The sequence below is a fragment of the Hyperoodon ampullatus genome (genome assembly GCF_949752795.1).
Source record: "Hyperoodon ampullatus genome assembly, chromosome: 19".
Classification (NCBI taxonomy): domain Eukaryota; kingdom Metazoa; phylum Chordata; class Mammalia; order Artiodactyla; family Ziphiidae; genus Hyperoodon; species Hyperoodon ampullatus.
The window spans coordinates 35,375,853-35,664,210 of record NC_136932.1 but is presented as its reverse complement, the minus strand read 5'-3'; the positions used below and the strand labels follow the sequence as shown (position 1 = coordinate 35,664,210).

The 288,358-nt window shown below is 43.3% G+C and overlaps 3 protein-coding genes and 1 long non-coding RNA gene across 7 annotated transcripts in view; 3 read left to right on the top strand and 1 right to left on the bottom strand.

The window, feature by feature from the left end:
- DNAH9 (dynein axonemal heavy chain 9) overlaps nt 1-33,560 on the top strand; it is a gene marked incomplete at both ends in the record, with an annotated part of 297,919 nt that extends 264,359 nt beyond the window's left edge. The window contains 8 exon segments of the mRNA XM_079725653.1: nt 6,029-6,156; nt 8,683-8,910; nt 13,272-13,463; nt 14,618-14,809; nt 16,640-16,810; nt 21,225-21,407; nt 28,572-28,961; nt 33,333-33,560. Of these exon segments, the coding sequence (XP_079581779.1) occupies nt 6,029-6,156; nt 8,683-8,910; nt 13,272-13,463; nt 14,618-14,809; nt 16,640-16,810; nt 21,225-21,407; nt 28,572-28,961; nt 33,333-33,560 (1,712 nt within the window).
- Nucleotides 33,561-35,655: 2,095 nt separating this feature from the next.
- ZNF18 (zinc finger protein 18) lies at nt 35,656-50,641 on the bottom strand (the record flags this gene model as incomplete). The annotated part of the gene is made up of 6 exons (XM_079725157.1): nt 35,656-37,271; nt 41,793-41,900; nt 42,566-42,650; nt 48,322-48,413; nt 48,836-49,022; nt 50,255-50,641. 6 exons carry the CDS (start codon nt 50,639-50,641, stop codon nt 36,505-36,507), a joined length of 1,626 nt encoding a protein of 541 aa, XP_079581283.1. The 3' UTR covers nt 35,656-36,504.
- Nucleotides 50,642-74,832: 24,191 nt separating this feature from the next.
- MAP2K4 (mitogen-activated protein kinase kinase 4) lies at nt 74,833-177,480 on the top strand (the record flags this gene model as incomplete). 4 transcript variants are annotated; one of them, XM_079724665.1, is made up of 13 exons in its annotated part: nt 74,833-74,950; nt 85,206-85,238; nt 103,619-103,654; nt 106,076-106,178; nt 133,535-133,709; nt 148,263-148,382; nt 155,513-155,632; nt 158,039-158,090; nt 160,988-161,115; nt 169,139-169,216; nt 171,613-171,761; nt 175,907-175,952; nt 177,367-177,480. In XM_079724665.1, 13 exons carry the CDS (start codon nt 74,833-74,835, stop codon nt 177,478-177,480), a joined length of 1,272 nt encoding a protein of 423 aa, XP_079580791.1. The 4 variants fall into 4 exon arrangements, with proteins under 4 accessions (XP_079580791.1, XP_079580792.1, XP_079580790.1 ...); XM_079724666.1 differs by lacking the exon at nt 103,619-103,654; XM_079724664.1 differs by lacking the exon at nt 103,619-103,654 and having other exon boundaries at nt 85,173-85,238.
- A 17,136-nt stretch (nt 177,481-194,616) lies between these two features.
- Nucleotides 194,617-213,712, top strand: LOC307068159. The gene is made up of 3 exons (XR_013811433.1): nt 194,617-194,793; nt 196,117-196,185; nt 213,469-213,712. It is a non-coding gene; the product is annotated as an uncharacterized lncRNA (long non-coding RNA).
- The last annotated feature ends 74,646 nt before the right edge of the window (nt 213,713-288,358 follow it).

Sequence of the window (288,358 nt, the reverse complement as noted above, 5' to 3'; positions counted from 1 at the left end):
AGGCAATATTGCTGTTCATCAGCTAGAGATTACCTGGGCACCTGTGCCTCTTTCTCTCTCTCTTCCTCCCCCTCTGCGTTCTGGATGGTTTGATTCATTTTCTCAGGCACCCATTTAGAACATATACTCTGGTGACATCGTGTGCTCCACATCTTGGATCTAATCATTCTGCCTGATGGACTCATTCTCAGGTTTGGAATCCACATAACTGACTCACTTTCCCCTATGTCCCCTAGGCCCCCGCTTATTCAGGAAGCTTACTGTCTCTGTGCTTGGGCAGAGTCTGTGCATCAGACTCCATCAGACACTGTTTTACCCCATGTAGACACAGACAAAGCTTGGCAGATGAAAGATTTTGTTCCCCCATCCTCACTCCAGCCCTCCTCCTGAAATGCATGAACCCACAGACAGACAAAATTCTGTATATGACTTTGGGAGTTCTCTAAGCTTCTGAAGCTCATCCATTGACACTTGGTTAAGAATCTGTGCTTTTCTAAGAATCTGAAAAAGAATAGGTATATGTATATGTATAACTGAATCACTTTGCTGTACACCTGAAACTAACACAACATTGTAAATCAACTAAACTCCAATATAAAATAAACATTTTTTAATTAAAAAAATTTTTTTAAAGAATCTAAGCTTTTCTGGCAGTTTTGTGCCTCTTAGTCTCCTCCAAGATTTTCCTTCCTCACAGTTTTGAAGGAGGAGGAGGACAGAATTCCATCCACTTTCCTTGGCCTATGTTTTAACATGAACCCACTTCCACCCACCCGCACAGCATTCCTTCTTGCCTTCGCAGATTAATCCTTTACCTTCTCTCTCTTCTCATCACCTTCTTCCTCAATGAGCCACACTTCCTTATTTGCACGATTATTTTTGCTTTTCCTTCATCTAAAAGCAATCACCCATCGTTTCCAATCACCCCCTAATACCTTCCTCCCAGGGTTCCTGTGAAGATAAGAATGAAATCTCAGATGTGAAAAGGCTTTGAAACATTAAAAGTACAGGAGCATTGCACGGCATTAAAATGACGATGATGATGCGTCTATTCTTTGAGGCAGCTCGGTTTGCTCCTTCCTTTACATCCTTTTGTCACATCCTTTCAAAGCACAGTATCGTCCTCGGCCCTCCCAACAGAGGACCTCCCCTTTCCACCCTTACAAGGCACCTTCTCTGGTCCTTCTTTGACTTGACTCTTGCATGATCTTGCTTGGTCTCCATCCTCCTTTGTCCAATTACCTGGCATTGACAAAATGTTTCCGTTTATCTACCACTTTGGCCTTCCACTCCCTCCTCTTCCTCTTTCCAATGTGCTGGTCAGAGGAGGAGTTCCTTTAGATTTTTGTCAACCTGCTACCAGGTGTGTTCAAAGAAACAGTTTTCAATTCGGTGTCTTTGCAGCTAGATTATCAACACTTTGCTTAGAGCCTCTTTTTCATTGTTCCTGACTCCATTCTCTTTTTCTTAAGCGTCAGTTGAAGTTGGCTAGGATGGAGCAAGTACAGTCTTTACAGAGCAGCTTCCAGACTGGCAGAGTGTAGTTTCTGTGTGGAGGGACACTCATCCATCTGTTCATGTGCTGGGGATGGGGGACACCTCTTCCACTGAGAAGGGGCTGTGCAGGGATGGGGATGGAACAGGGATGTGCGCAGAGGCAGATACAATGGCAGTAAATGGAAGGTGTTCTACCAGATGGCAGATGTTTTGTCAGGCAGAGGGAGCAGTAGAGAGTGAAGCAAAGTGCTGAGCATAAGAAGCGGGGCAGCCATTAGGAAGTTTAAAGGAAGAGGGGAATGGACAACATAGCCAACTTCTGGACATGAAACATTACCAGACAGTCTCACAAGACTGAGAATCATCAGCTTGTGGTGGCACCAATTCACACAGTGTGTTATTTTTTCTCTTGTATTAACGCATAGACTTGTCCAGGGTTGTGGTTTTACAAAAGTTGGGGGATGCAGACGTAGAATGGGCAATGGAGTGAAGAATTTTATAAGATCATGGCTCAAATGAAGGATTATTGGGTCCATCTTAAAATAAGAGGGAGGTAAAGATGAAGGTTAGAAAAAACAGAGGAGCCAATGGACTCGTTTTGCTGACATAGAATAATATGCGAGGAGGAGTAAGAGAGTGAGCAGTCTGGACAGTAGGAAGTTAGAGTTGTGATTATATATGAAAGAATTATGTGTCAGATGTGGGAGAGTTTGCAGGGATAATCAAGGCCTCGGTACAGCCACTGGGAATGGGAAACAGAAATGGAAAGAAATTCTTTGAAGATGAGGAAGCATGAGGCTGGGTGTTGGCTGAGTCATCCATAGTGGCATTAAAGCTCACCAAGATAATGATGAGACAGAAAATATGGAATATTTTAAACCAAGTTCCAAAACCCCTAATGAAAGTGACTGTCTCTGGGAAGTTGATAGAAGGCGGAAAACATAAAAGTTAGTAGGCAATGTAGCCAGTAGCATGTGCTTTAGAAGAGAGCACATGTGTTAGCATACGGTATTTGTTTTTCTCTTTCTGACTTACTTCACTCCGTATGACAGACTCTGGCTCCATCCACCTCACTACAAATAACTCAATTTCGTTTCTTTATATGGCTGAGTAATATTCCATTGTATATATGTGCCACATCTTCTTTATCCATTCATCTGTTGATGGACACTTAGGTTGCTTCCATGTCCTGACTATTGTAAATAGAGCTGCAATGAACATTGTGGTACATGACTCTTTTTGAATTTTGGTTTTGTCGGGGTATATGCCCAGTAGTGGGATTGCTGGGTCGTATGGTAGTTCTATTTTTAGTTTTTTAAGGACCCTCCATACTGTTCTCCATAGTGGCCAACAGTACAAGAGGGTTCCATTTTCTCCACACCCTCGCCAGCATTTATTGTTTGTAGATTTTTTGATGATGGCCATTCTGACCGGTGTGAGATGATATCTCACCATATGCTAACACATATATATGGAATCTAAGAAAAAAAAAAGGTTATGAAGAACCTAGGGGCAAGATGGGAATAAAGACACAGACCTACCAGAGAATGGACTTGAGGATATGGGGAGGGGGAAGGGTAAGCTGTGACAAAGTGAGAGAGTGGCATGGACATATATACACTACCAGATGTAAAACAGATAGCTAGGGCTTCCCTGGTGGCGCAGTGGTTGAGAGTCCGCCTGCCGATGCAGGGGACACGGGTTTGTGCCCCGGTCCGGGAAGATCCCACATGCTGCGGAGCGGCTGGGCCTGTGAGCCATGGCCGCTGAGCCTGCGCGTCCGGAGCCTGTGCTCCACAACAGGAGAGGCCACAACAGTGAGAGGCCTGTGTACTGCAAAAAAAAAAAACAAAAAACAGATAGCTAGTGGGAAGTAGCCGCATAGCACAGGGAGATCAGCTCCGTGCTTTGTGACCACCTAGAGGGGTGGGATAGGGAGGGTGGGAGGGAGGGGGATGCAAGAGGGAAGGGATGTGGGAACAGATGTGTATGTATAGCTGATTCACTTTGTTACAAAGCAGAAACTAACACACCATTGTAAAGCAATTATACTCCAATAAAGATGTTAAAATAAATAAATAAATATTAAATTAAATTTAAAAAACAAAAGAAGAGAGCACATGAAAGGTTTCTCATACAAGAGTGGAGAAGAAATAGCCTGCAAGTAATAAGACAAGGCTAGAAGGATGTTCCCCTTCCTCCCACCCGCAGGGGCATGTGGAGCTAGGCGGAGGGCCACGGACGCTGTAATGTCCTCAGACTGGAGCTCGTGGAGGGACGGCCACCAAGATGCTCAGGGAGGTTCACAGTGTGGCCTGGCTCCTGGTGACACCACCATACGGGGCGCTGGAAGGAAGATCCGAAAGGGAAAGAGGAGCTGAAGGCAGGGGGCTGGGGGCCTGGAAGCCATAGCACATGGAATTCGAACTAATCTTTAGCTAAGCCCTCTTTTCCTGTACCCTTTGTCTGTGAACAAAGAAAAGAAGTAGGGTCTTTGTGAGCAGAAATGTCACCGAGGCTATCTAATAATCCCAGCATCTTTATCCTGTTCTTTTTCTCTGGAATAAGTTGTTCATATTCTTGGCTCTAAAGCTGACATCAAATCTATTGCCAGCTAGGATTTATAGAGTTTAATAAGGGTATTTCTTGGGTTCATCTCAGTTGAATCTGTAATAACTATTCCTCACTACAAAAAGTCATCATCTTGTTTGGTCTTGTACAGTTAAAGAACACACTATAGTTTTGTTTTAGTGCTTTAAAGACACATCCAATATTGACAATGTTCTTTAAATTTTCTTGCACAAGTATCAAACTGCAACTTTAATTTTAGTTCCCCTGAAACTAAATTTGTTAAGTACAGACTTTTATTCTTTTTCTCTTTTAAATTTCTCCTCTTTTCTCTTGTGCACCTCACCTTCTTAGAAAAATTGCTCGACAATTCCTTCATGGTATTACACATTTTTTGATCCTTTTGTCTAAAGAATATTATGTAATTTCTCTAAATTTTTTATTATTTTTTAAAATTTTATTTATTTATTTATTTTTGGCTGTGTTGGGTCTTCGTTTCTGTGCGAGGGCTTCCTCTAGTTGTGGCAAGCAGGGGCCACTCTTCACCGCGGTGCGCGGGCCTCTCACTGTCGCGGCCTCTCTCGTTGCGGAGCACAGGCTCCAGACGCTCAGGCTCAGTAGTCGTGGCTCACGGGCCTAGTTGCTCCACGGCATGTGGGATCTTCCCAGACCGGGGCTCGAACCTGTGTCCCCTTCATCGGCAGGCAGATTCTCAACCACTGCGCCACCAGGGAAGCCCTCCAAACTTTATTGGGTTGGGTGAATAGCTGGTGTCCAAGCAGAACTGGCTGCCTATATTAAGCTTATTTCTTTGTGTGAAGTCTTTCTTGGGCTTGCAGAGCAACTCTTGAGCATCCGCCTTGCTCCAGTGACCCAGCTGTGACACGTGCATTTGCATGGCCGTTCCCTTACTCCATTCCTGACAGTGAGATACAAGCATTCACACCTACGCAGCCAAGCCCCTTCTTGGCTGGCCTCTTGCCTCTCTTCACTCTCATTCATGCAAAAGGACAGGGTTCTTTGTGGTGTGAATAACAGGGAGGAGTTTCATATGGCGTAAAGTCCAGGAAGCCCAACTACCTGAGTCCTGGTCCTCTTGGCCTCGCCTCGCAGTAAGCTTCCAGGGAAAATATATATTATTATTAATATATTCCGGGGACAAAGCACGTTAGACCTGGCCACGCCCACACGCTTGCTACTCTTCGAGCCTTTCACTCTCTAGGATGGCGGCCCAATGCCTGCTCTTCAAGTGGAGGCTGCACAGAAGGGCAGCGGCACGTGTGCCCACTCTTGGGGATGTCAACTGAAAAAAAAGCACGACATGAGAGTCGTGAGTTAAGTTTTCTCGGGGGCAAAATGAGGACTGTAGCCCGGGAGACAGCAACTCGGAGGTCAGTGTGCGTGTGGTTTTGGTGAGGAGGGCATGCAGTCAGGCACACGTGTTTGCAGAAGAGCAGACGTCACCGTGAAGGACTGGAGTGCTTTTCTAGATGTGAGGACACGTAAGAACTGGACTCATAAAATCTTCTCCTGAGAATTCCTAACTATCTGAAGACCTGTTCTGCCAGTTCTTCCCAGAGCACAGAGGGCCTCATTCCTGGTCTCCACCGTGAGCTCCTTTCATAGGGTGTTGAAGGTCATCGGCTACAGTAGCTAGTGACTTAATCCTTGTACAGGCAGATGGCAAGCGCCAGTTTTTAGTTGGCAGGGATTAAGTGAGGAGGGAGGGGTGAAGCATTTTGCCGAGACAAGTGCTTCCTTCTCTTTGGGAACAAAAAGCTGGAAGATGCAGCAACCACCGCCCCCCCCACCCCCCACGCCGTGAAGGAAGAGGGTCCGTGTGTGAGGTCGGGCTGCACGGCTTCTCGCAGCCTGCGATGGGGGAGCCGCATGGAGGTGTGCGTTTCCTCGTGAACACTCAATGGCATTAGAGGCAATAATGACCACTCCTTGCCCCTTTTAGGTAAAAAACTCGGATACACCTTCAACAACCGGAACTTTCACAACGTGTCTTTGGGCCAAGGACAGGAGGTAGTGGCTGAGGCTGTGCTGGACCTGGCTGCCAAGAAAGGCCACTGGGTTCTTTTGCAGGTACGCCCCCTCTGCCCTGCTGGGGTCACTCTTGACCCCGTCCCTGGGTCGACGCCCGCAGCCCCTGGGCTGCCTTTCCTTCCATGCCCTCGTCCCTGACTTCCCAGTCTTCTCCCTGCAGTCCTGCCCCGTGTGTTCTTCTCCTCAGCGCCCCCCTCAGTACTCTCGCTCCCCCCCAACTCTCTCTGGTTTCAATGGCGCCCCCGTCCAGAAGCAGGCCTGTTCTCGCGGCGCTGCGTGCTCAGGAGGCCGCCGTTCACCTGGAGGCTGCTGACCTCTTCCCAGGCGTTCCATGGAGCACTCCTCTGCTCTGCCTTTCCACGTGTCACGTGTTACAGGCTCTTCATTACATGCGTGACTAGAGCATCACACGTGTAACCAGGGCTGAGCCTCTTCACTGAGAGTTCATGCTGGGGTCAGGAATCTGGAACACCTACCATTGTAGGAATACCTACAGCACTTCTTGTACATGTTTCACTAAACATGTACAAGAAGTAAAGGCTGCCCCTCCCGAATCACGGCCTGTCCTCTTGTTCCCGTTTCCGCAGCTTGCATGGATCCTGGGGCTGCGGGGCGTGGAGCGAGTGGCTGACTCCTCTCTTCTCCCGCAGCCACCTCTGTGAGGGCACCCATGGCTACGTGGAAACCACTTACGCTGTGGCTGTGTCCTTCACTGCATTTTCTTGGGGAAAGAGACATTCCTTATTTACCTTTGGCACCCAGCACACCACCGTGAACACAGTAGACACTCAACCAAAGCCCATGGGGTAAAAGAATCAATGAAGAAATCAGTGAAGGAAGGACACATGGAAAAGCCAGTCCCTCCCCTCCCATCTGGCTTTGATTACCGAGAACTTCCTCTGTCTCCTGATGACTCACTGTACACTTCTTGCTGTTGGGTTTTCATCCTTAATTATCCCATTATTTATTTGGAGCCTAGCAGCAGAGGGATCTGCTATTCCCTGGGACGCTTTTCCAGAAACAGTGGGAATCTAAGGAGAAAAGAGAATGACAGTGGGGTTCCTGCTTCTTCCCACTAGATCAGCTCGGTGCTGGGAGGGTGTGACCTCCCCAACTATCTCAGGCTCATTTGCCAAAGAGACCCCCTTCTGGGCACTAGCACCTTCAGGAACCCAGCCCCCCAGACGGTGAGCAGAGAGCGTTTCCTCCCCCTGCTACCTACCGGCTGCCCTGATGTGGTTTCTGAGAGACCTCCAGGGTGAAACTCAGACGCTGGGATTCCTGAAGCAGTGGCAGAGTTTCTCACTGCCCGCCAGTGGTGCTGCCTGGCTCATGGAGCCCTGGCTCTCCAGGCAGCCAGCAAACTCTCCGCTCCCACAGAGTGATGACAACTGAATGCTTTCATTTAACAGAGTTTCATTTCAGCAATCGCTACGAACTCCTGCATAGCATTTCACAGTATACAAAGCCCTTTCAAATCCATTACCTTTGGTTTTTTGCAGCAACCCTGGGAAGTAAGTATGGAAAATATTATTGTTATTTCTCTTTTCATGGAAGAGAAAGTAGCACTCAGAGACCAGATTGCTGTGGCCCAAGCACTGTGCTCTGTGCCAATCTGTGTATTTAAGGCTCTCTGCAAGCAGGCTTCCTCAAATATGTATCAAGGAGCTTTTATCTATCCATCATAATGAAACTGATTGCAATGAAGCAAAGTGACTATCCTTGCTAGAGTGAAAAGTGCATGCTGCAAGGTAGTGCTAAGAAATAAATGTCGTTTTACACAGACAGACAGAAAGGGATTTTGTTGGGGGAGGAGAAGGGCTCAAAGACCAGACAGAGGAGCTTGGGCTTGTAGTAGGGGCTTTCTCTGTCTGGGAGCAGCAGTGTCTCAGTGTGTTTTAGGAAGATAAGTTTGGCAACAATTAGCAGAATGGTTTCGAGAGGGGCAGGGGAGGAAGGAAAGCTAGCTAGAAGTTTAAATCAGTGCTTTTCAGGTCTTAACATGCCTACAAATCACTGGAGGATCTTATTAAAATCCACTAATTCAGTAAGTCTGAGTCTGCATTTCTAACTGGCTTCCAGGTAAGGCCAACATTGCTGATCCATGGGCCCCACTTTTGATCAAAGGCTCAAAAAAATCCAGGTGTCAGATATGGGGATCTGGATTTGGAATGTAACCACACATTAGACCCTTGAAGTGTGGCCCCCAGACCAGCAGCAGCTGCAGCATCACCCAAGAACTTGTTAGAAATGCGAGCCTTCAGGCCCTACCCTGGACCACCTGCATCAACCACTCTGGGATGAGGCCCGAGAATCTTTGTTTCAGCAAGCCCTCCAGGGGATCCCGATGCCTGGTCAAGTTTGAGATCCTTGTGCTAGAGAGACTTAGGACACCAAGGGAAAGGATTGAATTGCAGGATACAAGGGGTCCCCATTACTGGGAACCCCAAGACTCATGCTGGGATGTGATTTGTTTGAAAGTAAGGCCAGGTCCCTCCTCAAGCCGCCTTCCTGATAATTGTTTAAGCAGATGCCTGTAATCAAGGGGTCCTTCCTTCCCACCAGAACATCCACCTGGTGGCCAAGTGGCTCAGTACCCTGGAGAAGAAGCTGGAGGAGCACAGTGAGAACAGCCACCCAGAGTTCAGGGTCTTCATCAGTGCGGAGCCCGCGCCCTCCACTGAGGGCCACATCATCCCCCAGGGCATCCTGGAGAACTCCGTTAAGATCACCAACGAGCCTCCCACGGGCATGCACGCCAACCTGCACAAGGCCCTGGACAACTTCACTCAGGTAGGGGGCCCTGGGAGGGAGGGGAGAAGAGTGCCCCGCCTCACAAAGAGCAGATTCCCCGAGTGGGAGAGTGGCACACAGCTGGGATGGGGTGGGGGACCGACTGGAGCAGTGCCCGGCATGGGCGAAATGTGTCCCCTCTGCAAGTGACCTCCAGCCAGTGCCCGCCGAGTGCAGCTCTCAATTCCCAGATATACCTTGGGGGAGCCAAGCTTAGGGTGTTTCTTTGGCAAGAGGTGTAGGGGAGCTTTCTGCACATCTACAGGCTAACTGAGTACTCCAAGATGGAGAAGGACAGAGTGCTGTAAATCTAATTGATATGGTGCACTGGTCACACACTTATTAGCTAAACACACCGTCTTCAGGCAGGGGGCTGACGCTCTTGTTCAGATGACGTCTGCATGCATCTTGAGTATCAAGGGTTCAGATAATCCAGGCAGCAGATGGTGGGGATCTGGACTAGAATGTAACCACGTGTTAGACTCATAAAGCATGGCCTCCAGACCAGCAACATCAGCATCACCTGGGCACTTGATAGGAATGCAAATTCTCAGGCTCCACCCTAGACCAAGTGAATCAGACACTTTGGGGTGGGGCCCAGGCCTCTGGGCACTAACTACCCCTCCAGGGGATTCTATCCAACAGTCGACTTGGAGAACACTGTGCTAGTGAGACTTGGACTATCCAGGCATAGGGTTCAAACGCGGGCTACTACATGACTGGAATCTCTGTTACTGGGAACTCCAAGACTCATGTAATGGAGTATTTATTTAAAGCCAAGGCCAGGCCCATGGGTATATAAAGTACCGCTTTATATACCCGTATATAAAGTAGCACTTGCCAAGTCTGCAGCTCAGGCCTCTTGCATCTTCTCAGGAAGGCATCCTTTCTGGTCGCTTCTTCTTTGGGGAGTCCCACCCTTCTGGGAGAGGGAGTATGCAAAGGTGTGAACACCAGGAGGATGGGGGTCACAGAGCCCACCTAACGTCGATCTCCCACTCTGGCCTTGGTGGAGTCCAAGGGCAGGGTTCTAGGATGGGTCCGGGTTCTAGGATGGGTCCTCCCCGACATCATCCTGTCGTAACACCAGCGGGTCTCTAGCTTCACGGAACCCATGCTCAAGCTCACCGCAAGCCCCAGATAGGTCATCTAGGTCGGCTGAAACAGGCCATCCAGCAGGACAGCCATTCTGGTGAGCCCAGTGTAAAGCAGCAGGAGCAGCAGCCCTTTGGGATTGACATTAACATGAGATGAAGACCACGTGTCAGCCGAGTCTCGGGAGATTTCACTGACTGTCTGATACCCTCGTAGCAGCAGCCCAAAGGCCAACTTGCAGGGAAGCTTCCCCGGGATCTGAGAAGCGAAACTTATCCAGCCCCCTCCTCTTGCACTCACCTTTCCAACCCAGCTCCAAAACTCCCACATAACCTGGAGTAGAGAGCAGGGGAACATTATCAGGAGATCTCAGATGTTTTAGCTTGCCATTTTTCCTACAAAATACCTTCCCATTGCAACATGGTACAGAAGGCAAGGTGCTTTTCTGTCCGGGGCATTTTCTTTTCTCCTTTTTTATTTTTTCCTAAATAGGTCTTGACTTCTCGGTGCTCTGTACCAGAGGTCAAAGCTTCTCAGTTTTCTAGACTTTATATTCCATGTAGGGGAACTAGACATTCTTAACTTTGAAATCTACAGACTTCTTTAGAGGAGGTTGTAGTTGGTTCCAAGCAAAGACATTTTTGCCCTGAAAAGGCATTGGGACTATAGCTCAACTGATGGGTGGATAAACAAAAGATGGTGAATCCATACACTGGAACGGTACCTGGCAATAAAAACAAGGCACTGGTACATGCTATAACATGGGTAAACCTTGAAAACATTATGCTAAATAAATGAAAGCAGCCAGACACAAAAGTTCTCATATTGTATGACCCTATTTATCTGGAATGTCCAGAATAGGCAGATCTGTAGAGACAGAAAGCAGATTAGGGATGGCCCGGGGCTGGGAAAGTGGGGGAGTGGAGAGTGACAATGAATGTGTATGTGGTTTCTTCTCAGGGTGATTAACTAGTCTAAAACTAGACTGTGGTGATGATCACACAGCCCTGTGAATATGCTAAAACCATGGAAGTGTATACCTTAACTAGATGAAACGTGTGGTATGTGAATCATGTCTCAATACAATTCAGTGGAAGAATCTTTTCAGCTGCTACTCACCAGAGAAAAGGAAAAAAAAAAAAGGCATTGAGTAGCACAGCAACGTGAATGCATGTAATGCCACTGCATTGCAGGCTTAAGAAAGGTTAAGATGGTAACTTTTATGATATGTATATTTTACCATAATTTTTTTTTAAGTTGGGGAGGGAGGAAGACATTAGGGTGCAGTTAGCCTGCTCTGGTGAAGGGTACAGTGGTAGGGAACCCCCAGCTCTCCTGCCTTGAGGGTCTTGGACAGAGCCAGGGAAGGGAGCGGCAGCTGCTTCACATGGAATAGCTTCTAATAATTAATATTATAAAACTCTGCCTTGGGGTGGGGTATCATCATCTACAGCTATACCCGGCTTCATCTGCTCAGCCTCCCCATGGGCCCTCGTCCTTGGGCTAGACCCCCTGCAAGCCTAGTCTAGTCTGACAGTCTTGGTCATCAAGCAACTGGGAAATACATCCCAAGAGAGGCTGGCTTTTCCTGGAACGTCCCTTCCACGACAGTTGGTGTTTGGGCCACTTAGAGCCCTCTTCAGTAACTCATTCTGAGGAAGAGGGATAGATTTATGAGTGGATTCATTGTTCACAAGAGTTTTAATTGTTTCCTTCTGCATTTACAAGTGCCCTGGAACAGTGGCCTGGTTTACACGCCTTATGATTCACTCTGTGCCTTCAGAGCCCTAGTTCAACCATTTATGGGACAAATTGCAGAACTGAGCTCTTTTTATCACTGCTTCCCTGACCCCTGTGCCATTCGGGGGTGATTATTTCTCTCTGACCTTCATGTGAGTATACACTGTCAACCAGCTTCAGCAAGTGTGGCTTCTTGTCTGTCTGCTTAAAGGCGTTTTTCAGCAGGACTCGATTTTCCACATGTCAGAGGTAACACAGGAAACACCCTACATGTCTGCAGAGAGCAGCGCTGCCCAAAAAGCAGCTATTACGTTCTTGCTTGCTCGAGGCAGCGCCTTTGCCCTCTGTCCCACCTCTGACCTTTCACACCCGTACCTTCAAGGCAAGTATGGTACCCAACCAAGGCACCAGAGTGACCCCCACATATCCAGAAAGACAGGGAGACTGCGTCACGGGTTCTCCATGGAAAAAATCAGACCTACCAGAAGCTTAACTTCTCCCGCCTCCTCCGCTCCTCCTCCCCCAGGTAAGCGACGTCTAAGGGCCACTTCTTAGAAGAAACGCCAAGGCTGAACTCAGTCCAGTTCGTGTGAGCTTTCAAAGTGCCTCTCGTGGGCTCTACCTGCCACATCTTGCTCCTTCCTGAACAGAGAGGAGCTCACTCAGAGGACGTGCTTAATTCCAAAGAATCCAGGGCTCTTGTCCTAACGGCCCTTCAAAATGCAGGTTTTTCCCCTCCCCACCATCATCACCATCCCCCTTAAAATCTAAGCGCAATTCCACTGACTCCCTCTGGACTCTCTCTTGCTCCTCTTTTCTTCCATCTGTCCCGTCTTTCATCCTCTCTTCATGAGCCACGCCGTCTCTCCCGCCTCATGCTTTGCAGTCGGTACCCCTAGGAGGTCTTGCTTCTGCAGCCACATGTCCGATCGCCCCTGCTCTGCTTCAGAGGAGACATTAGCATGGGAAGGGCAGGGCACGGCACCCCTCAGCGTCTTGTGGCTCCGACTCCCACCCCCGCCCCACTACCCGCAGCTCCCCCAGCAGATGAGCCGTGGATTCTTCAGTCACACAGGCAGTAATTACACCTACTAAGATTCCATGATGGGTGAGAAAAACATGGCAGGAAGGAGGGAAGTCAGAGGTGATGCTATGGGAGTCCCCTCCCACCTCCCAGCGCAAAGTGCCATCAACAGGACAAACACGATGCTCCCCTGGCCGCTACCCCTTTTTCTGTTAGCTGTGCTTGGGAACCTCATTAGCACATCCATGTGTGTGAAACTGAACTGTAAACCAAACCCTGTTATAAGCTGAATCTAAACCTTATCTCTGACTCTAGACTAAAACCCAGCCCCTCTGCAAGGTCCCCTCAAACGCGATTCCATGCCTGTCCACAGAGCAACCCACCGTCCTGCTGGAGCTCAGACCCTCAAGGGAACACAGCAGCCCTGCCATCCTAACCCACACCATGGCCTGCCCTGCCTCGCGGCAGCTCTGTGCTAACGCCGAGCAACATTTCCTTTCAGGACACCCTGGAGTTGTGTTCCCGGGAGACAGAGTTTAAGAGCATCCTCTTTGCCCTTTGTTACTTTCACGCCGTGGTGGCAGAAAGAAGAAAGTTTGGGCCCCAGGGGTGGAATCGCTCCTACCCCTTCAACACTGGGGACCTCACCATCTCTGTGAACGTGCTCTACAACTTCCTGGAGGCCAACGTGAAGGTAAAGTTTCCGGCGGCGCGGAGTGGCTCGGGAGGGCACCTCTGAGAAGGATGATGTGGCATCAGCACGGCCAGAAAGGGGTGTGCTCACCGGGGCAGGTCTACACCCTCCCCAAGGGGAGTGAGCAGGTGCAAGTTTACCACAGGGGCAACCCCAGGGCCAGTGTGAGGCTGAGGAGTGAGTACCACGGTTGGGGGGTGGCAAGAAAGCTCAGGAAGCCCCGTTAGTGCCTCACGCCTGGTGTGAGCCACCCACTGGTGTCAGTCTCAGGGCCCCCCAGACCACCCTGTGCGCTCCCAGCATTGCCGGGGGCGGTGATCAGCAGGGAGAGACCCCACACTCACCTGATACAAACTCCCAATTTAGCTCGCCAAGGCAGACCTTCTCGTGGTGCACGCAGCTCCTTGCATAAGCACGGTCTTGCGGAAGTTAAAGAAGCTAAACTCTGGCTACACCTCGCCTCCTTCCTCCTCCGTCTGATGTCTCCATCCTACAAAACACACTAACAATCCACGCTCTTCCTGTTAAGGGGATGTGTACGCCATAAGGCTCTTCTGGTTCATGGACCAAACACAGCATCCTTTGGGGGACAATGAAGCCAGCCCAGAAGCAGTGCCTCTGCCTCCGGTTCTAGGGTCCTGGGAAGCCCACCACACAGCACACCAACCCTTCACCTGCCGCGGCTACGCGGCTTTCTCCAGGTGGCTTCCACCCCTGTCTCTAACACCCATGAACTTGTGTGCTGTATTTCATTCACTTTGAACTTTCCAAGGAGATGATTAATTAATATGCTAATTAATGGCAGGAAATGGGAAAAGTACCCATGCCCTCGCTTTCCTCCGTTCGACACTGGCGTGATTAAAGGACCCATAGGTAGAGACTGACTTCACTGCCACAGTTAATGACTGTGAAAGAGGGAAGGCATGTGTGCAAGAGTGCCGGTGTCTTACCTCCTCTCACTCTTTGATGTAATTCCTCCAGCGTTTAATGAGCTCCCACGTGTGCCCAACCCCACTGGGCACCAGGGGAGCTTGGATGAATAAGACGCTGTTCCTAATCTCAAGAACCACCCTATCTTGTGGCTCACCCTCTGTCCACACACTGGGCCATCCCAGGGCCTGCGTGGAGATCTTCCTTTCCTTCCCGTCTCTCAGGTCCCCTATGATGACTTGCGCTACCTCTTTGGTGAGATCATGTACGGAGGCCATATCACTGATGAGTGGGACAGGAGACTCTGCAGGACCTACCTGGAGGAATTAATCAAACCAGAAATGCTGGAAGGAGAGCTGTCCCTGGCCCCAGGGTTCCCCCTCCCAGGCAACATGGACTACAATGCTTACCACCAGGTAGGGACCTGGGTCTCTCCCCGAAGGACTGGAGATGCGCATGCAGGGCCGGGGAAGCCCAGCTTAAAGAGCCGAGGTCATATCAGCGTGGCGCTCCTCTGCCTGTTCAATGTAAGAGCTACTATAGGATTTCTAGCCTCAAATTAGTGATAAAGTTGAACTTTTAGAGATCTTTTTATTCTTGATGTTTAGCTCGATAATTCTATTTGGTGCTCTTTTCTACAAACAACATCTCGGGCATTTATCTGATTGTCTTCATTCAGGATATTGACACAACCATTAGGAGCAAAAATTCAGGTAAGAACTTAGCCAGCTTTTGGTAAAGATTATATTAGTGGTTCTCAATATCTTCAGAGGGACATGGTCTTGTGGGCAGATCACTCACCCCTCCCATTCTCTGTTGGTTGCTGTGAACACAGACACACATACACATACCAAGAAAACATCCTCATGGAGTTTTTTCATACTCTCACTTTGGGTTTTCATTTTACTATTACTTCAGCTATTTTTAAGGTGTGCATCTTTGCCTATTTACCCTACCATGAAAATGTATTAAAAAGGAATTCAAACAAAAAACCTTTTTTGTTGCTTGACTTTTGAACATCCCTAAAAGAACTCTTGAATACCAAACTTCAGGGAAATACTGGTCATAGGAACATTAACTACAAGCTTTAAACAAATTTTTAATTCCTAAAATTTAAGAAGGTAAGTCATAAAAGTTATTTGATCCAGAAAAACTAGGCCTATGAGAAGAAATTAAAAACAATAATTCTCTTGAAAGTAAATAAAAGAATTTTTTAAATAAACGCTTTGAAGGCTTTAGCCAAGAAAGTTGTGCAAGAGCGCCCCCTACTGTCTGTGGAACAAATGCAGGTGATGGGCAATGATAACACTTTCCAGATGACTTCGGTAGAGTTCCCCTTTCTCCATACCTCCCTTTAATCTGTCAGTAGACGCTTATAGGGCTTACCGGGAGACCAGGAGTGTGCTGGGTGCTGGAAGAAATGCAAAAATAAACACGCAAATTTGCCTTTAAGGAATGAGCCATCTTTTACTTAGACTAGATGTTACTAACACCAAGAAATCATCAAAGCTAAACTTGAGGGATATTTTTTCACTGTAATGGAGAGAATCGGCACAGAGTGCTCAGAAACATTTGGAGAAGGAAGTGAGCTTTACATGCTGGGGAGGATTTTTTAGGGATGGCAGCCTATGGCCCACCACAACTGACCACAGAGATGTGGTGTTTGGAGACACATTGTTTTAAATGTTTTTAATTCGAATGCTTTCTGCCAGAAGCAAAGCTCACTTCATCCCACACCAGGATTCACACATTTATTTGGCATACATGGTCCCATGTTTGCATTCAGGTTTATCATTCCTGATTTAAATAAACAGAGGGGAGAGAAAAGGAATTTAAGCGGGGAGGGCTGGGTAAAATTCCCAGGCAGGAAAAGTATCTCTGAGGGACTCTGAAAAGTCCTCCTTGTGTGTGGAGGGACAGGTGTAGGTCAGGGTGCCGTGGGAGGGGCTGAGATTGGAGATGGATAGTCAGCCAAGCTTCCCCCAAAAGAATGAGCTCATGAATGTGGAGGTTCTGGAAAACCAGCCGGGCATACACAAACGGACGGTGTAAGGATGTGCCCTAACAGGTGGGCAGCACGCTGAGGTCGGCCAGCATCGGTGAGTGGCGTCCACCTGGAGGGCCAGAGGGGCCCCGGCGTCTGAGGCCTGCCCCGGACCACTGACTGCCCTGCAGAGGACTAGTCAGGTGGGAGATGGGAGACACGTCTCGTTGGTTTTCAAGTGAGCTTGCCCTTGACTTTTTAGTACATCGACGCCGAGCTGCCCCCAGAGTCGCCGCATCTCTACGGCCTCCATCCGAACGCGGAGATCGGCTTCCTGACCCAGACTTCGGAGAAGCTCTTTCGCACGGTGCTGGAGCTGCAGCCCCGGGACAGCCAGGCCAGAGATGGAGCGGGGGCCGCAAGAGAAGAAAAGGTATATGGAGGGGTTGCCCGAGATATTCTGGGGAGCCCAGGACTGCCGAGGTCGCCCTTTCTCCCGACGGCCGCGTTGGGCTCCACAGCGCAGACTGCTCGGCGTGCGTCTTCCCCGCGCATGGCTGGTCCAGCCTCGCCGCGCCAATCCTTCGCTTCCGAGGGACCCGCCGCAGTCACGTGACCAGGCGGGCCGTCGGGGTACGTGGTGGTACGTGGTGGTAGGACGTCCCAGCCGCTGGGTGTGGCAGTGCTTCGCTCGTTCCCTCAGAGGCAGGTTTTATTCCGTTTGTCTGCCAAAGTGAAGAAAGGGCAGAGCTGAACAATCGTGGTTTGGGAACCTCGAAACGGACCTCATGGTTCCTTTCCCAAACTAAGTAGTTATGGGTGGGGAGCTGTCCCTAGACACCCCACCCTCCCTCCGCCAGCTAGAAGCTCGTGTGGACGAACTCGCTCCTCTTTAAGAGGAAAATGTGGTCTCTTTGTGGGAAGGACAGTTAGTCCCCGAGTCTCCTAACGCACAGCTAGTGCTACTAAGCACAGGACTTCCCGAAACTTCAGGAAGGTGCAGGGGAATTGTTGGGTGGAAAGGCAGGGGAGGGTGCCCTGTGGGTGTAGGGTGACCAGAGGCAACCTGGGAGCTCTGTTCCTGGTGAGGGCGCAGCAGAGGGCAGAAAAGGAAGGGGCCCAACGTGAGCCTTCTCTGGGATGCTTTCCTAAGGCAAGGCAGTTCAGTTTCCCACAGATGCGTCTGCTTCACCCCACCTCCCCTCCAGAGCACTACCCGGATTCCTTTAGTTAGAGGTTCCCTTGTTACAAGGAAACATACTTGGAAGATTAAGGATTAAAAAACCTGGAGAGTTTTAGGCTTTTAGGGATTGAACTTGTAGGCTTCAGGGATTGATTTTAGGAAAACAAACTGACTGATAGTAAAGGAGCTGGATGTTTGTTTAAAGGTATGGAGTGATGTCATTAAAATTAGTCTCAGATTTTAATATGCCTCAGAATGAGCTAGGAAGCATACGATTCTGGGGGCTGGGGTTAGGCCCAGGAACTTGCAGCCCAGCGATTGTGATGCAGGTGAGCCTACTTTGAGAAAGCTGCTCTAAACCCCACTACTCAACCTGTTTTACTCTTTGATGCATAGGATATAATTTGAGAACAAAAGGAAGATAAGAAAGTTTATGTTGCCCAGAATCCAAACCACTTCGTATCAAAAATGTTCCTAGCTTAAAAATGAAAAGACTGGGACTATGTGAGTAATAGGCTTAGGATTCTTTGGGCAGCATTAAAGGAAGCTTCTAGTTCTTGTCATTTTCTTATCCCCTTCTTCTAACCACTTCAAGAAATGGTGTGTGTATGTGTGTGTGTGTGTGTGTGTGTGTGTGTGTGTGTCACAGATGAATGAAGTACAATCACTTGCCAAACTAGGAGAACCCAATTGCAACACAGATACCGGGAAGTGGGCAGATTTCACTAATATACAGTTATTACCCATGGAGGAAAAAGAAGGAGAGAGAAGAAGAAGGGAAAAGGACACAAAAGAAATTCACATAATAATACAAATGGCCAAGAAAAATAGTAAAATATTCTCAACATCACTCATAACTAAATGGAGTTAAGTGAAATATTATTTTTCACACAATGGTAAAATTTTTTAAACGTGAGGATATCCAGTGATGAAAACATAAGAAAGATGTACTCCCATCTCTGTTAGTAGAGGCTTAAATTGTAGAGCAATTTGGCAATAGCTACTAAAGTTTAAAATGTTCATATATTTTACTCATAATTCTATTCCTAGGAATTCAACCAGTGGAAACACTCAAAAGGGCACAGATGTTACGATATATTTCTTTATTGCAGGATTGTTTATAGTAGTAGGAATGATAAACAGACCAAATACCATTAATAGGGGGATGACTCAATAAATTATGCTATGCCAAAACAGTGAAATAATATATACTGTTAAAAAAAACAAGGTAAATCCATCAGTACTAACAAGGGAATGTGTTCAAGATATATTATTAGGTGCAAAAAGCAAGCTGAGGGACTTCTCTTGCGGTCCAGTGGTTAAGACTCTGAGCTTCCACTGCTGGGGGCATGGATTCTGTCCCTGATTGGGAAACTAAGATCTTGCAGGCCACGTGGTGTGGCCAAAAGAAAACAAAAACAAAACACAAAAAAAAGCAAACTGAAAAATCTGTGTGTATTATGATTCCATTTGTGATAGATAGAAAGAGAAGGAGGTGGGGAGGGAAGGGAGAGCGATGGAGGGAAGAGAAGGAGCAAGGCAGGAAGGAAGATGTGGCAGACGTGATAAATATGGGGATGGATGGATGGATAGATGGGTGATGGATGGATGATGGATAGATAGAGTCATATGCATTGAAGGACACCTGCAGAAATTATAAACCAATAATTAACAGTGCTTTTTTTCCCCCTTTGAAGGAAGAGGCAAAATTGTGGGAGGATTTTGCTTCTAATATCAGAGGAATCTGTAATATTTAGATTTTTATGATAAGCATTTATTACTTTTCCAAAAGGAAAAAAAAACAGAGGTGTTTGCTTGTGGAAGTAAAGTAGACCACATCCCTTGGCATGCACTGCTCCCGTCTGAAGTGTCCTCTCTATGTCTGTGGATTTTCTCCCTCCTCAGGCAGGGTCTCCAAATCCTCCAAGGCCTGATCAGTGATGGAAGAGAACTCTGTTTCCCCATGTTCAATGTGTTTTTAAACAATAGCTCCAGACTATCTTTTCATTTCTTTGTGAATAATGTCCAAATGGCAGCTTGCTGATACAGGGCTGTTTCTTCAAATTCAGCTCCAGAGACAGAACTATGATGTAGTTTTAGCCATTTGTCTTCTGTCTCAACAGCAGCTTCCAGGTACTGTTAAAATTCCATTCCAGTTTTTGCTATGACAGCACCAGAGACCCATCTGTGACACGGTAATGAGTTTTTACTTTCTTTTCTTCTAACATCAGCTCTTTTCCTAGATAATGTATTGTCTGTTAACACTACAAGGCAAAATTAATATTAATAATCCTGTACATGTATAGGGTCCTTTGTAGCTTTCAGATGCTGCCACATTCCTCACCTCTTTTGGTTTGATCTCTTCACCAGCCCTGGGAGTTGGCGGGGGAGGGGGCAGTGGAGAAAGTTGCTCTTGGAAATTTTTAATAGATGAGAAAATTGAGGTCTAAGTGACTTGCTTAAATTCACACGGGTGATACATAACAACACCATATTAACTCAGTCAGGGTTCTTTGATTGCAAGGAACAGAAGCCAGTTTCGCTGAAATAGGCAAGAAATAGCTCACTGTATCAAAGGAATACACTGAAGAAAGGATAGAAACCACAGTGGCTCTGGGGTCCCAGGGAGAGAGAAGAGTGGACCATCGCACTTCCCTCCACTTTCTGCACCTAAATCCTGGACTTGAGATTCAATTTTCATGCTCCTGGGAAATATCATCAGATTGGCCCACTTGAGTCAGGGGAGGGCTGGGCCCGGTGACTGTGCCCCAAAACAGTGGGAAAGAGGTAATTTCACAAAAGGAGACAGGGACCCGTCATTGGAAGCAGAGGGATGAGATGAACGAACCAAAACAGCATCCACCACACACGTCCACCAGCTCTCCTGACTCCGGAAGGGCTGGAACGGGAGCCCTGGCTCCCTCTCTCCCTCCCTCCAGCCCCTCTGCCAGCCACATGTCCTAGTAAGTCTGCACTTTCTCGTTTTTCCTTCTCTGCTGGCAGAGCTCCTGGGCTTTACTCATTTGCTTCAAAATGGCAGACTCAGCCTCCCAGTGCTTGTCCCCGAGACGGCCCAGAGTCTTGGTGCCTCAGTTCCAATTTTCCAGGAGAGAGGCCCTGATTGTTCTAGCTCCCCTGGTCTGATTAGCTGACGGTCCATGTGACAGAAGGGTCCGTGGGGCGTGGGAGGAGGTTTACATGAGCTGTGGCGATGCCTCTTCCAGGACCCAAGGACAGGAACTGCAGTGGGGCCTCGTGGAAACTCCGGATGGAATGTTTATATGTCTCCGTCACTGCTGCTCATTGCCGCGGCTTCCCGTCATTCCAGACGACCGCCCTAGGCCAAGTCTGTCCTATGCCCTCCTAGCTCTATTCCCACAGCGAACAGGGTCAGCCTCTGGGTTTTTCAACTCCCAATTCTCAGAAAGGCCTCTGTGTTCATCCTTTTAAGCGGGTCCCAGAAGTCACAGAGAGCTGGCCAGCCTATAAGGGAGGCCATGCTGCGGTTGGTCCTCAGCCCCAGACCCAGCTGACCTCAGCAAGCGGGCAAGGGTATGCCCAGGGCACGGATGACTGGCATCTTTAGTGCCACGTGGCAGGGGAATGGAGGCCTTCTGGAGAAGTTGAACCCCGTCTTAACCCTGTGTTTCCTGTTGTGGGGCAGGTCAAGGCCGTCCTGGAAGAAATATTGGAGCGGGTGACAGACGAGTTTAACATCCCAGAGCTGATGGCCAAAGCGGAGGAGCGCACCCCCTACGTGGTCGTGGCACTCCAGGAGTGCGAACGGATGAACATCCTCACCCGAGAGATTCAGCGCTCCCTGCGAGAGCTAGACCTCGGATTAAAGGTGGGCGAGGCTGGTGGTGGGGGAGGGAGGGCACTGCCAGCGGGAACCCCTTGTGGGAGGGGCGCCAGGGGAGCCGGAGAGCAGTGGTCACAGCAGCCTCACTGCCTAAGAAGGCGCCACTCCTAGAAACCAGGGTCTGGCCAGGCTGCAGGGAGGGTAAGACAGGCTCTGAAGCTGGAAGCTGGGAAGGCAGAATGAGCCGTGACTGGCAAGCTGCCCGGGAGCCCATGCTCTGAGCGCCGAGCAGAAGAGAAGTCTCGATGCCCTGTGTCTTCTGCTGACATGGGTGGTGTTGCTTTCATGGGACGTAGAAGTGTGCGCTGCATCAAAGCACAGGTCCTAGACAGCCCTGCACCGCCTCCCAGCTCTGCTGCCTCCTCGCTGTGTGGCCTTAGAGTGACTTAAGTCTCACTGCGTCTCAGTTTCTTCACCTGTAAAACAGGGATAGTGGTCCTACTTCATGGGGCTTTGGGAAGGATTCAATAAATAGGTTTGCATAGAATGTTTAGAGCAATGCCCAGCACATGGCAAGTACCCAGAAGTGTAAGCTGATGGCATTATTATTACCACCCCGTCAGAGGAAAGGAAAGAACCTTAATCTTTTGCAACCTCATGGTTATCTGAAAGGCCCGAGATACTGCACAAGCTCTGACGTTTCTCACGAGCAATGAAAGGGTCTATTATTTATACCAACAATTATGTAAATAGATCTACTTTATTCACCATAAGATAATTCCATCAAGTGCCCAGCACAAAGCCTAACAGAAAAGCGCTATAACTGTTCACCTGGATGATAGGTGAGTGGGAGGTCCTGCTGCCTTTGATGAGCTGAGGAAAGTAACTGTTGTCAGTTTACACTGGCACATTTATGAAAATAATTGTAACCCCAGACAGAGGGAAAGTGAGAACCCAGTTTTGTAGGCAGCGGTGAAAGCTCAGCCCAGCCCTGGACGTCCAGGCCTGTGATGTGCTGCCACCCTTGTGTCTGCCTCTTGGAGTCGTATGACCACTGTCACAGGTGCAGAGGACACACAACCATGAGCGTCTTCACGTGTGCTCACATAGAAACTATGAAGTAGACTGAGAAATCTGGGTGAGTCTTTTTCAGTCTGTTAATTCCCATTCTGCCCCAATATGGATAGAAGGAAATAAGGAGAAAGGAGAGACGGGAAAGGATGTTGAAGGCTGATGCTGTTTGGCAACGTTACCAAATTATGCACTGGCTTGTAATCAAAGGAAATACAGAATTCCATAGAACAATCTCAAGCGTAAATAAGGACCTTGCCGGTCATTTTATGTGGCTCGGTTCCCTAGGTACGCAGGTATGTATTAGTAATTATCTTGAGCTTGTTTGTTGCAGTCTTAGCTTAGTGAATCTGTGCAATTTGGTGCAGTCTATTTACCCATCCGACTTCCAATTCATTCACTCATTTTTCTCTCAAGAGCCTTCGCTGTGGTTTGGTGTCATGGATCCCAGTGCGTGCCTGGGTGAGGATGAAGGGGTGGGGAGGGAGTTACTCTTTTCTTCCAGTCTAGCTCGAGCAGGGCTGGTGGACGGCCAGCCTTGGTGCTCTGCCCTTGGGGAGACAGCGGAGACTGACAGGGGAGCCTTCCTCTCCAGACGGACAGTCTGGCGGGAAAACGAGCATACAAATGGGTTACAGTACCAGGCAGGGTTTATTCAGTGCCACACAGAGAGAGGTGCGAGCAGAAAGGAAGAAATAAGTATGTGGAGTCAGGATGGCCCCAGCGGAAAAGTGGCATGCAGGGGGCTTTGGAGGAAGAGTAGGCAATAAGAAGAATCTTCTAGAAGTCCCAAGGTGAGGAACCCTAAGCCTGTTCTAAGAGTTAACTTGGTTTGGCTGGAGCAGAGGGTCGCCTCAGGTAAGTAAGAGTGATATGGTGAACTTCTAAAGGTGACTGGTGGTGACACCATTGACCCAGAAGCAGTCAGGACAATGGTATGTTGCCTTTTTCTCCTGGTCCCCTGTGAGCCGGGGGGACAGACAGAGCAATCTCCACTTAAAAACGCTGTCATGAAAACCCAGTCTCATTAGGACAGGGCCCCAAACTGGCCTGGTCATCAGACTCCCTGGGGGCTTCATCCCAATATGTGTTCCTATCTCCACCCTCCAGTCCCACCAACCTCTGGAGCTGGGGTCTGGAAAACTATATTTTTAGCCAGCAGCTGGGTAATTCTTGTGGCGAGACAAGTTTGTGAATAGCATTAAGGCAAGTAGGTAGAAGAAAAGATGGACAGATGTCTTCATGGAACAGTGAAGGTGCAAGGGGACAGCGGCAGAGGTCAGAGAAGGAAAAGTTTCCAAGTCTGGGGAAGAGGTTAAGCTGAGCTGCAAGAAATGGGAGAGGAAAGGAGGAAACGGCTGAAGGGAGCAACTGGAACAGGAGGGGTTCACAGGACAGCCTGGCATGTGCGGGAGATGTGAAGGCCCCACTGGACAGCGGCTGGTACATGGAGCACTGAGGAACTCACATCCCAGCTCCCAGCGGAACGTGGAAGGGGAAGCATAATGGGAGGAGAGGAAATTCTGAGCAAGGTTTTCCTTCCGGTCCTTTCTTTCTCTTTAACAGTCACTTTGAAGTTCTAGGACTGTTTTAGGTGAAGCACAGGGAGACATGGGGCAACCCACACTACCCAGCACATCAAACAGGCAAACCCTAATGCCCTGCCCAGACTGGGCACCATATTAGAAGATATCTGACTTTTTAAGTCATTAAGTCAATACCCTTAGCATTTTTTATTACAAAATTTTTATTCATAGTTGGCTGGATGGGAAACCATAATGCTACCCAAAAGTACTGGCTGAACTGAGAGGCACAGCTCTCTAACCCCTGAAGACTGTGGGAGCCCACAGCACACAGCACACAGAAGTGGCCACCTGGGAGAGGTGTACCAGCCACAACCGTGTCCCCACAGAGAAGAATTCAGGAGAGTCAGACATCTGGCTCTCAGCCTTACACAATGAAGAACCAGGTCCTGTGAGCATCCCAGAGCTGATTGGTCAGAGGTACTGACTCCCACTAACCAAATGCACAAAAGCCTGATGTACAGAACTCCCAAATGCCAGTTTATTCCTTTACAATCCTTTACAACTAGGTATAACTTTCAAAGCGCCATTGACTGATGGCAGCCTGCCCAGAAAATTCTCTACCTGTGTAGGAAAACTACAGGCGAAGCTGGATTCTTATGCACTGTCCAGTATGGTAGCCACTAACAACAGGTTAACACTTGAAATGTGGCTAGTCCAAACTGAAATGTGTTGTAAGTTTAAATTAAATGCTGTATTTCAAAGATACAGGACAAAAAGGGGAAAATATCTTATTAATAACTGTTATATTGATTAAATATTGAAACATTTGACATTTTAATCTATTAAGTTAAATAACATATTATGAAAATTAAATTCATCTGTTTCTTTTTATTTTTTTAATGTAGCTACTAGAAAATGTAAAATTACGCACATGTAATTTTGTGAATTTTAAATGTAAAATTACCCATTCACAACTTGCATTGTATTTCATTTGGGCAGTGCTCTCTTAGATGGAGTCATGGCCAGCCCAGAATCTGGGGCTGGGAACTATTTTCTATTATTCAGATATTTAATGGCATCAAACATTTTCCCCCTGTGCTTCAGTGGCTGATTGCCCCTCCTAATTGACAAATCCTGTTTTTCTAAACATGTGAAAGATGTTCAGTCTTAAAGCCCAGCTTGCTGACTTGGGGAACCGCTCTGGCTCTTTACTCTCATCCGTTGTGTGTTGACTTAATAGTTCAGGTTTTGCTTTGGCCCTTTAGTGACTTATGGTCACCACCCCGCAGGCAGCTGCCCTGGCCCACATGCCTGCTAGAGTGCACAGATGGACCAGCTGCTGTCACCCGCAGTCTGGATGCCAGACTGGGAAGGGTGGAACCCGCATAATTCCCACTTCCCTCCCCATCTCTTTACCTCCCGGTGTTTCATTCATATGAAAGCTGGTTGCAAAGACCACCTTCAGAGGGAAGGAAAAGCAGACAGGGGCTGACTCTCAGAACAAGATGCAGCCTGCAGCCCCTGGAGAAGGGCATATGTGGGCGTTGCTGACCCCACGTGACGGACGCTGGCCACGTGCCTGCGAGCCCAGAGCACCAGCTACTTCTGACCCTCCAGAGATGCCCTTTACAGATGGACATTCCTGGCCATCCAGAGGCTGGAGTCCTTAGGTTTGGAATGGAGCCTTTGAATCCGCGCTTTTAACAAGCGCACTGACTTAAAGCAATGAAGGCCTAGAGGGCAAATCAGGTTTTTATCTTCCATTCTACCTAAGAAAGACTCTGAAAGCATTTATTTATAGGGACAAAAAAAGTGGTTAAGGCCACATCCAGGTAGCCCTCATACCCACCATAAAGTGTCCCCCAGTCTTTTTTTTTTGCGGTATGTGGGCCTCTCACTGTTGTGGCCTCTCCCGTTGCGGAGCACAGGCTCCGGACGCGCAGGCCCAACGGCCATGGCTCACGGGCCCAGCCGCTCCGCGGCACGTGGGATCTTCCCAGACCGGGGCACGAACCCGTGTCCCCTGCATCGGCAGGCGGACTCCCAACCACTGCGCCACCAGGGAAGCCCGGTCCCCCAGTCTTTAGTTCTCCCTGCTTTCCCTGCAATGTGGACATGGAACAAGCCAGTCACACAGGACCCTGAACTACATCATCTTCTTAAGGATTTAGTGTTCTCTTTGTGAGTTTTCTTTTTGTCGACTCTTGACCTATGAGCACATAAGTGCAGACATTAATCCATGTTTCACAGGATCCAGGCAGGGGGAGTTTGAGGAGGTCAGGCTTGAGCAGATGGAAGCAGGTTTCTCTCGCAGGGAGCTGGAGTCTTTACAAAAGGCCTGCTTACCCACAGTTTGGCCCAGAAACTTCCCGTCTGCCCACCCTGCCTCCACCAATCTGGCAGCACCTGAGGAAACGAATTTTCTCTGAACACCTTTTAGGAAACGCTGTCCCAGAGTCTATACGTTTATTCCTCTTTTCCTAAGAAAGGGACCCACGTTACACTGAGTGAATTTGGAGTGGGGTTCTCTCTGGTTTCTTCTCAACCCCTCCTCTGAAAGTGAGTCATTTCTATGTCCACTCAAGATCATGGGCAGATCTGAGTTCAGCACCGTAACCACAAGGTGAATGACTTCTTTTCCTAAATCCTTCCTGCTTCACTCTCAAACGGGCAGAACCCAAGAGACAGCACATTCTTTAAGGCTCCATCACTCATACTTTCAATTAGTAAATGCAAAATCATTGTCAGAATAACTTCTAAGCAGATGTGAGAAATTTTTAAGAAAGGCAAGTTACACGTTTTATGCTTCCCTGCTGTCAAAATGATTTTAGATTTCTGAAGAGTGTTAAGTATTGCATATACATTTTTTTATTATCAGATTTTATTTTTAGAGCAGTTGTAGATTCACAGCAAAATTGAGCAGAAGGCAGAGTTCCCATATCCCCCTCCCCCGACCACACCCAGCCTCCCCATCATCAACACCCCCAGCAGAGTGGCCCATCTGTTACAGCTGGTAAGTCTACCCTGACCCCTCGCAATCACCAAAGTCACCTGTAGTTCACATTAGGGTTCACTCTGGATGGTGTACGTTCTGTGGATTCGGACAAATGTGTAATGACATGGATCCGCCATTTTAGTGTCTTACAGGAGAGTTTCACTGCCCTAATATTGCATATATTTTAACTTAAGCACGTGATTTCTTCTTGCAAGGAATTTCAGAGAAATAGATGTTTATAGGACCTCACCGTTTTCAGAAGTGGCACATCTCTGTGTAAGGCATGGTCACACGGAGTAAGTGATTGAATTAGCCAGGGGCAATAACCAGGCAACAAAGGACTTCTCTGTACCAGCAAACAACTGTGGCTGGCAGAGTCCGGGGCTCCATGTGAGTTCATCTCTATTTGTTTCTCTGCCACGGCCCTCAGAGATGTGCCAAAGGACCGGGACATTTTCATCCTACTTTTTCCAGTAGTGCTGACCCAGTCCTGTTAGGTCAGTTGTGGGATGATTCCAGGGTGGGGGACCTTACCTCCCCACCAACTCGCATGGCCAACAACATTCACAGGTGCAAAAAACTTCCACAGACACACCGTGACTCAAAACAACCCAAAACAATTCTGTGGGGAAGCAAATTTATTTGGTGTATTATTTATAAAAGCACTTTATAATTATGTGAGTTAATTGGCCATTGAAAACTTAAAATTTTTATTTTAAAAGGAAAAATAAATACAGCTTCTATCTTTTTCCTTTTAAGTCTATTGGACTTTATTTTTTTGTAATGAGTCTTGATTTGTCTACATATCTTCTTATCTGCAGTTTAGCCAGCGTGTTCTATTGTATGCCCATAAACATGTTTTATTAAAATTGCAACATACAGAATTTTTAACATAACCCTGGCAAAAACACATACACTACAGTTTAATTACCAAACAGAAAACTAGGCCTTTCTGTTTAGAGCAGTGCTGTCCAATAGAACCCTCTGTAATGATGAGAATGTTCCATATCTGTGCTAAGGGCACAGTGCCTGCTGATGACATGAAATGTAGCTTATTTGACTGATAATTTTATAATTTTAACTCACTTGTGCTTAAATAGCTTCATAGGACTGATGGTCATCATATCAGACACGGCAAGTTTTATTGGGTACTCTAACCCCTGTGCAGAAACCACTGCAGTATAGACGACACCTTCAAGAAATTGTAGATACTTGGCATAACTAAGGTTACAAAGTTTAATTTAAAGATGGTTTTTGATGTACATCTTCCTTTACAGATTTCATCTAGCAATTGGAAGAGGATTCCTCCTTCACTGGAGGAGAACGGAGGAGCCCAAGCTTTAGGGTAGTGTGGAATCAACATGGAACCCACAGGTGGCTTGAGGTCTGCAGTGGACCTAAACTACTGTCAATAGATACGTGTAGACTCTGATACACAGGAGTGGGGAGAGGACCAGTCTCTGTGAGACAAACCTTGCAGATCAAGTACTAGACAGGGACTGTCGTTGTGTCACCCACCCCGGCAGTCATCTCCTGTCTTTCCAAAGATCCCCGAGGCCAGCTGTTTCCAGGGACTTGCTGCCCCTCACTCTTTCCCCTCTCACTCTTTGTCTTCAGGGGGAGCTGACCATGACCAGCGACATGGAGAACTTACAGGACGCTCTGTACCTAGACACAGTGCCGGAGCCCTGGGCCAGGCATGCCTACCCTTCCACTGCAGGCCTGGCAGCCTGGTTTTTGGACCTGCTCAACCGAATCAAGGAGTTGGAGGCCTGGACAGGTGACTTTACGATGCCCTCCACTGTGTGGTTGACGGGCTTCTTCAACCCCCAGTCCTTCCTGACCGCCATCATGCAGTCCATGGCCCGCAAGAATGAGTGGCCCCTGGACAAGATGGCCTTGCAATGTGACGTGACAAAGAAGAACAGAGAGGAATTCAGGAGCCCCCCTCGGGAAGGGGCCTACATCCATGGCCTCTTCATGGAAGGCGCTCGCTGGGATGCACAGGTAAATCCTGGGATGAGCCGAAGAGCATCCCCTGTGGACTGATTACATACACACTGCCCCCTGTAAAGTACAATTGCTAAAAGGGATGCCCTTTTTTTAGGGGGGGGTACGCGGGCCTCTCACTGTTGTGGCCTCTCCCGTTGCAGAGCACAGGCTCCGGACACGCAGGCTCAGTGGCCATGGCTCACAGGCCCAGCTGCTCCGCAGCATGTGGGATCTTCCCGGACCGGGGCATGAACCCGTGTCCCCTGCATCAGCAGGCAGACTCTCAACCACTGCGCCACCAGGGAAGCCCAGGGATGCCCTTTTAGCATCCCTTGAGGCTGTCAAATCATTTCTATGTAGCCAAGGATGACATAAAGAGCGCAGAGTGAGTAGAGAGGTTAAAAGCAACAGACTGGCTGGATCTGAATCCCAGCACTACCACTTACTAATTCTGTGAAAAATCTCAGTTTACTCAACTGTTTTTTAAAAAATATTGATTAATTTAATTTATTTATTTGGCTATGTCGGGTCTTAGTTGTGGCACGTGAGATCTTTGTTGCTGCGTGTGGGATCTTTGTTGTGGCATGCAGGATCTTTAGTTGCGGCATGCGAGCTCTTAGTTGCGGCATGTGGGATCGAGTTCCCTGACCAGGGATCGAACCCAGGCCCCTGCATTGGGAGCGAAGAGTCTTAGCCACTGGACCACCAGGGAAGTCCCTACTCAACTGTTAAATGGGAAAACAGAGTTGCTGTGATGATTAAACGAATTAATATGCAAGACACTTAGAACAGTGCCTGGTACATAGGGAGTGCTCAAAACTTGTTGTGTGACCTGGGGGTATCATTTCACCTCCCTGGTCCACTTTCCTCATTCATGAGCTCTCGGAGGGCAGGAAGCCCTCCTACTTTTTACACTGCTACATGTTAGCAAAGGGGTGCCAGTGATATCATTTAAAGTGACACTTTGAATGGATTCTTCACTGCAGGCTAATACAAATTTGAGTCAGCATAAGATCAGAAAAGATGTTTTGTCTCCAATAGGAAACTAGCAAACAAGCACAGGTGGCGGGGATAAGTGACATGAACAAGGATGGATAACTCTAGGACAAGTTTACATTGGTTCTACACGTGATCTGGAAGGACTACTTAGTCAAATATCCCATTTGGCAATATTTGCACTAAAGTATCCTAGCAGTCAATACAAAGGAACACGGGAAAACTATTAGAAAGTCTAGAAGATCCTACAAGTCCACATCAATATGCATAGAGAGCTGTACTAAGTTGAAGAGTGTCCCCACAAAATCCATGTCCACCCAGAACCTCAAAATGTGACCTATTTGGAAAGGGGTCTTTACAAATGTAATTAGTGAAGATGAGGTCACGCTAGAATAGAGTAGGTGCTAAATCCAATGACTGGTGTCTTTATAAGAGGAGAACACTCTGTGAAGACGGAGGCAGAGACTGGAGGGGTGCATCTACAGGCCGAGGGAGGCCAAGGGTTGCAGCAACCACCAGGCACTAGGGGAAAGGCATGGGACAGGTTCTGCCTTAGAGCCTCCAGAAGGAACCAACCCTACCTACACTTTAAGACTTCTGGCCTGCAGGACTGTGAAAGAATACGTTTCTGTTGTTTTGAGCCACTGTCTTTGTGATAATTTTGTTACGGCAGCCCTAGGAAACCAGTCAAGAGCTAACAGAAAGGACGGTAAAGTGGGACGGTATTCAAGCAGCCTGAACGTTGAGAAGGAATCCTACTTCTCTCTCTCCACCTGAACATTTGCACAAGTCTGTCAGTGGAGATCACACGTGGACTGTATTAGGTGTAAGGTAGCCAGAGCTAGGACACTAAAGATGCCAAAATGAGAGAAGTGCAAAAAAGATAAGTAGGGAGGAAGCTCAGAAGGAGGGGCACTGGCACTGGGGGGAAAAAGGATATTGATTCCAAACAACTACCTCCCATTTTTTCATGACCTTGTTTCCAAATAATAAAAACAAACAAAAAAATAACACCCGCCCACCAAGAACTCTTGTTCTCAAAGTCTGTATCCCAGAAAGCATTCAGTAAAAAGGGAAGGGTGGACTTCCCTGGTGGCGCAGTGGTTGAGAATCTGCCTGCTAATGCAGGGGACACGGGTTCGAGTCCTGGTTCGATCCCACATGCTGCGGAGCACCTGGGCCCGTGAGCCACAACTACTGAGCCTGTGCGTCTGGAGCCTGTGCTCCACAACAAGAGAGGCCATGATAGTGAGAGGCCCATGCACCACGATGAAGAGTGGCCCTGCTTGCCGCAACTAGAGAAAGCCCTCTCACAGAAACGAAGACACAACACAGTCAAAAATAAATATATAAATAAACAAATAAATAAAAGATTACTATTAAAAAAAAAAAAGGGAAGGGTAAGGATGTCCAAAATTCCTCTCCTCCATAAAACAAGAACATTGGCCAAAAAAAAAATAATAATATACATATATATACATACACACACATATATAAAGATATATATAATAAGATATAATATATATCATATATATAATATAATAGTATAATAAGGTATATATCAAAATCATATATAGTAATTTTATACATATATATATATATATATATACCAGAATCAAACTTATCAGAACTCCTGAAGTTAACCAAAGGCTTTTGGCAATCCAAGCAGTGTTTGTTGAAGAAAAATGACTGAAAAAAGAGCAAGCATTAAATGCAAATGGATTAAACACTACAATTAAAAGGCAGAGACTGGCAGAATAGATTAAATTTTTAAAAACCTGATCCAACTACATGCTGTGTATAAGAGACACACTTTAGATTTAAAGACACAAATAGGTTGAAAGTAAACAGATGGAAAAGACATGCCATGAAAACAGTAACCAAAGAGATTTGGGGGACTATACTAATAGTAGACAAAATAGACTTAAAAATTGTTATTAGAGAAAAGACAGAAGAGAGAGGAATTGTAGAGACCAAAAAAAGGCATTTTACAATGATAAAAGGTCCATCCATCAAGAAGATATAACGATGACAAATATACGTGCATCTAACAAAAGAGACCCCAAAATAAAGGAGATGAAAACTGTCATAATTGAAGGGAGAAACAGACAACTCAACTATAATAACTGATGACGTTAACACCCCACTACTAATGGTGACAGCTAGTGGTTATAGAGTTTCTTTCTGGGGTGATAAAAATATTCTGGAATTTAGATAGTGGTGATGACTATACACGTTTATAAATATACCAAAAACCAGTGAATTGTACATTTTAAAAGAGCTGGTTTTATGGTATATGGAAAAAGAAAGGTTCTACCCTGCTGCCACTCCCTACCATAAACACTCAGGTGTGGGGGACAAGGGGTCCTCACTGTTTACCTTAGTTCTGTTACTTTCTATGCCTCATGTCAGCCTCTACCAGAACTGAAGAGGCACATCCTTCCCGTTAAATACATTTCATGGGAATTAAAACAAATTCTGTCCACAGTGTAAGGGGCTCAGAATCACCTAGGCACAGGCAAGGAATCCATGAGTCACTCTGGATCATCATTTCCCAAAGTATGTTCAGAAAATCCTAGTGCCACAGGAAATGAATAGGTTGCAAGAAAAGGGTCTTTTGGTCAAATAAGTTTGGGAAAGACTGGGATAAATAAAGTCAAACTGTTTTCTTTACTGCCAGGACTTCTTGTCTTCAATGTGCTAGCATGCACCGTAAAGCTTCAGGCCCAGGGTATGGTAAGCTTATTTCACCAAGGCACCTTTTTGTTCCTCAGAATATTTCTCAGGACTACTAGAAAAAACTTCCCCAGACAGCACTATGGAGACATCTCAGAGAACCAGAGAGAGGCCCCAGCTGGAAAGCTACAGAACGGCCAGGTCCCTGTTACATGAGTGAAGATAGAACACAGCTCCCTCTGCTCAAAAATAGAAAATGCTCTAGAGGGTGGAGGACAGCACATAAGAAGCTGGAACAGGACATAACCAAAGCCTTAACATCTAAAGCGTTTGCCAGCAGGGACTGTTTCTTGTTCAGCTTTAAGTCCCTAGCACCTAGCATGACACCTGGCAAATAGCTGCATTCGGTATGCTTACTAAATGACAAAATAAAACTAAGAGAAATTCAAGCCCCAAAGAGATTAATGTGCATATGATATGCAACAACTTTTGGAACTCTGCTTCAAGAAGATATTCAGGCTGAAAAACAGTGGGAATATGATGTCCACCCCTCCACGGCACCCCATCGTGGGTTGTCGAGAGAATTTAGTAAGGGGGTGGGCCCAGGGCAACCAGGTCTTCCCAGTCTCTCTCTCCCAGACCTTCCGACAGGAGAAAGCCTGGCTGGCTGAGCTTGAGGTCTGACCTGAGATGTTCTCGTGTCCTTGTCCTCAGGCTGGGATCATCACCGAGGGGAAGCTGAAGGAGCTGACATCCCCCATGCCGGTGTTGCTCCTCAAGGCCATCCCCGCAGATAAGCAGGACTGCCGCAGTGTCTATCCCTGTCCTGTGTACAAGACTTGTCAGCGAGGACCCACCTACGTGTGGACTTTACACCTGAAGACGAAGGAGAAGCCTTCCAAGTGGGTTCTGGCCGGAGTAGCCTTGCTTCTCCAGGTGTAGCTTCTTGCAGACCCACTGAGGCGACAGAGCTGGGCTGGAGGCTGCCCAGAGGGACCAGTGGAGAGGGCGGACCACAGCCCTAGAGAAAGATAAGAAACTGAAAGCACTCACAGTTCTGAAGAATTCCTTTGGGGAACTCGGAGAGAAGGACCTAAAGTGAGGCAGAGCTAGGAGTGTGGACCTGGGAACTAGGGGAGAAGAGTCTCGTAACACTGAGACTCGTAACACTATTTTTTTCCTAATAAAGTGATTTGTTCTTCACCTGTGTCTGGTCCAGGCTTTGAGCATTGCAGAGTCATAAGTTATCATGAAGAGCCCAAGAGAAACGAGCCACAGGCACTTGAGCCCTGACGTCGTTACACAGCCCTACACGCAGCGCCCTAGTCCCCAGCTAGTCCGGGGCCCAGCGGCACAGGCATTGCCCATGAATAAGAGTCTGCATTGTAACAAGCTCCCCAGGTGATTTGTATGCACTTTATGGTTTGAGGAACGTTACTCTGGATCAGGGGGCCACCAGACTTTTTCTGCTGGGATCAGACAGTAAATATTTCAGGCTTCGCAGGGCATACTGCTTCTGTTGCAGCTGCTCACCTCTACCACTGTAACCCGGAAGCAGCCACAGATGATACCTAAATGAATGGGTGTGGCCACGTTCTAATCAAACTTTACAAAAACAGGCAGTGGGCTAAATTTTGCTGATCACTGCTCTAGAGGATAAGGGAAGTATATATGCAATATTTATCCCTCATTAATCCACACATCCATTTAACAAGTGTTTAACATCTACTACTTGCTGAGGACAAAACTGCAAACAAGGTGGATTGTTTCCTTGTCTTTCTGTCATCCTTCAGATCATTTAAGAGGGGCCCAAGGAGAAATCTTTCACCTAAAGCTTTTTAACCTAAAAGTTTTCTAGATTTTCCTCTGTGGAACACATTTTCACTGGATGCCCAAAGAGGTCTACAGTTTTAATGAGCTGTAAAGAGCTCTGTGGGGAGGCTTGTTTGTTAAGTCGTCTGGGGGGGGGCGCTCACCACTCCTTCTAGGATCAATTCCCACATATCCTTGGAGAGAGTTATTTTTGGATTAATTACTATTTAGTACAGTGGTTCTTCATCTTGAGCAGGCATCAGAATCCCCTGGAGGACTTGTTAAAACAAAGATTGCTGGCCCCCACCCTTCAGAGTTTGATTCAGTAAGTCTAAGAAATTGCCGATGCTCCAAGTCTGGGGACTGCACTTTGAGAACTCCTGATTCAGAACATAAAAACCCACCCTCCTACAAACCTCTGCTATGAGAACACAGAATCTCATGCCAATTCCACCATGATTTTCCTGCGTTCTGCCTTGTGGTTCCCGCATCCCCAAAAGAAGGGCCTTATTCCTCATCTTCATGCTATAAGGGAGTTGACAAATTCCTCTGGAATCCAGGGATTCCAACTTAAGTGCTGTCTCTTCTCACATCAACCAGCAATGTACTTCCCATTGTTTGCCAACAACTTGCAGTTTCTTGCCTACAGTTCATCTGTTTCCATGGACGTAGCTCTGTCCTCCTCATCAGCATCATGCTTCCTGATCCTCACTGGGAACAGTACAGTGAGGGCAGGCAGAGGAGGACCAAGATGGAAGGAAAGTGGTCTCGCGGTATGAGAGCAGGACACTCTGGGTCACGTCATTTTTGGAGACAAGTGGTCAGGTTAGATATATGAGTTAATAAACCTCTAGATACACTATAAATTGGATCAGTACTATTGATTTCTTCCTAACACGTACAGATAAAATGAGATAAGGAAGATAATTTTAGAGGCCAGGACACTTTGGCAAAAATGATGGATGGCCTAAGGGGGACACCAGGAGAAAGAGGGGCAACTTGAGGCCCCAGAGCAAGTGGGAGGTGGGCATGGAAAGAGGACACCAGAGTGCCCTGCACTGGCCAAGCTCTCACCGGGGCACCAGGCTAGCAAGTTCCCATCACTGCTCTGCTGGCTGGTAAACTTGGTGGGTTTGTACGAACTGATCTAGGAGCTCAACCACCACTTAGGGTCTGTGAGTTCCAGTCAGCACACAGTGGACGCTGCAGACACAGACAAGACAGGGAGTGACCACCAAGTTTATTGAAAACAAGGGACGCTTGGAGTTAGCTTTGCACCTTTATGACAAAGACCACACTGAGCTCACTGGCCTCTACGCTCCCCCCACTGGAGCAGAAGACCTGCTCTAGGGCCACAGTTCTAAAGGGTGGATCTGAGGTTCTTCCCAGCAGCAGCTGCAGCTAATCCAGTTAAACCCTTCCCAGAGACCACTCCTAAAACGGGACCTCCAAGTGACACGTTCTCCCCAAGGGGTCCAAGAGAAGAGATGAGCTGGAACGTGAAGACTTTTCCTTCTCCTGATGCAGAAGCAAGAAGGTCAACCTGCGCGAAATCCGATCCGGAGGCCGAGATATCCTCCGCGTCTAAAACCATGTCCCAGTCTCTCCTCTCCAATCCATGAAAAAATGAGAGAACAGGGATATTTTCTAAGAGATGCAATTTCTCTGGATGGAGCCAAGTTTGTTTGTTTGTTTTTTTAAATAAATGTATTTATTTATTTTTGGTTGCATTGGGTCTTTGTTGCTGCGCGCGTGCTTTCTCTAGTTGCAGTGAGCGGGGGCTACTCTGCGTTGTGGTGCGCAGGCTTCTCATTGCAGTGGTTTCTCTTGTTGCGGAGCACGGGCTCTAGGTGCACGGGCTTCAGTAGTTGTGGCACGCGGGCTCTAGAATGCAGGCTCAGTAGTTGTGGCGCACGGGCTTAGTTGTTCCGCGGCATGTGGAGTCTTCCCGGACCAGGGCTTGAACCCGTGTCCTCTGCATTGGCAGGCGGATTGTTAACCACTGCGCAACCCAGGAAGCCTGCCAAGTATTTTTAAATGGACCGGGAGAGAGACATGGGCTCGGAGAGCTTGGCTATTGAAAGGGCTTCTTTCCCAAATGGGATCTTTGATGTTTGGCAAGGCTTGAGCTCCAGCTGAAACTTTTTCCACAGCGGGAGCACTTATAGGGTTTCTCTCCTGTGTGAACCCTCTGATGCCTATTAAAGTTGGATCTCTGAATAAAACTCTTCTCACAGATGGGGCACTTATAGGGCTTCTCTCCCGTGTGGATTTTCTCGTGGTGGCGCAGCCCCGAGAAGTCGCTAAAGCCCTTCCCACACGTATCACACTTGCAGGGTTTCTCGCCCGTGTGGATTCGCTGATGCTTCACGAAGTTTGAACTCCGCAGAAAGGCTTTTTTGCAGGTGGGGCACTGAAAGTACGTCTCTCCAGTGTGAGTTCTTTGGTGAAAATCCAGCTGGGAATTCCGGTAGAAGGCTTTCCCACACTCCCTGCAGGTAGGGAGTCTCTGGGCCATAGGGGCTCTCGGCTGCCGTCGTGGGGAGGCCTCTCTCTTCCCCTCCAGCCACGGCGTGGACGGCTCTCCGGGAAGAGGTGGCAGATGCTGACCCAGCTGTGTCCCGGAATTCCTCTCTCGGGGAGAGAGCTGCGCCCCTGTCCCCTCACCATGAAGGTTCTCCTGGGCCTCGGGGAGATTCTCTCCTTCTCCAAAGCATCTTGGCTCATCCTTGCTGAAGAGGCCACTTAAGGAAGTCTGAGGAGGCTCTCCTGAGGCTTGAGGGTCCTGGTCCCTGTAGTTCTCCAAGTTTAAGTTCTCTTTGTCATTCTCCTGTCTGTCCCCTGAAAGGAGAAAGAAGGTATGGAACAGCTCAATCAGTGGTCTGCCCTGCTTTGCAACTCATGTGTCAGAGAGAGGGTCATCACAAAACATTAATTCTTTTTACCAAGAGGGCATCGGTGAGTGAAGAAAACCACTGTCCAGCCCGAGCACCTGGCACTCACTTCACGTGTGTCCAGGCTGTGACTCAGCTCTGGAGCCAAGGAGAACAAGTGACAGCAGAGGACGGCTCCCAGAGGCCGCAGTGGCCACCCCCGCAAAGAAGCAGCAAGTTTCTTAAGCCCAGGGAAAACAAGTCTAGTATATGAGAGTACTACTCTAAAAAAGTATTGGTTTTTATCTAATTATATATAAAAGATAAATATGATCACTAAAAACAATTTGAAAAGCATACACAAGAAAACCAAATCAACCTCAATTATACCACCCAGAGGCAACAACTATGAGTATACATTTCCTTCCAGTCTTTATCTGATTTATACATATGTATGTATGTATGTACGTATGTATGTATGTGCTTTTTTCTGACACAACTGATATCATACTGTATAAACAGTTCTATATCTGGCTTTGTAGCCTTTAAATTGTAGATGGTGGTACTTATCAATTCCACATGGATTCTCCCTTTCACAAGTCACCCCAAAATTCATGAAATGCAACCATGTGTCATTTTACTGTGGTTGTGATGCACAGTGAGACTGCTGTGTAAAAGTGAACCCCTCGGTCTGTGCTTGAGTCCAGCGTTCACTTGTGCTTCATTATGTCACATAACAGTTAAAGTTTGTTTTTCTCATCATAACTTGGGTTTTTGCTTATTACTACTTAATGATGCATGTAGTAAAGATTTTTATTTTGGTGGTAGAATTTATCTTCAACTTTTATAAATTACTTTATTCCTGTAGATCTAAAGAAGCTGCTTGCCTTTCTCTTTCCTATATCAGTGTCTTTCAAATTATCAGCTAGAGACCGGAATCTGCTAGAGAACCAGACCTGAACTTGGTAATTCAGAGCCTTATAACATGTTCCTCTCAGGTGGCAAAGGTACTTTCTCTTTTCTTTAAGGAAGCCTTTATAAGTATCATTTTAAAGAGCTGAATAATGGCCCACTGTGGAGATGTCATAATAAACACATAAGAGGAAACATAATTTATTTAAGAGTTCTCCTACTATGGGAATCTAAGTTGTTTGTTATATTTTGCTACTATAAATAATGATGTGATAAGCCTTTTTCTTCATAAATTCTGCCCACATTTCTGATCAGTATCTTAAAGGAGGTTCCTCAAAGTAGAATTACTGTGTCAATGGGCATGAATGGTATTAAGGCTGTTGACACCTACTGGCAAATCGATTTCCGCAACGACTCTGCCATCCTCGGGTCTGAGAGGCTGGGCAGAGAGGAGGTGAGTGTTCAATACCTAAGCACTGACTGTGTCTCAAGTATCTGCCATTAAGGCTGGTGAAAAATGGCTTCTCATTGGTATAAATTTTAATTCTTTAGTTATTAAAGGATCAGTTTTTTCACACTTATGAGTTAGTTTTCATACTCCAAGACTGCTGTCCACTTTTTTTTTTACTGGGAAAGTCACTTTTTTTCTTATCAGCTTGCATTAACTCCTTCTATATTAAGAAAAATAGTCACGTATCTCTCATGTTCGTGAAAGAGTTTTTCAACGTTTAGTTATTACTTTAATTTTGTTTGGGGTTATTTTTATGTATAGGAGTTGTAGTCTTTTTCTTTTTAAATACAGTCAAGTCTATTAATCTTTTAATGATTTTTTTCCGTTGCTTTTATACTAATAAAAATCTTCCCCAGCTTGACGTGAGTCAAACATTTACCCGTTTTCTTCTCTATTATTATTTTATTTTCATATTTTATGTCTTTTTCATCTGTTTCCAACTTATTTTGGTATATGACATACATAAAATTTAAGCTGATTCCTCTTCCCAGAGTCTTTTCTCCTTATTTTGCTCATCCCATGGATTTGTTCTGCTTCTTCCTTCATCACATATCAAAGTCCTTTATAGACCAGCCTCTGTTCCCAGGCTCTGTCTTCTGTTCCATTGGCCTGTGCGTCTATTGTTATATCAGTATCCCACTGTGGTAATGAGTTTACCTTTTTAAAATGATATACTCTTAATATTTACAGACCCAACACTGATGAAACATTCTTCTTTCAAACCTTTTTACTGTTCTTGCAGTATTTTTCCTGATAACTACTTAAGAATCATTTTTCCAAATATAGTTGACCCTTGAACAACGAGGGGTTTGGGGCACCCACCCCAGTGCAGTCAAATTCCGAGTGTAACTTTATAGTCAGCCCTCAGTATCCAGGTTCTGCATCCGTGGATTCAACCAAATGCGGATCGTGTACAAATTTATTGAAAAAAATCTGAGCATAAGTGTTCCTGCACAGTTCAAACCTTTGCTATACAAGGGTCAACTGCATATATATATATATATATATATATATATATATATATATATATATATAATTTTAATCCTTTGGGAATTTGATTAGAGGTATGAGTATAAGGCTTTTTGAGGCTTACTCACCTGCTGACCTTTTTTAACTGTGAGCTGTTCTTCCATATGGTCAAACAAAATAGCATAGCTACCCTCTCCTGGGACATCCGCCCCTTGCTCTGAGTCCAGATTTGCCAGACTGCTCACTCTTGTACCTTTGAGACTGGACTAGTCCTTTCCTGTCTTGGTATCACTGTCTCGTCCCTGCACACCTGGCCTCCTGCGTCGGCTGCCCACAGGGCTCCCCTCCTCCAAGGGGACCTTCCTGGGCTGTCCTGCACGCGGCTGCTTCCTCAGCCTCTCTCCCCACACATCCTCTCTCAAGAACCTACAATGGCATCTCTTTCCCTTATCAAGGCAGGCCGGCTTTTTATTTTTTTATTTTTATTTTTTTTGTGATACGGGGGCCTCTCACTGCTGTGGCCTCTCCCGTTGCGGAGCACAGGCTCTGGACGCGCAGGCTCAGCGGCCATGGCTCATGGGCCCAGCCGCTCTGCGGCATGTGGGATCCTCCCAGACTGGGGCACGAACCCATGTCCCCTGCATCGGCAGGCAGACTCCCAACCACTACGCCACCAGGGAAGCCCAAGGCAGGCTGGCTTTATACACTCTCCACAGTCTGGTTCAAGGTAAGATCTAATGGGACCATGTCAGCAGGTGAGATGACGGGAAAGAAAAAAAATAGAATGTTGCCATATGGAGATAGAGTGAGCTAGGTATCACAAATAAAATCCTACCGCAAGGGAGTACAGGGGCAATCCCTGTACCTTCCTCTCAATTTTGCTGTGACCCTGAAACTGCTCTAAAAAAAGAAGTCTGTTAAAACAAAAATCCTACTGCAACAACCTCTAAAGCAGCATTTTCAAACTTTGTTTTTTGTCTGCTACCCACGATAAGAAATACTTTTATATCGAAATATAGTACAGACGCACATATATAGAATAAAAATATCCTGAAACACTACCTACCCTGACATCTGGTATTTCCTATTTGCATTCTGATATTTTCTATTCGGTATTATCATTTCATTTTTTAAAATGCTGGTTGCAGCCCTATAAAATATTTTCACAACCTGCTAACTGGTCACAAAATGCAGTTTTAAAAATACTGCTCCAAAGGAATCCTTGTGAAGTAGTATTATGATAAATATATTGCTTAAAATTAAAACCGTATGTCTCATGTGATGCTTGCTCTCTCTGTGGTATTGATACATTAGCGAAGGAAACAATTAATCAGACCCTTCTGGGGAGAAAGAATGGCCTGTCATACAGTTCCCATCCTTGGTCCTTTTATTCCTCCATGGTTCTGGGATCTTTTGTAGATTTGAGAGAGAGAGAGAGAGTGTGTGTGTGCAGGAATGTTTGACAGTTGATTTTACATAACTGCAATGTTTTTAAAAGAACGTAGAAGGCAAAGGGTGATTGCTGTTTTATAGCAGAACAAGTTCATATTTCTTCGTACCAGTCTTAAAATAATGTGATTTATATGAAGTATTTGATGTTGCTGCTGTTTAATGAGACTTAGATGCATGGAGATTAGCTAGACCATATTTTTCTGTTTGTTTGTCTTGTTTATTTTGTTGAGGGTGGGTCAGTCACCATTCACCATAACGAGAGTAAGAAAAGTCTAGTTACTTTGAACCTTCTTGTTAGGAAGGATAATAGTGGCCTGTTAGATAATCTTTTTTTAATAATAGAATTCAACCCATATCTGTTTTGGTCTCAACTGTACTAACCCTAATTCTCTCTAAGAAAGAAAACTGTCACAACAGGCAAGAGTGAGGCAACAGATCGGATGCGGGGTCTTTCTTCCATGATTAAATATGTGTCAACAGCCCAATAGTCAGAGACGAGACCCACCTCGGTACTCAAACTGGACTGACCAGATCACAGCCGGTTAGAACCAATGTAATAGAAACCAAGTACTGATATTGACCCGCCACCTCCAATATAATGACTGGAGGTCAGAAATGGCTCTGGACCAGTAGACGATCACTCACCTATGCAGGTGGGTCTTGGGATCTTCTCGCTCATGTGTAGGTGTGGTCCTGTCAGCTCTGCCCCAAACCCAGCTGGATCAGTCAGGTCATGCTTGGGATTGGAAATGCCTGGTACAGAGAGAGATAATCTGTGGGCCTGGATGAATGGGGAACACTGGGGACCAAGCCGTGTTGCTCAAAGGAGGGCCCTGAGTGCAAAGGGAACCAGGGAAGCTCTGGAGACCACTGAGGATGTGCGGAGAGTCTAAGACACCAGTAGTCACGAGAAACCCAGGATATATGGTGAAGGCCACAAAAAGAAGATTCTGGGAGGGAGCAGTCAGACCACCTGGCAGGCTGGTGCGAGGGTCGTGACTGGGACCCCACGCATGGTTGACTGGGACCCCACGCATGGTTGGCTGGGACTGTGGTTAGTAGAAAAGACCATGCATGGTCGGCCACTGCTGAGCCCCGTCGTAACTCAGCACCTACGAGCTATGTAACAGTGAGCAAATGACTTGATCTGATACTCACTTTCATCACCTTAAAATGGGAATTCCATCACCCGTTTCACAGATGAGAGGAGTTACTGTACCTGAGGAGCCACAACAGTGCCAGGCGCACAGAACACGTTCGATACAGGGAGCTGCCACCGTAACCCAGCCACCTCCAGCTCCCCAGTTCCCAGCCGTGTCTCTAAAGAGTTCCTTCACCCGGAGAATGTCAAGCAGTGTAGGCTGTCTCTAAAGCACACGGAAGATGTCTCCTTCCATCAGGCTGACCCATGCCCGTACCTCCTGAGACCATTTTCCCGTAAGTCTCCAGCATGAGATCCCAGTATTGCTCCTTCTGAGTGGAATCCAGGTGCCTCCACTGCTCCTAGAGAAAAACACAATGCCCTGAGCCCAGGGAAGGTTTCTGAACCCTCCTTCCCTGCCTGTGGGAGGCTGAGGAGAAAGGAATGGGCCTTAGGATCCTGGCCATCAGATGGTCTGAGAAAGCATGGGAGGTGCTTCAATGGGAAACCGACAGGCCCTGCCTCAGTGTTTCTTGCCGTGGTTAGAAAACATTTAGGTTTTAAGTTCTGTATTTTCTTTTAAGTTGCCTGTTTTTGTGAGTGGAGAAGAAAGAGAAGGCAGGAGCCCTTTCTCCACTTTCCTTTTGCTTAACTCTCTCAGTGCTTATCAGAGAGGTCTTTGAGCAGCAGGGGGCCGATATTCCCCATATTTCATTAAAGTTTGGAAATTCAAGAGGGAAAGGAAAGAAATTTTAAAATGTATTTGTTGGAAAAGCAAGTGCAAATCAGTGAAGGGGTGGGAAGGGTAAAGAATGGCATCAGGCGAGTTGTGAGTCTCACTGTGAGACAGACTGTGGCCTCGGAGCAGAAATGCTGCAGCCACACACACTTCGAATCTCCCGACGGTTCTGAGTTCAGGTCTAACAGCAGATCAGTTTTCCTTCGGTGAGTGGGAAATGGAGGGGTTCCCTAGAGCAAGCTGTCCCTTGAGTACGCCCCAAACATGCCCTTCTCATCCTATGGAACTGAGCCTGGAGACTCAACGCTGGGAAGGCCATGGAGCTGCGGTCAACTTTTGTGAATCAAATGGCAGTCTCCCCACCAGGAGGCTGACTGTTAGACACTCAGTTTGTACAGCAGAGTGAGGAACAGCACAGTCTCTGGCGTCAGACGCAGTGGGATTCAAGTCCCAGGTCTGCCATTTCCAGCTGCGTGATCTTGAGGAAGTTACTAAACTTTTCTGGGCCTCAGTCCTCACCTAATGATAGTACTAGGCTCAAAAAACTGTCTGGAGGTTTAACAGAAATAACCAAGTGTGATCTATTTTCAAAGCACCCACTACTTTTCATTGATAGTATTCATCACAGTTTATTAAATATTTATATATATGTACACACACACACACACACACACACACACACACACACACACACACACGAACGTATTTAATGAATAGTTGCCTCTGTAGCACATTCGCACCATGAGAAAAGGATCCTCCACTGTTCTTTCTCAGTTTCCAAGACCGTGCCCAGGCTAGAGCAGGCACTCAATATAAGTTGTCTGGGTGAAACAAGCCCTTAGCAAACAAGTGCTTGGTAGGCGGTCTATATTCTCACTATCACTACCACACGCAGCCTACGGGTTATCAGTCTCCCAAGGGTTCACAGGGAGAATTCAGGGATCCTGCACACTCTCGGAAACCCCAAAGTTGATACCCATCTATTACTGTCATGAACGGCCAGCCAGGCCACAGGCGGCAGAAGTGAGGAGAGGAAGAATGAGAAGAGAAGTCACCCTCCATCACATCCAACCCACTACCCAGGGAGGCCATTCCCCATTCTACATTAACTCTGCCCCCAGTACATTAAGGGGACTGGAAATGGCTGAAAGAGAGTGGAGACACCAAAAATTCTTTAACTAGCAGATACTAAGCTTAAAAAAAAGAAAAGGAGGAATTAAATTTCTTAGGGTGAAAAAAGTGAAAAGGTGAAAAGTGGAAAAGTGAACTCTATATGTTTAACTATTAACTATAACCACATTTTAAATACGGATTTTAATTTTAAAAAATTTAAAGTAGGAATTTTTAGCAGCTTACTTTGTTAATCTTCTGTGAAGGAAGCTACCTTAACAGCCTACTGGAAATAACCATCTTGAGCAAACACTGCTAAATACAGGAGTCCTCGGTCTTCCTGGTCAAAACACACAGACCCTCATGTTGGCACTGGCAGAGAAAAGGACGGGCTGCCAAGCACAGTAACATCTGCCTGGACGCCTGGCTCGCTGGAAACAGGCCTCGTCCACGGGCACCAAAAGAGTAGCCACCCAGCACAGTACAAGGCAGAAAAGAATACAGCCACCAAAACCCCCAAGGGCACCATCAGCCCTTTCAAAGCCCAGGAAAGAGGCTTCAGGAGTCTCTGGAAGGCGTGCCTCCAGATTAAAGCCACAAACTTACTCAAGGAACTGCCAGGAGCTAGGGATGCATATGAAGCCCCTTACTTAAGAGGCAAGACACCAACTGCAGCCATCTTCATTTTCTGTCATTTTCATAAGAGTAGAAAAAATCCAAATTCCTATTCTGGAAGGATGGAAGTATGAGATTTGATGGGGAAATAATCTCAATTTCATGTAGAAACAGCACCATCTTGTGGGTTTGTGGGACACTGCCACAACTGACTGGCAGACAGGCATCTGTACTGTGTTCCCTTCCCAAGGTTTGAAGACACAGGAACCGGCGCCAGTGCATCCCTAAGTCTGTGAGACTGTCTCTGACTCAGTCACGGCATCTACCACTGTGGACCTCATACCCTGCCATTGTTCTCAAGGTTCCTAATTTAGGGAACAGATTAGAGGACATGATTCTTTATACTATATTTAAACATTCCCTTCAGTTAGTTACAAAAGACTCCATTAAACATCGAGGTCCTTCTGATGCAAATAGTTGTTAGTTTGGGGGAGGGATATTGGGATCGGGTAGGGATGATTTTTGTTTGTTTGGGGTGAGTGGCTGTTAATCAGTTATCGGCTATATATAGGTAATTTATATATTATATATATTTATATACATACATTTATATTTATATGGTGCTGCTGGTGAGCATTTGGAATACTTTGACTTCCAGCTATCCAGAACAAGTCATGGTTAATGTCCTCATGTAATGTAGAGCTAATGTTTAACTCCGCTAGTTAAAATATGTTAATAAATTGTAGATGCCTTTCATAGGGATACTCTGTATTTACTATAGAAGCAATAATAATCCTCCAAGTCGACCCGAAATATTTGGCAGAATACCCAAATCTTTTTCACCAAGCAGCCTCCTGCCTAACAGTTTGGTTTCTGCGTACTTAAAAGCAGGAAGATGGGCACCCTTGAGTCACTAAAAAGCTGTATCCCTTCCCTGCCCCCTCCCCACCCTCTGCCCAGGGTAAACTGCAAAGCTCGGACTCTGGTTTCTAAATCTTTTGAGCCTGGAAAGCTAAGGCTCAGACACATCTACAGCGGCTTCCCTGTCCTCACCTTCACTCTCAAGTGCCCCACGAGGAAAGTCCCAAGAAGAGTTCCCCAAAGGTTTGAAACAATGCTCTGATTAAGGTCTACAGGTGCCTGAAAAAGTTGATTTTTTTTAACATCTTTATTGGAGTATAATTGCTTTACAATGGTGTGTTAGTTTCTGCTGTATAACAAAGCGAATCAGCTATACATATACATATATCCCCGTATCTCTTCCCTCTTGCGTCTCCCTCCCACCCTCCCTATCCCACCCCTCTAGGTGGTCACAAAGCACTGAGCTGATCTCCCTGTGCTATGCGGCTGCTTCCCACCAGCTATCTATTTTACATTTGGTAGTGTATATATGTCTATGCCACTCTCTCACTTCGTCCCTTCCCCCTTTCCATGTCCTTAAGTCCATTCTCTACGTCTGCATCTTTATTCCTGTCCTGCCCCTAGGTTCTTCAGAAAAAGCTGATTTTTATCAAATGCAACTTTTCAGAGTTGTTCACCACATAATCAAGATAAACCTGTTCTTGAGACTTCTGTTTACAGCCAAGATGGAGTAACAGGGAATGGATTTACCTCCCTGCTGAAACCACCAAAAACAGGGACAAGATATATTAAACAATGATTTGCAGATGATATACTTTAGGAAGAGCAGGACAGAGATCCCTGTGTGCCCTACAGTTGCCCAAACTTGCCACCTGGAGAGGGCATCCAGAGCAGCAGAAGGAGCTCAGGGTCTGGGGAGGCCAAGAGGGTTACAGAGTTATCAGCAGGGCAGAAGACCAGACCAGGGGAGCTGCACACAGAGAGAGCTCCGGAGATCTGCAGAGGGTCCCCCGCAAGTCAAGGAAAGACCCGCCTACCCCAAAGAAGCAGAAGGCACAGTCCCCAGAGCTCACAAAGTGCTGGAAACACTTCATATTTCCAGCAGCTAGAGTGGAAAACGTTGTCCATCAAGAAGCATAAGGTATAGTATCACCTCAGTACAGGGGGAAGATTAGCCCTAGACTAAAGGCTTTACTGGTGCCACGTAACAAACTGTATCCAAGTAACTTAACTGTATCCCAGAGCAGAGCTCAACAACATTTATAGGAATGCAAAAATATGCAGCCCCCAACAATGTAAAATTCACCATGCCTGACATGCAATCAAAGATTACTGGGCATACAAGGAAGTAGGAAAAGACATCTCATAATGAGGAGATCAAACCATCCATCAAAACTGACTCAGAACTGACACAGGTGATAAATTAGCAGACAAGGACATTAATACAGATATTATAAACATATTCCATATGTTCAAGGAGTTGGAGGAAAGATTGAACACATTAAGTACAGACATGAAAGATATGATAAAGCCCAAATTCAAACTTCTAGAGATGAAAAACATCTGAGATGCAAAATACACTGGATGGGATTAAAAGCAGATAAAACACTGCAGAAGAAAAGATTAATGAGCTTGAAGACATAAAACTAGAAACTACACAAAATAAAACACAGAGATTAAAAAGAGAGAGAGAACAGAGCATCAGTCAGCTGTGGGTCAACTTGAAGAGATATAATGTGTATATACACACGTTAAGATTATACATGTCCCACGTGTGTGCTATTCTCACAGTTCCCAAAGAAGCAGAGAAGGCAGGGAGACAGAAAAAGCAGTTGACGTAACAGCCAGAATTTTTCCAAATCTGATGAAAGCTATACTCCAGCAGATCCAAGAACTTCAGTGAACCCCAAGAACAAGGAACATGAAGAAAATGACTCCAAGGCTCATCATGGTCGCAATTTTTAAAATCAGAGAGAAACTATTAAAAGCAAGCAAGAAAAATACATTATATGCAGAAGAACAAAGACACGTGGCATGAAGAACAAAGAAGTACATGTGGCATGGTTCCATTTTGTGTAAAATTACAGAAACTGCAAACTACTGTGTGGTGACAAAGCAGATGAGCAGTTGCCTCAGGACTGGGGGAGAGCAGGAGAGCAGCAGGGAGGGATTTACAAAAGGAAACCTTTGGGGGCGACAGATACGTTTACTATCTTGACTGCAGTCATGGCTTCACATTTGTATATACCATGTCTGAGAACTTATCAAATTGTACACTTTAAATAAGTGCCCTCTATAGTTTGTCAGTCACACCTCCATGAGTGAGTGGGGGGAGAGGATAACCTGTCCCACGTTACATGTAACATTCGAGATCACAAACCGACCCCAACGTGGAGGCCTAGACGAGGAAATGAAGTAAGTCTTTTCTCAGCATAACCCAAAGATAATAAAAAAGGGAGACAAGATTGCTTCATCACAGCAACTTCTTCGAGGTCCCAGATTCTATTATTAAAGATGACAATTAGGAAACATTCTGCCTTCAAAGAAATATTGAGACCCGGGTTTCATTCGACATGTATGGCTGTCATCCTTGCTAGGCCTTCCTCTCTCCTCCGCTTCTGAGAACGCTTCCCTTTTCAATCCATGGACTGTTGACAGACCCTCAGAGTGAGGTTCTGGGGTATGAGAAGCAGGGGAACCCCGCTCACCTGAGGTGCTGTGTGGAGAAGGGAGGCTCCAAAGTCTTGGTCTCTGATGAGCCTTTCCTCGGGTCGGGCAGGAAGTGGGGAGGCAGCCAGGGCTGAAGGTGGAGACAGGAAGATTAAAGAATCCCGATGTCCTGTCACCCACTAGCCAGAGGGTACAGGTGCAAACCTCAGAACCAACAGAACCAACGCCTGTTCCGCCATCTGTGATCTCAGACGTGTGCTTACCTCCCTAACCCACTCCGACTCCCCCTACCTTCCCAGCTGCCTCACCTGTGTCTCCTCCCACCTCCCTCCCCAGAACCCAAATCCAAAAGGCCTGGCCCTGTCATAAGTGGTTTAAATTGCAGACTTTGAATCCCCAAATCAGAGTGATTCCTGTATGTCTACCCTGCTTCCGAACTTCCCAGAGACACCCCAATCTGAGTGGCACATCATTTCAATTCACTCTTAGGCCTACTGACCACAATCCCGCAATTTCTCCAAGACGGCACCACACACACCACCTGCCCCTCACCTAGTCCTTGTTCCGAGTCGGACTCCTCTTTCACGATGTGGCTCAGTGGCTCCCCAGACCGGCAGGCTGAGTTCTGAAGCCCCAGCTCCTGAGGCACTTCAACATGGGCCTCCGCTTCCCCCAGTGGGCAGCTTTCAGGCTCTGCCTTCTGTGATAAGACTTCCTGTCCCAGAACTTGGATGCTGATCTAGAGACCACATGGTACTAATTACTGAAAGATCCAGAGTAAGGATTTCTGCAAGATACAAAGCTAACCTTCTAGAACGCATCATAAGGCAGTCCTTAGGGACATGGGGCAGGGAAAGAAAAAAGCCAGCATTTACTTCTGGTCCAGCGGGAACCAGGGAGGGAAACATCCTGAGAGAGGCCAGAAGCCATAGCCTGGGAGCCCTTCCGACAGGCCACTGATGTTGTGTTTCTACTGGACAGTTTCCACCAATTAAAACGCAGGCATCTTTGGAACAGCTTCTCAAATATTCTAAAGATGGAATGGGATATGGGAGATTTAGCTTCAATCCCTAATGGCTAAAAAGTGTGGAGAATCTCAGGGAGTCTTAGAATCAGGTGAGGTGTGGGGACACGCTGAGATAGTATAACAAGAAATGTGCAACTGGTCTTTGTCCCAGGTTCCTGGCAAGCGCTCCTAAAACCCCTGGAATTTCCTGAAGGACAGGAGTGCCAGGAACAACTCCTCCTATTCAGAAGGAGCCCCTTTCAACCATCCCTGAGTTGATGCTGATGAGGTGACTCTTGGTGGCCCCTAGACGGCTTCAGGATGGAGGCCGGTCCCCAGAGGAACTAATCAGGTGGTCAGAGGGTTGGAACTTCCAGCGCCACCCCTCAACCTCTGGGGAAGGGAGAGGGGCTAGAGATTTTCAATCACCAATGGCCAATGATGAAGCAATCATGCCTAAGTAATGAAACCTCCATAATAACTCCTAACCTGTGGGGTTCAGGGAGCTTCTGAGCTGGTGAATACATACAAGTGCCAGGAGGATGGCGTGCCTAGATGAGGGCGTGGATGCCCTGTGCCACCCCCATCTCCTCCATTTGGCTGTTTCTCAATCATATCCTTTATAACAAACCGGAAAATATGAGTAAAGTGTTTCCTTGAGATCTATGAGTCATTCTAGCAAACGATGAAACCCGAGGAGGGGGTTGTGGGAACCTTCAAATTTGTAGCCAGTGGGTCATAAGTACGGGTGGCCCCTGCAGCTTGTGACGGGGTCTGAAATGGGGTCAGTCTTATGGGACTAGCCCTTATCCTCTGGGGTCAGAGCCAAGCCAGACAGTGTCAGCGAATTGGTTGTTGGTGTGGAAAAGCCTACATATCTGGTGCCAGAAAAACAGACAACACCCCTGCTAAGACCCCAGAGGAGCCCTGTGCTTCAGTCAGAGATCACAAAACTCTCTGCTCACCCACTGCCACAGCTTCTGGGGGTCCCCCCTCAAGCTCTCCACGAGGGTCACTGCTTCCTCCCCGCTGCCTGGACACTGCTTCCGCACCCACATCTGGATCTCCCCGGGCAGGATGGTCAGGAACTGCTCCAACGTCAGGATCTCTAGGATCTGCTCCTTGGTGTGCACCTCTGGCTGCAGCCACTGGGAACAGAGCTTCCGAAGCTGTCTCAGGGTTTCGTGGGGCCCGGACATCACCTGGTAAGGAAACTGCCTGAAAAGCTGGCGTGCAGTCTCAGAGCTGGAGGGCTCCCCTCGAGGGGTGTCATCTGGTCCAGAGAACGCGGACTCCTTGGCCTTGGCCAGTGGCGGCAGCAGGACTGGAGCCTGCCCCAGCTCCACGGGCATCGTCTGGCTTGGCAAGTCCTTTTAGGTGATGTGCTTCTGGGACGGAGTTTTCCCTGGGAGAACCAGGTCTTCACAGAGCCTCTCACAGGGACACTGGAGGGGGAGTGACAGTGATGCTATGCGGATGAGAGGGACGCACTTTCAGAAAGGACAAATTCACAAGCCCTGCCTGAGAAGCCTCGGAGGCAACCGTGCATCTTCTGAAATCAGTGGACACACTAATCTATTTTGAAAGATGGTAAACTTGAAGCCGCAGAGCAAACCACTACTACCATATCTAAACTGTCATCATCACCCTGACCATTTTTACAACGTTCTGTCTTGGTCTTCAAAAGGCCAGACCAAGTAGAAGAATGAACGCACCACATTAAGCGTTTTCACTGTGGGTTTCCAGGTAAACAGCTCTTCTGCAAAACACTCCAATGTCTGCATCCGTGTGTCTGCAGACCAAAAAATAAAGCTGAACAAAGACCTTGATGCCCTAGGAATGAAGGCTAAGGCTGAAATGATCAGATGCTTCCAAAATAAATATGAGGTTGAAGAGAACTCTTCCCCAAAAGGTGCAATGAAATTTCTAAGTGACCTCTTTTGAATGCCATATTGACAACTGGGAATTTATGAAAAACCTGTCACACTGAAATTTTCAACCCTGGACTGAAAGAAGGTTTAGAATAAATACTGACTACCTCAACAACATTCCTACAGACTTGAAGCAAGTAATCACTCTTTTATGGCGAGTGGTATCAAAATTCAGAAGACAGCAACTAAGACAGTGAAAAGAGAACTATTAAATGGCAAAGTTAATATTAAGATATTTTTAAAGGAGCATGCACTATTTCTAGCTAGCTTTCTTGCACGTAATCCTAATATTAGATTATTGGGTCTATCTTTAAATATTATGAAGGAGCTAGAGGTCATCATTTCTCCATAACATGAACCACAACAATCAATCACTTGGGTGTCTGGCTTAATCAGAGATCAGTACAACACTCTAGTTTTGATGGCTGCTTTTTCCTTGAGGTGTAAGAGCAACGTCCTCATCCCCACCACTTCACCCAAACAATCCACCCTATATCACAACATCATTTAAAAATAAAACAAACAAAAAAAGGAAGCAATTTTTTTTCAAGGGTACAAAAAGGGAAGGAGTAAGGTAAAAAGGATCAATTTAATATTATGTTTCTCATGTGGATCTCACTAACTGTACTTTTTGTTTATGCAGAGACCCATATATTTCATTCATATATTCACGCAGCACCCAGAGTGCTACAGCAACATATGTTCTCAATAATTCAGGAATTCTGTTTCTGGTCATGGCAGCCCACCTACTGTAAACAATGACAAAACTGGAGAAAACCTAAGAGGCCACTGTTTTCAAGCACTGGCCCACCAGAAAGGCGAGAATGGAATCCCTGAGAGAAGAAAAGCTTGTGAGGAGGGCCATGATCATCCTGGCTGTCTGCCGGGGGATGATTTCCTAATCCCAGTGCAGGAGGCTGGAGCTCAAGCAGAGACCAGAGGTCTCACTAAACTGAGGAGGCAGAGATCAGCATTTGGAGCTACCGAAGTGGCTGGGATCGGAAGAACAGGGCAGCAGGGAGGAGGGAGCTATGGGATGGAGGTGGAAGTCTGTGCGGGGTCCCCTGTGAGTTCTGGCCAAGGGCTGGGCTGCACTCAGTAGGGTGAAACTATGCAAGGTTCAACAGAGAGCAGTTGCTACCAGGTTAAAGGAGCAAAAGAGGGATACAAAAGGCCAGTCAGTGATGAGAGACATTTGCGTTTCTGACCCTGAGAGGAGAGAGACCTTATTAACACTCAAGGCATCCTGAGATACCAGAAAGGCCACATGTTAGGAGTAAGGACCATGCTCTAGAGAAAGACCTACTCTAAACCTGCCCTAAAAAACTTAAAGCCAAGCTTCAACAAGATCCACAGAGGAGGTCCAGTCTACTGCTCTATTCTGATCCAGTCAGAAGAATTTGGGGGAATTCCCTGGCAGTCCAGTGGTTAGGACTCCATGCTTTCACTGTCAAGGGCCCAGGTTCAACCCCTGATCAGGGAGCTAAGATCCCACAAGCCACACAGCACGGCCAAAAGAAAAAAAAAGGAATTTGGGAAACACCTTGGGCTTTCTAAAGATCTGCCCTAAAACCAAGCCAACATAAGTTGATCAGTCAGTAATTGAACTGCCTGCTAGAACAAAAATCAACACTCTTCAGAGGAAGATAACAGAATCCTTAGTGTCTACAATGTGCCATCCACAATATCCAGGATGCAATCCAAAATTACTACACATGTAAAGAAACAGGAAAATGTGACTCAAAATCAAGGGAAAGCAGTCAAGAGAAACCAACTTCAGATGGCCTGAGGACTTAAAAACAATATAGTCTTTATGACAGAAGAGATAGTGACTTTCTACAGAGAAATAGAAATTATAAAAAGAAACAAATGCAAATTCTAGAAAATGAACCACCAACCCAGAATTCCACATCCAACAAAAACACCTTTCAAAGAAAGAATTAAAGACATTTTTCAGATAAATAAGCTAAGAGAATTTTTCACCAATGACTTGTACTACAAGAAATGCTAAAGGACATTCTTCCAGTTTAAGGAAAACTCATATATACAGAAAGGAATGAAGATCTCCAGAAATGGTATATACATGGTGAATAAGTTTAAGATACTATGCTTTTATTTCTCCTAACTTCCTTAAAAGGCAACTGACTGTTAAGGCAAAGATGACAATAGTATAAGTAGAACATAAGATAAGTAGAAGTAAAAGATATAAAAATAGCACAAAGGAGAGGGTAAATGGAATTAATCTGTTGTTTTTACATTTATGAACTGCTAATTCAGAAATAGAAAGTTGGAAGTAAGAAGTAGTGTCAGGTGAAGTGACAGATGGGAAATGTAAAGGTGTTAAGTGAGGAGCAGGAAATAAGAAATGTGAATTATAAAGTGGTACAATATTAAAGTATATTCTGATAAGTTAAATGTTGATAATTTAAGGATGCATACTGTTAGCTGTAAAAATATTATACAAAGAGGTATAGCTAAAAGCCAATAGACGAACACTAAAAAACAGTCAATAATATACAGGAAAGGATCAAGAGAAGACTAAAAAATCAGAAAGATCAAATGGAAAAAAGACAACATGACAGATTAATACCCAACCATATCAATAATTACATTAAATGTAAATGGACTAAACACTTGAATTATAAGGTCGAGATTGTCAAATTTAAAAAAGCGAGACCCAACAATATGTTGTCTACAAGAGACATTTTATGTATAAAGACACAGATAGTTTGGAAATAAAATGGTGGGAAAAAGACATTCCATGCAAACAGCAAGCACATGAAAGCTGGTATGGCTATATTAGTATCTGACCAAGAGACTTCATGACAAAGAGAAAAAGAGGGACATTTCATTATGATAAATGGGTCAAATCATCTAGAACACAAAGCAACCTAAATGTGTATGCACCTAATATCAGGTCTAAAGGGACAAATCCTCAATCATGGTTGGAGATTTTAACACTGTTCTCTCAGTAATTGATAGAAAAAAATAGACCAAAAAATTGTAAGGATATAGAAAATCTGAACACTATCACCCAAGTTGATGTAATTGACATTTAAACCAACGACTGCAGAATACACATTCATTTCAAGTGCATACGAAGCATTCGTCAAAACAGACCATGTGCATAATTAAGTTTCAAAACACTGGAATCTTAAAGTATAGATTCTCTAACCACAGAGAAATCAATAACTAGAAACCAATAACAGTAAGATACCTAGACTATCCCAATATATGGAAATTGTTAAATAACAATAATAAATAACCTATGACCAAAGAAAACAAACCACACAGGAAATTAAAATATATTTTCATATTGAATGACAATGAAAACACAACATATCAAAATTTGTAGGAAACAGCTAAAGCACTGCTTAGAGAGAAATTAACAGCTTTAAATAAATGTTAAAATTTTTAATAAATATACACGCATCCTTCACTGTCTAGATCTATTTGGATCCTGAGTTTCAAATAACAAGTAGCAAGATTTCAGATAGCAAGAGACTTATCAGTAGAATTATTCACATTTACTTAGTTCCCAAATTAAGACAGCAGTTTAGATAACATGGAAACTGACTTTTAGGGAAAACTATAGATCTTATAAAACATTTAAATCTAACTTCAGCAATTATACTCTCACATAATGGTAGGGGAAATGATTCGCTTATAATTAAATTACTTGATAGATGCTTTATAGATTGATATCCCAATGACTTCTTGAGAATCTGCTCCTGTTAGTTATGAGAAAAAATTTAAAGATATCCCAAATGTATAGTTGCTATACTTATTAAAGCTATAACAAATTAGAATGAATTTTTAAATGAACATCTAGGTAAGGATACTTACTATACATTCATATATAAGTAACCATTTGCAGAGCGCCTACGATTGACAAAGACTGTCTCCTTAATCAAACTTCAGTCAAGCTGAAGTTGCCTGAGTCAATCTCTTTGACTAGGACTGGCCCCTGGACTCTGTCCTTGTCACTTCCAGTCCAGTTTAGCAAGAATCTTGCTGACTCCAGTTTAGGGAGTCAGCAAGACTTGACATTTGATCAAATTCAACATCCCTTGGTATCTGGTCAAATTCCTTATCGCCCTGGCCTGCCTTCAACAAAACCGGTCAAGTTGGCTTAGCTAGAATCCCCCCTTAACCCAGATGTTTCCTCTTAGTAATTTTCCACCCACTGAGCCCTCCCCACCCGTTGGCTATAAATTTCCATTTGTCCTTGTTGTATTCCATCTCTCGCTCCAATACCACAAAGTCCCACGGTAGCCCCCCTGAATAGTCTGCCTTACCGTTTTTAACGAGTCTCTGAGTAACTTTTTCTTTAACACTATGCATCAGCTCCTTATTAGGCCCGGTTCAAGTCGTTTCTAATCCTCACAATTACCCAGCAAGGTGAGTATTACGGTGTACAGATCGGCAACGTCTGAGGCTCACAGCGGCGGCCAAATTCAAACCCAGGAGGCTCTAAGCCTGTGCTCTGGGGAGGAGAGCTGCAAACCTTTGAATCTGGGGGGCGGATTTGGGAGCTGTCACAAAGGGCTGGAGGAGAGGAGAAGCTGCAGGCATTTCGCGCCCCGGAGGCCAGGCGGGATCCAGGCCTGCCAGGCGCCGGGCAGTGCTGCCCACTGCGTTCTCCACCCTCCGCCCACGACGCCGACAGCGCCGGGAAAGAGACTCCGGGCATCAGCCCATCCGGGTTCCCTCTTCCCGAGGCTCACTTCCAGCCTTTGAGGGAAGGCAGGAGGGAGGGGCCCCTTTTCGGTCCCAGTCCAGAGACGTGGCCGGAGAGTCCGGAGGGGCCCAAAGGCTCAGGGACGCAGGGCCCGGTCCGGGGTACCGGGTCTCCACGACCCCAGAGTCCACTCACAGCCCCGCCGCCCCTCCCCCGTACTCGCCGCGTCCCCGCGCGCGCTCCCGGGCACTCGGGCGCGCGTCCGCCGGCCCGACCGCCGCTCCCGGAGTTCCGGCCGAGTCCGGCGCGGACGCGGGCGGCGCCAGGCCAGACCCCGGGCTGCCGCGGCCAGGCCTATCCAGCCCGCGTGCGCTCACCTCAACCCGAGGCGCCGGCTCCGGGCGCACTTCCGGGAGACGGGAGGCTGCGCGCGCCTCTGGAGCTGGCGGGGCGGGGCGGGGGCGGGGCGGAGGTGCGGGCTCCGATTGGCCTTCCGGGTCGCTCCGCCCCGCCCCCGCCTCCGCGGCGCCGAGGCCACTGTGCGTCGTCCGCAGCGGGTGGTTGTGTCATTCATTCGAGCTCCGCGCGGTCACTCAGTCCTCACCTGGATGTGTAGTGAACCCCGGGTCTGGGCCGGGCACTTGGACCAAGCACTGCGAGGGCTGCAGAGGTCGTTTTCGTGACTTTCCCAGACCCCTCTGCCAGTCCCACACCCAGAGCTGAAGCTTTCGGGCCCTATCCCAGGTTCTTACCCGGAGTCTCTCGTCCTTGGGGTTCTCACCTCACTTGGCTTCCCAGGGGCATATGATTTGCCCCAACCTTGCTCTGTCCCGCTTCTCCAGCTCTCACCTACTCTGCATTTCCCGGGCGCTCTCCTTCCACCTTCCCTCTTTCAGTGTTGAAGTTCAGTGGGGTGCCAGCCTCTCTTCCCACCTTGTCTCTTGCCTGCCTGCCCCCCTCACCTCACGCCTTCAACGTGGTGTCTTCCTCGCCTCCTCCCTCCCCTTCTTCCCTTTCCCACGTGCCAACAATGGCCAAGTCCTATGATTTTACCGCCTATCTCTTCGACACCTCCGCTCTGTCCACTCTCTACCCCTACCTCCTTCCCCGTCATTTCTAACCGGGATAACGGGTGAAGCCCTCACCAGTTTCAGAACTTCCGGTCTTGCCCATTTCCAGGCCATCCTGCACTCGACCACACAGTCATCTTGTGGGACAAAGCTGTGTTAGTAGTAAGTATCAGGTCCAAATCTGAGAGACTGGAGTTACGTGTGTATCGTATGAATGTTCAATCACGGGCAATTGGCAAACCGTAGAGCATTTTAAAAAGGAGTTGGGGCTTCCCTGGTGGCGCAGTGGTTGAGAGTCCGCCTGCCGATGCAGGGACACGGGTTCGTGCCCTGGTCCACTGAGCCTGCGTGTCCGGAGCCTGTGCTCCGCAATGGGAGAGGCCACAGCGGTGAGAGGCCCACGTACCGCAAAAAAAAAAAAAAATAAAAGAGTTGTCAGTATAGTGAAGTACCCTGCCCAGGGTTATCAGGAATGGGAGACATCTCCTCTGAAGAAACAAAGCTTTGGGCAAAGGGGGGGATGGGTGGGTCATGATGTCTTCACATATCTGAAAAACTGACCAGTGGGAAACGGATTCAGCATGTTTTTCTAGGTCCCAGGACCTGAGCAAGACCCACTCTGCGGTGAAAATAGTGAAAAATACTATTTCAGCTTAACCCAGGTGGAAGTTTCTGAAGGTGACTTGTGTAACAAAGCTGTTTTTTGAGTTCCTGAGCAGAACATGGGTAACAATTTGTCAGAAACATTTAGAGAGACACTTGCAGAGGGTGTTACTTCCAACACCAAGGTGCTTTGCTTCTAAGAAATTCAAGAGGTGAGCTGGTTTGGAAAGGGAAGATGATGAGTTTTTATCTTCAGCATGTTAAGTTTTTAGCTGATAAACATCCAAGGAAGATAACAGTAATTTGAAAGCTTTAATTGGGCCACGGAGCCCTCTGTGACTCTGATGGAAGGTATAACTCTTTTCACAAGGAAAGTGCGCATACATATCTATATACAAAATTTTGCACGCAAATTCAGGGAGTTCACAGAGCCCTGAAGTGCATCCTTGGAACCCACGAACTTCAGGTTGAAAACTCTAATTCTGATAGATGGTTCTTGATATGGAAGTTACACTTGGCAGTTTAATAATTTCTTTATAAACTGTCACCTTGCTCCTTGTGATATGTGATCATCATTCCTGCCCATAAAAGTTTTGGCCACTAACTAGGTCTGTTAGTCTCTTGAAGTATGAGTTGAGACAATTATTTATTATTAACTGTGCATTGTAGTGCTTCTCCTCAGACCAGTGCCAAAAGCATCATTTTGGAAGTTTGCTTAAAAACTGTATTTCGAGGCTCCACTTCTCAGAGAACCTAATTTGAGGAGAAGGCAAGAAATCTGGGCTTAACATGCCTTTTGTGTGAGTTTGACTTGCGGCCACATTTGAGAAACCCTGATTTAGAGCAGTGGTCGCTACACTTTTTTGGTCAAGCACTCCTTACCAGTAAAACTATTTTGAGGCTAGAGAGCCACTATTTGTATATGTATTTATTAATAAATAATATACATGTGTTATTTTGCCTACATATTCTATATAATAAAACATGTGAATATAAAAGTTAACAAAGACTGAGGTAAGAATGAAAAAATAATTTTTCAAAATATTTATTTTATTTGTTGAATAAAATTCCCACTTAAAATGAGATGGAACAGGCCTCCTTAGTTGAGCAAATCTTGATTTAATACTCTAATTATACAGAGATTTTTCAGGTCTTGTTCTACCTTTACTTTTTTTTTTTTTTCAACACTTAGTTTTAATGGCTGTCATAAATAAAAAAAGAAACTTCACAAACCCTCCAAATGGAAAAAGTACATCATTGGCAAAACATTTTCATTTTTCAATACCATCTGTTAATTAAGCAATTTTTGAAGAAATGTGCCTACTAAGAAATTCCAAAAAGTACCTGGTAGGATATTGTATGACCTTAAGCATCACTGAAAATTATCTTCGTGTTCTGGATAGGGTTTCAACCACAGAGCCTAATGTTTACTAAAAGTTGGGATCTCACCTCGTCAAGACTCTCTGTGTAATTGATCTGTCTCTTGTTCGTGCCAGAAAAAGAGCTCCTGCCTTCAGGTACAGATGTGGAAAACTTCTGAATCCTATAGATGATTCTTTTTTTTTTTATTTTATTTAAGTATAGTTGATTTACAATGTTGTGTTAATTTCTGCTGTACAGCAAAGTGATTCAGTTATAAATATACATACATTCTTTTTCATATTCTTTTCCATTATGGTTTATCACAGGATATTGAATCTAGTTCTCTGTGCTATACAGGACCTTGTTGTTTATCCATCCTACATATAATAGTTTATATCTGCTGATCCCAAACTCCCAATCCGTCCCTCCCCCACCCCCCTTCCCCTTGGCAACCACAAATCTGTTCTCTATGTCTGTGAGTCTGTTTCTGTTTTGTAGATATGTTGATTTGTGTCATATTTTAGATTCCACATACAAGTGATATGTAGTATTTGTTCTCTTTCTGACTTACTTCGCTTAGTGTGATGCACAGATGATTCTTTATCCCATTAACTGATCAGGGGCCCTTTAAAGCTTGGAGAGTTCTATCTGGTTAACAATTTCAGGGAGATTGAGTAAGAGGCCTCAGACTCCCTTAAACATTCTACCGCCCAGAATTCTCCTTCTTTGGTCCCTTAGGTGCCTCATCTTGATGCTTCTTACTGATTTCTGCTTTCAGCACGGTCCCTTGTGGCCTCCATGGGTCTCCTTCCCTTCAAGCTGCTTGATCTCTTGCTGAGCTGATGACCCTCCCGGCTTTGGACAGCCAGCCCCTGCCCTTGCTGAATCTGTGACATTTCCCTCTTTCTGATGGCCAGGGCTCCTGAAAACCCCATCAGCATCGAGCAGTGGGAGGCCCATCTGTCCTTGCTGTCGGATGCAAGGGATGGCTGGACCACTGCCCAAGTTTTTTCAGATTGAACTTTCCTCCCTGTGACAGAAGCTTCCAGGAGCATTTGGTGACTCTTGAAGGGCTTGAGATCAATAGAAGAAGCAAGCTTTTTCTTCCTCTGGGGAGCCAGCAAGATGGGTGAGTCATCTGTCACTGCTAATTAACAAAAAGGGTCTGAACATTGGGAAACACACAGAGAGAAAAGGATTGGGATGAACCAGACACTGGGGTTTAAAAGAAAATACCAAAAAAACACTATTTTCCAGAATATAGTCTATTCATCATGTGGTATTAGGAGAACAGAGAGAAAATTAAGTTAATGGGCAGCAGCAGTGTGTTTTAGGAAGTCTCGGAGGGCCACTGCAGAGAGATTCAGGCTGCCCGTGGAGATGCGCAGAAGAAACGGCATGTGGCCAAAGGCACAGAACATCACCTCATCTTGGAAGAAGCTGGGATACCAAGAATTAGGCATAGAGTGTATTCATTAAAGCTTGCAGAATTTTACCAAAGATTCCTTCTTTCCTCTGATGCTGCTGTGGACCCTCCAAACCAGGCACTGGAAACTGGAAGCATGTATTTCGTTTGGCAAGCACAGTTTTTAAATTCTTATTTTGAATGGGAACACCTTTTATGGTGTATGACATACGCTGACCATCCCTGTAAATCAAGTCTCTTTACATTTTCCAGGACTTTAACCTGGTCTCTAAAGGTGTTTGAACAGAACTGCTCAGTAATATTCTCCAGAACTCAGAGGAGGTGGTAGTTTAATGATGCCCACCTTGGATTCTGGGTTTTAGAGCTCATTGGGGATGCCTGAGGGCTCAGCTGGCCAGTGGGTTGGAGGGCTTTCAGGGGAAGAGGCAAGGCTGACCACTGCAGCCTGGGGAGGGCACTGCCTCACCAGAGCCCTTCTCCCCTAGAGCCCTTCTCCCCCAGAGCCCTTCTCCCCCAGAGCACTGGCCATGTTCTTGTCAGTCTGTTGTCTCCACCAGGCATCAGGCATCTAGGAACGGTCCTTCCCCAGATCCCCGTTATTCAGGGCAGCTCCCAAGAGAGAAATACGAAGGAATCAGTCAAGAGCAACAACAAGAATTTATCCTAGGTGTATGTAACTGTATTTTCAGGACCCAAATTCAGACCTCATGGTCAAAAATTGGGAACATAGTATTTGAATTGTGACTGTCCTGGAAGATTCATGACTTGTGAGCACTAGAGCTCAACCAGAGTCCACTAGGGGGGAAAAAAAGAGAAAGAAGGAGTTAGATCCTCAAGACCTATCTGGGAGAGTTAGACATTTGTCTCATGGATACACTCTCTTATAAACTGGGATCTGGACTTCTTTCTCCATGAAGAATGATCTTGGATTTCCTCCACATACCTGAAAACATATGTAGTCAAGGAGACATGGTCTGGTGTAGACAACCTTGTCTGTGAGCCTGTGTCGCCCTCCAAGGCCACCCCTAGGACCACCCAGACCACGCATGGATGCCGGAGGACAGTTGTGTTCAAGGCAACCACATCCGAGTGGCATTGTTTGGACCTCGTGAAACAGTGATGTGAGTCCTCCTGAGGTCCCTGTGGCGTCCTGTGGTCCTCCAGGACAAATGCTACCCATCTCTGTGTCGTCATACATTCCTGAGCCTTTAAGATCATGTCTCCTTGCTCCAGCCTGGCTGAGAGGGAAAAGAACAAAGAAATCCCTTAACTTGGCTTCCTGAAAACCACTGAACTGCACCAAACTGTCTAAAAATATATTCCCAAATTCTAGCACACAGACTTGTGAGATGGTAGGGGAAAAAAAACCTGCTAAAACATGGCTTATATATGTAACATCAGGAGAGAGTAGTTTAGAAATGACAAAAAGAATATCATTTTTCTTTGACTGCACATGTGGCTTGGATTTAATAAGGCATAATAGACCAAAAATGGCATGAAAGCTCTACAGTAGCACCTGTCAAGAACAGGTTAGAATAGGCAGAGAGAAATGGGGAGGGTAGCTTAACAAAACTTTATTTTCAGGCTTAAAGGGAACCAATAAAGACTTTTAAGTAAAAAAAGTACTATCAAAAATTTTACTCTATTGATCTAGTAATAAATATTCACTGAGTAAATTCTTACACGATCTATCATCTCTGTATCTTGCAATTAATTGCTATTCAAGTAGAACCAGAGCAGAGATTAGAAACTCGGTACATTTATTTTCTGTTCAATAAAGAGAAGAAAAGAAACATTTTGTGTAAGTAAAATGAGGAAAAAAACATATCTTTTTATAAAACAGACTTTTCAAAAATAATTTGTTTCTGATTAATTTTTAAATGAAACTGCTTAAAAGAATATAAATGTATGGTAATAAATACTTTGTAACTCATAAAAGAATGCTTGTTGCAACAACAAAAGGACAGCTATCAATCTCAATTTAGCTACATATTAAATAATTTTCATTAGGTATTACATTTACAATATTCACAATTCATAAGCTACCAAAAGTTTATTATCAAAAGACTTTCTCCAAATCCAGTTGCCCAGTCACTTATATGGAGAAAGGAAAGATGAATAAAACAGATAGGAAGTGGTAAAATTCTAGTTCTTTTTGAAATTTTAGTTCTTTATAACAAATTTTAAATTTTGATGCAGTATTATGTGAAAGTCTTACAACTCTAAATTGGTATTGGAGGGACTTCCCTGGTGGCGCTGTGGTTAAGAATCCGCCTGCCAATGCAGGGGACACAGGTTCAAGCCCTGGTCAGGGAAGATCCCACATGCCACGGAGCAACTAAGCCCGTGCGCCACAACTACTGAGCCTGCGCTATAGAGCCCGTGAGCCACAACTACTGAGTCCACATGCGACAACTACTGAGTCCGTGTGCCACAACTACTGAAGCCCACGCCTAGAGCCCATGCTCTTCAACAAGGGAAGCCACTGCACTGAGAAGCCCGCACACCACAGGAAGACCCAATGCAGCCAAAAATTAATTAATTAATTAATTAATTAAAAAGAATAAATTGGTACTGGAATGTGGCTGTTTTGTGGGCCATCAGAGGCTGTCTTTATCTACGACCTAAGACAAGATCAGGGAGAGAATGACTTTAGATGAATGAACTGAGTTTAAATACGACCTTTCTTCAAACTAATGGGAGCTTGTGTCTGAGGTAGTTCATAAGTTAGAAATGTCAACAGAAAAATATATTTATCAATTTTTAAAGGAAAATATTATATACCATTATTATTTAAATGCATACTACTATAATTATGAACGAGATTTGGAATCATTGGTTTAGAAGCCATTTATATTTATTTATCTTTTACTCATTTTTTTTCTATTGCATTGCTGGTGCTCATTTATTGGTTCATACGTTCTTTAGATATATAAATAAATATATCTTTATATTTATGTATTACAGACAAACATATGAAGTACTTCTGGGGTATAATGAGGTATAGTTTTCAGAGGTGTATTTAGACTTAGAGAAGCTCTTAGCATCTGACTAATATAAGGTAAATTGCATTTTTCCTAAGTGTCCACTTTATCTTTTTATAAAACGCAATTCAGACTTTTTGTTCTTGTGACATCTTCTCTCCTGCTCATTAATATTTTTGTGCTGTGTATAGTGTATAACTTTATTATTAATTCCTATTGTTGAATAATTGAATTTTTTCAATATTCCAAAAATAGAGAATTTCCTATGTGTCCAGCATTAATTTTTTTGTTCATCTATGTCGCTGATAAAATGCTTCATCCACTACTAATAGAATTTAGTTACTGATTTCTGATGGTTAGAGGAAGCCAACAAATTGTTTGTACCTCTCAGAAAAGGGCACAGTTTCCTTGAGCTCTGACTGGTAGATTTGATATGGACCGATGTACCAAAAGTGAGTCATCTGTGGTCACAGGAATTCATGTTGTGGTAGTTCCTCTTGAAATGAACACATTTCACTTTAAGTTTATAAAATATACAATGTCTGCCAATGTCCAATTCAGTGGCTATTATAGATGAAATGCCTCAAAATACACTGTTACCGAAGACGCGGAGATCACCTTCCTCCCCACGGATACACCAGAAATACAGCTACACGTGGAACAACTCCTACAGAACACCTACTGAACGCTGGCAGAAGACCCCAGACCTCCCAAAAGGCTCGCCCCGCACTCCGTGCCCCTCCCTCCCGCCCGGCCTGAGTGAGCCAGAGTCCCGGAAGAGGCTGCTCCTTTAACCCTGTCCTGTCTGAGCGAAGAACAGACGCCCTCCGGCGACCTACACGCAGAGGCGGGGCCAAATCCAAAGCTGAGACCCAGGAGCTGTGGGAACAAAGAAGAGAAAGGGAAACCTCTCCCAGCAGCCTCAGAAGCAGCGGATTAAAGCTCCATAATCAACTTGATGTACCCTGCATCTGTGGAATACATGAATAGACAACAAATCATCCCAAATTGAGGAGCCAGGAGTCAGTGCTGTGCCTCTGAGGTGGGAGAGCCAACCTCAGGACACTGGTCCACAAGAGACCTCCCAGCTCCACATAATATCAAACGGCGAAAATCTTCCAGAGATCTCCATCTCAACACCAGCACCCAGCTTCACTCAACGACCAGCAAGCTACAGTGCTGGACACCCTATGCCAAACAACTAGCAAGACAGGAACACAACGCCACCCATTAGCAGAGAGGTGGCCTAAAATCATAAAAAGTCCGCAGACACCCCAAAACACACCACCAGACGTGGACCTGCCCACCAGAAAGACAAGATCCAGCCTCATCCACCAGAACACAGGCACTAGTACCCTCCACCAGGAAGCCTACACAACCCACTAAACCAACCTTAGCCACTGGGGACAGACACCAAAAACAACGGGAACCACGAACCTGCAGCCTGCAAAAAGGAGACCCCAAACACAGTAACATAAGCAAAATGAGAAGACAGAAAAACACACAGCAGGAGAAGGAGCAAGATAAAAACCCACCAGACCTGTCAAATGAAGAGGTACTAGGCAGTCTACCTGAAAAAGAATTCAGAATAATGATGGTAAAAATGATCCAAGATTCTATTTCCCAGATCCAAAATCTTGGAAATAGAATAGACAAAATGCAAGAAACAGTTAACAAGGACCTAGAAGAACTAAAGATGAACCAAGCATTGATTAAAAACACAATAAATGAAATAAAAAATACTGTAGACGGGATCAATAGCAGAATAACTGAGGCAGAAGAACGGATAAGTGAGGTGGAAGATAAAATAGTGGCAATAACTGCTGCAGAGCAAAATAAAGAAAAAAGAATGAAAAGAACAGAGGACAGTCTCAGAGACCTCTGGGACAACATTAAACGCACCAACATTCGAATTATAGGGGTTCCAGAAGAAGAAGAGAAAAAGAAAGGGACTGAGAAAATATTTGAAGAGATTATAGTTGAAAACTTCCCTAATATGGGAAAGGAAATAGTTAATCAAGTCCAGGAGGCACAGAGAGTCCCATACAGAATAAATCCAAGGAGAAATACACCAAGACACATATTAATCAAACTGTCAAAAATTAAACACAAAGAAATCATATTAAAAGCAGCAAGGGAAAAACAACAAGTAACACACAAGGGAATCCCCATCAGGATAACAGCTGATCTCTCAGCAGAAACTCTACAAGCCAGAAGGGAGTGGCAGGACATAATTAAAGTGATGAAGGAGAAAAACCTGCAACCAAGACTACTCTACCCAGCAAGGATCTCATTCAGATTTGATGGAGAAATTAAAACGTTTACAGACAAGCAAAAGCTGAGAGAGTTCAGCACCACCAAACCAGCTTTACAACAAATGCTAAAGGAACTTTTCTAGGCAAGAAACACAACAGAAGGAAAAGACCTACAATAACGAACCCAAAACAATTAAGAAAATGGGAATAGGAACATACATATCGATAATTACCTTAAATGTAAATGGACTAAATGCTCCCACCAAAAGACACAGATTGGCTGAATGGATACAAAAACAAGACCCATATATATGCTGTCTACAAGAGACCCACTTCAGACCTAGAGACACATACAGACTGAAAGTAAGGGGATGGAAAAAGATATTCCATGCAAATGGAAACCAAAAGAAAGCTGGAGTAGCAATTCTCATATCAGACAAAATAGACTTTAAAATAAAGACTACTAGAAGAGACAAAGAAGGACACTACATAATGATCAAGGGGTCGATCCAAGAAGAAGATATAACAATTGTAAATATTTATGCACCAAACATGGGAGCACCTCAATACATAAGGCAAATACTAACAGCCATAAAAGGGGAAATCGACAGTAACACAATCATAGTAGGGGACTTTAACACCCCACTTTCACCAATGGACAGATCATCCAAAATGAAAATAAATAAGGAAACACAAGCTTTAAATGATACATTAAACAAGATGGACTTAATTGATATTTATAGGACATTCCATCCAAAAACAACAGAATACACATTTTTCTCAAGTGCTCATGGAACATTCTCCAGGATAGATCATATCTTAGGTCACAAATCAAGCCTTGGTAAATTTAAGAAAATTGAAATTGTATCAAGTATCTTTTCCGACCACAATGCTATGAGACTAGATATCAATTACAGGAAAAGAGCTGTAACAAATACAAACACATGGAGGCTAAACAATACACTACTTAATAACACAGTGATCACTGAAGAAATCAAAGAGGAAATTAAAAAATACCTAGAAACAAATGACAATGGAGACACGACGACCCAAAACCTATGGGATGCAGCAAAAGCAGTTCTAAGAGGGAAGTTTATAGCAATACAATCCCACCTTAAGAAACAGGAAACATCTCGAATAAACAACCTAACCTTGCACCTAAAGCAATTAGAGAAAGAAGAACAAAAAAACCCCAAAGTTAGCAGAAGGAAAGAAATCATAAAGATCAGATCAGAAATAAATGAAAAAGAAATGAAGGAAACGATAGCAAAGATCAATAAAACTAAAAGCTGGTTCTTTGAGAAGATAAACAAAATTGATAAACCATTAGCCAGACTCATCAAGAAAAAAAGGGAGAAGACTCAAATCAATAGAATTAGAAATGAAAAAGGAGAAGTAACAACTGACACTGCAGAAATACAAAAGATCATGAGAGATTACTATAAGCAACTCTATGCCAATAAAATGGACAACCTGGAAGAAATGGACAAATTCTTAGAAATGCACAACCTGCCAAGACTGAATCAGGAAGAAATAGAAAATATGAGCAGACCAATCACAAGCACTGAAATTGAAACTGTGATAAAAAATCTTCCAACAAACAAAAGCCCAGGACCAGATGGCTTCACAGGCGAATTCTATCAAGCATTTGGAGAAGAGCTAACACCTATCCTTCTCAAACTCTTCCAAAATATAGCAGAGGGAGGAACACTCCCAAACTCATTCTACGAGGTCACCATCACCTTGATACCAAAACCAGACAAGGATGTCACAAAGAAAGAAAACTACAGGCCAATATCACTGATGAACATAGATGCAAAAATCCTCAACAAAATACTAGCAAACAGAATCCAACAGCACATTAAAAGGATCATACACCATGATCAAGTGGGGTTTATTCCAGGAATGCAAGGATTCTTCAATATACGCAAATCAATCAACGTGATACACCATATTAACAAATTGAAGGAGAAAAACCATATGATCATCTCAATAGATGCAGAGAAAGCTTTCGACAAAATTCAACACCCATTTATGATAAAAACCCTGCAGAAAGTAGGCATAGAGGGAACTTTCCTCAACATAATAAAGGCCATATATGACAAACCCATGGCCAGCATCGTCCTCAATGGTGAAAAACTGAAACCATTTCCACTAAGATCAGGAACAAGACAAGGTTGCCCACTCTCACCACTCTTATTCAACATAGTTTTGGAAGTTTTAGCCGCAGCAATCAGAGAAGAAAAGGAAATAAAAGGAATCCAAATCGGAAAAGAAGAAGTAAAGCTGTCACTGTTTGCAGATGACATGATACTATACATAGAGAATCCTAAAGATGCTACCAGAAAACTACTAGAGCTAATCAATGAATTTGGTAAAGTTGCAGGATACAAAATTAATGCACAGAAATCTCTGGCATTCCTATATACTAATGATGAAAAATCTGAAAGTGAAATCAAGGAAACACTCCCATTTACCATTGCAACAAAAAGAATAAAGTATCTAGGAATAAACCTACCTAAGGAGACAAAAGACCTGTATGCAGAAAATTATAAGACACTGATGAAAGAAATTAAAGATGATACAAATAGATGGAGAGATGTACCATGTTCTTGGATTGGAAGAATCAACATTGTGAAAATGACTCTACTACCCAAAGCAATCTACAGATTCAATGCAATCCCTATCAAACTACCACTGGCATTTTTCACAGAACTAGAGCAAAAAATTTCACAATTTGTATGGAAACACAAAAGACCCCGAATAGCCAAAGCAATCTTGAGAACGAAAAATGGAGCTGGAGGAATCAGGCTCCCTGACTTCAGACTATACTACAAAGCTACAGTAATCAAGACAGTATGGTACTGGCACAAAAACAGAAAGATAGATCAATGGAACAGGATAGAAAGCCCAGAGATAAACCCACGGACATATGGTCACCTTATCTTTGATAAAGGAGGCAGGAATGTACAGTGGAGAAAGGACAGTCTCTTCAATAAGTGGTGCTGGGAAAACTGGACAGGGACATGTAAAAGTATGAGATTAGATCACTCCCTAACACCATACACAAAAATAAGCTCAAAATGGATTAAAGACCTAAATGTAAGGCCAGACACTATCAAACTCTTACAGGAAAACATAGGCAGAACACTCTATGACATAAATCACAGCAAGATCCTTTTGGACCCACCTCCTAGAGAAATGGAAATAAAGACAAAAATAAACACATGGGACCTAATGAAACTTAAAAGCTTTTGCACAGCAAAGGAAACCATAAACAAGACCAAAAGACAACCCTCAGAATGGGAGAAAATATTTGCCAATGAAGCAACTGACAAAGGATTAATCTCCAAAATTTATAAGCAGCTCATGCAGCTCAATAACAAAAAAACAAACAGCCCAATCCAAAAATGGGCAGAAGACCTAAATAGACATTTCTCCACAGAAGATATACAGACTGCCAACAAACACATGAAAGGATGCTCAACATCTTTACTCATTAGAGAAATGCAAATCAAAACTACAATGAGATATCATCTCACACCAGTCAGAATGGCCATCATCAAAAAATCTAGAAACAATAAATGCTGGAGAGGGTGTGGAAAAAAGGGAACACTCTTGCACTGCTGGTGGGAATGTGAATTGGTACAGCCACTATGGAGAACGGTATGGAGGTTCCTTAAAAAACTACAAATAGAACTACCATATGACCCAGCAATCCCACTACTGGGCATATACCCTGAGAAAACCATAATTCAAAAAGAGACATGTACCAAAATGTTCATAGCAGCCCTATTTACAATAGCCCAGAGATGGAAACAACCTAAGTGTCCATCATCGGATGAATGGGTAAAGAAGATGTGGCACATATATACAATGGAATATTACTCAGCCATAAAAAGAAATGAAATTGAGCTATTTGTAATGAGGTGGATGGACCTAGAGTCTGTCATACAGAGTGAAGTAAGTCAGAAAGAGAAAGACAAATACTGTATGCTGACACATATATATGGAATTTAAGAAAAAAAAATGTCATGAAGAACATAGGGGTAAGACAGGAATAAAGACACAGACCTACTAGAGAATGGACTTGAGGATATGGGGAGGGGGAAGGGTAAGCTCTGACAAAGTGAAAGAGCGGCATGGACATATATACACTACCAAACGTAAGGTAGATAGCTAGTGGGAAGCAGCCGCATAGCACAGGGAGATCAGCTCGGTGCTTTGTGACCGCCTGGAGGGGTGGGATAGGGAGGGTGGGAGGGAGACGCAAAAGGGAGGGGATATGGGAACATATGTATATGTATAACTGATTAAATTTGTTATAAAGCAAAATAAAAAAAAAAAAGAATTAAAAAAAAAAAAAAAAAAAAAAAAAAAAAAAAAAACACTGTTACCATAAGGGTGGCTCTAATAAAAAAGACAGATCATAATGTGTTTGCCTAAGATGTGGAGAAGCTGGAACACTCATACACTGCTGGTAGAAATGTAAAATGGTGTAGTTACTTTGGAAGAGAGTCTGGCAGTTCCTCAAATGGTTAAACACAGAGTTACTGTGTGATCCAACAATTCTGCTTTTAGGCATGTACACAAGAAATTTGAAAACCTATGCAAAAACTTGTACACAAGTGTTCACAGCAGCGTCAATCAATTGCAGCTTATTTTTGCCTTATTTGGAATGTGAAGAGAAAACTGTCCTCTTAATGTAACCATTGAGACCTGTATCAAGAAGAACAAGCAAGCTACATTTCTAAGCAAAGGTGCTCTAAGCAGGGGGTATACAGATGTCACTCTGACCTTGTCATACATTGCTCATAGCAATGGCCTTACTCTGTTATTTCCATCCTCTCCAGTGGGAAGGAAAAATCATTACATGACAGAGCCAAGAACTTCAGGCCCCTTTAGGGATTTTTCTCAAGGAGCTCTTATAAACATGAATTTGCTGGTTATTGAAACATATTTTGCCTAATTGCCTTTTCCGCTCCCCAAGGATTATGCCAGCTACTAGTATATTACTAAAAAGGCTGTACTTCTTTTAAGCGATTCATTATTTTGAACCATGTATGGGTTTGTTATGGCTGTCATAACAAAGTACCCCAGACTGGGAGGCTTAACCAAGAGAAATGTATTTTCTCACAATCCTGGAAGCTGGAAGTCCAGACCAATGTGTCAGCAGGGTTGCCTTCTTCTCAGGCCTCTCTCCTCGGCTTGTAGATGGCCGTCTTCTCCCTGTGTCTTCACACAGCCTTCTCTCTGTGTGTCCTGTTCTCCTTAAAAGGACACCAGTCATATTGGATTAGGGCCCAGTGTGACCTCCTTTTACCTTAATTCCCTCTTTAAAGCCTTATCTCCAAATACAGTCACATTCTGAGGTACTGTGGGTTAGGACCTCAACATATGAATTTTTTTTTGCAGGGGAGACACAATTCAGTCTATAAGAAACCATAAAACATAAATATATAAGAAAAATATTAGCATAAGAAAAAGTAAAAAGCTCATAGCTTCATCAATTTGAACAAGCCAAGATCCTTTCTTGTTTTTGCCCAAACTCAGACCTAGTTGATGTTTTTTTTTAAAATTAATTAATTAATTTATTTATTTATTTTTGGCTGTGTTGGGTCTTCGTTGCTGCACGCAGGCTTTCTCTAGTTGTGGCAAGTGGGGGCTACTCTTCATTGTGGTGCGCAGGCTTCTCATTGCAGTGGCTTCTGTTGTTGTGGAGCACGGGCTCTAGGCACGCAGGCTTCAGTAGTTGTGGTATGCGGGCTCAGTAGTTGTGGCTCTTGGGCTTTAGAGCACAGGCTCCGTAGCTGTGGCGCACGGGCTTAGTTGCTCCGCGGCATGTGGGATCTTCCCAGACCAGGGCTCCAACCGGTGTCCCCTGCATTGGCAGGCGGATTCTTAGCCACTGCACCACCAGGGAAGTCCCTGATGGTTCTTATCCCTGGTTCTTATGCACTAGTTAACAATACTAACAGCAATCCAAGTATACTGTCTGTTTTATTATAAGCGCAGCATTAGGCATTATTAAACAAAAAACTAATTAGTTACATATTACTCTTCTCTGAAAGCATCCTTTATTTCTGCTTTCTTTAGACTCTTTTTGTCCCATTTTATCTTAAAGTACTTCTTTAATTAAAAATTTCTTTTTCATTGAAGTATAGTTGATTTACAATGTTGTGTTAGTTTCTGGCGTGCTGCAGCGTGATTCAGATATATATACATATATATATATTCTTTTTCATATTCTTTTCCATTATCATTTATTACAGGATATTGAATACAGTTCCCTGTGCTGTACAGTAGGACCTTGTTGTTTATCTATTTTATATACAGTCATTTGTATCTGCTAATCCCAAACTCCTAATTTATACCTCCCCCATCCCCTTTCCCCTTGGTAACCATAAGTTTCTTTTCTATGTCTGTGAGTCTGTTTCTGTCTTGTAAATAAGTTCATTTGTCTCATATTTTAGATCCCACAATATATTTACTCTTTTAATTCAACTTTCCTGAATGAATTTCCTAGTTGGAATGTTTTCCTTTAGGTTTATTTGTTACACATATTTTCCTCATTCAAGTTCACTTAACTGTATCAGGTCAATGTTTTTCTTACTTGATTAAACTCTTCTTGAACAATCTTAAATGTAACCTATATAATCTAAAATAATATTGGAAAACTTTTTCCTACTAAATAGTTGACTAATCTCTAGTATTGCCTCTAGGATTTCTATTAAATAATAAGTTTCTATTAAAGAAATATGTATAATTGGAAAAAGGGAATAGTAGCACTTTACATAAGACTGTACGTATATCAATCGTCCACATCAAAAAATGGGGGAGGGATACTTATGGTACTAATGCGGGTGGGGAGACTAGAAGTCTTCCAAGTCATTTCTTGGTACCACTCCAAAACCCAAGGAACTGCAGGTGAGAAAGGAGATGGCATACACAACAGTGACATTTAGTCAGCAGGAACTGGTTGTGAAATCTACTGGCAGGTACTGGAATAAAGTGTCAGAAAATTTCTCAGATAGAACTATTTGGTGTCTGGTAATCCTGCATCTGGAGTCTGATGATGACATTTGGTGTGTTTGCCAAAAAACTATGAGGCTGTTGATGCTTTCTCCCAGGATGTTAAAGTGGCCAAGCCAAGGGAAGTGCAAAACTATTGCCTGGGGGTGGTGGTGGTGGGGTCCCTATATTTTTGCATCAATCTTTGTTAATTGTTGGCAAGTTGTGTTGATGTTTTTTTTTTGTTTGTTTGTTTGTTTGTTTGTTTTTGCGGTACATGGGCCTCTCACTGTTCTGGCCTCTCCCATTGCGGAGCACAGGCTCTGGATGCGCAGGCTCAGCGGCCATGGCTCACGGGCCCAGCTGCTCCATGGCATGTGGGATCTTCCTGGACCGGGGCACGAACCCGTGTCCCCTGCATCGGCAGGCTGACTCTCAACCACTGCGCCACCAGGGAAGCCCGTGTTGATGTTTTGAGAGAAGAATTTCATTTGATTTTTGATATTAACCCCTCCGGGCACTAAAACATAAACCTCAAAGCAAAGAAAGCTGTCTTCCAATCTGTACCTCCAAAGAAGAGCATTTAGGGAGCCTCAGCTCCTCCTTTTCTCTGTCATTTGTTGCTATTCTTCCCATCAGCACCATGCCAAAGACGCAGATTGAGTATTTAGCCTGTACTCTGGGCTGAACAGCCTGGATGGGACACTTTCCTTCCAGGTTCTGATTATATTTCCTTTCTGGGGACCCCACTTTTATGGTTCCCCAGGGCCAAGAAGAGCAATCTGGGATACTGATTTCCAGATGGGAATTTGGCAGTGTTTCTAATGACCTGGAAATGGATATGTCGCTCTGCCAGCCAGGCCCTCAGAGGAGAGTTCTGGCAGGCTGGAATGCGAGGCTCTCCACTTTTAAGCACACCTACATGCTCTCACCTTCAGTTTGCCTTCACTGCCTCCCCAGTTTACTTTCCCTAAGCCCTAACTCTAGCCCCTGTGAGCAGTCAAGATGATGGCTGAGGTTGGGTTCGGAGCAAGAAGGCAAGGCTTCTGTTGATGGAGGGGACATTACCAAGATGCCCCGAGGAAGTTCCAGCACAGATAAGGTCTGTGTGGAAGAATGTCCTGGTATAGATTGCTCAGTGCTTCCAAAGGGCAGGAAACATCCAGCTCCATGTTTCAGACTACTTGGCATATTGTATAGTTGGTCATTCTATATATAGACGAGACATACCTCTGCCCAGAGATCCATACCTTACCGTTCCAATTACATTTCTGTTGGTCCACAAACCCCCAGCCTCATAAAGGACCTTTTTTTTTTTTTTCTTTTAGCTGCTGCCTTCCTAAAACCAGTCTCTGTGCCAAGCACTGGAAGAAACTTGATTTTGTTCTGTGAAGTTGCCATCTTATATAATTCATATTTAAATTATATAATTTATATGGCTCGTCTTATAAGGTGTAGAAGAGGTGGGGGAGAGAATCCAGTGTGTATTTAGGGGAAGTCGGTGATATAGATAATATATTTCGGGAGGCCAGGGAGCTTGCGTGCTTAAGATACTGTTTTTCAAATTTAATGTGCATACAAATTACCTGGGGATATTATTAAAATGTAAATTCTGATTCAGTCTTCTTGGGATGGGTCCATTGACGGTACTTTCAGTAGCATTCCTTAGGATCTCCCAGGGCAGTGTAGAGGGTCAGGGTGTTAGGCAAGGCTTAGTGGGAGCTCCAGATGGAACCACAGGTAGAGCCAAGTCCCCTCTGGAAGTGCCGTGTCAGAGACTGGACAAGAAGCACGAGCTCTGCGATCCCTTTCAGTTTTACGATTCTGGTTTTGGGCTCTGAGATTCCAACAGGGGCTTCTTAAACTTTTGGGGTCACACACCTCTGTAGGAATGATAGAAGCTGTGTACCCTTTTATACCCCAAATGCACACACTCCTCACTCCGCAAACCGCTCTAGGCCCCGTGGCGGCCCGCAGCCTCGGTGCAGGACTTCTGCCGGCCTCTGGGGTCCCGCACCGGCGACCTGGTCAGTTCTGCCGCTCAGCCGCTCAGCCGCTTAGCATCTGGTGCGGCTCCGCTTCAGGCGCGGGCGGGGGCGGGCTGGGGGCGTGCCGGGGGCGGGCACAAAGCGCGCTCTGGCCACGCCCCTCGGCCGTGCGAGAGGCCGAGCTTGCTGCATTGCAGCCGCCGCGGCGCCGCTCGGCTCCTCACTCCCAACAATGGCGGCTCCGAGCCCGAGCGGCGGCGGCGGCGGCTCCGGGGGCGGCAGCGGCAGCGGCACCCCGGGCCCCGTGGGGTCCCCAGCGCCCGGCCACCCGGCCGTCAGCAGCATGCAGGGTAAGGAAGGCGGCGGCGCCGAGACCCCGGCCCCCCGGCGCGGCCGTCGGCGGCGTCGCGGCCTGTCCCCGCGGCCGCGGACGCCCCCGGACCCGGCTGAGGAAGCCACCGAGCCGCCCGTGCCGGTCCGCCTCCCTCCTTCCCCTCTTCCCGCCCCGAGCCGGCCGCCCCAGGCTTGGCCTGGCTCCGGGCGGCGGGCCGCGCAGGCCCGGGCCGCGGCCTCCGCCCGCGCTCGGCCCGGCGGGCTCCCGGCCGCCCGCGGGGGCCCACCTGGCCCGGGCCCGCCCCCGCGGCCGCCCCCGCCGCCGCCGCCGCCGCCGCTTACCTGGCGCGCCCCGCCCGCCTTTCCGGGAACGCGCGGCCGGGCTGCGGCGGCGGGAGGCGGCCGGGGCCTGGCCCGCGGGTCCCGGCCGCCCAGGGCGGCGGCGGCGGCGTCCCGGCCCCGCGCCCCTCGGCCCCGCGCCCCTCGGCTCCTCGGCCCCGCGCCCCGGCGCCCCGGCCCGGCTCCCCGCCGCCGCCGCAGTGGGGCCCGCTCAGGGCCATCTTGGTTCCCTGCGGGCGCCGCCGGGCCCGGCCGCCGCCTGACCTCTGGGCTCCGCGGTCCTCCTGGACCCTCGGTTTCCAAACTTCTGCAGGTTTCTGCGCGCTGGGCGGGTGGGGCGGGGGTGTTCAGGCCCGTGCCACCTGTAAGGTGATGAGACAGCCCTTGGCCTGGGAGAGGCCGGGGGTTTCTGTGTTAGCCTGGCATGCAGACCAAATAAATAAATAAATAAATAAATAAAACAGGGAGCTCGGTTGAAATGCAGAGATCCGGGAAATCGAAAGGCAGGGGTCAGAGTGGTTCTCTGCGGGGACTGCACATCTGAAGCAGCCCTCCTAATTAATGACTTTCCCCGGTGGGAATGCTTATTAGCTCTATGTGGCTCTTGACAGGGGCTGTTGTGAAAATACCAGGTCCCAGCCCGTGAGGGACCCTTTCCTTGAGTTTACTGAGGAATTTTGAGTAGTAATGTTACCTTTGAAAACAGGGAATCTCAGAAATCTCTTGACAACTTTTGCAGACTTGCTTGCGTTAAATTATTAGCAGCGTCAGTTGGGGTACCCTTCGTGGTCCGTGTGACCATGGTTACTCTTTGATTAAAATCTCCCTAAGGGGCTCCGAGGTCTATCTTAACCGTCTGTCTGGTTAGGTTTGACGTTTGTTGAGTATTTCGGGTTTATGAGAAGGTGATTCATGAAGCAGAGGCGGGATTTTATTCATTTTTATATCCCTGTCCCGCTCCCCATGGGATATACGTAAGGAACAGTGATAGATATATACAGGATGATGTCAGAGCTCAGAGGACACTTTCTGTGCAGGCCCTCAGATAATTAATTCAAATTAAATTAGTTATTGGATGCCACTGTGTTGTACAATATACAGATGAAGTACAGGATGGGTTTCCTGATCTTCCAGCTCTACAGTCTCGTTGTTGGTGGTGGTGCTGAAATGAAACAGCAAAATGACAATTTAAGATTATATTACATATCCAAAACAGGTGACTTACAAAGCTCATAAAAATGCAAGTTTTTTGGGGGGTGGGGTGGGGGGGAGGGGATGAGTAGGGAGGCTGATAGTTCGAAAAAGCTGTAGAAATTAATTTTTGTTCAAAAATGTTTACTGAGCATCTGCCTAGTGCCAGACATAGTGCTCTAGTGCTGGGTATATAGAAAAGAGTGAGTCAGACGGTCTCATTCCTGATGGAGCTTACCCTCCTGATAGGATTGGGGAGGGAAGACAATATGCAGATAAATTTTAAAAATTGCTAATTGAGAAAAGTGTTATGAAGGTAACAAGCTGGGTTAGAAGTTAATGGGGGAGGGGGCAGTCTGCTTTGGTAAGATGGTCACAGAAGACCTGTCTGGAAAGAGGACTCTGTTACGATAAAGAAGAGGGTTCTAGGCAGAGGGAACAGTGTGTGTGAAGATTCCAAAGTAGGAAAGAGCTTAGAGTGTTCTAGGAACTCAGAGAAAGTCATCGTGTTGAGGAATTATTCTGATGCGCTCCATTCTCCTCTCCCACCCCTGAGTTTTGATACCCAGTAAACTGAACTTTCTAATAAGCAGAACCCAGTTTAAAAGGGAGAGGGAGGACATAAGACTTCTCTTTGAATTTTTGATGAATTTTCTTTTTTCAGTACTGTGTCTGGCCTTGATTGACTCAGGAACCTGTTGTATCTTCTTGAACCTCTCTCAGTTACTCAGAATGAAGAGAAGCACTTACTCTCAGGACGTTTTCTCGCACAATCCAAGTTACAAAGCTTGAGCTTAAGCAGCTGTGTAGGATCTTTTTTGTTTGTCTTGTGATGTTAGAGCCCAGCCTCCCTTACTTCACCTATCAGATCTTTGGCTTTAGATTCAGGTCCTTAGAAGATGTTTGGTAAATGCCACTCCCCCCCACCCCCGCAAGCATGGTCACCTGCCACCCCCAAAGCACTGTCTCTCTGGGAGCTTTTAATGGCCAAGCTCTTTCCAATAGCAGGGTTTAGCTGTGGGATGCATGGAATACATGTCATATTAACAAACATTGGTGGTCGTTCTGTGTGAGAAGCACCGTGCTGGGCACTGGGTCACCCTGCACATTTTTTCTTGGCTTGAGGTTTGTGGCCCAAGAGTGGTCTCAGCTGAGAATTATTGATTTTTTTTGGTTTTTTAATATCATAATGCTTGAGTTAAGCCAGAGCTCTGGTGTCCTGCATTTGAATCCCCTCATCGGAACTTAAGAATTTTGTGACTTTGGGCAAGATACTTAACCTCTCGAAGCCTGAGTTTCTCAGTTGGGAAGCAGGAATAATGCTTACCTTACAGGAACTTTGAGAATGCATATAAAGTGTGGGCCTGACATACAGTAAGGATGTGATTGATACATGTTAGCCATCATCATTGTTAATAGCAACAATACTCTTATTTGTAATGGTCTAATTAATTGTCTCTTTCATTATTAGCAGATGAGTCCCTAACGCCTCATGATCCATCACACAGTTTCTTTAGCTTCATTATTACTGGGTCCTACCCTTTACTCTACCCTGTTTATTTCCATTTTTCATTATTGAGCATTTCTGGTCAGAGTATTCTTGATGAGTCTTTATCCTCCCTGGGTTCACGTAACTGCTCTGCTGTGTACAAGCTCTGTGACCTTGGGGAAATTACCTACATTTTCTGAACTCATCTGGGATTCTTATCTGTTAAAATAGGGATAATACCTTACGGGGCTGTTGTGAGAATCACATTATTAGATTAATGCACATGAAAGCGCTTTGAAAATATCTATACATATAAGGATTGCTATTAGACATGGCTATTTAAATGCTTTAGTTACTAAACCCTTAAAATGTAGCAGATTTTAAAAAATCTCATGAACACAAGAAGTTAAATTTATTATAGAAGACTTAAAGCAGGGAAAAATTAAACTTTTCCTTAAACTTTACTTGGATAGCTGAGAAATGTCAGTTTTAAAAAAATGTGTAGAATAGTTAGAATCTATAATTGAGTCTGAAAAACATGGAGACATTTGTAAAGTACTTGTTACAGGAACTGGTTATAAAGTATATGTTTTAAGTGCCTCTGATTCTCTTAATGTGCTCATGTAGGTAGTTTTTCTTTTTTTCTTTTTGAGTCTCAAATATTGATGTATAACAGAAAAGTTATGGACTAGTCCAGTCCTTACCCATTTACCCTCAGCTGAACATTTTATAAATATCAATTTAAGTAAAAAGATGATAGCTTGATTTTACTTTTAAAAAATGTGCAAAATAATCTACAGCATAGCGACTATAGTTAATAATACTGTATTGCATATTTGAAAGTTGCTAAGAGAGTAGAACTTAAAAGTTCTCATCACAAGAAAAAAATTATTTAACTATGTGCGGTGACAGATGTTAACTAAACTTACTGTGTGGTGATCATTTCACAATATGTACAAATAGCGAATCAAGTTGTACACCTGAAACTAATATAATGTATGTCAATTATACCTCAGTAAAAATATTTACAAAATAAAAGAAAACACACAGAACTTTCAACTGTAATGAAACATACCTGTTAAGAAAAAGTGAAGATTTAAAATCAGTGTACTTTTTTCTCCCAATAATATTTGAATATAAAAAATTAGTATGAAATACCCTATTTGTGATTATATTTGACTGTCTTTCTATTTTTACCATTTAGTTTGTGGTTTTCAAGAACCATAGAAGGTGCCTTTATCCCAGTTTAAAGAACTCAATTGTGCTGACAGTGGATAAGGTACCAAACCCTAGAATTGCTTGCCTTTCCCACTGTGTTGCACACTATTTCTTTCACCATTTATTTGACATAACCTGATAAATAAAGTCCAGGTCAGGAGATTGGTCCTTCCTCAAAGCACATATTGCATTTCTGTATGTTCCTTAAAAAGGAGAGCAACCCTAGTATTAAAATTTAAAAAGTAGAAAAATATAACGCTTTCAGGATACTGATTTTCTCACATTTTCTTCTAATGTCCCTTATTAGAGTGTGAGTTGAAACTTGTTTAAGATGGGATATTAGTGAACCCTGTATTTTGAATCATGTTTCTTTTTTTGCAAATTTCTCTTTTTCCATTCAATTTCTGTTAACTAATTTGAGAAGCTGGGTTGATTTGGGCCCATAGAGTTTTTTCTTATTTTTAGGGGTCTGGAGGTCAAAATCAACTCCATCACACATAATTCAGGTCAGTCTGCATCTCTAGGAGATAGAGACAGCCCACATGGTACAACCTGAGGAAGTTTAATTCACATTTAAAATTAAGAAGGGAAACTAATAGTTAACACAGCTCTTTTTTCGCTGTCTTTACCTAATTTGATGCTCGTAAGTGCTCTTTAAGGGTAGATGGGCATGGTCTCCTTTCATATATTAGGGAACTGACGTTTAAATTAAGGAATTTGCCCTAGTTGAAGTGGGTTTTAATCCACCTGGTGACAGGCAGCCTTTGCTCTTTCTACTCTTCTACCCAGGTTCACATGGTTTCTCCGAGCTCTATTTAAGTCACTTCAGCCATTCAGGTCTGAGAGAAGAATCTTTGCCAGAAGTGATGCAGATTCAGGAATAGAAGGAAGAGATTATTTTAGGTTTCAGTCAGGGGGTGGAAGCTGTATGCATCCAGCCATGTTTGGGTTGATTTTGGAGCCTCAGGGCTTCCTGATGCTTCTTTGTGTTGCAGAGTTCTGAACTTGCTGGGGCGTTTACCCTGGCATTTTGAATTTGGGGGCATTTTGATTGCAAATCTACAGGCAAGTAGAAAACTTTAATTAGATGTTGAAAGGTAATAGAACTCTTTCAACACTATGCATAGTATGGAAAAGGCACCCACTTAGCATAAGAGTTAATAGCATACGTTGCCATCCTGGCTAAATTTATCATCTGGGCAACTTACTGTCCTGCTAATGGGCATGGGTTAGCTTCTGGCCCTTTTCCCCAACTCCAGGAAGTCTCCATGTGTCTCTTCACACTCTTGGCAAGGTTGAGAATTAACATGAACCTGTAGAAAGGATTCAAGGGCAAGGAGAGAGGAGGTTGGCCTGACTTAACAGCCGCGCAATGAGAGGGAGCACTGACCCATAGTTAGCACAGCTCAAGATGGACCTTTACAAAGAAGCTGGCAGTCCCATCGTGCACGGCTTGATTCTTGAAGAACAGCATGGCATTCCCCACCAGGGAGAAGGATGGTGGAAGTGGACACCACAGCAGCTCTTTCAAGCTGTACTATATCTCATCTTACCAACAGTCACCCAAAGTTTTCAAAAGGGGGAAGCTAGAAAAGGGTTGCCAGATAGATCTCTGTTGTATATCTGACATATATTTATATATGTGTCTATCTGTGCCTGACTTTGCTGAAAAATAAGCGACATTAAATGGCTCTCCTGATGTGTTTGCCAGTGTCTCTGAGATCTGGGTTAGGTTCCTGCCAGGAGACAGTACCCACTCCGGAGTTAAGTCCTCAGGACAGCAGGCTGGGTGTAGGAAGGGCTGTAACGGAGAGGCAGAGTGTGGAATCCTTTGCTTTTACCTCTCTTGGTGACACGAAATGAAAGGAGAGGGACTGGTTTTGTGTGGGTTAAGCTGGTCTGATAGGGAAGGTACCATAATCGTTGCTCACCTGAGGGAGAGACCAGGAATAATAATGAGTCTGATAACATTAACCTGTGCTATCCCAGGCTCTGTGTTGCATTTATTACCTTATTTAATCATCACAGAACACTTTCCGGTATTATTATTCTGTTTTACAGATGAGAAAATTGAGGCTCATAGAGGTTAGATGCTTGCCCACAGTCACATGGTTGATGAGTTGCTCTCCCCGGGTGTACTGGGTTTCCTTGAACGGACTCGATGGTAATACAGTGCTTAGTTACAAACCGGAGAGTGAATTAGGTGGTCATCAGCCTCAGGAAGGAATGGAACTGGCATATGAGAGCTGACAAGATGCTGAATTTTTTAAAATGTGGAAAGGATTAGTATTCATAAAATCATGATGACGCAAATGATGACGCATCCAGTATTCTGGATGACGCAAATAACCTGGAATTACTAAATGTAGGTGGGTCCCTTTTAAGTTTGAGAAAGGTGAAGTCAGGAAAGCTCAAGGAAGTAACAGCAGGAAATCTTGTGGAACTCACTCTAAGTACAATGAAAATACAAAGTTTGGATAAGCTTAGATAAATGCTGAGATGTTAGAGTCATAATGGTATACTATGAGTAACTTTACAGTTGAAGGCGCATGCCAAAATTTTGAGGTTGAAGTTGGAAGGCGGCAAGCTGCTGGCCTCTTCATGCTTGTGGCAGAGGAAGGTTTGGGAGCTTGGTCTGTGGGCCTGACCCAGTAAGGCAGGCAGCTGTGGTTTTCTTTGTATCAGTGTGGCTTCGTACTGGAGTTCATTATCCCTTTTCAGCATTACCAGAATCCAGGGTGTCCAGGAAACTATAAGGCGCTACTGAGGAGGTGGAAAGCTGCTTACGCCCCTGTCCCACCCTCCCCCCCGTTATACCCTCAGCCCAGGCGAAGGGCAGTGCGGATGGTTGCTGTGCCCCATGAGGGCCACTAGACAATCAAAATTACACGTGGACACGCTATTTCAAATTCTAAGATTGCTTGATATTATTCTTAATTTTATATATAAATGAGGAAACTGGGGCTCAAGCAAGATGCCTCTTTTGAGTTTCACAGTTGGAACTAGAACCCTGGTCTGACATTCCGCATTTTGTTTTCTACTTTCTCAAATACTCTTTGCCTTTGGTTTTAATATACACTTATATACATCCTAAACAGCCTTTTAAATGGATACAGGCAAGCTCACTTTATTTGGTAAATACAGTAAATTGTAGGTTTCCAGTTATGGCCAGTTAAGGACTCTCAAGATTGAGGTTGGACGGTGAGAATGAGGGGGAAATGTGGTGGGAGAGTCCTGGTGAGAAAAAGGAGGGGAAAAAGTCCCACAGAGCTTTATTTCTTTGGTAGGCCTACTAGCACCTTGCCCTGTACATCTCAATATTTATTCTTGGGGGTCTGAGATTTAATGAAAAGAAACTTGGCTGGGGCCATGTACTTCCCCACATCTATACTGTAAGCACCAACTCTCTGACCTTTACGGGTTCTTTTTTTTTTTTTTTTTTGGCTGCGTTGGGGCTTGGTTGCTGCGCGTGGGCTTCCTCTAGTTGCAGCGAGCGGGGGCTACTCTTCGTTGTGGTGCGCGGGCTTCTCATTGCGGTGGCTTCTCTTGTTGCGGAGCACGGGCTCTACACGCGCGGGCTTCAGTAGTTGGAGCACGTGCACCCAGTAGTTGAGGCTCGCTGGCTCTAGAGCGCAGGCTCAGTAGCTGTAGCACACAGGCTTAGTTGCTCCGCGGCATGTGGGATCTCCCCGGACCTGGGATCGAACCCGTGTCCCCTGCATTGACAGGCAGATTCTTAACCGCTGTGCCACCAGGGAAGTCCCCCTGGTTCTTTTCCATATATATAATCTCTCTCTATAGAGTTTCTCCCCTGCCCCACCCCCATGTGTGTGTTTGTGTGTGTGTGTGTGTGTGTGTGTTTGTATAGTCTTTTAGAGGTCTAGAAAGATTTAGGTAATGGCTTTTAATCTGATTTAATTGATAAGATTACATGGAGTTCCAAGGAAAAGGTGAGCCATCTGTTCCAGTTACTTTAGCCTGTGCTTGTCAGTTAGCAAGTCTTTTCTGAGTGAGAAATAATGCAGAGATAGATGTAGGTATGAGTCCTTAGAATCTGTTCATCTGGTCACTTCATCCATAATTAGGCAAAAAGAGCAAGTCTGTAGTTATGCTTTGAGAATTTCACCCCTTCCCTTTTAGCTACATGTATGGATTCTGTACTGATGACAGAACTTCAAGTTTTGAGAATTTTTTAGCATTTAAAAGTGGGCTTAACTTCTGATGTGTTAGGGGAGTAATTGGTGACGTTCTAACATTCCCAGTTACATATACCTTAAATTTTTTCCTATTCATTATACTTGTATCCTTTAACTTATTTTTATACAACTATACAGATCCAACTCATTCTTTTTCACATACTTCTCAGACTTATTTTTCTTGCTCCTTTCCCCATTCATCTTGCTATTTAGTTCACCTCTTTGCTCACCTTTTATTTTTGCTACGTAGTAGCAACTATTGAGCCTATTTAGAGCTAAAAAGAGAATAGTAACTATCCCTCGAAATTGTTTCAGTGTTTCACCAGCTTCCTCTCTAGTCTCCAGGTGAATTTTCCGTTCTCTCTTCCAGCGGAGGGGGTGGGAGATGGGCTTCTGAGCTGCGGCCAGGCTCCTCCGTGTTTCCTATTCCACTGCTGCTTCCATAGTGCCAGCTGCCAGCTCCCTTTCCTCCTGACTTGTGCCAGCTCATTTTGCCTGGTAGGAGGCTGGCTGGTGTTTAGTTGCTTAGGCTTGTAAGATCCACAGAATCCATTTTTTGTTGTTTGTTTGTGTTTCCTTCTGAAGTCTGTTCCTGCTGCACATCTGGCTGGGGCGGGGTGGGGGGACGAGGAGGCGGGCAGCACGTGTATGGAGCCTAAGCAGTAGAGAGACAAGTGTCAGGGCACTGCCTCAAGTTTGCCCCCAGGACTTCTGTCCCTTGAAGTCTCCACTCCCACTTCCTCCCACTTTGCCATCAGGTAGTAAGTAGGCAGAGGCTTACTTTTGTGTCCCAAAGGTACCTTCATGTCAGAGTAGCTACATTAGCCATTTTTCAGGTTTTGTGCATTATAGGTACTATATCTTAAAATCCTAGGAATTTCAAAGCTGGATGGGAAATACTACTTAAACATATCCTTTTTAGTCCTGGCTTTTTTTTTTCTGCAAGTTTTGATTGAATTTATATAACTACAACTTGAGTGATACTCATTCTAAATTTGCTTTCCCCATTTTGTTCCCCAAAGCAATAATAAACACAAGCATAGGTAGACCACTGAGAAAACCAGAAATTCACCCAATAGACTATGATGGCAAGTGAATATTTTGGAAAGGCTTTTGTTTTGAACAGCTTACTTTACTGGGCGCATTTTACAAAATTACATCTGTATAAATATATGCATAACCAGGCCCAATTGAATTTGGAAAATATGTTTATGTTTCTACGGAGAATTCAGAGGTTTTCTTCCTATAACTGCTACAGTCCTATGTACCGTTTCTAGGGACATGGTCTTTTTTCAGGCCTACTTCACAGGAATTTAAGCACCTCTTTAGTAGTTCACTGTCTTATCATTTGAGGTTAGCTCACTGGCAGAATGTTCCTATGTGTGTTTAGCTTTCACAATTTATCAACTACCAAAGCTTTTGAATCAGGGGTAGTAGTTAATCGAATAATTCCAAGTCAGTAACTTGAGTTAATAAAATAGCTTATGATGTGTTCTGAACTTGTAGATTGAAGAAATTGACAAAACTGTCTTAAAAGTTGTTCTTAACTTCCAAGGGCTAATAGCTATTCTTTTTATTGAATAGATGTGAAAATTAACAGTAGAGACAACATAACTCTTATAATTTAAACTTGATTTCAGTTTCGTATAATAAAGTACAATTAAGTCAGAAAGAGCTGAGTTTTTGAAGAAAGCCCGTATGTTATAGTTCTATCTGTGATGGTGGAGGTTATGTGATTTGAACTGTTCTTAAATGTATTATAAAAATGCTATGTCATGTTCTAATTTTGGTTTGTTTGATTTACAGTAAATGAACTGGAACTTATCTCTTTTACTTTAGGCTTTCAGATAAACTTCTGTGAAAAGGCACAAAGTAAGCTACAAATTTTATGATATTATGCTACTTAATTTTTTTATATCCATCTTGGTATTGGGAATGTGTCCACTATTGTTTCAACTAACCAACCATGGCAATTTTACTTTAAAAGAGCTTCCATTTTTCATTCATTTTCCAAATACAAAAAAAACAAAACAAAACAACTGTGTTATATTCTTGCTTTCACTTGCAATTGAAATAGGAGAAACATATATGTAGGTATTCAAATGTATGTAAGTATAGAAAGATGTATATAGATATAGACAGATGTACTAGATTTAGAAAGATGTATACAGGTATAGAAAGACATCTATTCATATGTATATAGTTATATAGAAAGACGTACATAGATATTTGGACTTAGCCATAATTTAAACCACAGGTTGAGGAAAGTTCACTTTTAAGATTGGAGTGCAGAAAGTATACAGTATAAATGTATTCTGAGACCTCATGCTTTAAAATTGATTTATTTTAAAGGATACATTTAATGAATTTTAATTTTTTTCTTTAAAACAAAGCTTTTTTCTTCCTCCTCCCCACCCCCAACATAGACAGGGTTTTTGTTTGTTTGTTTTTTAATAAATTTATTTATTTATTTTTGGCTGCATTGGGTCTTCGTTGCTGCGTGCGGTCTTTCTCTAGTTGCGGTGAGCAGGGGCTACTCTTCATTGCTGTGCACGGGCTTCTCCTTGCAGTGGCTTTCCTTGTTGCAGAGCACGGGCGCTAGGTGCATGGACTTCAGTAGTTGTGGCTTGCGGGCTTCAGTAGTTGTGGTTCACGGGCTCTAGAGCACAGGCTCAGTAGTTGTGGCCCGTGGGCTTAGTTGCTCCGCGGCATGTGGGATCTTCCCGGACCAGGGCTCAAACCTGTGTCCCCAACATTGGCAGGTGGATTCTTAACCACTGCGCCACCAGGGAAGCCTTAGACTAGGGTTGTATATTAGGGTACCAGTCTTCATATACTACAGAACAGGTTTTCTATAAGAAAGCAAAATTTATAAAGCCAAAACAAATGCATTTTAAACTTAAATGTCATTTGTATAAAATGCAGTTTTAAAAATCCCAACTCAAGAAGGCTATTCTCCAGTTAACATAAATATATCCCAAAATATAATACATTCATCTTCTGCTTGTTGACTCATAGTGTGGGGAAGAATAATGACTGCTTTTTTTTTTTTTTTTTGCTGTGCTGCGAGGCTCGTGGGATCTCAGTTCCCTGACCAGGGATTGAATCTGGGCCACGGTAGTGAGAGCCTGGAATCCTAACCACTAGGCCACCAGGGAACTCCCACGACCGCCTTTTGATGTACATCATTGTCTTTTCCCCCCAGCTTTATGAGATGTAGTTGACATGACATTGTGTAAGTTTAAGGTGTACGCATGATGATCTGATGCCCTTACATATTGTGAAATGATTACCACAGTAGGGTTAGTTAACACCTCCATCACCTCACATAATTAGTATTTCTTTTTTGTAGTAAGAACCTTTAAGATCTACTTTCCTAGCAACTTTCAAGTATATAATGCTGTATTGTTAACTGTAGTCACCATGCTGTTACCTTTTAGATCCTCTGATATGTATCATTCTTAAGTAAATTAATCAAATGAAATAAAGTTTAACCTGGAGAAAACATTTCTGCTGTTTTTAAATTTTCTGATGGAATCAAAATGCTTAATTTCCATTGGTTGAACATTGTGACTTCCTTTGAAAAGTAGTTAACAAAAATTTATTTCTTGATTGGTTTATCCATGATATAAATATATAATGAGCGATAGAGTAAGGCAGCTAGATCCTCGGATAAAAAATTTTAATTGGTCCATCATTGTCATCCTTCTCTATCCTTAAATAAAAATAGTATATGATTTCCTGCTCATAGTGAACCTGCATATATGATATATATCTACATGTAATGTAGTTACAGCTTCTATTTTATGCTATATTTTATTTATTTTTTATTTTATTTTATTTTTATTTTTATTTATTTATTTTTTTTGCGGTACGCGGACCTCTCACTGTTGTGGCCTCTCCCATTGTGGAGCACAGGCTCTGGATGTGCAGGCTTAGTGGCAATGGCTCACGGGCCCAGCCGCTCCGTGGCATGTGGGATCTTCCCGGACCGGGGCACGAACCCGTGTCCCCTGCATCGGCAGGCGGACTCTCAACCACTGCGCCACCAGGGAAGCCCTATGCTATATTTTAATTTTAACACATCTACTATGACAGTTTTTAGCTTTCTGTTTAAATATTTCTGTTAATATTTAATATACTTTTTAATTTTTATTTACATATTGACATAAAATCTAATTTAAGAAAAATGCTGACATTTAAAAAATTTTAAACTGCATTTGCACTGTTGCTTTTTTTCTCTTAGTGGTATTGTGAACATAAAACAAGAGAAACATTGATTTTATTTTCTTTTTTAAATTTTATTTATTTTTATTTATTTATTTTTGGCTGTGTCGGGTCTTCATTTCTGTGCGAGGGCTTTCTCTAGTTGCGGCGAGCGGGGGCCACTCTTCATCGCGGTGCGCGGGCCTCTCACTGTCGCGGCCTCTCTTGTTGCAGAGCACAGGCTCCAGACACGCAGGCTCAGTAGTTGTGGCTCATGGGCCCAGTTGCCCCACGGCATGTGGGATCTTCCCAGACCAGGTCTCGAACCCGTGTCCCCTTCATTGGCAGGCAGATTCTCAACCACTGCGCCACCAGGGAATCCCAACATTGATTTTATTAAATTTAAAATTGTGTATGCAGTGACTATAAATGGCTCTGTAGGTAGATGTAAAAATGCCTTTAGACTTTCTAAATGGTACTGTCCCTCTCCCATTGTTACAGAAATGATAGGTTTGCAGTGCTGCTTGCTTTATTACACGTGGCAGAACCTAACTGTGTATTCCCGCTTGATGTCCACTTTTGGTTGCCTTCACTACCTCTTTACACTGTGACTGCTTTCTCATATCTCCCCTTTTATTTCTGCCTCTGTCTTTGGGAGGTCCTTCTCTTACTTTTCCAGCTTTTGGAATTCATACAGTTTTATACATTCATTCACAGAGCACATGTTGGACACATAGGTACCGTCACATGAGGGAGATTATTGGGGCAGAAGTGAATAGAAGAGGTCTCTGCCCTTAGTGGGCTCTTAGCGCAGTGGACTAGGGCTGTTCCTGCGTTGGTTGCAAGCATACGACTACTGATGCTGCGGATCGATTAGTAGCTGAAACCAGGATGAGGTGGTGCAGGAGCGCATATGCACTGGGCACCTTTGCTTCCCCTGTTCTGTCCTGAGAGAGAACTAACATGAGGGCTGCTGTGGGGTCTCACGATAGCTGCTTTCCTGATTGGAGACCACGGCTCAGAGATCCAACAATGGCCTGTCCTGCTTTGGAGTCAAGCAGAGCTGTCTGTGCTGGCTCGGACCTCAGTGGAAGCCTTGAGGAAGTGGGGGAGGGTTGGAGCTGGAATGATGGTACGGAGGGCCAGCTCTGAGGTCACAGCATTTATTTTTGAACTCTTGGTTCCTATATTTTAGGGTTAGTTTTCAGTTGCTTACATATATTAACACTTTTTCCCAAGCTGGTCCTATGATTTGCATGTCTTAAAAATTATAAGTGCAATTTGGTAATGTTTGCAGAAAATCAGTCTTCCAGTTTGCTCTGGAATATAGCCATTAACTGTATGTTAAAAGTAGCCACTCATTTCTTTAAAAATAAAGGGCTTGAAGTCACCAAAGCAATGTTTTCTTAACTATTAGGGCATACTCTAGTGCCAGAATCTCCAGTTTTATTTTAAGGGTGTTTCAGAATTTTCAGAAAAACTACAGTTTAATTCATTAAAAATAATTACATAGCATACCGTAGTTGTAGGAGGGAATAGAGTACAAAGAACACAAAAGTACATATTGTTAGAAGTCCACTATGTTTGAGTCTGCTTCAGATGCTCAATTCTCCATCATAAACCAAAGAGACTTATTTTAAGATGATTCTGATGACTAATGGAAGCTCTGAAGGATTAATTTTCCCCCATTGTTTGACTTACACATAGTTTTTATTTTTTATATTGTTACATTACTGTTCCAATCAGTTTATTACAATTGCCTGTTACGAGTTAGTGGCGTTTTATTGGTGATGTGTGTGTAGGTTTTTAACACACACACAGACAAATAGTGTGAGTGCATATTTAATTTTGGAACCAGATTTTTATAGAAATTCAATAAAAATCCACTTTGCACCTCATGATCTTTTTTTTTTTTATCAATTATAGTTTCTGCATTTATTTGCTTTTTGGTTTTCTAAGTATATACAAGATAATATATATTTAATATAAAATTGTTATTTGAGCCAACAGTGTTATATTTCTTTAACACTGTTAGATTATTGAATTTTTCTAAGGTCTGTATGTAAGACTGCATCAGGGGAAAATGTTTTTTTCCCATGTAGAGCTCCTACATTTAGAAGGTTGATTAGTTCATCATTTACCATTTGTAGATAATGATTTTGTACTTGTAAATATGTTTATGTGATTTATGACTCAGTTTGAATGATCATATCTCAGTGGCTTTAATGAGCTAACTTGAAAACATAGTTCTTTAGAATATGATTTGCTTTGCTTTATAAAACCAATTTTTTGGGGGGAGGGGGGCAGGAGACTTGCCTAGAAACAGTTTTTGAGATATGGTTTTGTAAATGTCAAATTCACCTTAGTGTATCGGCATTTTGACTTTTTGCTTGTATGAGAATTGTGACCCATTAAAGATCCCAGGGCACGGGGATTTTCCTCAGAAAATGCCTAGTAGAATCCTGTGCCGATTAAAGTGAGAGTACTTAGGAATTTGGCAAATACTCTTAATAATTTAGTTTTCATACAAGGGCACTTTTAGCCTTCTTTTCCCCTCTTACTACAGTGCATTTTCCGCCCATGGCTGTAGAGTTTTTGAGTGCTAAAGACAAGTTTTGGTAGTGTTGAGTTTCCGTAGCTTTGCCTTTTTTACTTTTGATAGCTCTAAAAAGATTTAATGGCTTTTAAAAATTGTTTTACTTGAGAATGTTTACATAGCAACAGGATCTTTATTTAGAAAATTACATGTTGCAGAGCTGACTGTTATCCTTGAAGTCACTAATAGAAATTAGATTACAGGTATTGATCGCTTTTGGTAACCCTGCACACCAAAGTATTTGGGGGGAAAATGGAGGTATCCTAATGACAGATTTTCATTTCATCGTGAAACTATTCTTTTTAAATAAGTACCCCAAATTGTTTTTAAATTGGTAATAATAAAAATGAAACAGTAAAGAGGAGGAAGGATGTTTTGTGAATCTTTCCAGAAGTCTGAGGAAGTCATTAATAAGTTTACTGACCTGATAAGTTCTGTAAAAGATGATGTTTCACTCAAGAGAGTATTTGACTTTACTGGAGGTGGAGTATAGAAAACCACGGAAAGGAAGGAGTGGGGGGAGGGTCAAGCTGTCCCGTGTTGAAAACTAAGAGCTTAGAACATTCAACTAATTAAACTTCTAATTTCCCATTTTATGTAACAAAAATCTATACCCAATGACTAAAATTGTATTGTTTGGAATTTATTAAGCTCACCTAAGTTTTTCAGCAATCCTAAGAAACAGAATGACCGCATTTGCTACTACTGGAGGGTAACATGGTTTATTTAAATCTATATACACGCTGAACTTAGTTACAAAATGAGACTATTGTAGGGTTTGCCGTAAGCTCCTAGGACTGAGCGTCTAGTACATTCATCACTGTCTGTGGACCATGATGAACTGCCAGGGGAAAGCCCAAGCTTTCCAACAGCTTTTATACTAATTGAAGCCCAAGAATCGTTGTATAGGCAGAGTCAAGGTTCATGCATCCCCTTTATACCATATACCATTCCAAGGGGAATGCTACCTAATTATCTTTCATCTTGGAAGTGGTGGGAACATTAATTCTTCCTGAAAATTGGTTTTGTTGCTAAAGGAAGGAAGGTTTCAAGTATCTGTTGCACCTTAAAAATCATTTGGAGAAGCTTACTGTGTGGTGTTTTTGAATGAGAAAAAAATTAGTGATTCTCCCACATTGCAGAAAGTTTCCTTTTATTTGCCAGTTGAACTTTAGTATGAGCAATGAAAGGATATTTGACAAAACTTTTGTGAGAAGTTTCCAGAAATTATTCCCAACTAACTCTCCAGTTAATCAAAGTGGTTTTCAATTTAGCTTATAAATTTAGGGTGATGGTTTTCAAACAAGGTATAGTAAATACTTGAATTCTTACTGCAAGATTTTATGAGTGCTTTCAAAATCCAGACACAAGTGTCCAGATGAAAAGATGTTCTAGAAGAAACTTGGACCTGCCATGTTGGTGTTGATTTTCTCATTAGGTAGAAATCAGTGAACATTAATCAGAAGTGAAAATCAAGTGTATACATATTTACTCCCCTTCAGAGAACCTCTTAAAAGGTTAAATAAACGGAGGCACAAATATAACATTTAACAAACATATCTATACTGCTAATGGTAAGAGGCACTGGGGTCTTTAAAGATGGATTAAATCTAGAGCCTACTCTGAAGAAGTTTATGTTCTTTGAGAAATTGAACATGTAGAGACAGACTATGTGGTTGAAATGATAACAACAGATAACTCTCATTTACCGTGTGCCAAACTCTGTTCTAAGCTTTTTATTTATCTTATCTAATCTATCACTTTATTTAAATTATCTAAGTAAGTTATTAACTCTTTATTTCTTCCAACAATCTTATGAAGTAGGTATAATAGTTATTATAGATGAGGAACGGAAGCACAGAAAGGTTAAGGGAGTTTTCTAAAGTCATACAGCTAAGGAGTAGCAGACTGTGTGACCTTGGTTTGGTCACAGGTTACATGTTATAAACCATAGTGTTTTATTGATTCTTGAAAGAAAGCGGTGAGCACTCATAGGAATGATTTTCTAAACCAAATGGCTTTTGAGGAGTCTCCACTTGAAAATTGTCATGAGATCTGGACATACATTTATATATCATTTTTGATTTTCTGGCCCTGGAGAGTTTCAAAACGTTATCTAACAAGCCTGACTGAACATTAAGTGGAAAGATTCCTTCTTGTGGCTCCAAAGCTAGGGACAGAGGGATCTACCACTAGGGAGAAAGTATTTTCAAAAAATCAGAATGATTCTGGCCTAGACAGACGCAGAGAATGGATTGCTTTGGGATTCTCAAACGACTTGTGTGTCTGGGGAACAGCTGACCAAGGTCAGGAGACTGGGGAGTCAGTGAACAAGGTGGCCATGCGCTGTGTGAGGACAGATTTGTGTACAGGCTCTTAAAGACGAATTGATGTCTTCAGATTTATGTCCCTCCTACTTTGTTATAGTTAGGGGTGGAAGAAAGCACATTATTTAATTTTTAAAAAACGTTTAATGATAGAAGTTTTCAAACTTAGTATAGTGAACCCCATGTACCTATTACATGGCTTCAACAATTGCCAGCATATGGCCAATTTTATTTCATTTGTTCCTCCTCCCTCTACCTATCTCTACTAAAAAATTTTAAAGCTGATTCTGATTATCATGATTTCATCCACAAATGTGTTTGTCACACATCTTTTAAGTGATAAGGACTCTTAAATACATAACTTTAATGCCATTATCACACTGTTAAATAAACAAAACAATATCAGATAGCCACTCAATGTTCAGATTTCCTCAAATGCCCTACAGATGCCTTATTTACAGTTGATTTGTTCCAAGTTGACGTCTCAACAAGGTCTACACACATACTGCATTTGGTTCATATGTCTCAACTTTCTTTACAGTAGTTACCTCTTCTCTCCTTTTTTCTTGCCATTTATTCATTGAAAAAAAAATGGGTCATGTTTTTTGTAGCATTTTGCACATTTTGGATTTGGCTGATTACATCCTTTTAGTAATTAGTGCTTCACATTGCCCTGTATTTCCTGTTAATTTGTAGTTAGAAATAAGGGCTTTGATCACATAGATATTCAAATTTTTGGCAAGAACATTTGGTAGGTGGTGCTGTGTATTTTTTATTTTTATTTTTTTTGCGGTACGCAGGCCTCTCACTGCTGTAGCCTCTCCCACTGCGGAGCACAGGCTCGGGACGCACAGGCTCAGCGACCATGGCTCACGGGCCCAGCTGCTCCGCGGCATGTGGGATCCTCCCGGACCGGGGCACGAACCCGCGTCCCCTGCATCGGCAGGCGGACTCTCAACCACCACTGCGCCACCAGGGAAGCCCCTGTGCTGTGTATTTTTTGTTGCGTCACATCAGGAGGCATATGATTTCTGGTTGCAGCTCTTGTTAAGATTGATCCGTGGGCTTTGGTGCCGTCAGTGTGTTTCATATGGAATAAAGTTCCCCATCAGCCTTTCACCTGATGGTTCTGGCTACCATCAGTAATTTTTGTCTACATTAATTCTTTCATTCGGGACTGGTTAACTTGTGTTTCTAAACGTTTGTGGGCTCTGCAAATAGTTGCTGTTGTCAACCAAGAAACAAAGTTTCTGTTTGGGGCATACTATCAAATGCAAATTATTGCATTGATTATCTATGACTTAACTGCACCAGTGCTGAAGGATATGAAGTACGTGACTGAACAGGGTTAGTGAAATGCAAGAGTTGCTTAAGAAATTGTCACTACTAAAAGGTGAAGAATGACACCTGTTGGACAAGTACATACCAGTCACTGAGAAGGTAATTGCCAACTGGAACACAAGTAGTTCACGTGTTTTTTATATCTTGGATGAGAACTCCTATTTACTTCTCGTCTCACCAAACTGCCTTTTGATGACTATCTCTGGTTCCCAAGTACTGGCAAGATAATGCTTGAAGGACCTGAGCATTCTAATCACTGAATATAAATTAATGAGCAAAGCTGGAATCCGGTTTGGGACTGATCTTAATTTGGCAGAACTGGTCTCACATACCCACTGGTTCTTCGACTTCACCAGAGATCAAGAGATCTTTAAAAGTCCCAAACCAGATTCCAGCTGTCTTAAGCAACTCTCCCATTTCACTATCCCTGTTCAGTCACCTGTCTTGTAACTACACTATTAAAGTCTCCACGTGGTGATCTTCTAACACTGATTTGACCTTGCACAATTTGTAAATAACAAATCAGAGACATTTCAGTCAGGATACTCTCATGTACTGTATATTCAGAAAGTAGATAGGGTGCAATATATCCTCTTTGAGTGCCGTTTAACTCTCTTGATTAATCTTACTTTATTCTAACCTTTTAAAAACCTTAATTTATAGAATACATTTATGGGCAACAAATAGTACTTAATTGTGTCCACTGAAAAGTGAAAGTGTTAGTCACATCTTAATGTTTTTTTTTTAAATCGGGAAGGATTATTCTGTGGGGTACAAAGAAGCTATTTGGATGTTGGTGAGAGGAGTATAATAGTGCTGTAGTTATTGCTTATACATATACAATATTAGCTTTGTATGGAAGATGCTGATTCGTTTTCCACCTCTGTTACTTGCTTTGGTAGTAACACAGTTGGATATGAATTTAAATTTGGATTGTGAATTATTACTTAAATTTTCTTTAAAAAGATATATAGGGTAATACAGAACTGAAATGGAAAAAGTTGGTTGAGTGTATAAAAGATGATCACAAGCCATGCAACGCAAGTCAGTTAAAAATGCCAGCTATCTTTTTTTAAAGCCAGAGGATGGCCGATTAATCCATGTGTCATGAAGTTCTATAGTTAGGAGCGTTTCTCTCGTTGAAGCTTGCTGGCTAACTTTTTCAGAGAACCTATTTAACTTCTAGTTACGCATCTTTCGATTAATGAGAACAAAAGAAGCAACTAATTAGATCTATTGGGAAGTATGGATAAAACCCCCAGTCAAGATGTCTGAGTGAAACTGTTTGTCCTAAAGGTGTTATATCAAAGCTTGAGCTTGGATTATTCATTTATTCAAGAAATATTTGAGTTCCTGTGATACGCAGGTGCTTTTTTTATGGAAAGTCACCAGAGTACTAAATCTAATTTCCAGTGGTCAAAAGTCATCCAGATGAATATGAGAATGCTTATGTTCAGATGCTGACTGTGTTCCCGAAGAAGCAAGGGGTTGTTATATAACAAAGGTGGTATGCTCTCGGTGACTAGTTGAAAATTGTATAGTGTGAGGCTTTTTGCCCCTCCTCTGCAGTTATTAAATTATCGCTGAACTACTCATGGTGTTTGAGAATTGGGGAAGTCATCTTTGAAATAAAGCTTCCCTTCTGCTTTAGGTGGTGCAAGCTCCAGGCTTGCTTATAGGTTTGGATAGCATAAAAAATCAATTACAGGTATTAATGGAAATAAGGAAAGATTTATTTCTTGAAACTGACTTCTTTTGCCTTTAGGAAATCTTAATAGTCCTCACTTCTCAGTGTTTCACATTTTGCCACTCTGAGGTGTTTTCTGACTGCAAGCAATTTTCCAATGTCAGTTGGGTGCCCAACAATTCAATTCAATTCTGACACTATCTACCTGGAGTTAGCATCAGATCTCACAAGTTAAAGGGTTCGGCCCCATAAAGCTGCCCTGACTTCAGATCCAGCTGCAAATGGGGTGCCGAGGCTACTCACGCTTCTGCTTGGCTGACTGCAGATTACAGGGTTCCCTTACCCACCGCCCCCAGGTTCACTTATTTGCTAGAATAGTTCACAGAACTCAGGAAAACACTTTACTTATGTTTACCAATTTATTAGAAACATGTAACTCAGGAACAGCCAAAAAGAAGAGATGCACAGGGCAAGGTGTGGAGAGAGAGGAGGTGCAGAGCTTGCACACCTTCTCTGGGCTTGTCATCTTTCTAGCACTTTGATGTGTTTACCAGCCAGGAAGCTCCCCTAGCTCATCTTTAGGAGTTTTTATGAAACTTCCATTACATAGGTATGATTGATTAAATCGTTGGCCTTTGGGGATTGAACTCGATCTCCAGACCCTCTGCCTTACATGGAGGTTAGTGGGTGGGGCTGGAAGTTATAACCCTCTGATCACTTGACTGTTTTTTCTGGAGACCAGCCCTCCCATCCTGGAGTTTTGGAGGTTCTCCCCACCCCCACCTAATAAGCAAAAACTCTGATATAGTGGAAGGAGGCTTGCTATGCATAATAAAGACGCTCATCACTTAGGAAATTCCAAGGGTTGTAGGAGCTCTGTGCCAGGAACCTCCAACAAATACCAAATATATTTTTTATTATATCACAGACAATGTCTGTAGCAAAACTACCTGCATATAATAGACACATAGCTTTGAATCAGTAAGCTTTCTAGACAGGCTAATCTATAGTTACCTGGAAAGAAGAGTGGGTACCCACTATCACTTTGGCCAGTGGATGGTTGATTTTCTGTTGTGAAAAGGATCAAGATGTCCTGTCTGCTAGGACTAAAGTGGCACCTCTAGTATGATGCTAAACTGTCTGTAAAAAATACAGCTTTCTGTATCCTAATCTACTTGCTAACTTATAGGATTGAGTCTAGAAGAGTTAATTATTTATGACTGTGTGGGAATCCTTATTGGTATTTTGGGCAGATGAGGAAAGAAATTAGATAAGGGAGGAAATTAACATTTGATAAAAATCTGGCTTTGTTGTGTGGTTAATAATATTATTCTAAGTAAACTCTTTAAGAAGAAGTCAGATCTGGTTGTTTTAGTAGCTCCCCAACTTGGGCACTGCTGTTGGCTGAAATATTCATCTCCTTGCCCTGTGGCCTGGAGCCAGTCACTAGAGCTCTAGGTCAGTGGTGCTTAGCCAAGAACAGCCTTGTTTTTCCTTCATTGTGTTGTGCACCTGTGCTTTTCTTAACACCGAGGTTCATATAAAAAAGGTTTGAAGCACTGATTGAAAAAATACTGATGGTATTATTAGAAAATATGGTTAACGAGCTTATTTCGTTTCTGGGTGGTGGGGTGTTAAAATGATGACGGCAGGATGCTGTGGGTTTGCCGAGCAGGAATAGTGTACGTGATATAAGCGCAGTGGGCACTTTGGCTTCTCGTTAGAGCTCAAGCAAGCCGCTGTGAGAACATCGCGTGTGGCCTTTGCCTCCACAGAGCGGCAGCATGGGCTCGAGGTATGGACGAAAACTGGAACAAGCTTCACGACTTTTCTTGACATGGTTTTCCTAAGTTTGCATATTATGTGCCTTGTCCCACTAGAAAGAGAGCTACTGACAAGGAAGACTCCTTATGTGGATGATTTTCCAGAAATCCTAACATCTTGCTCTGGGTGCGTGGTGAGACAGTAACCTAAAACTTTGGGGAGCTGATGAGGAGTTTCATTAGAATGTTGAAGGGTCCGATTGGGAGGCCTGCACATCACAGGAGAAGAGACCACAGACCATCTGCATAGAAAGTTTGGTTGGAGTTGGTCAACACAGTGTTTGCGTGTCACTTGTCTCCATGGGGCCCCTGTTGACATGTTCACGGATTTGAAGCTTAAGAACAAAAATGCCATGTGGATTTGGCTGAGTTTGGGGCATTACATGGATGCAAAGTGTTCTGAGCTCCTGGACAAGGTGCTGGGGACCTTTTACTGACTTACTGTGCTGCAAACACTCCCCTCCCTGACTAGGATTAGGATTGTCAGCGCTGCGTGTGGCCGCTGAGCTTCTCTGTGAAGGGAAGTAGTGCAGGTGTGTAGTGGGTTAGGCCTTTCGTACAAGGACTGTGAAGGCTGATGATAAAAGAGAGTGCGAGCACGTGAAGGACTCAGAATTATTAGCACGTCTCCCTCTTCTCCCCTAAACTGGGGGTGGAGGTGTGCTGACAGTATGGCTGCCACCTTTTGAGTATCCATTTGGAACCTTCTCAAGGTGGGTGTGTAACTGGAATTCCCACTCTTAGATTCCTATGGAGGCTGTGCTTGCACAGGCAGGAGCATGGCATTGTGTGTATGTGGGGGGGGGGTTGTGTTTTCCTGTTTTGTTGGAGATTAAACTATTGTTAACTTAGCTGATTCATATACCTTGAAAAATCTCAAATGATATAACTTATGAAATATTACAAGATGATAGTGGTATGGATATGTCCAAGTTGTATTAGCAGGTATATCAGAGTGCCTATGTGTACTTGTTTTTTTTGGGTTTTTTTGCGGTATGCAGGCCTCTCACTGTTGTGGCCTCTCCCGTTGCGGAGCACAGGCTCCGGACGCACAGGCTCAGCGGCCATGGCTCACGGGCCCAGCCGCTCCGCGGCATGTGGGATCTTCCCGGACCGGGGCATGAAACCGTGTCCCCTGCATCGGCAGGCGGCCTCTCAGCCCCTGCGCCACCAGGGAAGCCCCGCGTACTTGTACTTTTAAGGCCATTTTTTTTTACTTGTTCTCTAGGGCTCAGTAAGATTAGGTTTAGAGAACAGATTAGAAGACTCTGATGTGAGGAGCAAGGAGACTATAATTAAAACAGAGACAAAAAACACTTAGTGCTGAAAACCAGAAAAGTAGAAAAAGAAAAAAGTCACTGATAATTCTAGCACTTTGAATTAATCACCAGTGATATTCTGGAGAATGTGGCCTGTGTGTGTACTATAGATTATCATATGCACATGTGCTTTACTAAAATGACAATTTATCAGACACATTACTTATTGCCTGATTAAAAAAGAACTCTTGGGCTTCCCTGGTGGCACAGTGGTTGAGAGTCCGCCTGCCGATGCAGGGGACGTGGGTTCGTGCCCCGGTCTGGGAAGATCCCACATGCCACGGAGCGGCTGGGCCCGTGAGCCATGGCTGCTGAGCCTGCACGTCCGGAGCCTGTGCTCTGCAACGGGAGAGGCCACAACAGTGAGAGGCCCGCGTACCACAAAAAAAAAAAAAAAAGAACTCTCACTGTTAAAGTTAGTTCTAATGTCAGTAGTCTTTATGGTGTGTTTTCTTGGTAGTAGTGTAGTATTCCAATTATGGGTGTGCCATAATTTTTGTAACTAATCTAACACAGATGTCTCTGCTTTGAATAACTTTCTTTTCATAGCCTTTAACTTCCTAAAGGATAAATTCTTAGGAATGGGTTGGCCGTAAAGACATTTTGAGATGTTTGCTAGGTATGGCCCTTTTTATGGAGAAAGTGAACCAGTTTATCTCACAGCAGTGCTTTGTTTGTTCATTCATTTGTCTGTGTCCTTTTGTTTACTGAAGAAGTGCTAAGGATTTATGTGTCTGGTGTAATTCTAGACATTGAGGCACATGAGAAATGGTTTCTGCATCCCTGAAACTTAGGGTGTAGTGGGCAAGGTGGGCATCACCTAACCACAGATGGTGTAAAAGTACAGCTCTGACAAGTTCTGAAGGGCTGCTGCTTCTCATACCCTTCGTTAACATTCATATTAGGACTCTTTATTTATGTGTGGTATTAAAGGCAAAAAATGAATTTTAATTTTTTGGAGAGCTAGAAGAATTTGATAATTTTTTCATGTTAATGGTTTATTTCTGTTCTGTTCGTATTCCTTCTTTTGTTAATTACCTGTTCATGCTCCTTGTGTATTTTCTAATTGGGATATTTGCTGTCCTATTGATCAGTAAGGCCCTTATATTCTCTCGCAGCTTGTCATTTCAGAAGATAATGATTTCAGCTGGGGCTTTGTAGTTCAGACAGAAGGATTTCCTCTTTGCCCCTCAGTGAACCTGGGGACCTCACAGGAGAGCTTGGGACCATGGCCATCCAAAGCCAAGATGCTGCTCAACAGAATGTTTGATTCTGTCTGTGTGACTGTGTGGACAGGCATCTCAAGCCCTGTTTATCTCAGTAAAGCCTTGACATCTGTGCTGTCTTGGTAATGCCAAGAGGGTCTTCCTGAATTACATTGCTCCCTGAGTGTTTTTGAAGAGTTTGGACTAGTCAGGAATTGGCTAGTTTAGTCTGAGGAGTTATGTGTGTTTGCTGGTGATAGACATCTGGCTCATATTAGTCCTCACCACAGTAGTTCTGCCAAGTAAGGGGTGGTTTTTATCTTGGTTTTACAGATGTGTGAATTACTAGACCACAGAAATATCCCTCTTTTTATCTTTATCAGTATTTCATTGGTGGTCATTTAGCATCTAGCAAAAGTACTTTTCCCCCCTATTCCTACCCTTTAACTTCCTCCCACCATGTTCCTTTTTAATTTTGGCAGGATGCCAAAGAAGATAGTCTTTGTAATTATGTCACTACCTTGTCTATCCTTTTGTCCCCACTGCCTGGCAAACCACCTTGTGTATAAGTGTGATATTTCTGCACCTATGGCTATGTAACTTATTACACTGGACTTCCCCCAAATCTATCTCACACACAAAAGTGTCAAAATGTGCGAAAGGGGCTGTTGGTTTCTTAAACAAACTCAGCGCTGTCCAGTTTCCAAAATGCTTAGCTGCATGGATGAATGACAGTGTTCTATTTTACTGATGAGAGTTCAGTGTTCTAAGTGAGATTTTGTGAAGTTTTGGAAATTGCTCGCCCTGATGTACCAAAGGCTGACAGGGGAGGAGTAATATAATATTAGCTGGTAGTAGCTCATTTACTACTTGGAAGGCCTGAGATTGCAAGTCTAAAATGTACAGAGTTGCCCATTTCTTCTAACTGCAAGTCAACATCCTTCCTCTCTTATTCTCTCGAGCTTATGAAATAAGTTAGGGCACTTGTCACGGTAGTAATTTAGGCAGAAAAGGGAATGAAAGTAAGTTCTTGTCTACCACTTTATTTCCTCATTTCTGAAATTGTTTGAGGTTGCATAGTTGGAATTGTCTTCCTCTTTTCCGGTGATTACATATAATTTAAAAAATTATTCTGGATACTCTTTCTGTTTTGAAAATTAGGTACTCAGAGTTAGAGCCAAGGGAGAAATGAGAATTTAAGGCAATTCTTTTTCCCCCACCCCTGGTGGGATGCTTGGAATACTTGGTATCATATGAGTGATTTGTCCATTGTAGTTCAAGTTCCCACTTTCTCCTGTGCTTGGGTCAGGGGAGTCCCCTGTGGTGGTGGTAGGAGCTCCTTCAGAGGGACTGGTTCTGATCGCTTTTTCATTGTTTCTACCCAGCTCCTTTAGCATGTGAGTAGTGGCTTGAAAGAGCAGCTGTTTAATTTTTCATGATTCTGTTTGTTACTCACATGTCTGCATTCAGCTAGTGGGTCTGTTGGGGCAGTCTCAGCTCAGTGGGGTAGCTGGAACTTCTGGGCCTCTCCATGTGCTCTTTCAGCATCAAGGAAGCCTGACTGAACTGCTTTCCATTTAGTCTCGGTAGCTTTCCAAGAGGGTGAGAGTGCAGACTGCAAGGGCTCATAAGGCTTAGCTTTGGACGTCATATAGCATCCCTTCTGCTCTATTATTCTGGTCAAAGTAAGTCCCACGGCCTGCCCAGATTCAAGAGAGAGGGAAATGGATGCCACCTGTTGATGGGAAGAGCAGCAAAGTCACATTGCAAAGAGGCGTGGACACAGGGAGCTGTGATTCATTGGTGGCTATTTTTGTAACAATCTACCACATAACCCACAGTGGTCTGAAAGCTGAAAGGTGTCTTCCTTTCGGCTTCAATATTCTGTGAGTCTGAGTTGTTCTGTGGTCAGAATTAGAGCAAAAGGTATTCCTAGGCTGTAGTGAGTATGGATGTACTTGGACAAATCCTTCTTCAGAATCATGGTTCTGAGTATTCTTGAAGATCCCATGCTTAGGAACGTTCCTCTCATGAGAACTGTGAGGAAGAAATTGCATATGCATGATATGGAAAAGTCTGTGTAAATCTTACTGGTGTTCTCTTAAGGCGGAGCTCTGAAACCAGAATTTCAAGGGTGATGCAGAAAGGCTGGCCCTTCAGTCCTCGGAGTGGCTGAGTGGGGCCTGAGGCTGCTGAAACACCTCGGCCAGCTTTCGGGCCAGCTATGATTTTGATTCTCTCGCTGTGTTGAACAAATGTCCTCATTTTCTGTGTAAGCTATGGCATGAAAAAAGTTAGGCAGTATTGCCCCAAAGGATACAGCAGCGCTTTGGAAATGTGGTGGGATGAGGACAAATACTGTTTTCCTTATCAGTCAGTGTTCTTGGGTGCAAACAACAGAAACTTATTCTAGCTAATTTAACCCACACTATAGTTGTCTGGGTCTTTCCATGTCAAATTTATTCCCAGATCAATGAACATTTGAAAGTATTTTCTGTATCAGGCACTGAACTTGGGTTTTAAGTATACAAAGACAGTCTTCTGGATGGGAAACTTCTTCCATATGAATAATTTAAGATGCTTGACATACTTTGTTTCTATCCTACTGTAGTTAAAGGGGAGGGTCTGTTTATCTCTGTTGACTGGTTAAGAATTGATTATTTGGTGACAGTCTTACCAAAGGGGTAATTATAATCACAGATTTATAGTCTTTCTTGATAATCACTTTAAATTACTTGTACAAATATTTTACTCCCTATTAGCTTCGAAAAATCTCCACTGGCCATTTATAGTATCGCTTATTTCCTCGTACCCTTTTCTCCCTGTGGAAGTTGTTGCAGGCTTTTGAAAAAAATCCACATTGATCTAATATCCTATTTGTTTGTAGTTTTGTTATTAAAAATATCTGAATACATGGTGACAGGTTGCCTTTAGGGTTTAGTTTTTTGAGCCCCTTGAGAAAGAGAAGTAAAGATGAGAAAGACCAGACCTAATAGAGGTTCTTAGTTAGAGAAAGTGAATGGGAGAGGAAGAGATGCTTAAACAAACAAAAAGGCTCATGCCTACAGAGATTCACAAATAGCCTTTAAGGTATTGTAAAAGCTGCCTCCTTCTACCTGTCCCGGAATCTCACCTTTGATGGACTTTCTGGAGCGTTCCTTCTCCTCCTCAAGGCTGACCACTGTATGAGTTCCTCTTAAACTGACCATCATTGGGCAGTTGGGGTGTGCTGCTGAGAACAGGCTGTGTAACTCGACCTCAGGCTCTGAGTCATCGCTGCTTACAGAGGCTTTGAACTTTTATAGAATTCTTTGGCATATTTTGTTGGTGAGAGATCAGAATATATACTTGGACTGTTTTCAAGATAGCTGCAGATGTTTCTGAAGTATAGAGTGTGTTTAAATCTAATTTATGTAAGTTATGTCACATTCTGTTACTTGTGTGCTTGTTCATTTATGCAGTAAATATCCTTTAAAGACCTCGATTTATTTTTGTTTAAATGTGAATGCAGTGTGCAAAGGAATCTCTGTGTGTGTGTGTATTAGGTAGAAATATTTATTTTCAAAAGAACAGTTTGAGTATGTTTTAACTGTAGTAACATACCTTATTTGCCTGGGAAGGTTAGCTACTGTCCTGTCAAATTGGGCTTTTGAAGAGAGGGCCAATTTTGGTGTTTTTCTTTGGATAGTTTTCACAATGATTCTGTGTTCTGTTATTATCGTTAGTATTTGATCTTAGTCTTCTATCACTTTTCACCATATAGAGAACATGGGTGATGTACCAGGTAGTTTCAGACACACACACGTGGCAGGTGGTGTTCAGCTTTTGATTTGGGGAGTTCGTAAGCATTGAGCTCATTCAGATTTATGATTGCAAAGGTCCTTAACTCAGTTGTATCTCCAGAAACTTTGCTATATAAAGTAACATTCATAGCTTCTGGTACTTTGGGGGCCACCTTTTCAGTCCACTATAGTCTGCCTTCTGGCCCCCATATGGTCACATCTGCCCCACATGCAAAGTACATTCACCCTCCTCCATCATCCCCAGAAGTCTTAACTCATTACATCATCAGCTCAAATTCAGACCTCATCTAGACATCATCAGCTCACCAGTCCTAAATCTCATCATCAAAAGCATCTAAATCAGGTATGGGGTGAGACTCTTGAGTATGATCCACTGTGACACAAAATTCTTCTCCATCTGTGAACCTAGTAGCTAGAAGATGAGTTATCTGCTTCCAAAATACAGTGGTGGATCAGGCATTGGATAACAGTGATGGAGATTCCCATTCAAAAAGGGAGAAAACTGAAGGACCAGAGGAGTGAGCAAGCAGTCGCAACCAATTTCAGAATCTAGCAGGGCCTGCGAAGTATTTAAGTATTTCTTAAAGACAGATTTCCAAGAAGTGGAAGAACATATTCATTTAAAGCTTCTTGTACATTGCTGAACCTCTCACCAGAGGTTACTTTTCTACCAGCAGTGTATTTTGCTAGTGATTCTTTTACCTGGTCACTCTGATCACCATGTTATCATTAAAAAAAAAAAAAAAAGTATGTGTACAAAATAAAACCTATAAACTTTCCCAATTTCACATGAACCAAAATTTTAACTGTTTTTGGGGTTACGAGTACCTTTCATAATTTTTTCTCAATTTTGCTTAATTTTTCATACCCTTGCCAATTTTTCTATTTTTTCTTGATTTGTGTGATGTTTTTATATATTTAGAATTTCTGATTTTGTATTATAAGGATTTTCCCAAGTTTTCATTTAATTTTTTAAAGGTTTTTTGGTAAATACAGAGTTTGCTTTTTTAATACAGTCAAATCTGCCATTTTTTGTAGAGTACCTTTCGCACGTATAGTTTGAATATCCTTTCTCTACTTGCAGTCAAATAAAAATTATTAAAAAAAAAATTTGGTACCCAAAAGGGCAACTTATGAGGAAAATTCATGTTGTACTATGGTTATGTCTGACAGTGGGCTTCTTAGGAACTGCCATTATCCTGTAGAAAGGCCCATCCCTGAGAGCTGATCCAGCTCTTGTCCTGCAGTCCTGTCCGACTAGCGTGGCATGCTCAGCCTTCCACGTCTCATGAAAGCACTGGGCTGAACAGGTTGAGCCCTCTAATCCATTTTCTGAATCCACTGAGGTGGGAAGGTGCTTGGCTGGCAGAGATGTTGTTGGAATAGGTATTGATTGATATATGTATAATAAAGTGCAAAGAGTGAGCGCTAGGAAAAGTATCCTTAATATGTACATGAAACCAAGGTGCACTAAAAATGTGGAAAAACCCAACTCTGTTACAAAATTTCCATATAGTAGACCCCTGCATTAATGATTTTGTAATATTTATTGACATAGAAAAAAATATGGCCAGTGAGTAGAGCATGTTACAGAACAGTATTGTACAATTTTAATTGTAGAGGAAAAAATAATGCCTCTATCTATGTATAGAAAATAGTGTGCAATAGATAATGATTGTTTTGGGGTAACTGGACTTTTAAGTGTATATACAAATTTTTAAAACCCTATATATTTATAGGTGTATATATAATATTTTATACATTTTTGTTTCTTTATCTTTTCTGAATTTTCTGACTTTTCTGTAAAGGACATTTTTTTTTTTTTTTTGGTATCATATAAGGTATTGATACTTTCTCCCTTCCCATACCAAAGAAATTGCCTCCCCAAAAATGATTATTTGATATACCTGTGTTATTAACTTGAAGTTGATTGTACCATAATGCTTTTAGGCCATTATGATTGCAGAATGCTTTATATTCTTAACTCAGTTGTTTATATTACATTCGAGGGAAAATGATTTTTATTAAACTAAGGAAGTAAAATGTAACACTGGAAAGATGCTAATATTTTAGTATTTTTCAGTATATCTGCTGAGGGGAATGATTTTTATTGTGGTGTTTTTACTTACAAAAGCCTTAGCATCTCTGAAGAATATAAACTGGAAACACTGAGCATTGTTTTCTGTTGTTTTGGAGATAATGAGTGATTTGTGGTTAGTAACAACTTTAGATCATTTTTATTTACTTTTTCTTAATTCTGAGCAATTCTTTGCCACCTTTCAAAATATTAATTATATGTTAAAGCAAAATTTTCTGCCTTTTGGTGTGAATTTCTTTTGCCCTCAGACTCCTACCTGTTTTATAGTACTTGAAACTTTTACTTTTTATTTGTTATTTCTTAGGTAAACGCAAAGCACTGAAGTTGAATTTTGCAAATCCACCTTTCAAATCTACAGCAAGGTTTACTCTGAATCCCAATCCTGCAGGAGTTCAAAACCCACACATGTGAGTATTCCTGGTAATTAAATAAAAGGCTCAACTCAAGCAAGGGTTTTAAAGTTATTATGTTTTATGAATTTTTTCAAGTTGAGGGGTTGATATTTCTGTTATCCTCTGGGCCATTTGAAATATTGCTGTTTGAACTCAAATAGAAAGCTGTTGATTCTGTAGTCTGAAGTAGGCAAACACAATTTTCCTTTTTAAAGTTTACTTGAAGGGAAAGGAAGAGCTGAAGATCCAGTTACATTTATAGCGTTTTAATTTCTCTCTTATTGAACTCTGAGAATATTATTTTTACCTCTCCTTCTGGATTTCCAGTTAAGTTGTAAGTAGTATTTAGAAAACTTAACTCTCCTGTAGATCTGCACAAATCATCCCCACTTACTAGGTGACAAAATAGATTTCCGTTCTTAATATACTGAGTGTCTATAAGTTTTCCATGTCATAGTAGATTGAAAGAATGTGTACATGTCAGTGATTTTTTTAAAAATTGATTCCCTTAATATTTTTAAATTAAAAAATAGAAATGATATTGTAGCATTTTACTGAAAAGTATTAGAAATATATTAGTTAATTTAAAACAATCTCGCCATAATAATATTTTACAGAAACCTTTGAATCAAAGTGAAGTGAAGTATTAAATAATAATGTTTTCTTCTTCTCAAACCTGGCAAGAACATGAAGGGTCAAAGCCAGTGGATTTACAGTATTTCTACTAATGTCCAGAAAAATAATTTTCACCTAGTTCTAGTATTGAGAACTATAAAGCAAGTGGTGGAAGGTATGGTTTAAAAAGCTGTCAGAATCCATTATTTTATAGTTTTGTAATAATTCCTCAACAATCTGTATTCAGACTTTATTAGACTACAGATACATTTATTTTTCCCGAAGAGGCACATTTATTGCTGTTTGACATTTGGTATACATTGTATTTGCAAACAGTAACACATTGGTAGAAGGTAGACTGTCTTGCAGTAGGAATGTTGAAAATGTTTTATTTTTAAAACATCAGTGTCTAGAAGGAAGCAGCATGTACGTGTGTCTGTACGCTCTTATGGTTACACCTATCACCTAAAGGGGAATGAAAGAGATTTTCGATGAAAACTGAGTCGCAGTTTATTTGCCTGGGAGTGGTGTCTGTCAGCTTTATTAGACTGCTGTTCACAGTGAGACTTCTTGTCAGAGCTCAGCCTTGTTACCTTCTCTGCAACATATTGAGGAAGGAAACTCTTAGTACTGCTTAATTAGTCAGAGCTCCAGCAGCAGGGAAACACTGTTAAAAGAACCTCCTTCCTCATTTCCTAGAATTTCTAGTGAAAGCTAGTACAAAAGAACTTAAAAGAACCTTAAAAGAACCTCCTTCCTCATTTCCTAGAATTTCTAGTGAAAGCTAGTACAAAACTAATTCTTGAACATATTCCATTTCTGTTGCCTTGGTTGCCAGCTGAACCACACATTTGAAGTCTAAAAAAGAAGGATATGTAGTAATCGCCAAACTTAAACAAATCTTTCTTTCTTTCTTTTTTTAAAAGCCCCCTTGGACAAAGAGAAAGACAACCTGATTTGCATTTAGAACTAGAAAAACATTTACATATTTGTACTGTCTCCCCATTAGACTTTCTTCATGTCTGGGGGAATTCATGGACAGAATCTTTTTTTTTTTAAACAGTAAACAGGGTGGTGAAGAAAAAGCTTTCTTCCAAAATTTGAGTCTATCAGTTTTTTTTTGTTTGTTTGTTTCTTGTTTCTTTTTTTAAAACTACTTCATAATAATCCTGTAACCGGCTAGGTTTCTTATTTATCTCTTCCCAGAAGGTGTTAAAAGTTTGAGAGGACACAGTAATAGGCATCTTTGTGATAGAATCTTTGGAATTTGATTCTAGTATGTAAAAGTTTTAGACCCTGCCTTTGAGTTTTATTATTGCACTGGTCTGTTATCTGGATCAGGAATAGGCAACTACTAGTATTGATACTCGTCAGAGACAGTTGTTTCCCTGCTTAGGGCAGCATATCTTCTCTACCTTCCCACCGCCTTCCACAGGGATCCTCTGTATTCTTCCTGTGTATTGAATACTGTCAGGCACTAAAAACCACTGTTGATCACTGCTTAGGATAAGTTTGCAATTAGAAGATATAACTTGCATTAGGTGGAGGCTTTGAAAAAGACACCTCTATGCCATTTATATGTGTTTCCTCCTTTTAAAATTTCCTTGCATTCAGTTCTTCTTGAACTTTAGTTATAAATATAAAACTTTTTAAATGAGTTTAGGAAAAGATAAGATGAAATATAAGTAACTAATGAAGTTCTGTCCCAGGGACTAGTTTCAGATCCATCTGACATTTGATGTCTACTGGGTGCAGGATTCTGTGGACGATTAAAAACAAAAAGATTAAGACAGTGTCCTTATTTTCTGAGAAATAGCAGTTTAAATAAACTTTCAAGAAGACAGAAATTCAAGAAGTAAGGCATAAGGTAATACAGATCAAAAGTCAAATGAATGGTGCAGGAGGGGTAAGAGCACTTCAGATAAACAACTTGGGGAAAAGTTTCACAAAGGAACAAGGTTTGAACTGGATTTTGAAAGCCCCCTAGAGGAGGTTATGTGGAGAGAGGGGAGAATGGCATTCTGGTGAGTGTCAGCGCACGCTCAATTTGGGGGCCACGTGTAGATCTGTTTCATTGTAGTGGAGATGTCAGTTACAGATTACCTGTTTCTCACTTTCAGCATTTTGCCTTTATTCTTGGTGTTCTATAATTATATGAGAATATGCTTAGGTTTGGATCACCTTTCTGTGTACCGGATGAGTTGTTTTAGTTTGAAGAGTCACATATCTTTTTCTGAGAGAGTTTCTGCTGCTTTTCTTTTGATAGATTCCTTCATGTTTTTCCTATTCTCTTCCTGAAATGTGTGTTATTTGGTTTTTGTATCTCTGAATTCTCTTGGTCTTTGACTTTTATTTTCTATCTCTTTGTTTTCTTGCTTTATATTCTAGGAGATTTCCTTTATTTCCTGACCCTTCTATAGAATATTCTATTTTGGGAATTGATTTTTTATTTCTAAGAGTTGATTCTGGCTTTTTCTTAGTATCCTATTCTTAATTTATGGATGTAAAGTCTGGAATTTAAAAATTCTTTCCTATCCTTTACGTATTCTATTTCCTCAAGGGTCGCTTTTTCTTTTATCTTTGTCTTTCTCCTTTGTGTCAGCTTTTTTCCACATGTCTAGTAGTTCTTGGTTGTCCAGTGATAGTTGAGGATGAGGAAATTAGAAGACTTATTGGAAGCTCTGGTTAGAGGCAGCCAAGTGGTGGGCTTGACTTGACTTTTCTGTGAATGATTTGAGTGCTGGCTGTTAGGCCAGGAATACTCTAGATGCCGTAATGAGTAGGCCAATATTTGCCCTAGGAGGCATTGTTTTTTCCAGATAGCATGTTTGTTTTCTTTAGAGACATGCTCTCTTTTCATTTTGGGGCAGGTGGAAAGGAAAGGAGGAGCTGAGTAAACCTTTCTTCCGGAAAGAATTTTAATCGCTCTTCCATTTCCAGGCTTTTGTACTTTCCAGCTATGAATCCTCTCTAAGGTTCTGCTGGGACCATTACCCATCTCTCGTCTCGGCGGCATGCTCCCCTCCCACCATGTGTTATGAGTGCTAGTTTTCTCTGTTGCTATTTTTTTAACCCCTTATTATGGAAAGTTGCAAATATATCCACAACTGGAGAGTGGTAGCTGAATCTCTATGTATTTATCAGTCAGCTTTAGCAGCTTCAACAGTTAATATGGCTGATAGTATTTTTGTCTATTCCTCTACCCTCCTTAGTTTTAACCAAACCTCAGACATATTATTCCATCCATAAATATTTCAGGATGAGTTTCTAAAAGACAAGGACTCCTTTTTAAAAACACAATCATAATATTATCATTATATCTAGTAGGATAAATGATTCTTTAATATCATCAAATAAGTATTATAGATTACTTCATCACTTTTTTTTTTTTCAAGTTTGAAGCAGGAGCTAAACAAGGTTTTATACTGCACTTGGCTGACAAGTTTTTGAAACTACAGAGTCCCTTCCCTTGGAATTTTTTAGTTTTGTTTTGTCTAGATATTTTTGTCTGCTTTCAGGTGTTCAGAAATTTGTCTAAATTTCTGTTTCTTTATTGTTTATTTCCTTTTAAAAAAAAAATCATTCTTTTCATGTGAGTCCTTAGAGAGTGAGGAGACAACCTGAACAAGAAACCTTGGTTTTTAATTATCATTGGTTAAAATTATCAGTATTTCCAACACATGAAAAAGTGAGTGTTAGAGACTCTTGTACCTGCTACCTAGATGTAAGAGATGTTAGCATTGTGCCATTTGGCTCTTTAAATGAAAGATTAAGCTGTAAAACTAAAGAGTGCAAGGAAAGACGAAAGGAAAAAAATGTTTGGCTACTTTTGACATTACCATCAGGATTGGATTATACTAGGCACTATATGTCTTTTTGATACCCCAAGGGTATTCTTATAAATGTGGCAGGCTTGTGCTAAAATCATGTTCTGTATATAAAATTTGACATGAACAGAAGTAGATATTCCACTGCTGTGTTCTGTGCTTTCATCATGCTGAGTGATGTGTGAGTGCTCAGTGTGCTGAATCATTTAGAATGCACCAGATATGATTGTTACTCTGAAAGAACAGCCCTTTTATCTTCACAACGTATCAGGATTGTACAAGAAGAACCACCAGCTTAAAAGCTAACATTGGAAATAAATAATGATGAGTAAAGATACATTTGGGGGCTTAAGCTAAACATTTGGGAACCATATGTTGTAAATTTAAGAGGCTCTGTTTTGTTGAGACCAAGAGGATCTCATTTTTCTTTATTATATTTGAACAGAAAAAGGCTCAGTTGTGCCATTGAACATGCCTCTCACTGTTGTGGCCTCTCCCGTTGCGGAGCACAGGCTCCGGATGCGCAGGCTCAGCGGCCATGGCTCACGGGCTCAGTCGCTCCGCGGCATGTGGGATCCTCCCGGACCGGGGCACGAACCCGTGTCCCCTGCATCGGCAGGCGGACTCTCAACCACTGCACCACCAGGGAAGCCCTAAAAGAAGTTTTGAAGTCCCCAGTTAATCGCTAGTATTCTTTTTTTTAAATTTATTTTTGGCTGCATTGGGTCTTTGTTGCTGTGCGTGGGCTTTCTCTAGTTGCGGCGAGTGGGGTGCCACTCTTCTTTGCGGTGTGCAGGCTTCTCATTGCAGTGGCTTCTCTTGTTGTGGAGCATGGGCTCTAGGTGCACGGACTTCAGTACTTGTGGCACATGGTCTCAGTAGTTGTGGCTCATGGGCTCTAGAGCGCAGGCTCAGTAGTTGTGGCACATGGGCTTAGTTGCTCCGCGGCATGTGGGGTGTTCTCGGACCAGGGCTCGAACCCGTGTCACCGGCATTGGCAGGCAGATTCTTAACCAGTGCGCCACCAGGCAAGCCCAGTCACTAGTATTCTTAATTCCATGATGAGCCTACTCAGTAGAGCATCATCTTAAAATGCAGAACAGTAATTATAAATTACGTAGGCACTTATTGCTGGTTAAATTGTGGAAGCTTTATCTTTTAAACTTATTATCTTGGATTAACTGTTTTGTTACTACTGGAGTCCTGGTTTCTATCGCAGCGTCATCACGGCCTCTGTGACCTTCAGTGTGTCACTTAACTCTGATTTTATTTCAGGCATTGAATTAGGATAGTGACTTTCATTATTTTGTATGGTGAATGGCAGGGGGTGGGGGAGAGAAAATGAATATGAATAGGAATGAATATGAATCAAGCCAGTGTTGTGCTCCTTTCTTGAAATAAAATCTTGTGCATGAGGCTGACAGGCTGTTTGTGGAGGTGGGAGAGAGCTCTGTGGTCTTGTCTACCTTCATTCCTCAAAATAGTCCCAGGACATCTCTGGTCAGTTCCTGAGTGTGAAAACCATTAGTCTACTTGAGCTTAAAACTTTTTTTCCATCTCTGAAATTTTTAATGTAATCATAGTCATTTGTAATCTCTACATTTTTGTGGTGGAGCCCTTTCACATAATGGCAGTAATTTTATGGTAGAAATATTTATAGGTACAAATTAGTACCCCAAATTAAAAAAGGCCAAATGTGTCAAATTCTGTGGGGTAATCTACTTATTTTGGGCTGGTTTAGATTTACTGCAGCGAACTTTTTTTTCTTCCTGTAGCAAAATATGCATAACATAAAATTTACCATCTTAACCATTTCTTAGTGTACAGCTTAGTGGCATTAAGTACATTCATGTTGTCGTGTATCCATCGCTACCATTCATCTCCAGAACTCTTATTTTCTCAAACTGAAACTCTGTATCCACTAAACACTAACTCCCCATTCCTCTTTCTTCTGGCCCCTGGTAACCACCATTCTACTTTATGTCTCTGTGAATTTCATTACTCTAGGTGCCTCATATAAGTGGCATTATACAATACTTGTTGTTTTGTGACTGGCTTGTTTCACTCAACATGTCCTCATGCTCCATCTGTGTTCTGGTATGTGTCAGAATTTCCTTCTTAAGGTTGAATTATATTGTATGTATATATGACATTTTGTTATCCATTTATCCATTGATGGGCATTTCGGTGTTTCTGACTTTTGACTACGGTGAATAATGCTGCTGTGTGAGATAATCTTTCAAAACTTGCATTCTTAAAGTTCAGAGGTATTTAATCTTTCCCTCAGTTCCACACTCCACCTCCATGCACCTGATGGTTGTACTTGGAGGGCAGTGGTACTAGGTGTGACTGAGCTGGTTCTCTTTGTGGCCCTCCACCCTTGGAGAGTCACTAGTATAATTCTCCTTAAGCTGGACTCAGGTATTGGATGTTAATTCTGAAATATTTATTTAAAGAAATTAATGTGATAAATGCTGTTGAGTTGCTTGTCTCCCGAAAATGAACTTAGTTTTGGTGTTTTAAATCATCTTGATTCTCAAATCGGAGACTTAGACGTTAAAATATATAATCCGTAGTTCTTTACCTATAGTACTGCAAAGTTCTGCTCTTTAAAGAAATATCTGGTTGCTTTGCTTTAGATGAGTTTTCCAACCATTTGTAATCAGGCAGCAAGTTTTTGAGTTCTGATTTACTTCATAATGTTATAGAAGTCCTTTGCTTCTGTAGTGTAGGCATGTTTCTGAAAACTTCTGTCTACTAATAAGGAATTCTACCATTTAAAGGAAACATCATCTCTTTTCAGAGTATTCTTTCTTCTTATTATTATTTAAAATTGAGTCACAGTATAATTACATTACTGTTCTTGAGCAAATGTGTTTGCCCCAGAGTTAATAATTGCCTCATTTAATGGTTCACTGTGAATCTCTTCTCCACATAATTAGCTACTTAGGTGATCACTCAGTTCTTTTTTTCTAGAGTCATCTATCTATACAGTACTCTTGCTGTATTCTGGAGTGGTTGCACTTTATGGCTGGTGCCATTGTTTTGTGAATGCCTATGTTACTCTCCTGAATTTGATTCCCTTTTTCAGGGATTTCATGTTTTCTTCCTTCCTCCCTTCCTCCCTTCCTCCCTTCCTCCCTTCCTCCCCTCCTCCCTTCCTCCCTTCCTCCCTTCCTCCCTTCCTCTCCTCCTCCCCTCCTCCCCTCCTCCTCTCCTCCCCTCCTCCCCTCCTCCCCTCCTCCCTTCCTCCCCTCCTCCCCTCCTCCCTTCCTCCCTTCCTCCCTTCCTCCCTCCCTCCCTCCCTCCCCTCCTCCCTTCCTCCCTTCCTCCCTTCCTCTCCTCCTCCCTTCCTCCCTTCCTCCTCTCCTCCCCTCCTCCCCTCCTCCCCTCCTCCCTTCCTCCCCTCCTCCCCTCCTCCCCTCCTCCCTTCCTCCCCTCCTCCCTGCCTCCCTTCCTCTCTCCCCTCCTCCCCTCCTCCTTTCCTCCCCTCCTTCCTTCCTTCCTTCCTCCCCTCCTCCCTTCCTCCCTTCCTCCCTTCCTTCCTCCCCTCCTCCCCTCCTCCCCTCCTCCCTTCCTCCCTTCCTCCCTCCCTCCCTTCCTCCCTCCCTCCCTTCCTCCCTTCCTCCCTTCCTTCCTCCCCTCCTCCCCTCCTCCCTTCCTCCCTTCCTCTCTTTCTTCCTCTTTCTCTCTCTCTCTCTCTTTCTCTCTTTCTTTCTCTTTCTTTTTCAGTTTTTCTCTCACATTTTGGGGGAGTATATCTTCTAATGGCTTCCTAAGGTAAGTGTTTTTTCTTAGTAAGTAAGGTTTTTGGGTCTTTGCATGTCTGAAAATGCCTTTATCTAATCCTCTTAATAGATTAGTAGTTTTATTGACTATAGAATTCTGGGGTAGATATTTTTCTTCAGAGTTTTGAAAGCGTTGCTCCAATGTTTCCAATGTTCAAGGGTTACTGTTAAAAAGTTATATGCCATTGTGATTCTTGAACTTTGGAATATAACCTGTTTTTTTCTTTGTGGATGATTGTAGGATTTTGTCTTTTCCCCTGTGTCAGAAATCTGCTTTGGTTTTATTTTCCTTTTCTCTTCTTCCTTTCTTCTTTCCTTTCACTGAGCTCTTGGTGGACTCTCTTAAACTAGAAACCACTATCTTTCATTCTAGGATATATGCTTTATTTTTCTTTTATTCTTTTGATTTTCTCCTGTTCTTTTGATTTTCTCCTTTCTGGTAGCTCTCCTGCTGAAACTCCACTTTAGGTTTTGGACCTCTTAGTTGGAGTCCCTCTTTTTCTTAACTTTTTTTCTCCTTCAACTTCGTATGTATTTTCACTTTTTGTTTGTCTTTGGTTGATCCTTGGTTGTCTCACACACACATTCATAAAAGAGGCAACCAAAAGGTGATTGGAAGCTTTGTGATGTGCTTGGTGATATTCACAGTGAGGTGAAGAAGAGGTGCCTGGTTTTTTCCTTTGGAGAATTACCCAGTGTCCTTTTTTCAAAAATAAATGGGCATGGATTAAACTCAATTGAGAGAATGATTACAGATTCTAAATGAATCAGAAAGAAAGAAAAAGTGTTATAACAGTGTTCCTAAATATTTAAATGCCTAGGCAAGGAACAAACACAGAATCACTAGACACAGTAATGATAAACAGCATTAAGGAGCTAGGGAAAAAAGAGCAAATTAAATCCAAAGTAAGTAGAAGAAAGGAAATAATAAAGATAAGAGCAGAAATTAATGAAATAGAAAATGGACAAATAATAGAGAAAGTCACAAATTCAAAAGTGGTTTCTTGGGAAGTTCAATAAAAGTGATGAACCCCTAACAAGACAGATGAAAGAAAAGAAGAAGCCCAAGTTATCATTGTCAGGAATGAAAGAGGGCAATCACTACAGATCCCACAGACAGTAATAGCATACTAAGGAATTATAATAAGTAACTTTATGCCAATAAATTTAATAACCTGAATGATATAGACAGATTCCTTGAAAGACATAAATAATAAAAACTAACCCAAGAAGAAATGGAAAATCTGAATACCCCTATATCTGTTAAAAATTGGATTTAGAGTGAAAAACTTTCACTTTCAAAGGAAACTTGGGGCCCCAGATGGTTTTCCTGGTAAATTTTATCAAACATTAAAGGAATAAATAAGACTAAGCTTCCACAAACTTTTTCAGCAAATAGAAGAGTAGGGAGCGTTTCCCAATTCATTTTATGAGTTCAGTGTAACCCTGATATCAAAACTGGAAAGGGATATTATTAAAAAAATACTACAGACCACTATCCCTCATGAACATACACTTGAAAATCCTCAGCAAAATATTAGCAAATTGAATCCAACAATATATAGAAAGGATAATATGTCATGACCAAGTGGGATTTATCTTAATTTGACATTTGAAAATTATCAATATAATTCACTGCATTAATAAAATAAGGAGAAAAATGGCATAATCATTTCAGTAGATGCAGAAAAAACATTTAACAACATTCAATATCCATTCATTATAGACATTCTCATTAAACTAGGAAAAGAGGGGGGAACTTTCTCAGCTGTTCAAAGTACATCTATGAAAAACCTATAGCTAATATCATACTTAGAGACAAAAGACTTAATGCTTTCTCCAAGATTAGTCATAAGACAAGAATATCTGTACTCACCAATTCTATTCAGTATTATACCGGAGGTCTTAGCCAGTGCAATGAGGTAAGCAGAAGAATTAAAAGACACGAAGATTGGAAAGAAAGAAGCAAACCATAGGACTTCCCTGGTGGTCCAGTGGTAAAGAATCCGCCTTGCAATGCAGGGGACGTGGGTTCGATCCCTGGTCAGGGAACTGAGATCCCACATGCCACGGGGCAGCAGAGCCTGTGCACCACAACTACTGAGCTCGAGTGCCTCCACTAGAGCCCTCCTGCCGCAAACTACAGAGCCCACGTGCTCTGGAGCCCGCACGCCACAACTAGAGAAGAGAAAACCTCCCGCCACAACTAGAGAGAAGCCTGCACGCCACAGTGAAAGATCCCTCATGCCTCAACAAAGATCCGTATGCCGCAACTAAGACCCAACGCAGCCAAAAGATAATAATAGTAATAATAAAATAAATAAATAAATAAATCTTTAAAAGAAAAGCAAACCAGTCTTTTTTTTTTTTTTTGGCAGATGATATGACTATATGTGTAGAAAATCCTAGTTAATTTACAAAACGTTAGAATTTACAAACATTAGTGACTTTAGCAGGGTCGCAGGATACATGATCATTATTCCAAAATCAACGTAAAACATATTAGTAAAGGAACACCTGAAAAGTGAAATTGAAAAAATGATTGTCAGAGAATGAAAAGGTGTAAAATACTTAGTGATAAATTTAGTGAAAAATGCATAAGACTTCTACACTGAAACTACAAAACTATAATATGTTGCTGAGCAAACTTAAAGACGTAAATACATGGAATTTATATGGAAATGCAAAGGATCTAGAATAGCCAAAAACAGTTTTATAAAAGAATAAGTTGGAGGACTTAAACTTCAAGGTTTGCTATAAATCTACAGTAATTAGGGCTTTGTGGAAGGACATTAAGGATAGACAAATAGATCAACAGAATAGAATAGAAAGTCCAGTAGACATAAAATCCATTTTTAAAAAAAAATTTATATTGGAGTATGGTTGATTTACAATGTTTTGTTAGTTTCAGGTGTACAGCAAAGTGAATCAGTTATATGTACATCAGTACTTATGTCCACTCTTTTTTTTTTTAGATTCTTTTCCCATATAGGCCATTATAGAGTATTGAGTAGAGTTCCCTGTGCTGTACAGCAGGTTCTTATTATCTATTTTATATATAGTAGGGTGTATATGTCAATCCCAATCTCCCAATTTATTCCTCCCCCACTTATCCCCTAGTAGCTATATTTGTTTTCTACATCTGTGACTCTACTTCTGTTTTGTAAATAAGTTTATTTGTACCCCTTTTTTTAGGTAATCAGTATCATGCGATATTTGTCTTTCTGTGTCTGACTTACTTCACTCAGTATGACAATCTCTAGGTCCATCCATGTTGCTGCAAATGGCATTATTTTGTTCTTTTTTATGGCTGAGTAATATTCCATTGTGTATATGTACTGCATCTTCTATTTACAATAGCCAGGACATGGAAGCAACCTAAATGTCCATCAACAGAGGAATGGATAAAATCCACTTATTTTTGATCAGCTGCCTATACAGTTCAGTGGGGAAAAGGAGAGAATTTCCATGGTGATGGAACAACTGGAAGAAGGAATGGAACAGAGTAAATCTTGATTCCTACTTTATGCCATACGCAAAAAGTAGTTTGACATGGATCATAGATCTATGAGGAAACATTCTATAAAGCTTATAAAAGAAAATATCCAAATCAGATTGTGATCTGGCATAAGGAAAGATTTTTTTGACAGGACAAAGAAAGAAATAACTACTAAAAAATGATAAATTGGATTTTACCAAAATTTAAAATTTCTGCTCATCAAAAGCTTCTTAAGAAAATAAATAGGCAAGCTACATACTGGGAGAAAATAGTCTCAGTTAATATATCTGACAAAGAACTTTAGTAAATATAATGAAGTACAACACAAAACAAAGAAAAATGTGGGTTAAAGACTTAACAGACATTTCCCCAGAGTGTATAGGAATGGATAATAAGTACATGAAAAACGTGCTTAACAACATCATTAATTAGGGAAATGCAAATTAAAACCACAAGGAAATACCATACATACTGTCAGAATGCATAAAATTTAAAAGACCATGCAGTATATTGGCAAGTATAGGGTGTAATTGGAATTCTCACATATTGTTGGGGAAGTAGAAAGTGGTACAATCACTTTAGAAAACTCTTGGATAGTTTCTTATATAGTTAAACGTACATCTACCTCATGACTCAGGAATTCTACTCATTATTTACCCAGAATGAAAATGTCCTCAGAAAGACTTGCATACAGATGTTCATTAAAAACTTTATTCGTAATTGCCCTCAAACTAGAGACAACCCAGATGTCTAATAATGGAAGAATGGATAAACAAATTGTGGTATATAATTCAATGAAATTCTCAACAGTAAAAAAGAACAAAGTACTGATGCCCACAGTCACATTGATGAATCACCGAAAATGCTGAGCAGAAGAGACCAGACACAAGAAAACACACCGTCTGATTGTCTCTATGAAATTCTGAAGGAGGCAAAACTAATTTATGGTGGCTGAAATGAGACAGCGTGTGTCTCTGGAGGGGACTGAAAAGCATGGCTGAAGAGAACTTTCCAGGGTGATGGAATATCCTATATCTTGTTAGGGTTGTGAGATATAAGGGTGTACGTGTTTGTTAACTCATCAACTCAGTACTTAATGGTTTGTGCATTTCACTATATGAAAATGATACTTCAATTACGAAAAGGCCAGAACAATAATGATAAAAATTATGAGTATATTATTTACTTTCACTAAACAGTACTTGTGGCTTTCTGTTCTTGTTCTCAAAGCACCTCTGTGTTTCCTCAGTCACTGATAAGTATATGCACCCTGTGTTTTTATTGGATTTGGCTCCTGTGCCTGTGACAAATTTTGTTTCTGCCCATTTAGTTTCCCTTGTCATGATGTTTGAAAGAGACCTGGAGTGAAAAATTAAAGAAGGTTATCAGGTAGCTTTTGAGGATTAATCTGGAACATTCATCAAGTCACATGAGGTGTGGTGTACCCTTAAGTAGTTACAAGGTGCAGGGACATGTTGTCTTTACTATGCTTTTAAAAGCACATTTACCAGTGGTGTTTGCTTCCCTCCCTCCCTGCTTCCCTCCCTCCCTCTCTTTCTGTTTTTAAGTATAGAAAAGTATAAAGAAGAAAACCAAAATGGCCCATAATTTTACTGTCCAGATAATTGATGTTACCCTTTAAAAAATGAGTAGTATATGCTTCTAGTAAGAGAATTCAGTTGGTATAGAAAGTTATAAAATGAAAAGCTCCATGTCCTTAATATTGCTCTCTGAAGGTACAACTTTATTATAAAGTATAATATGTCCTTTCAGAAAAACTTGTTCATATATCAAGATATGTGATAATTTATATAAAACCATGAAAATATTTATACAAAAAGTAGTTTTATTATACACTGCTTTGTAGCTTTTTTTTTCACATAGTACATCTTGCAGATATTTCTAAATTAGCACATACCCTATTTTTCAGTCAGTTGTGTACCTTTCATTGCATGTTATAGCCAATTTAGATTATTTTCATTTTTAAATTAAAAAGTGTTTTAAGAATAACTTTGTGTTAGTGAAATGTTGCATTTTTTTTAAATTAAAAAATGTTTAATGATTATAGATTGACAGTTTTTGGCCTTTCTCCTATGTTAGGAGACTTGGAAGGCGCAGCTGTGTCTTCTCAGCCCTGGCGCCATTGACATTTTAGGCTGGACAACTCTTTGCTGTAAAGGCTGTTCTGTGTGTTGTAGGGTGTTTAGCAGCACCTCTGGACCCTACTCGCTAGATGCTGTGGTGCCGCCCCCCCTCCCTCAGCTGTAACAACCAAAAATGTCTCCAGACCCTTGGGGTGCAGAGTTGCCCCTGTTGAGGACCACTGACACACACAGCATTGCAGGTACACCCGGATGGTTGCCATTGCCTCTCCTGATGGAGGAGCTGCAGAAGTCAGATACAAGAGATGTGTTCCTCCTTAGCTTGGGGTTTCAAAGGGTGCAAAAAAGGGGAATGTAGGGAAGGGATATAGGGATATCTCATAGAGCCCAGGGAGTGTGTCACAGTTTTGTGAGCGACTGACAGCTGTCAGAAACCAAAGCAACCCAATAGGTGTTCTGTCATATGTTCAGCAACTGTTTATTGAATGTCTGCCATCTACTAGGTACTGTGGTGGCCACTGGGTATTTCATGTTGAGAAAAAGAGATGTGAGTGCTGCTTCATGAAGCTTAAGGTTTAGAGGTAGACACAGACATTCAGCGAATGAATGAATGAATGAAATTATAAATAGTATACCTGCTATTGAAGGACTATAACCCGATGCCATGAAAGAATGAAAGAGGGGCCTAATTTGGAGTGGAGATGGTGAAGAGATAGCCATGGAAGGCTTCTAAACCTGTGTAGCTTTTTACTAGTTTTGGGGAAGGGGCTGATAAGAGTGTTCCAGGTGGAGGGAAGAGCATGTATTTGAAGTTTCAAAATATCAAGGTGGGAAAGGTTCAGCTTTTTATGGAACTGAAAGAATGCCAGTTTGAATGGAGAATAATTGAATGAGAAGGAGAAGTGGATTTAAAGTAAGGGTGGAGAGGTAGTCATGGGCCAGATGATACAGGGTCTTGTAGGCAGAGTTGGGGTGATGTACAAAGTGTAGTGGGAAGCTGTGGCACGTTATAGGCAGGTGAGTGACATGATCTGATTTACGTTCTGAAGTGATGATTCTGGCTGCTGTTTGGGGTATGCACTGGAGAGAGGCAAGAATAGAATTAGGGAGACCCAGCAAGGCTGTGGTAGTGTAGCTGAAATATATGGGTGGTGATGACATTGAGTTGACGTTGGAGGCAGAGGGAAATGGACAGATTCCGGAGATTTTTGGAGGCAGCATTCACGGAAATTGGTAATAATTTGAATGTGGGTTGTGAAGAGGGGAAGGCATTCCTAGTGACTTCCAGAATTCTGGCTTGAATGATGGGTTCAGTTGCCATTACTGATGGGGGGCCACTGGATGTGTCTGGAGCTTCAGTGGACAAGGGAGCACAGAAGAGCAAGAGTTAAGCTTTAGATGTGCTAAGTGTGAGATGCCTGTGAAATATCCTATCAGAGATATCAAGGAAATAAACATGACACATACTCTGGTGTCGAAAATAAGAGTCTGGTGTGCAGAGAAAAGGGTACAGATGGGAGATAAAAAGTTGAGAGTTGTCAGCATATAGATGATAACATTGTCTAGGAAGAGAGTGTATCTTGATGAGACTGTTGGGTCCAGGGCTGAACCCCGAGGAAATCTGACGTTCAGAGACTGGATACAAGAGGAGCAACAGGCTGAGATAGGAGAGACGTTTGAGAGGTAGGAAGCAAATCCATAGAGGGTGATGTCATGGGAACCGAGCATCATTTCCGAGGGCGGGGGTGGGGGGTGGTCAGCTAGGTCTAATGTTCTGAGAGTACTGGTAAGGCTGCTTTGCTAGTGATGACTCCTGAGATGCCCTTTTAAACTACTCTGATTTCTTGTAATACTTGGGGGGATGAGGTTTTAGCCACCAGTGGAGATTGGAGCCCAAATAGGGAAAGGATCTTATGAAAACTTGTAACCTGTTGGTTTAGGTCTGCTTTCCTAACCTTTTCTATAAGGAGCACAGCCAGAAAAACCATTTCAGTGGTATGCTTTGAGCATAGGTGAGAAACATCAGCTCAAAGGGAATATGCAGCAAGATGTAAACGTGAATGTTTGTGTGTTCTATTACTGTCTTCCTGGTTGATTAAAGAAAAAGTGTTTTCTACTTCATAAGTCAATAGTACTGCAAAATACTGCAGACTTGTACAATTAATATCTTCTGTTCACTGAATATGGATATCAAAAGTTGAATGTTGATCTCTGGAGTCTTTGAGCAATTCTTGTAGAAATCTTTCTTTTTTCAGTTTTTCCTCTTGCCTCATCTTAGATCTTAGCAAAGATACTCATTTTGTTAGTAGTGCCAGGAAGCAGGCAGTTTCCATGGCAACTGACAGATTGCATTTACTGTGGAAATTTCCGGAATTGACAGAGCTGCATTGCAGAAGGATGCATAAAGCACTATTCATCTAGAGATCCTAACAGTATGGACCCAGAAGAAGAGTTGCAGTGCTGTGCAGGGTATGTGTTATGTTTATTTTCCTGTCTAAGGAGGATTACGAGTTATGAGGAGAGGGTAAAACAGCTTGAGGCGTTTTAGTATATATGCTGGCTTGCTAAAATCAGAGAAGCTTTGGGAAAAAGGAGGAAAAATAATTTGGGAAGAAGGATGTGTTCGATAGCATTGGGAGGAAATCAAGATAAAGATAAATGAAGTAGAAGAATGTGATAATGAAATAAGAGGAGAAAACACACTTCAAACTGATTAGATAATAAAGGGGTCTTACAGATAGATGGTGGTTCTAGACACAAGAAGGTATTTATTTATCAAAGGAAAATTAGCAGGCGTTGGCAAGCTCAGGGAATCACGTTCTCCTGTACGGGAAGGAGAATGCTGGTAAGGTAATGAGCTGCCACCTGCTGAAGGGCGATGCGCAGCTGTGCGGGCTGCTCTGGGCGTGGGGAGGTGTGCTGCCGCCTCGGGTCCTCCCCTGCACGCAGGGAGAGTAAGGGAAGGGCCGTTAGACCCTCAGTCCTACTCCCTGTGGATTTGTGGAGGATTTTTAAGAAAAAGCCTGAAATGTATCTCGAGATTAAATTCTGGAAATAAAACTATAGGACTTGGGTAGATAAATGGAATTTCTTATCCTCCAGAGCATGATTGTAAATTTGAAAGAGAAATGATATGAAAAATAGATAGGATTTAGGTCATTTAAATGATAGGTGATATCTAGCTGACTAGATGTCATGTAGGTTATGTAGACAGCAAACTACAGCTCATGAGTATTCATCTAGAGATGAATACAAATGTGGCCTGCTGCTAGTTTTTGAAAATAAAGTTTTATTGGAATGTAGCCACACCCATTTGGTTACACAGTTGCCACAGAGACTTGTGTAGATGGCAAAGCCTGAAATATTTATTGTCTGTCCCTTTACAGAAAAGTTTGGTGACTTGTGATTTAGATGGTGTATTGGATTCCTAGGGCTGCTGTAACAAATTCCCACAGACTTGGTGGCTTAAAGCAACAGAAATTTATTCTCTGGGGTTCAGGAGGCCAGAAATTTTGAAGTCAGGGTGTTGGCAGGGCTGTGCTTCTTTGGAATACTTTAGAGGAGGATCCTTCCGTCCTGTTCCTAGCTCGGGTAGCTCCTGGCGTCCCTTGGGTTTTGATACTATAACTCCAGTTGCTGCCTGTCCTTACTTCCCTGTCTCTGTGTGTCTCTGTTTCCTTTTCTGTCTCTTTTAAGGACACTCATCATTATATTTAGGGTCCACCCTAATCCAGGATGGTCTTTTCTCGAGACCATTTTCTTAATTACATCTGTAAAGATAAGGTCACCTTCTGCGGTTCCAGGTGGACATACCTTTTGTTGGGGCTACAGTTCAGCCCACTGCATGTGGTGTTAAAGAACTGGGTTTTGGCTTCTTAGACTACATTCTGTGTTAAGGTTTCCTTTGGAAACCTGTGAGACATATCCTCTGAAGTAGACTTGTTGACCTGCTTCAGAGGGTGTTAAATTTACTTTTCAAGAACCGGACAATACAGGCATAGTTAAAAATCATAGCAGACAGCCTCTGTGATGCAAACAGAAGCAGCTGGGTAGAGGTAGTACTGGAATATTCGCAGGAGAAAAGGTACTAAAATATTCACAGGAAACCATGAGCATTGTCTAACGTTACATGTCTCCATCAGTCTCTCCTCAACTCCCACCCCCTAAAAAACAACAAAGTGAATCTGGAAATCTAATGAAAGGTAGTTGGAACCAAAATGAGAATCAGAATTTTGAGAGATTAGACTCATGACTAGATTATGACAATGGGAAATACATATATGATTTAAAATAAGTAGATTCCATACATGAGTAGAGTGAACAGAGCTGTAAGTTTGAGACTTGACTCTGGTTAGAGAGCCTTTGTATCGTTATAAGAGCATATGGACTGTTGGCCTAGGCAGGCGAGGTCTGTGATGTTTCCTCTACCTTCTGAGCACATTTATAAGCCATAGTAATGACAGTAGATCTCTATCCTTGCATCCCTCGGAAGTTTCATCTAGCATATTTGGGTATATTTGGAAATGTTTAAGCAGTGATACATGCCCATGCTGACGAATCACATGGTAGCCAGGGGATTCCAGGGTGGGTGCTGGAGCTGCAGAGAAAATCCTCCTCACTCTGTGATCTCAGGGACCCCAGCCTAGTGCCTGCGTCCTCAGCTGTGCACCTGAAAATGAAGCCCCTGGTGTAGACTTGATGGAGATAATCACCAGCAGAATTAAGCAAAGATGGTTAGAAGTGGATCCAAATTAGGGTTCACCAAGAATAAGCAGTACCAAACTAGCATACTATACTTAAAAAAAAAAAAAAAGTTACTGGGTTGTAGATCAGGAATTTGCCGTGGGCTGGGTGTTTCTTGATTTCACCATATGTGGGTACAGAGAAGGAACACGAAGCCTGAGCCAGGATTTTCAGGCACAGTTTCCTGAAGGGCAAGACTGGATGAAGTTCGTATATTCTTTCTAATTGAATTCTGTTAGTCTGTGACTGTGTGTATCTTGAACACCAAACTGAGATGTTAGCAAGCGGTAGGACTGGAAGTTTTCTTTTCTTCTTCCTTTAACAAGATGTTTTGTGTACTAAGTCCCACCCATGTTGAATTGTGTGCTTCAGCTTAAACAGCTTCAGAGAAAGATTCAAATTTAGCTACAATCACTTTATTTTTTATATAAATTTATTTATTTATTTATATATTAGTTGGCTGCATTGGGTCTTTGTTGCTGCGTGCGGGCTTTCTCTAGCTGTGGTGAGCGGGGGCTACTCTTCGTTGTGGCGTGCGGGCTTCTCATTGCGGTGGCTTCTCTCGTTGTGGAGCACGGGCTCTAGGCGCGCAGGCTTCAGTAGTTGTGGCTCACGGGCTCAGTAGTTGTGGCTCGTGGGCTCTAGAGCGCAGGCTCAGTAGTTGTGGCACACAGGCTTAGTTGCTCCGTGGCATGTGGGATCTTCCCTGACCAGGGTTTGAATCCGTGTCCCCTGCATTGGCAGGCGGATTTTTAACCACTGCGCCACCAGGGAAGCCCTGCTACGATTACTTTAACTTTTAATTTTTCTGTTGTCATCTAGAATCTATGTATGGAAATAGAATGAGATAAGGTTTAAAGCATAGACTGGGATTAAATTAAGCTGGTTGATCATAGTTCATAAAAGCTAAAATTTAAGTACTATAAGGGGTTCAAAAATATACTAGATTTCAAGTAGATATATTATATAAAATAGATGCATAGCAAAACGTGTCTGTTAATAAAATTTATTTCTATAAAATCTTTTTTTCTCTTTGACTTATTTAGATAAATGTCCCCCCAAAATAATAAAAATAAGCTTGAGAATGTAGTTGCTTCATAGATATGTGTTTAAAAGATAATTCACATAGTAATAGTACTAAAAATTAGCTACAGATTAGGAATAAAAATAGTGGTTCAGACCCTTGGTTCTTATTTGCTTGAGGAACTAAAGTTATGACTTTATAAAAGCAATTTCATATTTGTAGTACAAAATAATGTATGAGTAGCAGCTGCCTGCTAAAATATTTAAGAAACAAAGGTGAAAATATGAAACATAGAAAACTAAGACAACTTAGTGCTAAATGCTATTCTTATTGCTAATAACAATAACAGCCAGGGTAAAGAAAAAATGTACCCAGGGTTTCTCTTCCAACATTCCTGCAGAGACTGCCTGAGGTAAGGGGGCCTTTTCTGAGCCTCTAGTCTCAAAGACCGAGCTTCTTCATTCTCTTTCCTGCCCTCCCCTGTCACTGGTAACTACAGAAAATACCTGGAGGGGACGGGAGGAGGAGGAGAGGTGGATGCAGACACATTCCACTGGGTAGTGTGGTCGTTCTGAGAAGTGTTGTAGGTGGACGCAGAGAAGGGTTGTAGCAGCAAAGTAGACTGAGAGTTGTATTTTTATATTTGCTGCTGTCAGCTGAGAGCACAGCATTAGAGAACAGGGAGATTGTGGGGAGGAGCATTTGCCTTTGGAGCAGTGAGTGCTTTGATTGAATGCACTGAGCCCTGGGTGCCTCACACTGTACACGTGCTTTCAGCTGTAGATGTGGGACAGGCAGATCCCTTTCACACAGAGTGGGGCCCAAGGAAACTCAGTCTCTCTCTCTTGACAGTTTTGAGGTATAATTGACATGTAATAAACTGCACCTATTTAAGGTGCACATTTGCTGAGTTTTGAGCTGTGTGTGCACCTGTGAGACCATCACCACAGGCAACATCATGAACACATTCATCATCCCCCAGAGCTTCCTCCTGCCCCCTTGTAGCTTTTATATCCACACGTTTGATTTGGTTTTTCTCTCCATTCTTTAGTTTCTTGAACATATGGAATACAGTAATAAACACTGTTTCATTGTCCTTGTCTACTTATTCTAGCATCTCTGTCATTTCTGGGTCACTTTGAATTGGTTGCTTTTTCTCCTTATGATGGGTCATAGTATCTTGCTTCTTTGCATCTTGATGATTTTAGATTGCATGCCAGACATTGGGTGCTGGCTGTTTTTGTATCTTATAAATATTTTTGAGCTCTGTCTTTTGGTTAAGTTCCTCGGAAACAGTTTGATCCTTTCGGGTCTCTTTCTTCAGCTTCGGTAGGTGAGACCAGATCCTTCGGCGTGCTTTCCTGAATTCCCCATGAGTTGTGGAGTTTTCCACTCTTGTGGGCAAGAACGGGAGTTGTTGCATGAGCCTGGGTATCGTTCCCTGTAGTGCTTTTGGGTGGTTCTTTCCGCAGCCTTGTGTAGGTTCCTCATAAGCTTGTGCTGGTCAAGGGGGGCCCCTGCACGTCTGTGGGGTCCTCCTTCTGTGCGGCTCCCTCTTACCTAGTGCTCTGCCTCGAGAGCTCGGTCTCCCCAGACTCCCAGGTCCGTCGCCTCCTCGTGAGGATCTGCTGGATCTGCCCCGCCTGTGTTGCGGTCTGTGAAGTCTCCCTAGGCAGTACGCACGCTGGGGTGGCTGCAGGGCTCGCCTCCTGTATTTCCTGCCTCTCAGCGCTCGCTCGCTGCCTTTTGTTGTCCACTGTCCAGGGTCTTCAAGACCTTCCCGTGTATTGTCTTTTTTTTTCAGTTGTTTCAGGTGTGAGTATCAGTCTGTCTCCTGATGCTCCATAATAGCCCAAGCACAAGTGCCACAGATACTCATCGTGACATAGGAGGAGAATTATGGAATTAGGGAATAATATCTTCAATGCTTTGAGAAAGAGCATCTCTGAATATGATATTTTGAAGCATTCAAAATCGTTTTTTACAAGAATAATTAGCATTTGTAATAAAGTAGAAGAAATCATGGCATTCATAAAAAAAGGATTGGAAAATACTGAGGAGAGAACAAATTTGGATAAATAGGCAACAGAATTACTGAAAAGGGTGATAGATGAGAAAAAAAGACATTGCTAGGAAACTGAAAATGCAGTGGTGGAATGAAATCCATATTGCACGTGGAACTTAAATGGTACTGCATGACAGCAAAAGAAAAGAATGTGATGGGAATAATTGATTTGAAAACATACAAAGTACCATATTTTTTACGTATGTAAATGCATAAATACAATCGGAAGGTAAACAACACCCTGGAGAAATATTTGCAATACAGGACGAAGGGTTGATAGGTATGTTAATAGAAAAAGAACTTTTTAGCAGAAGCAGCGACAGCAAAACAAACACCCGTCTAGGAGGGCTCTGGCTAAGGGGGTGTTATCTCAGGTGGTTAATCAAAGAAACGCTGTTTACCAAATAGCTCAGAACATCCAACTCCAAGAGTAATACATCAAAATGCCACTTAAGAGTGAGAGATCTAACCCCAGTCACCTTTCCAGTTGGCCTGAGGGAAAGGGTGCAATGGGCCAGGCACAGACTCTCCCTGCTGGTGCTGCTCAGTCAGCGCAGACTCTCCAGGCAGTGTTATGCAACCATGTGGACCCTGTAATGGTTGATACGTCAACGATGCACTCAGTGAAGTCTGTAAAGCAGTAGGTGCAACAGGTCATTCGGTGACCTATCCACATAGTACAGAAAAATGCAAAGGATCTATAGTGAATTGTTAATAGTGCTTTTCTCTGGATTATGATTGATTTTTCTTTTTAAATTTCTCTTCTACCTGTGTAGCTGTGAGAGGGATTTAGGATTGGGTAGTCTGCTTGGAAAAAGAGGTTCAGGAACTTGTCCTGCTGCTGAATTTGCACAGCAGAACCCTGTGTTTAGTAGATAGTGGGGCTGGGGCTAGAGCTCTCCCAGGTAACCTTGGTCGTGCTGTTCTGTTTCTTTAAAAAACAAGCCCACCCACCTACATACAAAGCCCCAGGCAGCTTTATCAGACACATGAGGTAGAAATAAAGCTTTTCTCAGGGCCCAGTCTGATTACGTTCTGGAACATTATGTCACAGTTCTTTAGTTGTTTTGGAATCGGAAGGATTTCAGAAATTCATAGATTAGTCTGGGCCAATGAAGGGATGGTAATTAAAATACAGTAGTGATGATTCAGTATTAAATAGTAAACGGACAAGTTGCTCATTTCTATCCAGAAGATCAGTTATCAGAGAAAGTACTGAGACATGCAGATGGCCAACAGACACTTGAAAAGATGCTCAATATCACTAATTATTAGAGAAGTACAAATCAAAGCCACAATGAGGTATCACCTCACAGCTGTCAGAATGGCCATCATCAAAAAGTCTACAAATAATAAATGCTGGAGAGGGTGTGGAGAAAAAGGAAACTTCCTATAGGACTATTGGTGGGAATGTAAATTGGTGCAGCCGCTGTGGAGAACAGTATGGAGGGTCCTTAAAAAACTAAAAATAAAGCTACCATATGATCCAGCAGTCCCACTCCTGGGTATATATCTGGGAAAAAAAACCTCTAATTTGAAAAGATACATGCACCCCAAGGTTCATAGCAGCACTATTTACAATAGCCAAGACATGGGACCAACCCAAGTGCCCATCAACAGACAGCTGGTTTAAGAAGATGATATATATATATCCGGAATATTACTCAGCCATGACAGAGAATGAACTATTGCTATTTGCAGCAACATGGATGGATCTAGAGAATATTATACCTAGTGAAGTAAGTCAGAGAAAGACAAATACTATATATCATATATGTGGAATCTAAAAAATAAAAATGAATCTATATACAAAATGGAAATAGACTCACAGACATAGAAAACAAACTTATGGTGCTAACTCCGCCTGCCCTTGAATACGTAGACTTACCCACCCTGTGAGTGGCAGCCCGATACAAGGCATGAGAGAGACATTGCCAGAGCATGTGTACCCTCCCTGTAGGGTTAGCTCTGAAAGAGAGGAATTGAATGGAGTGTGTTCAGTTTCTTCTCTGTATTCACTGATCAGTCAGTAAGGCCTCAGGTGAGAGACCAGATCCCTCTGCGTGGAACAGTGAGGCGTGGGAGGAATAAGTGTTCCCTTCAACAATTGGGAGAGGTAAGCCCTAAAATCTTTGATATTTTCCATTCATTCATATGGCATCTTCTTATAAAGCCAGGGAATATTGTCATTTGAAAAGGAACATGAAGATACTGACCACATGGGACATATACCCAACCTGTTTATAGTAGCTGTTGAATATCTGTTGGTAAGAGATGGTATGTCCATGAATTGATTTTCCAAATTTGATTCAAATTGATAAGGTTGATTAATTTTTTTTTTACGTTTTAATCCTTTGTGTTGGTGTCTGTAGATTTCACCAGAGTCTATTATTACCACTAAAATTCTACTAGCCTTTATATAGGAGAAAATATATTAATGGTAACATCAGTGTATATCTAAACAGCTTCCCTGGTGCTGTTAATATCTATCCAAAAATATATACTGTTTGAAATACTGTATTCAAGAGATACATTACGCATTTAATTCAGATTTGTGATCTGTAAGGCATTAAAAAAATGTAAGTGTGTAGCTGAGTTTTTACCTGGAATGTGTATCATTTGATAATCTAATTATAAGTCCTAATATAACAAAGACTACTAAAACTTGTTTTCATATTAAAGACCTCTACATCCAGAGGAGAATATTACTAATTTTTCTATGGACTTTTTTCTACTGGACTTTCCTATGTAGAGGGCTAGATAGGGGGCTGGGATTGTATTCCTTTCTGAGACTTGGGTTAATTTGAGATTTGGAACCTCAGTCCTTTGCTTGTTTCTTGAGTGGACCCAGCAAAAACATTGGAGGGGTGTCCTGGTTAAGTATTGCCCATGTAGAGCACTTACCCTATTTTAGAAGGAACATAAGAGTAAATAACTTGTTTACTGATAGGCAGAGGTGTTGAGGATGACTCACAGGTTTGTGGAGTTGAGTCAAAGTAATTTCCAGGTAAGAAATTAATAATGAAATGACTGGGAGTTTCTGATACTGTCTAATAGAAGTAACACTTAAATCTTGTTTGATAGATTTGCTTAAAGTTAAAGAACTATAACTAGGGTTTTGGCCGCTTGGTACAGTTGCCTCAGTGATTGACTGCTAGAGTTTCATGGTAAAGGTTCAAGTCACGCTTCCAGATCTGGTTACTACAGTGCTTTATCTACGTACAGTTCTTCTTTGGAAGCAATCATGGTTGGACTAACTCTTATAACAGTATCTGTGAAATTGACTCAGTTTCATTGGAAAGATCGCCAGTCCAGTACGAATGAAGACTCTATGAACATGCCTTGGTGATGGCATAACCGTAGCATGTTTTTCCGTGGTTTTCACAACTCTTTTCCTGTCTAAGTGGGAAAATGGAACTCTGGGTAGTAATCACATTCTCCTGTTCATCTTTTTCTTTTGCAGCTGTATTGAGATATCATTCATACACCATACTGCTCACCCATTTAAACTGTATAACCCTACTGCTTTTAGTATATTCAGGGTTGTACATCTGTCACCTTACTCATTTTTTGAACATTTTCATTAGCCTAAGAAGATAACTCACATTCCTTATCTGTCAATCTGTTCACTTTCAAAAAGAAAAAAGAATCTTATCCAGAAACCATACAGCAGTCCTACAGTAAGCTAAACTATTAGCAGAGATATTTCATAATTCTAAAATTTGATCTTCAGTGTGATAGACAATATTATAACTCATTTTTCTCTGACTTTATGCAGTAATGAAATATTCATTTCATTTCTCAGGAATGCTAGCAACAGACGTTATATGATACAGTGTAATCATGAGTGATAGCCTTTGCCATATTCTATTGGCTAGAAGCAAGTCGCAGGCCCCATCCATATTCAAACAGAGGAGCTTATGCAAAGATGTGGGTGCCAGGAAAGTGGAGGTCATGGGCAGCACCTTAGAGCCTGGCTGCCACTACCGTCAGCAGTAGACTAGTGCTGTATATTTCACCAGTGATTAAATTGAGCCATAAAGATGGTGTTTTCTTGCCAATGATCATAGAACAATAGTCATTATTCATGGAACTTCTTTATGTTAGAATATTTCCTGGCTTAATCTGTCTACTTCATGAAAAAGATTACTGAGAAAATTAGTTACTGGGCTTCATCTGCTTGCCTAGATCTGATTTCCATCTTAGCCAGTTCAAGCTTCACCTCCATACCTGGATGGCCACTTATGCCACTGCTTTCTGGGCTTCCTTTGACTCTACATGCTAGGGTATATATAATATTGGTGAAAGTATTTTGTAAACTGAAAAGAACTTGTTATGAATGAAAGCTGGTCTTAAGACTTATTAAAGTTATGATTTGAGAAGCTGGCATTTGGAATGCCGGTTCACTAAGTTGTTATTTAGACAAAGCGTAGTAACTTTTTAACTCTGACCTTGACTCTTGGTTATCATTTAATATCAGTACTAGTATAAATGATTATTCTGGGGGAGTGATTTTAAAATTCTAAATATATGAGAACCTTAAAAGTAACTACAAAAAACAGTTCTACTTATCTGAGAAAACGTTTCCTGAATTTTGGAAGAAGAAATAGATAACCAATCATGTTCTTGCTTGTGTCATTAGATCAGATTTTAAAAGAGATTCTGATCATTTAATATGAAATTGAAGAAATGTAGATGATATTCAATGGAATCTTTTTCTTTATGTCTGTTGCACTGATTTGATACAGTTCATCCCTACACATTGGTATGTGTGTGAGAGAGAGACAGACACAAACGAGATTGATTTTACATTTTTCATTGGATTTGCTTTTTTACAAAGTATGGTTAGAAGTTAATACTTTGATCTCCGTGCTGGCATTTTGGAGATGATTTTTTTATTTAATGAAAGTCTGTAACAAGTGAGCGCTTCTGTCCATAAATCATTCTTTTTTCACCCCATTGTTCTATCTGTTGATCAAGGGCTGAGAGGCTCAATTTTGAATAGCACATGGTAGTTTTCCTCTTAGAGCCAGCTGGCTAGTTGTTTAACTCTTCTCCCACCTCAGCACGGCTTTAGCATGAATAGGGCAGTATCCTAAGGTGCTCATTCCCAAACTTCACTAGAAATCATCTGGGTATCTCTAAATACACTGTTTTTTGACCCCATCCCCACATATTCTGATATAATAGCTATATGATGATACCTGGGCATTGGGATTTAATAAATCTCCCCAGGTGATTCTGATGAGCAGCAAAGTTTGTGAACAGCTGTATTAAGGATTGAGGACCTGGAATAATTAATGTTGGGTAAGGTAGGATAAGAACTTTTTGGAAATGAGGTTTGTAGCACCTGCGATTCTGCATTTGATAATGCAGTTTTGCAAAGTTTGGAGAAGATCTCGTATTTGGAAATGAAACTGGTCTGCAGTATTAGTTTCTTCAGTAAATGGAAATTTGGTTTTATGAATCCCGTAAAAGCTAAGTTTATTGACTCCCTGAATTTAGGCCTTTCTTAATTAACTCAGTGTGTAAAAAACCAAGATGACACAAATGAACAAAAAAAAAAAATCCCCGGAAACCCGGAGCGCAGACTGTTCTAGTAACTGATGAGAAAACAAATTTTCCCACGCATTAATCAGTGCTAGCTAAAAGAAAAAAGTCAAAACCTATTTAAAATGTGGAAAAATTGCTTCCCAATATTTTAACAGAGAGAGACTGAGAACACACAGCATTGAATCGTCAGGAAAACTGAAGATCTCCCCTGAGCAACACTGGGATTTCACTGCAGAGGACTTGAAAGACCTTGGAGAAATTGGACGAGGAGCTTATGGTTCTGTCAACAAAATGGTCCACAAACCAAGTGGGCAAATAATGGCGGTTAAAGTAGGTGATGCCCATGATTACTTTTGGTACTTTAGTCCACTCGGTGCAATTTCTTGGTGCAGTAACACCACTACTGCTCTTTTCTTACTGGTATGGTAAATATGGGTGTTCCTGAAATGGTTTCTCTGAATCCTTTTGAGGGTGTTTTGTATAGAGGTTGTCTTACCGGTGGCATGTTTCCTGCCTCTCGGGAGACATGAGTCGGGAGGTGTGCATGTTCCCTGCACTTTTGGCATGATCCTTTAACGTGTTTTAAACTTCAGGCCCTCCCGCTGGCTGCCAAGGTGAGTTCCGGTGGGGCGGCCGCACCCTGGGGGCCGGGCAGTGTCGCGCCGCGCCAGAGCTGCACGGAGACGCGGCGCACTGGGTTGGGCAGGGTGCGGGGCTAGGGCTAACAGCAGGCTCGCTGACGGTTTCCCGGAAACCACGCACATGCTGTTGCCACTAACCTCAACCTTACTCGGTCCTGACCGGCTCGGCTTCTCTCTGTTTTTTGCACCTCCACTCAGTACCGCCCTGTGCCCCGGCTCCAAGGTTGTACTGAAACGCATACTCTGTGATGCTGCTGTCCCCGTCTGTCATTACTGTGTCGTGCCACTTAATATGTTCATTTCAAACAAAAACATCAAGAATGGCCAGAAGTGGAGATTGGCCGCTAGACTGTACCTGGCAGGCTTATGTTGGTACCTGTGGGGAACTCATGGTTTCCGTCTGACTCCCAGGGGGCCCACGTCATTGTAACTTGTTCATGTGTTTGTTCAGATGTTTAACGAATATTTGCTCTGTGTAAGATATTTCAGGAAAGTCAGCGATGGGGGGAGGGGGGCAGTTTAAAAGGAAAAAATGAGATACGGCCACACTCTCATCGAACTTAAAATTTTTATGGGAACAGATACTTTCCCAGTTTGCAAGAACTGAGAATGGGTTTGCCGACAGTCTAAGCTAATCCTCTTCCTGTTAGTCCCCTCCCTATTTTGAGAGTTTATCAAAATGGCTTGATGAGAGGAGTGACCTGTTTCCTACTTGACTTTTGGAAGTGGATTTGTGTCACATTAATGTAAAATGCTGCCTGTGTTGAAGTTTATTGTGAGCAAAATGTTACTCTGTTTTAGCCTCCTTCACTGTTGAGCATTTCTCTTTGCTGGGTTATATAAAACTAATGAAAAATTAATGGTGGGGAGAAACCTTAGGATTCTCTCTATGGGTTCCTAACCTGTTTTTGGTCGTATTTCTTTTACAATGTGGTGACAACTGTAGACTTTTTTCTTGGGAAGATGGATACATATACAAAATTTTGCATATAACCACAGACCTCTAAAGATGCCCAGGCTAAGACCTCTGCTTTGGATTAACCTGTTGAAATAATATGTTGTTTTTCTTGGAATGTAAAATAATTTCTCTCTTTTTACGTTGTGAACTGTAGTGTGAGTGGAAAGAAAGTCATTTTATTTAGACTTTTCTGCATGAGTGTTGCATTGCCCTTATGTACTGTCTGTGCATGACGCTCACTTTTACTTGGCTGGGGCTTAAGGGAAAGCTATCCTATATAACTAAAGTCCTAAACTTTTCTCCCAGATACCAGGGAAGCTACTTTTTAAATAATTATGTCCTGCTTTTTTCAGTCTGTGCTATGTGTGCTTTACTATGTTGATCAGCATTGTAAACTGTTTTGGTAATCTGGATAGACTTTAATCATGGTTATTGGGTTTTAAAGGTAAATAAAGTTCCTTCGTTTGGATGTTAAAGTTTTTCTTAATTTGCTAACATTTCAACTGTATAATGCTTAGTCAAATTTTGAAAGAATTTAAGAGTGAAAACAGGAAATTGTTGTCTGCCATTTGTAATCTGATCTTATTTTGAGATCCCCTGTTGGAAATGCTATTAAAAACCCCAACTCTTAAGAAGTACTCCTCAGGTGGTGATGGGACCCACAGACTGATAACTGTCACGTCTGTACTCACAGGTGATGCTGTCTATCTTTGTCACCTTGAATTCTTGAGCAAGCATCATAGTTTAGCATGGGAGTGGTGGGAGGGCAATTTAAAATGAAAAAGGAAAAACTGAGATATGGCCACACTCTCACTGAACTTGGTAATCTGACATTCCAGTCAACATATTGATGGGGTGTGTAAGGACTGGATTTCATGAGTTCGTATAATACTGGAAGAGTGTTTGTGCATTAATATATATTAAAATTGGATACCAATTTGATGACTATTATATGCCATCTACTACAAATTTAAAACGTATTGTTGGTCTCACTGAAAAAACTTAGCCCTTCATCATACCGAGAGTTTATTCACTCTTCACTTAGGCACACAGACCAGACTGACGAGTGAAGATACACAGAGGCATTGTACGATTGAGGAGTTAGATCTGACATTTTACACGTAGATGGCTCTGTTCCTGAGCACACACTGGGTTTATCTCTGAGATGAGGACTGGGGAGATTTAAAGGAACTGTGAGACAGCGGTTCACACTCCTGTAAGTTTTCCTTGGTGTTGGTGAAATGAGAAACCCACTAGAAGTAGCTGTATACTAAGTGTCTTATTATGCACTTAATATAGAAGGATTTCTTTTTTTTTTTAACATCTTTATTGGAGTATAATTGCTTTACAATGTTGTTACTTTCTGCTGTATAACCAAGTGAATCAGCTATACATATACACATATCCCCATATCCCCTCCCTCTTGCATCTCCCTCCCACCCTCCCTATCCCACCCGTCTAGGTGGTCACACAGCACCGAGCTGATCTCCCTGTGCTATGCAGCTGCTTCCCACTATCTGTTTTACAATTGGTAGTGTATATATGTCCATGCCACTCTCTCACTTTGTCCCAGCATACCCTTCCCCCTCCCCGTGTCCTCAAATCCATTCTCTACGTCTGTGTCTTTATTCCTGTCCTGCCCCTAGGTTCTTCAGAACTAATTTTTTTTTTTTAGATTCCATATATATGTCTTAGCACATGGTATTTGTTTTTCTCTTTCTGACTTACTTCACTCTGTATGACAGACTCTGGCTCCATCCACCTCACTACAAATAACTCAATTTCGTTTCTGTATATGGCTGAGTAATATTCCATTGTATATATGTGCCACATCTTCTTTATCCATTCATCTGTCGATGGACACTTAGGTTGCTTCCATGTCCTGGCTATTGTAAGTAGTGCTGCAGTGAACATTGTGGTACATGACTCTTTTTGAATTATGGTTTTCTCAGGGTATATGCCCAGTAGTGGGATTGCTGGGTCGTATGGTAGTTCTATTTTTAGTTTTTTAAGGACCCTCCATACTGTTCTCCATAGTGGCTGTATCAATTTACATTCCCACCAATAGTGCAAGAGGGTTCCCTTTTCTCCACACCCTCTCCAGCATTTATTGTTTGTAGATTTTTTTAAAATAAATTTATTATTTTATATTTATTTTTGGTTGTGTTGGGTCTTCGTTGCTGCACGTGGGCTTTCTCTAGTTGCGTCTACTCTCCATTGCGGTGCACTGGCCTCTCACTGCAGTGGCTTCTCTTGTTGCAGAGCACGGGCTCTAGGCACGTGGGCTTCAGTAGTTGTGGCACACAGGCTCAGTAGTTGTGGCTCGCAGGCTCAGTAGATGTGGCGCACAGGCTCAGTTGCTCCGCAGCATGTGGGATCTTCCTGGACCAGGGCTCGAACGCATGTCTCCTGCATTGGCAGGCGGATTCTTAACCACTGTGCCACCAGGGAAGTCCCTTGTTTGTAGATTTTTTGATGGTGGCCATTCTGACCGGTGTGAGGTGATACCTCATTGTGGTTTTGATTTGCATTTCTCTAATGATTAGTGATGTTAGGCATCCTTTCATGTGTTTGTTGGCAATCTGTATATCTTCTTTGGAGAAATGTCTGTTTAGATCTTCTGCCCATTTTTGGATTGGGTTGTTTGTTTTTTTGATATTGAGCTGCATGAGCTGCTTGTAGATTTTGGAGATTAATCCTTTGTCAGTTGCTTCGTCTGCAAATATTTTCTTCCATTCTGAGGGTTGTCTTTTCGTCTTGTTTATGGTTTGCTTTGCTGTGCAAAAGCTTTTAAGTTTCATTAGGTCCCATTTGTTTATTTTTGTTTTTATTTCCATAAAACAGGAGGTGGGTCAAAAAGTATCTTGCTGTGATTTATGTCATAGAGTGTTCTGCCTGTGTTTTCCTCGAAGAGTTTTATAGTGTCTGGCTTTACACTTAGGTCTTTAATCCATTTTGAGTTTATTTCTGTATGTGGTGTTAGGGAGTGTTCTAATTTCATTCTTTTACATGTAGCTGTCCAGTTTTCCCAGCACCACTTATTGAAGAGGCTGTCTTTTTTCCATTGTATATTCTTGCCTCTTTCATCAGAGATAAGGTGACCATATGTGTGTGGGTTTATCTCTGGGCTTTCTATCCTGTTCTGTAGGAGGATTTCTTTATCAGACATTAAGCTTATCCTGGAAATTATCCTAAGATTTACTTGCAGTATTTGCACCAAAGTGAACTGTGGTATCAACCTGATTTTTAAAAATTATTGTTTATTCCTTATTTTTAGTTTTGAGGGAGCCCTTCCCCAAATTTATTTTACCACATATAAGAAATGTTTGAAAAAATGAGTTCCTAGTTACAGGAAATAATTATCTCCAAGAGATAATTAATCTAAAAATCAGTTATGATATCATAAATCAGATTCAGCAAGATAACACACAATATATGTAAGAGTTATACTTACTATAGTTTCTTGACCTTTGGCCTGAGCACAGTTCCCCAAGCTGCCAGGGAGGTTCTGTGTTAGACCTAGGATGTGGGAAATTTGAATCCTTCATTTTTAATTGCACACGCTTGGGTAAGCAGGTTTTACTCTTCTGTGAGTAGTTTGTCTTGTACTATTTTGTCTAACTCTGCCTGAGCGACTGAGTCACGGGACTGCGGAGGGCAAAGGCATCGTTGCCTCAGGGTCTTTTAAAGCTCAGGAAGGATGTCCTTTGACGCTGGCTGGTACTTCAGGCTTGGATCAGTATCCTCTGAAAATAACATTTATTTCACGCCCCGTTTTGCACGATGGTGGAATAACCACTGAATGAAAAGATTAGACACGCACAGTCACCATCCCCTAAGGTGAAGTAGGGCTTAGCTAAGCTCTGCTTAGCTGTCCGGCAGGGCTGGTTATTACAACCAATTCTGGGAAGAGCCCAGAATTCAGGCCAAGTGTTTGAAGAAGCAGTCAGGATTAGGTTTCCAAGCTAGGGTTAGAGAAATTCAAATCTGGGAGAAACCCCCAGCAGAGTTAGTCCACAGATGATCAGAATCTACTCAAAACAATCCAGGGACACAGGAGTAAAGAGTTAGGAAGAGTAGCTGCAGTGCCACGGTTCAGGCCCATGGCTGGAATTGAGTGGGACAGCAAAGGCAGATGGCTACCAGAGGGAGGAGTGACCTCCTGCAGGCCTGGACCGCCGCCCGCCTGTTGTTAATTAGGTCCGGATTGACTTCTTGAAGGATCGTGCCCTGTTCTTGTTTGTAGGCTGTGAGAGAAAAAACAGGGGAGAGTAGGCAAGGATGAAAATGGGAGGGAATAGAAAGGAATGAAACTGCTGTCACTAAAGACAGAAGGCAGTGGAACTTGGAGGGTGAACGTGGGAGTAAAGGTCTCATCTCACTGGAGAGTGGAGCTGACGCTGGGCCTCTGGATGGGGTAGGAAGGTGTGAAGGTTGTCACTGCTGGTCACTATGATGAGCTTTGAGTCTTCTAATTGAGACGTTCCCTGAGTTAATCAGAAAAACAGTCGGCTCTTTGCAGTTTGTGACCTCATATTTAAGGTCCCTTTCTTGGCCATCTGCCTGACACGTGTTACTCCTTCCACCCTCGGTGCTCTTCCTCTACTCTTCCAGCTCTCCTGCTGCGCTGCTTTAACTTTTCCTGATCCTGGGCTGCTAGCCTGATCTCGATTCCTGCATTCTTGCCTCTCCTTGGTATTTGGGTCTTAACGTCATTGTGCTTGAGCTGAGACCCAGGTTACCCCGATGCCTGGTGGGAAGGACCAGCGCCCTCCGCCCGAGAGCATCAGCACCCACAGCCCAGCCCTCCCTGAGCAGAGCAGCGTGGGGCTTTCGCCTGCTCACTGGGTGGGCCTCCTGTGCAGGTGGAGCTGCGGGTGTCGGGAGGCAGCTGGGCAGTGGGGACCTTGCCATTGCTGTCAGAAGTTCAGTGCCGAGTGGTTTGCGTGGGGACCGTGAGCACTGTCGGAGGAGGGCCATTTTAGTCTCAAGCGTTGGTCTTGCACAGTGTTCTGAAGGCAGTAGAATGACACTTGACAGGCGTGGCCTTAATTAGAAAAGCTGCTTTCTGATGGTATAGAGAACTTTGTTAGGCAGTTTTGTTGAGTTTCAAAGGTCCACAGTGCTAGCATTTGATTATCCAGGTCACTTGTGGGATGCAGAAGCCATGGCTGTCTTGTTTTGAATTGAGACTGGAGTCCAGTGTCTTAGGCTCTCATTCGATTGGCTAGATCCATGTGGCTTATTAAGAAACCCACAGTTGATTGCCCCATATTATTTTATGTTGCTATTGTTGCTTGAATGTTGTGGCATTGCAATGAAAAGTGTAAGTGGTGCCCTTCCAGGAGTGGACAGATCCCAAGGATGTTGCAGGGCGGCCCCCCAATCCCTGGTGTAGTGGGGATTGGAGCTCCCAGTCTGCGTGTGTTTCTTTTGCTGTTGCTCCTAGTGGATGCTTTCTGTTAATAGAATTGTATGTAGACCCCAGTAAATAAAGTAGCCAAAATCAGTGCTCTCTGGTTGATGTGCTGGATAGGAGGTGCCTCCCCATATCGGAAGCCCTTGGGGCATGAGTGCTGAGGAACCTTTGGGATCCACGTGGACAGTTTGGAAATGGTGGCTCTCGGTGAACTTTCATCAACCATTTTTGTTTCTGAACATTCTGGACACCTAGTTTCTGAAACCCTCTACCTTCACTTGACTGACCTGACTGAACCGTGACCTAGGACTGTATCCCAGCTCTTGCAGTTATTTGGAGAAGAACCCGTCTTAACACACCTCGCTCAAAATGAGGGCCCTCCGGAACGATATATGAACAATACCTCCTGCACAGTTTCTGTCATTCTTTGTCACGTTATAGCCGTGCCTCTGTAATTGTTTGTATATCAGATTTCTCTCCTATCTCACTGTATTGTCATGGGTACCGAAGTTGGGATCTGTCATTTACGATCTTTAGGCCCTTAAATGTTTCAGTGCTGAGGTTAAATAACATTGTGCTCTTTACATGTGGATGATGTAATGAGTAAAGAGGAAGATGATACCACCCTTGGCAAGACTTATCAAGCTTGTCCCATTAACTTTGTCCTCAGGGCAGGTCTTCCCATGATGTGATATCACATATGTTGTTGGAAGTGATCTCGCACGTTCTCTGATGATGCACAGCACAAAATGTGTAGAAGGAATTAAACTGGGCCTCAGTATCCTCAGTGAGAAGAAGGGGAGGTCCTACTATTAATTAATTAATTTGACTAAGATACAATCGAGAGTTCATTAAATTGCTTCTAAAGACTCAGATGGTTTTGCAATTAAGAATTAGTATCCTTTCTTTCTTCCTTAGTAAAAACATGTGTTTTCATAATTTAAAACAATTGATTTAACAGACACACAGTTTGTTACTCTTTGACATGAAAAACAGTTTTGCATCTGTGATCAGCACTCCAAATACTTTCCCTTTTTTTTTTTTTACTGTTTGTTTTGGCTAATGTTGCCATCTGCTTTGACCTTATTAGTGATAGTATTGTAAGATATCATGGACATTTTCTTATGTGATCTGTTTAGAAGACTCTTTAGCAGCTAAGGTTAAGTGTCTTGCTGCATCTGTGGGATATAGAATCTTTGTTTTGAAATTAGGAAAATAAGAATGCCTAGGGTTTCCTGCAGCTCAGAGGAAAGTGATAGCTCACTGATGTGCTGCAGTGGTTTCTGGGGTTTTCTAACTTTGTATTAGAACTGAATTCTGGACATTTCTGCTGGGAAAGCAGCACATTTGTTGTAAGGGTCGAATGTTTGTAAGAATCCAAGGGGACACTTGGGGATCTGAGTGTGATCCTTGCTCTCCTATCCCCTACCTCCCTGACTTAGGTTGATCTGAAGTCATCCACTGACTGGCAGTGGATCCCCCTTTGTGTTTTATTCTCTCACATATTAACCTTAGGAGGAGTCCCTAACCAAAGGGCAGGGACTGCTTAATGAACAAGGCTGCCCTTCTGACAGGGCAGTATTGGTGTTTGTGGATCCTAGGAACTGGATACTTTCAAAATACGTTTATTACAATTATATCAATTAAGAAATCCTTGTTCTCTTCATCATTTGATTTTAAATGAAATGCTGTAGAACCTTCATTCCATCCCTCTTTGTTTTCTGTGGAGAGGAGTCCACTCGAGATCCCATGTGCTGTGTTTGCCCAGGTACCAGCTCTAGGATTCCTGCACGGGTGATACTTATCAGTGTCTACTCAGTCTGGTGTCTTAGGCTCTCATTCGATTGGCTAGATCACATGGCTTATTAAGAAATCCACAGTTGACACAGGGAGCCTTTGATCTCATTCCTGTCCTGTTAGTGATTGCGCAAGCTTTCATCCCATTTTGGCAAGATATTTGGCAATTACTTGAGTAGAGAATATAAATACTGTTGGTCACCTTAGATGGTGAGAGGCGCTCAGCTAGAGGGATGAGCCACAGCCACTGAGAGCTGAGTTCAAGCCACGTGCAGGTGATAGCGGATCCCCCACGGCTTTGCCGAAGGGGAAAGACCTTCTGGTGCTCTGATTTCGGTTGGTGGTAAATTGAAAGTAGCACTTTGCCTAATGGCCCAAATACTAATAGCTTGCATCACTTTATTCTGTGATAAATTGTTTTAGTCAATGCCTAGAATAATCTGTAAAGCCATACACTGATTTCCTCTATAGTTGTTGAATACATCACCTTGCTGAGTTTCGTTGTGTCCGTGCCCAAATTTCTGATCGGGGAACTCACCCCTCATTCACTTTTGAATACTCATACCTTATTCCTAACTTACTCTAAGCAGCCACAGATGAATACGGGCACCTTGTTACACTGTCCTCTGGACCCTCAGCTGAGCCCTTCAAAGACCCGGCAAGAATGTGTCATGTGAGAGTTTAGAGGCTATACCTCCCAGGACTAGTGGTCATGCCCTTTCACATTACTTTTCCCATTTATTCTGTTCCCCACATCTCTTTCCCCATGTATTTTCTCCATTTCAAAACAAAAACACAGATGGAGTATCAGAATTGATAGACATTTTGTAAGTTTATTTCACTGTGTTGCTATTTTCAAGTCTGTCTGTCTGAAGTCAGTTCCTGGACTCCTCGGTTCTTGATTCCTGATATGTTTGCAGATGACGTGTATCTTTTTTGCCTGGAACGCCCAGATCCTAGAAACATCTGTCATACACATTGTGGAACTACTGTTTTTAATCAGGAACATGTATGACTTATCAGTCTTCTTTACCCTGAGTCTTTTGAGTATGTGATGACCTATTTTCTCCTTCTCTAAACATGAATGGGATCAGGTAACCCAGAGGGCCTTCTCCACACACACATTATCCAACAGATAGAGCTGGTCATTGGCCTGACCTTTCCTTATAGGTTGAGTTGGCAGGTAGAACAACTCTGGGATTTTGGTGAGAGTCCAGAGTTCTTGCATAGGACACAGGCAGACACAGACTGGGGTCCTTCCAGGGCGGGCCCCAGTGCTTTGGTGTGTGCCTGGCTTCTCTAGCAACTGAGATAGCTCTGAGAACTCTGACACGGAGATGTGGGTTAACTCTGAATCAGAGTGGGTGGCAAGGACACTACCAGAATCAGCTAGGTGTTCATTTAGCGCCCAGGCAAAATGCTCCTTGAAGACCCGCTTCTGAGGACCTACCCTGTGGGCCTTTTTTCATTTCCTCTTTGCCACAGTTGAGCCATCCTGACCTTACCCCATAATAGCTAATGGGTCATCATCATACTCTTTCCATTTATTGCTTCTCCATGTCACTCCTGACCTCTGAAAATAAATTTAGGAAAGGAAGAGAAACGAGAAAGCGACACTAATGCGGTCATAGTATCTCAGTAAGAAGGGGTGAAATCGGTTTCCTTAGGAGTGTGTACTGCCTGTTTTCATCCATCCTCTTGGCTTCTTTCTCTCTGCCTTTTCCACCCCAGTCCTTCAGTGAATTTAGTTTTAATAGTTCCCCCAGTCCCTTTCCATCCTAATAATGTGTCTTAATCAACTTGAAAGTCCTTCATACTTACTGGTGTTAGTTTTGTCCCTAACTATTCATCCTTAACGAGTACCAGCAAATTACCTGAGAGGTCGGGTTGGCAGGGTTTGGAGATAAGGCGAGAGAATAGTGTGTGTGAAATCCCAGTGAAAAATTAGAGGACATCTAGAACTGTGCCATGTTTAAATAGCTGTTCATATCAGAAAAGGAGTATTTATACTTTAAATTCAAGTTGTTAAAAATTGAGGCATTCCAGATGAGGCCAGGTATAAGCTGTCAACATTTAAATTTACCAATGACTTGAAGATGCCACATTGTACAGGAAGAAGGAAAGCAAACTTTCAACCACTTCTTGGTATTTCTGTACGATTGGGACTGTTCTCAAAGTGAGCATTGCTGGGTTCTATGCATGAGGTAGGAGAGGGCAAGAGGGCAATTTCTAACTTAAATTTTTTAGCTTGTCCTATGGAACTTCTTAACTTTCTATAACTGTAGCTTAATCCTTACAGAGTTCTAGTAACTGAATTTGTGGCTGCTTCAGCCAATGGCATGAGTTGGATTGGCTGCTTTAGATAAGTGAAGCTCTTTGGAATTTTTTTTTTTAATTAGACAAGAACCATATATAACACGAATAGTCATACAACCAGGGAACTAGGAATTTATCTTTTTTTCCCTTTGCCTCTACTAAGTGTCTTTAAATGAGAGGTGTTGCTGATCTGTAGCTACATGCAGTTTTTATTGGCATTTACCTGCTTTTAAAGCTTTATTAAAGTATAAAACAGCTTTGTATACAGATTTGGACAACAATTTTAAAAATATATTTTTACCTTCAGGTGTATAAAATTTCTTCACTGTAGCAAACCCTTTATATAAGTAGGGTAGTAATTCTTGTTTTGCTTTAAAAGTGTTTTCTCTACATTATGTTCCAAATAAAGTAAAATTGTAATACTTTGAAAATACTTCATTATTGGAAATGCTATGTAGGTTGATTTTTAAAAAGTAGTTTAGTTTGTCCTGAGAGAATGTGATAACTTAAGCTAGGTTAATAAAACAGTGACAAGTAAAAGCTCAATAGCCCCATAATGAAGAAACAAGAGTAATTTTAATGATATCTGGGTGAAAGTGAAACTTTTCTTTAAAACTTAAGGTTCTTGAGATGATTTTCTTAAATATTTTCTACTTTCTTAAATAGAAATTTTAAAAAAAGGGTTTGCTGAGCCCAAATAAACATTAGCCTTATCTAACTTTAAATTTATGGTATCAATAAATGAAAATTTCCTGTAACTCAAGGCATTTATCAACACATTTGATTTCTGAACATTTAAATTACAGGAGAATTTCAAGTAGTGTAATTGGCTTCACCTTTGCATTTGCATTTTCCAGTACCCTCATTAAGGACAGCTTTATAAGGGGAAGGGAAGTTTGTTCTCAGTGATGTGTTCCATTTTTGGTGATTATGCTCCCTTCATTAGAGAATCCGAGCCTTACTTATTTCAAATGGTAGAAATCTTTTCCATACACATTACTTTGATGTTCACTTAGAAAAACTTTCCTGGTAGTGACTTTTATTACTAAGTATTTTGTCATTTGAATCATCGATTATTTGTATTTTCTAACTTGAATTACTTATTGAATTACTGAATTAAAATCATTAATTTGAAGCTACTGCTATTGTAGGAGATATATGCTTATAGTTAATCTCCTCTTTGAGTCCTTCAGGCCTTTTGAATTAGCTTAGTTTATTAATTCCTCACATATAATAAATGTTACAATACGACCCTAAAACTTGAGTATCAGTATAATTCAGAGCTAGCTGTACTTGCTCAGTTTTAAACAGTTGAGATGCAGTACCAGCAGCTAGTCCTCCAATGCCCATCACTTGGACAAGATGTTCAGAAAGCGTGAGGAGGTGGTGACAGGCATCACTAGAGCGGTAGGCCATCCAGCAGCGCCCCCCTGCCACGTTCTCTTTCATGCTAGCAGTGGCATTAAAGAATATTTTACAGATGGACAAATTTTCCTACCATGCTGATGATCTCAAAGATTACAACTGTGCCAGGCACTCTCTCTCCAGTATGGTTAGTAATAATACTATCATATCAGTTAGATGCTGGGACTTCAGTTAGGTCTCCAGTTCACACAGTAACATGTATCCTTTCTGTAGCAACAGCAGTGTTTTTAGAAATTGGTCCCCAAGAGTCAGTTATTGATGATAACTACTGAGGTTTATTATAAATTTAGAAAACCATATAACTAGTTTAGGGAAACAAAAAATAAACTAGAAAGGAGGGCATCTTCTAAAATAGTGTTTTATAAGTGTGTGTGTTAGTACACTTGTAAATAAGGAAAAATAGTAAAAATAGAAAAAAAAATTTTTTAATCTATTAATAGTGAGAATTCTTTAGTAGGTAGAAATCTTCTGCAACCAGAGGATCATTTGCTTTTTTCTTCCCTGTTTGTCTCTAATTACCAGTTCTTTGTCTTTTAAGTTTAGATACATAGGATTATTAAGTCTTTTAAAAATAATAGCGTTCCCAAATTATTATTTTCACAGCTACACTTTTAAAGTTATATTTTTTAAAACAGAAGTTAATGTAATTTAAATGTTTACAAAAATTTCAGTGTCATGTTTTGAACAAATACAAATTACATCTCTGGGCTAATTTGACTTTTTAAAACTATCCCTTTTGAGCAGACATTATGCCGATGTTGATTTAAAAGCAAAATTATTAATCTCCAAACTATGAAAGTACAGAAAAGGGGGGGGGATTTTCTTAATTTTAAAAGTACTAGTCTTACTTGTTTTTATTTTTCATTCTTCTTCTTATTTTTTTCTTATTTATCTGGGCAGGATATTCAGTGTGAGAAAGTTTGGAATAAATCAGTCTACAAGATGGATGCCAGCTAGTAAATTTTATTTGGTATGAAGTACTGTAGCTAGCAGGCTGTAAATTTTAAGTTGCAAAATTTAGTTTGTTTGTATTTGGAATATATGGAATTCCTCATTTAGTGTAGGAAAAATGAAAATGAAAGAACCTACTTATATTCCTTATACACCTGCTTATTGTCGTGTCACATGGAATACATCTTTTGTATCTCTCTGTGCCTCTGGCTTCTCTTCTGTAAAATGGGTTCAAGAGTTTAATTGACTGCCTTCACCCTTTCAAGAACATTGAGGACAGATACCTTGAAGTCTTTGGAAGACAAAATGCCACCTTGTATATTTTTTGATACTAACTTGCCTTGTAAGTATGTGCTATGTATTGTACACAGTGGCGCGGTGTGACATTGTGAACATTGAGAACAGAGCTGTTTGCATGCCTTGTCATTAAACTGTAACTTCATTATTAATATTTTACACTGTCTGAATTTGATTCTTTCCTGTCTCTAGTGCAGTGGGAGCTGTCGCTCTGAACATCTCCATGTTCTGTACAGTTCCTGGGTGGGTGGCAGGGCTGGGGACGCTTATCTTTTGTGGGAGTCTTTTAGAATTGTGCAGAGTCGTCGTTGTACAGGTGGGTTGGGGATATACCCCAGGCCTGCAGTGTACAGGGGAGGGCCTCATCATCTGAGGAGCAGACAAACAGCCCTCTGTCTCCTCGTTTTTAGGTTTTCCTCCACATGTTTATGCTGCCCTGCGTTCTGACTCACGAGTTGGAGAGTCAGGGTAGAACTTTTTGTTTTTAACATACAGAAAGTGTGGTGAAGGGGGAAGGTACCAGTACAGGATTTGGGAGACATGGATCGTAGTCTGTGTGCTGCCCCTACGCTAGTTCTCACTTTTACCTGTTCTGGGCTATTTTCCACCTCTAAAGAAGGAGGATGCTAAGCCGTAAGGATGCCAGGGAGTGAAGAGGGCTGTTCTTGCGTTGAATGCCCAGATTCCATACAATTCTGAAATGGTGATTTAAAAGTATGTATGAAACTACTGATAATTATTCAATGTAAACTGTTTAGAGGATGGCTTGTTAAGATTTTCTTTATATTTGCCTGCAGGGCATTCCTTCCATCACCATCAGTGAATGCTTATGGTTAAAAAGCCCTGTGTCCCTTAAAGAGTTCCTAAGTGCTATTTTGTCAAAAATTTTTTTTTCTAAGTGCTATTTTATTTTTCTGTGATAAAATTATTCTTGTAAAGTATAAGGAAGACGATAATTTTTATGTCTGGTTAGTATTTGTGAAGTCTGCTCAGAATTTTCAGTCTTGTGGTAGTGGTTTTTCTTTGGTTTCTGAAGTTGTTTTATGTTTTTGTGACATTTTTTGTCATTTCTTTTCCAGAGAATTCGGTCAACAGTGGATGAAAAAGAGCAAAAACAACTTCTCATGGATTTGGACGTAGTGATGCGAAGTAGTGATTGCCCGTACATTGTTCAGTTTTATGGTGCACTCTTCAGAGAGGTAGGAATAAACCTAAGCTGAGGTCTTAGCTGACAAGTGGACGTCTACTTGGAATAAATAAGAGGATGGCAGGATTTGATTCTAATCTTCAGTTTAATGCTGTACATTAGTAATACATTGATTTCTCAACATTTTAGTATATCGCCATGATAATTTACACATTATTTCTACCATTCATGTTCCTTTGATTAAGGGGTGAATTTCATACTTTAATTATATTAGTTAATTAAGTATTTTATGGCTGTCATTTGTGAATTCCATATTTCCTTCTTCACATGTAAATATTTTCTGTTTTTTAAGAACCTGACAAATCATCTGGCTTCTAAATATGTTACTATATTTAGATCTATCTCTTTTGTCCTTGAGCTCCCTCGGTCCTCCCCAACCCCTTTTTTAAACTTTCATTCATTTCTGTCATCCAGTGTATCTGCATTTAGCATAAGCATTTATTTGTGTCCACCCACAATCCTCAATAAAATTCATCAGACATGGAAATTAACAGCTGCAGTAGAATTTCTTTTATCTAATTCTGCTATCCAGATTTTTATGTAGAAGCTAGAACTTTAGTTTCTTGGTGTCAGGATCATGTATCTCTTGTGGTCTCTGACTCGCCTGTATCCTGCTACAGGTTATCACTTCTGCCTGCAGCTGTCAGTGCACTTGCTCATTTCCAGTCACACCACTCCCTAAAGCAGGGAAGTGAGTTAGGGTCAGGAAGTAAAGGTGGAGCTGTCAGTGAATCAGATACTTTATGGTGTCCTGGACAGTTATCACACACTTGTGATATTTAGTTAGGTGAATGGGAATTGAACTGAACTCTTAAGCATTTTAAATACTCTTAAAAAAATATCCATTATCATTTTGAAAATGTTAGGATGAGCTGGTAGTGGTGGGTTTGTTATGAACTGGTGAGGAAAAACTGCATCCCACCCTGCCCTTCTTTTTGGGACTGGATTGCAGAGGGTGTCGTTTTGGGGGTTTTGTTACCGTTATTGACTTAAAAAACACTATGTTGTAAGACAGGACTGAATGTTACACTGAATAGAAAGATATGAAATCTTATCATTGGAGAAGACCTTAGAGGTTCGTCAGTCAATTCATCACCCAATCCTGAAATATTTATTTATTTTTCTGTGCCCTTAATAGATAACACTATTAACCAGAAGTGTTCTCCTTCATGATAGAGCCCATCCCTTTGTTGAATCACTAATTAATCACGATTAGTTTTAGACTCACATAGCTTCTTTCTCCTCCTGTCCTTGTACTTTTTTGACTTAGTGTTCATTTTTATGACCAGATCTGTTGAATTTGTTAACTTTCTTCCCCATGTCACATAATATTACATCACATCAGCGCACACAGTCATGTATTCAGGCAGGTAACTGTATCCTGCACCGAAGTATTATATACTGTTATTCTGTTTGTAAGATCATGAATCTGGAACTTTCTTCATGTTGCACAGGAATCTTGCCATTTCCTCCTCCCTTCTTCCCCCAAACCATGAATTTCTTCTTCATAATCATAAATCCCCTGGCCACACTACTCTTCACATCTCATGAAGAGCAGTAGTTATCTGGAATGGACTAGATTTTCTCTCCTAACTGGATGCCACAGTCAGCTTTTCCATGCTGTGCTCACTGTCTCCGTAGACTCTCATGGGCTGTATCCCAGCCCTAATTCACCTCCATAGTGCTCAAGTATGCCAGTTTATTTCTCATGTTCGTTTACTTGATAATTCATTTGAGCAACATTTAAATATGTAGCTCCAGGCTAGATAGTGTGAAGTCTGATTTTATGAAAAGAAAGCAGAGTGATATCCATGATTGAAAAGTTACTGGAAACAAAACAAAAAGCTTGGAAAATAGTATTGAACAGGATTGTTACGATTCCTTATGAATAGTTGGGTAAAATTCAGTTTCATATCTCAGGAAGGTTGACTGGAATTGAGATATGCATCTGTAAGCACTAACATCTATTGAATGCTCTATAGATTCCACATTTATTACTTTCACAACAGTCTCAGGCAGGTTGGTGATATTATCCCCTTTCCTGGGAGGAAACTGAGATATGAGTACTAATTTGACAAAAATCGCACAGCCAAGAAGTGTCACGGACAGGACTTCAGAGACAAAAATCTCACTGTTCTTTCTGTTATACCACAAGTGGTCCAGGGATAAAGAACTTGAGCTTCATTTAAGAAATAATCTGCTTTTTAAACATTGCAGTTTTTGCGTATGAGAAGCTGAAGGGTCAGGAGCTATACAGCTAAGTTGTGTAAAGTCACAAAATGCCTAGTTAGGCTGAACATGAAGCCACCCCCCGCCTTCCTTAGATCTTAGAATGAAGGAAGTAATAGGTACTTTCTGAATAATGAAGTTTTAGAAGCAGCAAGTTCACCTTGAAGAGTGCATATGCATAGTCACAGTTGTAACTTTCCTGAAGTTACAATGGTGAAAAATAATAAGCATTTATTTAATAATGGTTTGGAGAAAGATTTTTGAGCTAGATCACTTAAAAGAAAAGGATCCTTTTTTGGTGACATGACCTACAGTTTTTTTTTTTTGCGGTACACGGGCCTCTCACTGTTGTGGCCTCTCCCGTTGTAGAGCATAGGCTCCGGACGCGCAGGCTCAGCGGCCATGGCTCACGGGCCCAGCCACTCCGCGGCATGTGGGATCCTCCTGGACCAGGGCACAAACCCATGTCCCCTGCATCGGCAGGCGGACTCTCAACCACTGCGCCACCAGGGAAGCCCGACCTTCAGTTTTGATAATAGACACAGAATTCTGGGTTTATGAAAGGAAGAGACTGGACATGAATGAGCGCATTCAGGACTTGTTGTGAGAGAGACAAATGCTTGTAACTCCCATCCCTGTGAAAAGCCTCCATAGTATTTCATTTCACATGATTTATACGACCACAGGACATCAACTCTTGGTCTGATTCAGTCAGCCAACAATCACGGAGCCATGAGATGTTATTTTTCTTCTTCTTGGCACCAACAATGTAGAGGTTAATCTTGCCATTGGGTAATACTGAGCCTCTGAAAGTTCCATAACTTTATTTGGAGCAGTGAATAAATAACATTTAATACTGAAGTTGGTAACTCATTTATTGCTGTTGTCTCCAGCCATGTGTATATTTCTTTCTAGGATGAAACTAAATGAGGATAAGAAGTCCAAAATACAACTTGGATTTTATTTAGATAATTTATTAAGACATCTAATTGCACAGGTTTCTAAATTCATTTTCAGACTTGGTAGACAGGGATAAAAGAGCTTGACAGTACTGAATAATGAAAGTGACTTTTAGCCTGTAGCTTACATAAAGGCCAGACCTACTATTTATGTTATCAATACTGAGACTTAGAAGCACTTTTTTGTTTGTTTGTTTTTTTGTTTGTTTTTTTTTGTTTGTTTTTGCAGTACGCAGGCCTCTCACCGTTGTGGCCTCTCCCGTTGCGGAGCACAGGCTCCGGACGCGCAGGTTCAGCGGCCATGGCTCACGGGCCCAGCCGCTCCACGGCATGTGGGATCTTCCCAGACCAGGGCACGAACCCGTGTCCCCTGCATCAGCAGGCGGACTCTCAACCACTGCGCCACCAGGGAAGCCCTAGAAGCACTTTTAAAATGTCTTTTAATATATACATTTTCAGAATTTAATAGCAAGGAATCCCTTATTTAAGATATCTTTTGAGGTTGGGGAAATTCCAGTGTAGGAAATACTGTTCTGAGTAATCTGTGACTATAGGAGTTCATCAGGTTATGTAAAAGGCAATGATAGGGCTTCCCTGGTGGCTCAGTGGTTGAGAATCCGCCTGCCAATGCAGGGGACACGGATTCGTGCCCCGGTCCAGGAAGATCCCACATGCCGTGGAGCGGCTGGGCCCGTGAGCCATGGCCGCTGAACCTGTGCGTCCGGAGCCTGTGCTCCGCAGTGGGAGAGGCCACAGCAGTGAGAGGCCTGCGTACCACACACACAAAAAAAAAGGCAGTGATATTAGCCAAATTTAGTCACCTCCTCCCTTTCTACCCCTACTTCTGCTCGTGTTGTCCTTTCCCCTTCCTTCCCCGCCCCGGCAAGTTTTAAGTACAGCTTTATGGAGGTAAAATTGGCAATCAGCTGCACATATTTACAGTATACAATTTGATATGTTGGAACAAATGTACACACGTGTGGGATTATCACCATAATCAAGGTCATGAACATACCCACCTCTCACGAGTTTCCTTGTGTCCCGTAGGTTATACACACTTCCTCTCTGCTGTCACCATCCTCAGGCAACTGCAGAGCTGCTTTCTGCCACCGTAGATGAGTTTGCATTTTCTAGAATTTTATGTAAACGGAATCATACAGCATGTACCCCCTTCTTTTTTGTTGTTGTTGTCTTTTACTCAGCATAATTATTTTGCAGTTTAGTTTCTTTCAAAGAGTTCTCTTCAGGTTATCTGTTTTTCCCTGAGTGATACTTGGTAGTTTGATTTTATTTTCAGAAATTTGTGCCTTTTATCTAAACTGTCAAATTAATTGGTATAAAGTTATTCATAATAGCCCTATATTATCATCATAATATCTGTAGAATCTACAGTGATGTTACCTCCCTCTCTCTCTCATTCCTGATGTAATTTGTATCTTCTCTATTTTTTCCTGATTAGTCTGGCTAGGCTAATTTGTTAGATGCATTCCTAGGTGCTTTTTTCTTTCTACTGTGAGTGGTGTCTTTTTAAACATTTTATTTTCTAAGTTGTTCCTGTTGGTATAAAAGTTATGTTATTGGTTTTATCTGGATGTTGTCTCTGAAACCCTTATCTTGATCTTAGTAGTTCAGTTTCGTTATCCTCCACCTTCCTTTTCAGTAAATCCATATTCAGTAATTTTTATTTTTGTATTTCAGTTGTGTGGTTGTCCTGTCTTTTGCTTGAACATGAAAGTAATGTTGCTGTCACTGCTTTTGAGGCAGCTCAAACCATTCCTTTTTTTTTTTTTTTTTTTTTTTAACGCTGTTGTCTATTCTCAGTCATGGCCAAAAGGAACTGCCAGAAGAAATACATTTACATTAGGTTATGTGCCTTAGAAACCACAAAGATTTCCCGCCCTGGAGCTAATTGCTCCTTTGTGCCTGCCCTTCTCACCTCAGTTTACTTCTCCCCTTTATCTCCCTTGTTCCCTTGTCTTTCCTTCTCTTTTGGTTGCTTTCCTATTTTTCCATCCTTTCCCCTTCTCCCCTCATTTTCTTAATTCTAGGTTTTAGCAGCTGCCAGGCGCTTTACTTTGTGCTTTACATATGTTAACTCATTTGATCTTTATCATAGTCCATTGAAGATTGTGGGGCGATCCCATTTCATAGTTAGGAGTTGACGGGGCCCAAGCTTATATAAGTGGAAAGTGGGAGAGCCTGGATGAGTAAGTCAGGCCTTCACACTCTAATCAATGATTGTCCCACTTTGCTATATTACTGAAGTTAAGTTCCTTCCATGCTGTTTTTCTAAGTAGGTGAGTTAAATGTGCTATCCTTTTCTCTAATTAAAAAATTCTAGTAAATCTATTGAGATGGTGTCTTTAGATTGAAATAAATTCAAGTGTGTGTTTTGGGTTAATAGTGTTAGTCATTTATGAAGGTTATTCTGCAAGAGCACCCAGCAAAAGAGACCTAAGAAGAAAGATTGGAGTAACTATAAGTGAAATATGCTTTACAAATCAGCCTTCTGTGAAGCCATGGAGCTACAGGGATGTTGCAGCAGGTGCTTCTATTTTAAGAGTGGGATCATTCATCTCAGCAGTCATCACAGCATGTGCTGTCTCTACATATAAGTTAAATGTCCTTGCATGGAGGTGTTGATAGGAGAAAGGAGTTATGTAAAGTGGATTCTGTTCATGGCTCTGTCGCTAATTAGCAGTGCTGTTCTGAGCAAGCCATTTTACTTCAACGGGCATAGATCTCTCGTATGATCAATGCAAGCCAGACGTTAGGGGAGGGAGGTTAGTGGTAGAAGATCTCTAAGGATATAGCTGGATCCATAAATTAGTAACCATATACAGAATTTTTTAAAGGTAATTTTTGTCATCATCCCGATAGCTCTTTTCACTCTCACAAGATACTTCGCAGTCCTTGTTTATATGTGCACATACTTTTACAGCATTATAAACATGGAATCGGCTTATAGCCTGTGTTTTCTCATGCATACCTCATGAACTGTATAGTTTTCAAAATAATTTAATTTCAGGTAATCCTTTTAATAATGTACCATTTCATCTTGTGAGATAGTTGAGGTTTTTAGTTTGTTTTTGTTTTTTCTTTTTGTAATTTACGAGCTATTTGTTTAAGTTAGATTCCCAGTCATGGGATGACTCTATCAAAGGGTATAGGCACTTTTATTTCTCTTGTTTTATTGTCAAATTGCCTTCAAACTGGTTTAAAACACTCTACAATGCTGCCAATAGTTTTTGAATGATTTGATTTGATTATAGCCAGCATTTGTTCATTTAAGGAATGTTTATTGAGCCCCTGTCATGGTGGACTGTATGTTCTAATAGGGAAGATCAATGAAAACCATAATAAGTAAATTATATTTTATATTAGAAGATGATAAAGGCTCTACAGAGTAGAGCAGTTAAGGGGATGCTGAGAGGGGGATGACTTGCATTTTGAATTGGGCATTTTCAATGTCGGCCACTGAGAAGGTGGCATTTAAGCAAGGACTTTAGGCATTGAGTTTGTTTTATGTATTTTTTTTCTTTTTTACTAATTTAAGAAGTTGATGTAGTTTCTCAAGATTCCTGTAATCTATTTCCTTTGTTAGTGAGAATGAACAGTTTCCCACATATTTTCTGTTTTTCTATTTAATCATGGCAGAGTTTGAAAATTTTTATAAAAGTCGAAAGGTTTTCTATGTAAGACTATGCCCATCCTTACAATTAAGAATGGGGAAAATTGGGCAACTAAGTTTGTGTTTGAACATGAGGAGAATATTCTGTCCAGCACTTTAATAAGGAACAAAAATTAAAAAAAAAAAAGAGAAAGAAGAAGAAGAAGATTGCTTCTTCTCTCATTGTATTTCTATTTTAAGTAAAGGAAAGGTGGTACTTAATGTTAAGATGTATAAGAATAACTGATATTTGTTTTTTTATAGGGTGACTGTTGGATCTGTATGGAACTCATGTCTACCTCGTTTGATAAGTTTTACAAATATGTATATAGTGTATTAGATGATGTTATTCCAGAAGAAATTTTAGGCAAAATCACTTTAGCAGTAAGTACTTGGTTTTCACTTTGTTCCTTGTATACATACTTACATAAAGATGCTACTGGAATTTTGAATGCACACATCTGAATGCCCTTCACAGAATGTTACTGACCTTCCTGGAAAATCACTATAGTAGGAAAAGAGACGAAAATCACTTCTGTGGGGTAATTAACACAACAAGTAGTAAGAACAATTTTCAAAATACTACACTGACACTTTTCATTATTGAAAAGTACATATTGAAATCATACATTTCAGTAATAAATACTACAGTATTCTTTCCATTAAAATCAGAGTGGACCATAATAGATTGTGCTGTAAATAAGGCTAGAAAAAGCAATCTTCTGTTCCTCTTTCCCTTGTTACTTTAACTGTATTTAAATAGGTTATATTATCACAGTTCTGCTTAAATTAATCAGAATTGCAGCATTCTCCTTGAAATCCCTTAATTGAAACTCTTTAGACAAAGTATATTTCCTGTGGTTTAAGATTTGGGCTATTCTGTCTAAACTACTTAAATTGTTGACTAGCAATTTCAGTAACCAGCATTACTACTAATTTGGTCAAATCATTTTTACCATAGTACCAAAAAAGAAAAGAGGCACTGTTTTGCTTATGTGTTTATAGTTTTGAAAATGAATTAATGATCATTTTCTTTCTTGTTCTTTTAGCTAACAAAGGTCATTCACAGTTTTTTCACAGAAAGAAAAACAAAATTTTTTGATAGAGTCAAGTTAGTAAGTTTCTTAGAAACCCCTGAGAATCTGAACTAATGACATGACCTGGGTTAGTGGATGTGTAAACTAAATTTTATAGGAAGTTGTAAGATAGATATTCTGGTTGCATGAATTTCCTCTTTCTTCCCTGCATCCTCCACATCCAATATAGTCTGCCTGTTAATTGTCAGTTTATCCTGTTTAATCATTAAGGGTCAGTGTTAAAATATGTAGACAGTTTCTGAACTGTATTTTAGTTGTAAGAGATATGTGTGTATAACTGGGATTTAAAAAGTCAGGTTAAACTCTAGTCATAATCTTAAGATTAATAGGTCTCATGTTAATATTTTAAATTATTTACCTGAATTAATGCTTAATTTAAATGTTTTATGAGCTATTAAGATACATACCCTTTCATATAATTTTATAAAGAAGCTGTCTAGTATAAACAAGTTTTACTAGAAACTTCTTCATTATTCAGACAGGTGTATGAAATTTTATGTTGATCACTTTAGTCATCTCTCTTCGGTATACCAAACCTAGCTTTATCTTGGAACTTTTTACTATTCATAATAATTACGATGGAACAATAGTAGAATAATGATAATAGCCCATGGTTATTGAGTGTTTATTTGTGTCAGGCCAAGATCTCATTACATTTTATGTTCATAGCAACTCTCAATGGTAAATAGTGTAACCCCCTTTTTATTTACAGATGACAAATCTAAAGCATGAAGAGGTTAAGTAATTAATTTGCTTTGAAATTCATACATCTGTAAGTGTAAATGATTTAAGCCCAGGCAGTCTGGTCCTAGAATCCAGCTGTTAACCACTGCACGACAGGATGATCATGAAGTTGGAAAACATAGATAAAATTATTTTAGCCTATATTGCAATATATGTAATGTACACTAATAAATCATTTATTGTATATTTGCCTGTGTTTCTAGACTTGGTGATCATCCTTTATATTAAGCGTAACATTTAAAATTACTTTGTGTTAAATCCATTCTTGCTAATTAATAACCCCATGAACAAGCCTGGCTGCTTGAAACATTGCGAGTTTGTGTTCTGCACCCAGCAGCTTGATGGCAGCGGAGACTTGACTTTTTTAATTGTAGGCCTGTGCTTCACATCTCTTTTAGTTTGAGGTTGTAGAAATTTTAATTCAAGTCTCTGTTTCCTCTATTCCTGGAGAAATCTTTGATTTCCTGATCATGAACAGTGATCAAACAACAGGATAAATTCTGGCTCTGCAAAAATTACTTTGCAGACTCCACACCCAGTGAGGGGGAATGATTGTGAGAAACTGAGGATTTGGAAAAACTTATTAAATTAGGGTTGCTAATGGAACCAGACTGTTGGACCTTTTTGTACTAAATATATCTGTTCATAAAAAGTTCGATGGTATGAGAAAGATTATACAACTTTTTAATGACTTATTAAAAAAATTGTAAGTTACCCATTTGTTTTTTTAGCTGTCAGGGAAGGGTGTGTAAAGGCAACTATGATTTCAGATCTAAAATAATAATTTAGCATCTTCAGCTAACATAAAAAATGGACAGAATATTGAAATATTAAGCCCAAAAGAATGCAGAGAGCTACCCGAGCTGTTACTTTACGGTAAGCTATTGTGCTGTTTGATTAGAAGGAAATTGATTGTTTATCCCATCCGTCTCTGCTTTTTCCTCCCTAGACTGTGAAAGCACTAAACCACTTAAAAGAAAACTTGAAAATCATTCACAGAGGTGGGTATGAATTGTTTTTTTTTTTAGACTAGAAATTAACGTTTTTCCTTAATAGGAAAAAAATTAACAGTTACAGTGCATTGTATAACTTTTCCTAAAATACTTGTATTTTTAGCAAAACATACTATATGTACCCTAAAACTTTATTATTAATTTAGGATTTTTTTCCCTTTGGGATTCTATAAATTTCAGTCTAACTTATTAGAATGTTGGGGCTTAGTGGAAAAATAATTATTCATTTGCCTGATAGATAATTAATGTTTCTCTGTCTATACAAATAAGTCAGGAAGGTGAACCTGTGGACCGTCAAAGAAGGATCTGCAGGATAGCACCCTCGATCATTTTAAAGGCACGCTACTGTCCCTATCAAGTGTTTCTTCTTTACTTGGGAGGATATTTTTGTAAATTGAGAAAGATTCTTTAATTAGTATTTTACATTGAAATTCCTCTAAAGCATTTGTATTTGTGAAAACAGTGATCTTGGCCTTATTAAGACACAGGTCCAAATTCAAACATTTGGTGTCTGTCTTTTGGGAGACAGTGGGATTCCTGAATTTAATTCAGCAAATAGTTTAAGTAGTTGCTCTGTCTTATTACTATGCCAGACTCGGGGTAGTGAGGCAGTGGCTTTGAAGAGGCACAGTTCTGTACCCTCAGTAAATCTGTAGTGGACAAACCCAAGGTGATACATGCCAGTGTGTGATTCAGCCTGACAACACAGGACAGAAAGGAAACAGTTGTATTCAGAGATGAAAAAAATCTTGAATTCTAAGGTTAAAGGGCTCTAAGGTTGTGATTAAAGAAATTAGTAATTAGGGCATTGATTTAAGTAATTTTTATTTGAGGTTGACCCTGGACCACAGCAATTAGTTAACCTTGAACATCAGAATATTTCATTTAATTTTGCCTGGCTTAATGCTTGTTAAAAATAATATTGGCTAGGCTTCTTATTTTCTCTTTTGGCCTAAGATCATGTAGGATTAGGTCCCTAAACAAAATTATTTTGTTCCTCTTGTACTTCATATTGTTCTTGTTTTGGATTTTTTCCCTCCCTTTTTTTTGGCTATATTTGGTAATTATGGGAGTATTACCTTAGAGCATCTGACAATTACCTTAGGGATTCTCACCAATCACAGTAAAGCACTAAGACATTGCCCAAGGTTAAATAAAAGGGAAAGGCCTCAAAAATAACTTTGCTTTTCCTGTGACTAAGTAAAATGATGAATTTATAGCAGTCTTTTTTACCAGCTAGGATCAGTTAGCTTTTTTTTTTTGCTGTAATTAGAGTGCTTTTGATTACAAGTAAGAGAAAATCCTGTTAACTGGCTTAAACTTCAAGGGAACTCATTATCTGTCGTAGTAAGTCCAAAGATAGGGTGGCTCCAACACGATGTGATTAGGGCTCAGGCTCCCTTCTTCTGGCTCTGCTCTCCTTAACATGTTGGCTCCATCCTCAGGGTAGTAACAGCTAAAGCAGGTCCTGTGTCACGCCTAGCATAACAGCCTCTTGAAGAAGAAGCTGTCTCTTCTGTGTGGCTGTGTTAGTAGCAGGGAGCTCTTCCTTACTTGTCTCTCACATTTTCTCTTGTCTCCTTTATGCCCTTACCTAAACTAGTCCCTGGCAAGGAGCACGAGGCTACCCTGATAAGCTTAGACCAATCAGGACCCCGTGTTTGGAGGTGCGGATAGATGTACACAGAGGAGGATGGATCTCAGTAAAATGAAAGTTCCATTAGAAAGGATGGTGGCATGGTTAGGGGTGGGTGTTTGATAGGCAGTCAGCCGTGTCAGTGACGGTAAGCGTTCTTTTCTGGATTTTTTTGTAGGTCCCCTTCTGAGTTACAGGCAGATATTTTTGTATCCTGTATTTATTTCTGTCCTTTTTATTCATGGAGCCATGACAGGGACAATGAAATGCCTCGAAGGATTGAGATAGGGACAGAGAATTAGTGAGCAAGGCGGGGAGAATTGTCCAGCTAGCTGATTTGTACACACTGGCAGTGAGTTAGTTGATGGTGAGTGAGGAGGAGGTGATAACCTAGGGGCCAAGGTGATGAGACTGTATAAAACCTGGAGAACTGAATGGAAAGGATTCAGCTTTCTCAGGTGTGCGGGAAAGCACACACACTCTGAGAATGGTAAAAATGAATCTGGTTTCTCCAGGATGACTCTTAGAGAAGGTTGGTTGGGAGAGACTTGATGAAGCCATCTAAGATCAGAAAAATCTCTCAAGGAGAAATAATTATTAAGTGGATGCATTTACTGAGCACTAACAATGTTCAGTTTCTGTAATAGGTGTTTTCATTTCCACAATCCTATAAGTTGGGAATTATTACTTATATTTTGTAGATGAGGGAATTGTGGTTGCTAAGTGAAAGTTCAGGAACTTGCCCCAGGTCACATTGTGAACATCAGGCCCAGGTCTTGAACCTCTGCTTGTCTGATCCCAAAGCTTGTGGTCTTTTAGATGTACTGGATTGGATACTTTCCGAAGTTAGATAAAGCTCTCCTTTAACTAAATTGTGAGTTTATCATTTGTATACTTTGCATTTAGTTGTATAATCTTTGACACGTATTGTAAAGTAGCTTAGTATACTCTTACAGATTAAATTCATCCTACATGTTTTGACTGTTAAGTAATGAATTTGAAACAAGTAAATGAGTATGTCTCTTGATGAAAACGAAGAAAACTTTATAGAATGCCTAAATTTAATATGAGGAGTTTTTTGATAATGAGTTTTTAGCATTCAGAAAATTTTTTTCATCTTCTTAGCTATCTGAATTTTAAGGACTTGATCACTTATGTTTTGTAAGGTTTTTCAGTATTTTTCCTTGAAATACTTCAGAATATAGCTCGTTTGATTACTTGAATGTTGAGTGACATCTGTGTCTTGCAGATATCAAACCTTCCAATATTCTTCTGGATAGAAGTGGAAATATTAAACTCTGCGACTTTGGCATCAGTGGACAGCTTGTGGACTCCATTGCCAAGACAAGAGATGCTGGGTGCAGGCCATACATGGCAGTAAGTGCAAAGGCCAAACCTTCTTGCTTAACAGTCATTGCACAGAGATCCTGTGCCCTTTGGTGCTGTACTACTAAGGAATCTGCTTTGGTCGTGCAGTTTCACCATACTAGAATATTCTCCTCTTCCACGAAGACCAAACTCAGTTCTAGCTCTTCTATGAAACTTGGCGAAATCATCCCAGTGAACTCCTGTTTCATTGTCTTACTGTATTCCTCTTGCCTGGCACTGAGCATTTATGGTCTTCTCTGATTACTATTTTTTCATTATATTCTAGTTAGTTCTCAGAAGGCCTCTCTGTATCTCTAGACCCCCATATGCTGTCTTGACTGTAGGAGGTACTACAGTCAAGTAGTAGACATATTGATTGTATGTTTACAATCAATGTTACAATTGGTTGTATGTTTACAATTGTAGTAGACATATTGATAGTGTAAGTGGTGCTGTTTCTGGTTAGAGAAGAATGGGAAGCCGAATTCCTCATAAAACTGAGTATGTCTAATAGCATGTTCGGAGGTAAGAGAAACTCACTGACACGTGCAAGGTAGAGGCATTAGTTATTTCTCAACCTGGAGCATCAGGTTGAGACGCTTAATACCTGCTGATGCACAGGAAAGCTACTTATACTGATATGTTTATTTTGTAACCAGCCAAAATACTGATCTACCTCTTTTTTTTTTTTAATTTATTTATTTTTGGCTGTGTTGGGTCTTCGTTGCTGCTCATGGGCTTTCTCTAGTTGCAGCGAGTGGGGGCTGCTCTTCGTTGCGGTGCACAGGCTTATCATTACAGTGGCTTCTCTTGTTGCAGAGCATGGGCTCTAGGCGCACAGGCTTCAGTAGTTGTGGCTCGCGGGCTCTAGAGCGCAGGCTCAGTAGTTGTGGCACATGGGCTTCAGTAGTTGTGGCTCGCAGGCTCAGTAGTTGTGGCGCACGGGCTCAGTTGCTCCTCGGCATGTGGGATCTTCCCAGAACCAGGGCTCGAACCCATGTCCACTGCATTGGCAGGCAGATTCTTAACCACTGCACCACCAGGGAAGCCCCTACCTCTTTTTTGAATAGGTTTCAGATGGCACTCAAGGTACCATTCTGCAGGTAATTTTTGCCTTGGCATTCCTCGTATTTATTGATCTTTCTCATATCTATCTACCTACCTACCTATAATCATATTATATATATTTTGTTACTTTTCTCATGTTTATTTTTGTTGCTTTGCCTAGAACTGTATCAGTGTTGAATGACAGTATTGATGGTAGGATTCTTATGTTGCTTGACTTGAAAACAAATGTCTTTTTCTGGTTTACTAAGTGTATGTGTATATATCTGTGTGTGAGAATGTGTGTGTGAGAGAGAGAATAAGAATGAATCAGAAATGGCTATTAAATTTTATTAAATGCCTTTTTGGCATCATTCAGTGTCTGATAAAATGTTTCTGTGCAGCTGTTGATATGACACATCATAGTAACATATACTTCCTGTGGTTGAACCGTTCTGGCATTCCAGAAATAATCCCTACATGGTTCATAGTTTATATGTTTAATATATTTTTACATGTGCTATGTTAATATTTATGATTGCTACATAAAAATGTTTGAGATTGGTTTATAGTGTACCTTGTAAAGGTTTTAGATGGGTTATGCAAGTTTTAAAAATCAAATTGGGAAAATTTTCATCTTTATTTTATTCATACAGTAAAAAAGTATTGATCACCTAGTGATCAAAAATATAACTTTGGCCTCCTTGAGCTCAGAAAATTTTCCCCAGAGCTCAGAACAGTTGTGATAGTATAGTTTTCTGTTCTTTGAGGTTGAAATCCATCTTGGCCAGGAGTCTTTGGGGAAAGATACAGAATTCTTTTTTTTTTTCTAAGATTTTTTTTTTATGTGGACCATTTTTAAAGTCTTTATTCAATTTATTACAATATTGCTTCCGTTTTATGTTCTGGGTGTTTGACCGTGAGGCATGTGGGATCTTAGCTCCCTGACCAGGGATCGAACCCGCACCACCCCCCCCTGCATTGGAAGGTGAAGTCTTAACCACTGGACCGCCAGGGAAGTCCCCATAATTCTTTGAAAACTGTGAAATTTTACTGTTTCCTTATTATCACACATATGCGTGGGTGGGTGTGCGTGTGCATGTGTATACATATACATACTTTCCTTTTCTTAGTTGTTTTAAATGTTGGGTGTAAGAGCTGTTTACTGCAGTGTTTTAAGTACCAAGTATGTGGTAGTTTTAAAATCTGTCCAATCTCTTTAATACACCTCCCTTCAAAAGGCGGTGGCTAAGTACAGCCCTGAGTGTGGACTGAACTTCGTCACTCACTTCTCATGAATAGCATGTGGCAGAAATGACAGTGCATCCCTCTGAGAGTAGGTCATAAAGAGGCATGTGGCTTCTTTCTTGTTTTCTTTCTTGGATTGCTCACTCTGGGGGAGGCCAGCTGCCATGTTGTGCAGACACTCAGGCAGCTTTACAGAGAGACTCATGTGGTGAGGAACAGAGGCTTCCTGCGGTACTATGTGAGTGAGCTTGGTGATGAGACCTCCTGCCCCAGGGAGGCTGACAGTCCTGGCTGATATCTCAGTTGAAGTCTCATGAGAGACCCTGAGTCATAACCACCAACAAAAATGCTCCCTGAAGCCTGACTCACAGAAACCTGAAATAATAAATGTCTGTTGGTGTCAGCTGTTAAGTTTTGCGGTGCTTTGCTACACAAATAGCTAACCAGTACAAAGTGATTCATGTTAATCTTTTTACTTATTACTTGCTTTCAAAGCATTTTAGTCGGTTTCTGCCTTTCGGGACATATTAAAATTCTTCTTTTAGCATGATAAATGGTCAATTAAAAAATGAAATATTGGAAAAGGTCTGTTCTGTATTATAATTATATTCAGCACTTTTTTTTTAACTGTTTATTTTTCAATATTTTTGGTAAGGGGCTGTGTTGGGTCTTCGTTGCTGCGCGTGGGCTTTCTCTAGCTGCAGTGAGTGGCTCTACTCTTCGTTGTAGTGCGTGGGCCTCTCATTGCTGTGGCTTCTCTTGTTGGCGAGCACGGGTTCCAGGCGTGTGGGCTTCAGTAGTTGCAGCACATGGGCTCGATAGTTGTGGCTTGTGGGCTCTAGAGGACCCAGTAGTTGTGACGCACTGGCTTACCTGCTCTGCGGCGTGTAGGATCTTCCTGGACCAGGGCTCGAACCCATGTCCCCTGCATTGGCAGGCGGATTCTCAACCACTGCACCACCAGGGAGGTCCCTGTTTAGCACTTTTTTGCCACTTTAATCTAAAAAAATAGAGGAGTTCAAAATTTGAAAACATTGAGATTGTCAGTTTCTCCTTATTCCTTGGTTTTTATTTTATATACTTTAATACAAAGTAACTTGAGTTGTGTATTTATTATAAATTATATGTTTTGGATATAAAATTGTTTTATCTACTATGTTTTTGCTAACATTATAGACCCTATTCTTTAAGTTGATATTTTCCTCTTGTAGTTAATTTTAAAAAGCTTTTTGTTTTTCAAATCCGTACTTCTGACTTAGATTTAAGATACAGGGTCTTTAATTAGTTTCATGGATCTTAAATCTCTACTCCTCTCAAAGAATACTTTTCAAAATATTAGAAGTACTACATGTACAAATAAAGAACGAACATGTGTCAAAAATATATTTAACTCATTAATGAGAAAACTGGACAGACAGGTTAGTGAAACTGGCTCAAAGAACATTTTCATAATTTTGTATTTATAGTCACTAAAGAAGGAATATTGCAACAAGATGGCTAATCAAAATATAAATTTGCTAATTATCTCCAGGTTAATAAAATAATAACTTTTGGGGTTGTTGGACAGAAATCATTTGCATCCCTACCTGACAAAAATCTGCAGGTTATTGTGTAACTTAAGTGTCTGGGCCCTAATGAAACAAGTACACTTACACAGTACTTGGGCAGGCTTGCTGGTGCTCCACTGTGACACTGAAAGGAAATGGAATCCTTTTTTGGATTTATTTCCCGTTGTTGGATAAGTTTTTCTAACACACACATGCTAGACATTACAGCTGTTTGTGACATAAACATACAGCAGTTTTAGAATGACATTAGCGCTGTAACCACAAATAATAGGTGCCCACTTTAAGCATACAATTTGAATTTTGACAAATGTAGTTAGTCATGTATTCACCACATCAGTCAAGATATAAAATATGTCTCATATTTTATAGGATCATTGGTTCTATTTTCTTTCACTGTCGGTTAGCTTTGCTTTTCCTCGAGTTCTTTAGAAATGCCATCCTACAGTCTGTGCTTGTTTGTGTGTGCTTTCTTTTGAAGATGTATCGATGCTGTCCGTGTGTATTTGTCGTTCAGCCTTTTTATTGCAGAGAAGTTGTTATTGTATCAGTAGACCACAATTTATCCATTCTGCTGTGAGTATCTTGTCATTGCTGAGTTTTTTAGTACCTGTTATGTGTATTAGTCGTTCAGTCATTTTATTGCGGAGAAGTTGTGCACTGTATCAGTAGACCACAATTTATTTGTCCATTCCACTGTCAGTATCTTGACGTTGCTGAGTCTTTTAGTACCTGTTATGTTTCTCCATTGATTTAGATCTTCTTGCTGTCTCTCAGTGATGTTTTATAGTTTTCAGTGTGGATCTCTTGAGCACCTTTTGAATTTATTCCTGAGGAATTCATGTTTTTTGATGCTAATATTGTAAGTGGGATTTTTAACTTTTTCCCAGTATTTTGCTATTATTATAGAGAAATAGAGCTGGTTTGCATATTTTGACATTGTGTCCTATGATCTTGCTGGTTTCACCATTAATTTTAGTAGGGATTTTCTAACTAAACAGTTGTAGAAATCCAAATGTTTGTGAGTAAAAGCCATGCTTTTCCCCCCTTACCTTTTTGTACTGGCTGGGACCTCCAATATAATGCTGAATAGAAGCAGTGCCTTGTTCCCAGTATTAATTAGGAAGGACGTATTCTGTATTTCACCACTAAATATAATGTTAGCTGTAGGTTATTTTACATACATTTTATGAAATAAGAGGTTTCCTTCTCAGTATGCTAACAGTTGTTGAATTTTATCAGATTCTAATCCTACATCTGTTGAGATGATCATATGATTTTTAAAATCATTCTATAAATATGGTACATTACATTGATTTTCAAGTATTAAGCCCATATTATATTCCTGTGATAAACCCCACTTGATTATGATATATTACCACTTCATATGTTGCTAGATTAGATTTGCTTATATTTTAATAATTTTTGTGTCTGTATTTATGAGGGATATTAATTGTCTTGTTTTGGTCAGGTTTTCATAAATGGCTATGCTGGCTTCATAAAATGGGTTGAGAGGAATACCCTCCTTTTTTGTGTTTTGAGAATAATTTGAGTAAGACTGGTGTTATTTCTCCCTTGCATGTTTGAAACAGTTCACCAGTAAACTTACCTGGGTCTGGACTTTGTGGAAAGGTCTTTAATAACAGATTCATTTAAAAATTTAAAAAGTTTTGCAGTTATTCAGATTTCTACATTATTTTTCATTTTCAAAGGATGTCTATTTCATCTGTTTCTGTAAGATCAATAGTAATATCCCCTCTTTCATTCTGACTTTAATAATTTGAGTCTTCCCTCTCTTTCTCTTGATCAGTGTAGCTAGAAGTTTGCCAATTTTGCTAATCTTTCCAAAGAATCAACTTCTACTTTTGACATTTTGTATTGATTTTTGTTCACTGTTTTACTTCTGCTTTACGTTTATTACTCCCTTCCTTCTCCTTGCTTTGAGTCTAGTTTGTTCTTCTTTTCTGTTTCCTTAAAGCTGTCAAGTTAGGCTGTTGATTTGCAATCTGTCTTCTCTTCTAATATATGCAATTACTGCCATAAGTCTCCCTCTGAGTAGTACTTTCACTGCATCCCACAAACTTTGGGTAATTTCATTTTGGTGATTTCACTTTCATTGAAATTGAACATGAGTACTGTGAAATAATTTACTGAAATTATTTCAATAAATAATTTCATTGATTACTTTATTTTGTAACTTTATTTTAATAATATTTAGTTCAGAATATTTTTAAATTTTTTCTTGAGACTTCTTCTGTGATCCATGTGTTATTTAGAAGTGTGTTCTGTTTTTAATTTTTTCTTGGAGTATGGTTGCTTTACAATGTTGTGTTAGTCTGCACTGCACAACAAAATGAATCAGCCATACACATACAGATATCCCCTCCCTTTTGGACTTCCCTCCCATTTAGGTTACCACAGTGCATTAGGTAGAGTTCCCTGTGCTATATAGTATGTTCCCATCAGTTGCCTATTTTATACATAGTATCAATAATGTATATATGTCGACCCCAGTCTCCCAATTCCTCCCACCCCACCCCTTTCCCCCTTGGTATCCATACATTTGTGATCCATGTGTTATTTAGAAGTGTGTTGTTTAGTCTCCAAATATTTGGGGATTTTTTAGATATCTTTCTGTTATTGATTTCTAATATAATTACTTTGTGATCTAAGAACATGCCTTGCATGATTTCAGTTTTTAAACATAAAGTGTGTTTTATGGCCCAGATTATGGTTTATATTAGTGAATGTTCCATGTGAGCTGGAGAAGAATGTGTATTCTGCTGTTGTTGGATGGAGTATTTTCTCTCGTGGTTGACTATCTGGGATTTTTATGTAATGTGTATCTTATCAGGTAAATAAATATATTTATATCTAAACGTAAAAGTGAAGAGCTTCCAATGAATATTTATGCAACACAGTACTCATATTCAAAACAAAATGCATAGGTCTCCAAACTAATTGTTGCTGACATGCAGAGAACATAACACAGTGACCATTATGCGTCTCTGGACATTTCTTTCAACAGCAGTTACTGTCAGTCTTAGCTAAGGATCCATTGTCAGCTCTGTGCTACTGATACCCTCTCTCTCTTTTCTTTTCCATCCCTGGCACACTATGTAAATAATGGTCCCTTATTTCAAGGAAATGTAAAAATGCTCCCTTCATAGAAATTACTAAAAATGATTTTTGCTGTTTTTATGATAGAATAATATATTATGATACTGGCAATGCCTTAATTTGGTTAACAATTAGACTAATTGACAAATATCTTTAAAGATATAGATGTAAATCTATATCTTTTTTTAAAATTTATTTACTTATTTTTGTCTGCGTTGGGTCTTCGTTGCTGCGCGCAGGCGTTCTCTAGTTGCGGCGAGCGGGGGCTACTCGTTGCAGTGCACGGGCTTCTCACTGCGGTGGCTTCTCTTGTTGTGGAGCACAGGCTCTAGACGCGTGGGCTTCAGTAGTTGTGGCACGTGGGCTCAGTAGTTGTGGCTCGTAGGCTCTAGAGCGCAGGCTCACTAGTTGTGGCGCACGGGCTTAGTTGCTCCATGGCATGTGGGATCTTCCCAGACCAGGGCTCAAACCCATTTGCCTTGCATTGGCAGATGGATTCTTAACTACTGCACCACCAGGGAAGTCCCATAAGTCCCTGTATCTTTAAAGGTATAGATATTTAGCTTTATGATAAAGAGTGAGTGGAGCAATTATAATAGATTTAGCTCATACTTGCTTTTGTGTCTCAAATATACTGTGGTATGTCCTTATTCACTGAAGCAAAAAGTGATAAGATCCTAAAACTTAGTCTTTTTTTTTTCTTCTTTTTACCATTACTTGCTACTAATCTGGCCCTGTAATTCTTTATGTTCTTCCTTTTTCCTCCCCATTTCTCCCTCTGTCTGTTCTCAGCTTCAGTTTTGTAAACTCTTGTGCATCCTTAGGGGGAAAAATTAGGCTTGTATTCCCTTTATGGAGGAAGCCGTTGAGTTGGGTCTTTCCTTGCTGTTCATTTTCAGTATAATATTGGCTTCCTGTTGCTCCCAGTCTGTCCCTAGACATGGATTCCTCTAGGAGTGTGCTGGCATTCTGGCTGCCTACCCAGCTCCTGCTTCCATTACTTGCTCCTGGAGGGTGTGTGTAATGAATGACTGTGATTTCTCTTTGTGTTTTAGCCTGAAAGAATAGACCCAAGTGCGTCACGACAAGGATATGACGTCCGCTCTGATGTCTGGAGTTTGGGGATCACATTGGTATGTTCGTGTTCACTCAACCTTGTCGTTGTCGTGTTATAAGACATTTAGAGATAAAAGAAAATTTAACCATAACCAGTCTTTCACCACTCATAACATATCTGGTCTCTTCTAGTCTTTGATTTTATATACCTATTTCTCCCTGCCCACCAAGTGTAGAAAAACAAGTTTTTATCTTAAAACTCAAGCTAGAGTTGATTATTTCCCTTGTGGTTTTGTGAAGCGCCTAGGACTCTTTAATGTAGTGACCCTGGATCTCTTGGCCACAGATACTAGGAGTCAGAACTGCGCTCAGAGCAGGAACAGGGAGGCCAGCTCACCTGCGGTCAGAGCAGCAGTGCAGCTGCGTCCCCATCTCAAGCAGGAGTCGTATGTCCAGTAATACTGTGGACAGTGTGTGTATTAGGTGCACATACTTATATGTATGAAGGTAGTTATATACTACTTGGAATCTTCTATTCACCGAATAGAAAAGTCACACATGCTGAAAGTAATTCCATTGTTGAAGGACAAGAACCACCGAGGTGACAATTCTCAGTGAAAGTTCTGCCTTAGAACAACACTGAGCGAGAATAGTAAGAAGACTACTTAGTTTGTAACTAACAAGCACGATGAAATAAACTGTCTCACCTGTGGACTGTATTGAAATTTTGGTTCTATTTTAAAAATAGATTTATTTGCTGATTTCCTTACCACCAAAATTTGTTTTGAAGTTTTAGATTTATTTTCTTGTGCTTGCTGTTTTACCAGGGCTGAATGGCATTTTTCTGATCTCAGACAGAGCAGCTTCTTCCACATTGGATGTGAATTTTCCATCAGTATAGGTGGGGCTGTGTCCTGTTTGGTAGGCAACCCAAAACTTTTCCTCCCATCTTCAGTAAGACCCCAGAGCCCCGAGACACCAGGTTCAGAGCAGTGAACTTTTCCTGTAGCTTATTAAATAATCTCCATTTGTTTATTGGCATTATATGGTACTCAGATCCTCTTCCTGAGGATCACACACCCTTGTGAGCTGTCCTTGGTGAGTCACTGTGCCACACCTAATGAATTCTCCGTCTAGAGACATGAAGGCTGGCAGCTCAGCTCTGCACAAGACTCCATCTGGTTTCCGTTGTGAGCAGACATGGGAGACACCTCGTGGAGTCTTTTCTCAGCGTGAAGCCACTAACCAAAGGAGATTCCTTCCCAGTTAGTCAGGAGAGAGCACAGAACTTGGGAATCTTTTAGGTCTGGTGACTGGAGCAAGACTTATAGCTACCAACTGAGACAACTGTTTGCATATAAGGGATAGTCACGATTCAGAAATACCTATCTATGTCCAAGCCAGTTATGCTTAAAAAGCAAGTTTTTACTTTATTGTAAAAACAAAATTTTGTTCTGTGAAAGGTTTTAACATAGGAATTTTTTTAGCAATTTCCTTTAGTACCTCTGGCTAAACTTTGTTTAAAAGCAAGACGTTCAGTACTTATAATTGCTTTTTAATTTTTCATAGAGACATTATTTTCATATAATTTTTAAAAAATTATGAGATGTGTGAAATTAACTTCTAAGATCCTAAGTCTTTCACCTTATGATGTTGTATCCTACTGTTTCCTTCTCTTATTAAAACCTGTTCTCAAGAATGAATCTAATGAAGCAATTCCCATTGCTGTGAGTAATCAAGGAGGTTTACTTCTTCCCAAGCGTTTGTATTTTTATCAAAAAGAAACCTCAGCCAAAGGAGTGGATTTGCGCGTGTGTGTGCGTGCCCACCTGCCTGCTTTCCCACAGGCGCATGTACAAGTGGAGACGGTGCTGAGCTGGAGGAGGCCTCCTCTGGGGAAGAAGGCCCTCCCGTACCAGCTTCCTGTTGGAGGACGGCTTTATGATTGCTTGCTCACCTTCCTTTCATTGTGCAAACTGGTACTTTAATACTTGACTAAACTGACAAAATCAAATCTCAGTGGAAGAAACTCCAAAACCGTCTTCTCAGATAGTGCTCTGTCTGTCATGTGCCATCATCTCTGATAAAGTTTGGGGTCGCCTGTCAGTGCGTGTAAAATGGGGTTCATTTAGGCCATGCTGCAGATTTAAACCTAGTTCTTGGAAAAAGCACAATTTCTAGGTTTCCATTGTCCTCAGAACAGAGTGGGAGAAAGATGAGAATACAGTTCACAAATATGTTTGACCTGTGGCAGATATGGACGTACTATCTTGATTTCTAAGTATCCCTTCCACTTAGCCATAATAATTCTGAAGATTGCACCTCAGCCTGATCTTGATTTGAGTCAAGGCTTTTTCAAGAGTTTTGCTTGGAGTTCAGATTTACAATGTGGCCTTTCCAGTGAGGAGTAATAAGTACTGGATTAATAAGTAATGCCCAGTGTATTTTGCTTTTTCCTCTGTGTTCTCTTTAGTACGAATTGGCCACAGGCCGATTTCCTTATCCAAAGTGGAATAGTGTGTTTGATCAACTAACACAAGTTGTGAAAGGAGACCCACCACAGTTGAGTAATTCTGAGGAAAGGGAATTTTCCCCAAGTTTCATCAACTTTGTCAACTTGTGGTGAGTATTTGATTTATGAATGCTCAGAGATATACGGTGAGAGGACAGTGAGGTAATTACTTAATCTTAGCAACATTGGTACTTTATACTGGGGAAGGGGAGCCTTCTTCATATCGCTCTGTCTTCTCAGCTGGGACTCTGGATCGCTATGGCTACATGGAAGGCTCCAGCTAGCCTGGAGAGGCATCACTCTCTTATTCTGCTACTCAGGTACTGATGAAAAACAGATGTGGGTGGTGGAGAAGCTGCTGCCTCCAGATTTCTAGTACCTTGTACAAGAAATACAGCCTAGGTGAGATTGATCATCTTATTCTGATGTGGTTCTAACAATGAAATTGTACCAGAATCACTTGCAAGCTTTTACTAAGTTAAGATCCTGCCAGATCAGACTTTCAGGGGTGGCTCTCTGCTCTGACCTGACACGTAACCCAGCTGGGTGTATGTAGTAGTGTCAGGCCCAAAGCTCAGTCGGTAGAACCATATACTGGTTCACAGAGACCTTATCCCAAGGAACCTTATTCCAATAAGGTTCCTTATTCTAGGAACCCCACGCCTGATATTGTTCACTCCCCTTTTTACAGGTGTGTATGTGTTTGTAGCATGTAAGAATAAATATACACTGATATGGCAACAGGACAGTCGTGCCTTGTTATCTAAATTTTAAATAAAACCTGTTTTGTTATCATTTGAATATTTTTGATAATTATTCTGTTTATCCAACATGATTTAAAAGTAAGATATATTTATGAGCAAAAAGCCAGAGCATTTTGTATATTCTTCTTTTCATTCTTGAAAATGCTTTTCTTTTTCTTAATTTTTTCTTTCCAGGAATGCTGTTTTCTCTCTAATCTTTTAGGTCCTATAAGACTAAGACTTAATGTTTCACGGTCTAGCATTGCCCTCTTTTTGAATATGTAGAAAACATTTGTTTGACTCCAGTTTTCAAGTCCCTTTCATCTTCTCTAACCAAATTCTACTTTTGTGTTGGTTTTCAGAGGGGAGAAGAATACCTCAAGATTTTTAGATAGAAGAGGGCCATAAGGATGACTCAAATTGGCTGCTTTTTCCTTTTAAAAAACAATCTACTTTTACCAGTTTGCACACATATATACAGTATATAATTGCAAAATGTGATCATTTTATATATTCCACTTTAATGAAATACTTGGTTAAAAGAATCTGTGTGAGTCATGAGCATAATATCTAAAATAATCACCTGGGAGCACTCCACCAGGATTGCTTTCTTCTTAATTCCTGATCTCTCTATTGGTTTTGTTTTATATATATATATGTATATATATTTTTATATTTATATTTACTTTTTATTTCTGTGTCCCGTGGTGCAAATTCTCTCCCATAAATAATGGTTATAGACTTGAATCTCACGTTGTTTTCCCTGAGTAGGTATGTAGTTCCATCTCATTCCCGATCATGAAGGTCTTACAGTTGAAGTATTATCTGTTTTTGTGATATGCTCATATCAGCTCTCCATATTTGTCCATTCTCCCTTCTACTATCCCTGAGCATTTTCTGTTATCTAACCTGGATCATTCGGATTCCTATTTGGTTTCCTCATAATCCAATACCACCTTGTTCCAAGCCATTTTCCTTCTTTTTGTCACAGCTGTATTTTTTTATGATGCATGTCTATCCAATCATTACTTCTTGTTGAAAACTGTTTAGAACGTGCGTTCTTAATGGAGTGCTGTCACCCCCAAGGGACAAAAATTTGTTCAGGAGAGCCAGAAAATCTTGCATAGTATAATGGTTTGTAGCAGATATGCAGTATTTAACTTTCATGGGAAGAGAGGGTAATAATGAAAAAATGATCAAGAAGCATGAAGTCTAATGCTAAGAAAAGCAACAAATGAAAACCTACCATATAGCTCAAGGAACTCTACCCAGTGCTCTGTGGTGACCTAAATGGGAAGGAAATCCAAAAAAGAGGGGATAAATATATACATATAGCTGATTCACTTTGCTGTACAGTAGAAACTAACACAACATTATAAAGCAACTATACTCCAATAAAAATTAATTTAAAATAAAAAGAAAGAAAAGCAACAGACTAGAACATAAAGCTGCTTTTAATGGAGATGAGATTATGGAATAGTCTAAAATACACTTAAAATAAGTATATTTAAGATGCCCAAGGAAGTAAAGGTATAAGTTTCATTAAAACTGAGGAAGAAGTAAACAGAAATGAAACAGTTGGATATGAAAACTAATTAATTAGAAGGCTTGGAAATGAAAAAACATAGCTATTGATACAAAGATACAACAGATGTGATGCACTCTGGACTGGAAACACTTGAAGACAGAGTTGGGGCACTGGAAGATGGACTTGAAGGGTTTCCCCAGCATGATGTAGACTAATATGTATGAAAGAAAATAGTTAAAAATCAGTGAGAAGAGAATGAGTAATTCTAAGATGTATATAATGGAAATGAAAAACAAATCTGAAAGTGGAGAAACAATATTTAAGGAGATCATAGTGGAAAAGATTTGAGAATTGATCTAGGATAGGTGCTCAGATTTCAGTTAAAGTTTGTATCACGTAGGATAAATAAGGGTAAATTTATACGAAAATTCACTGAAGCAAAATTGCAGAACAATGATAAAGTAAGAGTTGGCCGGAGGAGAACTTAGAGTACCTGCAAGAATGAATGAATCAGACTGACAGTAGACTCGTCATCAGCAGCACTAGTTGCCAGAAAACAGTAGAGTCATAGCTCCAGAGTGCTGAGGAAAAATAATTGTCAACCTCATCCTGAAGTTTTATACATGGGCACTCAATTATCATTCAAAATAAGGAGGAAGTATAGATTTTTTTTTTCCAGGAAGGGAAAGCCTGAGAGTTTACCATTCATAGGTTGTTTTGAAAAGATATATTTGACCAAGAAGAAAAGTAAGCCCAGCAAAAGGGTGTTGCAGGTTGGTTCCCTGGAAAGCAGGCTTTGGGGACAGTAATAAGTGTACAGGAAGTTGGTTAAGTGGTAGGTAGTGATCTTTGGGTCAACAAACAGCAAAGGGAGGGAAAGCAGGGCTAGGCAGAAAGGGGAGTTGGGCTGCAGTGCAGCCTCAGCCAAAGCCTCCACCAGCCCTGTAGGAAGCTGTGAAGCTGGGCTGGCCCTCCAAGGTTGACTCGTACGGGAAGAGGGTCTTGGATTTTTATGCCCCTTTGTGGATCAGTCATTAGATACAGGCTGGCGCCAGAAAGCCAGGGTGGCTCTCTTCAACTGATGCCATCCCTTAGAAGCCACAACCGAGGGCTGCCTGCTGGCAGCCCTCCCGGCAGTGGAGGAGTAAGTCCTTCTTACTTAGCATCTGTGTAGCACAGTGAGGCGTCCACTACAGAAGGTGCAGTTGTGAAGAACAGCACTGAGTTTAGACATAGGGGACCTCTATTGCCCAGATTCACGTCTGATACTAAAAAAATGAATGTAATTGAGGTTGGAGGAGAGTGGTGATTAAGGTACGGTCCAAGATAGATCAGGAAAATACAAACAAAATGAAAGCACTTCTGGCAACATTAATTAGACAAGGTAGAATTCAAGGGGAAAATGTCAGGAGGGCAGAGGTTTTTAATATATCAGTATAGTCCTTAGTGAAGTTGTACTACTGTAAACTTTTGGAACAAAGAACACAGAATTAAGATACAGAGTGCAAAAATGTTTTAGTTCTAAGGATAAGTTTATAAAATTCATATGTAGTTTATCTCCCAGACTTGCTGGATTACAAGTTTCTCTTAGGGTAGTGTCTGTATATATGTGTATATATTTAGAAACACACAGGCATACAGACATATACACTTACAATTTTATACTTATACATGCATTCATACATTTAACTACATAGTATTCTAACATGTAGCTATGCCATGATTTATCCAATTTTCACCAGTTAACTTGTTTCTAATTTTTCACTAATGCTCCTACATTGAATATCTTAAGGATAAATCCTTAGATTGTAGATTGCCTAATTTTTTGTGTGTTTTTTATGTTTGGCAGGTTGTCTGCTTTGTGACTTTGTATCTGAAGGGGAAAAAACCTACTTATTTGATTGTAATACTTTGTTTGTGAAAATAAAAGTACTTGGGTAGCTGTGTGTCCGTTTTAACGATGTTAATTTTTGTGTTATTTTAGCCTTACCAAGGATGAATCCAAAAGGCCAAAGTATAAAGAACTTCTGGTGAGTCTGAGACTTTGGGAACTGGAGATATCTCCTCACTCCTGAATCCTCCGGCATGCTGGTTCACTAAGCAAGCAGCCGGCCTCTCTGTCATAGACTGCTTGACCTTAATGAGTGTTGTTAAAAAATGTTTTAAAACAAAGAGATTTGGAAAGAGAAAATTTGTAGGTCTAGTTTTCCTACTAATTTACTAGCTAGATTCTCATGGAAAACTTTGGCCTTTACATGTTATTAAAGCTACCCGGGGCTTCCCTGGTGGCGCAGTGGTTGAGAGTCCGCCTGCCGATGCAGGGGATACGGGTTCGTGCCCCGGTCTGGGAGGATCCCACGTGCCGCGGAGCGGCTGGGCCCGTGAGCCATGGCCGCTGAGCCTGCGCATCCGGATCCTGTGCTCTGCAACGGGAGTGGCCACAGCAGTGAGAGGCCCGCATACCGCAAAAAAAAAAAAAAAAAAAGCTACCCGAAGGAGTTTGAACATTCACTCTGAGGAGCCGTTTCCACCACGTGGTCTGTGTGTGTAACACGGCCATAGGAATTTACTGTGCTTATCCTGCCTTTATTAAAAGCTCTCACACAAACTGACATCCTATGGCCAATTCTCATTTCTTTGAAAGTTCTCACCCTTCCGTGGAACTCGGACTTTTTAAGCAGTCTACCGGATCTGGCCTTGGTCTTGGCAGTGAAGAAAGTCCTGTGACGTAATAATGTGGGAATATTTTAGGAAAAGACCCACTTGTCACACTAGCTTCTGGTTCTCCAAGGATGTTAGGTAGAACTCCAGTCAACCCCAGCACTGACTCAACGTATTTGGTCAGTGTACTTAGCAAAGCTATGAAAGAAAAATATCACTGGGGGTGGAGGACGAAAAAGTGAGTTTGCAAGGCAGATACAGAGCCATAGGCTTTGGAGAGCACAGCGCACAAGCTCAGGGGAGAAGTTTCCATTGTGCCTCTTTTGGAGTGGGGGTCAGAAGGGTCGAAACTGAAATCTTTTTGTAAGGTCCTTCTGCTACATGTGGGGAGATACGGGAGGTTGGAGTTTATGCCTGTGTCCCACGAGGAATAGCGACCGGGATTCATGCAGTTCTTCTTGGCTCTCAGATGGCGGCGGAGGCTCCAGCTATGCTTTGTGCTGAGGAACGTACTGTCCTGGTACACAGATAAGCTTGCAGACCTCACAGCCAGGGCGGTTCCTCCAGAGCCTGACACCCTGCATCGCATCTCAGCGGCTCACACCCATTAACACGTCTGCGTGGAGTGCAGACTGTGCTTGCCTTGCTACAGTCATTTACAGCTCGACCTGGCCGGAGCCTGCAGTTCTGTGCTGTGTCGAAACTGGGAAAAGTTCCGTGTGAGCTCTGATGCGAATATTGATCATTTTTCTTTTCTTTTTCTGTTTTTCAATGTTCTTGCAGAAACATCCCTTTATTTTGATGTATGAAGAGCGCGCTGTCGAGGTCGCATGCTATGTTTGTAAAATCCTGGATCAAATGCCAGCTACTCCCAGCTCTCCCATGTATGTCGACTGACATCGCTGCTACGTCAGACTCTAGGCAAAAGGGCTGAGAGGAAGCAAGACGTAAAGAATCTTCATCCCGTACCACAGTGTTTTTATTGCTCGCCCAGACACCATGTGCAATAAGATTGGTGTTCGTTTCCATCATGTCTGTATACTCTCGTCACCTAGAACGTGCATCCCTGTAATACCTGAGCGATCACACAGTGTTTAGTGCCGGTCAGAGAGACCTCATCCTGCTCTTTCGTGATGGACGTATTCATGAAATGTGGAAGTTAGTATGATCAATTTGTTGACCGTGATTAGATCACATCTTAAATTCATTTCTAGACTCGAAACCTGGAGACGCAGCTACTGGAATGGTGTTTTGTTAGACTTCCAAATACTGGAAGGATGCGGTGATGGATGCGCTGTGTCTGAACACAGACAGGCTGGAGTGAGAAGAGCGGGCACAGCCAACGAGACACATTGCCTTCTGGAGCTGGGAGATGGAGGAGGGATTTACTGTCTTCACCAAGTGCAATAGATTTACTGATGTGACATTCTGTTGCTTTACAGCCACCGTCGATGTCTGGGGATGGATGTACTTAGCCAAATTCCTTCCCTGTTTGAGATATCATGTTAAATCAGAGGGAATTTATCTTTACCAAAAACCACATTGCGTTCAGAGAGGTGAACGTTAAAAGATTGAGACAGGACAGAACGTGTTCTTTTCTCCTTCCCCAGTCCTCTGCTCTTCACGGGGGAGACTCAGGAGTCTGCCACTTGTCAGAGAAGGTGCTGATCCTAAGAATTTTCATTCTCAGAATTCGGTGTGCTGCCAACTGGATGTTCCACCTGCCACAGACCACCTGGACTGGAAGAAGGAAAAAGTATGGAGGGCAAAGTTTACAGATGTTTTTAATCCTAGAATCTTATCTGGAACAACTTGTAGCAGCTATATATTTCCCCTTGGTCCCAAGCCTGATACTTTAGCCATCATAACTCACTAACAGGGAGAAGTAGCTGGTAGCAATGTGCCTTGATTGATTGGATAAAGATTTCTTCTAGGCAGCAAAAGACCAAATCTCAGTTGTTCGACATCACTGGCCCAGGTCTTCAGCTTCTGCATCTCTTTACCCACCTGTGTGGTCTATTGCCACTGTGTGACTTTTGCTTAATCCAATATTTCGCCTTTTTCTCCTATATCAGAAACATTTATACTTACCAAGGATGTTCCTTACCAAGGATTTTTAGCCCCCAATCTCTCACATGCTCTACCGTTTAAAAGGCTGAGAAGCGTGGGGCCCAGCTGATGTGGTAGGTGATGAAGGAGCATCTTTTCTAGAGATACCGCTTGACCAGAGGAGGATGGGAAACGGCAGTCTCTTAGGTGAGATCATCACCTGCGAGAATCTCTAGCAGATCACCACCATTTCTTGGAATTGGGAGTCTACAAAAACACAAAAACCAAAAACCCCCCTGAAGAACCCCAGAATAGTTCTAAATCTGCCATCTTCTGCTGTCCTTCCTCCCTTAGCCATGGGCCGGATCTCCGTGGTTTCACTCTGGCCTCCCTGGCCCCGAGCGTTTGTGTGACAGTCGGTCAGGCAGCACCGTGAGTGGCTCACGCACACTGGAGTAGAAAGCTGCCATGGTCTGAGACGCAGATGGGGCTGCGATGGAACCAACTGGTGGTAGGTGTTGCTGTGTCTCCTCCCAGGTGACGGTCACAAACACTTCTCAACAATAAAGGGAGAATGGTGCTGTTTACAGTTACATCCCTGTAAATTTCAGAATTCACCCGTGGTTTATCGCTTTGGTCCACTTGCCTGGTTTTCCTGTTTTCTCCCCCATGGCACCTGAAGCCCAGGCTTCCCAGTGCTCTACAGGAGGCCCTGCAGTGTCTGCCTCTGACCACACCAAGCCATCATCCTCCACCGTTCCCGGGGACTCCAGAGGAATCTGCATCTCTGCTGTCAGCCTTCTGTCTGGCTCAGCATAGGGTCACTTTGCCATATACCAATGGAGATAGAAGCAATTCTGACTGTCCAGGAGCTAATCTGACCGTTCTGTTGTGTGGATGACCACATAAAAAGGCAATTTTAGTGTATTAATCATAGATTATTATAAACTATAAACTTAAGGGCAAGGAGTTTATTACAATGTATCTTTATTAAAACAAAAGGGTGTATAGTGTTCACAAACTGTGAAAATAGTATAAGAACTGTACATTGTGAGCTCTGGTTATTTTTCTCTTGTACCATAGAAAAATGTATAAAAATTATCAAAAAGCTAATGTGCAGGGATATTGCCTTATTTGTCTGTAAAAATGGAGCTCAGTAACATAACTGCTTCTTGGAGCTTTGGAATATTTTATCCTGTATTCTTGTTTGAATTCTTCCTCTATTTAAGATATATACATGGAATCGAAGTGTTTATGTAATAGTTCTATCCTTTTGCCTGCAGGTCAGTTGTAATAAATCTAGGATGTGATGATGACTTTGTAATTTGATTTTCTGAAGTCAGACCCTGAGAGGGGAAAATCAAGTCAATTCCATTAAATTATCTGTGCATTTCACATTGGGGAAAATTCTCTTCTTCTGGAAGTGTGTATGGCTTCTTTCTTTTTGTCCCCCCTTCTTCTGGTTGCTGTTTCTCTGCTTATTCTTGGAAAAAATCTTTGCTTTCTGTTTGAGTGGGCGTGATGATGGGGTCAGTTCAGATTTGTTTCTTTGTTGGTTGCCCTGGCCTGACCCAGCATTTATTACTGCTGAAGGAGGAGGGTGCCGTGTCATGGTGGAGAGACAGCCTGTAAGAACGCGGCCTGCCTCGGCCCGACATCTGGCTGCCAGCCCTGCTTTCTGCTCCCAGTCCTGTGGCTGCTGGGCAGGCATCAGGTGTCAGCTCATGCATTCATTCACGGCTACTCGAGAGAGGAGGAGGTAGGAGGGAGATTGTTGGGTCAAAACCCTGCCGAGGTCAGACCTGGGAGGTTTATGGATGGAGGACAGTGGAAATGAGCAAAAAGCCATAGAGGCCTGGGAACTACCACAGAGAAGACCCTGGAGCTCCAGCCCCAGGGCTGACCTGTTGTGCTCCCACCTGTCGCTCATTGAGGACATCCTGACTCATTGAACGTAGACTAACTAATCCAGCACCTTTCCCTTTTCCTGTGCCTGCTGCTAACCTGATCTTGGAGGCAGAGACACTATTACAGAAGCAGGTGTGGTAGGTATCGAGCATTGTCCAAGGAAGGGTGTGGCCAGAGGCACCCTAGCCCCTCTGGCTGAGCCTTATCTGCTGGGAAACGGAGACCCCGTGGAGTTTCCAGATCCCAGCTGAGCACCAGCTGTGCGCAAGACAGTGTGTCGTAGGTGAACCGTGTACTCCGTGCTTCGTGGACACTACCTATGTTTGCTAACCTCAGCTTATCCTGACTGTAGCCTTCCGGAGTCAGGTGGTAGAGGCCCTTTTTAGAGATTAGAAAAAAACAAGGCTCAGAGAAGTGAAGTTCTGGCTCTGATAACAGTCGGGGGTGGGGGAGAGCTGAGATTCACATCCAACACTTACGTAAGAAATTACATTAATTAAAACACGGCCATCAAGAACGTGTTGAGCTGAGCGCCGGGAGGTTGAACTATGTGGATAACTCCACTCACAAGCCTTACCAAGGCCTGCTTTGCTGTCTTGAAGCCCAAGGTTCTGGGGCCACACTGGGGCTTAGTGACCCCTGTGAAGGCAGCTGTGTAGAAGGTAGTTACTTAGAACCAACCAGAGAACTCTAGGTCCTAATTCTTCAGTGCAACATCTGAGAATTCAGTGTAGAAGCCTTGAGGTCCCCGTCAACGTGATGACGTAATGTGGCAGTCACTGAGGCAGGAAAAGGCCTTGAGGTGGCTCCTTTAGTATTAAAATGCCCTTTCACTTTTTTTCTTTTTTTCTTTTTTTTCTTTTTCGGTACGCGGGCCTCTCACTGTTGTGGCCTCTCCTGTTGCAGAGCACAGGCTCCGGACGTGCAGGCTCAGCGGCCATGGCTCACAGGCCCAGCCGCTCCGTGGCATGTGGGATCTTCCCAGACCGGGGCATGAACCCGTATCCCCTGCATCGGCAGGCGGATTCTCAACCACTGCGCCACCAGGGAAGCCCTCCCTTTCACTTCTTTTTTTTTTTTTTTTTTTTTTTGCTGTACGCGGGCCTCTCACCGCTGTGGCCTCTCCCGCTGTGGAGCACAGGCTCCGGACGCGCAGGCCCAGCGGCCATGGCTCACGGGCCCAGCCGCTCCGCGGCATGTGGGATCTTCCCAGACCAGGGCATGAACCCGTATCCCCTGCATCGGCAGGCGGACTCTCAGCCACTGCGCCACCAGGGAAGCCCTCACTTCTTGATTCCATCCGTCTGTCTTAGCTGCAGGAGGATAGATTAGGGATGCATGAAGTCTTGAAAGTGCCCAGATGCTGGCTGCCCATCTTAGAGGTGCAGAGGTGCTTTGTGTCCCCAGCTCTTAGCCAGAGCTGTATGCTCCAGTCACATCCACAGCATCTGTGCTTGTTACTTGAGGTGCAAGGGGTAAAGAACCTAAAAACCGTTGGTCTTGACCTTGTTGGCTCCCTTAAATACCTTGTTAACGGGTTTGAGGGAAAATCCAATCAGCAATGGATGGCTTCCTTCTGAGGGTCCACTGTAAGACAGGTGTCCTGGAAAGTTGGTATGAGACCATGTAGTGTAAGGAATGTCTATAGTCTGTGAAACATCAGCTTCCATTATCTTCTGGGGATTTACTACAGACTAAAGTGATGTACTGTTTGGTCTTCTCCATCTTTCAGGTAAATGAATATCCAGGAATTGTCATCTCAAACCTTGAAATCATCATATGGGTTAATAATTCAATATCCGCAATAACAAATTTTTTTCTGATGATATGCCAAAGTGTATTTATATTTCTTAAATGTAAAATGTGATTCTGCTGTTTAAAATTGTCAGTCCATATATAGCATAGCGTAAAGTCAAAACTGAGTCATCATAATGTGTAATGAGTCAAATTTCTATCTGCATGTGAAATTTCTCTCTGTATACACATTTTGCTGAAGAACTGTGAGATAGGACTTCTAGTTTTTCATAGCACTTACTGATTTAATATGAAGACAACTCTTTGAGGTCAAAAGGGTATTGTTTCCTCAGTCTTACAGGGTACCAGTCTTAAATAGGTAAGTCGCTTAAGTCATAATCATACAGGGAATTGTACATCATGCCAAGCAAGGAAGGACTTTATCTCATAAGTGCTGGAGAACCAGATGAGATTTTAAGCAAGCAAGTGGTTTGATGTGTTTTGTACTTTGGAAAAATCATGTCAGTGACTATGTACGCTGGAATGGAAGTGGGGAGATCTAAGACCAATTAAGAAACTTGGAATATTCTAGGCAAAAGTTGGGCGAGGTGAAGTAGTGGAATGGACAGGAGAGGATTTAAGCGACAGCTTGGGGCGGAATTAGCTGACTGGCTCCTGATGAGGGGAAGAAAGGGGTGCGGTGGGAGCCTGGAAGAAAGTTGTTTTCCGGCTTGAGTGATTAAGGTTTCTGTACAGAAACTGGGTGCCATTCACAACCTTTCACTGTTTACCGAACCTGCTCTGCTCTGCTCTGTTAGGCCTTCTTGGTGCCTAAGCTTGTCCCTTCCATTTGTAATTCTTTCCTTCACTTGTCTTTTGAAAGCACCTGCTTATTCTTTAAGACCTGGGTTAAATGTCACACCCTCTGGGAAGCCTTTCCCAATTCTGTCCTCTGAGCTCTAATCACTTTAAAAAAAAAAAAAAAACATATCTCTGTGCAGCATTTAATCATGTTTTGTTAGTTGTCTCTTTCCTTACTCATTTGTGAGTTATTTGAGGTCAGTCATCTTCGTGGCCCAATGGTATAGTCAGTGTGGCCGTCCTACAATTATAGTGCTTTTCAGTTAAAAAGGACATGTAAGCCTGATTTTTTCACACCTGAAGATAGCATTTCATCCTGTTGAACCTAGATGATTTTTTCCTAGAACAGTGCGAAGTGAATTGGATTTACACGTCCATGGCATATTTCTGCGAAAAGCAAGGAAGTGAATGTGGACTGTAGTTGGCGCACCACACAGTCAATCGTTAGCAGCCCAGTCTTAGGTCCTGTGTGAACAGAAGTAGTCAACTGTCATTAACATGTACTAGTGATGTCTGTTTCTGACAGCTTAAATACCATTAACAGTACTCCTAACTGGAGTAACTACACTGGTAATTACACAATAAAATTATGTATTTTAAAATGCTTTCCCCAGTTGGCACAAAAGTAAGGAATGTCTGAGGCACCCCCATAAAGAGAAGAAGTGGGAGCTCTTTATCCCAACCTGCTTTCTTCTGTTTCTAGAAAGTAAATCCATTCTCAAAGCATGAAGAATTGCTTCAGTTGAGGACAGAAAAAAGTGTTAAGAACTTGCTCTGAGCAACTTTTGTTCCTGAAGATGTGAGGGCCTTTTGAAAGTTGTCTAACCAAGTGCTGACAGGTGAGTCTGATGCTGAGAGTTTCTGTTGAACCTTGGTAACCTTGAACTTTTGTGTTTAAAATTATGCAGGGTTCAGGGCTTAGGAAGTAAGGTGTGGTGCCTGCTGCATGTGGGATATCTACTAGGAAATCCTCCAGGAAGGCTGGGACTTCAAAGGGCTATGTACAAAGTATAAAGTGGACAAAGAAATCTGCCAAGTGGTGGAAGATGGAATGGAAACATACTTGCCTTCGTCTTGGCACTGGACGCAGGAAAATTTTAAAAATCTCCAGGCATCCATAACCACAAGTCAACTTCCATGTGGGTTCATGGTTTGAATTCACACTACCTCTGTGGTCCAAAAAACCCAAGCAGAGAGTTTAAACGGACCTAGGTTAGTATCGTCCCCAGGTGATTCGCAGAAGCAAATCAAAATCATCTTTGGAGGAACTCTCCTTCAACTCAGGTTCAAAGGAAGGATTACCACACGTAAGGCTCAAAGGAAAATGAATATCTCACAGTCAAAAATACAAAGACACAAGATGCTGAATGAGAACCAGCAGAGACCACAAGCAGTAACAGGGACTTATTGGATGAAGAATATAAAATAAATGTTTAATATGTTAAAGAAATCAAGTGGGAAGCTTGAAAATATGAGCCCAGGAATAAGAGACTATTAAGTCTATTAAGAAGAAGTGAAAATGATCCAATAAAACTTCTCTAATTGAGCAATGTAGAGGTTGAAGTAATAAAGTGAGTGGTGCGTGGAGACTTCTTCCTTCTTCCCCCACCCCACCCACCCAGAATCTATTCTCCTTTCCTTCCTTTTAGCAATAAAAACACGAGTTTTATCTGGGCATATAGTTGCCTAGCTAGTGATTATTTCCCCCCTCACTTTTATTTAGATGATTGGTTATTAACCAATAGGAATATAATGAACACTTGTGAAAATATAAGTTATAACTCTTAACAATAACCTGTATCTAACCACACAATTTACTTATTATCACATTTCCCTGCTTTTCCTGACACAAGGTAATCCTCCTCCTGAATCCCCGTGGTGGTCATTCACTTGCTTTCCTCTCTATTTTATCTTTTTTCCTCCCTCCCTCCCTTCCTCCCTTCCTCCCTTCCTGCCTTCCTTCCTTCTTTCCTTCCATAGGTAGGTAGGTAGGTAGGTAGATAGATCAAGCATATTTTTGAGTTTAGGTCTTATATTTTATCAAAAAGTCATGCTGTCTATACTATTGTAGGATTTTTCCTCTTAATACCCTATTACATCCATATTGCATTTTAATTGCTGTATAATATTCCATTGCATTAAAAATGGATTATTCTCCCATTCATGGGCATTTTGGGTATTTCCAGATTTTTCTAGAGTGAACAGTACCACTATGAATATTTTTGTCCATGTGTCCTGCTTCACAAGTGACAAAATTTCCTTTGGGTGCTTGAGTCAAATTGTGGGATCAGAAACCATGCATTGAATGTTCAACTTTAAGAGACAATACCAAACTGTTTTCCAAGTAATTGCACTAATTTACGTCTTTCCCAACATTTGGTATTTCAGACTTAATTTTTTTCCAATTGAAGAAGTTTAAAGGGTATCCCACTGTGGCCTTGATATGACTTTCCCTAATCACTAATGATGATATGCCTATATACACACTTATTAACCAGATAGTTTTCCTCATTCATGCTTCTGCTCAGTTTCTCATTAGGTTATTTATGCTTTATTTATTGATTTTTAAATAAATCAAAGCATAAATTCCATTTGGAATTGATTTTTGTAAATGGTGTGAGGTGGAAATATAATTTAAACTTTTCCATGTGATAATCATTTTTTTCAGCTGCATTTATTAAACAATCATTTCCTTCCATACTGATCAGACATTCTATCATTATCATATAAAAAAGCTTCAAACATGCATGGGATTTTAGGCTTTCAATTTTTTCCCATTGGTCACTTTGTCCCTCCCTCACCAATACCACATTGTCTTTACTACAGCTCCATCATAAACCCTGATATCTGATATCCCCTCTTGCTCTTCTTTTTTAACAGGTGTCTTGCCTATTCTTGACCTTTCCACCTCTATATACATTTTTTAAAAAAGCTCTATTGAGCTCTAATTCTCATACCATACAAAGAGGAATCAGTACTTCATTCCTCTTTATGGCTAAATAATATTCCATTTATGAGTCTACCACATTTTGTTTATCCATTTAAAGTGTACAATTCAGTGAGTTTTAGCATATTCACAGATATGTGCAACCATCACCGCAGTCAATTTTAGAACATTTTCACCACCACAAAAACACTGCTACCCTTGAGCTATGACCCCCAACAAACTCCCTCCCTGCCTCAGCCCTAAACAACTGCTAATCTACTTTTATGTCTCTATGGGGATTCCCTACTCTGGAGTGGAATCACATAACATGTGGACTTTTATGACTGGCTTCTTAGCATATTTTCAGGGTTTATCCAAGTTCATCCAAGTAGCACAGTATCAGTATTTTATTCCTCTTTATGTCTGAATAACAGTCCACTGTACGTGTCTACCACGTTTTGTTTATCCACTCATTTGCTGAACGTTTGTGTTGTTTCTGCCTTTCGGCTGTTATGAGTAGTGCTGCTGTAAGTTTTTGTGTGGATGTATTTTCTATTTCTCTCATGCATATACCTACAAGTGGATTTGCTGGGTCATATGGCAAACTCTGTGTAATCATTTGAGAAACTGCCAGACTGTCTTCCAAAACGGCTGCACCATTTCACATCCCCACTGGTGATGTATGAGAATTTCAATTTCTCCACATCCTTTTTATTTCCCCTAAGAATTTTATGGTTTTAACCTTTTTTTGTGTGTGTGTGTGTGTGGTATGCAGGCCTCTCACTGTTGTGGCCTCTCCCGTTGCGGAGCACAGGCTCTGGACGCACAGGCTCAGCAGCCATGGCTCATGGGCCCAGCCGCTCCGCGGCATGTGGGATCCTCCCGGACCGGGGCATGAACCCGTATCCCCTGCATCGGCAGGCGGACTCTCAACCACTGCGCCACCAGGGAAGCCCCTGGTTTTAACTTTTATATAGGTCAAATGGTTTTTGACCTATTTCATGTAATCATCACTTATGGTGGGAGGTAAGAGTCCTACTTCATTCTTTTGTGTGTGGCTCTTCAGATGTCCTGGCATCACCTGTTGAAAAGACTATTCTTTCTCCCACTGAATAGACTTGGCACCCAAACTGTTGAAAATCAGTTTGCCATAGATATATAGGTTTATTTCTGGACTCTCAATTTTATTCCATTTTCCTATATGTCTTGTGCCAGTCCCACCCTACTTGATTATCATTGCTTCGTGGCAAGTTTTGAAACTGGGAAGTATGTGCCGTCCTACTTTGTTCTTTTTCAGGGTTGTTTGACTATTCTGGATCACTTGAGATTGCATATGGATTCCAGAACCTGCCTTTCAGTTTCTGCAAAGAGGTCAGCTAGGATTCTTACTGGGATTGTGCTGAATCTGTAGATCAGCTTGGGGGTCAGTTTACCATGTTAACAGTGTTATGTCTTCCGACCCATGAACATAGGGTGTTTTTCCATTTATTTAGCTCTTCTTAAATGTTTTTCATCCATGTTGTATAGTTTTCAGGATATAAGATTGGCACTTCTTTTGTTAAATTCATTCCTAAGTATTTTTGATGCCATTGTGAACAGAATTGTTTTCTTAATTTCAAATTTAGATTGTTAATGCAAGTGTATAGAAAGACAGTTGATTTTTTTGTGAGATCTTGTATCCTGCAACCTTGCTGAACTCATGTGTTAGTTTTAATAGATTTTTGTAGATTCCTTAGGGTTTTCTATATACAAGGTCATAATCATCTGCAAATAGACATAGTTGCACTTCCTCGTTTTCAGTCTGGATGACTCTTGTTTCTTTTCTTTGTCTAATCTCCCTGGCCAGACTCTCCAGTACAGTCAGAGCCATCAGGGAGCAGATGTTTTCAGTGCCCCATGTGCACTGCAGCCTCTGTGTCCTGAGCGGGGGATGGAGAAACGGAGCCCACCCCTCTTGATCAGACTCACCTGGGACTTGGGCTCCAAGTAGCTGGAGGCAGCACGAGCGCCTTTGGGGGAGAAAGTAGTCTATCTGGGAGCAGGAAGGAGGGGCCTGTGGTTTTGGCTGCAGTGGAGCCTCCTCCTTGTCGAAGTGAGATGGGGAGAGCCAGCAGGTCTTGGTTCAAATACCACAGACTGACTTTTCTTACTGAATTTTTGTAGGTTTTCTTGAATAGATGTTTGTTTGTTCTTTGCCTTTAGGACCATTAGCAGAGGCTTAAAATTTAAAAAAAATTTTGGGGGCTTCCCTGGTGGCACAGTGGTTGAGAGTCTGCCTGCCGATTCAGGGGACATGGATTCGTGCCCCAATCTGGGAAGATCCCACATGCTGCAGAGCGGCTGGGCCCATGAGCCATGGCCACTGAGCCTGCACGTCTGGAGCCTGTGCTCCGCAACGGGAGAGGCCACAGCAGTGAGAGGCCCGAGTACCGCAAAATAAATAAAAAACAAAAAAAATAAAATTTTGTTTTCACCAGTTTCACTGGGGAGGGGTCAGTGGAGCCCTTCTTAATGTTATGGCAGACGTTGATCTCTTCTCTCTAATTTTAGAATAATCTCATCAAGTTCTTTGAAAATTCTGTTTTAATTTTTTTTGGAATTGCAATGAATGTATAGATCAGTCGTTCTCTAACTTTAGCATATAACAGAATCACCTGGAGGGACTGTTAAACCAGGAATTGCTGGGCCTCACCCCTAGAGCTTCTGATTCTTGGGCGGGGCCTCAAAATTTGCATTTTTAACAAGTTCCCAGGTGATGCTGATGCTGGTGGTCCATGAACCGTACTTTGAGAACCACTTCTGTAAATCAATTTGGGAAGCATTGACATGTTTACCATATTATGCCCTCCTATCATAAACATGATGTATCTTTCCATTTATTTAAGTCTTCTTTAATATCTCAATAAAATCGTGTTTTCTGTAGAGGTCTAGCACATTTTAGTAAGATTATTACTAGGTAATTTATATTATCTGGTATTATAATATGATCTACTCTTTATCTTTTTTACTTGTATATAGAAATTAATTGAATTTTGATATATGAATCTTACATCCATCACATTGCTAAACTCCCCTTTTTTTCTCTGATAAGTGGCCTATAGTTTGTTTTGGGTTTTCTATTTAAGTGGTTATATCATCTGCAAATACTGAATGTCTCATTTCCTTCTTTTTTTCCTTAAACCTTAATTTTGTTTTTATTATCTTATGTTTCTGGCTATGACCTCTAATCCTACAGTAAATAGAAGGGGGATAAAAGCCATGTTTGTCTTATTCCTTATCTTAATGAGAGTGGATCTAACATTTCCCCATTTAGCATGATGTTTGCCCTGTTTTGTTTGTTTTGTTTTGTTTTAGTAGATATTCTTTCACCAAGTGAGGAAGTTTTCTTTTACCTTAAATTATGAAGAGTTTGTTTTGTTTTTAGTGAATGAAGTTAAAGTGTATCAAATGATTTGTCTGCATCTGCTGAGATCAGTATATGATTTTTCTTATTTAATCTATTACTGTGGGGAATTTTACTTATGGATTTTTCTAATATTCAATCATCCTTTAAACCATTCCTTAATTACTAGAATAATCACAGTTGTGTTTAAAATTTTCACATCCATAATCCATAATCCTGTACTTTTCCATTCCTCTGAGACTTTTTTTTTTTTTTTGAAATCAGGTTACTTTTGCCTGACAGAATGAATTGGGGAGTTTTTCCTCTCTTTTCTCAGACTAAGAACACCTGGGTTTGAATCTTGGATCATCACTTACTGTTGCCACTTTGAGTCCTGTGTCTCAGTTTCCTAATCTATGAGCTAGAAATAAAAGCAGTGACTGCCTCTCAGTGTTTTGGTGAAAATTTAATGAGAAAATGCATCCAAAATGGTGACCACAGTGGTTCACCGGTGGAGCTCAATTATTAATAATCACGGCCTAAAATGCAAGTTGCATTCATTCCATCGACCACTTGGGGGAGCCATATAGCTGAAAAACAAACAAGTTCCAAGAAAGGTTAAGTAGAGATTCTAGTCTGAGAGGGAGAGTTAAGGGTCATCTAGTTTCATTCTCTCATTTTTGCATTGGGGGAAACAGAAGCTCAGAGAGGAGAAGTGATTTGCTCATAGTCATGCAAGTAACTGGTAATCTAAAGACTAGAGTCTTTTTATTCCCCAATTCATTAACGAATCACTTGAAAAAAATCAACTTTTGTTACAAGCCTACTAGGTTCCAAGCATGGCTAAATTTACTGTTCCTCCTTGTATGTCTGTGCAGAGTTGAAAATCATCCTACCCTTCTCAAGTTCTCGGCTGATGAATTTGTGTTGTACTTTTTACTTCTTTGAGATCTGTGCTTAAAGGGGAATAGATTAACAGATATTGTTTAATACATCTCATGCCCTGATATATACACAGTTCTTACAAAATACAGGCAATGGGCATTGCTTTCAAGAAACTTACTGATACACAAGGGTAAGGACACACACACACACATACTCCCTTGGTGAGCTCATCCAATTTCAAACTTTAAGTATTCCCTGTAAGTGGTTAACTCTCAGCTTTATATTTCCACCTAGATCTTCCCCCTGGACTTCAGGCTCATTCATCTAACTTCTTACACAACCTTTCCACTTGAAAGCCCGTGAGGCATCTCATGTTCTTGTTTAAAACTGGCTCCTTATCTTCTCCCATCCTCCTCCAGCAGACTTTCTTACTTCAGAGCAACCCCATTCTTATGTTTGCTCAGCCAACTTTCCAGTTGCCTTTAAACCCTTTCTCTCATTCTCCACATGGAATTCACCAGCAAGAGTGTTGGCCATGATCTTCAGGATAAATCCAGAAACTGACCACTCCTTTCCACCTCCACTGCTCCCATCACGGTCCATGCCACCATCATCTCATCTCTGGTTGTTGCCATGGCTCCTAGCTGATGCCCCTGCGCCTGCCCTTCTGTAGCTTACTCTGCAGAGTGGCAGAGGGATGCTGTTAAAAATCTCTGTCGTGTCACTCAGTCCTCAGCTCAGAGACCTCCAGTGGTGTCCCATCTCACTCAGGCCCTTGTAACCGCCCTTCCAGTGGTGTCTCCAAGTATCTCTAACCTTGTCCCCTACTCTTTCCCCACCTGGCCTCTCAGCTTAGCCACACTGACCTCCTTGCTGTCCACTGCACATTGCAGGAAGCCTCCCACCTTAGACCTGTCTCCCTTGCCTGCTGTTCTCTGACCCCAGACGCCTGCAGAGCTCCCCCGTCACCTCCTTCCTTCCTGTCTGCACCCTCACATCGCCCCTCGCCACTCTTCAAAATTGCAACAGCCCCCCACCCACACTTCCTTTCCTTCTTCCATAGCACGTACACCCCAAACTCTAGATATTCCATTTATTTTGCTTAATGTCTAACTCCCTCCTGGAGAATGTTAGCTCTGTGAGGGCAGGGCTCTCCACTGTTTATTGCTACATCTCCAGCACAGAGCAGTGCTTAGCACGTTGTTGGAATGAAAGATACAGGCTTCAGGAGCTAGTCTGTGTGAGGCAAGTGGTGCTAGGAAAGCAGTAAAACACTTTTGGCCTGCTTATCCCTGTTTGGTTTGCAGCAAGTTTCTGACTCCCTCTTGGTGTGGGCAATCATCTAGCCCTGTCCTTGATCTTACGTATGAGTGCGAGGGCCTTTTTTTTTTTTTTTTTTTGGCTCTAAAATTATGGGATGATTATGCAAAAGTTGCTGTACTGCACTCAGCTCGCAAGTCCTCTAGTTATTGTGAGGCAGGAGGCGGTGCTTCCTGGCTGGGAAAGTCACTGGCCACGAGATGGGTAGGGTGTGATGAGGCAGACAGCGATGCTGCATTCAGGAGATGCCTGGAGATGGCGAAAGGCAGGTCAGACAATGGCAGAAGGGTCCTTGAGGGGTATGATGGGAAACAAATCTAAACAGATAGGTTGAAGCCATGTTTGCAGAGATTTGCCTCCAGGTCAAAGTCCAAACTCCTTAGTCTGGAATTTCGTGGGCAAGGTGCCAATGATTTTGATCAGGAAACGACCCAAATGGTATTTTAGAAAGGTTCATCTGTGCAGGATGGATTAGCAGGAGGTGATTCTGAAGTTAGAAGGCTGTTAAAGATTTTTACTCTTGGGTGGTAAGGGCGTGGACTCTCATGGGTACGGTAGGACTACAGCTGGAAGAACAAATGCGAGATGCATTGTGAGGGAACTTGGAAGAAGACTTGGAACTAGAAGGCTGGAAGTAAAGAAAAGAGAAAAGAGAAAAGTCACTTAGATACACAGCCAAGAATGAAAGGAAGAAAGAGGAAGGCCAGAGAGAAAGCTGCGTTGTGGAGGAAGATGAGAGGTGCAGGGACTATCTTAGTGAGTTGGAGCTGCTATAACAAAGTACTTTAGATTGGGGGACTTCAAACAGTTATTCCTCACAGTTCTGGAGGCTGGAAAGTCCAAGGTCAAGGTGCCAGCAGATATGGTGTCTGGTGGAAGCTGACTCCTGGCTGGTAACAGCCACCTTCCCACTGTGTCCTCACATGGCAGAGAGAGGTAGTATATCTCTTCCTCTTCCACTGCGGGGACCCCACCCTCATGACCACCTGTAACCCTAGTTACCGCCCAAAGGCCACCTCCAAATTCTGTCCCATTGGCGATGCGGGTTTCAACATGTGAATTTTCGGTGGGCGCCCACATCGGTCCACAGCACAGACTCTCAGTATTTCCCAAGTGAGGAGACTCAGGGTTGGGGTCCCTTTCTGGGTGTTCCCGAGCAAAGCACCAAAGTTCAAGAGAATATTCTTTTCCACACGGGAAGATCTGTGTTGTCTGAAAGCAGGACAGTAGGAGAAGATCAAACATGCCGGGTAAGGAGCGAGCTGGAGAGGGTGTCCTTCACCAGGAGAGAGGTCTTTCACTTGTGGAGACAGAAATGTGGCCTGGCTGGAGCAAAAGAGAAAACATTTGGAGGCAGAGGTCAGTAAACACAGAGGAGCTTATTGCTAGGGGATGCTTCCCAGGGAAGAAGGAAGCACAGTTAGCTGGCAAGGGTGGGATAAGACGCAGAAGTTGATTGGGGCTTGTTAAAGAGGGGGAGGAGCCTGGCAAAAGACGGTGATTGCAGAGCAAGTGCCTGAGCTCAGAGTCTTTGTGACCAACAAGGGTAAACAGCCCTCACCTCTGCCACGACTCTCCATGCCCGCACCCTGCTTTATTTGTTTGCTTGCATTTATCACTATGTAAAATCATCTCATTTATTATTTGAATATTAATTTATGCCTTCCTCCTTAGAATGGAAATAAGGGGAATCTAATGTGTGAATGACGACAACGGTGAAGTTACTGGCCAGGAGCAAAGCCCTGGTGCCAAACGCACTTGGATCCAGTGGAACCTTCCACCCGTTGATCTCACCATCTCCTCACGGTTACTCACTCCTCTCCTGTTCTTGCTTCCTTCATAGCCGGCTTAAAATCCATGGTCAATCACTGAGATCATTTTCTTGCCCCTCTTCATTGTTGGTGTGGTTTCCAAACCATAACCCTGATGTAATTTCACTCTTTACCCAACCCAACTCTTTACCCATCTGGCACCACACAAGCTTACATGGTACAACGATCCTGTGGACAACAAAAAATATGCTTACCCTTTCTACAGAAGAGGGTGCAAGGTCCCTGAGTGATGTTCAGTCTTCTTGATATCCTACAACTTAAATAATATGATATAAAGTGAACTACTATTAATATATCTGTATTATATTAATATATAAAATAATTATTATATTATATAATAATATAATATAACTCAGCCTGTATTAGATGATAAGGGGAAAAGAGAAGAAAATAAAAGTATTTGCTACATACACCTACAGAGACATATTCATAACAAAGTAAGGAAGAAATACAACAGTGATAGTCCTCATAACAGTGATAGTCTGTGCTGGTCATGTGACTGTAGCTGATATTTATAACTACCTTATTCCACTATTCTTTCCATATTTCCTCAACAGGCACCTTCTAGTCATGGTTCTTTGCCTGGTGAGGTGATCCAAACCTGCATTCCTGAAAGGACTGGTCCTGCCTGAATTGGATTGTCGTTTTCCACAGGGCAGGGTAGTACTGAGACCCTAAACAATCTCCTGGATTCCAGACAAACTCTTCCTCATCTCTGCTGTGGAGTAGAATCCAAGTTCCCCTTGGGAGTCAACATCAACCACCCTCGCCAGTACAATAACGCCTGACTCTGCCTGTCAGTTCAGAGGCGTGAGGGTCTCAAAGTGGCCGGGTGGGAATAGTCTTAACTTCCAGTTTAATGGAATCACTATTGTATCTCCTGGTGGAAGCATTCCTGCCTTTGGAACTCAGACCTCTAGACCAGCAGAGCGTAAGGTCATGGGAACAGGAAGCAAAACTTTTGCTAGCGGATCAGTAGGGGTAAGAGTGAGTGGTACCACTGCCATTTCCACCTCTTGATTCCTGGACCCATGAATCTAGGCTATGGGGGAAATAGCAACATAGTTTAAATGGTGATTTAGAGCATATACAGACTCCTAAGAACATTACCCCAGGCTTGCAAGGTTAGGGAACAAGGGTGGGAATTCTGCTAGCTGCTGAGTAGATCTATTCCAATTTTGCTTTTCAGATTGGGTGAAATAATCACAGGATGGGTTCAGAGAGGCACTGGACCCACTGTGAGATGTACCTGAACTAAAATTCCATTGAACACCTGACCTCCATAAGCCCCTACCCTGGCTAGTGGACCACAGGTACATTTTGGGTCTCCTGGAATTAGTGTCATTCTGAGCTGGTGTCAGTAATTTCCCAAAAGTCTGATTACTTTCTTTCTCCAATGCACAGTCATTGGTGAAAGGCTGTAGGTGCCTTTGGGGGAAGGCTAGGAGAAAGATTAACAGTGTACATTTTTGGCAGTGTACTGGCATCTTTCCTCAATAGGACACGGTGGTCTTCCCTTCATTCAAGGGGTTCTGATTCTGTAAACCGGCTCAAGCTGGGGAATTGATTAGGGAGCCATGACTCTTTATTTTGGTGATTCAACTTAGACTTCTGTTCACTCAGCCTAAAACTCCTCTGCTTATACAGGTCAAGTAAGCATTTTGTAGATTGCGCCTCGCTTTCTCTTCTGGCACACCGTGACCCCCTGCCAGTGCCAGAGGTCTCTGTGACTCAGGCTCTTCTGATCGCATATTTGTCTCCACTGTCCATTATGGTCATCACACCCACCTGTCCTCAGCAATTAAGGGCCAACATTTGGTCCCTGCCACTCCAAAATCCAATGATCCCTCTTGTATTGAAGGATCCCAGCTCACTGGCAGCAGATTCCACTGTAACTTCTCACCATCAGAGATGAACAAGCACAGAGCAATTCAAGGATGCTAGGCTCCCCTAGTATATTCTCACAGTCGTGGGGATGGGTGTGTCCTCTGGACCCTCCTGCAGTAAGTGAGCAGGTCTTACATGACAAATCCGCTCGAACATTCCAATCTCCCTAAGCCTTTGGCTACCTTCCTCTACAGTATACCAAAGCAGTTCTGATTTTTCACCTTCGTTTAGTATTTACCATCCTTTTGTCCATGTTTTAGCCACCAACCACCAAAAGTACCATGAGGATGCTTGCTAACCCCTTGGGCTACAACATCAAGTCCAGAATTTCTGTTTAAGGGGCTCATATCAGTAAATTCAAACTTATCCAACTTTATGTTCCTTCCACAATTATCTCTGGGCTTTTCCTGGTGGGAAATTTTCTGATTACTAATTCAATCTTTTTATTTGTATAGTCCTATTTATATCTACCATATCTTCTTCTGTCAGTTTTGTATAGCTTGTATTTTTCTAGGCATTTGCCTGTTTCATCTAAATTATTTAATTTTTTGGCATATGGTTGCTCATAGTATTCACTTATAATCCTTTTTATTTTGGTAATGTCATTAGTGATGTTGCTTCTTTTATTCCTGATTTTAATTCAAGTCTTTTCTCCTTTATGCTTGGTCAGTCTAGCTAAAGGTTGGTCAATTTTGTTGAATTTTCTTTGATTTTTCTCTATTGATTTTCTACTCTCTTCTCTTCCCCAGAACTCCCAACACAGTTCTACGAGCAGCCTTTACCACTGAAGCATGGGATCATGGAAGATAGCCCTGCAGGTGAGCATCCTTTGCCATCCATGATTTCTTTTCCTACTTTAGGTGAGGTTGGTGGATTAACAGCATTGAAATCACCTGTGAGTTTGTTAGGCCTGAAGATGTGAAGGCCTCCATCCCAGATCCCGATACTAAACCACAAGCTGTATGTTAACAACAGCCTCTGGGGGATCATTTGCACATTCGAGTTTGAGAAGCACTGCAAGATGTGAGAAAATAAAGGGCTTGAGAGGTAATAAAGTACCACAGACTATGCGCCAGAAGGGGGCTCTGTAGGAAAATTAAGAGATGGTCAGGAGAGGGAGAGAGAAGGGAAGCCAAGGGGATGGGAGATGAGAAAACATAAACAGGGAGCTGGGATGGGGAGGAATCATCACCCGGGCAGGGAGGGCATCACTCATCTAAGGCCAACCTCTGGACATGCTGTGTAGCCAGGAGATGTTTTATCACATAAGAGCACAAGTGTGTCTCAGTGTTCTCGGTATCAGACTTGAATGTGCCGGTCAGAAAACACATCCAGATTTCCATAAACCTCCAGTTCTTTTTCTGGCAGTGAAAGTCACTGTTAAAAAAAAAAAAAAAAAGCTAGAGAATGGAAGCATCTGTTACATGGCTCTCAAGGTGGCTAGGTGTCACTGCCCCAGGACCAGCCATCCTTCTGTAGTGTTTGCTCCTTGGACCTCCCACAATCCACAGGCCCCTGCCCCGGGCCCTGGAGAGCCCGCTGCCATAAATCTGCAATGACCCTACCCTGTCTGCGCACAGAGCTCCTTTCCAGGGACATTGGGGATTATTTATGGCAGCCCATAGAAATCTCTGTAAGGTTTCAGCCCCAGATGCAGGATGTGCATGTTCTATTTCTGTTTGACAACCCATGTCAGGAGTGAGCCCTGGACAAGGCATAAGTGATTCAGCATTAGATACAGAGGGTGAAGTTATGTGGTTACCTATCAACCCCAGGCACTGGAAGTCCTTGGAAATCAGGAGAGTATAATTTTAGAATTAACGTAATGAAAATGTTAAAAGGAGATCCATTTTTCTCCTCTACCGCTAAGATGGATTAACAAATAATTGGGAGAATTTTCCAAGGGTGGACAAATGCCTTCTGCTGGAGTTGTTCCCAGGAGAAGAAGGGTGAGCTGGGAGAAGGGCCTCCCTCTCACCAGCCCTGACCTCTCTGGGGTTCCAACACCAGAATTTCCTGCTGCTTCTCAGACATCTTCCCAAGAACTCCCTGTCAATAGCAACTCAGACTCAACGCGTTCGAAACTCGTTACTCTCCTTCCAAGTTCCTCCTTCTCTACTTCATACCCGGGTTATCGAACCATTCGGTTCCCTGTTGCCCCAGCTCCGAGAAGTTGCCCTCCTTGACTTCTCCTGGTCCCCAGCTCCTCCCATCCAGTGGGTGCCTGGTTCCTGTCCATTCTCCCTCCAGAGAGGTTCCCAGATCCATCCTCTTCCCACTCCAACCACAGCTGTACTGGTTCAGCCCTTCGTCTTTCATTGGGATTATTGTAATGACCTTCAGAGGGCCTCTAGCCTCTGCCCGCACTGTCCTCAGATTCACCTTCTGAAAGTTCCCACCGGACCACATCTGCCTCCGGCAGAACAAAGGACACACTTCAGAGCATTGGAAACAAGTCTCCCTGTGAGCTGGTCCCGTCTACTTTCTTCACTTGCTTTGCTTTGGCCTCATCAGCCTACCTCATAGCCTCCCACCTTTGATGCCTTTGGGCATCCTAGTCCTAAGGTCCAGAATGCCTTCCCCTCTTCCTCCACATCAGAAAACTTCTACTTTAACCATTTTGTTCTTTCCCACAACATTCTGGGGAGAATGTCTCCTCTGCACTTTGATGAAATCCTGGGCCATCAATGGAGTTGGCGAGCTCATTCTTAAGAATTCAAAAGGCTTTGGGTCATTTTTAGCTTCAAGAATATTCTCATTTTATGGGCTTCCCTGGTGGCGCAGTGGTTGAGAGTCTGCCTGCCAATGCAGGGGACATGGGTTCGAGCCCTGGTCTGGGAGGATCCCACATGCCACGGAGCAAGTAGGCCCATGAGCCACAATTACTGAGCCTGCACGTCTGGAGCCTGTGCTCCGCAACAAGAGAGGCCGCGATAGTGAGAGGCCCCGCGCACCGCGGTGAGGAGTGGCCCCCGCTTGCCGCAACTGGATAAGGCCCTCGCACAGAAACGAAGACCCAACACAGCTATAAATAAATAAATTAATTAATTAATTAATTTAAAAAAAAGAATATTCTCATTTTAGTAATTAATATATCCAGTCCAATGCAATGTTTAAGGGGAAAAAATGCTTTCAACTTTATTCAAGGTTGAATTTTCTATCCCCTCTCTCATCCCAGCTTTACCTATTGTGGAAGTTGTGGTGTGTGTGTGTGTGTGTGTGTGTGTGTGTGTGTGTGTGTGTCTGCACTGGGTGGAGTGTGAGTGGGAAGCTTCTCTTCTGTTTTTCCCCTGTACTTCTCTTCCTGCTGCCCTGCCCCCAGCTTACTAGTTGAAATTTCTGACCCTCCTGGTCTTAATTAGGGGAGGGAGGACGGGTGGGCGACAGGAAAGGTTTGGCATGACTAGTATTTGTGTCATCGAATGTTGACTGCTTCTGACCATGGCAAGTTGGTAGATGGGCAAAGCTGACTCTTCTTCTTGGGGTGCGTTTGTGGGTCCTCTGGGGTCTGCTCTGGGAATAGTCAGCTATGCCTGTAGCGTATGAGATACATTTCCCTCCAGCGGCCACTTCTGTCTCCTCCCTCTGCCCTTAGGAATCCAGGTCTAACCACCCACTTCTGGTTGGGGCCATCACACCTCCCTGGGCAGATCTCTCGGGCAGGACCTAAGTGGTCCCATGAAAGTCCTTTCTCTCCTGTGACCCACATCTGATCCATTAGACACATTCTTTGTCCCCTATATGGGTGGACATGTCTTCCTCTTTGGGCTGAAAGCCACGGCTTCTCTTATTTAGAGAGAGGCACCATTATAGGAAGATGGAAAGTTCCTGAACACAGTCCGCAGAGCCCTCCAAACTCCAGGAGATGTGAGGGAAGCTCTCCAGATGGTTCCATGACAGCACGAGGCTTAGACAAAGGGAAAATGCCCTTCCAACCTCACCACCCACTGAGTACTCTTAAAAGACAATTTCTCCCTGATTCCCAAATTCACCTATTTTTAGCTTTTAGGAAGGTCAAGGTGGGCTACGGGTCACAGAATCATTCAGTTATTTCCTTTGCGAGTCCTGCAAAGTCGGCCAAATCCCTCACTTTGGAGTGTGGGAGTACTTGCTTTCGGCTTTCTTGGGGCATCTGATGAAACTGACTCAGCCCTTTGACATCCATCCATATTATCCTTCAAGATTTTTCTCGAATGTCCTTTCCTTAGAGAAGCAAGGCCTCCATCATCCCTAAGTACAAGTGTTGGTGGCGGGGAGAGGTTTGCTGGTACAAAGCAGAAGTTACTTGCTCCTTAAAAGGGCCTGGGAACTGCAGAGTGGTGCCCCTGACAGGCTGACCTACAGCCTGTCCTTTTAAAATTACTCACTGGTGCCCAGAAAGACACGAATGTGCCAGGTGTGCCCAGGAATGGCTTTCTGGATCTCACCTCTGTGTTCCTGAAGGGTCAGGGCTGCCACCTGGATATCAGAGCAAAAGTGGAGATTTGTTCCAGATTCCAGGCTTCTTTTTGGGCAAACAGAGGGAGCCTGGGGGGAAGTGATCCAGTCAGTCCTTCAACCAATATTTAGGGGCACTAAATGTGTCCGGCTCTGTGCTAAGCTTTGGGGGTATGATGATTACGAGAAAATACAAAGACAGAAGCAGCTTCCGCCTTCCTGGAAGGTGTGAGCCCCACCCGCCTCCAATGGAAAACTATCATTTCTAGTATTCTCCAGACCAGAGCTAATTAGTGACCTAGAGGCAAATCCTGGTCATTGATGTGCTTTGGAACCAGACATTAAAGTAAATGGAATTAGCTGATGACAGTTAATAATTGAGACTTTTTATGTAAAGTTCGGTTTTTCTGGTTTCTTTTGAAAATGGGCAGGTCTGGAAACACCAGGTTCTCAGTCCCTCAGCCCCCCAGCCCACTGGCATCGTGGAGCAGCCGCCAGTTAGGGGACGGGTGTCCTCCAGTTTGTGCAGTCCTCACCACTCCCTTTTATATGCTTTTCCATCTTCTTCACTCATTTTTGTTACCTCTACTCTGTAGAGGCCTGACCTGGGGATGTAGTTCTGAATGAGTCATTTTCAAATTGCTCTTAGAAAGAAAATGCTTTAAAAAAAACCCCAACAAAATCTCGTGTAAACCTGAATATAGAGAGAGAACACTGAAAAGCAGAGCTGCTTTGGTTGAAGGCAGAGAGAACTGCCAGAAGCCCCATGTGCCCTCCCGTCCGCGGTGGGGTGTCGCGTGAAAAGCCCTCCCCCGGGCCCTGGGCGCCTGTCTACACCCTGCCCCTGCAGCCACCTGCCGATTCTGGCCTGAGCGCCTGTAACCACGAGGATCAGGCCTTCCGAGCTGCCCACGTCCCCTTCCCCCGTCCCAGCCCCGTCCAGCATGCGACGCTCGCTTTCCTCTGCCGATTAGATCACAGCCCTGTGTGTCTGGGTCTGTGCGGCCTCGCGGTCGATGAGGTCAGCAAGGGACGTGCAGGGGACACTTCTGCAGAACATTCCACTGCTGTTTGTGTTGCCTCGGCCTTTTACAGAACCGTTGGGTTTCATGGGGACTTCAGTGCTCGTCTAATGAATTTAAACAAATGAGGCAAATATGCATCAAATACTCACATAATGGAAACATTTCACAAGGAGGGCTCTTGGTCTGTCTGTAGAATAATCCCCATCCTCTTGTTTCCTAAATATTTGTACTTCTGCATGCCAAGCACTGAACACAGCGATGAAGAATACGAGCTTGCAGAGCAAGAAAATTGTTTTTTCTTGCCTTTAAGATGTGTTGAGATTATGCCAACATGAGACCCTGCCTTTGGTTTGGGCTCCAGCAGTAGGTATTCGTTTGCTCTGTACTTCAGCTCTGTCTCTGTCTTCTTAAGGTTCTATCTTAGGAGGGGAGATGGCTCTTTTGCTCCATCTGACACCATATGTGCATCTCTTTAGAAGGTCCAAGGCCAGCCCAGTGGTCCTTCTCGTCCTCATCTTCCTCCCAGTTTGGCTTAGAGGCTGTGAGAATGCAAAATCGTATGATCACTTTGGAAGACAGCTTGGAAGTTTCTTATAAACATTCTCCTATCCTGTGAATAGGTATTTCTTTACCCAAGTGAGAAGAAAACATGTCCATTCAAGGACCTGTACTCAAATATTCACAGCAGCTTTATTCATGGTAGCCCCAAACTACAAATAATCCAAGTGTTCACATGTGAATGGATTAAGAAATTGCGGTCTGTCTATACCACAGAATGCCACTCAGCCATGAAAATGAACAAACTTCAGAAAAGTGAAAGAACGTGGATGCATCTCAAAACCATTATGATATTATTTACAGCAGCCAAGACACGGAAGCAACCTAAATTAGTGTCTGTCGATGGATGAATGGATAAAGAAGTTGTGATATACATAGTAGAATACTATTCAGCCATAAAAAGGAGGAACGCCTGCCATGTGCCACAACATGGATGGACCTAGAAGACATTATGCGAGGTGAAATAAGTCAGACAGAGAAAGACAAATACTCTATGATTTTGTTTATATATGGAATCTAAAAAACAAAGCAAAACACCAAACTCAGAGAAAAAGAGATCCGATTTGTGGGTCCCAGAGGCTGGGGGATGAGGGAAGGAGAATTGGATGAAGGTGGTCAAAAGGTACAAAATTACTGTTATAAGATAAATAACTATTAGGGGTCTAATGTACAGAGTGATGACTGTAGTTTATACTACTGTGTGGTATAGATGAAAGTTGTAAAGAATAGATCCTGAGAGTTCTTACACAAGGAAAAAATTCTTTTCTTTGTTTCTATGAGGTGATTGATGTTCACTAAACCTATTGTGATGATATTTCATAATGTACGTAAGACAAGTCATTAAGCTGGAAACCTTAAATTTATACAGTGCTGTATGTCAACTGTATCTCAGCAAAACTGGAAGAAAAAAGCATTATGCTAAGCAGAAAAGGCATACACAAAAGACTAAATATTGTGTGATGCCACTTTATATGGCATTTCTTATATTATAAAAAGCAGAAGTGTAGTGACCAAAAGCAAGCTTGTAATGGGTGATCAAGGGTGAAGGGAGAGACTGCAAAAGAATGAGGGAGTGTTTGGGGATGAAGTTTTGTAATTTTAGCTTTTACGTTTAGGTCTGTTGTCCACTATGAATTAAACTGTGTGTATGGTGTGAAATAAGGATGGGGATTTGTTTGTTTGCATATGGCTATCTAATAATTGTTCCAGCACCACTGGTTGAAAAGATTCTCATTTCCCCATCAAATTCCTTTTGTACATTTATCAAAAGCCAATTGACCAGGTCTTCCCTGGTGGCGCAGTTGTTGAGAGTCCGCCTGCTGATGCAGGGGATACGGGTTCGTGCCCCGGTCCGGGAAGATCCCACGTGCTGCGGAGCGGCTGGGCCTGTGAGCCATGGCCACTGAGCCTGCGCGTCCAGAGCCTGTGCTCCGCAACGGGAGAGGCCGCAGCAGTGAGAGGCCTGCCAACTGCAAAAAAAAAACCCAAAAATACAAAAAGCCAATTGACCATCTATATATATGTTGGTAGGTTGTAATTATTTTTAAAAATAAAATCATAGATTTTATCTGAAGTTTATAATTGAAAACTATCTCAGTTTCCCTCTAGTTGTAGACTCTGCCTTTTACATCACAGCTTCCTAAACGCAACAACTAGTCATAGAGATAACTAACGCTTATTGAGAAATTACCATTGACCCGGCACCATTCTGAAACTTTTACATATATTAACTAATCCAGTCCTCACAACCACCCTGTGAAGGATGTCTTATGATCTCCGTTTTGCAGAGGAGGAAAGTGACACCCTGTAACGTTAAATAATTTGCCCAAGTCCCAAAGCTCAAACACCAGAGCCGGGACTTGACTCCAGGTGCCAAGCTCCCATGCACTGCTGAAATTCTACACCACAACCACCTTCCTGGCTCTTCCCAGCTCCTGGCATATAGCAAGTGCTCAACAAATATTAATTCAATTAATAGCATTATAGTTTTAACACTGTAGTTTGATTGTTGACCTGCTTATCATGACAACTGATGGTATGCTCCATTTTTAGAAAAGGACATGTGCCAAAAGAGGCTTACTGTTATCTTAAACAGGGTGCCATGTGGGAGGAATACAAAGATTAGCAAATGGACATGTGACTGAATGAACGAACAAGCACGTTGGCTTCAGCTGGTAGATTTTGTTCCCAGAAGGGCAGAACTAACTCACAAAAACTGCTCCTGTGATTTAGATTCTGAGTGGGAATCCCATTGATTGCTGCATCTTCAACTTTCCTGACCTTTAGTTTGATCATCCATAGCACAGGGCTCATAAAAGCTGCCTGTGTACCTCTTAGGGTTATGGTGAGGTCAAAATAATGCCACCCGTGAAAGAATTTAGTGAAATGCACAGAACTGAGCAGGTGTCAGAGACAATTACCTTCACTCTAAACTTGTTCCACGTGGTGTGAGGCCAAGGGTGTGATCCGCTCATGTGTGCTATTTGCCACCCTGTCTGGGGGCAGCAGGGGCGTGGGGTGCAAATCCAGGATGGTGCCCAAGGAGCCGTAAGGGGAGAAGAGGAATCTGGTCTGGAAAGCAATCAGTTGATTCTCTGCTGGCCACCAGGGCAGTGACAGTTCATCCCCACACCCTGGTCTGTGGCCTGAATATAATGCCCACAGGTTGCCATGCTAGATAAAGATTGTGTTAGGTCCTGTGCACCTGGCAGTGCAGTGGACAGGGCTGGGCCAAGGAAAGGCTCCAAGGGAGAGTGACGGAGAGAAGGCTGGACAGAGGCTTTTATGTCCTTTGGACTTTGGGGATGAGCGTTAACTCAGCAAGCTTCAGCTTATCTCTGGATTAGAAATAATGGGGAAAAAATCCATCTTAAGCCACAAACACTCAGTGGGGAAAGGATAGTCTCTTCAACAAACAGTGTTGGGAAAACTGGATAACCACATGCAGAAAGGTGAAATTGGACCCCTATCTTATACCACTCACAAAGATTAACTCAAAATGGATTAGAGACTTAAACATAAGAACCGACACCATAAAACTCCTAGAAGAAAACATAGGGGGGATATTGGTCCTCCCTTTGTCATTGGTCTTGGCAATGATTTTTTTGGAAATGACACTGAAAGCATAAACAACAAAAGCAAAAATCAACAAGTGGGACTACATCAAACTAAAAAGATTCTGCACAGCAAAAGAAACAATCAACAACATGAAAAGGCAACCTATGGAACAGGAGAAAATATTTGTAAACCCTATATCAGATAAGGGGTTAATATCCAAAATATATAAAGAACTTATAAATTCAATATAAAAAACCCACAATCTGATTAAAAACTGGTCAGAGGAACTGGATAGACATTTTTCCAAATAAGATATCCAAATGGCCAACAGCATAAAAAGGTGCTCACCATCACTAATCATCAGGGGAATGCAAATCAAAACCACAATGAGGGGCTTCCCTGGTGGCGCAGTGGTTGAGAGGCCGCCTGCCAATGCAGGGGATGCGGGTTCATGCCCCAGTCCGGGAGGATCCCACATGCCACGGAGTGGCTGGGCCCGTGAGCCATGGCCACTGAGCCTGCACGTCCGGAACCTGTGGTCCGCAATGGGAGAGGCCACAACAGTGAGAGGCCCGCGTACCGCAAAAAAAAAAAAAAAACAAAAAACTCACAATGAGATATTTCACACCTGTTAGAATTGCCATAACCAAGAAGATAAGAGATAGCAAGTGCCAGTGAAGATGTGGAGAAAACTGTCCATGACAGTTTGTTTATGGACCTCTGAGCAGTACTTTTTCGTCTCACAAGAAGGAGACAAGGTGTGGAAGAGACACACCCATTGTCCACACCACTTCCACTCACATCTGTTGAAGGCTTAGTGGCCTGGCCACATCCAACTGCAAAGTTGTCTGGGAAATGCCTTTAACTTACACAGTGTTATATGTTTATTATATCTCAATTTTTAAAATCCATCTTAATACAATTCAACTTCATAAATGTGTTTATTGAACACCTACTACACACCTGGCATTGTATTAAGTACTACAGGGATGACAAGGATGGACAAGACCCCAACCATGTCCTCATGGAACAGGTGTGCCCCCAATTAACTGAGACACAGAAGGACCTGCCTTCCAAAGAAGCACAACCCACTGTAGACTGTCCTCCAGGTCCCCATGGGCTCACCCTTGATCTTGATTCATCTTGATCTTGACTTAAACCTCATCCTCTTCCTTGGCTTCCACAAGAAAATGAAACACACTAAGGATGCCTCAGCTAAGCATCAATAAGCAGGTCTGATGCTTCACTGAGGGTTTGTGAAGTCGTGGTAGAGGGGTGACATCCTTCAGCACTTAGAATTTCCCCCCAGATATTTTCACTGGACAGGTTCCTCCCTAATCTCTCCTCTGAGCCCCAGTCATGAGGCACATCCCCGCTCAGGCTTCCCCACACAGTGCCCTGCCCACCCCTTCCTTTTCCCCTTGGAGAGATGTCTTCCTTCCACACAAACCTTGGCCTCCAAGCAGCCCTTTTCTCCTCCTGCAGCAACTCATCAACACCAAGTGTCTTCTTTACCCAGAAGGAGTTCTCAGAACACCTCTTTGAAAACACACACATATGTAGGATTTATTCATTATCACTGTAAAAGATCGAAGTAAAATACTCATATGGTAGATATTCATCACTTTAACCAATTTAAAGTATACAATTCAGTGAGCCTTATATTATTTTATTTTTTCCCAGTGGCTTTTAGTACATTCATGATGCTGTGCAACCATCATCACTATCTAATTCCAGAACCTTTGCATCACCCCAAAGGAAACCCCATACCCACTCATCAGCCGTTCCCCATTTCCCCTTCCCCATTTCCTCCTCCATGACTTGTTTTTCTTACTTAAGGAGACATCGGGAACCTCCTGCTGGTTGAAGGGCTCATTCTTTTCTAGGATCGTGATAAGACTTTGTAGCTTGTCTCTACTGCAGTTAACCCGCCCTTTCCCTGTGGATGGGTGTTCAGGGGTTTCCCAGCCTGTGCCTCTTTGAGCTGTATCACGGTGAGAACCCTCGCTTCCATGTTTTCACGTCCTGCTGCAGCTCGTTTTTATTTATTTATTTATTTATTTTTGGCTGCATTGGGTCTTCATTGCTGCACGCAGGCTTTCTCTAGTTGCGGCGAGCGGGGGCTACTCATCGTTGCGGTGCACAGGCTTCTCAGTGCAGTGGCTTCTCGTTGCGGAGCACGGGCTCTAGGCACGTGGACTTCAGTAGTTGTGGCACGCAGGCTCAGTAGTTGTGGCGCACGGGCTTAGTTGCTCCACCGCATGTGGGATCTTCCCAGACCAGGGCTCCAACCCATGTCCCCTGCACTGGCAGGCGGATTCTTAACCACTGTGCCACCAGGGAAGTCCTGCAGCTCGTTTTTAAAGGTTGAGTCCCAAAGAGAAGCTGCTTTGTCAAAGGGTGTATGTACTCTTCAATTTAGTAGATATCAGCATAGTACTTTCCCAGAAGGTTCGTACAATTTTTTTTTGGGTGTCAGATGATATTTTCTTCTCTGTTCAAAATGATATCCAACACCGTTCATATAGTTTCATCCATCTTTTAGGCCTTTGTGTGAAACCTCTTTTTCCCCATGCATTTGGGCAGGTCTGGTCTTGGGATCAGAGTAGAAGAGAAGAGTTTGCCCCCAGGGACAGCCCGGTCACTGGGCTCTGGGGTTTTCTGTGCTCTCTCCTGAGGCAGATGTGGTTAACGGTGACCATCTATAGAACTCGTTTTCAGCAGGTTTCACAGCAGAGGTCCTCCTGTTTTCAGTAGCAATTAAACAGCAGGCTGGCAGAGCTGTGTGTGTGTGTGTGTGTGTGTCTAATACACCTTTTATTTTAGAGCAGTTTCAGATTTACAGAAAAATTGCAAAGATAGTACAGAGGGTTCCCACGTACCTCATACCAAGTTTCCCCGCCGGATAACCTCTGACACAGGTGTGGAATATTTGTTACCATCCGTGAACCGAGGTGAGAAGGCTTTGTGGAGAACGCAGTGTTGAGCTGGGCCTTGGCAGACAGGATGAGGACAGAGCATCCCAGCAGAAGAGACCGTGTGAGGAGAGCGTGCAGATGGGTGAGCTCAGGGTATGGGGAAGAGTCCAGCAGGGGGTGTGCGGGGTGACGGGGAAGGCTTTTCAGGAAGTAAGTGGATTGCTCAGGGCACACAGAAGTGGCTGTTTCAGAAAGGCTTCTTACCCGTGTTCCCAACCTCTTCCTCGTCTCATTCCAATGTGGCGAAGGAGGTGCCCTTTGCTGGACCCGCCGTGAGTATGTGTTTTGTTGGAGAGGCTTCCTCCACAGATGTACTCTGGTCTCACCTGCCTCAGTGATCAAGAACCCAATCTATTTCTCTCTTATTGCAGAGGCCTGTGGGTTTTATGTGGTTAATAAGGGACACAACTTTAAAACCATCTTAGAGATTACTTTAAAATCAGAAAAACGCACCATTCTACCAACGTTATATTACAGTTGCTAAAAATATCCCATGCCCATTGGTTAGCTCAGAGCAATATATATCCCACAGGCTAATTTCATCATTGGCAGAAGGCCATGCAGTCTCCAGACAGGATCAGAATCAAACTGGGGGCTGCTAAATATAGAAATATAAATTTGGGTTTGTTTAGAATCACTTGAAAACCGAAAGAACACATAAGCCAGTGCGCAAGCCTGGTAGCGTCTTCCAAAGCATAGCTCACCTTGTACGTCGGTCTGTCCTGCACCCCCGACCCTGCTTTCAGCTTCTCAGTGGAAGTATCAGGCAGTGTCCGTGTTTGAAAGTCACGGCAGACTTTTGAAGTAGTCTGGGCTGGAAGTAGACTTCTCGATCTCGTCATCCACTCCCAGGGGTCACGCTAAGGGCTCGGCGGCAGCAGACGGATTTCAGAGATGACTTCAGCGATCCTTGGAGGCCCCAGGCTCTTTGACCTCGTGTCTTTGCCACTTTCCCATCCAGATGGAGAATGAGTGTCTATAGCTTCTCCTTGAAGTTTCATCCAGGGCCAGGGGTCCCAGTGGGCAAAGGACTGGGAAAAGGGGACAAAGAAAAGTGCTTCTTTGTAAGCATCGTGCCCTGCACGTCCCTCTTGTTCAATGTTTATGGCAAGAAGGTACCTCAAAGCACGAATATACTTGCCCTGAGGAGCTCTGGGTAGGCAGGGATTTTAGTAAATGATGACCAGGTGGGGGAAGGAGATTGGGGGCGGGGGGCACTCGTGGTCCCGTTTGGGACACTGGCCCCCAAATCCCCGAGGGAATCAGCGCAGTCGAGTTCCTCTGGAGAGCACCCAGGACAACGGACCAGTTTAACTGGTCCAGAGTGTCTCTCGCGTGGCTTTCAGGCCACAGATCTGTCCTCTGGCTGCCTCCGTCACCTTGGTTAGGACAGCCATCCTTGCCACGTGCTCCGGCACTCCAGACCCTTTATCCTTCAGATATGCCAAATCCTTCCGTGTCTGGGCCTCTGCCTTCCCACCGGCCTGCGGAGTTCTTCCCTCAGGAGTCAATACTTTTATGACCTTCCTCTCTCTTCATTTAGGGGTCAGTTCAAATGTCACCTACTCAGAGAAGACTTACTGAAGCTTTATCTAAAGCTACTCTTTTAAATTCGATCCTCTCTCCCTGCTTTATCTTCTTTGATGTAACTCATTGGTACCTATTATAGATCATATCACGTCACGTCACACTATACATATCTTTTTCTGTTTTTTGTTGTTTTGTCTTTTTTAATATACATATCTTTATTATCTGTCACCCCTACTGAAATGCACACTACCTAAAGGGGTGTAAAAATATTTGTCGATTGACATACTATGCAAAGTAAGTGAGAAAGAGGAAGACAAATACCACATGGTATCACTTACATGTGGAATCTAAAATATGACCCAAATGAACTTATCTATGAAACAGAAACAGACTCACAGACATAAAGAACAAACTTGTGGTTGCCAAGGGGGAGGGGGGTGAGGGAGGGATGGATCGGGAGTTTGGGATTAGCAGATGCAAACTATTATACATAGAATGGATACACAACGAGGTCCTAATGTAGAGCACAGGGAACTAGTTTCACTATCCTGTGATAAACCATAATGGAAAAGAATATGAAAAAGAATATATATATCTATAACTGAGTCACTTTGCTGTACACCTGAAACTAACACAACATTGTAAACCAACTATACTTCAATTACAAAAAAAAACCTGAAAAAAAAAGTGAATTTAGAAAGAGCATAACAAGGAAATCAGAAATCTATAGAAAATAATTATAAAGCTCTGAAAGCAAACATAGTTTCTAAAATTAAAAAAAAAATTTGTTGGTTGAAGAAATGATTTACAGTTCTGTTCATTCCTTACACCTGGATAAAACTTGACTGCACATGGACGTACCTCTGTGTGCAAATTCCATCAGCAATCACACATGCACCTTTTTCAATACATCTTTTATTCCTCCCATCGCATGGTAACCAGACTTGTAAATGGGTAATTACAGACTGAGAGACAAGCCCTGAAGGAGGGCAGGATCGACCTAGAGCAGAAGGCCCCTGGGTAGTGAAGAACAAGAGGAGCGGCTTGACTGAGGGACAGAGAGAGGACGTTCCAAGGAGCCAGCATCTACCCCGTGGTCTCTCGGGGTTAAGACACGCACATTCCCGTTTCCGGATTTGGGATGAGTCTGAGCATTGATAGCATCTCACCCTGCCTTTTGACAAGGTGGCAGTTGTGATGTACTGTCATTGCCTGCACACAGGAGAAATCCTCTGGTGTTTATATTCCTTTGAGAAAGGAATACGTGTCAATTGTCACCTGAAAACTTGCACTGACATCTCTCGTTAGACCAAGGAAGTGTCCACATCAAAAATTGCAGAATGAATGCAATTTCTTCCGTGACTGGAAGAAAACCCTGCTGACAACGGAGGACCCACGATAAGAAACCCAGCGTCACCAGCACTCTGGTGGGCGCAAGGGATGAAAAACCAAGAAAGAGCACAGACACTGATGACTCAGAAGAGCTGGCCTCTCAGCTTGGAGAGATTGTAGAGATACCATAATCAATCAATCGAGCATGTATCTTCATTTTTATGTAGGCACAAGAGCCATAAACAACCCAGTCCTACATCTAATTAAGCCTAAAAGAATGTCTTAGGATAAGTATAACATAACCATTCTGAATGTTAAGAAAGCATAGTGTCAAAATTTCATGGGCAGGAATTTTGTGTTTCTTAAAGTTACAGAAAACAGTGGAGCGTTTCAGAAGTGGTGAGATCTCGGATTTGCTGCAATACAGTAAAGTGAGTTTGAAGGTCTGGGAGAAGAGCAGCGCCCAGCGACAGGGACAAGTGTTGGGGGGCGCCGTGTTCATGGGGGCGGGGGTTCCTGCAGGAGCAGATGTCACTCTGCAAGGGACAGCTCCTCCGAGATGGGCTCTTTTCTGCAACGTCACTGCACTGCCATGTTAATACCCCTTGGTGTCGTTTAAGTGTAAGAATTACTTTGCTACCGACGTTGAGAGAAAACACATGGCAGATAGACACAATACTCGCTCTCCAAATTACCCCGAATAAATAAATAGAAGAATGTTCTAGGCACCTGAGGGATATGTAGGGAAGCGAAAAAGACAAGTGCAAAGTAACAGCTGTGGCCAGGGCGGTGAGGGAGCTGTTTAGTTCTCTCTCCAGGTCATTGAGTATCTGTAGGCAGTAAATGAAATCGTCCCAATTTGTTTTCTCATGAAAATGTCAGCTTGAGCGCTTAAAGGAATTCTTTTCTTATGGCCCGAAAAAAGAACCCTTTTTTTATTGTGTGGCCCTCGAGACAGAAGAGGCTTTTTGATCCTGTTCCATGTTTCCACATTGCTGGTATCCTTCAAACTGGCTTACCCAGGGGGCTGACACGTTTGTTTGGTTTAAGCCAGAGCTCCCACCAGGGCCTGGGGGGAGTGGGCCTGCGGGGAGTGGGCTTCTTGGCTTCCCCTCCGCCTGCTGCCCAGGTGAGACCCATGGCCGCAAATGGCCCTTTCTTGGCAAGATGTTTTAATGGGATGGTGCATAAAAGGGATATGGCTACATAATTCTTGTTAATAAATGTCTTATTTAGTTACCTCACGTTAATTATTCACCAAGCAAAGACAGCTGTAACGTGTAGCTCTGGTGTGAACGCTCCTTGGGCTTTTTCTTTCTCCCTTTTGCGTTCCTCCCCTCCCCTTCCTCTGGACAGTTCTTTTCCAAAGAAGAGAGCAGAGACCAATATTTAGTCGTTCAGCTCCCGAGACAATGAGCAGCTATTACAGCTGGAAAGGATGTCAGAAATCACAGAAACGGGTGATTTCCAAACTGCTCTGAGGGGTCTGAAGGGTTTTCATGCCCAGTCTCTGGGAGGTGATCAGAAGGCCCAGTGGGCAGGGCCTTCGCCCCTGCCTCTCTGCTTCAGCTCCCGTGGTTTGATTTTCGTTCCCCTTGCAACATATGCGATTCCTGGCACAGGTTTTGTAAGGAGAAAAGGATTGGAGTCTTGGGAAGGTCTGAAAACTGCTGACGCAAATCAGGCCTCTCATTTACAGGTGAGGACACTGATGTCCAGAGAGGTAGGGTGATTTGCCTAGGGTTGCACAGCTTCTTGGTAAGCGAGTCAGGACTGGGAGGCCTGCCCTCTCCCCGTTGCATGGCTCGGGGTGGAGAGAGGAGCCCTGAGAAAAGAGAGAAACTGGGAAAGAGGAGCCCTGAGAAAAGAGAGAAACTGGGAAGGAGGAAAGCGGTCATGTGTTTCTGTCTCTCCGTGAGGCACAACAAGATGGTTTCTTGAGACACCTCTCAGGCCACAGAAGATGGTATCTCCTTGTGGTCACTGAGAACGATGGTGCAAGTGTGACCTGGCTCTGTGGACTCTGATCATCAGACGAAAATAGGCAGTGCCTGCTCTCGAGGCTTCAGGGTTTGTGAAGCTGCAGCTGTTTCCCAGTTTCACTGAAAATGACGTTTTCTCTATTTTTTGGTTTATTATTATTCTGAGGGGGTGAGTTTCTAGGAGAGATTTATGAAAATGTACCCCAATTTTACCATATTTCCAAGTAGTGTGAATTTAGTCTTTGGGATGGAGTCACATTTAGGTCTATTGACCCGGAGTAAGTTTTAAAGTAAATAATTAGATGTAAATAAAAACATTCAGTATATTTTTTAAAACATTGTCATTGTTGTTCTTGTTAAAACAGTACAGATTTTTCAAAAGTTCAAAGACTAGTGTGGTAAGAGACTCTGGAAACCTACCTCTGCTCCTTACTAGCTGTGTGACATTGGGCAAGTCACTTAACCTCTCTGAGCCTCGAATGTCCTCCTCTGTAAAATGGTGATGATAACAATACCTTCCCTATAAGGTTGTTGTGCGCATTGAATGTGTTAATATATAAGCCTTTACAACAGTGCCCAGCGTGGGATTCTCTGTGCTTCATGAATCTCTCAACAATTCTAGAAAATTCTTGGTCTATATTGCTTAAAATATTGTCTCTTCCCCATTCTGTTGGGCCTTTTCCAAGACTCATAGCATGTCTTTTATATTTCCATTTCTTTGTCTCTGGAGGGTCTTCTGGATGATTTTTTTGGCTGTATCCTTCAGTTCACTGACATTCTGATGCACTCCATCCAGTATGTTTGTAACCCATTTGTGATAGAGACGGTTGACTGTACACAATATATCGTCCCCTCCTTCTTCTGTATTAATACGATTGTAGTTGGACACCTGGCTACTCAGCTCCATGGAATTTCCCAGACTACTTTGCAGCTGGATGTGGCCAGGACCCTAAGCCTTCAATAGATGTGAGTGGAAGTGGTGTGGACAATGGGTGTGTCTCTTCCACACCTTGTCTCCTTCTTGTGAGATGAAAAGGTACTACTCAAAGGTCCATAAACTCATGGCTTACAATGGGATTAGTTTAAAAATGGAGAGAAAATTGTTTTGACCCTTTATAGCAATTCAACATTGTCACAATACCTAAGCACGTAATCATTTTGCAAATTATTCATTTTTTTTTTGTATTTTATGAAACTAATAGTTGGAAAAGGATTGGAAGAAAAAGAACTGTTCTGTCACCTGTGCCTGGGAGCAGATGAGGTTAATGTCTTAGGGGATGGATGAGAAAGAAGATGGAAAGAACCTGTGGCCCTGAATGACCGCACGGAGCAGAGCTGCCCGCCAACCTGGACGGCTCACCTCAGTCTATGACACCAGAGGGAAATAAACCACTCTGTTCTTTAACGGACTGAATTATTGTCAGATCTCTTCTGGTGGCAGCTGAACCTTACCCACTGCATGTCCATCAGGTTTTTCATTCTGATGAGTCTACGTTTTACTTCTAGAAATTATGTTTCATTCTTTTTTCAAATCTCTTTGGTTGTTTTTTTTAAAATAGATTCTCATTCCTTGATCGTGTGTGCAAGCCTCTGTTGTCTTTTAATCTTTCAACATTTGTTGAAATAAAGTCTTAAGCACCAAGATACAACAGATATGAACTTTCAAACAGAGGTGACAAATCACCAGAGGCAGATATTCATCAGGAATTTCTGAGAACTTGTTCTGCAACACTTAGATTCTTTCAGCCACTTTGAGAATAGAAAAGGATTCAGAGAGCTGGTAAGAAAAGATTTCTGCCACAAAGAGCTCTTTAGAAAAATCGATATTGAGGGCTCCATCCTCTCTCCACCCCAAAGAGGGTCCTGCATCAAAATTGGTGCAGGCCAAAGAAAAAAAAAATGGTGGAGGGCAGAGCAAAGGCCGCCCGTGGAGACAGTGGATGTCTGGGTATCTGGGTAGACTTTGGCTAATTAGTGTAAACACTGGCTGACAATCTCTTTGTTTCTCTCTTCTGGAATTGGCCGAGGTTGAACATCATCAGAGCAGTGTGTATTAGTTTTCTAGGGCTTCCATAAAAAAGTACAACAAACTGGGTCCCTTAAAACCACAAAAATTTATTGTTTCATAGTTCTGGAGGCTGGAAGTCCAAATTCGAGGTGTCAGCAGGGCCAACCTCTTCCTTTCTTTTTTTTAAAAAATAAATTTATTTATTTATTTTTGGCTGCATTGGGTTTTCGTTGCTGCGTGCGGGCTTTCTCTAGTTGCATTGCTGTGCATGGGCTTCTCATTGCAATGGCTTCTCCTGTTGTGGAGCACCGGCTCTAGGCGTGCGGGCTCAGTAGTTGTGGCTCACGGACTTAGTTGCTCTGTGGCATGTGGGATCTTCCCGGACCAGGGCTCGAACCTGTGTCCCCTGCATTGGCAGACAGATTCTTAACCACTGTGCCACCAGGGAAGTCCCAGATCTTCTTCATTACTTCCAGCTTCTCATAGCTCCAGGTGTTCCTTGGCTTATGGCAGCATGACTCCCATTTCTGCCTCTGTCTTCAGTTTCCCTGGTATCTGTGTCTTCATGTCTTTCTCCTCTCTGTGTGTGTCTGTCTCCAAATATCCCTCTTCTTATAAGGACCCCAGTCATATTGGATTAGGGGCCCAACTACTCCAGTACAACCTCATCTTAACTAATTATGTCTGCAACAACACTATTTCCAAATAAGGTCATCTGTGGTGCTCGGGGTTAAGACTTCAACATATCTTTTGTGGGGACACAATTCAACCCATAACACGGAGAAAAAGTAAAGGGGGTGGAGTCACAAAAAGGATGAGAAATCCATCTTCTCAGCTTCTGTTTCCTATAAACCCCCCTGCTTTTCCTCTGCTCTATTGGTCTAGGTCCCTACTGGCTCAACAAAGTTCCGGTATAAACTTCCTCCTTCCAAGACTCTTGACCCTCCAACCTCCTGCCTGATTCTGTGCCCCGTTGCTGAAGACTGCCCTCCACTCCTACCCCCGATAACATGCCCCTGCTCTCCCTGCCCAGATCTGCTCACCTCCCTTGTTCAGCCGGGCATGCAGACAGAGTCACAGCCCTGACCCTCCTTCCACTCCCAGCAGCGTACATATCTTTCCTCTTGGGCTTCGTTCCCAGCACACAATGAGCCTCACAAGTCCGGAAGCCTTGCCCCAGAGTTCCCTTCCTCCCTGACCTCCCTGATCAAACCATCTGCTGGAGAACTGTTTCCACATCTTAGATCTTAGCATCCTGGAGGAAACTGCTGGAGTGAGAAAGTTCTCACTGTAGATCTTGGGATGGTCAGTATTTTTCCTTCAGGGCTGGTGTGGCATGATATACATTTATCAAAGCACAGGAACTGGAGCTTACAAAGGAGAGGGATAGAGCTGGAGAAACAATGTGAGAAAATCCTGTGTGGAGTGAGTGAACTTCAACTGAGGACCAGAGTTCAAACTTCCTGCCTGATCAATCCTTTGTGTTTCTACAAAGTCACTAGTAAAACATAAGCCTAGTATGTCAGGAAAAAAGATACGTCAAGCTTTTAGCTCAGGTTAACCCAGGAGCACTGATTAGCTCACTTAAGATGGTATTTCCCTGAGAAGATGCTCCCAGAAAAGGAAAACCATATATTCGGATGGTGAGAGCTTTGGGCTGAGTGTTGGAGAATGGATCCAAGTCATTTCACCCTTCTTTATTTCGTTTTCCTTATCTGCAGAACAAAAAGGTGAGCCAGCCAACAAAATGTTTAGTCCTAGCATTCTAATAATAAAAAAGAAATTGATCCTAATTTTAAAAGGTGCATTAACACATTGAACCTATTAAATATCTACATCTCAGTATTTATACACTTTGGTTGCCACAGAAAAATCCAGCGACTTTTAATGTCTGTAATAACACTTACTCTGCGGAAATCCAGGAGAGAAACAAATCTACACGTTAGTTACAGAAAAAAAAAAAAAAAAAAACAAGAAAAACAAAACCTGTAGAAATCTGGAAAACTAAAAGCCCTCAAGCTTTACAAAATTCACATTTTCATTTTTCTCCCCCTAAACACGTGAGCCAGTCTGAATTTTCTTTTAACTGAACACATTGTCCAGATTTATTTTGACCCATCCCTCTCTTGAAGGAATGCAGCCAAAAGGTCCTTCCTCCCTGTAAAGCAATTCTCTAAATCAAAACGAACTTTTTTTTTTTAATGATTCACAGTTGAAAGAAACATTTTCAGATGCTGAAGAAAGCCATTCAGACACCAGATTGTCCTTCTCATTTGCCCTAATGAAGTCATGGTTTAAACTCTAGGAAAAGTTCTTTGAAGGTTCTGCACAACTGTAGAGACATACAGATAGGGCCATTCAAAGTAGAGTTTTACAAAAATGTTTTCAGTCCACAACAGAAGGATCGCAGAAAAACAATTCTTTGTTTGAAACAAAGTATACTATATAAGATACACTATATATGTGCCTAGACTAATAATTTGGCCCGAAACGGGTATGGTCGGTGTGGGATTCAGGGGTAGGGTGGTAGCTGGGAAGCAGATGGGGTTGGCCGGTTGCTGTGGTTGTTCGTTGGTTGTGCATTCGGCATCCATTTCTCTTCCTCTTCCTTTCAAATGGCAGCCAGATGTTCCTCTGGGAAGCCTCCCACCTGCATGGTGTGTCTGCCCTGCGTTTTGTTTGGAGATCCAGGGTTAGCCCTGCATAGAGTAAGCCAGTCCCGGAAACCTCATCTCCGTTGCATCAGCCAGTCAGCCCTCAGCCTTCCTCTGTCCACGGGGATTGGTACCAAGGGCTCAGGGGTGTGAAAATCAGTCCTTTTGTGGGACGTGGCTTTCTGTGTGTGGATGTGAATGAGGAAACATAGAGCCCCCATTTCTGCTGCTGGCACCACTTTCCCATTAGGAGAGAAGCACATTTGAGGATGAACTTGATCTGGGCAAAAATGAAAAAAAAAATGAGAGAATGCAGGGAATCTTGTGGGGAGAGTGAGAGTAGGGAGGAAGCTATGGTAAACATAAACAGACAAATGTGGTTGCACGCATCAGGGTCAAGCGATGGGTGGAGACCAGGGGATGGGAACCCACCTTTGATTGGATAGGCAGGGAAACCTGTGCCACAAACCCACCGTGGAGGCTTGGAACTAAGGAAGAGCCATTTCACACTGATGAGGGAATTTCCCATGTGTCTTTGCAGCAGACTTCCAGCATCGAATATGTACATGTCAATCTCTTGCGTTGTGACCTGTGGACCCGCCTAATCCCCTTGCGGCCTTCCTGGCCTCAGGTACCACAGTCCCTGTGCAGCGTCCTGCTCCCTTCTGTGGACCAACATTTTGGCTTTTGCAGTTTACCACAGAGGGGTATATGCACAAAAGAAAGAAATGCTTCCTGACTTGCCCTTAGACTGTGTGAGCTGGGAGAGGAGGAAAGGCACGTTCACCTTACAGCTTCCCCTGCTCGTAGGCCTGCCAAGGAATGTGGTCTTGATGGAAGAATTTCCACAGCTGTGTGCAGGGCAGGGGGGGTGATGCTCTGATGGCCACGCCTCTACTGGTGTTGTTATACCATGTGGAAGGCTTGACCTTTGCAAGAAGGTCAAGGAAACCTAGAAAACAGTGATGGATGAAGGTGAGAACGGTGGGAGAAATATGGAAAGAATTGGGACTATTTCTCCCGGAGGAGAGGTCTAGAAAAGCAGGCCACTCCCATAGTAGCTGGATTGGAAGACCTTATCTCTTTCTGGGCCTTTGTTTGCTTCTCTGGGAAATGAAGCAGATAAACTTCCATGCAGATGCTTTCAGCCCTAAATTCTGTGATCCTGGGAATAATTTCCACATGTATGAAAGATATTTATGCACAAGGTGGCGGCTGTGTTTCTGACTCCATTGCAGCAAAAGAAGAAAATAGGAGACCTGAGGTGAAATCTTTTTTTTTTTTTTTTTTTTTTTTTTTGTGGTACGCGGGCCTCTCACTGCTGTGGCCTCTCCCGTTGCGGAGCACAGGCTCCGGATGCGCAGGCCCAGCGGCCATGGCTCACGGGCCCAGCCGCTCCGCGGCACATGGGATCCTCCCAGACCGGGGCACGAACCCGTATCCCCTGCATCGGCAGGCGGACTCCCAACCACTGCGCCACCAGGGAGGCCCTGAGGTGAAATCTTTTGACCTTGAGAGTTGTTGCAACAGTCGGAGAAAACAATGGAGCTTCTAAAATCCCAAGTCCCAGAATTATGTAAGAAAATAATATTTTGTTATTTTTCTGGGATGGAATAATCCCAAGAATCCACTCCCTAAAAGTGTGAATTTGAATTGCCTGGGGGTTTATATGTTAAAATGTAAATATGATGTCCTAAATTCGGAAAAAAAGTTCTTGCACAGTAACAGGGAGGCCTAAGATGGCCTCACACGTTTGCTCTGCATTTTTAACATCGTAGCTGTGAATCACTTTTAAAAAGGGGGTGGCCTCCAAGCTGGGCAAGTGGGGTTTATGATGCTGAGATGGGCAAAGAGGAAGGTTTGGGAGAAATAGGGTTTCTTTTTACTAAAACAATTCCCTAAGTTTAAAGAGTGTGGGAGGGAGTTAATGACCCCCAAGATGTTCAAGTTCTAATCCCAGGGATGTGTGATTATTTCCTATGGCTGAAGAATTCTGCAGACATGATTAAGGAGTCTCAGATGAGGAGTTTGTCCCGGGTTACTCGGATAAACCTGCTATAATCTCAAGGTCCTTAAAAGATGGCAGAGGGAGGCGGGAGGGTCAGAAAAGGAGATGTGATGATGGAAACAGAGGTTGGAGTGATGCAATTGCTGGAAGGGGCATAAGCCGAGGATTAAGGAGTCTCCCAAAACCTGGAAAGGGCAAGGAAATAGATTCTCCCTTAGAGCGGCTGGAGATAGCATGACCCCTGACCTTTCTCTTGGCTCAGGAAAATCCATTCTGGACTTCTGACCTCCAAATATATGTAAGATAATACATTTTGGTTGTTTTAAGTCACTAAGTGTATAATAATTTGTTACAGCAGCCAGAGGAAACTAATACAAAGAGAGAAGTTAGGATGGATTGATGCAGGAAAAACAAAACACTACAGAAATGGAGCAAGAGAGGCAAGATAAATGGAACAGGAAACAAGGAGCGGGGCTTGTGAAGGGGAAAGGCTGGGTGTTGGAGGCTGCCCTGGACTGGATGCCTGGGGGTCATGGGTGCAGAGCAGTGCGGGGAAGGGAGAGGGTGCCCAGCCAAAGGACAGCCAGGTTATCTCCTTCCTAGTCATCTCAGCCTGCGTTCCCCTGAGAGCAGGGCCTGAGACAGGTGTCTGTGTGAGTAGTTAGTCTGAGGGTGAAGGATGAGAGTGAGAGGACAAACAGGGAAGGAGCGGGAGGCAGGACCAAGGTGCAATCCTGAGGTTGTTACCCAGCAAGGGCCCGCAGCCCGAGATGCACAGGAGTCAAGGCTATGGTAGCGGCTCCCGAGAATAGAGCTTTATTGCGAGGTCGACCGGCAAGGAGACAGGAGGCAGGGCTCCAATCCATCTCCCGACCCAGGGTTTGGGATGAAATTTAAGGGGTTGGGGGAAATTTCAAGCTTGGAAGTGAAACCATGGGTTAAATCCGTTTCACCTGCCGTCACTAATCCAGGTTGTTTTAAAACTCACATGACCGCAGAGGGCACGTAGCCTTAACAATAAGACTGTTCCTAGGAACTTGGGGTCAGCTGGGTCTAGTTGGAGCTGAGCCGGTTAAGACTGGACAGGACCACTTGACCCTTCAACCGGGCATGCGGGAGCGTCCCGCAGCGGCCCGTACTTAGCTTGTTACGCCTGCGCAGAGGGAGGATTCTTTCACCTTAAGCCAATCACCTTGCCCCATGCCTCCCCCGCCCCGCCCCCTTATTCCACATCCCATAAATACCCCGCGTCGCGGCATTCGAGGTGGTGGAGTTGAGGTCGCGTTTGTCTCTTCGATCTGCTGCTTTGCGTGTAAACCCTCTTTGCTGCAAACCTGGGTCTTAGCGTTCGGTTTGCTGAACGTCAGGCAAACCAACCTGGTTCAGAAGCTGATGGGCTGGTCTGGAATTAGTCCATAGAAGCTACTTGTGCTGCTGGAAGCTAGATTTTCCTCATTGAAGGACTTCTCGCTTTGTAAAAGGCTGTTGTGGCATCGCTTTTCTTCTGAGTGAACGAGAATGAAGTTTCTTGCTTCGGCGTCCTGGAGACACGGTTTCCCGTCTTGCAGAGATGTGGTGCCATCTCTGTAAAATAACTCAAGGTTTGATTAAGCAACACGCTATTTAAGGAGGCAAGACCAGTTGAAGTTGGTCCTGTTTCAAAGTGTCCACCGGCACGCGGCCCTGACCAGGGCAGGTGGCGGGAGCGGCCGTGCTTTTGGTCCGAGCACAAACTCCGCGTGCTCTTCTACTACTTACATTTATTCTTATTAAGCTGCTGCTCTTTCAAGATGCAGCTTACTGCTGGTGACGTTACTTCTATCAAAGGATCGGATGGACATATGCCCTGAGAACCTGAGTGCTGCGTGGAGAATAAAGGCCATTTGGAGGGAGGTCTCACCCAAACTGGTCACAGAGCACAAGGAGACTAGAAAGTGGGAGAGAGAAACCTGGAGGAAACCGAGGGGAATCACACAAAGAGGTAGGTGCCCCCCCCCCCCAAATAAACTTTTCTAATGGCTGGTTTGCTCTAAGGGTTTCGGTGGCGGTCAGTGTGCTGATGCCGGGGTCTGGGCCCTGTAACTACTTAGTGTTAACCTTCATCAGGTGGCCTTCCCATCCTACCCTGTTTCCTCCTGGTTCTGGCATTCCTGGCGTCTTGCGTGACTTGAGAGAAGGGAATGCCTTTGGCCTCATATCCTCACCGTTGTTACGGGAGCAGTCCTGGTCATACTTCAGATTCAGGTCCTAGGAGTCCATTTGGACACCTTGCCCCTTGTCACCACTGTGGCGTTTTTATAACTTCAGGTTTCATCCACTCACTCCTTTCCAGGTAACGACGCCTTCCCCATGATCCGTGATGGGTGTTACCTGGAGGGATGGGGGAGTGAGTTGCAGCTGTGACTTTTACTCCCAGTTCAGCGATGTGTGTTCTGGGAAGGTCTTTCACGAATCCTATCTCATTTGTGTGATCTCCTGGCATTTTAAAAACATACGCCCATTTATAAGAAAGTCCCCTGGTGGGTGTGGGCACTTCCACCATGGGGCAATAAGGATCCCGCTCAGAACCCTGGGTGTCCTCTCATTCCTAGTATAGGACCCAGCGTCAGTAGTTGGGGAGATGCTGATATAGCTATCTAGAGAAACGGCGGGGAGAGATGGATGCTCTGAGGCTAAAGGGGATGCAGGTCTTTCCACGTGGTCTTATCCTAACCAGAGATAAGGAAATGCAGGATGCGTCTGACCTGTAGGAACCAGCACCACAGAGGGAGTCCTGGTCACTCTCTTAAAGCCCCAGGAGTGGAGGAATCTGGGCTCTTGAGGGGCGTGGGGCACGGGGTGCAGTGATTGGAAAAAGGTGCTGTAACTGTTGCCCAGCGCAGGTGTGACTAGGCTGCAGGCCTCTCCACGTTCTGGGGGTGGAGCTCCCGGCCCTCAGATGCCGAAAGGTCACTGAGGAGGGTGGGTGGCCTATCCAGTCTTAACCAGCTCAGCTTGAACTAGACACAGCTGCCTCAAGTTCCTGGAAGATAACCGAGGCAAACATCTTGTTTCAGCTATGAGCTGCTTGGAGGACACAGGAGTCTTCAAACAACCTTGATTAGTGAAGGCAGGTGCAATGGATTTGACTAATCATGATGTATGCTTTCAAGAGCAGTTCTAGACTCGTCTCTGACATCTCATGGCAGCCTGATCGTGTGGCAGAGACAGTGCCATGCTTTCTGTTTCCCTCTTGTTGGGTACAAGGGGGGGCCTGTGCTCCCAGCTCCCTGCACTTGGGTTGAGATCATGTGACTGATTCTGGCCAATGGGCTGGAGTGAAGGTGATGTGTATCACTTCCTGGCTGAAACAGGTGAGTGGGCACGAGGTCTCCGTGTTCGCTCTTACCCTCGCCTGGTGGCTCCGAAAGCCAGGTATCGAGACCTCGGTTCACAAGACGGTGGCACCTCCGTTGACCCGCATGCCTGTGAGTATTTGGAGAAAAGGCTGCCATCAACCTGCTCTGTATGTGTAGCATGGAGACAAAAGAAGTCTTCGTGAGGCTACACCGCTGACTCTAGAGATGAACTTGTTACCTCAGCATAACTTCACTTATCCAGGCCAATACCAGATTTACCTCTTGTGGTGTCTCTGACGTTCTGAAAACTCACTGAAATCTCCCACCTTTTCTCTTTCCTTTGTACACCTTTAAATGCTTCTCCTATGGCAGCAGTAATTATAGGAGTAGACACATAATCCCTGACAAGAAGACAGACCCAACCCTGGTAACGTTTTAATGGGATTTTCCACATCTGACAGCCTGTGGGAGTATAAGTCAGGTAAATGGACAGTGACACAGACTTTGGTCAGACTGAGCCACGGAGAGTGGTGTCTGGGGCAGGATGCAAATAATACTGCAACACCGGCGTTCTGGTCACAGTGGCCCTCTTTCCTTTTCATGGTTTCTGTGCTTCTCCTCCATATAAAACAGAAAAGAGCACTTACACCTCACCTGGGTCTTCAGAGCCTAGAGCAACAGGTCATGTTTGCCAGGATTGGAGGGAGTAGGGAGGAAGAATTCATTGGCAGACCCAGGATGTAGCACAAACATGGATCTCTGGCTTACAATTTCAAGCAGCTGTGTGAGGGAAATGCAGTTCTCCCTTCACGACGGCACCCTCTTCTTACCTTCCACCTGGACTTGTGCCACCGTGGGAATCGGCTCTCAGGTCCACGGGGCCAGTTTCCTTGCTGACCCTCTAGACGCCCGTGATTGCTGTTACTTGTTAGGATGCCTCTTCCTTTGTCTTAATTCCAGTCCCGGCCCCATCTTCCCGGATAGTCCTTCATGCTGCAAACAGATCTGGCTCCTGTAACCCCAGTCACTGCTTACCTGTCCTGTCCTCATGTTGTGATGGTGAAAGGCTGTGCTTTTTAAAGAAATCTTTGTCATTTTTATTGACCCATAATATACAGTTAGGTGGCAGCGGTCAACACTGAACATACTGTATAAGTAAAGAGTGTTTCTTATGCAAAAACAACACCAAGAAAGATCCCCCACTATGGCTTTTCATCCAGCAATGCCTCTTATATCCCTGAATTTTGACTGATTTGTTTCTTAGTGTGCAAGTCATGCACAGTTGATTTGGCTGATAGATTGAGGCGATTCATTGTGTGTTTACCATTTTTAGGTTTTATTTCCTTGATTTCTTTTTACAGATTTGAGTAGCTTGTCCTTATGAGCTGCTTTTTGCTTTGTGTGATAGTCTCTGGCTAGTTTCCTTCCTTCCTTTCCTTGGTCTTAAAACTCATGACTTGCATTTTTCAACTTAATGTTCTTTAAGTTGTCTGACAACCTTGAAAACCTTGTGCCTTGCTTTCCAAGGTGACAGCTGGATGATCTAACTCCTCTGTCACTTGGGTGCTTATGTTGATGGCTGAGGGCATAGGAATGCGAGGAATACAATAGGCTTGATCTCTTCCTGCCACAATGGGTCAGACTGTCCCACAGTCCTTCCTCCAAAGCGAGACTTAAGTCAACTCCATGTATCTCAAGACGAGGGTTCTCAGCGCTGGCTGCGAGAAGAATCACCTGAGAGACTTAAAAAAAAAAATTCTTTTCACAGGCTCATCTCAGTACAAATGAATCACTTTCTCTTTCCTCCCTCCATCTTCCTCTCTTTTTTGGAGCTGGGTATTTGTATTCAGTCGTGAATTTAATGTTGATTGATGAGTGACTATCCAGCACCATCTCTGTGTCCTGCACTGTTCCAAGGCTGAGGATACAGTGACAGAAAGACAAGCCAATCCCCTGCTCCAGGCGAGGTTGTCTCCTAGTTGAGCAGTCGGGACAGACGGTACATAAGCAATAAAAATAATCCGAGTAATTTCAGAGAGCGAAACATGCTGTGGCCGAAAGTGGGGGGATGTGATGGAGACACTGAGGGGGTTTTGTGAACTTAATGTAGAAGCTTCTGGAAGGCTCACCAAGGAGACAGCGGTGGAGCTGATACATAAAGGATGAGGGGTAGCCATCATGAACTGTCTGGGGCAGAGGGTTCAAGGTCAAGGGAACTGGAAGTCCGGTTGTCCTTAGACGACTTGGTGGGTGTATTTCAGGAACAGAAAACCAGGCCACCATGGCTGGAGTGTTAAACTGAGAGCAGAAAATTAAGCTAGAGAAAGAAAAAAAAAAAAAAAGTGGATATAGAGAGAGTATCGTTAGGGTGCAGGCCTGCTGGCGGGAGGCTGTCTGCTTTCACGGCAGTGATCTTCTAACGTGGAAAGCAGGCATCCTGCTCACACTCCCAGGAACACAGGCACCTGGGTCTACAGGTTGGTGCCTCTCGCATTGCCCCACACTTTCCTCCCGTCTCCAGGCTCTGCTGGGCTCACGGCCTGGGTGGGACGTGCAGCAGCGTCCTCCAGCCTGCCTCTCTCAGGAGGAACGTGGACTGCAGGTCAGCTGGTGTCCTGCGTCAGCCCTTACCCTTGACCTTCAGGATGATAGGAGGAAACAATCTAAGGTAGGCATGGGTGCCTCCCTCAGCTGTCACTCAGCACGTGCTCAGCGAGGGCTGCTTCCTCTCCTTCCCGTCTCCAGCAGGTTTTGAACGAGAAAGTAACAGACTTTTCTGTCTTGACGAAATGGAAGTGAACAATACCCTCTGTAACTGTGACCTTCAAACCCGGGGACTGGCTTCTGCTCTTGGCGAGCGAAAAGCCGACAGGGTTTTCCCATCTGACCCCAGACTAGCTGGCTCCCCCCGCTTCACCCTGGGTTCCTCTCCGGCCCGGCTCGCGGCACCTCCGTATCACTTCTCGGCTCTGCGGGTGACCCCTTCCCTACACGAGGGGATGCGCTGTTAACAGGAAGATGGGAGGGGGGCGGGGCCAGGGTCCGTCTTCGTTTAACACACAAGTGGGTTGTGTGGCTGGATTTTGCATTCTGCTTCCCAGGGTGAATGATTCTTCACTCCACGCCCTCCTTTTCTGACAAAAATTGTGGGACTTGAATAATTGAGTGCTTTCCTGCCTCCAGTTAAACTGTGAGACGTTAAAATTATTTTTAGAAAAGCAGTTGCCCAGAGTTGGTGGAATTCTAACCGTTCCTCATGGCCGGTTCTCACTTGGTGTGAATGTGAAAGCGACCCAACCGCAGCCCCCAGGCCACCTGTCCCCAGGCTCCAGGTACCCGCCGTCCTGTGTCTCCTGCTCGGGTTGGCTGGCTTCTTGCTGCGTGTGGTCACTTGCCTGGTAGGTGTCAGTTTCCATGTGTGTCCTGTTCTCCAGGCACAGCCCATCCTGCAGGGGCTTGGCGGAGATGGGGGGTGGGTGGGGGCCTGGCATAGACCCTGCACAGCTGGGGCGGCGGCTGTGGCTTTGCCACTTGCTAACCCGCTGCCTTCCATGTGTTGGATGTGGAGAGAGGGACCTGGCCGACCTCACAACTGCATCAGAACCGTTGTGAGAATCAACATCTGTGTGGTGCCCACTCCAAGTGCTCTCGGAATACTAGGTGTTCTCGGTAGCTGAGGAGCACGTGAGAGAATGTTCCTAACTCTCTGTTCTAGCAGCTTTAAGCAGCCAGAAAGAGAGAGGGGAAAACCTGCAGAAGCATGGGCTTGAGCTGGTGAAAGGAGCTGGGGAGGAAGTGATGGAGACCCTGTGGGTCCTCCCAGCTTTGGCAGGTGGGGGGGCCTGCTGTGTGGTCTTGCCCTGGGCTAGGCTCCTTCCTGGCTCAGCTGGGGAAGGGCCGCTTCCCCGCTGCCCAGGGCCAGGCTGCCTGCGAGGCTCGAAGGCGCTCAGAGGGGACCTGGCCTCCTCCCCTAACTGCCTTCACCTTCTTCATGTAGAATATCATTTCCCCTGCAGTGGAAGTGAGTCCGTCTTAGCTGTGTGCACCTGGACTTCTGTGTCCAGAGAAAATAAGGGCAAGTTACAGCATCGCCTTGCAAAGTGGCTGGACCCTGAGACCTCAGTGACCTTCCAGGCCCTGCACCTGTCAGAGGTGTGAACTGCACGAGGGCTGTTCCTGAAGATTATAGGTGACCATGCCTGTCAGTGGTGAGTCCGGAGTGTGGTTCAGAGGAACGCGATGGAAGAATCAGGTGCTTTCAGGATGTCAGCCTCCACTTGACCATTGGTCCAAGCTCAGACAGATAGTCAGTGGCAGGGCTGGGGCAGAGGTCCTGGTCCCGTGTCTGCCAAAATGCTCTCCTCTTGTGTTTGCCGAGAACACAAGGAGAGTGTCCGTCCCATCTTTACAGCCGGGGTAGAGCACAGTGACAGAAACATGACAGGGCTGTGTGCCCCAGAGTTGAGGGCCACCAGATAAAGAACAGGATGCCCAGTTCAACTTGCACTTCAGATCATCCGTGAATAAATGTTTGGTATAAGTATGTCCCAAATACATGTTTTGGGATATACTTACGCTGAGCATTTACTGCTTATCTGAAATTCAAATGGAACCGCACGTCCTACATTTACGTTTGCTAAATCTGGCAACCCTACAAAAGAAGAAATTCATGTTGAAAATATCTATCAGACTGAATTATGGCTGCTTAGACCTGTCCTGGGTCTCCATTTAGAGGCAGAGTCTGCATCCTTTCTGGGAGTTCTTAGGACCGTAGCTACACCTGGAGCAGCGCCAAACCTCGATATGAAACCAGGACAGTTCAATCACTTATCCACCGTCTAGTTGTTTGCAGCGGGTAGACAAAATATTGAGATGTTTGGCAGAATTGCTCAGTTGTCCTCTGGAAGTCTGGCGTCTTACATCCATAGATTTCCAGGTCGCCCCATTCTGGGACACTGTCTACCACTCAGTTCTCTGATCTATGAGGACCTCGTGCCCCCTCCCCGCTTCTTTTCCAATGGGGCCCAGGACGTGCTACTAGAATCTTCAAGGATTCAGCCGAAGTCTGGACGTGCTTTGCATTTTGTTCATTTCTTGGCCCAAGACTCCCATGTACGTACAGTTGTTTTACTTCAGTCTGCTGATAAAGCTCAGGCTTCTCCAGACTTCTTTTACTTCGTTTCTGTTATGTAGGAAACCCAGCAAGAAAATCAGATTTGTTGTTGTTGTTGTTCCCCCTCAGAGCACAATGAACTGACATAAATCCTGTCCATGTAATAACACTCTGACCCTGTTAAGAAGATGGATGAGAACAGTGATTTCAAACAGCACGGGAAGCCCCTAGCAGGTTGAGGCTGCTTCTGGGAAAAGGCATTCATTGATTCAATTACTCATTCAACCAGCTTTACTGCCCGCACCTCAGGCCCATGGCACAGGGGGGAGGGGAGCAGCGGTGGGACGCAGAAGCTCAAGAGCTGGCCTCCTGGGGTCGGTCTGCCTGGATCCTGTTCTTAGCTCTGCTGCCCACCAGCTGTGTAGCTGAAAGTTACTTGATTTCTCTGCACCTCCAGTTCTTCTGTAAAATTGGATTAATAACATAGGGTTGTTGGGAGGATTAGAGAATTCACGGAACCGCTGAAGAACAGTGTCTGACATTTAGTAAGTACTTTAACAAATGTTAGCTGTTACAGTGGATGCATAGCTGTGGAGATGCTTTGATCTCGGAAAGGGCAGGCTCTTGTCCCTAGAGGTAAAGTTCAGAGTTATTGTTTGGCAAAACCTTGTTCTGAGTCACGGTTGAAGAGCCTTGTCCTGGGTCTCAAAACTAGTCATGATCACCTCATTCCTCTTTACTCATAGTTGGTGTAGGAATGACCCTGATCCAGAGTTCTGACCACAGAGATACAAGAATCATAACAGTGTTCCAGATCAAAAGGTCTTTTTTTTTTTTTTTTAAACCAGGAGAGCAAAAGATTTTCTAGAAGTCTCAGCAAGAAGATCAGGTTATGATTCTTGGAAGCACAGCAGCCATTTTGTGACCCTGAGGTCACAGCATGAAGACAAAGACCAACATGCTAAGGGTGATTTAAAAAAAGAAAGAAAGAAAGAAAGAAAGAACCCGGGTCTCCAAGGGTATATTCAAGTAACTCCACCAGATCACCTACCTCTAGACTTCTTACTAAGTGAGAAAAATTAACGTCTATTTTTTTTAAAGCTGCCGTAACCACATTATCAATTGTAGCAAAATGGATTTTTTTCACTGTTACAGCCAAATTAAAAGATGCAGTCTTTCTTCAATGAAATCATAGCCAAATGAAAAAAAACAATGTATGGCAAAACTAGCAAAGTGCTTTGTGCACATAGGAAAGGAAGAGTTAGTGGGTGTTGGGGGTGTCTTACTGGATGATAAAAAGTTCTGCTCTTGTAAGGTAGACTCTTCACCCCAAAGCATGGACCTATCACTGTCACCTGGTTCTCAGAACACCCTTCTGGAGAAAGGAGAAAAAGTCCCCACCTTAATGGCAGACAGTGATCATGTAACCTTGGTGCTTCCCAGGTCAGGGCTGAAGCAGTCTGTCTTCCCCTCAGCTCCACCTCTCAGGATGCTGACCCTCGCCACGTGGCCTGGATCTCACTGCTTCACTCTTTTACCATGTACACTGAAGCCAGGCCTATGGGCTGGCCATCTGTGACACAACAAGAGATGTGTAATTGGTTTCTGCCCCCAGGCCTGATACAGAGCTCCTAACACCCTTGTAATATCCGGACTTATAAGGTGATTGGGAGCATCTTTTGTCCTAATATTTGGTCTTTTTTTTTTTTGGTCTGCGTTGGGTCTTCATTGTTGCACACCGGCTTTCTCTAGTTGTGGCAAGCGGGGGCTACTGTTCGTTGTGGTGTGCGGGCTTCTCACTGCGGTGGCTTCTCTTGTTGTGGAGCACAGGCTCTAGGTGCACGGGCTTCTGTAGTTGTGGCACGCGGGCTCAGTAGTTGTGGCTCGCGGGCTCTAGAGCACAGGCTCAGTAGTTGTGGTACACGGGCTTAGTTGCTCCACAGCATGTGGGATCTTCCTGGAACCAGGGCTCGAACCCGTGTCCCCTGCATTGGCAGGCAGATTCTTAACCACTGCGTCACTAGGTAAGTCCCTAATATTTGGTCTTTGACCCTGGTTCCTGACACAGAGCTCCTAAATCCCTTGGAATTTCCTGGGAACCTCTAGTGAGGAAACTTCTGGTGGGTCCCTGGATGGCTCCAGGGTGGCGACTGGTCATCAGACCAAGTCATGGTTAGAAGTGTGGAACTTTAAGCCCCAGCTCCCATCCTTGGGCGGGGAGGTGGGGAAGAGGGGCTGGAGATAGAGTCAGTAATCGATCACACCCATGTGGTGAAGTCTCCTTAGAAAGTCCCAAGCTACGGGGTCCAGAGAGCTCCTGGGTCAGTGGACATAGCCGTGTGCTGTGCCCCAGCCCCGTGTGGACAGAAACCCCTGCACTTGGGACCTTTCCAGACCTCACTCCATGTATCTTTTCATCTGACTGTTCATCCGTATAAACCTAAGTGTTTCCCTGAGTTCTCTGAGCCGTTCTAATGAATCCTCGAACCTAAAGAGGGGGTCATGGAACCCCTGTTCTACAGTGAGCTGGTTATAAGTACAGATAGCAACCTGGGACTTGGAACTTGCATCTGAAGTGGAGGCAGGCTTGGGGGACCAAGCCCTTAACCTGTGGGGTCTGTACTAACCCTGGGGGGTTTGTATCAGAGTTGAGTTGAGTTGTAGGATGACCAGCTGGTGTCTGGAGAGTGGGAGAATGGGTTGGTGTGGGGAAGTCTCCCATGCATTTGCTGTCAGGAGTGTTGTGAGAAGAGGGAAAAAAATGAGGGGTTTTTTTTGAGCTTTTTTTTTTTTTTTTTTTTTTTTTTTTATAGCATCCGTACCTCCTCCAGCCCACAGCCCTTGCTGGGAGAGCTGTGTTTTGGCTTGGGTTAAAGGTGGAGGACAAGACGATCGGTAGAGAGGAAGGGGACAGGCTGGGGACTAAAGACCTCCCAGAGAGCCCCCTGGAGACAGGTGTGAGCACAGAAGTTGGCTGGAGAGGAGTGAGAGATGACCCGGGAGAGGGTGGAGCAGCTGATGGAGAGACAGCTTTGCGTGTAGCAAGGGGCTCAGAACTGGCCTGCCTGGGACCAGGCAGACACCCGAGTTCTTGAAACATGAACGTGATGATGGTGGAAGAGTCTTTTGCCAGATGTGGGAATAACATTAACTAAAGAATCAAGGAGAACTGTCAAAAGACTTGCAGTCATGGGAAAAAAAATCTTCAAAAAATTCTTCAGAAGCGTAATTGACCACTTGCAGTATCTGAGTCAGTCTGGGGCTCCAGTTTGCTGTCTTGTAATAAGCTGTGCTGACAGAACTTACTGAATTTCTGATGAAAATAACTGTGTAAACCTCACTCGGGTAACGTCTTAGCTACACAACGGACTTATCTCTCAACCAGGAAGTGGTTTCTGTGTCTTAGAGACAAGGTCTATGAGATGATGTCTCCTCGATGAGTTGACCTGTCTCTAGGAAGAGAATATCAACTCAAATGGAAAAGTTAGAGGTGTTAGGCAATACGGCAGTTCGTATGAGAGTTTTTAAGTCTTAAAGAGTTAAGTGGGTGTCAGGCACTGATTAGAGCTTTACGTATATTAACTCGATTCTCTGAGAACGGCTAACGAGGTTGGTACTAGCCCCATTTAACAGATGAGGGAGCTGAGGCTCAGAGAGGTTCAGGATCACAGGTTAGGTAAGTATCACAGGGCTATTAACTCCATGCCACAGAATCTGATCTTCACTACACTGCGCGGCTTCTCGTTAAGTGAAATGGCCAAAGAGTATGACGAAGTCCCCAGGGCATGTGACAGCCACTTCAAAGTCTGGATGCTGCCCAGAGATTAAAGGGAACACTACATAGAAAAATGTCTATCCTCTTCATCCTGCTATTACTGGTGCAGTGCTGGGTTTCGACTTTCAGTTTGAGAAGTGACCTGGGGGGCCCTGTGGGATGGTTACATCCCAGCCAGGGCGAGGCTTCCCAGCCTCTAATGAAAACCCTTGTAACCTCCCTTAAACAAACAACTGGGGGAAAGGCAAAGATCCTCAAGGGATGTTGTGTAACATTTATGAGCATTTTCTCAAACAATAAAAAGGTCTAATTGGCGCTTAAGCTTTTTGCATTTGAATGTAAATTACATCTCAAAGTACTGCTGACTATGGAATTTGACATTCAAATAATCTTTGAAATGTTGAGAGTCAGTAGGGGATTGTTTTATGAGAGGTAGGGAAACAGCTTGCAGGTCTGGAGGGGAGGGATGGGTACTGTTCATGGCTGGGACCTTTCTGGCAAAGGATTGTGAAGGGTTCTGTTAACAGAACAAATCTACACCTGCGAGGCCGCGTACAGATTCTGTCTTTACCCCTTCAGAAAAACTGGATGATGGAAAGAAGATCCAGAGTTACGTCTACATGGTCAGAAGGACAGGGCAAGGTGAAGTTGGGCTTCCAACCTAAAGTCAGGCTGAAAAGATCCCAACCCTTCAATGGGGAGCCCATTCAGAATCTTTGAATTCACCAATAGCACAGATCTTTTCCATTTTCTTCCCAAGGGCCGGTGCAGCAGATGAATACTGGTTCTCCTGATTCAGATTACAGTCGACAATGGGCCTCCTTTCTCTGCGGCAAGAAATTCCATCTCTCGCAGAACTGAGGTCCTCTTCCCTCATCTCCCCGACCATGACCTCAGGGCCTTCTGGTGATTCCAAAGGCCTCGCTCAGAGCAGAGTGCTGACAAGGTTCTCTCTGGATTTGGGCCCACCCTTGTTACTTTTGAGGTGCTTGTTGTTCAAACTTATGTGGCCCCTTGATGTCTGAGAGTTTTTCGTGCTTCTTGGGTGTGAGAATCTTTGCTTAAACTGGCACGTTAGTGTGTATAATTTCCCCAAACTGTATAGCTGAGCCGTTTATAGTAAGGTAGGGCCTCTTCAAATACCCAGGTATGTACTGCTTCTGATCACTGGTCTGAGGATAATAAGCTGTGTTGAAAGAAAACATTTTTTAAAAAGGGAAAAATACACAGCTAACACAGAAACATAAAATGAGTAGGTATTAACGATTTTATTTGTCACTAATTAGTGAAGTAACCAGTAAGAGGGGGGAAAAACAGTTCAAAGGAGCATTCAAAAAATAATTATACACAAGCAATTAGAAATACTAAAATAAATTTTCTAATACAGAACTGGTCAATTATCTACAGGGAAATAATCAACTGTGCCTTTAGCAGACAAAATTCATTTGTATTTCTAGGTTCAAGAATCATCTGTATTACTATCCATTTTCCTCAACTTGCAGAGTGGTAAAATAGCTCAGTGACCAGATCCTTGTAGAAACCAGTAACCCAGAAGGGTGTACTTAGTGTTTAATTGAAAAGACACTCACAAAACTTTTTTGCTTATTTCCAAGCCTTTTACAGTTTTTCTGATGGCTGAATATCTATGTTGAGTCAGAATGTGGGTTTCAGGGGCTTCCCTGGTGGCGCAGTGGTTGAGAGTCCGCCTGCCGATGCAGGGGACATGGGTTCGTGCCCCGGTCCGGGAAGATCCCACATGCCGCGGAGCGGCTGGGCCTGTGAGCCATGGCTGCTGAGCCTGCGCGTCCGGAGCCTGTGCTCCGCAACGGGAGAGGCCACAACAGTGAGAGGCCCGCGTACCGCAGGAAAAAAAAAAAAAAAAAAGTGGGTTTCAGGCAGGAATCGAGCAACCGGGTAAATCTTGGTGCCTGAAGTTCGTGGTGAAAAATGAGTTGGCTCTAATTATAGGGATCAGATGGCTGGCGTAGAGGGTGAAGTGGATCACATGAAAGAGGGCATCTGCTATCAGGTGTGTACGTGGGAACAGCGGGCTCAACGACTCTATCTACGGAATCGTATGGGGGTGCTTTTGGGGTCAGCAGACGGGTAAGAGGGCTGCAGTCCTTGATCTGGGGCCAAGTAAGATGTCAGTTTTGAGAGGGGAGTGCCAGAAATCCTGCTCTTTCGTAGAACAAACTGTCTGGGATTTGTCTTGATGAAAATTTGCAGAGGAAGAAAAAGAAAACCCTCTTTAGAGGTGGTTAGGTGTTGGGTTCCTAAATTGGAGCCTGATTTCGGTCCGATTTCCCTAAGTTTTCTTTCTTTTTTTTTTTTTTTTTTTTAAGGCAAATGTAACCTCTATCCCTCAGAAGGCTCCCACTAGTTTTAATAAAATTTATTTATTTTTGGCTGCATTGGGTCTTTGTTGCTGCCCACGGGCTTTCTCTAGTTGCAGCAAGCGGGGGCTACACTCAGTTGCGGTGCGCGAGCTTCTCATTGCGGTGGCTTCTCTTGTTGCGGAGCATGGGCTCTAGGTATGTGGGCTTCAGTAGTTGTGGCACGTGGGCTCAGTAGTTGTGGCTCACCGGTCTAGAGCGCAGGCTCAGTAGTTGTGGTTCGCAGGTGCTAGAGCGTGGGCTCAGTAGTTGTGGTGCACGGGCTTAGTTGCTCCGCGGCATGTGGGATCTTCCCAGACCAGGGCTTGAACCCATGTCCCCTGCCTTGGCAGGTGGATTCTTAACCACTGCGCCACCAGGGGAGTCCCAAGTTTTCATTCTTTAATAGGGGAACCCCAATACTGCTTTCTTCTTCTTACCCCTTGGGAGGTGTCTGCAGCATCACACCTCCATCTCCATTTGCTACCTTTCAAGTCATGGATCACAGTTTCTCAGAGCAGAGTCACACCTCAGATCTCGTGACCAGCTAAGCCACAGCCTGTAAACAAAAAACAAAATTTCTTGTAAAGTGGTCAAAACTAAGAAACTATTACTATTTACTAAACTCCAGACTTGTTTTGGATTTCAACTCTTTTTCTATTAATGTTCTCTTTCTATTTTGTTGTTGGGCTCCTTTGGTCTGTAATAACTTTGGTTTGTTATTCCTTGTTCTTAACAACCTTGACAGTTTTGGAGAGTACTTGCTGAGTGTCCTGTAGAATTTTTTTTTTTTTTTTTTTTTTTTTTGCGGTACGCGGGCCTCTCACTGTTGCGGCCTCTCCCGTTGCGGAGCACAGGCTCCGGACGCGCAGGTTCAGCGGCTCATGGGCCCAGCTGCTCCGCGGCATGTGGGATCTTCCCGGACCGGGGCACGAACCCGTGTCCCCTGCATTGGCAGGCGGACTCTCAACCACTGCGCCACCAGGGAAGCCCTAGAATTTTTGTCTGATGGTTTCCTCATGATTTGAGTGGGTTTATGTTTTTTCCTTTTTTCTTTTGTTTTTTTTTTTTTAAGACAACCATAGAAGTGCCCTTCTCATCACATTGTATGGCATCACAGGGGAAGTGAACCTTTATCACTCGGTTAAGGTGTGTTTGCTAGGTCCCTCCACTGCAGAATTGCTGTTTTCTCCTTTCTCTTCTCTCTTCTTTGGAATTAAATCACTAAGTGATTTGTAATTTCTACCTCCATTCTCTGGAATGCTTAGACAATTCTTTTTCCTTTTTTCTGTTGAAGTTCTAAAATAATCCACTCATAAAACTCTCTGGGCTTAATCTTTTTGGAGATAAAGTTTTAAGAAACTTTTTCAAAGATGTCCTTGATTACGCATCTGTTGAGGTCTTCTATATTTTCTAATGTCAGAATTTCTGGTAATTAAAGTAAAATGAGCCATTTCATTGTCATCTTGAAATTTACTAGACAGTGTTTTGTCTAACATTTTCTCTTGTATATTTGATACCTTTTTTCTGATTAATACAGATATGCATTTTCTTTCCTCGAGTAGGCATGCTATTTATGTTGAGTTTATGAAGGAAATGGTAGGGCACTGCAGATTTGTAACTCCTAACACATGAAAGCCCAGAAATGAGAATTAGTAAAATTTGTATCTTTAAACAGTGAGCTAGAGACTTCGCTGGACCCCGGGGCAGATCCTGGGGTCCTCAGAGCAGAACGCTTAAGGCTGAGTTTATCCTTGCTTCTCTTAGAAGCTCTTTTTGGCAGACATTCTAGTTGGAGAGCGAGAAGGAGCACAGCGCTTGGGGGAGAGAGCAGAATATGCTGTCCACCCTCACCCTCTATTTTCTGCTGACCATCACGCAAGACCTAGCTATGCCGTCCACAAAAGGGCTTCCCGCCAGCTTGAGAACTAGTGCCCTTTTGCCCCACTATCCTGATGGGCGTAGGGATTTTTTGGATATTTGGGCCAGGAGAAATCAGCCTGTAAGGTCTGCATGGGACCTCTGGCTCCAAGTTGTCTCCCCTTCCCCTCATTTTAAGGCTGTAAAAACAGAGGTGAAGCAAGGCAAGTGAATTTTCCAAGCATGCAGAAAATCAGTGATGGCACTGCGGCTTTGAATCCACATTTCTTTCCTCTGGTGGAGTGCTCTTCCTGTGCCCCGTCCCCCTCTTTGGACCAGGCAGACCTAGACGCCATTCAGATAGTCAGAAGTTCAGCTGTGCTGAATCTGGGTGGGTTTGCATAGCCGGGTGGTACCTGAGCTCTTCACTGTGGATGTATGGTCAACAAGGGACCTGTCCTGGTCACGCAGCTCATCAAGAGACTGACCTGAGCCTCTCCCTCTGGATTTGCACTTTACAGATCTCCACAGAAAACAACAGCATACTGGGAGGCGTTGCTTTATCTCTTTGATCTACTTCTCAAGTAATTCTGAACTTGTAGCTCGAGGGCTGGGATCCCTGCCAGCCTGTATACACGCTGTCCATCCACAGGGGATACACCAGAACTCCGGCTGCGTGGAGATTCCCTCTTTTGGCTGCCGGGTGCCGGCTCAGGCTGTGTATCTTGAAGCAGGATCCACATTCTTGGCAGGTCAGCTGGGAAGCGTGTTTGACGTTGGTGGAAAAGGGCCGTTCTTGGATCCAGGGCCTCGCCGCTTGTGTCTTGTCTACACTCCTGGGGAACAGGCTTGAATGGGGCAGAAGCCAAGTGCTGGGAGGTGTGTTTGGCTCCGTCGCAGACACTGATGGAGTCCAGTAGGCTAACGCCCGGCTCAGAAAGGTCCCTTCCCTTCACTTTGCAGAACACATACAAACCCGCCTATGGGTCAGATGGGTCTGTGCGATGCCCATGTGAATTCACTCTTCACAAGAAGACTTCTTGTGGGAAACACAAAAGCAGGTTAAAGTTATGCTAAGCTGGCACGGGATGACAAGAGTTTAGTACAGGAAAGATCATTTGTTCCCTTCTCGACCTCTAGGACCCACGGGCTTGTTGACATGTTTTTACCACGTTCCAGCTGTCTGCGGAGTCATGAGGTAGTGTAACAGATTTTAGACCCCAAATTCTGGGCTCCTGACAGGAAGCCCAAACCAGGTCTGAGTTTTCCCTCCAGCACCAATGGCTTTGATTCCTGATGGCCCATGTGGGGTCATCTTCTATGTCTGTTCACAAGGTGGATAAACTAACTGCCTTCGAAGGGAGGCATCCTGTTAATACAGATGGAGGCCCAGAGGAAACATACGAAGGTGAAAAGAGGCAATCCCATGAGTGTTCTCTGCGCTTTGTAAAGTCTATTCCCAGTGGTTCTTTGGCTTTCAGAGATGATGTCCCCACGTCCTCCTCCAGCCCTGGCTGAGACAGGTTGACTGACGAAGCTCGCTGCTGGGCCCCAGGTATGCAAGCGATGGGCAGAGGCTGCACCGCATAAAGAAAGTCCACGTCCTCAAATGACATATGTGCAAACTCTCATGAGAAAAGGGAAAGGCACAAATCCTCCTCCTGACAGATTTTGGTGTAATTCAGAGGAGCTATTCCAAACAAATGGGCTGTAAATACCCTCCTCCTCCTATATGCCCAGCAGCTATGTGCACGAGATAAGATAATCTAATTTCTGTGGCTTCCAGAAGAAATGAGCGTGACACCAGGGCAGGGTGAGTAGAGAACATGGAAAAAGGCAGAGAAATGAGTGTCTTTCCCAGGCCTGGAGTCAGCCGAGCTCTGAAGATGTTTTCATCTGCTACCAAAGTATAGGAAATGTCCGTACTCGGGTACCTCATCCAGCAGCTTACTTATTCAACCAATAAACAGAAAAAATCTAAGTTATAAAAGTTCTTTTTTTTTTCCTGACTCTGATAACCTCTTATCTGCAGGCATATATTTTGTGCTTCTCATAAGTCTGAGTTCAAATCTGCACAGAGACATTTTCATGCTGTTACCTTTGATCTTTTATCTCTTCATGGCTCTGCAGATAAAAGATTCCAACGTGTGTAAAATCTTCCAAATTAGAGGTGAACTAGACCCTTATCCTATATTCAAAATTCTCTCACATCTGCAATCCCAGTTTAAAAATGCAAATATGACAGAGACTTCAGGGAAGAGTATTAAAGATAGCTTTTTTTAAAAAAAGTTACTTAATAATTTAGAATTTTTAGAAAACACAGAAGTTAAAAATTAAGCCACCCATGATTCAACCATCCAGATTTTTAATACTTTTAACAATTCCAGGGTGTGTGTGTGTATATATGTGTATATATATGTATATATATGCATGTATATATATATAAAATGGCATCACTTAAAAGTATCTTTAAAGTCAGTTTTACATACTTTATAATAAACTTTTTCTTTTTTCTACCACAGTATCTTAATGGATAAATATCATTCCATCATATAGACAAAGCCTAAATTATTTAATGAATGCCCTATTGTTGAGCACTTAGGTTGTTTCCAGTAATTGCCTGTCATTAGGAGTGCCAATGACAGTCATTGTGCTGTATATTTACACACCATCATGATTATTTCCTTAAGATAAATTCCTGGCAGTAGGGTTGCTGGATGAAAATGTATGCAAAAATTCTAAAACACATAACCGTGTTGCCTAATTGCCTATAAGTCGCATAGATTTAACTTTGCATCACCAATCTCTGAGGAGGCTACTTTCCCTTTATACTTGATGATAACTGGTAAATTACTTTTTTGCTAATTTTCTGAATAATAACTACTATATCATTATTTTAATAAGCACTTCATAAGTAATGGTGATACTTTGTTTACTGTTTTCTGTTTTTATGTTTTCTGTGTTTTATATGATCTTTTCATGTTTTTCAGTCTTTAATTTTTTTAACATCTTTATTGGAGTATAATTGCTTTACAGTGTTGTGTTTCTGCTGTATAACAGTGAATCATCTGTATGTGTACATATATCCCCATATCCCCTCCCTCTTGTATCTCCCTCCCACCCTCCCTATCCCACCCCTCTAGGTGATCACAAAACACCAAGCTGATCTCCCCGTGCTATGCAGCTGCTTCCCACTAGCTATCTGTTTTACATTTGGTAGTGTATATATGTTAGTGCTACTCTCTCACTTCGTCCCAGCTTACCCTTCCCCCTACCCGTGTCCTCAAGTCCATTCTCTACCTCTGCATCTTTATTCCTGTCCTGAACCTAGGTTCAGCAGAACCATTTTTTTTTTAGATTCCATGTATATGTGTTAGCATATGGTATTTGTTTTTCTCTTTCTGACTTACTTCACCCTGTATGACAGACTCTAGGTCCATCCACCTCACTACAAATAACTCAATTTTGTTTCTTTTTATGACTGAGTAATATTCCATTGTATATATGTGCCACATCTTCTTTATCCATTCATCTGTCGGTGGACACTTAGGTTGCTTCCATGTCCTGGCTATTGTAAATAGTGCTGCAGTGAACATTGTGGTACATGTCTCTTTTTGAATTATGGTTTTGTCGGGGTATATGCCCAGTAGTGGGATTGCTGGGTCGTATGGTAATTCTATTTTTAGTTTTCTAAGGAACCTCCACACCGTTCTCCATAGTGGCTCTATCAGTTTACATTCCCACCAACAGTGCAAGAATGTTCCCTTTTCTCCACACCCTCTCCAGCATTTATTGTTGGTAGATTTTCTGATGATGGCCATTCTGACCAGTGTGAGGTGATACCTCATTGTAATTTTGATTTGCATTTTTCTAATGATTAGTGATGTTGAACATCCTTTCATGTGTTTGTTGGCAAGCTGTATATCTCCTTTGGAGAAATGTCTATTTAGGTCTTCTGCCCATTTTTGGATTGGGTTGTTTGTTTGTTTTTTTTATTGAGCTGCATGAGCTGCTTGTATATTTTGGAGATTAATCCTTTTTCAGTTGCTTCGTCTGCAAATATTTTCTCCTATTCTGAGGGTTGTCTTTTCGTCTTGTTTATGATTCCTTTGCTGTGCAAAAGCTTTTAAGTTTCATTAGGTCCCATTTGTTTATTTTTTATTTTTATTTCCATTTCTATAAGAGGTGGGTCAAAAAGGATCTTCCTGTGGTTTATGTCAGAGTGTTCTTCCTGTGTTTTCCTTTAAGAGTTTTATAGTGTCTGGCTTTACATTTACGTCTTTATTCCATTTTGAGTTTATTTTTGTATATGGTGTTAAGGAGTATTCTAATTTCATTCTTTTACATGTAACAGTCCAGTTTTCCCAGCAGCACTTATTGAAGAGGCTGTCTTTTCTCCATCATATATCCTTGCCTCATTTATCAAAGATAAGGCGACCATATGTGCATGGGTTTATCTCTGGGCTTTCTATCCTGTTCCATTGATCTATGTTTCTGTTCTTGTGCCAGTACCACACTGTCTTGATTACTGTAGCTTTGTAGTATAGTCTGAAGTCAGGGAGCCTGATTCCTCCAGCTCCATTGTTCTTTCTCAAGATTGCTTTGGCTATTCGGGGTCTTTTCTGTATCCATACAAATTGTGCAATTTTTTATTCTAGTTCTGTGAAAAATGCCATTGGTAGTTTGACAGGGATTGCATTGAATCTGTAGATTGCTTTGGGTAGTATAGTCATTTTCATAATGTTGATTTTTCCAACCCAAGAACATGGTATATCTATCTCTCCATCTGTTGGTATCATCTTTAATTTCTTTCATCAGTGTCTTATAGTTTTCTGCAAACAGGTCTTTTGTCTCCTTAGATAGGTTTATTCCTAAATATTTTACTCTTTCTGCTACAGTGGTAAATGGGAGTGTTTCCTTAATTTCTCTTTCAGATTTTTCATCATTAGTGTATAGGGATGCAAGAGATTTCTGTGCATTAATTTTGTATCCTGCTACTTTACCAGATTCATTGATTAGCTTTAATAGTTTTCTGGTAGCATCTTTAGGATTCTCTGTAGTATCATGTCATCTGCAAACTATGACAGTTTTACTACTTTTCTGATTTGGATTCTTTTTATTTCTTTTTCTTTGATGGCTGTGGCTAAAACTTCCAAAACTATGTTGAATAAGAGTGGTGAGAGTGGGCAACCTTGTCTTGTTCCTGATCTTAGAGGAAATGGTTTTAGTTTTTCACCATTGAGAATGATGTTGGCTGTGGGTTTGTCATATATGGCCTTTATTATGTTGAGGTAGGTTCCCTCTGTGCCTAGTTTCTGGGGAGTTTTTATCATAAATGAGTGTTGAATTTTGTCAAAAGCTTTTTCTGCATCTATTGAGATGATCATATGGTTTTTCTCCTTCAGTTTGTTAATGTGGTGTATCACATTGATTGATTTGCGTATATTGAAGAATCCTTGCATTCCTGGAATAAACCCCACTTGATCATGGTGTATGATCCTTTTAATGTGTTGCTGGATTCTGTTTGTTAGTATTTTGTTGAGGGTTTTTGCATGTATGTTCATCAGTGATATTGGCCTGTAGGTTTCTTTCTTTGTGACATCTTTGTCCGGTTTTGGTATCAGGGTGATGGTGGCCTCGTAGAATGAGTTTGGGAGTGTTCCTCCCTCTGCTATATTTTGGAAGAGTTTGAGAAGGATAGGTGTTAGCTCTTCTCTAAATGTTTGATAGAATTCACCTGTGAAGCCATCTGGTCCTGGGCTTTTGTTTGTTGGAAGATTTTTTATCACAGTTTCAATTTCAGTGCTTGTGATTGGTCTGTTTGTTTTCTATTTCTTCCTGGTTCAGTCTCAGCAGGTTGTGCATTTCTAAGAATTTATCCGTTTCTTCCAGGTTGTCCATTTTATTGGCATAGAGTTTCTTGTAGTAATCTCTCATGATCCTTTGTATTTCTGCAGTGTCAGTTGTTACTTCTCCTTTTTCATTTCTAATTCTGTTGATTTGAGTCTTCTCCCTTTTTTTCTTGATGAGTCTGGCTAATGGTTTATCAATTTTGTTTATCTTCTCAAAGAACCAGCTTTTAGTTTTATTGATCTTTGCTATCGTTTCCTTCATTTCTGTTTCATTTATTTCTGATCTGATTTTTATGATTTCTTTCCTTCTGCTAACTTTGGGATGTTTTTGTTCTTCTTTCTCTAATTGCTTTAGGTGCAAGGTTAGGTTGTTTATTCGAGATGTTTCCTGTTTCTTAAGGTAGGATTGTATTGCTATAAACTTCCCACTTAGAAGTGCTTTTGCTGCATCCCATAGGTTTTGGGTCGTTGTGATTTCACTGTCACTTGTTTCTAGGTATTTTTTGATTTCCTCTGATTTCAGTGATCTCTTGGTTATTTAGTAGTGTATTGTTTAGCCTCCACATGTTTGTATTCTTTACAGTTTTTTTCTTGTAATTGAGATCTAGTCTCATAGCGTTGTGGTTGGAAAAGATACTTGATACAATTTCAATTTTCTTAAATTTACCAAGGCTTGATTTGTCACCCAGGATATGATCTATCCTGGAGAATGTTCCATGAGCACTTGAGAAAAATGTGTATTCTGTTGTTTTTGGATGGAATGTCCTATAAATATCAAGTAAGTCCATCTTGTTTAATGTGTCATTTAAAGCTTGTGTTTCCTTATTTATTTTCATTTTGGATGATCTGTCCATTGGTGAAAGTGGGATGCTAACGTCCCCTACTATGATTGTGTTACTGTCGAATTCCTCTTTTATAGCTGTTAGCATTTGCCTTATGTATTGAGGTGCTCCTATGTTGGGTGCATAAATATTTACAGTTGTTATATCTTCTTCTGATTGATCCCTTGATCGTTATGTAGTGTCCTTCTTTGTCTCTTTTCATAGTCTTTATTTTGAAGTTTGTTTTGTCTCATGAGAATTGCTACTCCAGCTTTCTTTTGATTTACATTTGCATGGAATATTTTTTTCCATCCCCTGACTTTCAGTCTGTATGTGTCGCTAGGTCTGAAGTGGGTCTCTTGTAGACAGCACATATACGGGTCTTGTTTTTGTATCCATTCAGCAAGTCTATGTCTTTTGGTTGGAGCATTTTATCCATTTAAGGTAGTTGTTGATATGTATGTTCCTATTACCATTTTCTTAATTGTTTGGGTTTGTGTTTATAGGTCTTTTCCTTCTCGTGTTTCCTGCCTAGAGAAGTTCCTTTAGCATTTGTTGTAAAACTGGTTTGATGGTGCTGGATTGTCTTAGCTTTTGCTTGTCTGTAAAGGTTTTAATTTCTCCATCGAAGGTGAATGAGATCCTTGCTGGATAGAGTAATCTTGGTTGTAGAATTTTTCCCTTTCATCACTTTAAATATGTCCTGCCACTCCCTTCTGGCTTGCAGAGTTTCTGCTGAAAGATCAGCTGTTAACCTTTGGGGATTCCCTTGTATGTTATTTGTTGTTTTTTCCCTTGCTCCTTTTAATATTCTTTCTTTGTATTTAATTTTTGATAGTTTGATTAATATGTGTCTTGGCATGTTTCTCCTTGGATTTATCCTGTATGGGACTCTCTGCACTTCCTGGACTTGATGGACTATTTCCTTTCCCATGTTAGGGAAGTTTTCCACTCTAATTTCTTCAAATATTTTCTCACACCCTTTCTTTTTCTTTTCTTTTTCTGGGACCCCTATAATTTGAATGTTGGTGTGTTTAATGTTGTCTCAGAGGTCTCTGAGACTATCCTCAGTTCTTTTCATTCTTTTTTCTTTATTCTGCTCTGTGGTAGTTATTTCCACTGTTTTATCTTCCAGGTCACTTATCCATTCTTCCTCAGTTATTCTGCTATTGATTCCTTCTAGAGAATTTTTAATTTCATTTATTGTATTGTTCATCATTGTTTGTTTGCTCTTTAGTTCTTCTGGGTCCTTGTTAAACGTTTCTTGTATTTTCTCCATTTTATTTCCAAGATTTTAGATCATCTTTACTGTCATTACTCTGAATTCTTTTTCAGGTAGACTGCCTATTTCCTCTTCATTTGTTTGGTCTGGTGGGTTTTTACCTTGCTCTTTCATCTGTTGCATATTTCTGTCTTTTCATTTTGTTTAACTTACTGTGTTTGGGGTCTCCTTTTCGCAGGCTGCAGGTTCGTAAATCCTATTGTTTTTGGTGTCTTTCCCCAGTGGGTCAGGTTGGTTCAGTGGCTTGTGGAGGGGACTGGTGCCTGTGTTCTGGTGGGTGGGGCTGGATCTTGTCTTTCTGGTGGGCAGGACCACGTCCGGTGGGGTGTTTGGTGGTGTCTGTGAACTTATTATGATTTTAAGCAGCCTCTCTGCTAATGCGTGGGCTTGTGTTCCTGTCTTGCTAGTTGTTTGGCATGGGGTGTCCAGCACTGGAGGTTGCTGGCCATTGAGTGGAGCTGGGTCTTAGTGTTGAGATGGAGATCTCTGGGGGACCTTTCGCCTATTGATATTATGTGGGGCCAGGAGGTCTCTGGTGGTCCTGTGTCCTGAAATCGGCTCCCCCACCTCAGAGGCTCAGGCCTGACACCCGGCTGGAGCACCAAGACCCTGTCAGCCACACGGAGTGCAAGATGTCTGGTCTGGGAGTGATCTGGACTTGGTCACTGTAGTAACACATGCAGAAAGCAGTGCCTTTCTGAGGGTCTCTTCAGGCTTCCAGGGCACCATGTGCCTCAGCTAGTACAGCAGTTCCTGCAGTAGATGGACAGGACCTATAGGATATCAGTTTGCCCAAGAGCTGCGAAGCCCCGAGACAACCAGGACCAGCAGGTGGCACTCTCTGTAGTCAAAAATGTGAAATTCTGCTCTTAGGGTCACTTCTGAGTTGTGTTGTCCTTTGGAGTCCCTGAGGCCCAGCTGGCAGGGGTGTCAGGCTGCGCACGGACCAAGCGTCAGCAGTGGCAGGAGGAGGAGGACCGGCTGAGTGGCTCCTCCTTCCCAACCCACAGCCACTGGCTCCTTGGGGGGCTCCTGGCAGACCGCCAAGGTGGGAGGCAAGGTAGCCACACAAGCAACAGCTACTGCGCGGGCCTCCGCTCAGTCTGGCTCTCGGGGGCTGGGGCAGAGGCAGTCAGGATTGGGGAAAAAGGGTAGAAGTGGGGTGCAGAGGGTGGGGCAGTGAGCGTCCAGGTCCAGAGGAAGGCTTCCGGGACGCCTAGGGATGCCACCACATGGATGCCACTGCCCGGGCTGACGCCAGTGGCCACTCTCCTTGCCCGGAGGGTGCTGCAGGTGCAGACGTACGGGCCTCGCCTAGCTCACTGGCTTGCTGCCGGCACCCTTGGTGTACCCAGCTTTGTGTCCAGTCTTTAATTTTTAAAACTACTTGGTAAACAACACACTTATTGAATCATCTTATTAGTTGAATCATTTTTAAATTTAATTTATTATTTTATTTTTAACTGCGTTGGGTCTTCATTGCTGTGTGTGGGCTTTCTCCAGTTCGGCAAGCAGGGGCTACTCTTTGTTGCGGTGCACAGGCTTCTCATCGTGGTGGCTTCTCTTGTGGAGCACAGGCTCAGTAGTTGTGGCTCACGGGCTCTAGAGCACAGGCTCAGTAGTTGGGCTCTAGAGCACAGGCTCAGTAGTTGTGGCACATGGGCTTAGTTGCTCCGCGGCATGTGGGATCTTCCTGGACCAGGGCTCGAACCCATTTCCCCTGCATTGGCAGGTGGACTCTTAACCACTGTGCCACCAGGGAAGTCCCATAGTTGAATCATTTTTTAGTTGTTGCTTTTAAATGTTTAGAAAGACAATTATGTAATCTTCTAATCATGGTAATTTTTACTCTTTCCAGTAGTTATACTTTTTTTTCTTAGTTCATTAACTGGAACTTCTCTTTGTCTCTTATTTCAAATCCTAGGACAATTTCTTGAGTTGGTTTTAATTCCCTGATTAGTTTTCTTCAGCATGTAACACGTTGCTCACTACCTCCACTGTATTTTGACAATTGATGTTTATCTTTTTTTTTAATCTCTAAGTATTTTTTCCTGATTTCAGATTTTTTTTCTTTGTTTCTCATCTTTTAAAAAATTTTTAAAATTTTTGGCTGTGTTGGGTCTTCGTTGCTGCTCGTGGGCTTTCTCTCTGTGGCGAGTGGGGGCTACTGTTTGTTGCAGTGCATGGGCTTCTCATTGTGGTGGCTTCTCTTATTGTGGAGCACAGGCTCTAGGCGTGTGGGTTTCAGTAGTTGTGGCACACGGGCTTAGTAGTTGTGGCTCGTGGTCTCTAGAGAATAGGCTCAGTAGTTGTGGCACATGGGCTTAGTTGCTCTGCAGCATGTGGGATCTTCCTGGAACCGGGGCTCGAACCCATGTCCCCCTGCATTGGCAGGCAGAGTCTTAACCACTGTACCACCAGGGAAGTCCCTCTCTGGTTTTATTCCTGCAGTGGGCTCTTGAATCTCACTGATGACCAACTAGAGATTTTCCTGAAGGTTTTTCTTCTTTCCTGGAATAATACATGATTTTAACTTCCCTTCTTTTGAATCGCTTGATATTTTTGTTAGATTTAGTGATTGTTCTTTGTTCATTCTTACAGTAGGAACTTGTCGAAAGTGAAGAGTGAAGATGGTCTTTATCAATCATGGAGTGGGTGGGTGTTCAAGCCGTTGGTCCTGATGTTGGGAGCCAGCTTGACAGCTTGGCCCCTGTTTTGATTAATGTACCCTTCGTGGTCACTGTAAGTTGTGGGTTCAGTGTGTTTGTACCTCCTGCTCATTGTATCAGAGAAGCTCATTAATATTGACCTTTTGCTGACTGCCCCATGGCTTGCTCACCCTCTTAGTGGCTCTAACTTAGACTTTGGGGGCATTAACAGTGATTCTTCTGCTTCCATCACTTTCTGTCTCTATCTTGGTCCTCTGTTTCCCTCACTCTCCAGCTTCACTGTAGTCTCTGTTGCCCCCATACTCAGCATCAGCTGTCTCGTCTATGCTTAAGAACCCCCAAGTCGGGGCTTCCCTGGTGGCGCAGTGGTTGAGAGTCCACCTGCTGACGCAGGGGACACGGGTTCGTGCCCCGGTCCGGGAAGATCCCACATGCCGCGGAGCGGCTGGGCCCGTGAGCCATGGCTGCTGAGCCTGCATGTCTGGAGCCTGTGCTCTGTGGCGGGAGAGGCCACGACAGTGAGAGGCCCGTGTACCGCAAAAAAAACAAAACAAAATCCAAGTCAGTGTCTCCAGCTCAGGTGTCTCTCTTGAACTTGGATATAAAACTGGATGTCTCCCTCTGGATGTTCTGTAGGTGATTCAGACAGAACACACACGAAAATGACTTCACTATAGGAGACTCCCGGGGTGGACAGATATGCCCTGTTCTCTCTGGCGGTCACAGTGACGATGCCAGCAGAATGCTGGTGAGCCTGGGTACCACCTGCACACTTTTGTTCTTACCAGCCTGTGGGCCCCAAGAGTCAGTTATGCTCGCTCATGGTTGATTATGTCACTGGTACTTAGCATGCAAAATAATGAACTTTGAACAAGAAGGGTTACTGATGCTATGAAAACCATATTTGAATCTTCATAAATAATTTGACAGTTCACTTAAAAATGCTGTTGAAGTGGATGTGGGTTAGTGAATCATGAATCCTGGGACTTCTGCTTGGACCATAATGGCGTCATGAGTGCCAGGTTTACCCTTCCACTGGAAACAACTAAAAATCAAGGCGAAATACATGAAACATGGTTTTTGGACATTGGAGGTCAGGCAGCTGCGGATAGAGACCACAAAAGGGGAAAGAGGAGGTGAACCCCATGACTGCCGCCAATCAGTGCCTGGAGGGAGTTTGCAGGTGCAGCCCAGGGTGGGGAACCCAGGCAGAGTCCTGGTCTTTGGAGTTGAGGGGTCAGAGAGGGGAGGGTGGGAACACCCAGGCTGGGTATCACAGGGCACGTGCACCAGAGGTCAGAGCTGCGCAGAGAGAAGTTTCCAGAGGGTCCCTCTTGGGCCTTGGGCGAGGGCTGGGCAGCTCACATACGTGAAGAAATGTCCCCAAAGCTGGAGAAAGAAACACCCAAAGGATTAGAGGAGGCAGTGCCTCTGTTTTGCCTCTGGGGGGAGGGGGAGGGGGAGGGGGTAGGGATACTAAGGCAGAAGCAGGAAGACCAAGTGCCTGGAGCCTCAGCAGGACCTGGGAGAGGAAGTGGGTTGTCCTGTGTTTGTCTTTGAAGGTAGATGTTCAAAATTGGAATATAACATATATATATATAGGAATGTGGACAAATCATAAAGTGTTCATTGAATTTTCACTAAGACCCTCGAGTGAACCAGATCAAGAAATAGAAAGCTTGCAGAAGCTCCTGTTTTTCACTGCCCCAGTGATTAAACCCCCCAGCGCCTCTGCCCCCTGTGAGCCCTCGTTTTCCTCATCTGGACACTTGCAGTCCTCTCTGCAGGCTGCCGCTGCTGCCTCTCTGACTCTGAGTGGCCGGTTAAGAGCTCTGGGTGGCGTGGCAGAGGTCCAAAGGCTGGCGCTTTCTGGGGTGCTGCTTGAGTTCTTCAGAGCACCCTGTGGGGCCTCCCCACTACCCGATTCCCTGACATGGGCGTCCTGGCTCCGGCCTGCCGTCCGTTCTCCGTCAGCTCCATCAGTAAAGCCTGCTCGCCTGGCAGGCAGCCCTCTTGGTGGGGTACCGGAAAGATGGCTCGAGCCCAGCTGCATTCCAGCGTCCGCTCAACCCATGGGAAACTCGTACTGCGTCCTGGCCAGGCTCAGCAGCGGACCCATCCCCTCCTGCCTGTGCCCCCGGTTCTTTTCTCCTGTCCATGTAGACACAAGTCTGTTAAGGACGGAGATCTCTAACCGGAGAAGGAAGGCCACTTCCCCTTCCTGCAGTGCCCATCGTGACTGTGAGAGGTTATCGGGATTCTCTCTCCTCACTTGACTTTGGACTGCAGACGGGAAACGCCACTGTTGAGCATGAGCCCTGTACCCACAGCTCTGCTCTCTCCCGTCTTTCTTCTAAAGGGGTGCGGTGTTGGGGGGTGTCTGGGGAGCACGGCAGGGTTTTAAAGGTGTTGCATCTGGATTTGTTTTAATTGCGTGTGGTGAGACATGCAGACACAAATGACCGTCATGGAGTACGACGTGTATTATCCTCACAGGTCTCTAGAAACAGGAGGGGCCACAGACAGGGCCACACAGGGAGCACCAGGGTCAGCCGGGAGGGGGAGGGGGTGCTGTGGGCAAGAGCCTTTCCTGTGGCTTCCGAGGGAAGGAGCAGGCAAGGCTGGCTGAGTGAGCTTAGGATTTGGTGGTTTGGATAATTTCAGTGGGCTCTGGGGCGTAGAGGCTGTCCCAGTTGTCTGGTACCCAGCCCTGGAGTGATTAGGGCGGGTGGACAGTGGTCCAGAGTGTGAGATGTAAAAGAAAAAGCAGTTGGGAGTGTGGCCTCTTCATTGGTTGGTTTGCATTTGAATGGTTTTCTCAGGGGCCAGTGGTTTACTGTCTCTAGGAATTAAGTCCTCCCAAGGTTAGCTAAGCCCCAAGCTGTCAGTGTATCAGAATACAGAAAACAAAAGTTCATACAGCAGTGTGACAGTTTCACAATAAGCTCTGAGGGAGGTTTCTGGTTATTTTTCGTTCTTTTTAGAACATATGATACTTCATACCTCTTTGATCCCAGTTTTCGGTCCTGGTTGTCAATTCTGAGACAACAGGAAATATTCTGTCTAACATCCTGCTACATCATCAGCAAAAACCGTAATATATTATCTAACATATTAGAAACGAAAGAATTAGACGTTGAAGTAGCATATGCTGACATGAACTCCATTTTTGACTGGGGCTCGGAGTCTGGATTCCTTGGTTGCAAGAAACAGTTCCCAAGTGGCTGCTTTAGACAAAAAGGAATCCGTTGGATAGATAGGAGCTCATATAGAAGGAGGAGCTACCGCCAGGCTTCTGGGCGGGCACAGACCTGCACCAGCGTCTTCTCCATCCGGGAGTCAGATTCCAAACAGGGGAATACAGGCGGGAGGTCAGGGGTGGGGGGACTTGGACATCTCAAGCCTCACCGTGGAGGAGAGAGGGGTGGTTCCCAGGACTCCTGCTCCTCAAAGAAGAGGGTGTGACTTCTGCCTTAACAACAAGGCCAAAGCAAAACCTGATCACCACAGGTAGACAGGTGAGCATGAAGAACACAGATGTGGCTTCAGAAAAGTCATCTTTGAATTCCATCTCTGCCACTTGATTATTTTGGTCACAATTTCTGTGGACTCCTGTTTTCTCAGCTGTAGTGCAGAGGGTGACAATAAGCCCCCTTCTACATTGTGTCAACAAGTCACTGAAAGGGCTGTAAAAATGACAAGCTACGTCATCCCTTCTGTTTGTGAGTCTCCATTGCGCTGTAGGTGGTGTGTCTTGGTCACTGTATATTGAAGGCCTTCTTATGAAGCTATATGCCAACTTGATAGTAAAGCATAAAAACTTTAAAAGTCCTGTGGAGATGGCAGCATGTTCTAATCTAATACATATTTAGGCCCTGCATCCCCAAATGGGGTGAATCTGTTATATGATTGTGGATACCTGCCTCCCTAACTCTACTGTAAAAGACCTTGTTTACCCAGACCCCCTGTGTCTCTTGAAATGGACAGGAACTAAATCAAGAGGACTCCATGCTTCTCTGCCTGCAGGATACGTGCCAGACAGATCTTATCTGACCTGCTGCTGCCCCGTGCACAGCCCTGAGCGGCTCCAGGGTCTGTGTTGACAGTCTTCCAGCGTGTACAGCTGACGTGCCAGGAGCTATTGAAAAGCCTTGGCCTGCACTGTGCTAGCAGCACCCTTTCAAGTCCTTGAAACCCAGGCGCATCCTGGGGGGAAAGCGGCCTGAGACATGCCTCGTGTCTCTTGCAAGAGACATGGAGCTGGGGGGAGTGGAAGCTCCTGGATCCAGAGGATGCCTTGGGCGTCTTGAGGGTGTTTTTCTTCTGCTGACGGACAGAAAAGTATGTGTAGCAAGTTTCCAGCTTCACCCTGAGCTGTGTCCTCTGCTGGGATGGGAGCCTTTGTGGGAGAGGCTGAGAGCCTCTGGTGGGGAAATTGATCCTGAGGGAGCAGAAGGGGCCGGCACACACTTTGTGGCCTTGAATAGATGCCCAGCCGTTGGAGGCTCTGAGAACAGAGTATCGCACTTCCATCAGTCTCCCGGCCCCATCTCCCCACGGTCGGGGTGTGGTGCAAGGGGTGTGTGGCTGTCTAACGGGGGTTGTGGTTGTGAGGTAAACCTCAGTGACCTTAGTCCCAAGGCAGAACATAAACGACGTTGCTTCGCCGTTGGTGTGACACGAAACAAGGAAAGCGCCGGGAGAGGTAGTTTTGGTGATCTGATGCCACCTGACAGTCTGTTCCTCAAGTTGGGGTCTTAACGCAGCTGTTGTATTGATTCTCATGGTTTTGTGAGTCAGGAAGTTGGGTAGGGCTCGGCTGGGCTACTCTTGGGGTCCAGGCGGACTGCGTTTAGTGGGCCCCTCAAGGGTGTTGATGTGATGCTCCCCTGGTCCAACATGGCCTCTTCGCATCCCTGGCACATCGGCAGGGAGGCTGGACGCTCAGAGTCAGCGGAGGCTGTGCCCCTGGGCGTGTCCTCACCAGCAGGTGGCTCGGGGCCCCGGAAGCCCAAGGCAGAAGCTGCTGGTCCTGCTGCGGCATTGCTTTCACGCGCTTTTCTGGCCAAAGCAGTCACGGGCCAGCTGGGCTCACGGGCAGAGGAAGTCGACCCCGCCCTGGTTAGGAGGGTGGGCAGAGGGTTTATGGCCAACTTCGATCCACCATCACGGCCTCCTCCTCCCTTCTGCAGGCAGTTCAGGGCAGCTCCTGCCTTGCGTGCCCCCCGGGGGGAAGCAGTGCCCACTTGGTTGTCCTGTGTTGTCTGTGCCCTAGGGAGGCAGCTCGCCTGGGTGTGACCCAGGGGTGGAGGCGAGGACCTCACGTGCAGTGTCCCCTCGCGGGGAGGGGGAAGGTGGCCCCGGCAGGCGTTAGCTGACTGGACTTGGACGTACCCCGTGGGGGACCCCCTTTGGGGACTCCCAGAAGTACTCAGGGAGGCTGATGTACAGAAGCCCCGCACGCCCCCTGCAGGGACCCTGGCGCATAGAAGCAGGTAAGGGCAGCGGAATCCGGCATGTTGCTCTAAGTGACATCCCCCACCCGTGTGTCCTCCCCACCTGACACCAGCCCCACAGGTCGGTACAGTTGATGGAGAAGTCAGTCACGTGTGTCAAAGGTTCACCCCCAGCCTGGTGCTTTCTGCATAGTCTGTCACTCAGAGGGCAGTGAAGCTGTGCAGGTGAGGCCCCCAGACTCCAGTCCATCTGCACGATGATGCCAGTTAAATGTCACGAGTCCCTAGTGGGGACTCACCGGTGTTGCCCAAGCATCTTCCTGTCTGGTCCTTGCAGCTCCACTGAGCTGTGGCATCCGTGTCCCCAGCCTCCCAGATGAGGAGGATGGAGCTGGACGGTGCTTAGGGATGTGCCCTGCTCACAGGGGTCAGCAGGTGTGAGCGCAGCACAGTCTGAATCCTGACAATCCTCTCTCTCTGGGAGACCCCGCCTCCCCGAAGCCCTTCCAGGGACCCGCAGCTCCTGGTACTTCTGCCTATGCCAGGAGACCTTGAGCTGGGGTCACAGAACCTGGTTACGGCCCTCACCTTCCTTAGCGAGGGGCTCCGTGGGGTTCTTGCAGGACGGATGCTCAGTGTGGTGGTGTTTCCCAGCCCGGGGCGCTCCTGTTGGGCTCCAGCTGGTGTGGCCCCCTGTGAGGTCACCCTAGAGGAGATGGGAGGAGAGCCTTTGGTTTTGAGACTTTCTTGTTACCTAAAACACCTCGCTTACGTTCTCCCCAGAAAAAAAATGGACTTTTCTGGCTTTTGCCAGAGTCTCTGATGGCAGCCTCTGCTGCACGAGGGCGTCGTGGGCAGAAGGAGGGGGCCACCAGATTCCGTCTGTCCGGTGTCTTTGCCCCAGGGGCCCCATCCTCACCGTGGAGGGCGCCCCGCCTCCATCTGGAGAACACGCCTGGTTGTCTGGGCTGGGTGTCTGCCGGGAAGCAAGTGCAGTTATGGATAAGGCCAGCAACAAGAGCAGTGGTTTTCTTCACTTTTTTAACCTGTCAGCTTTGCGTCTGTTGCCATGTTTCAGTCATGGTCACAGTTTCAAAATCCATGTAAATAAGTCATTTAAAATGTGCTGTTGTGTGTTCAGGGCTTAGTATCTTTCAGAAATCAATTTTGAGAAATTCTACCTGAGGTGTGTTTGAGATCAGACTACTTATCTGGCTGCTGGCATTAATGATAGTGGTTATCACACATTTCTCTTTCTGAAGTTGCTTGATATTAAACAATGTTTATAATCTTATACTAGTTTGATAAAGACTCATATTTTTGCTATTCAAAAGTAGACAATTCTAGGTTTATTTATTTGTTGAATAGACGGCCCATGAATCTCAGGCACAGATTGGGTTAAAGTTAACGTGAGCATGGTATTTACCACCACTTGGTGGCAGTGTACCCCAGTTACAAGACCTTGTCAAAGAGAATACTGGACTCTGATAAGTGCTAAAATTACAAACCAGAAGTTATGAAGTGACAGTAACAACCCATATCTAGAGTCTATTTTAGTGACAGAGATTCTAGTACAGCACCATATACTTAAATGCTTTCTCAAGTCACCCTCTTTGGGACTGTTACTGTTCCCCGGATGAATATCTTAATTTTCCTTTACTTACGGCTGGACAATAGAGATGTCAAGATCTTGTGACGAAAAGCCAGAAAACTAATGACTAGCAGCATTTTTTTCCATTGTAAAAATTAAAAGTTTTATTAAGAATGCTTTAAATGTTTAAGATAAGGTGTTCACATATGACTAGACAGATTTAACCCCTCACTGTGATATATAAAATCTATACATAAAGAAGAGCTCTCTGTAAAATTTTCTATTTGCCCAGAAAGTAATTCCAGTACAGTTCTGAAAGGAACCAGGGGTGCTTCTGTCTCTGGGAAAATCTAAACCCACAAGCCTAGGACACATCAACTGGGGGTGTCATCTGGAGGGGCAGTTGGGAAGGAGGTGGGAGAAAAAAGGGTGATTTTGGAAGCTGGTCACATTTGCTGAACATATGTGTTCATCCTTGTACGGCCTCCCTAGTCACGTCACTCAGATTGTAACCGGCAAAGATGAAGCTACGTTTTACATTTGAAGGGATTGTTGGAGATCCTAAGAGTCAGCAGGACCAGGGACCTGGGGATTGAAGCCGACATGGAGGATGAGCTGGGCCCCTGGGCAGAGCACGTAAATCTGGGGGTTCACTTTCATGGCAGACACGTGCTACTGCAGGGGGGCGCAGAGCTGCTTCACAGCACCTTTCATTGCAAAGCTCGTTTCTGAGCCAGAATTAGTGGGAGTCTGAAAGCAGTGGGGACACTGGGAGTGGTGGTGATTTCAGTTGTGCAAGGTTACCGAGGACCTGGCTTCTTTGCTTAATAGGGAGGGGACACGACTACATGGTACTTGATGAACTTGATGGCAAGAAACACTCTGGATGGCTTTATGATTAAGATTTACTTATAATTTTATTTATTATTTAAATACATATATTACATACACCATATTTTATATATATATATATTTGTGTGTGTGTGTGTGTGTGTGTGTGGTACGCAGGCCTCTCACTGCTGTGGCCTCTCCCGTTGCGGAGCACAGGCTCCGGACGCACAGGCTCAGCGGCCATGGCTCACGGGCCCAGCCGCTTCGTGGCATGTGGGATCTTCCCGGACCGGGGCACGAACCCGCATCCCCTGCATCGGCAGGTGGACTCTCAACCACTGCGCCACCAGGGAAGCCCCATATTTTATATTTTATTTAAGATTTATTTATTAACCTTTGTGTGGGGAAAGATGGGATCTGGTAAAGATAACATTTGCGAAGACCGTGCTGTACTGCCTATGAGACCAGCTTTGAGTTCCACGTTTTTTGGAGTTTGAATCCTTCTGGCTAATGCATCTTGCATTGAAAAATGGAACAAAAAACAACACACAGTACAACTCTTATGGAACCACTGGTGTTATGACCAGACTCGTACGGGTCATATTGCATAGTCACTTCACTTAATCGTTCCAACACCTGTATGACAGTGGTGACAGTCTCTGTTGTAAAGATGAATAATTCAAGGCTCAGAAGTTAAATAACTTGGTAAAGTTCAGAGAGTCGGTTGTAGAGCTGGGACTCAAATCTTAATTTCTAATCCACCTGATGTCCCCAAGCAGGCAGCCTTTGGAGGACAAATGGGCCACAAAAGGAGGTGAGCTAGGCCAGCCCACCCCATTGTGCAAGTTCAGTAGATGCTGTTCACATAGACCACTGGAGAGCCTGCTCTGTTCTGAGAATGGTGCCCTCTGGAGTTGGGCAGCACCACAGGCCTGTCTGTGTGACTGCCTTCTGATGGAATAGAGAGAATTCGATTAGCTCCCGGTTTGGGGTGTTAAACGTGATACCACCAGAAGCATAGTAAATCTCCATGATACCACCAGAAGCATAGTAAATAATGCTGTCCACCTCTCCGGAGCACTGAGGTTTTCTTTGATCAGTATCTTGATTCGAACTACCTGCCTGGGTCCTAGACACTTGTCTATTTGAGATTCTCCAGACAGAGTCCGCAGTGACATTCTTTCCATGCGCAGGCACTGCTAAGAATAAAGTTAATGGTTACCATGTAATCACTGTGTATCACATGCCAAGCACGTTCCATTTATTGTCTCATTCGGTCATTGTATGAGTTTTTTATCAAAATCTTCATTTTGTGAATGAAGCAAATGGAATCCCAGAGGGGGGCTAATAGGCTACAAATGACAAAGCCAGGCCTTGAGCCCAAGGCTCCCTGATTCCACAGCCCATCCTTAATCGGTACTCTCTGCCCAGCTTTAATCATGCAGTTTTATATGCAGTTAATTATGCAGTTTTATTATATAAGGGGATGGACATGATATTGTCAGAAAGGATATGGTAGCTCAAGGGAAACTGTGCATCTGGCTTAGGAAGTCTAGTTTACAACATATTTGAACCATACTGAACTAGAGAGAAATCCATTCCTTACTAGTTGTATGATTGTGGGCAAATTAATTTTCCTGCACCTGTTTTCTCATCTTTTCAGAAGGGATAACGACAGCTACTACCTCTTACTATTATTGTGAGGAATAAATGAGATGATCTGTGTAAAGCACTTGGCATATAGTAAGTGCTGAATAAATGTTAGCTGTCATCATCCTTCTTAGGTAAAGGCTACTCACATTTTTGCTACTGTGCTCTAGAGGAAGCAAGAGGGAGATAAAAAATGATGATGAAAAGCCAATCAAGCTAAGATACAGTCGCAATATCTTTTGAGATTTGACATGTCACCAGTGAGGCTCTTCTGGAAACAGTAGCTGAAACTCCTGAAGAGCCCAAACACCATATGTGGGGCAGTGTGCCTTCTGAGTTGAGTTGCAGGACTTTTAGAACCCAGTTCTTCCCTATTGCTGCATCTGGACCAGATCATAGGAGATTCTGAGGTGTCCCTCACCTCATGGGCATCAGCTGTTGGAAAGACCACGTCTATTTCCACTCAAAGTTAGTTTGTTGTGTAAAGCTAGATCTTCATCACCGAGGATAGCATCAGCGAGAGCTTACCTTCAAGATCCGAGCTCATTCCTTCCTTCCTGCGTTCATTGAATTGATGAAGCATCTTTCTAGCCACTGCCAAGAGAAAGAAACAGCCCCTGTCCTCAAGGAGGTCATAGACTTGAGAGGGGAGGTAGATGTTATGAGATACTACACAGTCTCACTAAATGGGCTAATGGGCTAAGGAGAATGCTGGATTCCTCCCGAGCTTTGGAAAGGTTGGATCGCAGACGGTGTAGGGCCTGGCCTCCTGTGGGCATGCACCACAACCCTGGCCTTCACCCCGCAAGGACTCCGTGTCTGCTGTCTCCAGGGGACGGGCTACCCTTCTCCCACTGGGCTGGTGCGTGGGGAGCCGCCACACTCTCTGCTGGAAGCTCTTCCATCAGAGCTTTCCTACTGGGTGTCTGAGTAGGGTCACCTCTACCTGGAGCTGGGGCCAGGTCTCAGAGTTCTTGGATAAGGGTCATCAGGATAGTTTGGACAAATCTGGACAGCACATCAGGCCCTCTTCGCCTGGCAGGAGGGAAATTCGGGAGCCAAGCGTGGGCTTTTCTGTGGCTTAGCAGAGGCAGCTGTGTTTCCTATCTGAGCCGGACTCAGACTCTCTCTTAGGCCAAAGTGAGGCCTGACTCGTTCAAGGGGTGAGGGAGCCGTGGATGCCTTGGGCATTTGGGTGCGGGTCTCCTGGAGTGAGGAGAGGACAGGCTTCTGCTCTGAGCGGTCTCTACACTCTCGCCTGGGTGCATTTTCTCCCCGTTCTTTCCTCCTGTCTGCCCTCCATGCAGACCATCCCCACTGGCTACTCAGGCTTCCCTGGGTCCCCAGGCAAGCTGCGTTCTCTTGCTGTTTTCCTCCTTCCTGGAATGTGCTTCTCCTTCACCCTTCCACCTGCCGGACCTCCCCTGACCCTGGAGGTCGAGAGACTCAAATGTAAGCTCACCTGTGGTGTCTTTTCTGCTCTTGCTGATCTGAAATGATGTTTTTTCTGAACCTAATTCTTTTTTTTTTAATGGGAAAAGCTTGTGGTAAAATGCATGTAACATAAAACATACCATCTTAACCATTTTTAAGTGTGCAAGTCAGTGGCATTGAGTGCATTCATACTGTTGTGTAACCAAGACCACCATCCATCTTCAGAACTCTGTTCATTTTGCAAAACCGCTAAACAGTTTGCTGTGCCCACTAAACAATTCCCCATTCCCTCTTCCCACCCGCCCCCCGCCTCTGGCTACCACCATCCTGCTTTCTGTCTCTATGAATTTGACCGATTATACCTCGTATAAGTGGCATCATACGGTATTTACCTTTCAGCGGCTGGCATATTGCACTCGGCAGAATGTCTTCAAGGTTCATTAGTGTTTAGCGCCTGTCAGAACTTCCTTTTTAACGCTGGAAAGTATTCCATGGTATGGACACATGACACTTTGCGTCTCCATCTGTTGATTGCTGCATTTGAATTGCTTCCCTTTGGTGGCTATTGTAACTAATGCTGCCTTGTTAGATAGATATGTTTTCTCCTAAAGGAAGCATCATGTAGCCAGGCAGATGGGACTGGAATTTAAGGCATGAAGAGGGCGGGAAATCTTCTTTCCAGGGCCAAGAACTGGCTCTTCCCTCCCTGAGACCCTCCACTCCGTTGTGGTAAGTGCAGACGCCCCGAATGTCCTCAGTCCTGGGCCACAGTTGTTCCTGCTTCAGGGGAGTGAGACTCAGCCGTGTCCCTTTGGGCCTGGGCTGCTTGTAACAGCACTTGAAGTGACATCGGCATTTGGGACAGAGTTCTAGTACGAGAGCTGCATCTGGAGAGTCCGCTGGGATTTGTGGTGGTGGAATGGAAGCTCTGTGATGAACCGTGCAAAGCAGACACGCGACGGGTTCCGAGAAACTTGCAGGTGGTAGAGCAGTCGTGAGACTGTCCCCCTCTCAGGGACTCCCAAACTCAGGATATAATTTGGTTTTTCTGAGATGGTCAAGGGATCTGTTTCCTCCAGTCTTATCTTTTCTCTTCTTGTGTTCACTTATCAAATCTTTATTGGGAGCTTGCTGCATACTGCAGAAGGCATCGTGAGGGATATTTAAAAGTGCAATGAGTTCATGCTTCACAGCTTCCACTATTTAGGAAGTGCAGTATGACACATAGAGGAAAATGATGATCAAAGTAGGTGGGATTGAGAGAGAAGTCTTTAATCTCAGATGCAATCTGGGAGAGCTGCTTGGAGGAGGGAGCATTTTTTGCTTGGATTTCACAGAATGCCTTTCTCAGAGTCTGTACTGGTATATTTCCTTGTTAAAGACACTTTCTTTTCTCAGGAAAAGAAAAAAATAATATTTGACTCCACAAGCTAACTGCTGCTACACCTGGGTTGTGGCAGTTGACCTTCGTCACCTTGACTTGAAAATCTGAGACTCTCTGAGTCCTTTTAGTTTTAAGATTTGATTTTTCCCAGAATTTTCAGAGGGTAGGAACCGAGTTGCAAACTTGCAGTACAATTGAGAAGAAACAGGTATGGAAAAAGTCTTGTGCATTTCTCCTTTTCTCCATCAGGTTTATATCAAAGCATTTTCTTTTCCGCAGATTCCCATCTTTGAATCTTAATCCTGTAATCTCAAGGGAATTTAAGAAACTAAGGGGCTGGTGCTCCGGCGAAGATGTGACTGGAGAATTTGCAGGCAAAACTAAACTTTTATGAAAAGGAGGACAGGAGTGAGCAAAAGACTTTAATGTGTGGGCAGGGGGGCCGTTCGGGGAATGGTCAGGTAAAGAGTCGACAGAAAGGAGAAGGACACTGATTGAGATTAGTTTGCTCACAGGATGACCTGGGACATAATTAAAATAAAAATAAGAGCACTCTTGGGCCATATTCTTTTACATAACGAGGAAATGGTTGGTTTAGTCTAGAAGCCTAGAACAGTGGAGGCTTGGGGAAGAATCATCAGGTTAATTATAAGGAGGTGAGAGAAATACCAAGGCGGGTGTGGACGATAAATTACGAGAAAGTTCCTGTCACTAAACCCATTTCTCTCGTTTCACAACAAAGTCACAGTCTTGGCTCAGCTTCTTCACACAAAGTAGGCTGTCAAAGTTCGTTGAAGGAACTTACTGATTCCCTTCTTCATTCATTCAGCACAGAGCACTGAGCACGTCCTAGGTAGTGTGCACTTTTCCAGGCTCTGGGGGACACAGTGGTGAATGTGTATATACTATGTGTATATATCAGAGGCTAGAGCCCCTTCTCTAAAGAAATCATTCTTGATGAAAGCAGTCAATAAACAAATTAAAAAATATCCGATAGGTGTGTGGTCTAGAGAAAAGTAAATCTGGGGAGGGGAACTGTATTAGTTCCCTTTGAGACTGCCATAATAAAATACCACCAACCGAGTGGCTTAAACAGCAGAAATGTATAATCTCACAGCCCTGGAGGCCAGATTCCAAGGTCAAGGGGTTGGCAGAGGCATGCTCCCCCTAAATGTGCTGGGGAGGCACCTGTGAGTCCCTTGGCTTGTGGCAACGTAACCCCGATCTCCATGTGGCGTTCTCCCTGTGCCTCTGAGTCCAGACTTTCCCTCTTTATAAGGATTGTTGTGCTGGATGAGGGCCCACCCCAATGACCTCATCTTAACTTCATCATCTGGAAAGGCCTTATTTCCAAATCAGGTCACATTCCCAGGCCATTAGGACTTTTAACATCTTTCTGGGAGACAGCATTCAACCCGTAACAAGGGTTAGGTAGTTGGTGAGTTGCTGTTTTATGTGGATGGTCAGGTGAGGCCTGAGAACTGGACATAAGACTACGGGGTCTTGAAGGCTTGAGGGAGGGAGCCGTGCAGACACCTGCTTTCTGAGCAGAGGCTAGAGGGGAGAATGTTCTTCCTGTCCCAGGAGCAACAGGAGACCCATGTGATGGAAGCCAGGGAAGAAAAGACGGACAGGCAGAAAGACAGACAGCCATGGATGTGAAAGATGGGGCCCAAGAGATTATGGGGTTTTTCCTGTAAGTCAAATGAAGAGCCATTGGTGATTTGAGTAGCAGTGTGTCATAACAGATGTACACTGTGTAAGCATCCTTCCAACAGCTCTGTTGGGAACAGGGTGATGAGGGCAAGGTGGAAGCAGGGGGAGCTGATGGTGGCTGGAAGCAGAGCTGGCGTGATGGGGGAGGAGTGAGACGTGGTCAGATTCGGGACAAGTCCTCAAGGAAGAGCCGGTGGGGCTGTGGGTAGCGTGGATATGGCTGTGAGGCAAGAGGGGACTGAAGGGTGCTGTTTAGGCTTCTGGCTTCTGCAGCTGAAAGCATGGATTTGGGGGTGGAGAGAATAGGTTTTGCCGAGATAGACACGAGAGTTTAAGATGTGTTAAGTTGGAGAGGGTTTTTGGCGTCCAAGTGGAGACAGAGCGCTAGAGTTCAGGGTTGGTGTCAGCTGCAGACAGTATAGAAAGCTGTGGTTTGGGATTTAATGGGCTGGGGAACCAACAGAGCTGGAGAAGAGAGAAGTTTCCAGGACGGAGCCTTGGATCCTCCAGCATTTAGAGGCTGGGGAGGTGAGGCAGAACAGGAAGAGGCACGGCCAGTGGGGTAGGAGGACATGAAAAGCAGGTTCCGTGACGTGGAGAGAGTGGGGATGGGGTGGGGGATCCACTTGGGGGGACCCCGGGATCTGACCACGGGGTGTGACCTTCACATGAGCACCTTGGAGGAGTAAATGGGATCAAAACCAGATGGTGGTGGGTTCAAGAGGGCCTGGGAGAGTGACTGTCCAAACTCGGTGTCTCCGATCCCTTCAAGGATTTACCTTTAAGGAAAAGCAGAAAAAGTGCAGTACCTAAAAGTGAAGGTAGGGTTAAAGGAGGGATTCTTTTTTTAAAGTGGAAGATAATACAGCATTTTATATCTTGATGGAGACGATGTAGGATGGATGGGAAGAGAAACGATGGGGAGACACGGCAGGATTGTTGAAGTGATAGCTCTGAACAGGCAAGAACTTGTGGGATCCAGGGTCAAATGGAAGGTTTAGCTGCATCCGGGAGGACACATGATGCATCCATAAGAACAGGAAGGCAGGCCAGGGAAGGAGGTTTGAAATGGGTACAGACATAGCCATTAGCTTGGAACATGGGGCAGTAAGAATGTATGGAAGGGTTGGTTTGTTTTTGGTTGTTGTTTCTTCTACGTTGTCAGAAACTAGAAGCAAGGGCACTAGCAGAGGGGGATGTTGATGATTCGAAGACAGAGGTGATGATGTTGCTACGTCCCCTTGGTGCTCAGAATGATGGGATTAGGGAAACATGGGGGGATGACCAAGTGTACCACTTGAGACCGGGGGTGCCTTTCATTTAAAGTGACCAGTCCCCAAGCTTGAATGTTTCCTGCCAGCCGTGTTCAGATGCGCAGGTTAAGGCTCAGAAGGGGAAGAGGGCAGTAAAGAGAGGAGAAGGGAAGGAGTCGAGCGAACAGGCAGGGAAGCGATGGTCACGACGGGCCCTGGGCTCTAAGCTCTGTGAGAGGAGAAGCGGGGATGAGAGAAGAATGAGGGGTGGAGGGAGGTCCTGGTGGGGCTGCAGGATTGTTGGCGTCCAGACAGCTCCAAAGAATGAGCTGGGAAAGTAGGCGGCCGTCATGACCGACTCATTAGGTAGAACAGCTGGGGTTGGGGGGTAGCGGGTGCGGTTAGAGGTAAGACCAGGTCTGGCATAACCGGTAAAGTGAGTGGCTGAGAAAGGACAGGGGGCCGTGCGATTGGAGGCCAGCAGGGTAAGGATACGAGAGGGTCGCCCACCTGGGTATCATCATAATCAAGGAAGATGCAGGAGCATAACGGGGAGAATTAAGAACTACATCTTCGGGCTTCCCTGGTGGCGCAGTGGTTGGGAGTCCGCCTGCCGATGCAGGGGACACGGGTTCGTGACCCGGTCCGGGAAGATCCCACATGCCGTGGAGCGGCTGGGCCCGTGAGCCATGGCCACTGAGCCTGCGCGTCTGGAGCCTGTGCTCCGCGACGGGAGAGGCCACAACAGTGAGAGGCCTGCATACCGCAAAAAAAAAAAAAAAAAAAAAAAGAACTACATCTTCAAGGAGCGAAGGGGAGTCTTCTGGAAGTCTGTGGATGGCGAAAGCATAGAGGGCTGCCCAGTGGTGAAATCTGAAGGCATGAGCTTTGCCATTGAGGGTGCCAGGGAGGAGGGAGGGACAACGGTTCGAGAACAGCTGTGAGGGGCAGGACGGACAGAACCCACCTGCAGGTCCTGTGGCCTGAGGTGTGCGAAGGAGAAGTGGTTAAGTAACACTTGGGAGGCCTGGAGGGAGAGCTGCGTCCTCGGGGGAAGCGAGGTTTCAGTCACAGCAGGAGGGCAATGGGGCCGCTCAGAGGAGGGCTCAGCATAGCGGGAGCTTGCTAGTGTTGGATGGCGGGGAGTGGGAGAGGATGGGGGGGTGGGAGAGGATGGGGGGAGTGGGAGAGGTGCAGCTGGGCCAGGTGACGCCCAGAGCAGAAGTGCGACGAGGGGGCGCCAGAGAGCCTTGGCTCCCGGTGGCGCCTGGCTTCAGCGCAGAGATAGCCGTGTTGCCCTCCAAGGCCGACAGAGCAGCATGGGGCCTTTGCTGGGAGCACGTGGTGGGCGTGGGCTTCTGGGCCCCCATCTTCACTCTGCTTCTGGTGCTTTGCAGCCTGGAGCTTGAACTCTGGGACCCTCCTTCCTGTCTGCTGCTGCCTGTGTTAGGGCCACGGAAGGGGGTTGCCAGCACATCCCCGAGTTCAGCAGATACGAGGCGGAGCAGCCTCCAAGTGGAGGCCAGCCTCCTCTTTGGAAGTTGGTTTAAAATGAGATGGCTTGTTGAAAAGTAACAATTGGCTGGATCGGGAGGTAGGCTCACAGGCGGGACACGTCCGGCCTGATGTTTAGTTACTGCCAGTGGTACACAGGCCTTGAGCTTTTGTTTCTTTCTCTAAATAGATTCTAATTGTCCAAATAGATCCATCCTTTGTTTCATGATTTGAAGATAAAAGATCACTTCTCCCTAATGATAAATGAAAAGAATGTTTTCTCAACTGAGAAAAAGGTTAAACTGCTATTCATCATGTTTTGTCTTCAAACCTTTGATAGAAAAAACTTGGGTTCTTACCATTTATAGCAATTAAAAAAGGTAGAGTTTTGGGTTAAGTAAATATAGTTTATGAAAGCAATTTCAACACATATGTGACTTGAATAGAAAAAAAGCTAAGAACCAGAGTCCACTCCATAGAAGGGCTGAAATATCTCTTCTAGGCTTTTTCTTCTTTTTCTAAAATGACTTCAGAGGAGAGAATCACTACTTAATTTTAGACTAACAAAGGGGAAGGGATTATGAGAAGAATTTTTGAAATAGGCCTTTTAGGGTGGGAAGAATTTAGGATGGTGTCTGGGAATTAAATGGAGAGAATGGTGGGGAGTAGAATTTGCATAGAGAGCTGGAAATAGAAAATATTTTATCAAGCCTTTTGCAAACAAGGTTTACGTTTACTTTTTTTCCTAATTGAAAAGTGATATGTGGAAGCTTTCCTAACAAAATGGTGGGTCTACCTGACTCAGACAAGATGTTCCCTTCCTGTCCAAAAGGCATAGAGATGCTAGATAAATTATTATAAAAGATACTTTGTAATCCCTAATCAAGTTATAAGGAAGGAGAGTTATAAGGCGACAGAAATGGAGAGAGAAATCCAGGCCAGAGCAAAGGTGGAAGCAGTGAGGGGTCCACACACGGGCCCCGGGGCTGAGGGCTGCAGGTTTACAGCCCATGGGGTGCAGCAGAGATGGGCTGGGCCTCCTGAAAGGGGGAGCTGGACCCTCCAAGGGCTACTCCTTTGCAGAAAACCTCTCCACCTACCAGTCTGGGGAAGCAGCACAGAAGCTGTGCTGTTGGGTGGGAGAAACACAGGATCACCCAGGCTTGTACCACAAATGTAAATGTAAACGATAGAAGGTCATTTGGTGTGAGGAGACTCAGCCAAGAAAAGCACGTAAAAAACTCCAGAAGGAATGAAACCTCTGGAGCCACAGCATAAACTCTCAATACTGCACCGTGGTTGGGAGGGTGGTTTCATAACTCAGGGCACAAGACGTTTCCACAGGGGAAGCAAAGAATGGTACACCATGAGGGAGAGTCTGTCCATCCCTTCAAAAAAAGTCTCTACTATAGAGAACAGACATGCGGTTGCCAGGGGGGAGGGATGGATTGGGAGTCTGGGATTAGCAGATGCAAACTAGTATAATGGATGGATAAGCAACAAGGTCCTACTATAGAACACCGGGAACTATATTCCATATCTTGTGATAAACAATAATGGAAAAGAACATGAAAAAGAATGTATATGTATGTATAACTGAATCACTTTGCTGTACAGCAGAAGTTAACACAACATTGTAAGTCAACTATACTTCAATCAAATAAATTAACAAAAGTCTATACTCACTCCCTGGTATTGTATTGTACACAGTATTACTAAATACTCCCTTTATACTGTTGATTTCTGCATTTCTGTCACCAGCCTGAACCTCTCCTCTTCACTCTAGATGGCCCTCAACTCCTGATTACCTTCCGGTTAGCTTCCCTGAGGTGTCTAATGGGAATTTGAATATAACGTGTGCGGCAGCTAGCCTCCAATATGACCCTAAATATCCAAGCTCCTGCCCCTCTCATATGGCCCTCTGAACCACCCTGAGTCAGAACCGCCCAGGTTGACTGCAATCAGACACTGGGAGATAATGAAGGTGTGTTGTTTAATCTGCTAAATTTGGGGCTCATTTGTTATGCAGCAATGGATAACAGATACAGTGCATCCAAAAGAAACTCCTGATCTTCCCCAAACTTTCTCCTCCTGCCGTCTTTCCTGTTCCTGTAAATGGTAATTCCATCCTTCCAAAAGCTCAGGCCAAAAACTTTGGAGTCATCTTTGAATGATGAGATAGGGTCTTCCCTATGTTTCTCACATCCCACATCCAATTTTTCACCAAATCCCTGATGGCTCTGTCTTTATAATATGTGCATAATCTGACTGCTCATCACCTCCATCAGTACTATCGTGGTCTAAGCCATTGTCCTCTTTTGACTGAGTTATGGCAATAGCTCCTATTGGTCTCTCTAATTCTTACCTTGTCCAATTTGTATGTTCACAACAAAGCGTCCCGAGTTATCCTAACAATATAAGTCAGATTCCCTCACTCCTCTGATCAGATCTCTCTAAAGGCTTCCAATATCACTTAAGACAAAAGCCAAAGCCCTTACAGGGGCTCTGATGCCTTTGTTCCTTGTCCTTCCTGTGACCTCACCTGGTACCTTCCCTCTGACTGCCTTTTCTTCAGCCACACTGACGTCATTACTTTCACTCCAGCAGGCAAGGAATGACACTGTCTTAGATGTTTACACTCGTGGTCCCCTCTGCCAGGAATAATGTTCTCTTCGATAACTACAAGTCTCTTCCAGGACAATTCTATTTAAAATGGTGGCCTCCTCCCCTGCCCTCCACCTTTCCTGCTTTTTTTTCTCCCTAGGCTTATCATCCTCTGACACCATGTATTTCACATATTTTATAACTTGTGTCTCTCCCTCCACTTGCAAGCAAGCCCCAGGGCACTTTGTCTCTTCTGTTCACTGATGTATTTCAAGTCCCAGGAGCAATGCCTGGTGCCTACTATAGTTTTATTGTGCTTTGCAGATACTGTGTATTTTACAAATTGAAGGTTTGTGGCAACCCTGTGTTGAGCGAGTCTATTGGTGCTCTTTTTCCAACAGCATTTGCACACTTTGGTCTCTGTGTCACATTTTGGTAATTGCAATATTTCAAACTTTTTCATTACTATATCTGTTATAGTAGTGATCTGTGATCAGTAATCTTTGATATTACCACTACAACTTGCTGAAGGCTCTGATGATGGTTAGCATTTTTAGCAGTATTTTAAAGTTAAGATATATTCATTGTTTTTCTAGACATAATGCTATTGCACACTTAATAGACTACGGTATAGTGTAAACATCACTTTTATATGCACTGGGAAACTAAAAAAGTCATGCGGCTCGCTTTATTGTGCTGGTCTGGAACAGAACCCACAATATCTCCAAGATATGCTTGTAGGCACTCAAATAGTTTTGGAAAAAGTAAATACTATAAATAGGAAGTAATATCAGAATGTTTGTAAAAAAGGAAAATCTAAAAGATCTTAAAACAAATATCTTAAAAATGATTAAAAGTGAAAGGAGTGAGAAGCATGAAAAACGCTTAAAATCAGTCAGACTTGCAAAACAACTGAATATCACTTCCAGAAATGAAAACCATAGCTACTAAAATAAAATTTTAAAAGACCATAAAGGATCAGAGTTAGATCTGAGGGAAGCACTCAGAATGGGGCACAGAGATATGATGAGATTAAAATTATGAAAAGAAGTTGAAACCTGGAATGAGAAGGTCTGACATGTACTGAATAGAAGTTCCACAGGGAGAAACTAGTGACAGTGGGGGAGAGGTGGTAATTAAAAAGACAATGGCAGAAAATTCTCCAGATTTGAAACAAAACATAAGTCTTCAGACTAAAATAATATAGAGTCCCAAGCAGGACTGAAAATTAATCTACACCTAAACACACTGAGGTAAAACTATAAAACATTGGGAGGGGAAGATCCTATATATAGTGAGAGCATAAAAGAGTACTCACAAAAGCACTATGAGACTGACAGCAGACTCTTCATAAGTCATATTGTTTGTCAGGATACAATGTAAATATGCTAACAGAAACAACCATTATCCTAGAATTCTCTACCCAGCTAAAATTATCATTCACCAGTGGGGCGGGGGGCAAATAACATTTTCAAAAGAACTCTTGCTGAAATAACTACTAAAGCGTGTACATCAGTAAGGAGAAAATCAAACACAGAGGATTGGAAAGGGGTTGGAGTTACAGTGCTATGAAACAAATAGAACATTTTGGTCATTCTAAACATTGACTTCCAAACAGATTCATTTGGAGGAGAGGGTTACAAACAGGGAGAAATTAAAATTCTAAACAATAAGATGGCAGATGGGAGGAGGGAGATCAGAATTGAATGGTTCTAAGACCTGGGGGTGAGGGATTTTGATTGGCTTGGGTGTTTTTTTTTGTTTTTTTAAATGTCAAGTGTGCATTTTAAGTATCTAAAAGCATGAACCCATGAATTACAATGTATAATTTTCAAGCTGGTGAAGGAGAAAAGGGGAATGAAGAAAACATAATCCATTTTAATAGAAGTCAGGAGAGGAGAAAAATCCTCAAAAATTAGGAGGAAAAAAACCCCCAAAAAACCTGTACCAGGAAAGCGCTAAACAAAGGAAATTTGCTTAGTGATATTCTGATCAGACAAAATCAATTTGAAGGCAAATTGCATTGGTGCAGATAAAGAATATTATACTGAGTGATAAGTGAAAAAATTCACAGGTAAGATACGGCAATGCTAGTTTAATGACCTAGGCTCAAATATATGAAGGTAATGGACAGGACTTCAAAGAAAAATTAACAAATTCACAATGATAAGAGATGTTAACGTATCTGTATCAGAAACTAATGAAAGAGAAGACAAAATATTAGTAAGGCTATACCAGATATGAACAACATGATTAACAAAGATGACTTAATGCTTAAGTCATGATTAACAAAGATGACTTAATGTCAAAATACATATTCCTGGATACAGCCTCCCCCATTTTTTTTTAAAGCACATAGAAACTTTATATTTATTGAGTATAAACACCACATAATTGACATCATACAGAACGTATTCCTTGACCACAACTCACTTTTTTAAGGTAAAAATGAAAATCCCCTATTCTTCAGAAACAAAATAAATATACTTACAAGAAGTGGTTAAAGATGAAATTGTGTTGGAAATTATGAAATAATTAGAATCTCATGATAATCGTTGCAATGTGTGCCAAAACATGAGAGGATCAGATTTATATAATAGGAAAAAACCATGAAAGACTGAAAAATGAACAGATTAATCATGCAAGTCACAAAGTTAGCAAAAGGGAAACCAAAAGAAGAAATTATATACAGAAGAAATTATATACAGAAGAAATAAACTGAAGACAAAAAATAATAAAGAAGGTGAACAAAAGCAATGCATATTCAGTAAAGAGGACAACACGAAGAAAGTAACAATCACCCATTATGCAGAAATGCTCTCTGTTAATATTTTGCTGCAGATCCTTCCAGTTTTATGTGGAGGCGATGGAACCAGTGCTAGGACTGTGACAAAGATGGCCAAAGAGAAGTGCTGTGCCTTTCCCTATAGAAAGTTTGGGTTTGGGGAGCAGGAAAAATGGTTTGGAATTGGCGATGGAGAGAAAGGAAGCCTTCTATTTTTTGGTCTTGTTGCAAATGGATTTAGGAGGAAAACACCAACTTGAGAGAGTTGCGGGGATACAGATATCATCGAGGCTTTCATTGGGTGAGGAAGAGGCAAAGGTTTCCAGAGAGGAGGTTGGGGCTATAGGAGAACTTTTGGGTCAGAAACGAGGAGTTGCAGAGGTAACGCTGAGAGGCTTATGGAACAAAGGAGTGGGTGGTGAACTGGGAAAAGAGTCTCAGTGATGCTGGATGATTCTGGCTTGGACACCTGGAAGGGACTGATCCCCAGGGAGGTGAGCGTGTCATGACTTGTCCTGGTGTGTGGTCTGGCAGAGAGCTGGTTAGTGGTGGTTTAAGTTATGGTCTTGAAACTGAAGACAGTGTGGGGACTGCTGGGGAAGAGGCTGGGGGAGTGGGAGACGGCACCTGACCTCTTCTGCGACATAGGTATCTACGTCTTCTGTCAGTGTTTTCTACTAATTTCTGGTCTACGGAGGGCACCGGTCTTTTACTATAATTATGAATTATTTTCTTTCCTTCTGCCGATCCCAGGCTTAGGGGCAGGAAAAAAAGGTTGCAGCCTGAGCCCAGTGTGCCATCTAGATCTGGAGATGGAACTTCCATTTTGACTTTATTTTCCACTGACAGTGGGAGTTTGAGTTCTCCCCTCTGCTTAGTTACTTCAAAGGCGAGTCTTTCCAGGGTTCACAGTTACTGATGAAAGCCTTCTAAAATGAACAAGAAGGCAGGCCAGGATATAAGAAGAAATCTCTAAATGAAGGGAGTTCAACGATAGTCCATTTGTCCATCAATTATGCTTCCCCTGTCACCCCCCCTCGCTCCCCGAAATGTGCTCTGCACTCCGTCCTCACAGAGACCAGCGGGAACAGGTTTATGTTCCCTAAAAACCCAACGTGTTCACTGTGGACTCATGAGGAGTCTTTGATCAAAAGCCCATTCCTGTAACTCAGATGACTCAGGCAGGATGTGCCTGCGCAGTTCTACAGGTGACAGTGTCCCCAGGTGTTCCCCAGACTTGCTGCTTTACAAGTGCATTTGCTCCTTGCAGACTGTTGGCTGCATTAGAAGCCTTGGGCTGAGGGAGAAGAGTGGCCTCTGGTTATCAAAGCTTTGTCTCAACAAACTGGCACCTCGCTGTGTCTGTCTTGGCTATAGAGCTAGGTATATGGACAGTCTGCCTTGGAGGCTCTCCAAAGTAGGGATAGTTACTGAATTATAAAAAAAAAAAAAAAAAAAAAAAAAACCTCCTTATAAGGAAGTTTCACCTAGGAGGAAGGCCCTCAGTGTCGGCTTAGCCAATAGCATGATAGGGTAGTTCCATGGTATTGGAGCCAAATATGATTCTCCTGCCCTCAACCAAAGGCCCAGCCTGGTTTTTATAGGCCAGACATAAATCTGAGAAAGTGTTTATACAACAGACCAGTTCTATCTGGAAAGCTTAAGAAACAACTTTTATAGGTTAATTCTTAGAAACTTGATTGGAGGCTGTTTAGAGAAGTCACTTGTCATGGGCTCCTTCTCACCTTATCTGGCCCTGTCCGGTTCATTCAGCAAAATAGGATTATTCATTTCGGGCTCCTGACATTCTTCTAGGCAGGCAGGCCTGCTTTACGATGCCCCTTCCAAAAGACAGGGGAACCTCTGTGACACATTTATTAGTGGGTCTCAGATCTCAATGCTGCTTTTCCTACCCTCCTGCACCATTTCGAGGTTTTAAGTATTCCCCCTTGGCGTTCCAGCCTTCAGTGAAGGCAGGGATTGCTGGAGTGAACCAGAACTCTCGTGCTGATGCTGCCTCTAAGGCATATCCTGCCAAGCCTGCCCATCTCAGTACGTGAGAGGGCTCTCTCCTTTTGGCAGATACCACTGCGTACAGAGCACGATGCTGGGCCCTTGGTGGGATGCAAAACACAGGGGCCAATGTTCTTGTCCTCAGGGAGCACTTTTGCTGAAGGAGGTGACGCAGGTATACAAATTACTATGTGACAGGATGAAAGGCATAAATGCACTGTGTGGGGATTTGGGTATTTAGAAGGAAATTAGCCCTTGGTTGGGGGAAGTGCAAGCTGGTGGTCATTAGGGAGTACTTGGGATTGAAGGACAATCTGGGTGAATGGGTAGAATTTTTGCTCAGTCTGGATGGTGGTTGAGAGTCAACCTACTGGGATGGGAAATCCTGGCACGGAAAGGAAACAGCTGGAAGTCGAGTTGAGTCAGAGAGGAAATGACAGTAGGGAAAGAATGAGAAGTGAGGTTCGAGGAGTCGGTGGGGGCCAGATGACAGGCCCCTGAAGGCGGGAGTGGGCAGTGGGACTTCGCTGGGGACAGTGCTGGCCACCCAGGGCTTTTCCCGGGAGGGGAAGTGGTGAGGTGGGAACAGCAAGAACAGGAGGGTGGCCAGGAACGCGTCCTCTCCCAGAAACAAGGGAGAAAAGATTCAAAAGTGGACTGTGGTTCAACGTGACCAGTACTTCCAAGAGGCAAAGGGAATGACGGAAAACATTGGGGCGCTAGCCCGATTTCGGGGGGGTTCGGCAGAGAGTGGTTGTGCATGTAGGGACAGCGTGTGGAAAATTCTGATGAGTAGTTCACCAGTGAGAAAAAAAAGATATGGACGTAGTGTGGGGGCCGAGGGGCCGAGGGTCCGCGGGGAATGATGTTGCGGGGGGAAGGGTCCGCAGGGAATGATACTAGGAAAAGTGGAAAGAATCAGTTGTGACAAAAGCCGGGACTTGGGGCTGGCTGGACACCCGCCTGAGTGTGAGTGCTAGGATTCTGAATGTGTTTTTTGTCCACCTGATTGGTAGGGCAAGCATTTCCTAAAATCGAAAAACCTGAAGGTGCTGGTTCATCTTACGTCATCACTAACCATGTTGGACTTAGAAACCTTGATCCAATGTGACTGTTATGGTGCTGAGAGTTGCCCCAAGGCGAGGGGGGGCTCTTGGGAGCAGATTGGGAGGTGCAGGCCTAGGGACCCTGAGGTCGCACCTGAGGCTGGCAGGCACCCACGGGGCTCTGCAGAACACGGCGAACGGCCGTTTGGATTATCTGCAGGTCAGATCAAAGGAGATTACATTGACATGTTGCCCCTTTAACTCAAGCATTTGGCAAACATCTCATTCTTTTTAGGGATGATTTTGAGTTTTGTAGAATTAAGACTTTTTTTTTTCCCCAAGCATATTTCTCTCAGTTTTCAAAAGCTTGGGTCCTTGTGGGAAATTTAATCCACATGTTTATGATTCATTTCAGCTCCACTCTTTTCAAATTTATCTTTGGAGCATGAGTTGGTACTTGAGAAGCCTTTTAAAGTTCAGGACTTTAAGAACCAGCTAGTTATTTTGCTAGCTGTGTCTTAAACACGTATCAAAAATTTCCATAAGACAAAACTCATAGTTTGTAGGGTCATCTGAATGTAGCAGACTCCCAACTCTCGGCATTGTATCTGCAACAGCAAATCCATAGGCAAAGGACGGTGAACGTACACAGGGGGCAGCCTGAAAGAGTGCTGGAGAAGGGGTAAGATGTGTTTATAGGAGTGTCATCCGGGTTGCTGCAAATATTCTTGGAGACAGCAGGCCTGGGAAGCATCATGGCATCTGTGTCCTCCATGGTGGGCCCTGATTCTTTTTATAGCTTTTTAAGCATAGATCCTTGAGCTGCTGGAACATTCCAGATCACCTCCAGACTAGTTCTACCCCCTCATGTTATAGATAAAATGGGAGCTCCAAAAGGTTCAGTGTCTTACTCAAGATTTCACACGCTTTAGTTTTAGAACTTCTGCAAGTTTTCACCACGTTTATTTTATTCCAAGGAGAAGAATATTTGATGGTAGTCAAGGTCACACCACAGGGACTCAGGGTTGGGGCTGGGAGGGTGGTGGTGGCAGTTTTGGGGGGTGGAGAAAGAAGCTGAACACTTATTTCCACAAGGAGTACCCTCTTTGAGTCTCTGTCTCTTTAAGATTGTCTCTTTGGGGTTATTTCTTGGGAAGAGGGGCGTGAAAAAGGGCTCTGAAGGAATGGGCTTTTAAAGCCTTAAACCAGAAGAGTGTTCCCTGGGGAGGGTGCAGTACTCTGACCTAAAGCTCTGTTTCTACAACCTTAGTTAACAAAGATTCTTAGGACAAGCTGCTTACTCTGTACACGGATGACTGCACTTCTCAGATGGATACATATTTCCTGTTCCAGAACACTAATGTTTATTAGATGAGCCAATGGGTGACCATTCTAAGTATGTTGGACCCACTCAGCCACTGCAGGGGAAATCTATTGACCTTGGATGCATACTTTGGCCCAGAACAACTACACTTGTTTATTTGGTTGAGTTGTAAAAAATGTGGGAAATAGATGCATATCAGCAAAGGTCTTGGTCTTTGTTCAGCAAGGAAACTTGTGGTGAAATTTATGAAGGTTTTTATCAGTGTGAGGTCAACAGAACATATTCACATACATGCCATTTAAAATAGCGTTTGTTTTATAAGTGATTATAAAAGTACTATGTTTGTGGTGGAAAACTTGAAAAATGCCAAAAGTGTAAAGAAGAAAAAATAAATCACTTATAATTAGAGATATTACTTCTTAGAGATAACCAATGTTAACATTAAACATTTGCACATTTCCTGTCTTTTTTGGGTGAGTTTATAGATTCTTTTGTTTTTTTGTACAAAATATACTATTTTCATATGTTGTGCACTGTTTTGTTTTTTAACTCTAAAGGTCAAAAGGAGAAAAAGATGTTTCATAAGCACCTAAGACCAATAGCTGTGGTTCTGTTGGGTCTCCAGGACTGGTATGAGGTCCAAAGCATTAGTTAGGATTCAAGGCAGCTGAAGTTCTTGGATCTTCATTTTCTAAGTGTGGCTCCCCTTTCTGTCTTTGCTTTTCTCTCCAGAACTGATTACCAACCTCGGTTTTCCTCTGCCTTCTAGCTTCTTCTAACACGTAGTTTCTCATTTCTTACGTTTTTGCCTCACACATGGCCCACTTCTACCTCGTAGCCTCGCTGCCCACATACCATTTGTGTGACGCTTTCCAGCTCAACCTATTCAGAGAGAGAAACTGATTTATTCAGCTTGTAACTCTTTATTCGAGCACAGCTTGGCACCCGGGCTGTGCCATAAATTGCTGGGCAGTTGGGTTAGTTACCTCTCTACTCTAGTCAGATATGGCTAGGTGATGAGATTCAGGTAACATTTAGAAAATAATATGCAAGGCAGTAAAAATCACCCCAAATCCTGCTGCTCAGTAATAAACACTGTTAGTGTTTTCATGATTTTTTTCTTTCACTCATCTTTATGAGATATGTGCATAGACACATATGTCTATAAGTATGAGCAAGTGTATATTTTAAAAATGTGGGCAGAAGCTGTTGGTCCTTGCGGGGAGGGCATGATCGAAGCCAGGCTTGTGGAGGAGGTTGCGGGGGGTGGAATTTGATCACATCCCATTTTTTAGCCAAACATTATATTTTGAACATTTTCTTGACATATCTAACTCTTTTTTAAAACCTGATTTGTAGTCATGTACAATAGTTCACTTTCTGGGCCTACCGCTAGTTTGTTTTACAATTTCAGTAGCACTGGGCACTTTTCTGGGTCTCCAGTGGGAAGAAGGACTCTGCTTCTCAGTTTCCTCCCAGTGGAGGGGTGTTAAATGGCTGAGTGGCCCCTAGCCCATCGACTCTTCAGGTAAATGGTTTCATGAAAATGAGGACACTTGCATTTGTCTGCCTCTTTCTTTTTTCTTTTTCAATTTATTTCCTTAGACCCTATGGGATTTAGTTTTTATTTTATTTTTTTTCGCGGTACGCGGGCCTCTCACTGCTGTGGCCTCTCCCCTTGCGGAGCACAGGCTCCAGATGCGCAGGCTCAGCGGCCATGGCTCACGGGCCTAGATGCTCCACGGCATGTGTGATCTTCCTAGACCGGGGCACAAACCCATGTCCCCTGCATCGGCAGGTGGACTCCCAACCACTGTGCCACCAGGGAAGCCCTGGGATTTATTTTGATACATGGCATAAGGAAGGAATTTAACCTTAAATCTTTTTTTTCCTAAAATTTTCACATATTGTCCCAGAACAGTTTGTTCACTATCCATTCTCTCTCAACTGATTTGGAATATCATGTAATTTATTTCCTTGATTCTCAGATGCAGTCGACTGTAAGATTCACCTCTGACTTAGAAACCGTAGCCATTTAAAATTCTCGAGTCGCATCCTGATATCAGAAATATTATAATCAAGGAATACGTTACCAAATCATCATGCTTACTCAGCTGTGTTCTGGGCTTTCTGTCCTCTTCCATTGACCTGTTTGGGAGCACGTTAGTTTAATAGTGATGAATTTAATTTCTTTCGGTGTCTGGTACTTTTATATAATCTTGTCCACTTGTTTTTCTATGTGATCTTCAAAATGAGTTCCCCCAATCCTATTACATTCTTCAAAGATTTGCACTAAATTTGCAGTTAAAATTGCAATAAGTTTGAAAGGAGTTACATATTTACAACATCATATATTTTGATAACTTGATGTTTGATGATATTAATTCTAATAGTTTCCCCCTGGTTTTCTCTAGTTTTCCGTGTATGCACTAACTTGATACTGAATATATTGTTAATGTTGTTTCTGGCTTTAATAAAAATGCTTCTGGTGTTTAACCATTCCATATGACCGTTGTCTCTTGGTCTGAGGCAGGTGATTTTTTATCATGTTAAGAAAATATACCAGTTTTCCCAAGAGTTTTAATTAGGGTTAAATGTTGAAAAATTGTTTAATACTCATTTGCATCTATCAAGGACATGCTGTGGTTTCTCTGTTTTTAACTTGATAAGTAGATTTTTAAGCATTTAGCCACGCTTTAATTTCTACATAAATTCAGCTTTGCTTTTGTGTATTATATTTGTCAATTTTTTTTAACATTCTGCGTCTTTATTCATAAGGGAGGTTTGGTCTATAGTTTTCTCAGCTTTTCATTTTCTTTTTTCTTTTTTTTTTTTTTAGAAAACTGCAGTGTAGAGGGTTTACTCAGACTCTTTAATTTATAGCACAATTTTGTCATTAGTCTGTGCCAGACACCACCATGTATTTATTTGTTTGCATATTATTCCCATACCCAACTGTCATCCCCTCCTCCCCCCTCCCCACATACATAACTTATTTCAGCATTTTAAATGTGCATTTGTTTCTCTGACTGGGTCCTTTAACAATGTGTCTTATGGTCATATGGTATGTATTGTTGTTATTTTATAGATCCCATGCTGTTTTTACTTTTTAGACTAAGCCCTGTGTATTTAGGATGTACCCTCCCTCGATGCTGTGTTTCTGCTGCACATTACTCTGTGGGTGTGTTCACATATGTAATTTTTTTAACTCTTCAGATGTGGTATCATGGTTATGCCAGCTCCATTAAGAAAAACCAGAGGCGAGCCATGTTTTATTTTTTAATATTTTAGCTAAGTGTGACCTGTTTAGAATACTTGTTCCTTGAAAGTTTGAAAAACTTCATCCATATAACCTATTTGCACCTGGTGTCATTTGGGGAATAGCTGTTATACACACACACACACAACTCTCTTCCATCACTGTTAGTCTAAGTTTTTGGCCTCTTATTGGGACGTTTTTAATACTGAAATATTTTTGAGAAAATCATTACTTTTCAAATCTAGTAGCATATAATATTTCTTATGAATTATAAATCTTTTTCATAATTATGGTTACATTGCTTTTTATACTTGTGATGCTTCATATTTGTGTTTTACTCTTGCTTTTTGAAACTCCTCCTTATTTCTGATATAGAAGTAATATATGCCTATTTAATAAGGGAGCTTTAATGATTTTCTTTTTGTGCCTTAACCTTGTCCAGAACTTGTTCCATTATTTTTTAAATGAAATGAAGTTCTTTATCAATTTAAATGCTTTTTAGTTTTCTAAATAAATTTTTAAAACTAATTTTATATTTATTTCTTTTACCTGCATTTTTTTTTTTTTTTTTGCGGTATGTGGGCCTCTCATTGTTGTGGTCTCTCCCGTTGCGAAGCACAGGCTCCAGACGCGCAGGCTCAGCAGCCATGGCTCACGGAGCGGCATGTGGGATCTTCCCGGACTGGGGCACGAACCCGTGTCCCCTGCATCGGCAGGCGGACTCTCAACCACTGCGCCACCAGGGAAGCCCTTTTACCTGCATTTTTAAGATTGATTTTCTTGGTCTCTTTCAGGTTAATGATTCAGATACTTAGTTCACATAGTCAGTCTTGTTTCATAATACTGCCATTAATTTTCCCCAGTATGTCTTTGGCCACAACCCTGACATTTTATGTGTTCTGTTCTTATTGTCATCATTGAAAAAATACTCTGTACTTGTAGTTTTGGTTTCTTCTTTGGCTCGAGTTATTTAAGAGAGTCTAACATTTCTAGTGTTTTTTTAAAAAAAAATTCCTCTGTTATGAATTTCTGGGTTTATTACATTGTGGTTAGAGAATGTGAGAATGTGGTCTGCATTATTTCTACTTTTTGAAAACTAGCAGGATTTTCTTTGCGACCTAATATTGATCAATTTTTGTTAGTGTTCTATGCCATTTGAAAAGAATATGTATTATCTGAATATTTCTGAAGTTTGCCTATATCTTTTAAATCGAGCATGTGAATGTAATGTATTTTTATCCTTTTCCCCCCACATACGTGTGTATGTGTGTTTGGTCTACTTGAACTGACAAAGTCTGAGGGCGTATATTAATGACACCCCCCCATCACTGTGGTTTTGTCAATTTCTCCTTGGGTTTCCAACTGTTTTTGCTCTATTTCATCAGTGGAATCAAGTGTCTTCCAACATTTCTTTAGCTCTGTTCTGTAGGGTGCTGCAAAGGACAGGTATGTTACAAAACAAAGACAATTTTTATTAAGTCTCATTTGATTGGTGTTATATTAGGGGAAATTTAGACCATATTCCAACTCTAGAGCTGGTTATCATTGTTATGTGAGTTTTCATGTTATCCTGTATTTTTGCTTCTTCCTTTGTTTAATCCTTCAGCATATGTCCACTCAGATCTCTCCCATCTATCTCCATTGAACACTGAATATATATTCATTGGAAACCATTTAAAATGATAGGTATCCCTCCCTGTGAGTGGATTCTTCTCTCCCACCCGAAAGAAATTGAGTTCTGCCCTGTGACTTGCTTTGGCTGATGAATGTGATCAGAAGTGACATATGCCATGTCAAAGCTCCATGCTTTAAGGGTCACTGCTTAATGTGACATTGTTCTTTTCTCTGCTGTCAGAACAGCATGTGTAGGTAGGGGCACATGTTCACCCACAGTCCCCGAATGGGGTCAACAGGGAGCATCCCAGCTCGAATGTCAAGACGTGTCATATGAGTGGGAAACACACCTTTGTTGTTGTAGCCGCTGAGTCTTTGGCTTTGTTTGTTAATGCAGCAAAACTTAGTGTAGCTGACTACTGTGTACTATGTACATCAGGCCCTGTTTTATCCATTGAGGGTCTAAGATCTAAAACAGACAAAGCTCCTTCTCTTGTGACTCCCCTTTTCAACTTCTTGGGAAGTTGAAAATGTCTGTGGGAAGTGCCACTAACCAGTATTTATATAGGTCTCAGTAACATTTGATAGTTTTCTGCATATAGAATCTGTACATTTCTTAAGCTTTTCCGAAGTATATTGCATTCTTTGTTGTGAACATAACCTTTTTCATTACATTATCTAAACACATGTGCATAGTGTATTGGAAATCTATAGATTTTTAAACATTTTTATTGGAATATAGTTGATTTACTATGTTGTGTTAGTTTCTGCTGTACAGCAAAGTGAATCAGTTATATATATATATATATATCAACTCTTCTTTTAGATTCTTTTCCCATATAGGTCATTACAGAGTACTGAGTAGCATGCTATACAGTAGGTCCTTATTAGTTATCTATTTAATATATAGTAGTATGTATATGTCAGTGCCAATCTCCCAATTTATCCCTCCTCCCTTTCCCCCCTGGTAACCAAAGGATTGTTTTCTACATCTGGACTCTGTTTCTGTTTTGTAGATAATAAGTTCATTTGTACCATTGTTTTAGATTCCACATATAAGCAATATCATATGATATTTGTCTTTCTCTGACTTACTTCACTCTGTATGACAGACTCCAGGTCCATTCACCTCACTACAAATAACTCAATTTTGTTCCTTTCTGTGGCTGTGTAATATTCCATTGTATATATGTGCCACGTCTTCTTTATCCATTCATCTGTTGATGGACACTTAGGTTGCTTCCATGTCCTAGCCATTGTAAATAGAGCTGCGAGATTTTTGTATGTATTATCTGAGCACTTTATTAAGCTTTCACATTCAAGTAGTTACGTAGTTTTTCATTGAATTTTCTAGGTATATAATCATATTTCTAATAGTAATTTTGCTTTTTTGCAATGATTACAACTAATTTCTATTTTATAGCTCATTTAATTGGCCAGATTTTCATAAAAATGTTAAGTAATTATGGTGATAGCAAACGTTTTTGCCTTTTTTTATTCTAATAGGAAAGTGTCTGTCTAGCATTTGACTCTTCAGATATGACTTATTTGTTTAAGACAAATGATCTTTGCCTTATTGAGAAGGTCATTTTCTGTTTCTCCTTTTTGTCGGTTTTTATTCTAAATATGTGTTGCATTTTCATAAGTGCCTGTATAGTGTCTGAGATGATCGCACATCTATCAGTGAGGTTCTTTGTTAATCGTTTTCCTAATATTAAAATACTTTAGCATTCCGTGACAACCCTAGCTGATTATGATGGATGATCTTTTAATATACACTTTCATTCAATTGGCTGGTATTTAGTGTTTTGGAATTTGTGTTCATAATTGGTTTGGTTTATAGTTCTTTTTTGTGGGTGCTATCTTTGTGAGGTTTTGCTATCAAGATGATTACTTGTAGACTTTTAAAAAAATACTATTCAGGAACAGTTTATATTGCATGGGGATTATCTGTTCCTTGAAAGTTTGAACTGACTTCATAATAAAACTGTCTGGGTGAGCTTCTCTTCAGGAGGTAATGCTTTAGTAACTTCCTCAACTTCTTTGATGGGCTTAGTTTTCAGATCAGGTTTTGTACTTCTTGAGTCAACTCTGCAGTGACTCCTTCTTACAAGGACTTGGTTTAGATCTGAGTCCATCACTTGACAGAGGATTCCATCACCTGATGAGACTAGATCTTTAGCTGAATTCTGCTTCTGGAATTGTATTTGCTTGGAGCGAAAATTTCCTTCTAACTACTGTCAACTTTAAAAATAAAACAGCCAGTTAACTTACCAGCAAAATGAGTTTACTTGGAAATAACCAGAGTGATTGCAATTCAGGAAATGCAAGCTATGGTGGACCATCGGCAAATAAAGTAGGGGGCTTGCTTTTCCAGAGAAAAGGGGGAGTTAGTAGGGGCTCTTCTAAATAGAAGTTCGTTGGAGGAAAGAAAGAGTTCAGGGTGACGATGGCTTTTCATTGGCTGAGCTTCTGTGTCTTCTGTTTGCTGGGCAAGAAAACCTTCCTTCCCTCCTGCGGGGGCAGTAAAGTAGAGGCACCTTCCTGGTGGAGATGCAAGGCACCTCTCTCCCTGTTTAGGGTAATTGATGACAAGTGGTAGGGTGTAAGAGCTTCTGCAGGTCTTCCTGACTGCAATTTTAGTTAAGATTTCCTTCCTTAATTTTCCCAGTACTGATAATGTGTCTGAAGGACAGAGGGCTGGGACTTCACCCAGTGGTATATCTCTTTTTATTTCTGCTCATTAGTGTATATTTTCATGTGTGCTAGGATTGGATTGCAGACTTTTGCTTTCACTGTACCAAAATCAGGATATGAGGTTGGTTGGGGGCAGACCCAACATTCTCACAGCCCTTAATCATTACAACTTGCTGGTACTCACCAAAAAGACGCTAGAAATGGCAAGCGGTTAGATTGGCTGAGGCTGGTATGTTGTCAACCATCCTCTTGCTGGACGTGAATGGAGCTGGGAAAGGAGCCTCACAGAGGTGCTCAGTGCAGAGAGCTGTCACTGTTGCCGCCGTGAAGTGCCTTAGTGTTTTCATTTCCTGGGGCTGCCGTACAAAGTCCCATGAACTGGGTGGGATGAAGAGCAGAAGTGGATCATCTCACAGCCCTGGAGGCTGGAAGTCTGAAATTAAGGTGTCGGCAGGGTTGGTTCCTTCTGAGGGCTGTAGGGGAGACTGTTCCGTGCCACAGTCCTAGCTTTTGGTTGACTTGCTGGCCATCTCTGGCTCATAGCTGCATCCCTTGACCTTCCCATGACCCTCTCCTTGTGTCTCTTCACGTCGTCTTCCTTCTGTGCACGTCTGCCTCTGTGTCCAAATTTCTGCTTTAAATAAGGCCACTCGTCCTATTGCAGGGGCCCTCCGAGCAATGACCTCACTTCTCTGTAAAAGTCCTGTTTCCAAGACAGTCCAGTCCTCACTGGGGGTGAGGACTCCAACTTGTCCTTTTGGGGAAACACAATTCAACCCCAAACACTGAGTAAGGCTGCCCATGGAAACAGAGTCAGAGGGCTCCCCTCCTGTCACGGGGACTGATGGCACCTGTGTCACGCAGCAAACACGAGTGGGCCGGCCACCAGCTGTTTTTCTTATTCCCCTCCGTCAGCCATCTTAGTAGGCAGTTTTTTCAAATTCTGTTGACAGACTGTTCCAGTCTTCTCAGTATTAAGTTTTGGGGGAATTTGGGGCCTCCGTATCTTTTTTTCTCTTTAACAGTATTTTTCTGGAAAGAGGAGAGGGGCTCCATCAGGCCCTGCTAGGTTAGAAGCCGGAAGTTGTAAACCAGATGCCCTTCTGTGTCCAGGTTCTATTTTTCTGCCCTGTCCTTCTTTCTTGTCTGAAGATGAGCCAGTGGTCGCAGCAGACCACACCTCTGACAGCGCCTCTGCCTTGGGGTGCCGGATGAGACGGGGAATAGCCCAGGGAGAGCATCCGTCATACAGAGCACGAAGGCAGAGACTTTTGTGGGCGACTGTTGTGGGTTTCTAGAGCTTTTCTGCACACTTGCAGCGTCACACCGATGGGCCTTGTGTAGCCTCTCCAGGGGTCCCCAGCTGTCTCTCCTGCTCACAACTCTACCTTCTGAAGCCTTGCAGTGTATGAAATGGCCCTTTAGGCCCAAGCTGTCCAGTAATCACATTTGACTCTCACCCTTCCCTTCTCGCTAGCTAAATCATGTGACATTTCAAATTTGGACTCTTCAAGTTCAGCTTACAGTTTTGGCTTTGACTAATTGTATCAAGGTCTTGTGGGATGCTTGTCAGTTTCCAAAGCATCCCAAAATGATCTCTTCTCTTTCCTCACAGTAAGTGGCTTTTCTGTTCGTTTTTCACGGCGATAACTCACAGGAGTCACTGGAGGCACAGGGGGCGACTCGGTCAAAGCCACACAGATAGCAGGAGAGCAAGGACTGCGACGCAGGTTTGACGGTCACCGGCTCCTTCCCATGAGGCCGTCCTGCTCCCTGCTACCTCGCGGTCCAGCCAGCTCTTGGCTCACTCAAGACCTCAAAACACCGCCGCCGCCTCCTCGGAGCCTTTCCAGGTTCAACCGAGGGGAGTAACTGACAGCTTTCCATTCTGCTGCCCAGCTGTGTAGATCAGGGGCTGGGAAGACCTCGGCTCCGTGGCCTGCTCTTGCTGGCCTAAAAATGTTTTTCACATTTTTAAAGGGTTGTGTGTGGGGGGGGAAGGAATATGTGACAGAGACCCATGTGTGGCTCACACTGTCTGAACTATTTACTGTCTAACCCTTTACAGAAAAAGTTTGCGAGCTCCTGGTCTAGATACCTCTGTCTCCCTTTATCCACTTTTAAAATTCACTCACCCTCCATCTGTTTTTATGACACCCATTTTTGGCATCTGTTTTTTTTTTAACATGGACCTGGGATGCTTGCTTTTGAATATTCAAAACTCCTGCTTGCTATTCCCTGATATTTTCCTTTCTCTTTCGGGTACTGAGGAATAGGTACCATGTGTTATATAAACTGTCTCTTACAATTTATTTGAGAAGAGAGGACCTTGGCATCAAATATATGTTCATATCGTACACCCAGTGAATAGTATATACAGTCAGTCCAGTACAAGGAGGAAGGTTCTTCAGGACTAGATAGGAAGCCCCGTGAGGCCAGGGAAGTAGTCTTGTCTTGTTTGCTGCTGTCCTCAGCATTTAGCACAGGTGCCTAAACTGGATTTGTGGGCCAACAGATTAGGAAGATTTTCGGTAGGAAATGGGACTTTGGCTGAGAGCTGAAGAAAGGGGTAAGAATGGAATAAATAGGAGTGCAGATGGTGCTTGGAGCAGGTAGAGTGACGTGAGAGGATAACCCAGTGTATGTCCTCACAGCCTTCACTAACACTGAAATAACAATCGGTATACTGGATTTTTATTTTGTTTTATTGAAGTATAGTTGATTTACAGTGTCATGTTAGTTTCAGGTGTAAACACAGTGGTTCAGTTATACATATGTGTATCTTTTTGGTATACTTAACTAAAAAACTTTTTTTTTCAAGTTCTCTTTTTTTTTTTTGAATTTTATGTTATTTATTTGGTACACTTTATTTTTTAGTAAATTTTATTTTCAGAGAAGTTTCAGGTTCTCAGCAAAACGGAGCTGAGAGTAGAGCTTTCCCGCATCATCCCCGCCCCTGCACATGCACCACCTCCCCGTTACCAGCACCTCCCACTGCAGAGGCAGGTGTGTTACAGCCATGAACCTACACTTGCACGACCTTGTGCAGAGCCCGTTGTTTACATTAGGGTTCACTCCTCTGGTGTCGCACATTCGGTGCATTTGGACAAATGCATAATGAGGTGTATCACTTTTATGGTGTCATACAAGGTGCATTTCATCTTTTAAAATTGGAGTATAGTTGACTTACAGTGTTGTCTTTCAGGTGTGCAGCAAAGTGACTCGGTTATACATACATATCTCTATTCTTTTTCAGATTCTTTTCCATTATAGGTTACTACAAGATATTGAATATAGTTCCCTGTGCTATACAGTAGGTCCTTGTTTATCTGTGTTATATACAGTACTGCATATCTGTTAATCCCAAACTCCTAATTTATCCCTCCCCCTACCCCTTTCCCCTTTGATAACCGTAAGTTTGTTTTCTGTGTCTGGGAGTCTATTTCTGTTTTGTAAATAAGTTAATTTGTGTCATTTTTTTAGATTCCACATATAAGTGATAGCATGTGATATTTGTCTTTCTCTTTCTTACTTCACTTAGTATGGGTCCATCAGTGTTGCTGCAAGTGGCATTATTTCATTCTTTTTATGGCTGAGTAATATTCCAATGCATATATGTACCACATCTTCTTTATCCATTCATCTGTCGATAGACATTTAGGTTGCTTTCATGTCTTGGCTATTGTAAATAGTGCTGCTGTGAACACTGGGGTGCATGTATCTTTTTGAATTAGAGTTTTTTTCTTTCCTGGATGTATGCCCAGGAGTGGGATTGTTGGATCATATGATCCAGCAAGAAATGGAAGCCTCTCAGTTTGCGTACTTTGACCGTTCCTTGGGCATCCCCACTGCTTGGCACCTTGCCTGCAACATAACAGGGATCGGGCCATTCTCTATTGAAAGGAATGATGGTCTGTAAGACTATGAAAGCAGACTAAGTCCTGAGAGTAGGGAGTCTGCAGTGCCAAGCTAAGGACCTTGAAACCCATCTTGCCTATAGTCCAGGGATCCGCAAACTACAGCTTGCGGGCCCAATCCACAACTGGCCTGGGGCTACCTTCACCCTCCAGCTGCAGAGCTGAGCGCCTGCTACAGAAATGGTGTGCAGTCCCTGGGCCCACAAAACCTAAAATATTTACTATCCTCCCCCTATAAAGAAAGATAAAGTTTGCCAACCTGTGCTGAACGGTATGGGCAAATCTAATAATGCTTTTGTGAAGGTGTTGCTGGCGCCATTGGGCACAACAGTTCTACCAATGTCCCCAAGTCCCAGTGCCCGCCCATCCCAGAGACATCCCCAGGCACCCCTGTGCTGGCCGAGGATGCACTCGGCCACATTCCATTCTCAAAACACATCGTGAGCCTCAGTCGTGTCTAAATAGCTCCTTTGCATCCTGCGCTTTGGCTAACTTCATAATTCTCAGAGCTAGCAAATGATTTCCTCGGGGATTTCCCGGCCTCCTTCATTGCTCATAATTCTCTTATCTTCTGAAGGTTAACAGTTTATAAAATGGATGCTTTGGCCAAAGTTGCGTAACAAAGAGTTACATTTGCCTCTTTGCTTCCCTCGCTCTTCTCTGGGGGGCTGAGGAGTGTACGGCATTTCGAAATTTGAATCTTGATGTTTAGTGCACGTTCTGACTTATTCCAATTTTATCAATAAGTTGTCATGTAGGAAGCCTCTTGGGGGATTTTCTGGTTGTTCACTAGGCACTCTTGAAACTCAGAACTTTCAGTCCCAAGGGTGCAGTTCAAGTGATGCTCCAGCGAGTAGGGTTGCCGGAAAAGGTAGGTTAGACCCAGAGAAGCTGATCTTTACAGGCCTGATGAGTGATGTTCTGTATGGCTCTCCCTGCTCAGCTGTGCACACTACTGTAGAAATATTCCGTATTTGTTTCTTCTTACTTGATTTTCATTATATAATGTTCTTCTTTAGACATGTTAATAACTTTGGGGATTCCTTTATTACCTGGTTTCAATCTCTTTAAGTTTTTCTGTTCCAAGATAACTTAAGGTGATGTCAGGGCCTTCAGTGAACAATAGGGTCAGAAATTTGAAGTAAAAGGTACCAGTGTGCGAATTACTCAATAGGACAAGTGTTTGAGCCTGGAATTTCATAGGGTGGGGTTTATATTATCTCATGAAGGTGTACAAGATGCTGCCACACCAAAGCTGGCTGTTTCTCCTGAAATAGGAGAATTGTCATGTCCTGAGTGTCACATTCCATCATCTGCCCCACCTCGCTTTATTAGGATTCTATGGATTACATAATAATTTTCCCCAAACATGGGCTTTCTTGCTCAAATTTCTAAAGCCTTTTTCTTGCACATGAGGACTTTGACTTGAGTGGAGATGGGTAAGGGGGTGTCTTAGCCAGGTAGGAGCAGGGACGTAGACACCCCTGGGGAGGGAAGTTGGTCTTTCTTCTGTCCACCTGGCTCCCATGCCCCTGATCCCAACTGAGCGGGGGATGGATCTGCTTAGCGACTGAGGATTCCTCCTGGGAATATAGGCACTGGTCACTGAGCCCATTGAGGTTTAGGGGCATAAAGACACTTGGCAGTTGGAAGTGGGTTCAGACAAGACCGGATTTCAGGGAAAAAAAACACCCGAGCCTCTATAAGGCAACCAGTGGTAGGGCAGAGGGGATCTAAGTCAAAGACTTAGAAGCAAAAGGATATTACTGGTTCAGGGCAGAGTCCGTAACTGATGCCAGAAACTCTTCTCTGATCATCGCAATACAGGAAAATGGGATCAGTTACAAAGCAGGAAGTTAAGTCCGTTTTTTTTTTTTTTGCACATCTGATGAGTACTGTGCGTACATACTGTGCATAGTACCAGCCATGCTTTATATTTTCCCGTAACATATGGTATCATTCTAGTTTATGTAGAGACCGAGAAGGAAGGTGTGACATGGTGATTTATAATAAGAAAGGCTTGTTTTGGGTTTTTGTCCCTGTCCCTGGCACAGGGCTCCTGAATCCTTGGATATTTCCAAAGTGATAAGAGCTACAAAGGTATCTTTTGTCATGTTAATGAGGCAGCTTTGGGATGCACCTGTGGATTCTGGCTGGTGGCCAACTAGGTGATTAGAGGGTTAGAAATTTCAGTTCCACCCCTGGCCTCAGTGGAGGGGAGAGGGGTGGCAATGACTTGATCATTGGTGCCTGTGTCATGAAGCCTCCATAAAAACCCCAAAGGGTGGGGGATCAGAGACCTTTTTCGGGTTGGTGGTATGAGGAGACTGAGACCGTACCCTCTCCCATCTGGCTGTTTCTGAGTTTGATCCTTTTATCATAAACTGGTAATCAAGGGAGTAAACTGGCTTCCCTAGTTGTGTAAGCACAGTAACAAGCTCATCAAACCCAAGGAACTGGTCCTGGGAACCTCTGATTTTAATTAAGCCAGCCATTCAGAAGCACAGGTGACGACCTGGACTTGCAGTTGGCATCTGAAGTGGAGGTGGGGCCAGTCTTGTGGGACTGAACCCCGAATCTGTGGAATCTGAGTTATTTCCAGGTAGATTGTATCAGCGCTGAGTTGAATTAAGACACCCAGCTGGTGTTGAAGAATTACTTGGTGTGGGGAAAGAATTGCCTGGTGTACACAATGGAAATTGATGATCAGAATTGTAGATAAGGGGCCATGCTGGAAGGACTTAATTTTAGGTACCTGTAGTTTTTTCCATTTGGGAATTTGATGGCGAAAGCTTGGCTTCTGTGCACTGGTGCCAAATCGAATCTTGGAGACAGTTTTGGGTGAAGTAGAAAAGAATAGCTTTCTTGCTTTGCCAGGCAAAGGAGGACACAGCGGGCTCGTGCCACTCAAAACTGTCCCAACCCAGGGGGATTTGGTGAGGAGTTTTATAGCAGTGGTTCAAGGGCGGGGTTGCTGGTAAGGATCAGGGTGTGTGCGGGGACTGCATTCCTTTAATCTGGCCTCAGGTGATCTGATGAGTTTCAGCAGTTATTGAGGTTATCAAACTGTGACCTCCTCTCTGGAATGAAGAATGCTTCATCAGGTAGTTAACATCTTCCATTTGGGAGGTTTTAGTTCTTCAGAAGAGTTCAAAGATATTGTTATCTTGAGGGGGAACCAGGACGCTGCCCCAAGGCTGCACCATTGTTTCTTGATTGCTCCTCCCTTGTCTCTGCATCCCCCCTTCCCTGATTAGCAACTGTTTGAACCTGCCCTTTGGAACTCAGGGAAGGTCATGGAGGCTGAAGCCTATTCCCTACAAACAAGAAAGAGGGGACACAGGAAGGCTTCTGTGCTCAGGAGCCCCACTGGGTTCTGCTCAGTTTCAAAATGACTGAGAATGTGAGTGGACTGAATATTTGCATCACTCACAGATGAAATACTTGTGGGGGGGCCAGGCATTTTACTGTGGGGGGCCCTTGGCCGAGTGTGAATGAAAGGAAGGATGGATTTCTAGAGGTCTCCTCCAAAGCCAGAAGGGGCAGGCAGCTGCCATGGGCTCTGGGGCACCTGCACAGTTGTTGTCAGGGGCTCTCTGCATGTGACCGATGCTCCAGGTGACAGACACACCAAGGAGGCCTCCAGGATTCCTGCTTCATGGTGAGCAGTCAAGGACTCACATTCAGCTCGAGGTCAGCATCCCTGGGCAGCCCTGACAATATTTAGGGAGGCTAATTCATGGCAGAGGTGGAGCCACACTGATGGAGAACTAGAGCATCAAGATTGAGGCCAGTGAGTAAAACGATCACTCGGGTCTTCCCACAACTTTGGGGAAGTCAGGGATGTTTCAGTGACAGGATGCCGCGTCGTTACAGAGACAGCTTCCTAGGAAGAGCAGAGACTGGGAAGTAGAAAGAAAAATACACAGTGAAGCCAGTGATGGGCCAGAGTCCAGGTTTCCGGGTTGCAACCTTTGGAAGGGTAGAGGGAGATGAGTCAAAATGAAGGCCAGGCTGCAAACTGCACCTGGTAGATGGGGGAGGGGATGGCACGTGTATAAGACAGTCTGAACTGGGCCCAGCGGGTTCTGGGCTGATGGACTTTGACATGACAATATCAGGGCTGGAACACACTCTGTGTAATTCTACAGGGTGAGCTAAGCAAGTATTAAATGAAGAATTCTTTTTCGAGCAACTAGCATAATCTGCATCTCTGTTTGGAAAAAGTTGATCATTACTGTTTGGAAAAAGTGACATGTGCATAAAATA